We start from the raw sequence: 288,358 nt of genomic DNA, 5'->3' as shown, positions 1-288,358 counted from the left end.
AATGAAGTAAAGGGGAGTGACCAGGGATTTTTAGAGAGGAAGACTCTAACGAGGATTGCCCCCCTTCCAAATTATCTCTTCCTCCTAGGCCCCAACATCACTTAAAAATAAATTTTAGTAAATACTTCATTATGTCACCAGTGGCTGTTTCTGCAACACATTTGCCATCACTGAGTAGGTGCTAAACGAGTTACTGTTCAAACGTGTGTTCTGAAGACTCTAACCACCTTTACTTACAAATGACAAGTAGCATGAGACATGAAAGGCAATGCAGAGATAACAGTTAGAAACTGCCAGTGCTGATCTTTTGCACAAGAACGGCATGGTGCACATGGTTACGCAAGGCAGTTGTGGTTGTACACGAGTGAGCACACACGTGCGCGCGCACACACAGAAATTAAAGTTCAGTTTTGAAATGTACATTGTCCCACTGGGAATTGCTCCACCATCATGTCTAATTATTCATATGAAAGGTAGATCTTTTTTCCACGGGAGCAACTAGGCCATGTGTGCATGTTTGACTATGATGCTAATTTAGAGGCATAGTTGTATTTCCATGTGCAAAGTAATTGTTCCAGTGCAAAATTTACACTACTGTATCTTCAAAACAGGCCTAACCCTGAGCAGAGGCTGCTCAAAATAATGCAAATCCAAATATAAGGAAGACTGTTTAAAATAAGCATAAGCCTAAAAATATCATTTCAGAAAGTCAGCTTCTTTTATATTAAAAAAGAAAGAAATGCCAATCCTAGAACCAAAAGATCTAAAAATATTCAAGGCTTTGGCAAGGCTCATGAAGTTAAATAAATTATATAAGCACCATTCATGGGAAAGATTCTACTTACTTCTTACAGAAACATTGTTCAAGTTAATAAAAATTGTAATTTACTAGCCACCAAGCTATTCATGACTTTTCATGAGTCTAAATTTAATTGGTCAGGCTTCTGGAGTCTATCATTTCCTGCTGGATTAATAGATTTGTATTGAAGTTTGTGACATAGAAGGGAAGAAAAAAAAATCAACCCCAAACCAGAATCATGAAATGGCATATTTCTGGACAAACATGGTTGGCTGGAGGTTGTGAGGGGAGGGAGCCTTCCTCCCCACTTTTTATTTTCTTGACTCCAGCCACACATATCTGCCTTGCATCTTGAGTGCTTCGGAAAGTAGGATTCGTTGTGAGATGTAGAAATGTAGGGGGTACCAGGAATGCTGGCATACAATTTAGATATTCCAAGCCCTTTGGAACACAGCACAGTTATTTTAATTTGATAAATGATCGGGCACCTTTAAGAGTGTGTTTGAACAATCAAGATACACTTCAGCAAGTTGATAGGATGTATGCTGTCAACTTGCATATGCCATTAACGCAGACTGCACGCATAAATAATGTGAAAGCACAGCTCCTCTCCTCACCCTTCAATTCTCCATGCAATTCCCATTCACAAAAATGCCCTTTACACATTAAACCAGGGGTCTTCAGAGCCAAGAATCCAACATTTTTCTTTTCCTCCATTTTAAGAGCAGACTTTTCAAGATGAGTGATTTTAAAACAAGAAAGTATTGAGATTATTGAATGTACCAAACTGATTCTGTGGATTGTCCCTATGTGGGAGTATACATGTGTGTGCACATTCATATGTGCATGCATGCATGAGAGAAAGAGGACAATCCTGTTGTGAGTGCTGCTTCCCTATTATTTTAGTTTTACTATGTCACATGATTGCATTCTTTTTGATGCTTTGCCTTTGGTATGTAAAACTAGGTAGAGTGGTATGTGCAATGTGTAGGGGTGACTGGCATTTAAACTATGGCATGTAATAATTAATTAGACTAGTAATTAACACCAATAATTCCCAATAAATAACAAAACCATCAGTTACTTTTGACTTATGGGTGACCATCAGAAAGGGCTTTTGTAGTAATTCATGGAACTCTGTGTGTGCAAGAGAGAGAAATCTTGATGAGAATTCTTGAAACTATTGCACAGGAGACAAAAATCTATCTGCCTTGGACAAGAGGAAGTCTTGTGTTGGCAGAACTCTGCTTATGTAATAAGGATGTAGCTCAATATCTCCTATTTAGACAAGTTTGGAGTCACTTGGTCACGGGAAGATGCAAAATTGTATACTTCTCTTGGCCTTGTTCATTGTTGATGTGTAATTCAGGGGTTATCATGAACTATACAGTTTTTCACTTGCAATTGTATGCTTAAATGCATAGAGCATTATCAGAATCAGAGTGAGAGTTGGCATCTGAATTCTAACTTCTGGGTGGGTGTGGGTGGGTGTGTTAATTTCTCTGTGAGTTTCCATTTCTGTGAAATATTATGTACTTTACTGATTACAGACCAGAGATGTGAATATTGAATCAAAGTATAGGTGGAGTTAGAAGAACTGGTCAGAATTGCCCATAAAACTTGATTGTGTGCCTATAGATAGTGCTTTTCATGCTCTGTTTCATACTTGGAGAACATTAAAAATAAGTCTGAATACAGTAGTTCAATGATTCTTACTTCTGTAATATTGAAGTTGTTTACTCATCCCGTCAGTTCCCACTCTTCATGATCTAAGTCCCCAATTCCCCCCCTCTCAAAAATAAACCTTATATGCGGTGTTATTTTGAATTGAATTGCCATAATTTGTGGATTATTGATTTGTGTAATACCTAAGAAATCTCATTAATGTTGATGCATTCAGGTCATATTATCAGAGAATGCTGTACATTGGACTGATACAGCCTGTAGATGGAGTGGTATACAGGTGATATATATGGTGTTCTGCTGATGGTATGCTCTGATTTAGCAGAGATGTTGACAGTGGAAGAGAGGCTCGTTTTTTGGTGATTCTCCCTGCAGCCATTCAGCTGCAAAAGCCTGCATACAAAAGTCTTCTATAAGCCAGGGGATACCAACTGGATGCAAGCCAGAAAGATGAACATTAGGACTCTGGGCTAAACAGCAAAGAATCTTGCCTGTAAAATATATATTTAAGCCAAAACACAGAAATCTTGCACATCATAGTTGCAGAGTTTGCAGATGGAGGTACAATTCAAGACTTGCTTCTGATGCATACGCTCTAACTTTAAATGCTCAGAACATTAGCTTCCAGCATATAGCAACGGTATACTCCTGAGAAGTTTATGGCCGATATAACTTTTCTCCTGATATTTGTTCCTTCAGAAAATTTACAAAAATAGCGAACAAGACACTTTCTCTGCTTCCAGATCTACAAGGCCAAGTTTTGATTATTCTTTTAAAACAGTTGAAATAGCTGATGCGTCTAATTAGAATGTCATAGTAATAGCACATACTAGTACTAAAGCCTTTGAGCAATTAAAATTCTCTCAAGTGACTAAAAAGGGCTATTATAGCAAGCCCACAATCACCTTAGAGATAGAAGGATATCATATAAAGGCAGAAGCCTTGAGGCTGCTAAACTTTAGTTAGGATAAATGAGCAAAATTTACTATAGATTTCTTCTGATACTCTTACAGGGCTATCTGTCTTTACTCTAGAATGTCATTTCAGTGCTCTAGATGAACACATAAGTAAGAAAGACCAGGATAAGGACAGAGTCCTAGGAATTGGAAATTTAACATACAAAGGGACCTAAATGAATTTTATCCCTTTTATATATGTTTATTTGTGCATTTCCATTTTCAAAGCTGAGGTTCAGGACTGTCAAATCTCACCGTAGATAGAGTATATCATTCCATTTAACAAAACTTATATGTAAATAGTTTACCCCTTTATCCAAAGCTCTGATTATCCTTACAATCTGAACATCCTCCAGAGCATACAGATAAATAGGATGCTACTGTTCATAATACCATGTTCAGCACTCTTCTTCTGTATATTCAACTATGCTTTCTGTTCAACATAATAATAAATAATACTTGTGGATAGAGCAGCAAATTGCTTTGCTTGGAAGAGGTTTGCATAAAAAGCAATGGAAGTTTTGCACAGGCAATCTCACGTGTATAAGCAAATGGAGTGTGTAAGCAAATGGACAAGAAGGAGATCATGTCAGCTCTATTTTGGCTAAACCTTCCTGGTAAATTGTTTATTTCTTTTGCCTGTCAGATGGTTGCATTCAGTGCCAAAGTTCCAACTGATTCCCTTCGATGGATTGAATTCCAGACTGGAATTAGAAGCTGCTTAAATGGATGGTGAGGTGATGATGTTATGGGAAATTGACAGGACTGAAACTGGTAGCATTGCATCGTGCTCTAAAATATTGAGAGGGAGAGCTGTGGCTTTTAATTTTCGAAGACCTTGAACAGCAGCAGAGGGTCCATGTCACCAGAGACTAGTGGTGGCTCAGAGAGGCAGGATCCCTTGATCTCTCTTTTATAGTGCAATGCAGCTGTGTCTCCGATGCAAGGCCATTGAACATGGTAAAAAGAAACAAAAGCAATCCTGGGTGGGAGTGAATAGACCTTGAGGCAAGCTGTGTTTAAACTTTAAAAAATCTTTTAAGATTTCATCTTAGTTGTTAGAGATGCATGGGTTGAGAACATGCATACACTCCAGGTTAAAGCCAGCTAGCTGCAGTATGAGATGATCACCCATCATTGTTTATGGAGCAAGCTTGGAGTTCCAGTGAGCTATTTATCATCCTGGCAGGAGCTTTCCCCCAAAGCACACACACTCGTCTATTTTTCCCTTCATCTACTTCTTTCGCATGTTGATCTCTCCCTCCCTCTTGCAGTGTAGCAGATTCCCCAGAAAAAGAATTGTTTATTTCACACACACCCCAAAAAAAGAAAGAGGGAAAATAGATGTGTGTGAAAGTTAAAACAGATTTTGAGATTTTACTTGTCTTCTTATTAGTGGAACTTCTGAAGATTATAAAAAGGATGAGTAAGGGTGGTTGAGGGAGGTAAAGGCACACATCGGGCTGAAAGAAAGCAGAACACTGAGAAACAGAAATCTTGTAGAATTACAGTTGTGTAATTTTGCCTGCTTGTTAGTTTTATTATTTAGATCTAGCACAGGTTGCTGTTTGCTTGCTTCTGAAAGAGGTTAGTGGGATAGGTAGGAATAATTTGGGGTCACCTTTTATGTGACCATTACTGTCTCCTAAAATTTGGTTGAAGATAAAACCTATGGTTTTGTTCCAAAAAAGCCATTGATTTAGCAACAGACAGCTCTGATGATCAAGGTTTTGTTGTAAAAGTGAGTCATTATCATAGTGAAAGTTGCATTTGATCTACAATACAGGTGGCAGAAGATAAATATGGATCTACTGGTAAATCACTGGGTGGTTCTGAAGAGTTTCAGGCTGCCAGTTTAACAGTAGTAATTAAAAATGACTTCTCCTATGCTATGCTACTGAAAGGAAAAATATTTTGGATAACAGGGTGTTGAGTTTTGTGTAAAAAGACATGACCTCCATTGGGTTTAAGTACTCAAATCACATTTCTGGGTTAAGAATTCCCTCATTCAAATAGATGCTTTTGCACCAAGAACTGCTTAATGGATTTAAAGTTCTTGTTTTTTCAAAGTACAGTTTCCTAACATTTTGAGCTGGAGAAACCCATGAAACCTAAAGTTGGCATTTCTCAGTTTAAAAAAATGAACCTCCTCTAAACCCACCTTCGTGTGTGATGTGCGCCACTCACTTCATAACCTAAAGCTATCCACTATGATAAGCATGGCATTTGCCCAGCAAAAGGTTTCCCATCCCTGCCATAAGCCATCCATTATCTGAAGCAGCGTGTTTGCCTGCAGTAGAGAGACAGTGAAGCAGAATAAGCAATACATTATTAAAATGTTTATAATAGACAATTGTTAATTTAATAATAAACACTTCCATATTTGTATAGCTTGCTCCTGAAGCATTCAGTTGCTTGTTAAATGAAGGAAGATAGCTCTGGTAGTACAAGTTGGTTTCATTAAAGGCTTGTGATGGGTGAGGGGAGATAAGTTATTCGTATTACTCTTGGGTAAAAATTATTAACTTCTGCAACTGTGCACACTTCTTTCTATAAGTGGGGCATGTGGAAGCTTGTCTGTAGTGATTAAGGGGATGAAAATACGGAACTAGAGTATACATCTCAATTGTTGAGCTGAAGGCGGAATGAAATTAATCATGGAAGTTTGCTTGCTTATTTATTTATTTCTGCCATTTATCCCCTGCCTCAATTCTGATGGGCTCTATGTGGTTGACAGATATTAAAATAATAATAAATAATGCATTATGTTAAATAATTGAAATAAAAGCATATAGGTGCTTGTAACTTTAAAGTCAGCTGAAATTTCCAGGTGGTCTTCAAGGGCAACCCCTAGGGCTAATTACAGTACTTGAACTGGGCACTGATGAAGTCATGAGCAAATATCCTCAGTGCATCCTGTTCTAGAAAGGTCCAGGTAAGGAATTTAACATGAACAAGCAGTGCTTCAGGGAAATAGCAGGCAGCCTCTCTCAACCTGAGTTGCCCTACATGTTTTAGATAACAGCTTCCACCGCTCTTAATATTTGGTTATATGTTTATATTGTAGCTGATGGGAATTGTAGACCAAAATATTTGGAGCAACCTAAATTGATAAAGACTGATCTAGGGATTGCTATCTATTACTTACGATGATTAATTGGAAGTGCCACATTCAGAGGTAGTACCCCCTGAACATTAGATATGATAGACAAGAAATGACTTTCTCCATGTTGCCTTTCTTCACAGAGCTTTTGGGAAACAAAATTTTGGATCTAACAAGTTAGTTTTTAAACTCAACTTTGTCAGCTGCAGTTGAAAAATTACTTCATATCCAAGAATACATCAAAGTTAAACTGAAGGTACCATAGCTCTCAAAAGGCACAAATGTCAAGTAACATTAAAAGGAAGACTTTTACTTTTTTGAAATTATATTCATTTTAAGCAAATTTTATACAAATAAAGATTACAAAAAGAAAAAAATTGTTATTGTAAACCACCCAGAGTCCCTCCTTTCAGGGGAGATGGGTGGTGGCAAAATTTAATAAATAAATAAATTTTATGATTGGATCCTGAGAAGCAGCAGATCATGTCATATGCATGTCTTTGAACCAGGAAAAGGCTATCACCACACCACAGCTTTTTTTCTAGTACTGTACAAGTGGCAGTGATAGAGAACTTCTTGAAATAATGCCATATCCCAGGGCTATGCTTGGACATGAAGAGGATTGAGTCCTGGAAGTTTATACTCCTACAAAGCTACTTGAGTACTTAAAAATCTAGAAGGAGAATGAGTAGACAAATGCTCTGGCAAAAGAAAGGTAGAACAGAACAAAAAATCTCTCCTGAACACTGGGAATATCTGCATTCTGCAACACTTCAGAAGTGTTGTTCAGATTCTGCTTCATATTGTGTGGGTTTTGTTTGTGTATTGTGAGAAGATAGACACAGATGCATTCATGCACACAGTGGGGCAATGAGAGAGCCCATGTGCAGTGTGGTGATAGTCTAATTAAATATTAAAACATCTTGGTATTGCAGCATTTTTAAAATGTACTTTTCAGAAGCATATTTATGACAGCTCATTTCTGTGAGGGCTGACTCAGCTGTCTCCTGAAAAGGGGTGAACTCATCTTTGGCAGGCAGATTTCCCTTGATCCTCTCCTCTGTGCTGAGGGGAAAGAAGGAGAGGTGTGAGGAATGGGTTCCTGAAGTATATTGACAGGGCCTCTGATGGATGTCTGAATGCATGAATTACCTTCTTCCATGCTGAGAAACAATAATAAGCTTGTATGCAAAAGATTCTCTGTGGGAATGGCTTTGATAGGATATGGTTACGATGCTACTATTCAATGAAGAATAAGCTCCAAAATCTTCTGGAGGATGCTTGGTGTTTACTAAACATGCTACTACTGGTGTTGGTGGCACAGATTTCTCAATACCAACTGCTTGGGAACTTGAATGAAGTATGCCGTTACCATTTCAAATGTTCTAGCTGGCCATCCTAGGAAACCAGACACTGGAGTAGAGCAACTATCCTATTAAGGAGAGCTTATGTCCTAAAATTCCACAAAAATGTTTACTGCCCACTAAATTTCTTAATCTCTTATGCCCTTTTTTGATGGGTGATGCAGTTGAGGACATTTCCATAGCTAGAACAGGCTTAGATAACCAGCTTCTGATTTTTCCAAAATTAAATGTAAAGCTGGGAGTATTGGATGTGTCTTAGCCTGATGGTTTGATATCCACATCAGAGCTTGATTTCAAAAGTTTGTGTTGAAATGGTGTCCTTCAAATTGATGCAAGTGTTTTAATAGTGAAATGGGCATTTAAATAAATAAATAAATATCCACATATACTGAAGCAGTAGCAAGTTACAGCAGGTTTGATAATTAGCCAGGGAGCAACATTTACTGGCTGCATATGTCTTCTCATTTGTTTTCTGCTTTTCTTTTTTTTGTCTTGCCAAGATTCAGGGTTCAGTCCTGTGCACAGTCAGCTCCTTCTGAACCTAACGACACTTACTTCAGAGGCAATATGTATAGCATCAGGCGGAAGAAGTGACTTCTAGGGGAACATTCACAATCTGTCTCTCCATCTCTCTTTCTCTGAGCGACATTGTAGACTTGAAAATCACCATTCACTGATGATGAGTTTGGAACTGTCCTGTACATAGGAGGTAGAAGAGAGAAGTCGTTTCACAAACTTAATGAGATTCTTTCTCCATCCAGCATGTTGTGCCCATAGTGACCAAAGAGATTCATAGATGGACTGGTAACTTACTTGAATATTTTAAAAGATGGTTTCAGGCACTCTGCTTTTTTTCCATTCATCTTCTGAAATATAATGAAGATAGAAAGGACAGGAATACACATCCATGAAATTGCACATTTGTGGATTGATTATTTTGTTTTATTTTGTTTGCTATTTGCACCTTTAAAAAAAAAAACCCCGGACCCTAAGTTTATTTCCTTTGCTGTTTTGATGAGAAAAAGCACATTTGCTTTTCTCCATTGATTCCATTCTGCAAAACATGCAAGCATCTGATGTTTACATGTTTTGCAAATGTATAACCTTATAGACATACAAGAGAAGGTATTTTTTAAAGGAAATAGCTTGCCTGCTCACCAGGATCAAGTCAACTTCAGACTGACAGAATATGCAAGTTGCTCAGATCAGTGAGTTGGGATCTGCTTTTTTTCTTTTTAACTTTCCTCTTAAATTTACAAATTGGAAATAGGCAAACATTATTTGATTCATACTTAGTTTAAATTGTTTGAAGGACATGCTCAGCTTTGAATAATATAGTCTGCCAACTGCCTGTACATGCTTGGTCAGAGTTTTTGGACATGTGTATGTGTGTCAGCAGCAAACAGGTTTTGTTTTTTTTTTAATTTTGCCACTGCCCATCTCCCCCCAGAAGAGGGACTCTGGGCAGTTTACAATAAAGCTAACAAGTTAAAAACAATAACCATAAATAGTATGTAAAATATAAATACAAATATAAAAAACAAGAATAAAATCCAAGTGACAGATGATCTAACAGTCCGTATATGTGAGGAGCACTCTAAGGCGCCAGCCATCCCCAGGAGTAACTACTCCCCTCTCCACCCCAAGCAAGGCGGCAGAGCCAAGACTTCAGATTCTTCTGGAAGGTCAGGAGCAAAGGGGCCTGCCTCACCTCCAGGGGCAGAATGTTCCAGCAGGTGGGAGCCAATTCTCTCCCCCCCACTTATATCTACCTACATTGTTATATCCTTAGAACAAAAATAAAATAAATATAAAATGTGGATCATAAGGATTTAAAAGGCAAACATTCAAATTTTCCACTGAATTCCTTTGTTTAAATTGATTTTCCCCTACCTGACACTCTCTCTGTTGGACTTTATCTCCCACAGTTCCCAGCTTGTATAGTCAACAACCATTTGGAAGAGAATGATGGAGCATGTAGTCCAATTTGTTTCTGGAAGATACCACATTAGAAAAGGCTGATCTGAAATACAACCCCCACCTCCTATCCCATATAGATATTCTTGATATTGAGATTCTATCTATTTGTAAAGGTGTTATGCTTCTGGAAAATTGAACTGAAAAGCTCCTTTTTATTCCCGCCCCACCTTTCTCCCCAGCAAAGAGGAAAAGAAATTTTGGGGCAAATTTGGATAAATATAGTATCTACTATTTGAATTAAACTTATATTTTTTTTGCTAATCTATACAACACAATCTATAACTTAGTATGTTCAGTTTTAGTGTCTGGCATGATTATGAAATACAGTCAGGACCAGAAATATTGGAACAAGGATAACTGTTTTGGCATTTGGCCTCTGTACATCACCACACTGAAGCTGAAAGGAAACACACCCAGATGGGAGCGAAGTCAGGACTTTTAGCTGTAACGCAAGGGGGTTGACAAAAGTGGGGCACTAACCATTCAGGAAGTACAGCCAGTGGCATACACCCCCCCCCCATCATTGGTGGCTCGTAAGTAATGGAACAAACCAACATCATTACAAACATAAGGATCACCTTTAGTACCTGGATGAGAATCCTTTGCAGTCAATGACTGCCTGAAGTCTGGAACCCATGGACATGACCAAATGCTGAGTTTCTTCCCTCGAGATGCTTTGCCAGGCCTTTACTGCAGCTGCCTTCAGCTGCTGCTTGTTTGTGGGCCTTTCTGACTTCAGTCTTGTCTTCAGTAAGTGAAAAGCATGCTCTGTTGGGTTGAGATCAGGTGACTGACTTGGCCATTGAAGAACATCCCACTTCTCTGCCTTGAGAAACTCTTGGATAGCTGTTGCTGTAGTTCTGGGTCATCATCCATCTGCGATATGAATCCGTGTCCTATCAGTTTGGCAGCATGTGAATCTGAGCAGAGGGTATAGCCCTGTACACTTCAGAATTCATCCTGTCGCTTTTATCAGCAGTCAGGTCATCAATAAACACCAGTGACCCGGTTCCATTAGCAGCCATACATGCCCATGCCATAACACTGCCTCCACCATGTTTGACAGGTGATGTGGTATGCTTTGGATCATGAGCTGTTCCTTTCCTTCTCCATAGTTTTCTCTCCCCATCATTCTGGTGCAAGTTAATCTTGGTTTCATCAGTCCAAAGAATCTTATTCCAGAACTGGGCAGGCTTTTTAGGTGTTTGCTGGCAAAGTCTAATCTGGCCTTTCTGTTCTTGAGCGTTACCAGTGGTTTGCACCTTGTTGTGAAGCCTCTGTATTTACATTCATAAAGCCATCTCTTGACTGTAGATGTTGACAATGACATGCCTACCTCCTCAAGAGCATTCTTGACCTGGCTAGATGTTGTGAAAGGGTTCCTCTTCACCATGAGCAGAACTCTGCAGTCATCCATTTTAGTTGTCTTCCGTGGTCTTCCAGGCCTTTTGCTGTTGCTGAGCTTGCCAGTTAATTCCTTCTTTTTCAGGATGTTCCAAAGTGTTGTATTGGCCACTCCCAATGTTTTTGCTATCTCTCTGATGGGTTTATTTTGTTTTCTCAGCCTAATGATGGCCTCCTTCACTCGCATGGACACCTCTTTGGACCTCATGTTGAGAGTTCCAGTGAACAGCTACCAAATGCAAATGTAACACTCAGAACCACCTCCAGGCCTTTTATCTGCTTGATTGGTCATGGGGTACCCAGGAAACAGGCCACACCTGGCCACGCAGCTGCTTGTCAGCCATTCGTTCCATTACTTATGAGCCACCAATGATGGGCACGTGTATATGCCACTGGCTGTACTTCCTGAATGGTTAGTGCCCCACTTTTGTCAAACCCCTTGAATTACAGCTGAAAGTCCTGACTTTGCTCCCATCTGGGTGTGTTTCCTTTCAACTTCAGTGTGGTGGTGTACAAAGGCCAAATGCCAAAACAGTTATCCTTGTTCCAATATTTCTGGTCCTGACTGTATACAATGACTATTTATTTACCTGTTTTTGGCCACCTTTAAAAGTAAAACTCCTCCCAAACAACTCAATAAACCCCATTTACTTAGACATACCCTGATGAGATGGAAGGAGTGTTTTCCAGATTTTTTTTTGGCCCTTCAAATCTTAACCAGTTTTTTTTATATAGTTGTGCTCATTCTAAGCCACCTACCTCTTCCTACTGCAGCAATTCCTTCTCTTCAAAGCAGCAGCCAAGTTAATTCAACTATAAGTGCATATGTATGAAAAAAGAATATGCCTGCTCAAAACATGAACAAAAATGTTCATGTTAAGGCAAATTAAAAGCAACAGCAAACCCTATAGCTTATTGTACTAATCATATCCCATTCCTATCTTCACTTTACACCCAGCACCACTGCTATATTTCAAACTATGGTTAACTTGTGAAACCAACTATAGCAGGATTCTGTTGAACCTGGGAAGCTGGTGAAGGAAGGAAGGAAGGAATCAGTCAGTCAGTCAATGAAGACAGGTAGCAGATTTCCCAATATTATGTACATGGCGATATAGTTTTTCTGATCTATTAAGTACTTCAGGAGAAAAAAAGTCTGGTTTCCTTTTTATTCCCTCTGTTTTCAATATAAACAATGTTTTCTTCTAATTCATTTGTATCTGCATTCTTTCCCAATTACATCTCCCTGTTCCAAATCTGGTTATACTTTATGCATTTGTATTTTGCTTTTCACTCATCTACCTGCATGTAATCAAATAACACAGCAATGAAGAAGCTCCCTTCTTAAAGTTGGATTCATAGAATAAAACCAATATTTATCTTACTGGTGGTTGGAAAGCATACACCTATAAATTTTGCTTTATTACATACATTCTGTTTTGGTAATTTCTTACAGCCATTCTCTTTTTTTCCTTATTCATGTGAGACTTTGATTTGGGGGGTGGAGGGGAGAAAGCAAGAACCTCCCCCTGGAGTTAAGTATCTCTTTGCAGGGCAAGCCATTTCTTTGAAAGCCTTTCACAGAAGTTAAATTCAAGCTATTAAAAGTGTCCTGATTCCAAGCTTCAGAGTGGTCCTTATTTAAGGTGGAGGAAATGCCATAATTGTTTAATTTAAAAGTTTGGAAGCTTCCTGAAATACCAGTTATTCTGTGAATTGCAGGATTTCTTTCAGGCCTACAACCCCTGCTTTCCAGAAAACTGGTCCCATGTCTGGTTACCCAATGAGAAAGTTTCATTAAAATATTGAAGGATTTGGCTTTGATTTAAAACGATGAGTGAGCCAAACACATAAACTTAATTGCATTTGGCATACACTATCCAATTGTCTTGTGCAGCCCAACAAAATAACAGTGAGAATACAGTTTGCTTGTAGTCCATACTGAGGATGGCCAACTTCTACACTGGCAGAGGCTACCACATTAGCAGAATGGTGTCTCATGTTTATTATCTCCCCCCTCAAATCGTGGTCAGACTGTCCATGAAAACAGCCACAGAGAAATGGTTTACTATAACTTGATCCTCACATTGGCAGAACCACAAGAGAGAAATAAAATTCCTTAGGCATCTTTGGGTTGCCAATTGGCCATCTTTGGCTTATAATGTTAGTTTGCAAGCAGCAATAGATATAACCAAAGAGAAGATAGACCATTGACATCATTTAGCAACAGCAGCCTTCCCAAGTCCAACACTTTCAAGCGTATATTGAATGCAGCTTCCAGACTAACCAGCCAGCATTGTTGAACAGCAGAGATGGAACGGGCTGGAGAAGCTGTGTTTGTTAGGTCCACAGCCCTAGCCAGGCTGACTGGAAATTCTGGGAGCTGCAACTCCCACCTAGGAGGTGCCAAGTTGGGGAAGTGGGAGAATCAAAATGCTATCACAGAGAGCTACAGTAGGTTTCATACTTTGTGTACATGCATGTACGCATTTATGGACTTTTTAAATTTTGTATAGGTTGCTTTATTTCTGCTAGTCTTAGCAAGGGAGAGGGCATATAGCACTGGAGCACCACCCTGCCCTCAGAAGGCCTTTTTTTTTTTTTTTCCAAAGAAGAATCCAAACGCATCTGAGGCCATCAGAGAAAATGCTGCAGGGTTCTTTCAACCAATTTCTATTTTCCCTACTGTCTTGCCCAATGGACCACATTTTTAGGCAATAATGGGTGGTGACATTCATCCTCCCCTGAAAGTACTCCTGCGCCTTTCCTGTGCATTTCCATTACTTTTGAAAATAAATGGATAGGGTCCTGATTTGCTAACAAGAAAACATCTGTCTTGATTCTGAATTATTTTTGGGAGGTGTAGACTCACAAAAAGAATGGGGATAGAAGGTCAAAAAGATTTGGGATCTTGTGCCTTTCTTTTTGTGCTGGCTCACAGTGCTGCTAAGGAGGTGTGAAACTTACCAGCATCAAAGTAACAGTATTTTACACTTGGCCTTGCAGAGTGTGAATTACACCACCTAGGGTGAAGAGGGAACAATCACAAGCTGAAACCCATATAAGAAAACTTCATAGATACAGGAGGAACATACTCTATTTTCATTAGATATGATACGCTACTGCAAAGTTAAATAAAGGTTGAATGCTGCATAATTATCATTATAATCTGCAACCCAAAAGTATGAGCATAAGCATTACTTACTGACTACTGAAAGGCAGTCTCTGTTTAAGGCAGGTGCGCGTGCACACACACACACACACACAGATTATTCCTGGAAGCTTGCATTTGTTTATAGAAGAGCTGTGAGAATGATCTGAAGTTTGCAAGATGAGCCTTATTAAGAACAAAAATCTAAACCAAACTTAAAAAGAAAACCTCTAGACTGCATAAACTTCACTTTTCTAGCTTCCAAACAGCAGTAGCTCCAGAGCTTTCAGAATGCCTTGGTGACTCCCAGGCTCCCAGACCTTGATCCATGAGTTGCCAGCCATCTTCTGATATGGCCCATTTCAGAATGCCAACTACTGGAACCTCGAGGTCAGGGTTTCTCAGCCAGGGTTCTGTGGTACCCTAGGGTTCTGTGAGAGTCAGTAGTGGTTCCCTGGGAGATCACAATTTATTTTAAAAATTATTTCAAATTTGGGCAACTTCACAGTAAAGAGGTAAGTTTCATTCTTAATTTAAGAACACTGTTAGTGCATATATACAGGCCTACCCATGAAACGGATATAGTAATTTTGTAATTTCTGGCCTGTATTTGAGCCCAAATGTGCAGGGGTTCCCCAAGGCCTGAAAAATATTTCAAGGGTTCCTCCAGGGTCACAAAGTTGAGAAAGGCTGCTTTAGGTCTTGTAAAACCTATTGGCATTTTATATATTACTCTTCTAAAGCTGTACATTTTGCAACATGCGTAACTGCAATTTCTCTTAGATGTTTGCTTTGCCCATCAGTTGCCCTCACTCTTGAATAAACATTAATATAATTAGTTTTATTTCTCAATTGGAGATGTGGTTTGAGGCTAGATCTTGTTTCCCTTATTTTCAGAAGCCTCTGGGATGTTAAAGAACTCTCCATTCCTCTGGGAGGAAGAGCATGATGATGATGATGATGATGATATTATAACTTCACTAACATGGATTACAGCATATCTTCTATTGCTACAATTCTATAGCAAGCCCATTTTTCTTAGATTAGGAGTAGTACCACTAACACTTACTGGTTACTTTTTATACTGTGAATTAGAAACCATTCGTTCTACAGTATCTAATTAGATCAAATTGAAACAAATGGAAAGAAGTATGCCTTTTTACTTTCACTTTTCTAATAATAAAGCTAATATTATTAATAACAGAACAATTCCAACAACACTTTTCATTATTTTTTAGTAATACAAATACAGAGCTTAAAGCTTTTTTGTTTGTGTGTGGGTTTTGCAAGGTCCCATGATTGCACCAATCTTTAAAAGTCAACGCTGCAGACAAAAACTCTTCACTTCTGTAAGGATGTTATACAAATGTTGCAAGGCATCTGAGTATATCAAGAGGATGCACATGTATGAAGTGGAATATAAAACAGGTGAAAATGTTTTAGGGCTTGTTCTGATTCCTTTCCTCTAGGAGTAAGTACATTGCTTATTTTACAAGAGAAAAAATAAACATAGTTGGATTGTGTAGCACTTCATAAACAATTATGAAAAAATGCTTTGGAGTGTGTAGGAACACACACGTGGCCCCTGCTTTCAACTCTTTAAGCCAGCTAAGTCTTAACCTGGAATCATGTGGCTGCCCTTCACAGATGCCTTATGATCTTAGAAAAAGACATAGCTGCTTTAAAGAGTTTGTGCTCCCAAATGCTCCAAATAATATTATGGAACCAAATCTGAATCATTGCAGAGCCCTACCATCTTTTCTATAGTTTAGGAAAATTCCTATAATAGAATTATAGAGCTGATTACTTCACATTCTCCAAATGTAAGATTTTCACAACAACACTAGATAACATCATTGCATGAAAATTGATGGCCAAGCTACTTAATGTTCTTATGAACACCACTGAAGATTATGGCTTCACCTCTCAGTGGGAGTACTACTCATCCATTTAGCTGAAATAGGAATATGATCCATCACAAAGTAGGTTTTGTCAGTCTGAGGTCACTCCCACATGTTAAGTCATTTAAGGTAGTCTTGCTTCTTGGACTGTCCAGGTTGAAGATTCTCTGGTTGGAAACATACCAATTTTAAATTGTACATACTGTATTGATTTTGTAGGCATATTTTGTATCTCATTGAACTCAAAACAGGTTTTAAAAACTACAAGAAATATGCATGAAGCAATAGTGTGTGTGGGGGGGCACCCTACTTGGCTTCTTTCATGTTATCATGAAAATTGAAAAGGCATTTGAAAAAAAATTATCTAACTTAGCTTATTGCTACACAAATTCTGCACAGAATCGTATTTTTTGGCCATTGGAGTTTACAATATACTTTAGGTTTGTAGCTCTTGCCATGTATTAGGTATATCCTCTGCATTTTTTCTCTTTCTCTGCCGCTCCCTCATTCCCTCTCCTTCTCTGTCAAAAGGCAACAGATTGCAAGTGGCACTTACAACGTACAGACTAGGTTGTGATTACCCATTGGATAACATTTTAATTGTGCTTCTGGCACTCCGTCAAGCAAATTTGAACTGCATTTCAATATTACAGCATTTATTTAGGGCCATAACAATATGGATTAAACTTAAATTATAATACAGGGAGAATTCTGTTGAATTTATTTCCTATTTGCTGGATATTTAAAAAGGAGGTCTTAACAGGAAACAGAACAGAAACAAAACAAAAAATCCCTTACTCAACTCTGCATAAAATACACTTGGGACTGAAGTGGAGGAATAAGTTACATTTTAAAAAAATGGGGGTAGAACTTCCGATTATGAAACAGAAAGTAGATCAGAATTAAACTTTTTAAATGCCATTTCACTTTCCTGGTCTGTATTGTAGGAACGGGCAAGGCAATACCAGCCACTGGCCGTGTTATACAGTGGCTGTTTTCAGTTTGCAGTGGCATTAAACATTGGTTCACTGAGTGAATTTCACATCGAAGCAAAGCAAACGGTTTTGAATATCTTTAGTAAATACACAGACATGCACAGAAATATAACATTTCAGCAAGAATGGATATAAGCCTGCAGCAATGCCTGTAACTGTCACAGCTATAAAATATGTTATTGCAGGTTAAACATCACTGGACCTATAGCTGCGTTCCTCTAGTTTACACATTACATTTCTCTGCACCACTTGGGCATCCCCCATATCTTCTCCAGAAGATTGGGGGACTTTCCAGAGCAACTTGGCAGCAGCTGTAGGGGAGAATAGAGCAAAGGGGAAGTCCAGCTACAGCAAGCAGAAGTCGTCTTGCCTAATATTGGGTGTAGCCCCCTGTTTCAGCAGCATTGAGGGGAACATGCAACATTGGTGTCATGCAGCAATGACAGGGAAAGTTCAGAATAGTTAATTAGATCTCCAGTTACTGCATATTTGAAAGGAAATATCATGAGTCGTTACCCAAGCTGGTGTTTTGTCTTTGGCTTCCTTTGCCTGAGATTTTAGGAGTGGCACCAGGGGAATGTGTCTTCATTTCCTTCTGTCCCAAAGGTTCCCTGGGAGTTTATTTTAGGAAGAATGGTATTGGCTGAGCCCATTGCTCCTTGCTGGTCAGCAGCCAGTTAGATCTATGTAATTATAGCAAAAATCAAATAATTCTCAGAGGTCTAAATCTTTAAATTTATACACACAGCCAAATGTCTTTTAGAAGTTATCCCCTCCTGAAGTGGATGTAGCCCTCTTTGGAGACAAGAATGGCAAGAACTGCCAATGGAGGGGACTGGAGTCATGCCCTGTCAGTCTCACAGTTTTAGGAAGTCGATGTATTGTCTGAGGAAAGAACTAGAACCTGACTGGGAGTAGGAGCAGGCCAAGTGTCTCAGCAATGGGTCATTGGACCCCACATTATCCCTACTTGTAGCAGACCATTAATTGAAGGAGCTGCTAAGCTGGTCTCTCACTGAGGATGCCTGCATAGGGAACAAGAGTCCTGCTGGAAAGATCTCCCTGGGGGAAGCTTGAAATTGATCCCTCCGCTGTGACTGAAATGCTGGGTCAAGTGGCCAACTGGAAGACTCCCTTCCTTCTGTGGCAGAGGGGGGCTTCTGTCTTCTGTCATTAACTATGTCTCAAAGACTCTGGGCATAAGAAAGGCCGTTATTCGAGTTGTTTACCTTCTGCATGTTTGCTGGGGCCATTACTGACCTGGGGTATTTTGAAATTTTAATATGGGGAGGGAAGGTTTAGAACCCTCAACCACAGCAGCGTTTAAACTGAAGAGGGACTTGGTTTAATTTTGACCAGAATTGAGGCAAGGGCTCAGTGGAATATGCAAAGAAATAATGAGGTGCTTCTGAACATGTGCGAAGTGGGGGGGGGGGTTGTCACCATATCAGTAAGGTGATCTGTGGTGAAGTCTAGTCAGAGCTTGGTCTCCCCTTCTTGCTCCTCAGTGTGGCATCTCTCCCTTCTAAGGATCAAGCGCCCTCTTCTGTTGACATCTTCCTTTGTGAAGAAACAGGGTTGTTGAGGAAGAGTCACAGCTAGTCTGACTTGTGTACAGAAGGCTAAAACCAGGTCAGCAGTATAACAAGGACACCAAGCAAAGCTTATCTTCCCAGGCTGCTGATACACAGATTGTATTAACCTCAGCTATTGAACTAAGTTTCTGAAAAGTATGATGATAAACCTGGGACTTTCATGGTTACCCACCAAAGCTTACTGTTCTTCCTGATTTAATTTTTATTTTAAACATTATTTTATAACAATAAAACTAATGGCTGGATGGCTGGGAAGCAGGAAAGCTTTGCCTGCCAATCATCATACCAACCCCCACTCCCTTTCCTTCACCTGAAATGCCTCTGGGCCCCCACATGATACATGTTGAGGAGGAGGGCAGGGCAGCTGAAGATGGAACCCTGTTTCTATCCAGCTGATGAATGAGGGACATTGAAGGTGGAAGGAAGAAATCTGGAGGGCTGGGGAAATTGGAGGGAAGCTGGGAGAGTTAACTGAGGAACTGGGGAGGGTTGGGGACACCTGTGGACCAGGCCACAGTAGGATTGAACAAACCAGAGGGGTTATAGATAGGGCTGGGGAAACCAATAAAGCTAGAGGAAAGACCAAAGGGGAGCTAGAAGGGGTTAAAGAGGCCAGCTGGCAATTGGAGAAGCTAATGAGCAGCATCTGGGGAGCAGTCTGGGGATGGGGTTGATGGACAAAGGGGATTGTGTTTACATGGTGGTTGAATGGGGTGCAGTGTCCTGTGACTGAGAAGATGGAGTATCTATATCTGTGGGAGAGATAAAGTATTTTGGAGTGATTCAAGAGATGGAGAAAGAAGAGATGGGTTGTGGTGGGTAGGTGGGTGGGTGTTTGGTGTGGGATTTTAGGGCAGAATGATTTATAGTTATTTTTTCTGTTCTGGGGAAATAGTTGGATTGTTAAAATACTTTACTTAAAGGGGATTGGTTTGTCATTTGGAGACATCGGTGCTTTTTTGATGGGCTATGTTTATATTGGACTTTTAACTTTTTTCATGAAGTTTCTATTTGGACACAGTCATAAATTTTGACAGCCATTTTGTGATTCCCCCTTCCATGGCAGCCATTTTGACCCCTAAATCTTCCCCCAAATCTAGTAGCACTCATAGGCTGCAACAGGTCAGAGAATTCCATTTTACTCTATGTTCAAGACATATGCTTGGCATTTTGTGGCTGTTCCCAAAGTTTTAAGTCTGCCATTTGAAAAATTTTCCCAGTCTTGACTGTGCCAATACGGGAAGAGATCAGTGTTCAAGTGTATACATGTTGCACTGTCATCATGAAGATTTTGTTTTCTCTCAGGGTTTTTAGATCTTCACTTTGGAAAAAAGGGCTGTCCTTGCTATTCAAAGTTCTCTAAGGCACTGGATTTTACTTTGGTTTTCTTCTGCAAGTCTTTTTGTTTTTTAAAAAAACGGGATATCCTATATTTGGATAATTTTTGAAAATAGCTTTGGCTATTGATATAGAAATACAGTAAATAAATGTCAGTGACTACAATTTTAATGAGGTATTGCAACATCATGACAGCTCAGTTAGTGTCTGTGTAGTATCTCTAATGATCTTTACGTAGTACTCAAATAGTCACGTAATTACCCAACAATGGTGTTTAGCAAAACAGATAATTTCATGCATCTGGGTATATTTTGGTTAAGATCTTGGAAGATGCTTAGGACAAGTTTGGATTATTCTTGAGAACATTTGTCTTCCCTTTTTCTCCAGTAAATGCAAACAGATCCTCAGAACAGTCATATAATTCATATAGAGGTGTTTATCCAGCTATATCAGTTGTGTTGTTATATAACTGCTTGAGCAAAGGTGGGCAAATAGGAACATAATATGGATTTTTCCTAATCAATCACTCTCCTCAGCTTGATGCCCATTAGATACATTGGAATATCAGTCCCATATCTCCAAGCAACATGATATGGCCTTGCTCGATGCAGCAGGAGGACATCTGGTGAGAGAAAGTCTGGTCTGATACCTGCCTTTCCTAACCAGATGTCCTCCAGATGTACTGTGACTGCAACTCTCAGACCTGTGGGAGGTGTAGTTCTAACATACTTAGGAAGCTGCCATTTGACCCCCATTTTTAAATGCTTCCTTTTAAGTTTTTTACAAGTAGATTTCAAATTGTTTGGAGATATAATAAACAAGACAATCAGGAATGCAGGGCAGGAGATTAATCTCCACTGTTCCATGAATTTATAATGGCTGGTTATATCATGTACATGTATGAGGATGACCATTGTCTGCTATGGGGTTCTCAAATTTGAATTGTCACAAATGCTGCATGAGGATGGCCATTAAACCTGAATAGAAAGATGGATGGATGGATGGATGGATGGATTTTGCTGTGAAATAGATCTATAGGTGAAACAGAGCTGCAAAGCACAGTCATTTCACTTTGGCCTCATAGTTGGCAGCATTTTTCATTAGCCAGCACAACAGTATTTAGTTTTACCACTAGGTTGAAATATAATACTTTTTCAAGATCACATAAAGGATGATATATCCTAAGAAATCTATCCCCTCCCTCCCTCCCTCCAGCCTAGAGATCTTCCTTGCTTGGTTGCTCACTGTTTTCGCCACTCATTGGAAGAGAGACTATCATGGCATGGCAGCTACACCCAGCTTTCCTTGGCAGTTCTTCCTTCCCTCCATCAGGCAAGCCCAGCCTCCACTCCATCTTCCCCGGCCAAGTGTCACCCTCCCCCTGCATTCCCCCTCTCTGAAGAGTCCAGGACCACCATGGAGCTTGGAAGCAGACAGGTTGCTGATTGGCATGAGTGGCTTCAGAGCATCAACTACAGTATGTAGCTGATTGACCAAGGCTTTCTGTGTTGGGAGACCTGCTGAGTTAGGCCAAGGCAAGCTGCCATGTCTCTCCTTTTCCTGGAGTGCCTGTACACGTACATGCCCTCTACACCTGGGCTGCATCCTCAGTGCCTATAAAGTACTTGCAGGCTGAAGAAAGTTGCTTTGGCTATGAGTTTATGTCTTGCAATATTACAAGACATAATTATTTATAAACTATATTATAAATCTACCATTTAGCCTTTTACAAACTTGTACCTGAAATTGGAAAGGGAATGTGACACATATATTGGTGAATACATGCATGGTACCAAAACCCCTAAAAATCAGACAAACCGATTTGTACAACATGCCTGTTTTCACAACTCCTAGAGGTACTTAAGTTATATCTTGTGATGGATTTTCATTTAAAGTGCTTTGGATGTCTGCCAGCTTAAAAAAAAAGGAAAAGGAACCAAGTATTGGTTTACTTAAATGGATAAATAAACAATCAATTTATGAGTTGTGATTTTCCTCTAGTCCACTGTCATATGTACCTTTGTTTACACGCCTGGATTTGCTCTTGCAGAGTATGAATCAACCGTTTGTCCTGGTGGCCAGCCAGAAGCATCAAGAGGAGTTTCTGTTTCTATCCCAGAGCTTACTTTGCCTTACTGGATTGGGTGGTGTTGAATTAAAATCTCTGGAAGAGATTCTATCTCTCCCCAAATTTGTGCTCTTCTCTTTTTCTAGTTTGATACCCATAATTGATTACAAAATATTCGTTAGGTTGCAATTTATTTTCCAGTTGCCAACTGCTTTCCCTATGGCATTCTCTTTCACACTGATACCCTAGTTCCATGGTTTGCTCCTCCCTTGGTCCTCTCCCCCTATTTCTTCTAATTTTATTTTTATTATTATTGCAATCATTGTTGTCATTATTATTTTGCTATAAATTAGGAAGCATAATCAATATTTGGAGAAGCCAAGTGAGATTTGTTCTATTTGCATAAACTGATGGAGTAGATGTTTCTCTGATACTTCAGCATGTCAAAGGGCTTTCTGAGACTGATTGATTATGCAAGACAGGGTAAGATTACATTGGGTAAAGGCATTGCTTAAAAGGAAATACTTCAGAAGATCCTATGAGTTGGGGGAGATATTGGGGGATGGGGTTCCTAGCCTGTCTTGCAATGCGACTTGGGTGCTAATTTGTAACTGTTGGATTTTCCATTCCTATTACTGCACCTGCTAAATTGTTTGCAAAGGGAGCTGGCAGATTGCTGGTGTCGCTGCAGGCCATTTCACACTTTTAGGGCCAAAACTTTAAAGAGATTGTCTCAATAAAATATAGTGTTATCATCTGAGAAAGCTGTGGAAATGAACTGCTTTCCCTAACATTGGTATTGTTTCCACACCCAGCCACCCCCCCCCCCCCAGTAATTATGTTTTTGTTTTTTTAATTCCAAAGTAATCTACCAAGTGATACATCTCTGGATTGTTTTAGCAGTCAATTGAGCCACTGGCATTTTCATTCTTTTACTGTTTTTCTCCTCTCTCTCTCTCTCTTTTTCTTTCCATGCATTCTTTCAACAATAAAACAACCTATGGGACTTTTGAAGTATGAAGGTTGAAAAGACAGTACTTCTCAGCATCCAATATAGATATAGATACTGAGTCAACAAGCGTCATTCTCCCTATAAATAGAGTGAGCCATCATTGTGGGCTCCATTCCTCCTTTTGGGTTTCTGTCACTTGGTTCTATAAGCTTCCACTTCCTGAAAAGTTACCTTGTTTAGCCAGAAAGAAGCCCATCCAATTTGAGGGGACATTTTTTTTTCAATCCATTCAATCATGTCTGGAAAGGTACATGAGGTCTTACCTGAGCAAAACTTTTGATCTGGTAAGATTTGGATTCCAATCCATCAAGCTATGAATTGACTTAGTTGTTTCTAGGTAAGCTTCAGTTTTTCTCTCTGTAAAATTGGAATAGGAATATCTCTGTTGCAAGCTAATTATATGGAGGGCTGAAATTAGGAACTGTTCTATCTATCTTTATTTTTAAAAAAATACAGTACTCTGTGATGCAAAGCCAGTTACATTCATAGAACTAACCTTTTTTCCCCTTTCCAACTAAGCTCATGTCCAAAGAATATTTAATGTGATATTACAGATGGGAAGTGGAGTCCTGGGCACCAGGAGTCACATGTCACATTCATTTTTAAAAGCAGAAGTCTTTTGCACCTTTGAAAAGCAAAGCAAATGTTTTGATATACTGGACACCATATATAAGATTTGCAGGAAATTTTGTTTCCATTCAGGATAGGTTTACCCATTTTGACTACGCATGTATTTTTCTCTTCCCAGTCATGGGATAATTCAACAGACTAATTGTAACATTAAGAGGTACCACAATCCATATAAATTTTTAGTCTTAAGTGATAAAGGAATGTATAGCAGAACAATAATGCTAAAGTAGAACTGAAGTCTCAGAATCCCATAGTAATCACATATGCTTACTGCAAGCCAGTTCTACTGATTATTTAAGGTATCGACGCATGACCATTTGTTTAGCAACCGTTCAAAGTTATGACAGCGCTGAAAAAAGTGACTTGTGACCAGTCCTCACACTTACGACTGTCACAGCATCCTTGCAGTCATGTGATCAAAATTCAGGCCCTTGGCAACCAGCTTGCACTTACGATGATTGCAGTGTTCCGTGGTCACATGATCACCATTTGCAACCTGCCCCAGCTGGCTCCCAACAAGCAAAGTCAATGGGGAAAGCCGGATTTGCTTATCGACCTTGGTGATTCCCTAACCCTAAAAAAGATAATAAAATCAGGTGTGACTCACTTAAAAACTGCCTTGCTTAGCAATGGAAGTTCATGTATAAGACCACCAGCCTCCAGACAGTAAACAGCAATAAAAACTGAGTATAAAAACAGTTTATCATAGAAAACAAATGCTGGTTAACTTAGGAGGGAACATCTCACAACCAACCTCTCACATTCACCATCCCAAAGGAGCCCTCTGCTCATTTTAACCCAAGGCCTGAGGAAAGAGCCAGGTTTTCAAGGCTTGCTTGAAAGAGAACAGAATAGGGGCCTTTTGAATCTCGGTGGCGGGGAATGCTATTCCAGAGGGAACCAGACAGAGAAGGCACACTTTCAGGGTCCCAGAAGTTGACATTGCTTAATGGATGGACCTGGGGCGTGCCAACTCTGAATGGACAAGACAGGCAGAAACCATGGCAGACTAATGGTTCCTCAGATAACCAGAGCCTGTGCTGTGTAGGGCTTTATAGGTAATAACCAGCACCTTGAACTACATCTGGAAGTTTCCTGGCAACCAGTGGAGCTCACAAAGGGGTGTTACCATGGGCATGCCAAGGCGTGTCCATTGCTGCTTGCACTGTCACATCCTGGCTCAGCTGCAGCTTCTGAATAGTATTCATTCTACCCCATGTAGAGTGTGCTGCAGTAGTCTACACAAAAGGTGACCAAGGCATGAAAAACTGTGAAGAGCACCTCCCAGGCCATGAACAAGTGGATCTATGCAAAGACGTTCCTGGCCACAGCTGCCGCCTGCTCAACAAGAAGGAATTGAGAGTCCAGGAGGTTCCTCAAGTGCACACAAGTACTAAATTGGGAAGTGCAACTCCATCCAGAACTAAAGCTGGAAATTCTCCAGATCTGGATGGCCCCAACTGTCCCAGCTACTTGGTCTTGCTAGGATTGAGCCTGAATCTGTTCCTCCCCATTCAAATCCCTGTGGCCTCCAGGCTGTGGGACAAGACCTTTAAGCATCACTTGGTCAGCCAGGAGTCAACAACTTTTTCTATTTGTTTCTATACTTCTTGGTTTTTTTCTTTTTTCGTTAATTTTCTTTCAAACTTTTTCTATTTTTTTCATGTTTTAACTTTATTCTGAAAATATAATAAAACTTCTTTAAAAAAAGATATACAACTGGGTATCATCCAAATACAGATTATATCTGACCCCAAACTGACCTTGCCCAGCAAACTCGTGTAGGTGTTAAAAAGGAGGGGTGAAAGCCACTGAAGATCAAGGAAAGAGAGGATGGTTGCACTACTCTCATCTCAGCTCCTCCAGAGGTGATCAAGAAGCACAATCAGTGCCATTTCTGTACTATGTCCTGGCTTGGAACCCAACTGAATCTGTTTCTCCAGACCCTGTGAAGCTGCAGTCTGACCGCTTTTTGAGTAACCGTCCCTAGAAGGGGAGGTTGGACAAAAATCATCCAGAAATGTTGGCTCCAGCAACAGCTTCTTGAGGAGAGGACATATCACCCCTTTCTTCAAAGTATTTGGAAACACCACCTCCTTCAAAGAACTGATCACTACTGCATGGACCTAACCACACACCAACCTTCCTGAAGGCCTTCACTTAGGGAGATGGATCTAACTGACAGCCAGGCCAACAGTCCTAGGACCCTATTCACTTCCTCAGAAGTCACATAATCAAAGTATTCCCAGCTAAATAAAAAATACTGCCCCTCTGTCACCTCAAATAGACCTGTCCAGTCAGAAACCAACTCTAAACAAATCTGAGTGATCTGCCAGATCCCTAAAGTATTCTTCATTGCAGCTTAATAGATGGTCCTGTGACCTGTCCCTTACCGCCATCAAGTAGGTCACCCTAAAAGGTCTGCTAGATGGCTATCTGCAGATGCAACAAAAAGGGGGAAATAATGTTTTGTCACTCTTATCCCCATAATGAAATCCCTAAAATGGGATTTTACATCAGCTTTTGCATCACCCTTCGTCTTCCTCCAACAAGGTCTTAGGCATTTCTTTTGTCATTTCATCTCCCAGAGTTCCTTGGAGAAACAGCCTTCTGGGATCAAACAAGGAGAGAGGCTGCATAGGAGCAATCTGATCCAAAGGCTACCAGATCCTCAGGAAAACCCCAAGTTTCCTCTGGAACCCAACACCTGTCTTCCACCTGCAGATCATGTCACACTTGCTCTGAGACAATAACCAGATCTAATGTGTGACCTCTTGTATGTGTTGGGCCCTCAATGACTTGGATCAGGTCCATGATATTCACAGGGGCCATGAATTATAATTGAAAAGTAATATAATTGGAATGGAATAGGGAGTCCATTGATCCATTCATCAATGGATTCTGTGCTTCTGTAAAGCTCTTTTCAGACTTTCCAAAACTTAATGGGAGCTAAACCTTATGTTTTATCATGCAGGCATTAGGCACAGCTCCTGGGTTTTTTTTCAACTATCACAACAATAGCATGTTGTATCTTTTCTCTAGCATAGTCTTTCAGTGGATCTTTTAAATTCATTTCCTTCATTTTGGTCAGTTTCTTTGTTAAATGGATCAAAGAATAACAATAGGTTGCATTTATGAGAGCAAACTTCTCCCTTCTGATGGTTACTTATCCTGTAGTAAGATGTATAGAGTCTATAGAGGATGGTACATGTCCTTACCTGGCTAACTGGTTGCTAGTGAATGAATCTTAAGCACAATCTTGCCAGGGAACATCAAGAACTCTTGGCTTGTAGGTACAAGGCCTAGATTTGAAAACCAATCCTGAAAAAACTCTTTAAGAGAATATTGCTTTCAAAATAGTCAGCTACTAAGAGTCTGACACTCGTTTGCAAGTTATCAAATTAATTGGCATGTATCTGGATGTCAAAAGAAAGAGGACCTACTTTTCTTGGAATAAGGCTCTAGTGACTCAGATGCTCCTTTAGCTGGTCTTTTCTTGGTGCTAGGTAACAGTTCATTGGGATTTATAGTTGCTTAGCCATATATTGGCTACCGCAACTAAATGTGCCTTTGAATGTGCCTATGCCAGTTGTGGTTCTCTTGCTTGGCGCCAGTTGGTATTAATCTTTGGTCACTGCACCTGATGCAGAGCATTGTAAAATTAGTGAATTGTTGTATAACAGGGATATCATTGCTCCACCATCTCAATTCATAATGATTACTACTAATGCAACTATTACAGATTGCAGAGTTCATTGCCAGTCCCTTTGGATTTGGGATGTGTGGTCTGTTACTGAGTTGGTTCTTCACATCAATCAGCTTTTGCTTCTGGGTGTATTTAAGGCACTTTGGGCAGTCAAGAGTTGACTACATTGAATATAATATCAGAAAATACTACACTTACAGGGTAAGCCAATAATCAAAGATAGTGTGAGATTGACTCCTTTGTTAAACCTCATGATGTATTTTTGGAATTGGTGTGCTGTGTGCTATGTGGACAGCTCCTTTGGTGGAAATTCAGCTTGCTGGGAAAGGCAATCTGCTAGAAATTACCTTTTTTTGAACTTATCAATATTCACTGGCTTACTACTATAATAAGACCAGTACAAAATATTATTGTAAGATGCCACAAAATCTCTGCCATAGTAACACATATTGCTGCATCCTTTGATTAGAAGAAAATACTGTCTTTTCCAAAACAAGTAAATTGCATATTTCTGGCAACCATTCCTTGACATCTGGAATAGTATCACATTTCCATTAATTCTTTTTAGCCACCCCCCTGCTGGATACAACCATAATTCCTGATAAACAGTCAAATTCCAAAGCTTTGGTATATAATTCAACATTACATCAAAATCTTTAACATTTAAGAAGTTTCCCATAAATCTGCTTTTATACATAAATACACTATTCCAAAAAGATAGTGGCCACATGACCACATTGCATGAAAGTTACTTGAGCTTTGTCAGCCACCTCCCATGAGTGGTTCATACCTTTTGCAGGTGGGGTGTTCTGGCTGTGAATCTCTTCGTGGCCAACAACTGACTGTGCAGCATGTACTGCGGCAAAAATGGCTCCAGGGTCAGTCCATGGGGATGTGTTCCTCTTCTGTTAGGCAGGCCTGCTCCTTTACATTTCCATTTCATTCTCCTGACCAAGTTGCCATGAAGATCCAGAAGGACAATGTGAACCGCATTCTGGGAACATATTGATGGTCTTGCCAAAAATGGTTTCCTTATTTCCTCTAAATGAGGCCAAGTCTCCTTTAGTGGTTCTGAACTTGTGTTCTCTGTACTGAGGTTTGGATCCATCATCCAGACCTGCTGTGGAGAGCCACAGAGATTACCTTGGAGAAACTGTGTGGCAACAGTTGGAAAAACATGTTTTAAGCCTGGCAAAATAAAACATTAGAAAGAAACTCAAACTGTTTCTACCTTGACTTCCTGGGGTGTAAGAGGGAGGGAAAAGAGAACAGTCAGGCTTTCAAGATAGCCTATATCAGGATAGGTTTAGTTCCAGTCATTCTCAAGGAGTCTCTTTCCTGACCTCACCTACCTTGAAGAGCTGACCTTTGCAGACCTTAAAGCTCAGTGCGGATGAATCACTTCCAGACCACCTCCACCTCCACTGTAGACAGTGCTTTGTTGCAGATGAGGAAACTTTCTGTGAGAAAAACATATGCAACCAAATGGTATTGCTTCCTCACTTCGGCTGAGTGGAAGTATTTTGATCTTACCATTTTCAATACCTGTTGCATTCAGTCCTACTTACTGAAGTTGAAGGAGGATAGTTAACCTTGTTTTTCTCAAAATGCTTACTTCATAACATTGCCACAATATGGCTTTTCCTAGAGAGTAATCCTGTATTTAGACTCATTGTTGAAGCATTTTATGAAAGGTTTGTTCCACATGTACCCATTTGCCTCCACTCCTTTTCTGACCTGAAATATATTGTTGGATTTATTAGTGCTTATCTCTCTACATTTTGAACTTAATGGCCACTTAGGTTAACTACTTGCTCTCTTGAAAGACTTATTTCTTCATCGCAGTGACTTCATCTCAATAGACAAACTCCTTATGGGTCACTCTGAATCTCCATACCTTGCTTTCCAAAAGGGCAATCTGGTATTGTGGACAGGCATCTCTTTCCTTCCATAAGTACATTTCATATTTTAGTCTTACTTGGAATATTCTTCTCTCTGTTTTCTTCTCTGACACTGCAATATCTCTGGAATAATTACATATTCTATATATCTGGTGAATGGTGGCTATCAGTTTGAAGTGATACGCTAGGTTCTCATGTATTTAGAAAGTACACAAAGGACTGGCCCTGGTTTTATAGCCTCTCTCTAGATGGGTCATGGCTGCTATTCATTCTTGCTATGACTTAGTGAAGGGACCTTGTCCATATCCCATTAAGGTGCATTTCACTATGTGCATGTTCTCTTCTGCTGCTTTCAAAGTTCCATTGCTGGAGCTGCGTTTACTTGCTTGCTTGTTTCTTTAACAATACTTACAATCTACCCTAATCCTGAAGGACTCTGGGCAGAGTCCAGTAAAAACAAAAAGCAAACAAGCAGACAAAAAAGAAAAACAACATAATGATAAAACCCAAGACAGATGCTATCCTTGAGCTCTCCCTAGCACAAGCCACCTCAGTCGTTTGCATGGCTATGGATGCCTGAGTGCTGGACAGAGAGTTGGATTTGTCTCTTTTTAGCTGTTCTTGGAAGGCTATACCTGCTGTTTTGGGCCTTTCCGATGGCTTGTAGAGATGGCAGATGTTCTGGTCTGCCTTTCATTGAAATTTAATCCCCCTGGCCTCTAAGATGCCTGAGTCTTGGCCTTTTGGACATCTCACTGCCTCTCTGCTTACAATGAACTTGTGCTCTGGACCACTCAATCTTGCCAGTGTTTGGGCTTCTGGTCACTTTGCTAGCACCTGGGCTATCTTTCTGTCACACCTGAGGCCTTGGTAGAGTTCAGCTGAAGGTCTTTGTGGTGTTCTGTCCCTACTATCTCTTGCCACAAATGGCCCCATCCACCTGCTGCCACTCAGCTGAATTATTCCAACCTTTCTTCTTGCTATTTTCTGTCTTTTGTCTTCTTTCCTCTTATCCTGAGGCTGCCACACTTTGCATGGTAACTGGGCTCTTTTAAATATCCAGCTCTCTCAAAATTGTAAAGATGGGGTCCTTCAAGGAAACCAGAAAGCAGAGGGACATGGGCCTTCCATTTGCTGAGCGTCCTTCTTTCAACACTGTTTTAAATAAGCTAACAAAAAACCTTTCTCTGTTAAATTATAATTATGAAATTGCCCCTTACTAGAAAGCATGAAGAGCTGCCTGAACCCCATGGCCCTGAACACCTTTTCTGAAATCCAAAACAACTCTGACCTCAGTTGCTAAAAATTAGTGCTATAGTTTCCTGCCACTCTGAGAAATGCTTAAACGTTGTTGAGGCTTTCCATAAGTTAAATAGGAATTACATGATTTAAAAAGCAAAGAAGACCCCATAATTCCCCCCTAGCCCTAAGAAGAAAAACTCAGAAAATCTTGGCTCCACCCACTTTGCATTGTTACCCTGTCCACTCTGAGCCTTGACCCTCGAAAGCCTGCCCATTCTTGCTCTAAAAAGGCAGGTCTCACATTAAAAAAAAAGTGATCAAGCTTGCACACTTAAAGAGGGAGCATTGTCAAACCTTGTCATGGGCTTTGCTCCTCAATTTGCCTTCACAAGCCCAAAGTTGCAGTATTGCAAAATTGGAGATATATAGATTAAATGTAATGATTAAAAGTAGTATATTTATTTCTGGCCCATACCTAACCCCAATGAAATCATTCACTTTATTTGGGGTAGTGGAGGGAGGGTGTTGCACAAATTCATTTATCATTTTGAAGGGTTGCAGTACTGCAAAGTTTTGAGAAACCTTGGTGTCAAGTGTCCCAAGTCAGAAAGTAACTTGACCAGGTTTATATAGAAGATTTTATGAAGAAGCTAGGATTTGAAACTAGATCTTTCCCAGGCCCTAAACATTATTTAGATTCCTGCAAATGTGTTTTATTTTCCAGCAACCTTTTCATGGCCTTGGCATCTGCTACCACAGCCTAATATTAAACGATTAGATGTTTTTTCAAAGCTCACTCTGTTCTAAGCAGTTCCAGGAGACATCATCTATTTAATTAAAAAACTGTTGCATATAACACAAAACATCTGCATCCTATACAACAAACCTTTACCCAAATAGCAACTTCCTGTATAAGGCAGCGAGTATCTTTAGTCTTGCATCCATGATGAAATTAAGGAGAAACTAAGATAAACTCCAGCCAACTGCTCAAGTGCTCTACAGTGTCTCCCTTGGCCCACCTCATAGTGAATTTGCACAATGTCCTTTCTGCTTTTTGGCCTCCATTGATCACTTCTTCCCTACTGTTACATTACCCATGCAATTCCCCTGCATGCAGTTACTCACCCAGGGAACACTTTGCTTGAGAGGGAGGAACCTGCTCTAGGGATTGCTAGACTATCCAGAAGTAATCTTCTAGCTGCCTAGCAAGGGAGTGCATGGAAATTTGGGAAAAGCCAGAACCACAGTCTGGTGGAGACTAATATAGAGCTGCAATTTTGTGTTAGTATTGATGCTACGTTTTGCAACTTACTGAGGAGAGAATTCTTACTTAGTTGTTTAAAGAAACAGAAAATTGAGAGGAGGAAGAAAAAAAAATGGAGGAATTCAGATCTGTCTTCTCCAATGTGGGGGCCCTCCAGTTAATGATAGTCACATTGGGTAGAATTTATCCAGCAGTTGTTGTAGGTGGAAATTCAACTGGTAACGGTTTCTACCACCATTGCACTTCCATGATAGGAAATACTACCTGCTAAATTAAAACCTGAGATTTTAATCCTCAGCTGTTGAAGAGAGAAGAACCCTGAAGAGGAAAAGGTAGTAACCCTGTTTTGTTGTTTATTCATTCAGTTGCTTCCGACTCTTCGTGACTTCATGGACCAGCCCACGCCAGAGCTTCCTGTCGGTCGTCAACACCCCCAGCTCCCCCAGGGACGAGTCCGTCACCTCTAGAATATCATCCATCCACCTTGCCCTTGGTCAGCCCCTCTTCCTTTTGCCCTCCACTCTTCCTAGCATCAGCATCTTCTCCAGGGTGTCCTGTCTTCTCATTGTGTGGCCAAAGTATTTCAGTTTTGCCTTTAATATCATTCCCTCAAGTGAGCAGTCTGGCTTTATTTCCTGGAGGATGGACTGGTTTGATCTTCTTGCAGTGCAAGGCACTCTCGGAATTTTCCTCCAACACCACAGTTCCAAAGCATCGATCTTCCTTCTCTCAGCCTTCCTTATGGTCCAGCTCTCGCAGCCATATGTTACTACGGGGAACACCATTGCTTTAACAATGCGGACCTTTGTTGTCAGTGTGATGTCTCTGCTCTTAACTATTTTATCGAGATTTGTCATTGCTCTTCTCCCAAGGATTAAGCGTCTTCTGATTTCCTGACTGCAGTCAGCATCTGCAGTAATCTTCGCACCTAGAAATACAAAGTCTTTCACTGCTTCTACATTTTCTCCCTCTATTTGCCAGTTATCGATCAAGCTGGTTGCCATAATCTTGGTTTTTTTCAGGTTTAGTTGCAAGCCAGCTTTTGCACTTTCTTCTTTCACCTTCATCATAAGGCTCCTCAGTTCCTCTTCGCTTTCAGCCATCAAAGTGGTATCATCTGCATATCTGAGATTGTTAATGTTTCTTCCAGCGATTTTAACTCCAGCCTTGGATTCCTCAAGCCCGGCATGTCGCATGATGTGTTCTGCGTACAAGTTGAATAGGTAGGGTGAGAGTATACAGCCCTGCCGTACTCCTTTCCCAATCTTAAACCAGTCCGTTGTTCTGTGGTGTGTTCTTACTGTTGCTACTTGGTCGTTATACAGATTCTTCAGGAGGCAGACAAGATTACTTGGTATTCCCATACCGCTAAGAACTTGCCACAATTTGTTATGGTCCACACAGTCAAAGGCTTTAGAATAGTCAATAAAACAGAAATAGATGTTTTTCTGAAACTCCCTGGCTTTTTCCATTATCCATCGGATATTGGCAATTTGGTCCCTAGTTCCTCTGCCTTTTCTAAACCCAGCTTGTACATCTGGCAATTCTCGCTCCATGAATTGCTGAAGTCTACCTTGCAGGACCTTGAGTATTACCTTACTGGCATGTGAAATGAGTGCCACTGTTCGATAGTTTGAACATTTTTTAGTGTTTCCCTTTTTTGGTATGGGAATGTAAGTTGATTTTTTCCAATCTGATGGCCATTCCTGTGTTTTCCAAATTTGCTGGCATATAGCATGCATTACCTTGACAGCATCATCTCGCAAGATTTTGAACAGTTCAGCTGGGATGCCGTCGTCTCCTGCTGCCTTGTTATTAGCAATGCTTCTTAAGGCCCATTCAACCTCACTCTTCAGGATGTCTGGCTCTAGCTCACTGACCACACCGTCAAAGCTATCCCCGATATTGTTATCCTTCCTATACAGATCTTCCGTATATTCTTGCCACCTTTTCTTGATCTCTTCTTCTTCTGTTAGGTCCTTGCCATCTTTGTTTTTGATCATACCCATTTTTGCCTGGAATTTACCTCCGATGTTTCTAATTTTCTGGAAGAGGTCTCTTGTCCTTCCTATTCTATTGTCTTCTTCCACTTCCGCACATTGCTTGTTTAAAAATAATTCCTTATCTCTTCTGGCTAACCTCTGGAATTTTGCATTTAATTGGGCATATCTCCCCCTATCACTATTGCCTTTTGCTTTCCTTCTTTCTTGGGCTACTTCTAGTGTCTCAGCAGACAGCCACTTTGCCTTCTTGGTTTTCTCTTTCTTTGGGATGTATTTTGTTGCCGCCTCCTGAACAATGTTGCGGACTTCTGTCCATAGTTCTTCCGGGACCCTATCTACTAAGTCCAGTCCCTTAAATCGATTCTTTACCTCCATTGCATATTCCTGAGGGATATTAGTGAGCTCATATCTAGCTGATCTGTGGGTCTTCCCTAATCTCTTTAGTCTGATCCTAAATTGTGCAAGAAGAAGTTCGTGATCAGAACTACAATCAGCTCCAGGTCTTGTTTTTACCGACTGTATAGATGTCCGCCACCTTTGGCTGCAAAGTATGTAGTCAATCTGATTTCGGTGTTGTCCATCTGGTGAAGTCCATGTATAAAGCCGTCTCTTAGGTTGTTGGAAGAGCGTGTTTGTTATGCAGAGTGAGTTGTCTTGGCAAAATTCTATCAGCCTATGTCCTGCTTCATTTTGTTCTCCCAGGCCATGCTTACCTAATTCCAGGTGTCATTTGACTGCCCACCTTAGCATTCCAGTCTCCCGTGATGAAAATAACCTCTCTTTTAGGCGTGTTATCCAGTAGGTGCTGCAGATCCTCATAGAACTGCTCTACTTCAGCTTCTTCAGCATCTGTGGTTGGGGTGTATATTTGGATCACTGTGATGTTAGATGGCTTGCCCTGAATTCGAATTGAGATCATTCTATCGTTTTTTGGATTGTATCCAAGCACTGCTTTCACCACTTTACTATTAATTATGAAGGCTACTCCATTTCTTCTGTGGTCCTCTTGTCCACAGTAGTAGATCTGGTGGTCATTTGATGTGAAGTGGCCCATTCCAGTCCATTTCAGTTCGCTGATGCTCAAAATGTCTATCTTTAATCTTGACATCTCACCAATAACCACATCCAATTTGCCCTGGCTCATAGATCTTACATTCCAGGTTCCAATGGCGTGTTGATCCTTAGAACATCGGATTCGCCGTTCACCACCAGCACCGTTGGCCGCTAACCGTCCTTTCGGCTTTGAGCTAGCTGCGTCATCACGTCTGGGGCTAGTTGAACTCATCCTCTGTTCTTCCCCAGTAGCATTTTGACCATCTTCCGACCTGGGGGTCTCATCTTCAGATGGTATACCAACATATCTCTGGTTGTACTGATCCATTTAGTTTTCATGGCAAGAATACTGGGGTGGGTTGCCATTACCTTCCCCAGGGATCGCATTTAGTCTGACCTCTCTGTCATGACCTTCCCGTCTTGGGTGGCCCTTCATGGTTTAGCTCATGGCATCATTGAGGTGCTCAAGCTCCAGCACCACGACAAGGTAACGATCCTTTGCTGAAGGTAGTAACCCTGCTATCTCCTATTTTTGCTGAAATGGATGGCCTCCTACAAGAGCAAAAAGGATTTCTGATCAGTATGCACATATTCTGATTATCTTAGGCTCTCACGTACTCATGTGCAATCTTGTGTTTGACATCTTAGGAAAGTCTCTGCAATCCTATACAGACTTCCTTGAAAACAAACTCCATTGTGTATAATGTGGCATAGGCCCAGTAGAGAGCCATCGGATTAGCAGCCCTATCTTAAATCAAATTCTAACTTTGGCAATTGCTGCAAATAGCTAATGGGGTATGTCTGGTGAAATTGCAAAAAACAAAGGAATTACTAGAGTTGATTAGTCAGCAAAGGCCAAAGCTTTAAAGTTTGAGTTAACACTTTGTCCTTTTCCCAAATTGTTATAGTTGGGATCACACATTTCAGTAAACTGTGATTTGCTTAACCATGGTTTAGTGAATAAAACCACATGGTTGGGTTCACAAAATATGCTTCACTGCAAACAAGCAAATAGCATTTTACCATAGCATGATGTTTGTCATCCTCTTTATCTTGCTGACCACCTGTTTGCCATTTCAGTGCTTTTCTGCCTTCCTTCCCCTGCACCTGTTGCTGCCTTGAGCCCACTGTTGAACAGTTTTCATATCCTTTGAAAATGGGAATTCTGGAAGATTTCTCATCAGTGACCAATCAGTGAATATATTCAGATTGATTTATAGTATCCAGATTGCAGAATTTGAGTAGTCTTATTACAGAATTTTGAACTGAGTTCAGAGCACAGTTCATGTTGACACTGAGCAGGAGTTACCAAAATGGATACAAGAGAAGCAATAGTGTAAAACCTGATCCCTGTGCTGATCAGGAACCTCCACTTTTCTAAAATTGGGTTGTGATGCTATTGTGAGACCAGATACCCCTGTGTTATGGAAGATGCTGATGGATTGGGTTCAACACTTGAAGGTTCAAATACTTCTGAACTTCAGGCTTCCTTTGCATCCCTTAATGTGGCTGGGAGGAATTTTGAAATGTACAGATCAAAATTCCACACTAACCTATGTACAGTCTGAAAAGACCCAGTGAGAGTTTATATCCAATTACAATTAATTACCTGTAATTCGGGCCAGTTTGAGGCTATTTTTCTCTTAGCTGCCAGTGTCAGCTATTAAGCTGGGCATTGATTATAGACCTTGCTTAAGACATCCTCTCCGAGGAGATTCACAGGCCGGGAAGGGAGGAAATGAGAGTTCTGAGGCTGACAAAAGCCCCCAGCCAGAGAAGAAAAGGGGGCATAATTGGACAGTTAGAGTTTATATTGTATTCAAGTATTTTCTCACAGTGCCAGGTATATAAACACAGAAGGGTCTCATTGGAAAGCATCTGAACTGGGAGAGCAGGTTGGTGCCTGGGGAATCATTATTGTTTTGTTTGTTTTGGAAAGGTAAGAACTTCTCACATGCCTTTGAATGCAGGAAATTGGCTGCATAATCCAGAGCTGGGCACATAGCACAGCTGGCGGTATATCTGTAGAGAGTTTGGGCATCCTGATGCTGAGTTATGCCAGGGGTACATAATGCAAGTGTGATGGCTGCTAACAAGTCTTGTTTGCCAAGAGACCAAGCCTATAACCATGCCTTGTTTCTGGATTGCTGATGTTCTGGGGAAGTAGTTCCCAAGTAATGCTATTGTGGAAAGTCAACAAGTTTGTTCTTATCTGTCTTTCAGTTGGTAGTAGGTGATCCTACTTTGTGTGTGTGTGCGTGTGTGCATGCCATATTATCACTAGTGCTTACCAGTCTGAAACTGTAACTTTCCGTAAAGGTTCTAGTGATCTACTCATTTGTCCCCATCCTTCATTTAGCAACAGTTGGTCTTCAAACAATTCATAGATTAATTTTTCAGTGCCTTGGGATCACTTATTTAATTGTGCAGCTAATACAAGAACTTGACAGAGAATGTCAGCCCTTTGAGCCCAAAGTCAGGAATTCTTTACATGGAAAATAGAAAGGAGCAATTTAAAGGTATACAAAGCAGATAATGCCTTGGTATTGCAAGTCTGGATAATCACACCCAAATGTGTGTCAGAACCTTGAATTATAAATACTAAAGTTGTGAGTTTTAAACACCATAATTACCTCTTTTTCTTTTTCCTTTTGTCTGTATATTAAATGTTTAGGGTAAATGCTATAGTTATTTTTAGACAGTTTTCTGTGAAGGCTAAACATTCCTCTTTGGAAAAATGTTTTAAATTAATGCTTAAGTTCTCAAATCTCACAACCATCCATGAATCCCTACTTCAAGAAAACTATTTTATTTTATTTTATCAAACTTTATCACCACCCATCTCCCTTCCAAGGAGGGACTCTGGGCAGTTTACAATAAAATGGAATTAAAACCAGAACAGTTATAAATACAATAAATACAATAAAAGTAAGAATGTGGTAGAATCTAGATGGCCAAGAGTTCTTTATCAGACCGTGAGTATAGTAGGTCCATCAGAGGCCACTCTAGGGCGCTAGCCCTCCCCAGGTACGGCTATTCCCCCTTCCCTTCCAAGCCTGCTGGCAAAACCAGGTCTTTAATCTTTTTCGAAAGTCCAGGAGAGAGGGGGCCTGTCTCACCTCTGGGGGAAGAATTTCATGGATTTGACTACAAACTAGCCAGAATTTTACTAACCTATCAGAACTATATGGAACAAATAAAAGCACTTCTGTCATGCGATCTTTGACTTGATTTGTATGTAGTAAGCCACAGTTTACTCCGCCATGATTATTGAACTGAGCTCAGTCGGCTGGGCTTGCACAATATACTAAGCCATCAAGTATGGTTTATTAATCACAGTGTCTGGGTTCACACACATTATAGCTTAATATGATAGGTGAACCTGAGTCTAAAGTATTGTGCAATTGATTGTATTCTAGTCTTGCAACGTATGTATACGAATTTAAGAAATACTCAGAGGCACTTTGATGCAGATTGCCATTACAAAGGAAAAAAGAATTATACTTCATATATACTCAAAAGGCTAAAGTACCCATTTTTTAAGAACAAAAGGCAGTAACCATTCTTAAGGTAGATTTTTGTGATGTATGAAAGTTGATATTCGAAGCATGTAATGTATTGGCTTCAAACTGGCCTCTGTGCTTGCTTGGAGATACAGGGCTGTTTCTCAGGCCTCTTCCTAAAACTTCCTCCAATAGCATAATTTAATGACTGTAACGCCAGAACCCAGTTTTGCCTTCATTATACCCACTAGCACAGCCTGCTACATAGCCATTCTCTGACTCATTATATCAGGTCTTAGGGGCCAAAGAGTTTGCTCTGAGAGAGAGAAAAGGTGGTCCCCTTTCAAGTAGGGCCTAATTAAGTGTGCCTGGAGACTGGACCTGTACTAGTAATTCATTAAAGACCCCTGTGGCCAAGTTAGTCCTTATTCTGAGCCATCTTTCTCTAAAGAAGCAAGGAAAAAATACTTCCAGTGTACAAAAAGCTGAGAATCTCCTCTAATGATACATGCTCTGCATTTGATGGATAGGTGTGGGTGGGTCAACTTTCTTGTCCCCTTCATTGTGTAAAACTAGAGCAATCCAATAGCTGATGCAAAAAAAAAGCCTACTTATTTCACAATACCAAATACATCACAATTGTCGGCATTCCTCTGAGGACTGTTGAAATATACTTAAGCAAGTTTGTATGAGATATATTTACAAGAGGTGAAATGTATTTAGCCTTTCAGGGTTCCTGCTTCATATGTAACTTGGTCCAGTCCTCAGCTTTGCATCTCTGCTGTTTAGCAGCATCCATTTAAACGTAGTCTCCCTCTTCTACTGCCAGCACTGTGTATAAATTTTACATTGGTGTAATTTATGATTGGCTGTACTTCTGGTTTTGCATTCATGGACAGGCCTTTAGGTGGATAGTTTGTTCATTGTGAGGGCACACAAGAGATATGCACGCATGCATCATTTCTTTGAGGTAAGAAATGTGCACTAAATAACTAGCGAAGGACTCCGTATAAGCTGGGTAGGCCAGGTCCTAGCCCCAGAATCTTATTTTCATCACCAGGATTCAACAAGAATTTGTGAAATAATTGTGTATTTGAACATGTGGGGTATGATTTAAATCTCTAAGCACAGAACATGTGGGAAATGCTTCCATTGTTCAGAGGCTGTTAGAAATAAAGTATTAAATTTGAGATGTGGGAAAGGTATGGAGCAACTTGACATTTTAAAATATCTAGGAATATATGGCAATTTTGGCATGGAAGCTCTTCTTTTCTCCCAGCTGATACTAAATCCCAACTTTAAAAATTCTGGTCTGAGTTACAGTGGATTGACCACAAGTTTAGGGTGGTGCTCAGTCTGGAATATGAACACCACAGGACCTAGTTGGTTGTTCCTCACTTCAATCTAAGGTTGAATGGAGTGATGAGGTTCTAGAGGGGGTGAGGAAAATTAATTGGCATAACAGGCTATCACTCTGGATGAACAAAAAAATGGCAGCTGTTACCAAGCAGAGAACCAGCAGTTCAGGACAAAATGGCCACATAGGCCAGTGATTAGCTGCTGGAAGGGAGAGGGTGAGCCAGGAGTAGTAGCCAGTTGGAGCTGGGGGCGACACTAGATCTGAAGGGAGCACTCCAGATAATCCACTCAGAAGGGTTTAAAAGCTTCAAAATACAGACGGGATGCATTTGCAGTGGGCTGGGAGTCATGCAATTGAGCCCAGGACTAAAGATTCTTTCGAGCCTGTTCTAGATGCTGCATCTTTTCCCAGCAAAGCTGTGTGGGGCTAGGCTTACCTCTAAGAATTTAGCTTCCTTTTTCAGCCACTAAAACCAGACTAGGAGCTGCAAAATATTCCCACATACTCCCGAGGCTGGGGTTGGGTGAGGTCTCTCTTACCCAGCTCTTCCAGTTGCATCTTGCATAACCTCTGACCTGTATCCTGGGCTATGCTACAACTTTCTAACCACTTCTCTTTTCTTCCAACATTGGAGCATAAATACAGCAATGGAGTGGGAAAAGCCCAAGCAGCTGTGGGACCTGACTCTACAACGGGGTGCATAACTATGGCCCCAGGGCTAGAGGCAATTATTAAGTGCCCTTTTTGTGACCATGATTGCTGAAAACTGACAGCACTGTTTCTTGTTATTTTGTGGTGGGTAACAGAGGAAAACTATAATGTAAAAACTGCAATAGGAATATCACAGTTAAAGAATTTTTTTAAAATCTTCCAATTTGTCCCCTTCCCTTTACAGTATATTTATCTTGGTTCTGTTCACACATTGCAGTGTCTTCCCACCCCCACCCCACCCCCCGCAACCCGCACACACACCTATCTTCTAAGATTGTGGAATTCAGAGCATGCAGGGGCACGCTTGTTGCACCTGTCTGCAACCCTTTAAACAAAACATGACTTTTCCTGGGGTTGCATAACAGCTGCAGAGAGCTTAAGAAGGAGCTTAAGAAGTCACAGACAAGTGCTATGTGAGCACCTCCTTGCACTCCAAGGAGTGCACATCCAAAAAGATTGCACGACCTAATATCGTCCTTCTTCTGCTCACTTTCCAGATTTCCTCTATTTCAACTTCTTTTCAGGTTACAGCTTGTTTGGAATGCAAACTTCATGTAGTTTTGCCAAATCTGTCACATTTAACCTACAGATCCACTGTGATATCTCAAGCCAATTTAGATGTTCTTTAAATATTGCTGGGCAATATTTTAGAATAGTCCTTAGGATTTACTTAGCACTTTTGAATATGAATGGAGCCATGGAACCTCTGCTGTTTATAGCCATTCAATTTTGCATTTTGGTGAACAAATAAACAAATTTTTCCTCCTAGTGTTTAATTAGTTTAGAGACATATGAGTTGTGTATGTGTACATGCCATATGTTGTAAATACTTCATAACTTTGTATGAACAGCTTTTTTGGTTGTTTGAAATCAGCAGTTGCATTTATAACCATTTTGATCTATGTATTATCAGAGGGCAGAATTACTTGCTTTTTGCTTTCTTTTTCTGCCTGAATTGATGTTTTGTCACTCAAAGGTTGGTCCAATGAAAGATGTACATCACCTATTTTGTATTTCCGTTTAGTAATGCTTTTGCCACGTGTTGTCAAATTGGAGCTTTTCTAGGTTTCATAGACAGGAACAAGATTAAATATTCCTGAAAAGAATCCAGAAACCATTCTGCTTCCTCCATACACACTAACCCACACCAAATACATGAGTCACAGATGTCTGAGCAGGAGACCTGTTGTCTACTACTTTTTTTTTTTTAAGCTGTGAGGGAGATGTGCTCCGAACCAAGAAGACTGAATCATGGATGGGTTGGTAGCCAGAAAAGTGAGCTGTGCAGATTGATGGGTCTGGAGACCAGTGCTAGATACTGTTTACTGCAGTAACAGCAATCAAGGCCAGCTCTGTGGAGAATATGTAGCATATGCTGTTTCAGCTCATGCTCCTAGGACTGATTAAGTTGCCTTGGTAAAATGGAGCAAGTGGGGCCAACCTGGATTTAGCCCCTTGTTCACTAATGACCTGATTGCAGTGCTGGTGTGCCTTCAGAAGCCTCATTAGAGTTGCCATATAAGAGTTTCAGACTAAAAAGCACCCTGAAGCAACAATATCTGAAATTATAGAATTTGTGCATGGGGGTGTAAATGGGGTAAAGAATTGTGGGGATGTGGCACCTTTAAAATAATAGGATTTGGCTACCAGAGATTTCAATAGCTCATGGCCAATTAAATAGCTTTCTCTGAGTATTGGTGAAAATATTTCTCTGCCCTTTCACACTCAATGGATAAGTTGAGTTGTTTAATGAAAGGAGTGTTGAATCTCAGAATCAGGGCTTGTGGTATCACTTTCTCACCCAAAGCCCCAGATGTTTCTCATGCTTACCTACTCGGGATCATCCCTTACATTCCCCATATTTTCCTCACTCAGGAAGTAGGAAGGCAGAAGGATCAAGAAGCACCAACTCAAGATGAAGGGGTCGTGTGGCTTTGGATCGGAAGAATACTTCAGCCTCATGTCTTGGGAAAAGAAAAGCAGAAGACAAGGCCCATCTTGACTTTGAGATTCAGTAGTGTATGGAAGGTTTTAAATGGAAGACAGCAAGAGAGTGAAATCTAGGGGTAGAAATGAACATCCAACTATATCTCATCTGGGGCTGGTTGCTTTAGTTTAAATATAATTCCCTACAGGCTCCGCTGATTCCCAGCAGGAGATTGTTAGGTGTGGTTAGCCTGATGCATGCATTACAAACCAGCAAAGCAGGCCAGACAAAGGCCTTGCTTGGCTCTGTAGCCCGGGCTTTTCCAAACACAAAATGTATCTCAGAGGAATCTCTCTTCCTTGGCCTCTAGCTATAGAGTGTAGCTGGTTGCCTGAAACAGCTTCTGCTTGGGAGAGGGAACACTGTTCTTCTGCTTAGTTGAATCTGACAGATCTCTACTTTTAAGAGAAACCCTCCCTATTAGTATTTATTCCACAGAGCTGCTCCCAGCTTGACCAGTGTGCAGATACTGGTACTTGGTTCCATTCCATTTATTGTACATCTTCCCTCTGTTCAATATGTATTTATTTGCAAACCTCCAGGGTCAAAAGATTTTCAACTATGGTTAGTAAAAATCTGCCTTCCTAGAACAGAAATCAACAATGTATCTCTGTGAATTTAATTTCATCTAGAAATTGGGTGGGGTATCTTTCTGTCATCCAAAGAAAGAAAGAAAGAAAAGTAATTTTGCTTCTGATGAGTAGAAACTGTCTACCTGCAGGTCAGGCTCTGGGATTCTTGTTGAAGTCTTTTCAAGTCCTTTCAAAAGAAAATTTGAATTTCCTCTTCCAGAGCTGAGCTAGGTTCCACATTTAGTGTTATTCAGGCACCTTTTTTTTTGGCAGCACACATTTTTCACATTATGCAGCATGAAATACTCAGTGTTGCCTTGCCATGAAAAGCAGCATTACAATTAAGGAAACCAAATCAGAAAGAAGGAAAGGAGGGTAGTAACCTTGGGAATCTGAGGCTGGGGTCATGCACCATGCTAAGTGATCATATGATTTGTTTGGTTGTAACTTAGCATGGTAATCCAGCCATTATGGCTTATAAACATTAATTTATAGCTTAGTGCAACCTTCTCCAGCTTGATGCCCAGCTGCAATTCGCTGAATTCCGTAGCCAAGTTGGGAAAGGCTGGTTTAGTGCCATGTGATTTATTCAACATATCATGGCTTAATGCTGAGGGTGAACCCATCTTGAAAGTTGGTTTTGGCTATATAATTGATGGTTGCAGCTCTTTATGCACTGTTTTTTTTTTCCTTTTATGTTGCCATCTACTTTGATTTTGAATATGTAACCTTTGGGATAACCAGGGCTACGTCTTAGCCCAGGGATCGGTCTGCAACATCAGGATTCAAAGGACAACATATGAAATAAAAATGAAGCATGCCATTGATAGAACCTAGTGAATGCTTTGCTATACAGGTAGTCCTTGTTTAGTGACTGCCTCGTACAGTGACCGTTCCCAGCTACGATGGTGATAAAAAGTAACTTCGCAACCAATCCTCACGTTTAGGACCTTCGCAGGTCTGTAAAGCAAAGGAAAGCTGAAGTAAGATCATAAGCACAGTTGTGGTTTCGCTTAGCGATAACTTTACTTAATGACCGAGTTGCCAGTCCTAGTTGTGGTTGCTAAATGAGGACTACCTGTAAACATAAATTTCTGTACAATTTTTTTTCTTCATCATTAAATAATCATAACCAATAGTTATAACTATAGAAGCCAAGCATTACTGTAATGATGTAGCTCTCAGCTGTCCTTTTTTTTCCCCCTCAAAAGATATGCCCTGGACTTGATCCATATTGTGCAATGTAGGGAGATGTTAATTCTCCTCTTACAGTTGCAGTCCAGCAATTTAGTATGTCAAAAAGTGGTCTGTTCAATGCAAACTGCATTGTTCAATGCAAGCTCCATGCACACAGCTTCCAATCTAAATTGGGATTACAGTATATTATGGAGCAAAGCATCCATAAAGTTCTAATACACTCACTTTTACACTAAAAGCGTTGGGGGGAGATCAGTAGCTATGAGTGGATGGAAAAGAGGATGGAATCAACAGAACCAGAACTGTGGGGTGCTGGGAATTCAACAGCATCCAAGTTCTTCATCCTTGCTTTGAAATAATGTGTAGTTTGACACTAGGACTGGAGTAATGATTTCCAAACCAGCTTGAGTCCCTCTACTTCTCAGCTTGGACACTGAATACTGTCCCTCAAAGAGGAGGAAAATACACCGAGGTGGACAGAAAGTTGAGTGCAATTGCATTTCCTTCTGTGAGGCTATTGGCTAAACTACTGTGTTGTCCTTGAGACAGCTGCTGCAGCCTCTACACACTGACATTATGAAAGAGATTACAGAAATTCCTGCCCAGTGGGAAAAGAAGGAAATAGATATTTCTTATTTTTAAGGTGGAAATTCCCATTTTCTGCCACTCATTGAACGACCAGGAAAACAGCACAACTCAATTTTTCCACAGACTGTGCTATATGGCATCGCTCCCAGTCCTAATGGTTTGCTTGCTAAGATTTTTGGGGCTTTGTCTGCTACTATGAGGATTTCATTAGGGCTCAGATTATTAATTTTCCTGCCTTCCAGTGGGCAGAGAGGAGTGAAGCCCCCTGTAGTCAGGAACCCACAAAGATATCTTTCCCTGAAACCCCAAGAGTTTTGAAGCAATGGAAAGACATGGGAAATGGTTGCTCTCTCAGCCTTTTCTTGTATAGTTAAAGGAATGTTCCCTTCATAGACATCCGTCTCTCTACCTTTGTCATCCACAACTTGTAGTAAATCCATTACATAAGGCAAACTGAATTTAGTAGGACTGGACCTGAATTCTATGTGATACAGGCAAACTTTACAGTCAAAGACTGCATGGAAAATTGTCCTCATTGATAACTGACTGGTGCTTCCCTTCTTAAAGTACTGAACCCCAGAACAGTTTGCAATGCAAACAATTAGCAATTCAGACTGGATGTAGAAAAAAAATGGGACATTTGTATTTGAGCCTCAGCAAGTCAACCCAACCAGATATTTTCCCTCTTTTGAAACTCTGAAAATGTATATCCTAATGGAGAGGTTCTCCATTCACTCCATCCCCACTCATACATAGTGGTACCATTAGGAAGATAGGGTCTCCAGTAGAGACTTTATATGTGCCATTACATTTCTTCTTCCACAGATCTTTTTCAGGGATGAATGGATTCAAGGCATTGTCTTCCATTTATAGAACTTTTGTGTTTTGCTGCTGCTGCTTCTATTTATCAGCATCAACCTTCCCACTCCCCCTCTCAAGACAGTGGAGTCTTGAAAACTTGGGAGTCACAAATATACAAAATAATTCAAAAGGTTCTTCTGCATGACCTACTAACCACACACAAGATACAAGTCCCGGCAGTTTTCTTGGCAAGGTTTTTCAGAAATTGTTTGCCATTGCCTGCTTCCTAGGGCTGAGAGAGAGTGGCTGGCCCAAGGTCACCCACCTGGCTTTATGCGTAAGGTGGGACTAGAACTCCCAGTCTCCCAGTTTCTAGCCTGGTGCTTTCACCACTATGCCAAACTGGCTCTTGTCTGCTGCTAGTAAGTGGCACCAAAGGAGGTGTTTCTTACCCTAGCTCTCCGTTGCTACACATAATGAGGATAGGGCTATCATTCTGCTTCATTGCTAAGGCCCAACTGGGATCCTAAGTGTGGGCAGCGTGTTTTTATGCCAGCAAACTTTCCTGCCCAAACTGTATTTTTATTGTTAGTCTTAATATTCAAATGTATCGGGGGTGGAGTTGTCCAAATCTGGATTTCAGCTGATGAGAGCAGAGAGCTCCAAGAAGAGTGAGAGGTTCAGGCTAAGAAGGATGCAGTTTGAGAAAGGGGTGGGAAGTTGGCAAGGGGCTGATCAGCTGCAGAGTCAGGGGATCAGGAGCTGCCAGCATTTTGTGACTCACAGGCTGGGAAATGCTGGCAAGCGTGAGAGAAACCAGGCACGGGGCTCTGTTCTCAGGGAGATACAAGCCAAAAGGCTGCACTAGGGCTTCTCAAATAGACTGGGTCTGGAAACGGCAACTGTTCCCCTCTTTCCTATTTATCCCGTCTCCTTGGCAAATTAGCGTGAAAGGGCAACTGTTCTGCCCCAAGATGGCATCAGGATCTGTGAGGCCTAATGCAAGGGGGAGGATTATTTTCAGTAAAACAGCCTGGCCTGGAAGTATTACCAGTATGCCACACAGCTCGAAGGGGTGGGGGACAGCAGGGGAAAGAGTAGCTGATGCAGCTGTCTGAAACAGCCCTGACCAGCTACAGAAGAACCCGTGGGCTGTGGAATGTTGTGTGGTCTGAGACTGTGGGGCTGAGTGGGTGGGCAAGCTGTGATTGCATGACAGCCAATTACCTGATTTGAAGTTAGGACTGCAAATAGAGCTGATTTTGAAGAGGAGGATGCAAACATATTCTCTGGAGCCAGATGATGGGGGAGAGCTTTTGATCATTGAGTGTTTGTTACATCACTACTGTAGATGTCTGGTAGGACTGTAAGGAAAGAAGATCTGGTCTATGTGGTGACCTTGAACCTGCTATCTGGCTGTAGTTCCATAAACGGAACATTCCCTGAATCATATGTAAAAGTGTGTGTGTGCGTGTGTGTGTTTATTGGCATTTGGCCTTAAGGATCAAGAGGAACAGGTCTGTTGCTGTTGACTTAATTTATGGCATTTTCTAGCTATGTTCCTACACTAGATGTTCAATCTGGAATAGCTATATTTTGTTCACTCCTGTTTTACAGGGTGTCTTCCTGAAGTTATAATCAAATCAGTGCCCTTCTATTCTTCTATCTCTGCAAGCTGCAGAAAACCAACTTTAATTTGGAAAGAACACAATGGTAATATCCATAGATAAAAAATTCCTTAGTGATATTTCCCTTTCTTTTTAAGAGGCAGGGTTTTGACAGTACAGTAACATATCACTGTCCTTCTGTATCTTCTCTGACATACTTTCATTATTGCCTTTCCATTTGACTTTTTAAATTATGTTTTTGGTTGTTCTAAAATGCCTGAATTTTTAAAAGTATTTGTGCAATATTACGTAACTAAAAAGCAGCTTAATGTATTTTAAATAAGATTAAACTCTGCTGCTTGGTGCCATTTTAGCCCTGTGTTAAGTGGGCTTGGGCAAGCCTATTAAAAAAAACAGATCTCAATGAATTCAATAGAATATGTTCCCAAGTATATAGAATTGCACTTTTAGGCTATTTATTTATTTAGCCAAGTAGTCATACAAAAACGTCTGTTTCAAAAAGAACCTTAGTGTAAATTAAATAACTGAATTTAAAAATTCAAAAAAAATCCATGTGGATGGAATGTTGCAGGATGGAGAGACCCACAGAGAGAGCACTGTACTGCAAGGAAGTCACTTAAAAAAGCAGTTCTGGGTGAACTTGCCAGTATGCAAGCAGTATCTGACCTAGCTCAACCACCGCAAACTCAGTAAGAGGGTTAGATTTATAATTCCAGGAGTGGACTTATCAGCTATACTGTTATTTCCTGTTTCACCTAGACCTTCAGATCTACGTACATAGATGTAGGCAGGAGGACATAAAAACGTGACATGAAATAAAAGTAAAAGAATAACATCCTAGTCAACTCTTGAATCATCACATTTGATAATGCTACCCTATTCAACACAGAAGACATTAGGAACAAGATGGGAGAGCAGTATTTTAATATATTAATATAAAGACATTGTCATCAACAATGAAATCCTTGGCTTGGAAATAGATTGTTCCAAAAACTGGGATACGGTATTTTTTGAAAATATGCAAAGGTAGAATGAAGGGCTTTCTATCAGAACAGAAGAGTTTCATGTGTTCCAAATGATTGATTGATTATGTGCCATCCAGTCGGTGTTGACTCTGCACAACCTCACAGATAAATTTTCTCCATAAGGATCTGGTCCTTCAGGTCTTTCAACTGTGATAGTGTCATAAGCCTAATACAGGTTATGGATGTTTCTTTATCCAATTTTAAAACCATGCTCATTTTCATCCAATCCAATGTTCCTCAATATATATTACATACATACATAAGTTTAATAAAGAGAGAGTATACAGCCTTGAATCACCCCTTTGCCAACTTGGAGCAGGTTGTTTCACCATTTTCTGTTTATACTGTGGCTTTTTGACCTGTGTATAGTTTTCATATGAAGGCAATGAGATGCTCTGGGATTCCCATTTTTCTAAGCACATTCCGTAGTTTGACATGATTGACACAACTGAAGGCCTTTCTGTAATCAATGAAGCACATAATGACTTCTTTTTGGTATTCTTTAGCTTTCTCAATTATTCATTGTGCATTAGCAGTAATGTCTTGTGTTCCTCAGCCTTTTCTAAAGCCAGCTGGAATATCTGGCATCTCCCTTTCCATGCAGGGCTCTAATCTGTATTGGATGATCCTAAGCATTATTTTGCTAGTATGTGAAATTAAGAATATTGTGAAATAGTTTGCACATTCAGTTTTGTCTCCTTTCTTGGTATTGGTATAGATATGGAGATTGACCTCTTTCAGTCTGCTGGCCACTTCACTGTTTGCCAGATTTGCTGGCATAGTTCGGTTAGAACCTTTACTGATTCTTCTTCTTGTTGTTTACCATATTTCTATAGGTATTCCATCAATTCCTGTAGTCTCTGACTTGGTAAAGACTACATACAGTGCTGGTCTAAGTTTATCTTCTAGTACTAGAGGTATTTGTAAGTAGAGAACGTCTTCTAAGTTTCATGGATGTTGACATCTCTACTGTATGGAATTTCAGTATACTCCTTTCATCTTTCTTTGATCTTTTTGGAATTAGTTACTATCTGTCCATTGGCATCCTTTAGCATACCAATATGGGGCTGAAACCTGCTTCTGGGTTCAGAGGTATTTTGGAAGACCTTACTTCTTTTTCCATGTCTGTTTCCCTCTTCAGTGTCTTTACAGATGTTGTTGTAATACTGCTTCTTATCTTTCCTAATAGTTTCTGAAATTCTTTGTTAAGTTCCTTCCTGAGATCTTGGCTTTGGCTTCACTGCTGCCCAATATAGATGTCTGTTTGCTTCAGCTGGGATGACCTTCACACCTTGGGTGACCCTCCTGGGAGCATGTACTCTTCGCATACACTCCCAGCATTCTTTACTCATCCCATCCAGGAACACATACACATCCTGCCATCTTAGTGGATATGTTCCAATAAGAATGTGTATAGTAAGTATACAATAAATAAGGGTATGTAAAATAAAGGAGAGAGAGACAGAATTCATTGCTCTATTTTCCAGGATTAGTTACAACATTTTGAAGCTGAGCCTGCACAGGGAAGATAATACATGAGTCTTCTGCTAGGAAGGGAAACTTAAATCCTTCTTCTTTTTCTTCTCCTACATATTCATGGACATCTTCTGCTATCTTACAGGTTGGATAAAATGTGTTGTCCACTAATCTTTAGGAATCTTTCCCATGCATCAACCACCTTCTTAAATGGGACTCAGCACAAAAGTTCACATAATGCCACTTGGGAGAAACAAATTCATAAGTTTTCAAATGTTTGGGGTTTTATTTGGTATGCGCAAAAAAGTTACCATTTCTGATTCCTTTCCTGTATTTTTTAAATTCTACCCATTAATTATTTCTTTCATTATTTCAGCCAAATGTGCAAGGGTGGAGGGGGGGATTTACGAGGTTTATTTTGCCCAAGGCCACACAGTAGCTAATAGCTGAGGTGGGATTGGAACCAGCGTGGTGCAGGTGCAGCTACATTGCTTTTGCTTATACAGTACTGTACGTGGGATTGCAAGGAAGCCATGCCCCATTATCTCAATGGCCATTGGACAACACGGGAATAAAAGGCTATGTATAGACAATATTCATAGCCTCTGAGAGAGACTACACTCTGAAGAGACTATACTCTGTATGTGTGTGTGTGTGAGAGAGAGAATGCTATGTTTCAAGGGGCAAAGTAGATTTGGGAATGTATGATAGATTGAATTTCATGGGACAGGATACATGAGAGGTCAACTGTGTCCAGAGCAGCGTTCCCTGTAAGCCAGGGAAGCAGATGTGCAAGTCATGATGTATTCTCAGCAGCCGTTGGGCTGACCTGGACAACCCTGGGCTGGTGGGGGGAGCTACCCTGGGCTGGGGGAAGCAGCTAAGTGCATAATATACTTTATATGTATAAGCTCCCCAAATTATTAAAAAAAAAACCCCAAGGTTACATATTTTGATTCAACTGAAAATCTAATCGTTGCATAAAATATACATCTCAAAAATATATTTAAAAGTAAGTTAAACAGGAGTAACTGAGTCTAATACAGTGTTTTAATCAATTTCACTCTGATTCATTATTTTGAAACTTAGAACTTTTAAAAACCATAGACTACTGACCTGCTGCAATGCTGGCTTTGGCCTAGCTCCTCAGCACAAAGCCCCCCCCCCTCCTTTGCTTTCCCCTTTGCCTCCCCTTTTCTTTCCCACTGCTGCCCAACCCCTCTTTGGGCCTGAAAGCTGGCAGAAGCCTGCAGACCTCCACCTAGCTCCTGGGCAAGAAGCCTCTTCTCCTCGTGACCCCCACCTCTCTCTCCCCTGCTTTCTCGGCTTACCCGTTTGTAGAAACATACTTCGCTAGTGTGTCATTTTGACAGCGAGCGGGAGACTGAGTCCCACATGCAGGTGTCCAACAGCCTCTGCACGGCCGCACACGGGCACAGCTTAGAGGGGACATTGGTACAAAGATAAAAGCAAGAGAGGCTGCTTTGTAAAACAAGTCCCTGTTGGGATTATGAGGTCATAAAAGAATTTACAGGCCTGGGCAGTGCTAGAGATAGAGAACTAGGCACGAAGGAGACAGGTGTCCTGGAAAGGAGGAGGTCTGTTGTGATTTCTTCTGAACATTATAAAGGCCTCAAACCTGAATGCCCCTTGACAAAGGAAGCCTGCAGGACTGGCTGTTTCAAGAGGGCAGATTCTACAGCTTCAGAAGAGTCTTTTTGGGTCTCACCGTCTCTTTGCTCAGCCTGTGGTGATGGGTTCTAGGAACACCAGCCTGGTCATACATGGAGCCCCCCGGTTTTGACTTGGCCACTTCATAGTGTCCAGAAAGGGACTTTCCTAGCTAGTGCCTAATTTCCCATCTCCACCCCAGCTGTGGGGAGTGGCCTTGGCCCTGCTGTGTAACCACATCCCCATACTCATCACTGAGGCATCCCAGTGGGATTAGCCAGGGAGCGTGGGCTGGCTTAAAGTGAGAACTTCCTGCTTCTTGGTTGGATGCTTCATCAGGCACTCGCCCACGTCAAATACCTAGGGATGATGACTAAAAATCCAGGCCCATTGCCCATAGAGCACACTACTACATTAGCAGGCCCTGTAAGATCCCTCACATAGTCACAGGGTTACTGTTCCCCTCCCCCCCTTTTTTCTGGCAGCTTCACATATTTTTAACAACTTTGTGACAAGTAGAAATTTGTGGGTAAAGCTATTCCCAGCATGTAAGGAACACTGACTGTCTGCTTGTTGTACTGATGCTGAAGTCATAGAAACCCTACCAAACTTAGGGCATAACCATTTATACCTAATGCATATTTTGATATCTGTGGGTCTGGACAGTCTTTACCTCCTGTGGTGCATTAGAGGTGGAGAAAACACAGAAGAATCAAGGAAGGATTTCCCTCCAGCAGTTGCTATATTGCACAAGGCAGATACAAAAATGATGAATTGATACTGGAGACCCAGATGATATCTCTAGATTATGGATATTTCTTAGTTTCTGTTCGTTCTGACAATCACAAACTGGGGGAAAAAAACCCTTACATAAGCAGTCTACTTGCATGAGTAATTTAATACAGGAGTATGTGAAATCACCTGCTCTCTTCCATGAACTGCATTCTCTTCCCTGAGGGAACCAGCCAATCTCACATGACTTCAGTGTTCCCATACTGCTTAACTCACAAATGAATAAACCCCTTGCCCAGCAATAGTGTTGCTGTGCAAGTTAACTTCCACTGTCTTTTCAGAACTAATTGTCAGGTGTCTCATTAATACGTCAAAAGGATAGCTGCATTGGGGAGTGGGGTTAGGATATGTAAGTGATTGCAACAAGGAGGATTCATGGAGTTACAGAATCAGGCAAGAGCTACCTGCCAAGAAACTAGGAAGACTCTTTGTCTTTAAACTAAGTGACGAGTTTTATAATCAGAGTTTCAGTGATTCAAAATATTGAAGGATGCGATCCCCCCCTCGATTTTTCTGATGCGTGTATGCAGTATAGAGTTTCTGTGTCGCAGCTTCATGGTTTTTGCATTTAGATTTGTGCTGTACTTGTAATTTCTGAATATGCTGTATCTTATGGAGAACTTGGTTCCCCCCTAATTCATTTTCCCATGGCATTTTCATACTGAGACAATTCTGGAATGACAGTGGAAGAACTCAGTATGATTGTGCATGAGTTGTTCTCATTAGCTTTCCCTCCAGGACTTATGCATTAGTGTTGAAACTCCTGGTGTTGAGTTGAACTGTGAGTGCTGACAGGGTTGCAGGCATGGATTCCAAAGGGTTCTTTGCTCCTACCCACATTTTAGTCTCAGTGACTTACATATGTACAATCACTTGTTTCATGATAAGCTTATGCATGTACAACTATTAGTAGAAAATGACACTTCTATCCTTTGCTTTCATGGATGTGGCATACTTGGAAGACTTAGCCAGCTTGAGATTCTGAGAGGTCTTCTGTGGGCACTCACATTAATGCCAACTCCTTCCCCAAAGCCAACAGCAACCAGATAATATGTGCCCATCAGAGCTGCCAGATTGAGTGGCAAACTGTTTATGCTTCCAGACACTCTGTGTGAGGAGGGCATGTAGGAGGGCCATACATCTGCTGAATGTGTTTTTTTCCCTCCTGTAAACCTAGTTCCTGAAACAAACAGAATTTTTGATAGATTGAAATCAGCTAGGGTTTTAAGCAAAAGTATCAATGATGCTATTATATATACTTCTGTTTAGACATGAATGTTCATATATTTTATTTGCAAAGTAGGATTTTAAAAATCTTAAATGTGCATAATTATGGGGAGATTGCTGAGCATGATGCTGTCCATTTATAAGCTGACGCTGTCTTTCCTTCCTTTTGTGCATCCAGCAGGAAGTGGGTTGATGGGAAATTCACCTGCCTCATCCTTTATGGGCAGCTTCCTGAGCAGCAGTTTGGGTTCAGCAGCACCCCCGCATCCTACAGGTCCGGCGTCATCCCCATCTGAACCTGCCTTCCATGGCCCCCACTCCGGCACCTCTCAGATTTGGTTCTCCCATTCACATGAAGGTAAAGAGGGTTGGTGGAGGCACTTGTGTGAGGTGGTACAATTTCTAAATAAGGATATTCCTAGACAGAAGTATCCTTTAGGAGACAGATGGGTAGACATGTGGAGTATAAAAGCGCAAGATCTTAAGATGCCTGAGCTTTTGCAGATATTGTCTGACCATCTTCACAGTCACTGGCACTGGCCCAGTCTAAAAATTGTTAAGTCAACCCAAATTCTCAATATTCTGTATATGTAGAATAATAGAAGACATATAGCCCTGATCCTCAATGGCAGAGGAGATCTCATTTTCTTGCCCTACAAGCATAGTTTCCCGTTGTTCTACAGTTTTCTTAGGAAAGAGGACTGTGCAGAGGGAAGAATTCAGGTGTAGGAAGTCAGAGTTGCTTGGCATTCTGGCTGTTGTTCGATAGCAAGAAGAAGATGCAATGGGATGAGGGAAGGCTGTGGATTGAAGTAGAAATAAAAATGACTTGACAAATGCTCACCCTGAGGGGTTTGGATATGGTGGATTGGTAAGAGACCCTCTGATTTTGGGAATCCCTTTTTCCATCACCATCACCATCCCCTGACCATGTACACATGAAACAGCTCCATTTAACTTCACACAGCCTAGAGTTAAAGCTGTTTTTCTGATTTATGCTGGTAGCACATTAGAGAGGGAAGGTAGGTTGGTAAGTATAAGGGAATCCAGGGAATTGCCTGCAGTTTCTCTTTACCATTGAGGTGCTTTTTTCTTTTGTATTTTAGCTTCAGGAACCCTGAAAATATTTCAAAAAGCTCTCTCTTCTTTCTCCTTGTTTCTTAGAGGACCATGGGGCCAAGTGTTTGGACTTGGAGAATGAATGTGCAGCAGGTCTGACCTACAAAATAGATAGATGGATGCCCTGTCCCCATCCCCGCTCTGTTGCTAGCCCTCGCTTCCCTCTTGGATCTTCTTGTTCTGGGCCTGAACCTCCCTTTCCACAGATCAGCCAATGTTCTTCAGGCTGTCCCCAAATGCAGTAATTCTGACACATCAATCTCTGCCTATCACTGAAACTTTTAAGTTTTCTCTGTGTACTTTAGCCATGCACCTCATCCCTAAGAGACCCTGCCTCCCTACCCTCAGCCTCTGGACTCCCAAGCCACTGCTCTTCCTGATCTCCCCAACCCACCCTTCCCACTGGGCTGCACTGGTGGCCATACAACTGTTTTTAGTTTTCTTAATGCACTTGTGCTTTCCCTCCCCTGCAGCGGCGGCCTCTTGTTGGGCCCTTCCCCCAGCGTCTTTCCCTCCTTGCAAGATGCAGAAAGTTAAAGTGTGAGCGGCAAGGTGCTGCTGGCACTGTGCCCTGGCAACCAGCCCAACTGCTAGCTTGAACGGCTGCCAGCTAGCTTCCGGCATGTCGGGTCTGCTGGGGGCGGGGTGCAGGCAACGCTGTCAGCGTGATGCTGACGGGCAGCCGGTCTAGTGGGGGTGGGTTAGCAGAGCTGCAAACAGTAGGGAGCAGCCTGCGGGTTGGGGAGATTAGTCCAGCAGGCTCAGGGAAGGCAGCCTTCATCCTGCTGTGAAGGAACCACTGAAAAAGAGGAGTTAACAGGACAGCTAGGGAGGAACTTCTGAGAAGGAAGGACTTGGCCTGATGCTCCTGTCCTCGTGGCCGTTGCGTGGCCTCTAGCCTGGGAAGCTCTGAGTCACAAGTGGGGGCCGGGAAGGAGCTGTTCCTCCAGATTCAACTACAGTATTATATCTGAGAGGATGAGGATCATGCTCAGTCTCTGCTCATCTGTGCAGTGCACATTTTTTGTGTTGAGGGTATATGTGCATGTTCATGCAGATGCAGCATACACACGTGGCCGCATTCAGCATACAACATATGTTCGTTTTTTTGTGTTCAGGCTTTATACTGTTAGGAAGACATGGTGATGTTTTTTAATATAGTTCAATATCTTAAAAAAGTGATAACTATTTTCCAGTCTTTCTCAATAATGCATATAGAGTATTCTCCAAATGAATGAAACAAATACAGTTTTGTTGGGGGATTTAATGTTGTTGTTGTTGTTGTTATTTGTATTTCTAGTTTAATTTTACTAACATCAATCAACCTCTTTTTTTGTTTTGCTTTGTTCTTTAAGCCAGTCCTATCATTTGGTATCTTTTTAAAATGTTCAGCAAGAGGTAATTTCATGTTTTGAACTGATATAACAGCAACCCTTTCCCTATCCTTTTGGTTGTAGGGGTTCTGATTGTTGTTTGCTTGTTCTCTTTTTAAAATACACCTTGCTATCCTGATCTTTACAATATCAGGTGAATCACTAGTTCCCCTCCTTTTGCAAACTGGGGAATAAAGCTGACTTCCACCTTTTGCTAAAGTATTGATCTGAACTTGCTCAGGAAGTCTGTGGAATGGCTGGGCGTTGGTCCCAGTCCCTTTAATCTTTACACATAATTCCGTAAAGCTGGGGTGGGGCTTCAATAGTGCAGTTGAGGCTGCCATCTTGACTTTTTTGACCCCCCTTCTGTGGACAGCCCTGATCAAAAGCCCATTTTTGAGAGCACAATGGGCAATTTCAGTAATGCATATCTTAGCATTCTTGTCTTTTCCTTGTTCTCCTTCACATAAAAACCTTAGTGGCAGCATTTGACCTAGAACCAGAACCAGAATGTAGGAAGCCAAAAAGATGGACTCTAGTAAGGGCAGTGGTGTCAATGGCTAAGTAGATTTCATCTGTTTCCGCTTGAGTGCCCAGGCATGGAATCATGAGCTTTCCACTTAATATTTTATTTATTTATTTAATTTATTTAATTTATTTTATATCCCACCTTTATTATTTTTATAAATAACTCAAGGCAGTGAACATACCAAATACTCCTTCCTCCTCCTGTTTTCCCCACAACAGCAACAACCCTGTGAGGTGAGTTGGGCTGAGAGGGAGCAACTGGCCCAAGGTCACCCAGCCGGCTTTCATGCCTAAGGCAGGACTAGAACTCTCAGTCTCCTGGTTTCTAGCCCAGCACCTTAACCACTAGACCAAACTGGCTCTCTTTTAAGCAAAGAGTTGCATTTCTAGACTACATCAGGAACTGAGAGCAGCAAGTACAGTGGTCAGATTATGATCTTTAGTCCTTCTGTTACTCCTTGTTCTTTGCTTGTGGTGCTCTTTACCATCATGTGTATACCCCTCCTAGTAAAGCTGTTTTCACTTCAGCCCTAGCCAAAACATCAAAAGGTTATTTGAGAATGTGAAGTTTTCAAGAAGAGCAAATTGATGCAAATATATGCATGAGCATAATTTTATTTTGTCTGCAGAATTTTAGTCATCTGGGTGCAGAATTTTGATATATCTAGGCACAACAGTCCCGGCCCTGTTAGCCTATGTTATTTTTGCTGTTATGACACAATTTTCTACAGAATCCTGGAGCTGATATTCAAGCACTGCTTCCTCAGTTTTACAAAGAAACCAGAGATAGTATCCATCAAGGGTTTCTTATGATCAGGGAATAGTGTGTTTTGTTCCTTCAGTTTGTAGTTGTTGTTCCAGGTGTCTTCTTTTGCAAAATGTGCTTTGTGAGATCCTTCTGCCAAACTAGCATCAGAGGAGTTTTCTGCTTCAGTACCAACACTTTTAGCCATGGTCCATCCCATAGCCTGCTGCTGCTTGAAACCTAGCAGTGATTAATATAGCCAAAGTAATAATCTGACAAAGGGCTTTGAATTCACCCCAGCAATCCTCTTTCAACCTATGCATAGAGACAGATCAGGCTAAGGCCCAGCTAGTGACTTGGCTTTGTGACTGTTGCGTTATGACATTGGCCTGTCATTCCTCAATGCCTCTTGTTTTAGCTCCAGGTTACCCGAGGTTCTCTGGGAGCTTAGCATCCACTTTTCTTCCCATGAGCCACTTGGATCACCATGGAAACAACAATGTCCTGTATGGCCAGCATCGTTTCTATGAAAGCCAGAAAGGCAAGTATTGGTTTGACTACATGGTATTTCTCAGTCTGCCTCAAGGGACAGGAGAACCTTGGTGTAACTGTTATCTTACCAAGGACACAGATTTAGCGGGCAGCTGCAGAGAGAAGGGAGAGGAAAGGAGGCAAAAAGGCTGATGTCTCTGGGACTGAAGTGTATCTGAAACCAGTTCCAACTCCAGTAAGTCTTCCAGGTGGGCCCCAGACATTCACTAGTTCAGCTGCTGCTTTATAAGCATGCTTCTGCAAACTGAGGAGCTTTTACTCCCAGCATTACTTTGTGCCACAGGGCATGGCAATTAGAGCTGCTGGGGTATTCTTAGGACTGCGATGTTGCATGTTGTGGTCTAAGCCACATCGTTCTGGGAGACTTTTCTTAATCACTTCCCTCTTTCTGTAGACAATTTCTACCTGCGGAACCTTCCAGCTCAACCTACACTGCTTTCAACCAATCACAATTTCCCCAGCATTGCCCGGGCAGCACCTGGTCATCCGATTGGCTCCTGCAGCCGGGACCGGGAGGCTGGGCATGGACAGAGGTGCCACAAAGACTATGAGCGTTTTGTGGTGTCAAAGGACAAAAGCGCCAAGGGGGAGAGCAAGGAGCGAGCAGCTGAGGACGAGGCCAAGGAGCGGCACAAGCTGGTGATGCCTATGACAGCAGAAGCAAACTGCAAGGAAGGGGCTCCCCAGCGGGGTTCTTGCGACAACCGGCCCAAACACCTGCCCTCATGCCTGCTGAGCTCCAAGGTACTGAATGGTGACTCAGGCAAAGCTGTCCTCCCCAGTTGTGGCGGAGGCCTTCTACCACGCCATGCTGGTGCCCAGAGCCGTTGTGCTAAGGAACTTGGTCATCACGAGCCTCCTCAGTCCTATAGTGAGTGCCTGGAGCGAAGACAAATGTTGCACCACTCAGTCTCCTACACTGTCCCATCCAGTCTGCCTGCTGGGCCCCCTGCCCTGAGCACGACAACGGGCAGCTTCCCCTGCCTGCAGCTTCATTCCAGCCCAGATGGGATGTGTCCTCTGCAGGACAAGGCCAGCCGGGAGCTACGGATCAGCGGGGCCACTTTTGTGCCTTCGGTAGGCCACCTGACTGACAAGAGCCGCTCCTTTCAGGTGCCCTCTGAGCCCTGTGAGGGCAAGGAGCGCCCCCATGAGGTGGGCCTAGAGCACCCCCCCACCTATGGAAACCATCCTTTCTCTCACCTCAAAGCAGAGGGCAAAATGGAGCGGAGGCTGGACTGGCCACAGAATCCCAGCACCCGCCTGAAAGGGCTGGAGTACCTGAATAGCACTGGTTCGGACAGCCATTTTGGCAGCTTGCCCCACCAACCTAAGAGTGGGCATTTTGAGATGATACCACCTCAAGACTGTGCCCGACCCAACTCCCAAGAGACACTGTGTAAACTCAGCCAGTCCTGCTGCACTTTAGACAAGGCCCCTAAGGAGCCGCCAGTTCCCAGCACCCAGAAAGTGGCCCGCATCCGCCACCAGCAGCACTTGCAGACAGAGATGGAGCAGGCAGGCGCTCATGCAGAATCCAAGCGCAGATCAGTGGAGCTTAGCTCTCTGGGCTACAGTGGGCCCCACTTGCCACCTTGGCCAGTTCAGGGCCAGGGCCCTCCTTTGTCCATGGCAGAGGAGAGAAAAGGCTCTTACCTGGACCCTTTTAGCAGCAGCCTCCAGCAGGCTGCACTCATGACCCAGAGTTCTGTGCTCACGCAGGAAATGCAGACGCCCCCCGATGAAGTGTCAGCCATGAAAAACTTGCTCAAATACAGCAACCAAGCACTTATTGTGGGCCAGAAGGCTCCTTTTGTGGGGCTGGGCAGCCTCAAGGGCAGCTGTGCTCATCAGGATGGGGGCAAACTCCTGGGAACCAAGGGACAGCAGGACTTGGAACGTTCGGACTGTGCCCGCAGCAGAGACCATGACCTCGGCCATGGAGATGGTGAGGTGCGTCAGCCTCCAGTAGGCATTGCTGTGGCTGTGGCTCGTCAAAAGGATACACTAAGTCGGCCAGAGCCAGCCTATGGATCTAGCTCCAGTCGGCAGGGCCGGACTGCCATGGGCCTCAAAGGTAACAAGCATTAGAGGATGAAGTAATAGGCAGTTGATGTTTTACAAACCAGATGATGGGGGGGGGGGGCACAAGTACATAAGCTGTGCTTCCTTGCATAATCCTACTACTGCTCTCTACTATAAGAGACACAAGCATTGGCATAAGTGCCTTTTCCTGTTTCCTCCTAAATATAAGTACCGTAAGTGCTCTGTGGTATGTATGTTTGAAGAGGGATCCTCTCTCCTTCCTCGTTTGTTAAAGGGGCAGTTGGTTAGCCTTGGGATATCGGGAAGTGGGGAGTAGGAAACCAGGTCTGTCAGGGGTGAGACTAGCTATGCAGCACCACGGCCCCTTTGACGCAAGAAGCCCCTTTGACATATGGAAGGGGCTTCAATCTGAAGCTAATTGTTAACTACGTTCCAGTTCCTTCCCTCTCGTTCATGGCCTTCCATTTTGGAAATTAAACCTCCAGTACTTGAATTTAGCTAAAGACTTTGGCTGGGGAGGAAAGTTGTGTCCTGGACCCTCTCTTCACTCTTGTGCCAATCCTATCTAGCTGCTGAATGTACAATGAGCCAGTGTCCAGGACACTGAAAGGGTCATGCTGTGACAATGAAAGGGACATGCTGTGACCTGTTTTCTTGTGGGTCTTCTTCCTCTACTCCTGGGCTTTGTCGTCGGCTCTGCTAGGTAGGCCAGACCAGGAAGACTGGAACCACCTTTATTGAGATAGGCTACAGTAACAGAATCTTGCAAGACTGGTTGTGCTGTACCTCCCCCTCCCCCCTTCCCATACCCCAGTGAATCAGGGAGGCATCTGCCTGAGCCACATCCGAATATTATTTTGTTTCCTAGAGCTTATTTTGTTTTAGCCCCTTTGCTTTGGTAATGGTTCTTGCATATTTCCATCAAAGTCATCATCTTTACTCTTTATACTTGTTCATGTCACCAGGAGCATGGGAAACCCCCCACTCCCATCCCTGAACATTTTGCCAGAAGCTGGTATTAATCTTTACTCTCCCATTCTGTTTTTTGCAGCTGGTACAGCAAGGCCTATGCATGTCATCGATCTAGATGCTGAGGAGGAACGGAACCGGCTGTGTGAGGAGCGTTTGGGGCTTGCGGGGAGAGACCTCCTGCTTCAGTAAGGGCCTTCTCAGCCCAGCTTCTGGAGAGGGGAAGGGGGTTTAAACTCTGTCTTGGTAGTGGTTAGTAATAATTCGTAATTAGACTGGGCATGCTGGTTGAGGGCACTTAGCAAAGCTTACTTGCATCCCAGAAGAAAAGCTGTCACTGGCATCCTTAATCAGCATTAAAATTATATAATGATGGATCTTTCTTTATGAGAGCCAGTTTTTTGTTATTCTGGGATCCAGCCATTTCCTAAATGGAAAGATCATAATTATACAGTACTGTGTAATGGTCTATACTGTTATTCTTTGGCCAGGCAAAGCGATCTCTTTGGCCCAGCTGACCTGCGTTTCATTTATCTGTGCTTCTAATCTGTCAGGGATAACAAAGATCTGGTGGAGTTTGCCCGAATCCATCCATCAAGCAGTTGTCCTGGAGACCTTACTCCTCACCTGATGATCGCAGGCAGTTCCTCACTGCAGACCAGCCAGCTGGGAGGAGATCCAGCAGCCCACACCCATCCTGCTCATACACATTGGTTGCCCCGGACACGCAGCCCTTCACTTTGGATGGGTGGACACTCCTATGGTCAGTCAAGTAAACATGAACTTTGCAGCCTGTATCTAAAACTGGAATTTTATCTGCATGGGCTTGCTCTTTTATTGCTGACCTATCCTGGAAGACCTTCGCTCCTGATCTACTTTTAACCCAGATCTCCCACAGATTTCAGTCTAATTTAGTTCTTCTTGGTACCTCTTTTTTCTTTCCCAAAAAAGCTTGCCTTGCTGTATCCCATCCCTTACATTTTTCAATGCCCTTCTGTTACTGCTTTCTGCAGAGATCAATAATCTTTAGGTGGCCAAGAACAGAAGTCACGTTTTGTAGTAGGCAGAGTTCACGTACAGAGCAAGCAATACACATGGGAAGGGCTGGAATTTTCCAATATTTCCCAGTTTTATGAAGGTGGGAGGTATTGTTGCTTTTACTGTTATATCTGTTTTAGACCTTACACTAAGTTTCCACGTGTCTTGTAATGGGAAAATCCATGCCACTGATTTTGGCCAATCGCACACCCAAAATTTATTAGTGTGGTTGGAATGGAGCATTGGAACCACAAAGAAGAAGCTCTGAGGCTGCCATTTTCACATGCTCTGTTTGCATGGGTGATTATAAGAGATCGGAACTTACCTTAACTTCTAAATTTAGCTACTATTGGGGTCAAGGGCAAACTTTGCTATTCAGACTGACTAATACTCTGGGCTGTTTCACATATTACTGGAGGCCTATGTGGAAATTAATCTGCATAATATATCCAATCCCATGAATGTGCAGCAAGAACCTGCATAGACATAAATTATTTCCTATGTAGAATTTTATAACATACAAAGAAAAACTCCAGAATGAGCCCTCTGGATTCTTGTATTCATCTCTGTCCAGTGATTAAACCTGGTGTGGTGAATTAGTTAAGGTGTTAAACTAGGACTGGGGAGACTGATTCTAGTTCACTCTCAGCTTTGGAAGCTTCCTGGGTGTCTTACAGCCTGTCATTTCTTCACTGCACAACCTGCCTGACAGGGTGGATGTTGTGAACAAAAATAGGAGAAAGGATTGCTATATAGGCCATCTTGAGGGGCAGAATGAAAGGCAGGAAAAGAAGAGGGGGGGAGGGAGGGACATTCTCCTGCCAGGATCTAAACCGACTGCAGGGGAGAGACAGGTGGAGGTAGCAACACTATTCTTGATTTCTAACATACACACACCACCAATTTATTTGCTTGATACCTTGGCTTTCTATTCTGGTGAGTACTCAAAGCAATTAACACCCTTGTAAAAATAAAAACAATATTGAAAGTTAAAAACACAAATTAAAACTAAATCCAAAATTGATGCTAAAATCTATTAACAATATGTTATCTATGTTCCATGTGGTGAATCCACACTCAACCTGTGACGAGAAGTTAGATGAGAAACATGAACAAGCAAAAACTTGTCCCTGTAAAACTATCCTTCCCCTGGAGGATATGGTGCTGCTGTGCCCATAATTGGAGTACATTGGGCTTTGTCTCATCTCAACAAAAATGTTTTCTTTCCTAACATGTTCCAGGCATCGGGCATCCTGCTCTGCATCAAAACCTGCCACCTGGTTTCCCAGCTTCTATGCCCAGTGCCATGCAACCCGTCTTCCCTCTATCACAGGAGCCCCCTGCCCAGCTAGTTATCCTGCCCTCTGAGCCTCCAGCCCATGGAGCCCCCCACACACTGGGTAAGTGGAAGCCAGAGAGAATTAGCTGTGGCACATTCCCTGGGTAGAGAGTAAAGGTCCTTCTCCTGTAAGAAGAGGCAAGAGGTGTGGCTCTTGGCTCTTGGCTTTGTTTACTCCACTGATTAACTCTCCTGTCTCTCTGCAGCTGAGGTGATGGATCAGGCATCGATCTGGCCATCCATGTATCCTAGCCGGGGGCCTGGCTCTCACCTGCAGCACACAGGACAACTCCCTGTCTACTCCCGCTCTCAGTTCCTGCGTCAGCAAGAACTCTTTGCCTTGCAGCAGCAGCAACAGCAGCAGCGTGCAGCACAGGCATTGGAAGTGCAGCGGCACACTCACAGCCAGGTAGGCGTGTGAAAAGAGGGCATTACTGAAGTCACCTCTTGGTTACCTCTCTTAACTGGCAAGCTGGAAAATCAGCAAAGAGCCTCAACCTTTATGAGCATCTGGATAATCAAAGTGTAGGAATTAGACTGACAATCTCCCTTAAGGTATCCAAAACCTGGCTTTTTCCCAGGACATTGGACTAGGAAGTTAAGAGAGCCCATTTTTAGGAGGTTGTGGATGTCAATACATTCGTGCTGCCCCAGCTGTAATGCATTTTGGATTTTATTGATATTTGTATTGCTGATATTAATTTCTTGTTTGCTGCCCAGAGCTATTTGTCAATGGGTGGCCATATAAATTGAATTAGAATAATAAACAAACTGTGATCTAATCTTGTTCTTTTCAAGATAGTTCAGACCACCATACAACTCCTTTAATATAGATCATTCCATGAGGTCCAGATCACAGGATGATGCAAGAACACATTGATTTATTGCAGGATGGTGATTGTTTTAGATAACTTAGCCATTTACAAAACATCTACAGTATATGTTCAAGAGACAATGAATACATAGAGAAATTACCTTCCAGCCAATTGGACATGATGAAAAACCCCATCTAAACTCCAAACTATACTGCTTGGCCAGATCCTGAATGACAAAATCACCTCCTGAGTTCGTCTCAAAGGAAGTGACACTGGCTAGAGATCTACACTAGTCAGCATCCTGTTTCTAGTTGTGAGGTGGCGATGATGGAAACCAAAATCTCACTTTCCAAAGTCTCATTTTCAAAACCTTGTGCTGAGACTTTAAACAAGTATGAAATAATGTATGCTGTGTTGTGTTGACCCTTTGATCCAATTTTATATTTGGTTCATTCAGTGCCCAAAAAGATATTCTTGAAAAACAATGGGGTATGTCTGAAGAGGTCTTGAAAGCTAGAGCACTGGTTGGTTAAAATTGCCAGGTCCGAGAACTGGGTTTCTGCTCTCCATGTAGGTCTTCATACTGACTAGCAGCAGTTTAAAAATACGAAGGAGAAAATGATCATTATTTATTGAATTTGCATAAGTTTTTTGTTGCAAAACTTGAATGCTCTTAAGGCAGAATTCTGCTTACCTACCATATAAGCCCAGTCCCAGCCCCTGCATGCACAGTCCAAGATAGTAGAGTAGCAGACATCAGCTAGCCTTCATCCCAAATGTGTCTGACCCCCTGTTTTGCTCACTAATATTGTTCTTCCTGTTTTGACTCTGGAGGGATACAGTCTCCAAGAGACCACTGAGCCAGCCTAAGGATAGGATTGCACATTGGCTACAATATCAGATGTGGTGTTGGGTGAGGCATATTGAGAAAAGAGAGTGAAAGGGGACACAGTGACATACTCAGTGACCATGAGTCAGTCCCTTAGGTTATAGGTTGTTGGAACCACATGGAAGTCTTAAGACATGCATCCTAATAGGACGATTATTGAGCTTATTGCCACCTGTGACATTATTTATAGGGGACTGATGCCCTTATTGACCATCCATCTCTTCCTCTTCCCTCACCTACTTACAGCGGAAGCCCGAAGAGCCTCCTCCTGAGCTGGACTTGCCAGGTCCTGAAAAACCACTCAAACCATCTCACAAAGCAGTTGCCTTAAATGCTCCCCCAAAGGGCCTGTCCCCGGCAGCTGCCTGCTCAGTCAAGCTCTCTTCATGCTGCCACCCACCCAAATGCCCTGGCCCCTGCACTTTACCTGTCTGCCCTGCTGTGGTGCCACGCTCCCCTGCTGTAAGTCCAGTGCCCTCACAGAACTCTACGGGTCCTGAAGCTGAGGACAAGCAGCCTGAAGGGCGGCCAGCCCAGGATTATCCTAAATCACTGGAACCAGGTAGAGATTCATTCATGGCAGGCTGAGAACTGGGATGAGAAATAGCCCGTTTTGTTGGTTTTGCTATCTGTTAGATTATTTTAGTCTGGGCTGTCTGTTTGATTTAATGTATTTGGCTGTTTTTATGTTTTCTCTAGTTTTGTACACCACCCAGAGTCCACTGGAATTGGGTGGCCAATAAAATAACAACAACAACAACAACTCGATAGGTGAACAAAAATGCCACATCCAATCTAAACATCTGGCTGACTGTGCAACCAACCATAATAAGGGTCTAGCAAATATTTGGTATATTTCTGTTTAAATTTTTAAATTCAGTTTAAATTCAATAACAGCACACTGAAGAAAAGGTTGGTTACTTGCTAGTAAGTGTTCTGGAATGTATAAGGCATGGCTCCAGGGATCAATAATTTTTTATAGCCCTGCATTGTTCCAGGTTGTTCAAAATAGGGCAAATACAAAATCTTGTGGTTACAAAGAGAAGTTTGATGAGTGTGGCCGAAACAGGGAACTTTTGGGGACTGGAGGACTATGTTAACTTTCAAAGGGGACCCAAGTACCCTCTACCTACTAACAATTACTAGCAGAGGAACAGGGATCTTTGCACATGCTTCCCTGCCCCTGCTGGGCATAAGGAAGTAGCAGTGCACTTTAACCCCCCCCCCCAACAGCTGATCCTGAGCAGCAGCAGTTGGGGTGAGAGTAGGATGCAGTAGGCTGCCTGTATATGTTGTAGGCTCAGAAATCAGAGGGACTTGTGTAGTATTTCCATTATTCAGGATCAGGACCTCGGCATCTTTTGGTCCCTGTTTTTGGATTTTCCTTCCTCAAATTCAGCCTCCCTCAATCTCAGCTTTCTTTTCCCTTTCCCTTCCTTTCTTTCCTTCTTTTTGAGACAGTTCTGCAAAAATAGGCAGAATGCATTGTGTGAATTTGAGTAATTTAGTACAAACAGAATTTTTAGAAGTAGTCATGCAGCCCATAGAGAAAGATGAATGTTGTGTCGGGTGGTATTGCTCATAGCTGCCTCTGTATTGGAGACTGATATTTGTTATGGATTGGAGAGATAATCAGCTGTGTGGTCTATTCTCCTGTCATGCTTTATTCTGGACCCCTTCTTCTCTTTGTAGATCTTCCCCCTGGTTATTCCTACCCTGTGGCTGGTCTGGGCTATGCATCACCATTTCCCCGGGACCCAGCTGATCCTGACACTATGCAAACTGTTTCTACAGCAGCTGAGCCTGAAGAGTCACGCACCTTTCCACCAGAGCAGGAGCCACACTGCGAGGCAGAAGCTAGCCCACCCAGTGGGACTGGGGACTCTGAAGTGGAACCCACCCATGCTCACCCTCCACATCTACTTGTCCATCCCCAGAGACCAAGCTCCACAGAGATGATTAAGGATACTCCAAGTTGCTCCCTGCTGGTCAGGGATAGCTCAGATGACTTGGATTCTACCCAAAAAGAACATCAGGAGGAGCCTAGGTCAGATGCTGCCATACTAGGACCTTCCCCAGAAGTGATGACTATGGAAAAAAGTCCTACTGCAACATTAGAAATTGTCTGTCAGGAAGTTGAGAGCATTGCTGTCTTACCAGATGACCAATCAACACATACTGATGTAAAGGTAGCACCATGTGGCCTGGATGCCCTTATTGCTGCCAGCATCGACCTGGGTGAACTCCCAGACCTGAAATCCTCATCTTCTGCAGTTTCCCTTCCCTTGTCCTCTCCATGCAGCTCAGGGATTCCTGGCATTGCCCTGCTCAGTGAGCTGGCTGAACTGGAACTCTGTCAGCGGCACTGTGATTCAGGTAAGGAAACAACGGGTTATCCTGTCTTCCCTCCACCTGAGAGCAAGGAACAGGGAAATGGAAAAATCAGCATTCACTTCTTGGCACCTGTTTTTATTGATACCTCAAGGCTGCTTGTTTCTTCAGCTCATGAGGGCAGCCTCTCAAAAGATTGCATCTTCCATCTGAGGCAAAGGCAGGGCCAGATATCAAATGTCAACAAAAGAATGAGAAGCTCCCTTTTCCCATACCCTAATACTGCCTCCTGACTGGCCAGCAGGGAATTGATAAAGGAATACTGTATGAAGACATGGTAATGAATTGGAATTTGAACATTTGTTCATGTTGTGAGGATTGTCTAGGGACTGGGACCAGAAGTTCTAGAATCTTTTCCCAGACCTTGGAAAAAGATGTCCCAAGATTGTCCTCTTGGGATATATAATAGATGATTTTGTATACATGCTAGGGCCTACTCCCCTGTTTCCTTCCATCAGCTTTTCAGTGTTGGATGGAACAGCTAGTAATCAAATGCCAGATTCACATGCGTGGTGTATCATTCTCCCTTCCCGCAGGGTGCTACTCAACTAGCCCCATCCAGAGTTGTAGAGTTGGAAGGGATCCAAAAGGTCACCTAGTCCTTTTTTTAATAATAATTTTATTAAACATTACAATTAAAAAATACAAACTAATACAAACTAAAGAAAAAAAGAGTAAAACAAAATAGAACAGTGCAGGAAAGAAAGAAAAAAAATAATATGGTAAAGAAAAAGAAAAGAAATATATAAAGAAATGACTTATCACCTTCTCTTAAAATATGAATCATCTTTTCTTCCAATATCTCATCCCTTATCTATAAACAAATCCATAAAACCTCATCATTTCAGTCTTGATGTCAGCATAAGTCCATTAAGGGTTACCAGAGATAACGTATCTATTTTAACCTTGATCAACTAAACTAACTTTATATTCCTTCCTTTTACTTTTAACAATCTTGACCTTTAATTCCGTCAAATACTGTCGCAGAACTTGTTTTCTTTTCATTTTTTCTTTGTCCCTTCTCACAGAATCCTTCAAAATTTTAATAGGTCTCTTTTATAAATCCAATATAGGAAAGTTATCCAAGTCACTCTTCTGGTTTATTATTTGTAAATCCCTCTTAATTATTAAGACATCAGCTGGTTCCATTTGTATATCCAGTGTAGCATCTTTTTCCATATCATTCTTGTAGCCTGTCATTTTTAAATCCACCTTCAAATCAGTCCCAGTCTTGTCCAGTAAAACTTGTTTCTTTTCCATAGCCTCTTTAAACACAGTCTATAATGACAGACATTCTTAAGATTAACTTCTGGATCCATTGTTCACAAATATCCTTCCATACATCCAGTATTGAAGTATTTTGCTGCATTCTATATTAGTAAGTCAAATTTAAGTGTTCTTCTCCTTTAATTATAATCTTTAGTTCCTTCTGGTTCCTTCTAGTGTCCAACCTTCAAATTCCCATCTTATTATGGCTTTTTTTTTTTTTAGAATTCAAAATAATAGCATTTTCCCTTGGGAAGGATTCTTATAATTAATTTCAAAACCTTATTTCAAAACCATCTAGACCCATAAGTCTGTAACTCTCCAAAATCAACATTCTAACCGTCCTTTTGCTGTTTATTCTGAAGAAAGAAAGAAAGAAAGAAAGATATTTTAAATCCTTAAATTTATATTTAAAACTTATTTTGCTAAGAATTGAAGGATACTCACCCTGTGAATGCTATAAAACTTGTTGATCCAAAGGTTCCTAATAGCTGAAAAGTAATTAATTCTCAGCCATTCCAAAAGCAATTAAGAAATGAGGCTCGGCAAACTTTGTGTCCATATAGGCTATGTTACAGCTGTGAGCTTGCTTGAAATCCCTCGACTCCCAGCCTCTCTACTCATAAGTTGACCACAAAAACCTTGGTTCCTGCAGTCTACTCATGAGGAGCACCTGTCCAGAGTACATGTGGCAATCTCACAACCTCTCCTTTTTCCGGAGAGACTTTGTCAGCCAGAGTTTGTCGCCTGGCTGCCAGTCTCCGCTGCAGTGCCCTCCCTGGTTCACCATGAGTCCTCACTGGAAGTCTCCAGAAGGTCACCTAGTCCAATCCATCATTGATGGAGAATATTTGCTACTACAACTATAGCTTCCAGATCCCTCATTAGACATCTGATCATCGCAGATTGCCCTCAGGTACACAACTGGTTAGAAAGGAATTTCCTCTTCCTCTTTGGGAAAATAGACCAAAGATGGTGTCATATCTGTCCTCATAATGCCCATGGCCCAAATTGGTTGGGAAATGAAGTGAGCTATTCGGACAGGAGCTACTGCCTCTTCGGTGCTCCCTGGTTCTTTCTGCAGAGGGACTGTATTCTTCCTTAGAACCCTCTACGCTGATACTCTGTTATCCCACTCTGACTTTTGGGCCCAGCTGATGTTACAGGCCAGCATTTACCAACTGCATATTCTCTGGTATTACGAATAATTGGAAGCTGTGAATTAGTGTATGTAAACAAACATGGCACACACACTCACGTAGGTCATTGGTTTAGATATACCATGTTAAAGCAGTATGGAATCTTTTGAATGCCCAGGCTTTGAAAGTCCCACAAATCAATAGACAGTGTGTGCACCTTTCAAAGTTTTCACTAGCAAGGAGAGAATTGTCCATCAGGTTACTTAAACCTAGCACTGGAGAATTGAGTAAATTCCCACTTAGAGGCTGAATTTGGAGGATTGCCCAACAACCAGATGAAATCAGGAATCAGTTGGTAGAATTGTTGCACTTGCTTAGACCCTGCAGATGGGGCAGAAACAACATCCCTCTTAATTTTAAAAGCTTAGAAAGCAAGAACCTTGGAGTCCATTGCTGTATACTGTGTGTAGAAAGCAATAGGGGCAGGGTATTTTCCCTGCCGGATTCTGAATTGTGAATCATTTGGGGAAGGGTCTTGCTTATTATAAGCATCCTAGACTGGCCTATTACTATGAGGCCTTGAACACTTAGAAACCTGGGGAACAACATGTTCGACTGGTCTGTTATCAGCGTGATTTTATTTTGATGTCTCCTGTTTTCAGAATGTCTTAGCTCTAGAGAAGTATTTCACGTTCCCTGCTTATGCATAATAATGGTCATGCTAATGCTAATAATAATCATAAGCCAATAACATGTGAATAGTGAAAGTCCTCCTTTTTAGTCCGTACACCTTTCTGCTGCTGTTTCAAGCCTCCTACTTCCTGCCTCCCCAGTGGCGAGGTTTACACCAACCCACATATGCAGATGGTTATCACCCCCTGTGGCTAAGCGACGTCTGTGCTTTTCATCTGTACACCAACGGTTATTGCTCACACACCAGAACCGTTCTTGCCCACAGTGGAACGGAAACCGCATACAAGGACTCCCCTATGTGCCTTCTCATACGTGTGTGCAGGTACTTTCACAGGCAGATACATTTGTATACAAAGAGCAACAACCCATGAGGGAGAAGTGTATGAGTGTACAAGTCTTTAAAGAGATACACCCACATATGCATACTTACTATATGCATACATTTTTTTAAAAATCTATGTCCATGGTTACCCTTTTTCCATTTGCGTATCTTCATGCAGAGGCAGGTAGCTATTCTGCCCTTTTAACTCTCCCCATCTGAGCAGCCATTCCCCTCCTTCCAGAAAACTCTTACTTTTGATGCTATCTCATGAGGCCCCTCTTTCCTTAAATTCTGCTAATGCTAGCTTCTGCTTGCTGCCCCTGGGCACAAATGGCCTTCTCAGGCCTCCTGCTGAGGCATGTGGCATCCTAACAACCTGCCTCTGCCTGAAAGAATTTCTGATGCATGCCTCAAATAAATACAAATGGGGGCTTGATGGTTTTAAGCCATGGTCTGTGAAGAGCTTGCTGTTCATCTAATGACCATAGCTTACAAGCCAACCTTTTCTATGTCATGGCACTCTCTCAGCCCTTCATAGTAGAGGGGGGAAAGCAGCTTGGTGTGTCTGAGAAGAAGAAAGAGATGGCCTTTCCAAGAGATAGGCTAAGCCAGTGTTTCTCAACCTTAGCAACTTTAAGACGTGTGGACTTCTAGAATTCTCAGCCAGACTTGCAGGCTGGGGAATTCTGGGAGTTGAAGTCCACACATCTTAAAGTTGCTGAGGTTGAGAAACACTGGGCTAAACTGTGAGATACCACCGAATATACACAGAAGTCCAAGACACATACCTTCACCCAGTCACCAGGGGTTGCATATGAATTCAGAGATGTTACAAGATGAAGCATTTATCATGCAGTTGAAATATTTTGAGAGTCCTCTTTACAGGGCCTTTCGTTTGCAGCCCTCCTCAGTTTTCCCTTTGCTACTTCTATCTTTTTCCTTCCTGTGCAAAGATCTGCTAAGTTGCAAAAGGGGCCATAACTGAGTAACACCTTACGATAGATAGAGGAGGTATCTAGGAGCACCCTAAGAAGGCAGATGTGGGAGGAAGCACATTCAGGCCTGGAAACTCTGAATGTGACTGGGTCCTTTTATGTGATAAAACTGAAATCCCTAGGTGGGAAATGTAAGCTAACAACTTATTAATAACCTGTTCTGTGGATGAGAACTCACTTTCTCCACCTGTATCTTTTTTTGTTTTTCACAGTGCTGGATGAAGACTTGGCAGCCTTCAATTTGCAAAGTCTAGCTACCCTTGCTGCTGCCTGGGCCCTTGTTGAAGCTGCTGGCTTCGAAAGCAGCCCACCTGACCTTCTCAGTCTGGCAGACACCGCACCATGTGTGAATCTGCGCCCTCGCATGCGAGTCTCCCGACGGAAATACATCTGGACCCCTAAGACCAAGCCTGTAAGTTTCTTGAATTCAAGATGAATGGTGAAGCTGGTGGAGTGAAAGGTTACCTGCTAGCATTCCACTTTTGTAGCCTGACATAGTTTTGTGGTGTATTTCTGAGGCACACGCTGTCTGCTACTGTAGGTCACAAATATATTCAGTCATGTCATTTGATGAAGGATCTAACTTCCACAGGTAAATTTACTACTTCACTGGTAAATTGTTGATATTTGAGGGCTTCTCTTTTGTCCCTTAAGACTCATTTTTGGGTGGGATGGCAAGGGGAGCAAATGGTGAAACATTCATCATGAAGTCACAGTGCAAATCTCTCACCTTTTGTGCATGCACTGCAGTCACATGCAAGGAGTGGAGCTTGTGGTGTGACATTTCATCATTCTGACAAAATCATGGCTTGCTCTGAATACCTCTGGATAAGACAACAGAATCAGACAGTAGATTGTTGTACTCTGCAAGCAAAACCTGAGCGTGTAGAAGATTTTGAAGCACTGTGGCTTACTTTTTATTCCCACTCTTGTTTGTTTGTTCGTTTGAATGGGGGAAAATCATTAAGGCTTGCCTTAATGGACTTTGCAGGATAGCCTTTGCAGTGTCAATCTCTCCAATTTTGATCATCGTATTTATAGGGAAGGATGGCTGGCTGGCTGGCTGGCTGGCTGGCTGGCTGGCTGGCTGGCTGGCTGGCTGGCTGGCTGGCTGGCTGGCTGGCTGGAGTGTATGGAGGCTGGAATGTCAGGCTTCTGATTGGGTACTCTGAGAACTGAATACAGTTCAGCAGTATTTTGTGGGCTTAATTTGCTGCTTCTGCTTGAGTTCCTAAATGAAAAGAATGTCCATTAAGAGAATGGGAAGTCTCTGAAGATCTCTGTATGTTCACGTGTGCAGCAAGCGGATAAATCAAATCATTATCAAAAGTTAATCAACAATAGGAAGAAAAAGGGGAAGAAGAAAAGATGAATTTACAACAGGAAGTATCCTTGTTATAATTTTATTTTGAATTCCAGAAATCCCCTCAAATGAATTTATCTTAATTACATTTCTTAGTAGTTGAAGGTGTTGGGTGGCCAAAATGGCTCCCACTTGAACATGAGTGAAGATCACTGGAGCTGTCCCTTAAAGGTCATACTACAAGCACATAAGTAGAACCAATTGGCCTTCTAAATCTACTTCCTCAGCTCAAGAGTGCAGATTGTTCTCACGGCATATAACTACCAGAAGTGAAAGCACAGATAAAACATGATATGCCCTGTCACCTCTTGCTTTCCTCTGCAGCTAAGATGGCCTTTCCTCTCTCCCCACAGGTTTGCCCTCTGAAAGCAGCTATTGAGAATTTGGATACGCAGGAAGTGGAGATGCGCATGCGCCTAGCAGAACTGCAGCGACGCTACAAAGAGAAACAGCGGGAATTGGCCAAACTGCAGAGGCGGCATGACCATGAGTGAGTGTCTGGCTTCTTCAGTTTTTCACAACAGGTTTCTGAGATAAGCACCTGACCTACTTGCCAGAAGGAATGTGGGTAAAGCAAAATGGCACCCAGAATGAGGTGAATGGTAAAGGGGTGAAGTAACTTCGAATCTACAGGTTGGTCTGTTTACTGAAGCATCTGAGGCCAAACCAGCAGACGATCCCCTTGGTCAAAGATCTTCCCTGCCCTATAAACTAGGCTGGTGCCCACATCCAGAGAAACCCTCACCATATGGGAGCAGGGCCATTCCTGCCCTTTTGTTCTGTGTTTAATATGGTTGTTACCTGTAGGCGAGAGGAGAGTTCCCGGAGTCCAGCTCGACGGGGACCGGGGCGACCTAGGAAGCGCAAGCACTCCAGCACACTCAGTTCATTGCGACAGGGTTCGATGGGCAAGAGTGACAGCAGGAAGGTCAAGTGAGTGATCTGGCATGACTTACGGCGCTCAGGGGTGGGGAAGGCACTATGGGTGCATACACCGTTGCCTGTTTGTCTGAAAGCTTGAGGGGCCCAGTGGGTGCTGTAAGAAATGTCTGTATATGGGATGGTGGGCTTGTTATAACGAATGGAAGTGGTGCTGTGTGCATTTCTGCAAAGACGGGCCTACAGGTGGGACTATAAGGCAATGAGCAGGCTGGGAGGAAGGTAGAACTTTTCCAGCAGCAACTGCTATTCCCATCATTGCCTCCTCCTCTTTGTCCTAGTACCACTGGATTTTTCCTCCCCTTCCAGCTGGAATCCTTTTCAACATCACAGCTTAGCTGGAAAGAGGGGCATGCACGATGAAGTGACCATGATAGGAAAGGTTTTCGCCACCTGTCTCTATCCTTCATCTCCCTTTTTGAAACTTCTTCGCTCTCCACTTTAGAAGTGTTTGCTCTGTATATATTTACCAAGCTGGATGGTGTGAGTGAGACAAAGTGTTAGTCTGTTTGCGCGCGCGCGCGTGTGTGTGTGTGTGTGTGTATGTGTTGCTGGGGATCTGTAATTATATTTTAGGGAAGTGTATATGTGTTAAGGGACATTTCATACATTGAAGCTTTTCTTTTTCTTTTTTGAGCTGTGGGGGCAGCCTAATTTTTTACATCAAACAGACTATATAGTGCCAATGTTCTTTATAGTGCTTTTTTGTATTTGTACACTATAAAAAGAGGACTCTTCCTTCCAGATCTCTGTTGTAGTGTGATCATTATGGACCATGCCTGGTAGAGGCATGAGGAAAAGTGGTGGTGGTGGTGGTGATGCTCAGTGAATACGTTGTGATCAAAGCATGGCTTGTTGTTCTTGGCTATTACTGTTGCCTCCACCCCAGAGGGGACTGCACTTTAGCACTAAGCACAGTGAGGGCCTTGCCCATCATAGTGGCCATCGAGATCTGGCAGAACAAGGGGGCTAAAGAAATGCCTGTTCCTCTGGGCTCCCCTGCCTCCTGTCTGTCTTGCCTCCTGCACTGCTCTGGGGGAGGAATTGCCCCTCTCTGAAAAGGAAGGCAGTGTTGCATAAAAGCCTCTTTATCTGTGCCGTATAAAGTCATTGGTCACGCTGCAGTGGTGTTCATTGCTGCTGGCGCTTTATGATTATCCATTAGCCGCCCGGCACAGTCATTCCCGCACTCACGGGCCCTGTATAATTGTCCTTCTCTGCTACAAATTGCCTCTCCCGGCAGGCCCATTTGCATAAATCCTCCAAGCTAGTCCAAACATGATTGGAGCACGCGTGTGTGCGCTGCATCAATCCTGATGATTTGGTAATAATAGTTAAATCTGTACTAAATGGTTCCTTCAATTAAGACAGAAGAAAAAAATTAATCTCTAGGTTTTATGTCACAAAACATTAGCAAATGTAGTGAAGGTTACAGAGGGAAAAAAAGCAGTTAGTGTTGGCTTTGGGTTGCAACATGGCTCCACCATATGGCTCGTGGAAACCTTCCAGGACTCACTAGAGAACTTGCCTGCCTTCTCCCCTTCCTCTCCGCCCCGAGTCCTTTATGTGGATTTATCCTGAGGGGAAAGTGGAATCCCTGTTCTCACTCCAAACCTTGAAAAGCTGTACAGATTCATGCAAAATTAAATATAAAAGGAAATCCATTTTTAGCTGATTGGAAGACAGTCCCAGCTTTGGCTCCACTGAGCTCCACTTCCCTTGCATTTTAAGCCCACTTCTGTACAAGTCCAAAAATCGTCCCACCAGGATGGGTTTGCCAGCAGATCTTTAATAGCTGAAATAGGAGATTCTGTGATTCCAAAACAGCATTCCAAGGGCTATTTAGCATAGCAGCATCAAAGTGCTGATATCCAGGATGGGAGCCAGCACAAAAATATGTTGGTTCTATGAAGCACTGACCACATTTGAACCCCAGTTCTGCCTCAGCAGTGAAGGAGAATAGGGGCTGTGTCCACGAGAGATGAGGATGGGGGGGAAGACATGAGGTGTTAGATGAGGAATACAGGTAGTCCTCATTTAGCAACTGCCTTGTTTAATGACTGTTTGCAGTTACAATGGTGATGAAAAAGTAACTTTGCGAACAATCCTTGCATTTACAACCTTCACAGGTCTGTAAAATAAGAGAAAGGTGAAGTAAAATTGTAACATTGTGATGTTTCACTTAGTGACTGCTTCACTTAATGACCAAGTTGCCCGTCCCAATTGTAGTAGTTAAAGAAGGACTACCTGTACCTCTTTTGATGTCAGTTACTGGTAGTGGAAGACCTGTGAATCTCCTGATGTCTGTTGTCTGATCACAAGAGTAGAATTGGAGAATTGACACCAAACAACCCATTCTCTGCTGCTGCTTTCCCTGACCTTCATAATCTCTCTCCATACTTCTCCCATGGTGAGAAAAGCAGTGATGGAGAAAAGAGGCCTGGCCCTGTTTCCATCTTCCATAAGATGTCATGGGTGGGAGTCAGAGCAGAGGTAAGAAGGACAAGAAGTGGAACTTCTCATTCCTATCTTGCAGGAAGGCAGGTGACAAAGCAGCTCCTCCCAGTGCCTGCTGCACCCAGAGATAACAGCTCTGCCTCCCACACTCCCTGTAGGGGTACCACCGGACATGTGTTTAAAGCGTGGCACCGAAGGAGCAGACAGAGGCTGCCGTACCACAGAATGGAGCACCCCTGCGCTACAGCCAGAAACCCCTCTGAACAGCTTGACCCTGCAGTGTTGAAACTGCAAGGGGAGCATTTTAACCAATGTGCTGGTATAGGACTCGAACATCAGAACTATATGTGTCTAACAGGCATCCAAGAGACCACTGGACGTTTGGTTAAAACACAACTCCCCACCTAAGCCCTGGGGGGTGGGGGGGCAGGGCAGGGCAAGTCAGGCAGCTGTGCCACAGGAGGAGGTGATTCTTCTGGGGATATCTCTGTGATAAAGCAGACTTTCCACCATGGTAGCAGGTCTTTTGGGCACTAGGAGGCAGGACAATGGGAGCAGGTAGAAAGATGCGAGGGAGAACAGTCTGTTTGCTGTGGCTCCCTGATCCCACAAAGATCGGAGAACTGATAGTAGATGACTCACTTCCTCGCCTTCTCCCTTACGTGTGGATAGGTGGATCTTTTTCTTACCAGGAGAATTGGCACCCCCAAAAGTCTGCTTTCCCTCCCCCTCTCTCTGCTTTGTTTGCCATCCGTGAGCTGGCAAGGAGAGATGGCTTTTTGACAGTAGGAAGAGTCCTGACAACCCACAGCAGGCCTGAGTGCTTGGCATGGCTTGCACTGGCAGAAGTGAAAAATGTGACTTGGGAAGTGGAGCACAGAAAGAGGAGCAGAAGCTGCCTTTGTGGTGGGCTGAGGGTGGGCTGAGGACAGAGGCATATCCTCCAGCAACAGTTAGCAAGGTGTCTTTGCACCTGGGAAAATGGGATGTGCAGATGAGTCTTAAGGTCAGACAAAGTGGCTGGGAAGTGTAGTCCAATTCATCAGACAGGCATCGGATTACATGTTGTATCCTGCTGTGCTCTCTGGTCAATTCTTTTGCAAATTTTTTAAAAATACGCTAAAATATGATTGGTTATGGACAACAGCAGAAAAGAGAAAAAAATCTTACTGTGTAATATGGTCAATAGCTGCTCCACCAACTGAAGGTTTCTGACAGTTGTTATTTTCTGTACCTGGTCCTGGTTGGCCATAGTTTCTAGAAGGATTTGGATGTTATTTCTAATTTCCCCTCTATTCCAAATTTCTAAGCCTTGTATTTATGGATTATTTTGCATTCATTAATTGCAAGTGAAATTATTCCTGTCTGAGGTATCACCTGCTCTGTTCTTTTCAAAAGTCTCTGAGCTTTAGCAGGAGGCTTTTTTCCTTTTTGATGTTCCAAAATAGGTTCGATGTGAAAGATGCTGTTCCAAAAGGCAGTAAAGCAAGTGCACATTCATACAGCCATTTCTCTGAATGCTCACATGTGAGCACTTGTCAAGCTGACCCTTTGTCAGAGATCACACTATCACAGAAAAGTCCCGTAATCATATAGCTCCCAGAGAACAATTGGCATACATAGACCGCTTTGAGGTTGGAATCTTCACCTGAATGGTAATGCTCTGTACTTCCTGCTCTGCTCCTTTACGTTTGCACATTTGTATGTCTGCCCTGTAAACCTGCCCGGGCAAACAGCCATGGCATAGGATTCCTTGATTAGGTGCCAAGTCAGGGCTCCTAGCCATCATGGCATCCCTACCCTGTGTGTCAGGTGGAGGCTTTTGGCCTCACTGAAGCAACACATGTTTCCAGAGCAGCTGCAAGCCCAGTCCCTTGGCCTCCTTCCTATCGGGAACATTCCTGTTTCTTGAACTTCCCACGCTTGGCAGAGATATCTGCCAAGCTTGCCTCCCTCTAGCCACTCCCCGGAACAGAGCTGTGGCCTTCAGCCATGGTAATTCCCTACTTAAGAGTATGCTGAGGTGCAAAAGCTGGGGGCTTGGCATTATGGGAGCCTGCAGTTGCTTGCTGTTCCTAAGCCAGCCCATTTCTCTTTCCCATCCATGGCCCTTAGGGTGCTCCGTTCCCTTCCTTTCCCTCTGCTTAACCAGGGAATTCCCTCCTTCCTTTCCTGCTATAGCTGCCAAATTGGAATTTGGCACCAGCTCCAGGATCAAGACTGGGCCAAAAGGTTGAGGGTACAGGGGCAAGGCCCAAGAGAGGGGTGTGAATAGAGGCTGCCTTGGGAAGATGGGGTTTGTGCAGCTTCAAATCTTGGGCTGCATTCCCAGGGTGGAGCAGACAAGAGGCTGCTTTTTAGGAGCCTGGTACTAGAGTGGAGCAATTAGGATTAACGCGCATTGGAGGCCAGAATGGGCAACGAGCCAGCCATGGGGGTGGACAAAGCCTTCAGAATGCTAATTCACTTCCTATTTACTATGCCAGAAGGACACCTATAAGGGCAGTGCCAAAGCAATGCGAAGTCAGTCTCTTAGAAGGTGTCAAAAGGTGATTCACCCCACATAAGTCCAAAATTAATTCCTCGTAATTGTTGTCATTGGGAGTAACTACCTCTCTCTACTTCCCCTTCCTTCTCTGGGCTGATTGCAATTTAGTACAATAGGCTGTTGCCAGTTTTTTTTCCCTTTCTTTCTTTCTCTCAATATCAAGCCATATATCCCTTCATTTGTCTTTCAATGCACCAGATGAGATTAATCCTACTCCCATCCTTTCCACTAAGCCAGTCTGATCTGGCTACACAATGACTTGAAGAAACAGGAAGAGTTTGGAAGTGTAATCATAGGCATGTACTAGTAACAGGAATGTTAGATTTTTCCTTCTATAGATTTTGTGAACCCTATGGTGTATGAGGGGCCTATGAGGCAGCTACCAATAAGAAAAGGACTTTAAGTATTGCTATGATTCAGGAAGAGCACAGAAGGGCAAAATCTTAGTTTTCAGATCTTTAGCTTTCCTGTACTCATCTTTTTGTTTAAAAAAAAAACATTCTGGCACTTATAGACTTGAAGCTGTATGAGTAATGCATGTCCTGGAAGCAAGATTTGCAGTGATTGTAGGAACTGGATTTCAGGATGCTATATAGCTCTCCACTCTTCCCCATGACCAGCAAAAACAGAAAAACCATGTAAAATAATAACTGTTCCTGAATAAATTATACAAAATAAGATCACACAAAACGTGATCAATTTGCATGACTTATACAGATCAGTAGTTTTGGATTCTGTGGTGCAGAATTTTTCACTTAATTAATGCACAGTGCACCAAGCCAGACTCAAGCTACCCCATATGCCTATATTCACAGACATGGAATATATATGCTGAGAAACTGTGGTGATCCCTGACTTGCCACTCATATCACATATCACATGTGGTAAGCTGCAAAGAGTTTCACTATAAACCTAAGAAAAGAGATGTGGCTTTCATTGGTTAAGATGAAATAACTTACTACCTCTCGCAGTCCTTTGCCATAACTGCCTATCCCTGTCCTTCTTCCCTTCTGACAACCTATCCCTCTGCTCCTTATTTTTCCGGAATTCTTTACAATTCTTTCCCACCACATTTTCCCTTTCTTAGTAGAAAAAATGGTTAGTATCCAGAAAAGAGAAGGAAGTAAATAGCACAATGAGTATCATTTAGTTATTCATCAAATAATGGGTTTCAGCACTGTGGAACATGGGGAAATTTTAAATCCATAATTCCAAACCTTACCGTTGGATGTATAAAGCAGCGCACATGCTCCAGTGCTTCTCCTACATTCTTGGTCCCTCCCCCACTAATAACGATTTGTGTCTGAACCTAAAACCTGCACCTCTCCAACCACATCAGTGGAAATTCATCTTGCCCCAGATACAGCAATACTTCTGGTGCTGTGAGTTGAGCTGCCTGAGCAGGCGCTACCCTGTAGTTTCTCTGGCAGTCTCCTTGCATGTAAAATGTGACAAGCCCAGCTGAAAGAGGCAGTTGTCCCAGAGCCTCCACCATAGCTAGTGAAGTAATGAGTTGCAGCAAAAGCAGCAGCCAGAAAGTTGCTGGAAGGCATGAGAAGTCTAGGAATGTCTCCTCCCTTTCTTAGAGCAGCCACAGGACATGTGGGAGGGATACAGTATTATGCCATATTCTCCTCCTCCCCCACAGAGAAATATGTAAAGGAGTGTTTGTTCATTTCTCTGTGATCTGTTTAGCCTCTTCTAAGCAAGAGAGTTCACCACTACATGGCGATCCTCCTAGAAACATCTTCTCCATGTGAGCCTCTGTATACAGTGGGGTATCTATAAGGGAGGGCCTGTTTCTCTAATGACAGTATAATTTGCCAAGTGGGAACAGTCATTCTGGTAAGGATCTACCATTGCCGAGCAGTGTTTCAAGAGATCCAGTTTAGTTTGAGTCTCCCTGTGCCACAGGAAATCCTGGAAATCTATTTGTACTTCCAAAAGGGTTGGGATAATGCACCATATAATTCCCCACTTCTTACGTTTTTAAAAATTGCAGTCTGATTTTTATGGACAATTTTCTGCAAAAATGGGTAAGCTGCCTCGTGGGATCCTGATCAAGGAGTAAATGTGTGTCTGTGCATACTTGTTTAGTAATTGTGACTATTCTTATATGTGTGGGGAGAAATTTGTTCTCCTTTTTTTTCCCGCAGCTATCACAATTCCATCTTCATCCAAGCTGCTTCCTGAGGAAGCAGTAAAATTCAATAGAACCCAGATGTTTTGGCAGTGCATTCCTGCTGTGCCCTCTTGCTCCTGAGAGATGGGAGGAAGAGGGGTTGGGTTCTGTGTTTGACAGTCAGAAGAAATAAGAACCTTTGTGAATACCAAGACTTAAGGCAGTGGCATCAAGGGAAAGGCACCAGGCCATAAAAAGTTACACCTGCCCAGCCTGTTCCTTTCATACTACAACCTTAAGGGAATACTGTTGCAGTAGACCATGTTCACATTGTTTGCAAAAAAAGAAACTCCCAGTTCCTGAGGATCAAGGCCAGAGTTTGCCCTGCTGTTAGGCAGAGTTAAGCAACTACCATAGGCAGCAGATACTGGTGGGGCAGCAGTGGCAAGCCCCCAGCCACTTCCTCTAAGCTCTCTGGAGTTTCCCCTTGCTGGGGAATGGAGCAGAATATGCCCTCTCACCTGTCCTGAATTTTTAGACTGTCCTGGAACCTCAGGTGTGATGGAAAAGGCCACTGCAGTATGTACCAGTCCAGTCAGTCTGTGCGGTTGGAATGTGTCTGGGTTATCCTGTTATCTTTTGCCTCAAGCAGTAACTTCTCTTGGGCTAACGCTTATCAGGCAACTTCCAAGTTTCATCTTACAGTGCATTGTGCAAGGTGGATACATTTTAACATAAATGGAGTTCTTTATGTAAACCTGTTAAAGCCAAATGTGTCCTTCCAACCAAAAATATTTGGACTGTGGTGTATATGGGAGAATTAAGGATAAGTGAGAAGCAGCTGGAGGATGCATGCAGAGAGTAAGTGGGAGATGAGCAGGAAGCCTCAATGGATAGACAGGCCAGAAATATTACTACCCTACAAAAGTGACTTCAGGTGGCACATTTCCTCTACAGTCATGATAGCTTGCCTAGAGAACACCATGACTGGAGAACTGATTGTCGGGTGCCCATCCATGGTGAACTTTCTCCCAAATGATGTCCTGTGCAGGGGTCAGAAATAAAGGGAGAAAGAACTTTACCAAGTCAAGGAGATCCAGGAGCTCTTGGGCCCATCTTCATCTCAATTACCAGGAGGAGGGGAAAATTAGGCTAAATTATAGCTTAGACTTGGCAATATTTATGGAAATATTTTTTGTTTTATTGTGACTGTACAGTTTGATTCCAAAGCTTGTGAGAGTGTCTGGAGCCTGCCAAAAACAGTGTCTAATTTACACCCAGCCCTATCTCTAGTATAGAGGGAATATACTGCTTGAGCTTTTGGGCCCTGTACTTTCACAACAAAAAATCCACCATCATGCAGAATGACAAAATGCAAAGGAGATGTGAACAATTATTACAAATAGTGTTTGTGACTATACAATTATACTTTACAATGAAGAATAGTAAAGCAGATCCCATATCCAATTCTTAAACAAGATGAGTGGTATGTTTCACACTAACAATAGCCATAACTTACTTACTTCCCTCCTATTATTATTTGTTTCATTATCTTCTAAAATGAAACATTTCATCCTCCTATGCTGAACTTTGAGAAACTACCCAGGTTTCCAATTTGTTTCAAATAACCCTACTTCAGAAATAAACAAACAAATGCACAAGTTTAATTGCTGCTTTCTCCATTTTTACAGTTAGGTCTGGGAACTGCTGTCATAAACATGACTCCTCCTCCTTCATTCAGATCTTGCAACACTTCTCACTGTGAGTTAAGCCAGTAAATGAAGAAAGGAGGCGTCAAAACATGATAGCATTTCCCAGGACCTAACTCTGAAAATGGAAAGAAGGGCATTTAACCTGGTACATATATTTATTTCCGAAGAAGGGCTATTTGGACAATTTGTAAAGTTTATCAGAGCAGAAAGACAGAATGCATTAGTTAACAAAATTAAGTCCTGATTTATGGAATGTAGGAAATGTTTATGGCTACTGTTATGATGAAAATAGAGTATCCCAACTTTTTGGGATTTCTGTTTTGTAGTCTGGATCTGCTTTATTGTTTTTCATTGTAACATATTATTGTATGAACATTAGACTTGGTATGTTGCCAGAAAGGGAGGTTGTGTTTCCTTATGTGATGTGGTATCTCAGGAGTGACCAGTCTAGGAGTTCCTTATGCATGGACAAGGAGACAGTATATCTAGTTGGAGGTAAAAGATCACCATAATAATAATCATGGATACTGATCCCCACAACAGTGGGAGCCAGTTCTGCTTATTTATAGGCCCAGAAAATGTGTGAATAAATACCTAATGTATACCCATCACATAGCTATCAGATTGCCATGGTTGGCTGTAAATAGAGATCTAGCAGCCTGAAACAAATGGAACTAAAAGAGATCCGGTCTTTTTAGAGGTATGCAGTATGTTTGTTGGAGGCTGCTTCTATCAAGAATGCTTAGATCCTGGGCGTGTATGTTCCTCTAACTGTAGACCTCATCTGCACAAGTTTCCTCTCCTGTACAGAAATGAACTGAATATCCATCCACAGGGCTTTCTCCAACTTGTGTATTCTTTTCCATTCACAGGTCTGTGAAAACCAGCTTATCCCTACTGTGTACAGAGTTGAGGGCCGAGGGGGAGCCCAAGAAGAAGAAACGGAAAATATCAGAAACAACTTACAGTGGCATCAAAAGTTCACAGGTGAGTGTACCGTAGTATTTTTATCTTTCTGTCTACATTGCATTTGGATAAGAAATAGCTTGCTACCTTTGGAAAACCAAGACAGCCCAGTTCTCTCCCTGGTTTTAAAACCAATCAGATGGTGATATTCACATCAGCTATGAGGATTTAGGCCCTAAGACGAAACAAGCTGGATAGGCAGATGCTGTTTTAGAGATGTGAGATGAATATTCGTATCTTCTACATCTTACATTTTATGGCACATTTTATGACACACCTCTCCCCCACTGTTTAGTAAGATGAGTTATACTTATTTACCTTGCTACAGAATTTGCAGGGCCCAACTGTTAAATAAACAAGTACAAGTATAAAAATAACACTTGATCTTAAGTTTCTCAGGAAGCTCAGAGATCAGTGGTCACTGTCTTCAAGTATTTATTGCCTTAAAAGAAAAAGGACTACAATTATTTGTTAGAGTACAAAATAGAAACTAAGTGTGTGCAGATAAGACCACAAGGGTAGAATTTTCTTGCCAACAGAGCAATTGGTATAAGGTTCAGAATTTCCTTCCTTGGAGACAGCATCAGACAAGATGTGGTTATAGGGAATCCAGTATCCTCCCTATTGGTGAGAGAGTCAGATGAGATTTTTCAGTCTTTTCCAATTTCCTAACGTATATTTCCCTCCTTGAGCAAGAGGGAGAGACCAGACAGTAAGAATACTGTGCCTTTCTACCAGTGGTGACATTTTTGCATTTTTTTTGCAGGAGAAGGTTCGTTGCAAGAAGAGCAGTTCACAAAGCAAGTTGGCTTCCACTGTAGTACACAAGGCCTCCCATCTCAAGCAGAAGGTCAAGAGCAAAGTCTTGCCCACGAGCATTGGCCCCTTCCGGCGGAAAGAGCCTATCCCTTGCACCCGTATCCAGAAGAAGCTTTCTCGAACCAAGAGCTCCAAAGCGACATCTCCCAAATACCCACAGCAGGATCTCACTCCCTTGGAGGCCAAGCCTAGTACAGGGAATGCTGATGCAGGTACAGATTCAGACTGAAGGGAAGGATCAGTTGGCACCTGGGAAGGAAAGATGATAATGGGAAACAAGAGAATGCTATTCATAACACTGCAGTTGTGAGCATGTTCTGTCTATTGCACTTGGACCCTGGGACAACTGATGTTTACCTACATAACAGAAAGGGGATTAGTGTCCAATGGATATTTTCTGAGCTCCCAGCCAGTAACAGGCCTCCCAGGTATTCATCTCTCCACCATGCCACTGAGGAAGTGCGAATACAATTAGCTTCTTCCAGGCCCATTCCCAGGCGAATCCACCCTTCTACAAAGCTCTTATCTTCAGGTCTGGTGAGGAGCTTGCCACATAGCATATTTCCTGCTGGCAAGCAGAGGAAGCTCTGGAATTTAAAAATAGCTGCACATGATGTCCTCTACGGGGGCCAATGTCCGCTCTCATTTGACTGCAGGCTTATGGCTTCCCTTGAAGCTCCTGGGGCATCTTATCAGGAAGGCAGTGCTGAGACAGAAATCCTGCTTCCACTCCCCAAAGCCAAAAGAACAAAGACTCATTGTCAAAGGGGCAAGAATCAGGATATAGAAGCCAGGATTGGAAGGGGGGTATATAGCCAGTTCAACTGTGGGGTTGACGTAGAGGGAGGGAGTAGCTCAGCCAGAACATATTCAGGGTTCTCAGTTGTTGGTTGGATTTTTTAAATAACCTCTACTCTTCTATTCATACTAGTGCAGCTTTACCAAATCCTCATACATCAGGCCTTGCAGCAATACCCAAAGCCAGGGAGTCCTACGTGGTGGATTGATATGAGGGTCATGCTACTAGCAAAGATTAATTTAAAAAGTCTCAATTGTATGCTTCATTCTCTTGATAGAACCATGTTAAGATGCTAACCTTAGAAACTATGCAAACTATGCAAGCATCAAACTATGATGGCTTTGGTTTACTTTGATGGCAGAAATAAGTGCACTGTCACGTTGGAAGGATGAAGAGCACCAGAATCTTCTCCTAATCTTGAAGTGGCTCCTTTTTCCCTCTAGCTGTGAATTTGTCTTGACTCTTCTCTTCATTTACAGATGACAATCACCACAGAGACTACGAAAGTGACGATGGTGGTGGTGGTGATGACTTGATGAGTGACAACAGCTCCCCCATGCATGTAACAGTGAATCCTGCTGTAATTGGCCCTTCTCCTTCCTCTGTGGTGAAAATGGAAGCGAATCAGAAGGCAAAGAAGAAAAAGGAGAGGCAGGGTTTGCTAGGTAATGGAATGAAAAGAAATAAAGCAGACCTCTTTGGGTGAATTGCTGAATCCAGGTTGATGAAGGGAAGGGTAATGAAGCCTCCTGAAGAAATGGCTGAGATTATATCTAGCCCTTCCACCTACTATCATACAATTTTGTTTGATTCATGCTTGAGGGTGGATGTAAGGTGACAGTGAAAGATCCACCTAGAACCAACTGTTCTAAGTCACAGTGTATCCATCCTTTAAGGTAAAGTGGCATTTGGGATCTATAAGAGCCAGATTCTGCTATTATATGCTGAGCCACAATTCTTTTTTTAAAATAAACCAACATTGGGCAGGCTCACAAATTGCTAATTGATAAAGAGTCTACCAGAAATAGGTTTTCATAAGCTTATTCATGTTATACTTGCCTAAAAGGCAGCCTGTGTAAGCAAAGAGTAGTACTGGCTTATCCACTGATGCATTTTTGTGCTCTGCTCTTCTTTGCCTATTTTTTTCATTGCTATGTTCTCTGGATCTACCCAGGGCCCTGTCGAATCCCCAGTCCTGAAGGCCAAGTAAAAATAAAGCGGCGGCCAGTGAAGCCAGATTTAGGGAGGTTGGAAAAGGTGCCAGTATGCCGAGCAGGACCTTGTGAGAGTTCCAGCAAGAAGAAACTAAAGAGTAAGGCCAAGGAGTTTCACTGTGGACCTGGGACATCAACCACAAATGAGGGGCTTTTCTCCAGCAGCCAGGCCCGCTCATTCGCAAATCGTGATGATGCAGGAAAGCTCAGCAGCGAACGCCTCAAGAAAGCCACGCGCAAGAGCAAAGTTCTGCAATCAGCCCTCAGAGTAAGCTGGGGCAGAAAGGGGGGCTGGATTTGGTCCTCAGTGAAGGAAGATTGTGATTATCTGTTTTGGGAGTGGAGAAGGGATGTGGTGGGTAACAGCAGGCATTCCTCAACAGAACAATCTTTTGGCTAAACTTAATTGATACCATAAGTGCCACTAAGAAAGAGGAGAGGGGTGTTTTTTCCAGTTGTAAATGTCAGCTTAGGTACATTGTAGTATGGTAAATATTTGTCCAGAGCATTCTGTATTTGCTTATTTTATCCTTATTTACTTTGGGCAGAGAAAGAATGGAGCACTGACCCTCTCTCCTCGCAATGCCAAGGCCATCCTCAGCAAGGGCAAGAAGCTGTCTAAAGTTAAGAACAAGGTGGTCAGCAAGCAGGTAGGAAATTATAAATAACTACTATAGTGCAGGTCTTGGATGGGCCAGAAACAGCTGGCTATTATCCAGAATAAAGAAGGTACGTAGGTGGTCAGGATGATCAGGAGCCTCTTCCTCAGGACACAGGATATTTTTCAGGCATCATTGTGCATTGGCACTGGTGCAAAACAATTTTTTAAAAAATAATTGAAATGCAAGTATCAACATAGTCTGTGAAATTTTAGCAACTTCATCCCTGAAATCTCATGAGATTTCAATCCTTTTCTGAAAACTTCTACGAATAAGTTTTTTTTTAAATTATATTTTTGGGCCCTGCAGATTCTGTGTGGAAATATTAGTGGCATGGCATCCTGCTCCTTTTACTCCAATCCTCAGTCAAAGGCCAGAGTGATGCTGTGACCTAAGAATGAGTTGAGGCTGTGGGAGGCTCTTGTTTAATCTATTCCTGTCCTAGCCAGTTAAACATTTGCCTTGTGTATAAGAGGCATGCCTTTACCTTTGTAAAAAAAGAAAATGTATTTTGCGTTGCTTTGCAGTGCAAAGGCCGGGCAGTCAGTCGGCTGATGGAGAGTTTTGCCATTGAGGATCATTTTGAGTTTGATGATAATAGCAGCTTCTCTGAAGAGGAAGAGATGCCACCCACTGGTACAGAGCAAGATATGACCTCCGGTAAGTCTCAGCACACACCAGGGCCAAAGTTTACCCTTTGATGGAGCAATTGACAAGGCCTAGTAAATTCCAGGTGAAGGATCGACCACTAGCCATATGATGTAGTAGTCAAGAACAAAAATAAACAAGGATAATGACGAAAAGTATTAGAGATGGAATATGGTAGGATTGCACAGCTGCTAAAGTGAACTCTGAAGTACATCCTTGGCAAGATAAGAGTAGCTCAAAAGATTGGAGTGGGTTGTGCAGATCAAATCTGGAAGGTGCCGTGTTGTCCATACTTCAGGCTTGAATTCTTCAAGCTCTAAGTTTGCAAATATAAACAAATGAGGAAGAGAATTAACTGTAGATTCATGGTCTTATGGTTGCAGCCCAATCATGCATCATCCTCAAAGAAGATCTCCAGGATGGACTGCGTGTGCTCATCCCCAAAGAGGACAGTCTGCTCTATGCTGGCAGTGTAAAGAGTCTGCAGCCACCTGACATGTAAGGACCTGATTCCTAAACATAAACATGAACACTATAGAGAGATTTTGGGACTCCACTGCTGTTGATACTGTGTAATATCAACATCATTTAGAATTGTGGACATTTTCTTTTTCTGCATTCCAGGACTTTCTCTTCTATCCCTTCTATTTCTATCTAATTGCAGTAATTGATTACAAGAAACCCAGGTACTTTTTCCTTAAAATAATTAACCTAAAGACACCTACTGCAGTATTCATCATTCGTGTTACTCATCTGCAAATAGAGTTAATTGGTGATCTCTGTCCTATCCTCTCCCAACTCCACAGTACAGATCTTGGGCATTCTTTCTCCCCTTTCCACTAATCAGAACAAAACTACATTTGTTCAAGAGCCCTCCTAGTTCCAAGGACTGAGTCTGGAAAGACTTGAATTCCGATTCCGATTCCGATTTCTCTTCTGTATTAGTTTCTTGTATGATCTTGGGCAAGCTATTGCCTTTCATCATGAAAACGAAGCTGTAGTATGCATGGAAGTCAAAGCATTTTGCTGTATGATCCATGAAAAGTATTCCAGTACGATTCTCTGCGGGGCTACCTGTGAATAAATTCTACTGAATTCAGTGAGACTCGGGGCAAAGAGCATGAGTAAATATGTATGAAATTGTTCGTTAGCACTATTTAGTTCTCTCAGTCAGTGGCTCGGGAAGTGGGAGTTATAGTTCAGCACACCTGGAGAATAGGGTGTTGTAACATTTCTTTCTTCCTAAAGTTTGCACACTTATATACGAACACTCTTACTGATCTGGAAACTAAATAGTCAGCAGCATGCACTTCTATTGTACTGTGTTGGCTCACAAGGGAAGACCAACAGCCTATCTCCTGCCAACCAAGAATTGAACATCTTGTTAAACATCTATCAGAATTAACCAAGCTAGGTTCTCCTCTATCCCTTCAGGTCATCATCTGTGTAAAGCTTGTCACTTATTTGTTCCACAGCTACAGCATTGTCATTGAGGGAGAGCGAGGGAATAGGCAGAGAATCTATTCCCAAGAGCAGCTATTGCAGGAGGCGGTAAGTCTCAGTAGATCATAGCCTGTGATTAATCAGGTTGGCTGTGGGGGTGGGCAGGTGGAGAGAAGCTGGACTCTCAATTCCGCTGGGAGTAATACCTATAGGACTTAGAGGGGCAGGGAGTAGAAAGTGTGGCTTTCCTTTGCAAATGTGCAGGAATTAGCTACACAAGATATTTGGAGTATGCTTGCTTTGTTTTTATAGGTAATCCTCACTTAATGACTCTAATTGGGACCAGAATTTTCATCACTAAGCAAAGCGGTCATTAGGCGAAGCATCACATGACTGCACCGCTCAGCAACAGTAGTCCCAGTTGCAGTTGTTCATTGCAAGGACTCCACTCTTCTCCTGCCTTGCATAAACTGCCAGCTCCATCCCGCTGCCTCCTCCCTGGCTAGGCCCAGCGAGCTCCCTTTGGCAAACAAGTCTCCGTTGCCCTGCCATGCTCACCTCCACTTCAACTCCCCCCACCTGCCTATCTCCCCCCATCTCTGCCCTTTTGGTCACCCTGCACTCTGCTGCCACCACCTACCCCTGACACCCCCAGCTAACCTCAGTCAAAGCTGCTGCTGGCCCTTCACAATGCCTCCAAAGGCATCCCAGAGGCCATGCAGAGGCATTGCAAAGGGCTAGCTGCTGCCTCGGCTGGATGCGCCTTGTCAACAATGGGAGGAAGAAGACAGTGAAGGTGTGCTGGGGGTGGCAGGGTAGGCGGTGCAGTGCAGGGCAGCCAAAAGGGCAGAGAGGGCGGGTGGGGGGAGTTGAAGCGCATGCTGCAGCCGTAAATACAGGCGGGCTGCCAAGCACCTGAATTTTGATCACGTGATCACAGGGGCACTGCAACAGCCGTAACTTTGAGGACCGATCATAACTACCATTCATTCAGCACCATTATAACTAAACGGTTGCTGAATGAATGGTTGTTAAGCGAGGATTACCTATAATGAGAACTTGGAAGGGTCATGCCTTCTGAATAGTAGAGATTTAGGTAGTTTGGAAAAAAATAACATGTTCTGAGAAGAATACAACTATATGATGTAAATTTAGGTGGATCAAGTTGCTCTAATTGACCAGTCTTACAGAACTGACCCTCCAGCAGCCTCCCAGCCAGTGGAAGCAATCATAGGGACTGTGTGATTTGTGGTCACATCCAGTTTCTTGCTTTCGGTGCCGGAGTGTTCTGGGGGACAGGATATTAATACACACTTCTGTGTGTTCGCTTGTGGATCATATTGCACATATAAGTATAGAGAGAGATGCAGGGCTCCGATTTCCCAGATACAGCCTTTGAGGAGGCAGCCTTATAGTCAGATGGAGTCAGACGCCAAGAAGTTCCTGCACAGAGCACATCAACAACCCGTTGCACAAAATAAAGCATACAAATCAAGACAATGAATTTGGTGGCAGATACTCTTAATAAATGCTTGTCCCAACAAAATACCTGGGGAACATACAGTTTGGAGAGCAAGAAGTCTTCTTGCTAGAAAATAGAATACATTCAGTGATGTCTAGGCAAAAGGCAAAAGTGAAAGTAGTAGTTTTGCTAAAGCTTAATTGTAATCATAATTGCATGGTGATATAAAATACACTAAGGTTGCTCCTTGGCAATCTCTTCGGTATCTACCTAAGAACATGTATATGCCACCCATGCCTTCCTTTTTCTCCAGGTTCTAGATGTGCAGCCTCAGTCAAGTCGCAGCCTCCCACCTGGCACCCGGGTCTGTGCTTATTGGAGCCAGAAGTCCCGCTGCCTCTACCCAGGCAATGTCATTCGAGGTGAGCAAGCTGGTGGATAGTGATCTCACAATGGGGAAGAATCAAGTATGCTGCAGACAACCAAATCACTGGGCCAGAGCTGCTTCCCTGCTTACAGTGAAGCTAGCCTGAAAGGTAACACAGCTTCTGCCCACAGGGTCTTCAAGTGATGAGGAGGAGGATGCAGAGTCAGTGCTGGTAGAATTTGATGATGGCGATACTGGCCACATTGCAGTGTCTAATATCCGCATGTTGCCACCAGACTTCAAAATCCAGTGTAAGTGTGCTTGAACGAACTAATGCTAGAATTATATTTGCTTTGCTACTGGTGATTCTATTTAATACTTTTTTGCTGGGATCCTTTAAAGATTACCCAAAAAACTACCTAAGCTTCTAAGGGCCGGTATCGCCCTGTTTGGTCTGACTTTCTGTGCAGTGGAATGGGAAGGACCTCGCCCATCTCAGGTGGGGAAGTCTCATGTGGACATTAGCAGAGTAGAAGCCTTGTGAGGCAAAGGGAGATGATTTAGCAGTTTCAAGAGAGAGATTGGTATTTGTCTGATGCAGCAGAAGCACTCAAATAGTACCTTAACAACTGACAAATATAGTTATTACGGCATTTATCTTTTGTGGGCCACATAATGTTCCATCATAATCTAGGCTAGAATGAGGAATATGCTTAAACGTAGAAGTCAGAGGGAAGTGAAATCTGAATGAGATGAGGCAATGATCTTCCATCTGAATCTGTCCAGGACACTTCTAACTTAATCCTTCTTCTGTAGGCACAGAGCCTTCTCCTGCATTATTAGTCTCCACCTCCTGCCGTCGTAACAAAAGGTCTTCCAGTGATGTTCCCCATTCCAGCGAATCAGCACCAAGCCTTTGTGCCGAGGGACGTGAAGTCTCTGAGTCAGCCAAAAGCACAAGTAAGAAGATGATCAGCAGCAAAGAAAAGGCTGGTAAGTCAGTTTCTCTTGCATTTCTTTCAAAGGTTTTATTATTCCACCTTATCCTCCCAGAAGCCTGTGAACTTAATTCAGTTTAGAATGGGACTTGCCCAAGATCATACACTGAGGCTGGTCTCAGACTTTATTTATGTTTAAAATTTATTTTATATTTATGTTCGTTTATTTTATCATATTTATATAAATAAATAAATTTATTTATTTTATATTTATTTTAAATTTGCATATTGCCTTTTTAGTTGCTGTATTCAAAGCAGTTTCCAGCCTACGGAGATGACAAAAAAATACACCCCCAGAATAAATCCTCAGGATAAATCCTCATTCAGTAAAAAGAAGGCAAATGAAACATATAATATAATAATGAATTGTCATGCAAAATTCTGTATTCCATTATAGTGTATTGTGTAGTGTATTATATACATTATAGTGTATTGTGTAGTGTATTATATACATTATAGTGTATTATGTAGTCTATTATATACATTACACTATATTGGTTAACAAACTATCAACAAATAATAAAAACAAAACCATACCCCCAAATTACAATATTTATTAAATAAGCAACCAGAACATTAGCAAAAACATTGTTTTGTTAACAATGAAACAGACACAAGTCACAAAAACCTACAATGCTACAAAATATACAAACGTAGCTGGCTCTCAGGTTCAAGATCCTATCCAATATGCTACAAGAACATGATGGAAAAAAGTCTAAAGAAAACATAGGCAGGGAAATTAAAGCTATAATTGCAGAAGGTCTGGATCATATTTAAGGGAAAATAATAACAGCAAGGAAAAAAAATATTTAAGCAAGTTCCTGTGAACTCTTCATCAGCATTTCACTGTTTCTCAAGTTAAAATTGCCCTGAACCAACCTCTTTTTGTAACTGTTCAAAACCATTCCCTTGCCTTCTCACAATGACTACTTCAGTAGCTGATTTTATTTCTTTTTCGTACATCTTCAGCTCATTCCAGCCTGGATTCAGGGAGCGTGTACTGGATTTGATAACATACTGGTGCACCAGTAAGACTTGGCTAATTGCTCATATCATTAAGGGAAAATGAAATTCATTTAAAGTGAAAGCAGTACATCTTGTATACACTTAAGACATCCTATGCAGTTAGAATGATCTGTAATAAAATGTAGAATTCTTGGTTTAAATAGTTACTACCTAGATCTGTCTCTTATCATCCCTCTATCTCTCTACCATGCTTGCTCCAGAGATGTAACATATTTAGTTTCAAAATGGAATTTAAAGGGTCAGAAAAATCTAGGGCTTGACCTGGGAAAAAAGGGAAAGGTTAGGATCAGGCCTAAGAACATCTGGACTCCCCCTTCTGCAATCTGTTCTGCCGGTTCCAAACCACAAGGAATGAAGGGAACTGCTTAGGGAAGGGCATGTGCAGATTTGAACCCGTTCCATAGCACAGGTGACAACTCCAACCAGTACTTTTCTAACCTTGTCCTCTCCCTGCAGGGAAGTCTGATATGCTGCACTCAAGTTCGAAAGCCCAGCCTGGAGATCACTTCCTGAGCCGTCGTAGCAGCCCTCTGCTAAGTTGGACAGCCGTGACCCAGAACAAGCGCAAGACATCCAGCAAGGGCACAGCCATGCGGCAAAACCTCTTCCAGCTCAATGGTGGCAGCAAGAAGCTGCGGGCCAAAGAGGTGCTCTTCCCTGTGCACAGTGTTGCTGCCCCCATATTCGGGAATGGCTTTGGCTCGGACTCTTTCAGCCGCATTGCCAACTCTTATTCTGCTTTTGGAAATGCCGGCCTGGTTCTGCCCTGTGCTCAGAAGCTTTTGCGTGCCAAGAAAGTTGAACGGTTGGACACTGAGCTGGGTAAGGGTGGGCGTAGGAAAGTTGGTGGCGAATACCTGGTTAAGCTGGATCATGAGGGTGTGACATCACCCAAAAACAAAAACTGCAAGGCCTTACTGATGAGCGACAAGGACTTTGGATCACTCCCTGGCCACGGCTATGTTCACCCAGCCTTGGGGATCAAAGAGAAGAAGAGCACGCTGCCTATGGGGCTGGCATTACGCAAATACACTGGTCAAACTGAGTATGGGCTGCATTGTGACAGCGATTGCCACAGCTCGTATTCAGACATGGATGAGGACGAAGTGGATGACCTGGGAGGCAGTGTCCCCTCCCGCTTTCTGACACGGCTCTCAGTCTCGTCGTCATCTTCTGGGTCGTCCACCTCCTCTAGCTCCGGCTCCGGCTCCACGTCTAGCCTCTGCTCCTCCGACAACGAAGACTCCTCCTACAGCTCTGATGACGAGGACTCCACCCTGCTTGTGCAGACCTGCCTCACACACCCAGTTCCGGCCTTGCTGGCCTCATCTGAAGCCCTGCGCTCGAAGAGCAGCCCCCTGCAGAGGTGTTTTGGCGCTGGGGCCAAGAGCAAGCTAAGGCGCAAAGAAACGCTGAGCTTCTCTAAAGCCAAAGAGTTCTCCCGCCGGCAGCGGCTGCCCTCAGTGGAAAACCGGCCAAAGATCTCTGCTTTTCTGCCGGCACGCCAGCTCTGGAAATGGTCTGGGAACCCCACTCAGGTATGGGAAATGCCAGGACTCCACATGGTGGGTCTGGACTACCTCATGCAAGCCAGGGGAAATGGTTTGAATTTGCTTTGTCTGCTAGTGAAAATGATACCGTTGAAGGTGGTTTTGGAAGTTTCTTGGCCTGAACTCTTGGGACAGAGCTAGAAGGAAATGCTGGAAGGAAGTGATTCATGCATTTGGTTATTGATCCCAGCCATTCTGTGACTTTTGACAGGAGGAGAGGCTAAACTTGGGAAGCTTCCTCCCAGCTTCAGACTATCTTCCTGTTGCTGATCAGAAAGGAAAGACCAATTTCCCTTTCTCTCCTTGTTGACAAAAGAACTGCAAATTCCTGTTTTCACATTGTTTGAAGGCTAACAAATTGAAATGCTAATACTGCAGTCTTCAACATACTTGTTCAAAAGGATGTCCCACTGAAAACAAGCAGATTTGCTTATTCTATAAATATTAGGGCTGTGCAGTGTGCTGGTGCTCAGATGCAAGAAGGCACTTGAAAACACGCTGGAGTACTCATCTCTGCGTGCCTTTAAAGCAGCCGCACATTTCCCCAGAATTGCTCAGCATCCAAGATACAAATGAGCCTTGTGTTCCTGCATGCAGTTGTTTTGTGCCTCTTTTGAGCAGAAAACAAACCAAGAAGTCTTCCTTTAACTATAATTTCCTATTATGGAAACCTTCATGGCATTGGAGAAAAATCTTCAGACCATGATTTTATGGCTTGTCCTGAGGACTTAAAAAAAGAAATCATACTTAACTAGCACTTCTAGGCTTGTTTATTCACTCATTTGCATGAAAAAAGGAATAACGCTATGTGCAGGAGAGCGAGGGTTGTTCATATTTTGACTTATTTAACCAAGCAGTGATTGTTCAAACAAGATCTGTGCCTTAGTAGCTGATATTCAGCAGCCTTCCCTGTTCCAAATAGGAATTTGAGAGCCAGTTTGGTCTAGTGGTTAAGGCAACAGGCTGGAAACCAGGAGACTGAGGGTTCCAGTCCCGCCTTAGGCATGGAAGCTGGCTGGGTGACCCTGGGCCAGTCGCTCCCTCTCAGCCCAACTCCCCTCACAGGGTTGCTGCTGCTGCTGTGGGGAAAGGAGGAGGAGGAAGGAGTATTTGGTATGTTTGCCGCCTTGAGTTATTTATAAAAATAATAAAGGCAGGATAAAAATAAAATTTAATTAATTAAATTAAAATTTCCGACATTGGCCACATTCTGTAAATATGCTGCAAGTGCAGGGTGGTGGTAGAATTTTCCCAGCTAACAGCCTCCCCTGAATCTCTGTTCTCCAGAATGGGGGCCCTTTGTTGCAGCTATACCTGGCTGTGGCCGATGCAGCAGGCTTCACTTCTTGCTGTTTCCGACAGCTGGAGCATGGCCGTTTCCTGTGAGGTGCCAGACATGTTCTGTGGGTCTTATTCCTGGGCTGCACTCCATGTCATTAAATCCCCTGAGGATAGCAGTACCTTGCAAAGGATGAACAAGGCACTTGGCAGCCCCATTTGTGTTTCACTGGTTATCCTCTCTTGGGCCTCCTTGAGCAAAAGTGTTGGGGTCTCTCTCCGCAGCAGAGCCTGGCTTTGCTTTAGTTAAGCTCAGTTGCTACCTCGAGGCTCCCTCTCAGAGAGCTTTGTTTCCGTGGCAACCCAGAGACTCCCTGGAGGATCTTCCAAGGGCCTTGCAGCCAAGAGGCAGGGGCGCCCTGGGCGTTACGCAGGCCACTGCTTATTCTGCTCTTGCACGCTCTGTCCGTTCCTACAGCGTCGTGGCATGAAGGGGAAGGCACGGAAGTTGTTCTACAAAGCGATTGTACGGGGCAAGGAGACTCTGCGCATTGGTGACTGCGCTGTTTTCCTGTCAGCTGGCCGACCCCATCTGCCCTACATCGGCCGCATTGAAAGCATGTGGGAGTCTTGGGGCAGCAACATGGTTGTCAAAGTAAAATGGTTCTACCATCCCGAGGAGACGAAGCTGGGCAAGCGGCATAGTGACGGCAAGGTGAGGGGAGAAACCAGAAAACGGAGCAGGGGGCGGCAAAGAGGGGTCTCCTCTGGTGCTGGATCAAAAGGCATAATGAGCGAGAGCAGAACAGAAACCAGGACCTACAGATAGATCACTGGATGATTTGCAGTAATTAACAAAGCTTTCCCTTAATGACCACAGCAGGGTTTTCTATAGAATCTTCCTCTTAAAGGATGTGGCCGGTATCTCTGATCTATAACAATTCAAACGGACACCTCTGCTTTCATTAGGAAATCATCCCTAGGTATGCTTAGGGAGCGGAATTGGTAATTTGCCTTGGCCATGGGTTTTCTTTGTTTCTACTCATTTACTCTGGGGTTTGCTTGGTTGACTTTGTGGTACTCGTAAAAAGGGAGTAGCCACTGTGAGCCTAACCCTGCCTGGGATACAGGAGTGCAGAAAGGAGCAGTAGAGGACATCTTTTAGGGGGGAATGAACCTATCATCTCTTCCTCAGTAGCAGCATCTGAGTTTACTGTACTTAGCCTATAATTGGGTATACCTGAGAGGAAGTCCCTTTGAATTCAGTTGGAACTAAGCATATAGAGCTAGTGCTTCAAGATCTATTGCCTTTCCCTTTGTTCCTCACATTACCTTTGTTTCACCTACTGCAACGTGTACAATTTTACAAGGGAAAAGCCAGGAGCCAGCAGACATCGGCATCCTCTGACAAGACTGGGTGAACTCCCCCAACTCCACACATGCACATCAATTTTAATTGGTTTTCTGGTTTACTTGGTCAATCCTTCCAACTGGGCCACAACCAATGAAGTATTTGTAGGGTGAGAACCATTTTTCATCCCACTCTGCAAATTCTCTATAAGGGAAATTTTCAGTGTTTGGAATTTTATAACAGAAAATAAATGAGAGGAGGAAATGAGGTGAGAATATGACTGTGCTTGATGTGGAGACAGTGGAGAAGGAGTTTTCCTCTATCATAATACTAACACCTGAAATTATTCCACACACACAAACACAAAAATAATAGTGGCAGGTTCAGCCTCCATCGCCCCTCCACCTCCCCCCCCCCCCGCCACCAGTACAGCTCAAAATGAAGAATCTCTGGTAAAAGTCCTGCAATATCTGTCCCTTATTCGTGATAGAGTGCATGGGCAAATGATAAAAATTACTGCTATAAGATAATTATGACAGACGCTAATATGGCTTGCTTGAAAGGTGATAAACCAACTAATGGAGATTGTCAGTGTCTATCACCCAGGCTAGTTCAGCGGTATGGAGGCAGCTTGCTTTTGAGGACCAGATTTGGGGGAACAAGAGCCTGAAAACAGTTTTTTTTTTATGCTCTGTAGATGAATTCCAACTATAGGTTGACCACTGTGGGAACAGAGCAGTGGACTTAACAGACCTGATCCAACAAGTCTGTTATTCCATTTGTGTGTGGAATATGGCGAATTTCCACCATGCTGGGCTATTGCTGGCTGACAATTGCTGGCAGATTGGGGCTGGGTGACACCAGTCTTTGCAGAAGAGTTTTGTCCCATAGCAGTGGATCCAAGTCATCACTTTTGTTCTTCATACCCCTTTCTGACCTTTCTGCAGAATGCACTGTACCAGTCATGCCATGAGGATGAGAATGATGTCCAGACCATATCTCACAAGTGCCAGGTGGTTGAACGTGAACACTATGAGCAGCTGACCCGGAGCAAGAAATACCAGGATCGGCAAGATCTTTACTACCTGGCGGGAAGTTACGACCCCACTACAGGCCGGCTTGTTACTGCAGACGGTGTGCCTGTCCTGTGCTGAAACTGGGACACGACCACTGCTCTAGGGCCAGAAAATGGCTAGAGGGGAGGGCAGAAGGGCCAAGGGACAGTGGAAGGGGCCAGTCTCCTTATACTACTTCCTGGCAGTTGGATGCAAGGCCCTGAAATATGCAAGGTGCCCGGCTTTGCCATGCCGGGGTTGCAGGCTGATCCCGGCTCCCCACACGGTTCTGTACAGAGTTGAATCCAAGCCATACTTTCCCTAGTACCTCTGACTGTTTGCCGCAGGCCAAACACAAATCAGGTTACCGCTCTATTTATTTTATGTGTAAATAATGTATTTCTGATGGGAAGTTTTATGGAAAAGGAACAAACAAGATAAAAAGGCAGGTTTGGGGACGGGGGTGGGTGGGAGGTGAGGGTTTGATGGGTTTAATTTTGTGTTCAATGCACTGTTTTCCCTCCAGCTTAGCTGGGGGTGCGGACGCCAGGCAAGTGTGTAAATATGGAAGGGGGCACTTGAACGACGTGGCAGTGGAGTCTCCAAAAGGCTACCCTGCCGTCACAGGACTGTGTATTATAGACTTGCCTCACTCTTCCTCTCCTACCATTTTTTATTATTATTGTTGTTATTATTAATTATTATTGTTATTCTAATGATAAATATTCTGACAATGTCTGCGGATGTTAATATGCTCCTGTTAAAGAGAAGATTATATATATTATTATAAAATCAGGATCTTGCATTCTGGTCTCCATCTGGGGATGGGAAATAGATTCAGTTTGATTTATGGCCATAGTTCAATGGTGCAGATCATGCTATGTGTGCAGAAAAGTCTCAATTCAATCCATACCATTTCTGACTTTGACTGGAAGAGAATTCTGACAAACCCTGGAAAGCCACTACCATATGTCAACAATACTGAGTTAGATGGAGCAATGATCTCTGACTCAGTACAAGCAAACTTCCTATCCTCTGTGGACAGAAACCACTTGACCTGTCACATAAAATACAATTTAATTAAAGGAATCCTTTCTTTGGAGGCCCTACTGGGATGACTGAATGGGAAATAGACATTATCACAACTATCAACTAGTGCGAGCAACTCTAACTTATTTCAATGGGAGTTGTGTATGACGTTTTTTTCCTCTTAGAATGTGGCTATTACACATTGATGTTTACTGTCTCCCTTGTGGGAGCTGAATGTACATACAACCAATTTATATGCCATCCTGCATCATAAGGCGTAGTGCAAATGCACTTACTTGTGACAACTGGTTTTCCCCCACTCCAGGCAAGTCATCTGTTTATGTTTTGTTTAGAATTGAGCTTGCTGGAATACAGGCTATGCCACCCATAACTGAAATGTCTGATGTAGTCAGTGTCCTGCACTTGGATGACACTTAGCTCTAAACAACCTGGATCAGTAGTTTCAGGGGGAGGAGGTGGCAGCTGTGAACACTTAGATTTATGCCAAGCAAGCCATATGATTCTCCAGATGTTAAACTCCAACTTCCATCATCCTAGCTGGCAAGGTGAGTTATAAAGACTGATAGGAGTTACAGTCCAATAATACCCAGAAGAATACCTCCCTTTTATCTCTTCAATCACATCCTGACAGTCCTTTCCACCTCTTCCACTTTGAAACAAGAATTCAGTGTTCAAAACAAGAAGTTACACCCTTTCCTGGATCAGGAGGCCCTTTGAACAGTCACTCATGCCCTTGTTATCTCCCATATAGACTATTGCAATGCACTCTACATGGGGCTATCCTTGAAGAGTATCCGGAAGCTTCAGCTGGTCCAGAATGCAGCTGCGCAGGCTATTTTTGGCGCCCCTAGAAGGGCGCACATGACACCTTTGCTACACGAGCTGCATTGGATACCAGTTTGCTTCCAGGTCCAATTCAAGGTGTTGGTTATCACCTTTAAAGCCTTACATGGCACGGGACCGGGTTACCTGAGGGACCGCCTCTTCCCTGCTTCATCAGCCCGTCCCACCCAATCATGCAGAGAGGGCATGCTACGGACCCCGTCGATAAGAGAATTCCATCTGGCGGGGTCCAGGAGGCAGGCTTTCTCTGCAGTAGCACCCACCCTTTGGAACATCATGCCCCCTGAGGTGAGATTAGCCCCATCGGTCCTAGCCTTCCAGAGGAATTTGAAGACCTGGCTCTGCCACCGGGCTTGGAGTAGGGAGGAGAATAGTCATACTTGGGGTTGGCTAGTGCCTTGAAGTGCCCTTTCTACGCAGTGACGGAATGAGACCACAGCCATCTGGATTTTATTATATTTGGTAGCTCTGTAAAATTGTTTTATATTGAAATTTTATTATATATTTATTGTTTTATATTGTAAACTGCCCAGAGTCCCTCCAGTCAGAGGAGATGGGCGGTGACAAATCTGATAAATTAATAAATAAAAATAAATAAGGAGCTTTTGCTGCAACATGACAACGTGAGGCCACACAACTCATGAGCCACTCAAGAGGCAATTGTGAAGCTGGATCTCACTGCCTTACACCATCTGCCATACAGTCCAGACTTGATGCTATGGGACTTCTATATTTTCCCCAAACTGAAGGAATAACTTTGAGGGCATTTGTTTGATTCAAATGGAGAGGTGGAAAGGACTGTCCAGAGCTGGTTGAAGAGACAAAGTGGAATTCTTTTATGAGAGCTTTAAGAAATAACACTTCTGTTTATTTAATTTATATATTTTTTATTTTATTTTTATTTTTGACAACACAGTAAGCAGAAATGCAATAGCCAACCTTTCCTTTAGTACTGCATTGTCATGATATAGTTTCGTGTTAAAAGCACAAGCACTGCTTGACTAAGTAGTGAAGGAAGTGGGGGAATGACAATCTTGGCTGTCACTGCAGCATGGCAAACAGTTAACCAAGATGAAGCAACCATCTATGAGAGCCATTTCCTCTTTTAAGTAGCCAGCAAACCTAAGATTTTTCTACCTCTTGAACTTTTCGCAGATTTGTGTAGATGGGGATGATTTCTAGCAAGCTAAAAGTACACAGTTGGCTTTCTGAACAAAACAAAACAACTTCCCATAAGCACCTGGAGGCAGATAAATAGTGGCAGTAATAAAAATTACATTTAATCAGGTAGCCTTAACAATGGGCTGATAGCAATTAGCAATTATTAATATTGCAAAAAAATGGGAAAGAGGATTATGCAAGAAATGTTGGCATCTGTCCCTCATGGATAAAAAAAGTGTGGCACCAAGACCTTTATTCCCATAGGTCCTGGCTGAGCTGGGAGACACCTTGGCCACCATCAGAAAAGATACGTAATGCACAGTGGCCCCAACAAACCACTTTCATCATTCTGACAAAAGTGGCATTGCAATGTAAGCTTCACCCCTTTTGGTGTGCATGTGACACAGCACATGTAGAAAAAGGGCAGGAGTTGTGCTATAATGCTGCTGACGTCAGTCTGATCTTCCCACAGCTTATTGTAAGGTGGGAAGAGAACTATTGTAGTTTACAAGCCAAGATTTATAGCTTACTACAAGCCATACAATAACAAAATTATGGACCCAAAGTGGGGATCATAAGCAACTTTGAAGAGACTGCAAATCTGAGGGGAGTTTCAGTCAAAACAAGCAAAGTCTAGAGCCAGTTTTTTATAACGCCATTCCCTCCAGGACCCCAAAAGGGATTAGAGCAGTGTTTCTCAAGACGTGTGGACTTCAACTCCCAGAATTCCCCAGCCAGCTGGCTGGGGAATTCTGGGAGTTGGAAGTCCACACATCTTAAAAGTTGCCAGGATTGAGAAACACTGGATTAGAGATTGCCTCTACAACCAAGCTATTGGTAATGGTCATGCAGCATCAGCTTGGAGCGGGAGAAGGCTCATGGCTGGTCCCCACTCAGCTGGTAGCAGCCATTGAGATGCTACTGAGCATTGGAGGGTGCGTCTGGAGCTCCTGCCTTCCTTTATAGCAGCCACCCTGCTCCAGTGGCTTTTAGGCCAGGGATAGACCTGCCCACCCTATGGCCTCACTTGAGTACCAGGCTTTTGCCTGCTCAAAGTAAGTTTGTCTTGTGACTGTAAAGAAGGGATGTTCTCATTCAACAGTCAACATCAAAGGTGAAGGGAGGCTGTTTGAGGCCTGTAAATTTGCATCTGGGCCAGGGATGCTTGCAGCCCAAGGTGGTGCCCACCCTTTTTGGAGTGAGGGGTAGTAGCAGCAAGTGCCATGTACTAGGCCTTAGGCCCTAGCAGAGAGGCCACGTAATCCCTGCCCTGGCCTCCTTTCTGCATGTGTTACGGGGAGGAAGACTTGCTGATCAGGAAGACCCACGTTCACTACCCACAGCCCAAGACATGACAGCAGCAGTTGGAGCCCTGGGCTGAACACATTTATCTTCCCATGGGTGGCAAACTGGGGATGAGGTGGGGGCAGGTTTCCAGCTCAGACTTTGCACCAGGAGGCTGAGGACACTGCTTTAGTACAGCGCAAGACTTGTAGGCAGGCGGAAAACAAACACTTCAAGGCACTCCTAGCCAGCTCTGTTATAGCCAGCTAACACAGCAACCCTTTAGAAAAGCTGGCGGTGAAGATGCCCAATCCGGCAGCAGGTTGCTAGGTAGGAGGAGGGAGGTGGACTGCATGCTGAAGAGAGCAGCTTGGCTTTCCCTGGTGCAAGCCAGTCTTCTGCTTCCTCTGGAAAAGTGCCTTTTCCTAATGGTGCACCCTCCTCCTCCTCCTCCTCTTTACTTAAGACCCACCAGTCTGTTGGGGAGAATCATCCAGACAGCTAAAAGCAGGGACTGAAAGACCTTCTGCAACCTGAAGAGCAGCAGGTTTCTTGTTTGGGCCACTTTATCAAAAGCTGAAATTGTTAGATAGATGATAACAGGAGACTCCCTGAATTAAGAGGGGAAACAGAGCCAAGGGTGAAAGGAAGACAGACTTCCTAGGGCCACAAAGTCTTTGGCATACTGCCAAAAGACTCTTCACACCTGACACTGCTTTCAGCAACAAACTGGTTAGGAAAAAGAAGCTGACTTCATTTGAAGTTCTGGGCACCACACTTGAAGGAGGATACAGAGAAACTGGAACAAGGCAAAGCTGGAGAGCAATCAGAATTAGCTCCTGCTTTCCCTAGAGAAACTGGCAAATGACTTGCTAAGGCAAAGTGGGGAGTAAATCTCCAGCAAGTTTTGAGAAAAAGGTAAACATGTCAAAAAGAAGGGAGCAAAGCCTAGAATGAGTTTTGAACATGCAAAGCATGGAGCGAAGTCCGAAGTGAGTGCTGACCAGGCTCTTAGTGTGTGCAAAAACGTGCAGAACAGGAGCACTGTCAAAGCTTGCTCCAGCTTTACCTGGGCAATCCTGCAGTGGACAGGAAATCCCCAGTGAGTTTTAAGAAATGGCTAAACCTGTTTATCTAATAATCCCAATAATCTGCCAACTACAGTAGTGTCATTATTTAATTTTTAATTAATTATTTAGTTTTATTCATTAATTCTGTCATAAAAAATCATCATTTCAGGGATCATGGTATCAGAAATTCAGAAAACCCCTGTTTAGTGTGATGTGTGCACCTAGCAAGTGAGTTGAATTAAGGAGTCTATAAAGACGGCCTCCCATTTTATTACGAAAGTACAGATGAGCTTCCTAAGCTGCAACATAACCCACAGTGATGTTGTACAGGCACCCTAAATGATATTAGTCATAGGATTTCTTCTCCTGAGATTGCTTGCTTTCTTTTTTGGGGAAAAAAAATTCTAGTCTTTAAACCTAAAATACATTTACAAGCAATCAATCTCCTTCAGATTTCTTGGAAGCCTACAATAATAGAGGAAGAGTTTTTTTTCAGTTAGGTTCAATTAAGTACAAATGGATATGGGGAAAGTTACAGAAAAGCCTGTTACCATATCCCTTACTTCACAGTGCAGCCTGTGAAAGGGGTCCAACCTTTTGGAGGAGAGACCAAAATAAATACAAATAATAAAAAGGAAGCTGTGACAATAACAGCAACGTCACCCTTCCATTCTCCAAAAGACAAGTAATGCCTCCCTTTGAAGCTCTTGTTCTGGTTATTCATGTGCAAGGACTTAATTCCTTCTCAGTCTTGATCTTCTGTTCCCTTATGACTCTGAAAGTGCACGGAAACCTCAGTATGTTTATCCTAGCCACTAGCGTTGAAGCACTTGGAAAGCTACATGAAATAACTGTAGGGACAAATGGCTGACAACTAATAAAAAAAACTACTGGACCTAAGTAAATTATATATTTATTTGAATCATTTCTTACATCTCTCCCTTTAGCAGGAAAACAGTCCCATGGCAGTCATAATATGTACAATATTGCTTTAAAAACCAATAAAATTAAAAATCATGCTTGATATCAATGAAAAAAGGCCCAATTATTAATCAAGGGCCTGGCAGAAAAGATTCACCTTCACCTGATGGCAAAAGCTAGATACCAATCTAATCTCCAGGAGAAATATATTGCACATCCCACAGTGGGCATGCCATTATTGAGAAGGTACCATATGAGTCCAGAAGTCTTGTCTGATTACCTTATCAACAAAAGCGACTCCCAGAAGATTTCAATTCATAAGCAGAATAATATTGGGCTTTAAGTTTTTATATATCAGAGCTAATACAGTGAATCAGATTCAGTGACAAATAGACTGAATTCACACAATGAACTATGCCATGATTTGTTTAGCCATAGTTCACTAAAAAAACCCACTATTGGCTGGGTTCACGCAACATATTAAACCTTAAACTGGTTTATAAATTACAGTGGCTAGCTTTGTACAACTTACTAAAGCAAAGTTGAATAAACGGCTTGATGGCTTAGCATGAAATGTAAATCCAGCCATTGCCTGCCCATACAGGTCTTTAGGGATCATTGCAATGGAATCTTTCACTATAAGTCAGCACTCAAATGATCGCATTTTGTACAAGCTACAATTTCCAAACCTTCTTCAAAAGCAGCCCCACATGCAGCACAATAACAGAGCCTAGAATTATTGTAAACAACTGAAATTGGAAGTAGGCATGGCAATACTTCTGTAATAATGGTAACCTCCAATTAGAATCAAGGAATACCTCCAGGCAATGGACTTGCTCAGAGGGAATACAGCTCCACCCAGAGGAAGCGGTCCTTCCTGGAATCACCAGTCCATCATATTTCCATCTCGTTAGGGTGCGGTTTCATTTATTGCTTTTCATTCAAATTACTAGTATCCCGAGTTTTGAACAAGTACTTTCAGTTTCACCAAATTCCAATAGAAAAGAGAGAAAGAAGTGGATTCATGGCATGTAACTACCTCACAATGCTTTGGCATAGGATATATACAGTGTATTAAAAAAAAAATTCCCTTCTCACCCCTATGGGTGGTTGTGTCTTCCTCAACCTCAGGTCCTTTACCAGAGGCCTGGGAGTTTGAGGGCTCTGCGCAGTATCTTAGCTGTTCCTAGCACTTCACTCTTCTGGACAGAGAGTTCTGATGTTGTTCCTGGGATCTGTTGGAGCCACCCTCCCAGTTTGGGGGTCACAGCCCCAAGTGGCCCTACCACCACTGGGACCACTTTGGCCTTCACTTTCCACATCCTCTCTAGTTCCTCCTTCAGGCCCTGGTACTTCTCCAGCTTCTCATACTCCTTCTTCCTGAAGTTGCTGTCACTTGGCACCACTACGTCTATCACCACCACTGTCTTCTGGTCCTTATCTATTACGACGATGTCTGGTTGATTGGCCAGTACCTGCTTGTCTGTCCGGATCTGGAAGTCCCACAGGATCTTAGCCCTGTCATTCTCCATGACCTTCTGTGGAATTTACCATCTGGACTTGGGAGGGTCTAGCCCATATACTGTGCAGATGTTCCTGTACACAGTGCCAGCTACTTGGTTGTGCCGTTCAGTGTTTGCTGTTCCTGCCTGCATCTTGCACCCTACCACTACGTGTTGGACTGTCTCTGAGGCCTCTCTGCAGAGTCTGCACCTCAGGTCCTGTCTAGTGTGGTAGACCCCTGCTTCTATGGATCTGGTGTTCTTGTGCTGCTATAATCAGTGCCTCAGTGCTGTCTTTTAGTCCAGCCCTTTCCAGCCACTGGTAGGATTTCCCAATGTCAGCCACCTCAGCTATCTGTCAATGGTACATCCCATGCAGGGTCTTGTCTTGCCATGGCACTTCCTCTGCTTGATCTTCCTTCCATGTCTGCTGCTGCCTCAGGCATTCTCTCAACAGCTCATCTTTAGGGGCCATCTTACTGATGCACCCCTGGATGCTCTGGGTTTCATCCAGGACAGTGGATTGGATGCTCACCAGACCCCGCCTTCCCTCTTTTGGCCTGGTATACAGTCTCTGGGTGTTGGACTTGGGGTGAAAGCCTCCATACATTGTGAGGAGCTTCTGGGTCTTCACATCGGCAGCCTCCATGTCCTCCTCTGGCCAGCTCACTATACCAGCAGGGTATCTGATAACTGGCAGGGCATACATGTTGATGGCATGGATCTTGTTCTTCCCATTGAGCTGGCTCTTCAGGACCTGTTTTATACTTTGGTGGTACTTGGATGTTGCTGCCTTCCTTGCCTCTTCCTCATGGTTCCCACGTGACTGTGTGATACTAAGGTACTTGTAGCTGGTCTGTATATCTGCTATGTGGCCTGATGGTAGTTCCACCCCATCAGTCTTAACTACCTTCCCTCTCTTTACTACCATCTGGCCACATTTCTCCAGTCCGAATGACATCCCAATGTCCTCACTGTAGATCCGTGTCAGGTGGATTAGTGAGTTGCTGTCTCATTCACTCTTAGCATACAGCTCGATGTCATCCATGCAGAGGAGGTGGCTGATGGTAGTTCCACTCTTGAACTTGTATCCATATCCAGTTCTTGTGATAATCTGGCTGAGGGGGTTCAAGCCCATGCAGAACCGCAGTGGGGACAGTGCATCGCCTCGGTATATGCCACACTTGATGGCCACTTGTGCAAGCTGCCTTGAATTGACTTCCAGTGTTGTCTTCCACAGTTCCATTGAGTTCTTGAAGAAGGTCCTGAGTGTCCTATTGACTCAATAACTCAAGTAAGTTGCTTGTAGAGCCAGAATATAGTAAAGCCTGTAGTTGTATACCAATGCTATTCAGGTGTGCAAAGTAAAAGGAATTACTAACTGCCAAAAGTATATATAGCTGTGCAGATCTGAGGCCCACCTATTTTTAGTTGCCCCAGCCTTGAAACTCTTGGCAGCTGGGTTTGCCTACAACTATGGTAGTTTACTGATGCTTCCAAAGTGGGAATTAGCAGGGCATCCTCATGCATAGTGGCCTGATTTTCCACAGTTCAGACATAAGCTTTGAAAATATTGGCAAACCTTCTCTGGGACAGTAAATAGAGCTCTGCTGGTTCCCTGCTACATGCATTCAACTTCAGAAGTCCCCAGTGTGAAGGTGGACAAGGAAGGAAAGGGAAGGAAAGTGAATAATACCTTGTTCTCTTCTCATCTTTACTTGCCTGCAGTTGTTTGAGTCTTCCATCAATGTTGAAGCAGACCTGAATTAATACAGTAATTATGTCTAGGTACAGTAATAAATTCACTCATCTCATATGTCATCAGACATTCTCTCCTTGAACTGGTCAGTTAAGCTTCTCTCATTCCAACCAACATCCTGAGCCAGCAGCTGAAGTAGTATACTCCTGCATCAAATACTTGGCAGAGTTGGTGGACCTCATGTTGGCTGTTGCCTGCTTGACACAGTCCTCAAAATCATCTCTCAGATGTGCCACAAAATTAGTGTAGATGTCCAAATCAGCATTGGTTTGAATCAGAACTGGGACTGCCTACTTTGCAACTCTCTCATCCTTATCAAGAATCCTTCACAGGCTTGATCAGTTGGGAAGTCCTCTGGTCTCAGGGATATACAGTTCGCATTGACCAAAGAAAGCAGTAAACCTTGGATTCCCATATTTGGCTGGAAAACTGGCACTCAAGTAGGAGGGCTGCAGTTGCTACTGGGTCAGTCTGAACCCCCACTAGTAAGATACAAATTTGTTGTAGTGTGTGGCTAATTATGCCCCACCTGTTGGATTTGTGAATTGGGCTATGTGGCCAATGTGAGTAACCACCTAGTTCAGATACTGGGGCAAGGCGTTGATGATATATGGCCATTGTTCTGAAACTTCAGCTGCATGCAATGTCTCTCCTCCCACTGTGGTGTGAGGAGGGAGGACAATCAAGCTGTCAGGCTTCCTGGCTCAAACCCAGCAGAAACTTCCCAGGCACTTGGCATAGCATGGCTAGATAAGAATCTAGGCAGAAGACACATCATTGTCTTCTGTTAACATTAAGTGGACATCCCTCATATACCTGTGGCAGTTATTTACAGCATTTATTTTTCCTATTTTTCCTATAGTTTAATTATGTTTAGAGAGCCAGTTTGGTGTAGTGGTTAAGGCATCAAGCTAGAAACTGGGAGACCATGAGTTCTAGTCCTGCCAGCTGGGTGACCTTGGGCCAGTCACTTTCTCTTATCTCTAGAAAAGAGGCAATGGCAAACCAATCCTGAAAAACCTTGCCAAAAAAACTGCCAAAAAGTCTCTGAGAATCAGACACGATTGTACAGATTAAAAAAAAATTACCCTTGTGCTCTTTAGCCTTGGAGGTAGACAACTGTTGGTTGTTGACATAATCTGTATTTCTAGATCCCATATCTGGGGGCCACATTCAAGGTTCTTAGAGGTTATATGTGGCTCTACATTGTGCACCTTTACCTTAAAAGTACATATGTCAAATCAAAGTAAAGGATCTGGCAATTATACTTTTTAAAAAATATTTTTTATTATTAATTGTTCAGGATATAATTAAGGCACATAATGCAGAATACAAGACCAATAGAATACAAGTCTAAAAAAGAAACAGGAAAAGCTAAAATGGTACAGGAATAAGCAAAAAAGCGTATCAGACCAGTGGCTTCTGACTTTTCCAGCACAGGTATAAAAGTACAGAAAAGTTAATCTCTTATTATTAATTAAACATTTGGTAACATTGTGTCTCTAAAATTGAACCATTCAATCATCAAAACCTAAAATCAAGACTTCATTCTTTTGTGTTACAAACAAATAGTCCAAGAGCACCTTCCAGATGGAAACAAATCTACTTACAATGTTTTATCAATGCTGTCAGTTTAGCCATTTGTGCCAATTCCATCAATTTAATCATCCAGTCCTCCATTGAGGGGATTTGTGCATTCTTCCATCTTTGAGCATATAAGAGTCTTGCTGCTGTTATCATATGTAAGAACAGAGTTCCATGTTGCTTTTCAAGCTGTTGGTCCATCAAACCCAAGAGCAACAGCTCTGGTTTCAATTGTAAGTCCACTTTAAGAATCTTTTGAATAGTACTACATATTTGGTTCCAGAATTTCTTAGTTTTTCCACAAGTCCACCATAAATGATAGAAAGTTCCTTCCCCCTGTAAGCATTTCCAACAGACATTTGATATCCCATTATACATTTTAGGCAGCTTATCAGGAGTTAAATACCAACAGTACAGCATTTTATAAAAATTATCTTTCAATTTATAGTTCCAAGTGAATTTCAGACCTTTGTTCCACATGTTTTCCCATTGTTCTATCATAATATTGTACCCAAAATTCTTAACCCATTTAATCATACAATCTTTAACATATTCATCTTCTTTGCCTCTATTATACCTTAAAAAAATCAAAGCAACTTTGAATCATTATGGAAAAATAGAATCATACAGCCTTGAAATCAATCCACATGCTTATTCTTAATTTCTTATCCCACCTCATAGTAAACCAGAACATTTATTTGTCTCCATATTATACACAGGACATTTTTTATATATGAATCAAGGAACCCGAGTGCCCCCCTTAGAAAGTCTGCAAAAAACTTCCCACATAGCAGAGCTATCCCATTCTCGAAACAAACCCTGAGACAACAGACCAGTCATTATCTTGCAAGTTGAATTGCAGCTCCTTCCTGAGCAGCACATATCCATCAGTTAGCATGCCTTCACATTCTGGATTCTTATGATCGGGAAAAATGCCTCCTTCTTGATATATCTCTTCTACTCCTTTCAGAAAGCCCTCAGCCAATTGATACCTTTTTAAAATAGTATCCCTAACATCTTGCAAAATAGCTTGAGTAGTTTCATGGAGAATTTGTTTGAAATCAGCATGGCACATTTGTTTGAAATCAGCTCAGCACAGAGCCCTGAAATGTTCCTCTTAAGGTCTTCCATACTCCAATAAGTAAAATCTAGCTCCCTATGGAGGACTTCCAGAAGCTTTTGAATGATATTGACAAAACAAAAAGTATGCAAACCAGCAGATACAGTGTCCAAGGAAAGTGAGCAGAAAGTTGAAAACTGAAAACACCAAATTAAGTGTGTAGGAGAAAGTTATATCCTTCAAGTTAGATACAAAAATAGGAATGGAGAGGTGCTTATTTTTCCCTCAGTCCACCTTAAATTTTACATGGGAAGTAAGCCAGCAGTTAAAGGATTTTAAGAGTAATCCAGAAACATCGATGGTTAACAGTAAGAGCTTAATTTCTTCTTGCTGTGGAGAGTTTCTCTTGAGGTACAAATCTTAAAAATATATAAATTGGGTGGTTTAGGAATGAGAAAGTCTTGACCCAGTGACCCAAAGGAGCTTCAGCATGGTCTGGAAAATGGTGGTACCCCCGACTCCCATCTCCTCTTACTGGATTAGTGCCAACGCTGTTGATGATCTTCAGGCTACGAGATGATGTTCCAAAGTACAAATGGGGTGATTCCGAGGGTTTTCTATCCATGAAAACACTCTGGGGCAACAGGAAAAACCTGCCTGCACCCCCAACGCTGCCAGGTCTGCCCACTGAGCTCACAGGCAGTCTGCTCAGTAGGCCATCTTCTCCCCTCCTGGCAATTACACTTTTGATTTGCAATTCCATTAGCTCTCACTGAAATTTCAATTGGACATCATCTATGTTAGCCATCAATCTGTTCTGCAATTGATCATTTGTAAACAGCTATAACACTATTTTGTCATTTCAATAAAGTCACTTTTTATACCAGAGGTACTTTTCAAAAAGTAACCTATTGATCTGATTTGTAAAGAAAAGGGAGTATGTCAGCAATAAGGGGAAAGAAAATTTAGGTTCTCCTTTTTTACTGATGGGAATGTCAGTCAAAGTTGCAATGCAAAAGAAGCACTGAAACCAAGAACCTTTTTAAGAATTGTTCTTGAGAAATATAAGCATTGTTCAGATTAACAATGAGAGCTCACACCCTAACATATTAAAACATATTCAAAATGTCACTGGGTTTTGTCTGCCACTAAACACTTCTATACATATTAAATAGCAATAATGTTTACTGCATGCACAGCAGCAATATAGTAGAAAGCCTTTCAATAAGACAGAAGAAGATTCTTGAATCTACCACATGGATACATCTTACTTGAATATGTTGCTGGAGAACTCTGACAGGGCATGAACTCCCAGATGTGAGTATATAGGCAGAGGTTACAGCATTTTATTTCTTTGTTATATTTGGATCTCACTTTCCCATCAGACATGGTGGGCTGAGATAACAGAGAAACAGTTCAAATCCATACTCAGCCATAAAAGCTCACTATATAATTTTGGGCCAGTCACTAACTCTCAGCTCAACCTACTCCATAGGACTGTTCTTAGGTTAAATCATCAGGAGAAATGCTGTGTATATCACTTGAGCTCCTGGAAGAAAAATGGAATGCAAGTGAATTAAATAAAATAGTTAATGCAGCTAGCAGAATTTATACATATATACAGTACATACCCATCATGAGTAAGGAGTGGACAAAAGAAATTAAAGGCAGAACATATGAAAAAAGAAAAGGAAGTCTAACTAAATCTAGTTAACACCCATATGTTTCACTATTAGCAGTTCTCCATACATTTTATCCTTGCAAACCATCTGGTATATGGTGGTAGAAGCAAAGATGGTTTATATGCTGCCTTTTGATTTCATTTCTCACTTTTTGAGGACCTCATCAATTCTATCCAAGTACAACATTCTTGGTGTAACCCTTCCTTCCAACTCATTCACTCTTCATATATTTGTTTTGTGATTTGATCCTCATTCATTCCCTCTAGATAACCAATTCACCTCAATGTGCTTGTCATGCTCTTTGGCAGCTGCCTACAAATGAACAGTGATTCTTGCCAGGTACAATTCTCACAAAGCCTCTTAAGTGAGGCTCATTCAGAAGAAAAGGATGGGGTTACGATTGTTCCAACAACTGACTATTTCCCATTTAGATCCAATATAGCCTCAAATGTTAGGGCAGAGAATTTCATTTTCTAATAACCATATGAACCAGCAAGGAGGCAGGTCTTTTCACTGATAATGGAGAAGCACGTAGCTGGCTATTTACATAACTGTCTCCTGAATCTTTATTAGTGTGGGAATAAACTCTTTAGTATTCTTTTTGTACTAGTCATTCACTTTTGTAGTTAATTCACATTCATTCAGCACCCATTCATCCTTGGCCCTATGTCTTCTTGTACCTCAGACCCTTCTTAAGCATCTTTTTCCACTTACCCAACATACTTTTATGCTTTTCCTGACATACCCAACTCTCACTTCACATAACAAAATGAGCAGAAACATATTCTTATGCACAGCCATTTTGCTTCTTTTGACAAATCCATTCCTTGCAACAGACCATACATCTTGCCATCTTTCTACTAGGATGTGCATGTCTTAATGTTTCTCCATTTCCCCATATTTAATACATTCTGCAGAGGTACAAATTCACTTGCTCTAATTTCTCACCATTTATATATTAGTTGTAACCATTACCTTTTCACTGTCAAACACAGGCTTGGGCTTTAGTAACATTAATTATCAGTTCTCTGCTCCTCATAGCATCATGCAATCTAGCTAACATTGGTGAAAATCATTCAATATCTCATTCAACAACTTGGCATTAAAACAGCACACATATTCATTTCCCCATCCAACATACGGTACCTCTAACATTATCATAAGCTTTCTTTTGCATTTACCCCTAAAGAATTAAACAACTAAGGAGACATTATACATCCTTCTCTTAGCCCCTGCTCAATGTTGAACCATTTGCTAAGCATTCCATTTATTCTCATGCATGCTTTACTTTAATCTTTCACCACTTTTACTGCTTTCAATAACCAGCTCTCAGCTCGTATTTATTCAAAATCATAATTCAAGTTTATTCACTTAATATATACTTTAAATCAACAAATGTGCAGTAAAAAATTTTTCTCACATTTATACATTTCACAGTGAAACCTACAAATCTGCACAACTCCAAGAAATACCATGACACAAAGCCATGGTATTTCCTGAGGTTTGCTGATTTTCCCTTCTTGTATCCTTTCAGTCACAGCTTTGCCAAATGCTTTTTCAGGCAAAATTAACAAATTAGTCCCCCTGTAGTTTTTGCATTCACCCTTGTTACTTTTCCTTTTGTATATGGGGGGAAAAATCATTCTTGCATTTGTAAGGTACAGATGTAGTCTTCACACACATGTTAAAACAAGTGGCATGGCCATTCTATAAACAAACCACATCCATATTTTCACATTTTTCCAGTTACACTGTCTACACCTGCAGCCTTACCATTTTTCAACATTCCCACAGCATTTATTACCTTTTTATCAATGTTTTCTTAGAAGCTAACCATTGTAGCATTCATTTCAATTCCACTCTTGAACATAACACTATCATTCTCACACAAATCTTTAAAATATCACTTCAAGCATTTCCTCACCTTAGTTTCATCCCAAATAATTTCATCATTTTATTTTTCATTCCATTCATTCTACTGAAAGTTCCTGTTTTAGCCCTGTTCACCCGCTCAATTTTTTTTTTCTTTCCATCAATATTGCTTCACATTTTCTCTTCCTTGTTTAATTTTAATCGTTCCCTGGCCTCCTTGACTATACTTTTTGCAGCTATTGGTTTTTCTGTATATACAATATATGGTATCTTTCTTTCATTCTCATCATTCTCTTATATGTATTTTTCTCCTTTTCCACAACTTCTTTCACTCCATCATTCCACCATGCATCATTTTTCATACTTCCTACAATGAATTTCCCACAATTCAGCAACAATTTGTAATATAATTCTTTTCGCTCTGTTCCAAGCAACTACCACACTATATTTTCTTACATTTGCTTTCCATTCTTTCAGCTGGAAGACTAATCTATCTTCTAATACTTGACCTTTCTCTTCCTACCATTTGTTCTACTTTGAAGCAAAAGTTTCTTTCACTTCTTTCCTTTTCTTCTGTATCTGTTTCTTCCCTAAGAACTACTCTTGACTCTACCAAAATATTCTCTCTCCCACATTCAGAACTTCCCATTGTCCTTATATCTTTCACAAATTCTCTCACTCTTTCTTCATAAGCAATCAAATCATTCATGCTTTTAGATCCTACTCTATGTGCAATGAAGAGTTATGCTTAAACCATAGTTCAGAACTAACCTGACATCCTGGGAAGGAAGATAGTATTAAGAAGAGACTCAGACTGTCTCTTCCCTGACTCACTGGGTATAAGAGGGAGGGAAGGAAAAGCCCAACCAGACTTGCAAGATTCTGTTACTTTGGCTTATCTCAATAAAGTATAGTTCCAGTCTTCCTGAGGAGTCAGTTTTCTGATCTGGTCTACTTTGTAGGCCTGACAATTTCCTGCTAATGGTAAGGTTTTGGCACATGTTGGCCAATGTGCCATAAGTGCAACCAAAGCCCAGGTTTACCCCAAACATACTCATGCTATTCTATGCAAGCTAGGATTTCTAAACTATTGTTCACTTCCCACCAACTAGAAGGCACTTGCAGTGTATAGACCCACATGAGGTGTGTGATTGATTGACTGTGTGCCATCAAGTCATTTTTGACTCCTAGCAACCACATAGATAGATTTTCTCTCTGACAATCCATCCCTAACCTGTTCTTTCAAGTTTCCCAACGGTGCACTCATCACCACTGTAACTGAGTCAAGCCACCTTGCTACTGGTCGTCCTCTTCTCTTTCCTTTTACCTTTCCCAGCATTAGAGCCTTCTCCAGAGAGCTGGACCTTCGCATAATGTGTCCAAAGTAGCCTGGTCATTTGTGCCTCAAGTGAAAACTCTGGGTTGATTTGTTCAGTGATCCATCAGTTTGTTTTCTTGGCTGTCCACAATACTCTCAGGAGTTTTCTCTTCCTATCCTGCTTTTTTAAAGTCAATTTTCGCTTCCATAGAGTGTCACAGGGAATATCATGGCTTGCACAATTCTGATCTTTGTAGGTGAAGACACATCACAGCATTTGAATATCTTTTCCAAGGCCTTCATGGCTGCTCTACCAAGTGCTAGTCTGAGGCATATTTCTTGACTGTTCATTCCTTTAGTGTTGATGGTTGATCCTAAAAGGCAGAAGCTATCCACCACTTCAATATCATCGTCAGTTCTAAGGCTGGTTCTACCTGTTGTCATTAGTTTGGTCTTCCTTATATTTAATTGTAGTCCCATTTTTTCACTGTGCTCTTTGACTTTTAGTACTAGGGCTTGCAGTTCCTTTGTATTTTCAGCTATCAGGGTAGTCTCATCAGCATAGCACAGGTTATTGATGTTTCTTCCACTGATTTTAAAACCGCATTCATCTTATTTATTATTTATTTTCTATCCCGCCTTTATTATTTTTATAAATAACTCAAGGCGGCGAACATTCCAATCCCGCTCCCTTAATATATACATTCAGCATATAGGTTGAATAAATAAGGGGAGAGTATGCAGCCTTGTTGCACTCCTTTGCCAATCTGGAGCCAGTCTGTTTCATGATTTTCTGTCCATACTGTGGCTTTCTAACCTGTATATAAATTTCTCATAAGGTTGATAAGATATTCTGGGATTCCCATTTTTCTGAGCACTTTCCACAGCTTGATGTGACCAACACAATCAAAGGCTTTTCTATAATCGATGAAGTATGTACTGACTTCTTTTTGGTATTCTTTGGCTTTCTCACTTATCCAGCATGCATCAGCAATACAGGTAGTCCTCGACCTATGACAATTCAGTCAGTAACTGTTCCAAGTTGCGACATTGCTAAATGAATGGTGGTTACCACCGATCCTCAGAGTTCCAGCCATCCCAGCACCCCTGCGGTCATGTGATCACAATCTGGGTGCTTGGCAACCCATTCACACTTATGACCAATTGCCAAGCACCCTGCGATCATGTGATAGCCATTTGCAACCTTCCCTGCTGGCTTCCTCAGAAAGTCAGTGAGGAGGCCGGCAGGGAAGGTCACAAGTCATGAGGTAAGTCTCCCCCACCCGTGTACCTTCCCCCAGCACTTCTGTGCTCATGCCATGCCAGCCCCTCGCACACCCCTACGCACCCTCCCTGATACATACCGCACCCTTGCACACCCTACCTGACCCATGTGACCCCTCTCACCCACCCCCCAACCTGCATGGCACCTTTCATGCACCCCCTCGCACCCTCCCTGACCTGAACCGCACCTCCTGCACACCCTCTCCAACCTGCAGTGTCTCTCATACACCCCCTCATATCCACCCTGACCTGAACCGCACCTCTCATGCACCATCCCTGACCCTCCCCCACACCACCTCACTCCCTCCTCCACCTGGCAGCAGCCATTTACCTGCCTGCAGGCCTGGGACTTGCAACTTCCTGCCAGCTTCCCCACTGACTTTGGTTGCAGGAAACTGGCAGGAAATTGCCTCACCTAATGACTGTGGGATTCAGTTAATGATGGCAAGCAGAGTTTGCCATTGCTAAGCAATGTAGTTGCGCTTTACTATAGCATCACTTAGCGACAAAAATTCCGGTCCCAATTGCCATCATAAGTCAAGGACTACCTATACTTTCTCATGTTCCTTGGCCTTTTCTAAAGCCAGCTTGAATATTTGGCAAATTTTTTCCATGTACGGCTCTAATCTGCATTGGATGATCCTAAGCATTATATTGCTAGCACGTTCAGACTTGCAAGATTGATGTCAGCTTTGCAAGGTAGTCCAGACAAGAAGCACAACCAGGAATACTAGCTCTATCTTTATTGTAAGGTTACATTAACAGAATCTTGCAAGTCTGAAACTGCATCTCTCCCTCCTTGCCTTTACAGTCCAAGAAACTGGGTGGAGGGGGCGTCCTTTCTGAGATGTTTGCCATTCTCCCATTCCTTCTGTGGGCTCAGCTGCCTCTTATCTGACCATTGCCTGGTCTGTGGCTGTCCTCCTGTCTCCCAAGGTCATTCCCACATAACATTACACAAGGAGCCTGCAGACTTTTTACTTGTTGTCTATTGGCTCACTATTATTATGGACCTCTCACTTCTGTCCTGATGGCTGAAAGCGAAGAGGAACTGAGGAGCCTTATGATGAAGGTGAAAGAAGAAAGTGCAAAAGCTGGTTTGCAGCTAAACCTCAAAAAAACCAAGATTATGGCAACCAGCTTGATTGATAACTGGCAAATAGAGGGAGAAAATGTAGAAGCAGTGAAAGACTTTGTATTCCTAGGTGCGAAGATTACTGCAGATGCTGACTGCAGTCAGGAAATCAGAAGACGCTTAATCCTTGGGAGAAGAGCAATGACAAATCTCGATAAAATAGTTAAGAGCAGAGACATCACACTGACAACAAAGGTCCGCATAGTTAAAGCAATGGTGTTCCCCGTAGTAACATATGGCTGCGAGAGCTGGACCATAAGGAAGGCTGAGAGAAGGAAGATCGATGCTTTGGAACTGTGGTGTTGGAGGAAAATTCTGAGAGTGCCTTGGACTGCAAGAAGATCAAACCAGTCCATCCTCCAGGAAATAAAGCCAGACTGCTCACTTGAGGGAATGGTATTAAAGGCCAAACTGAAATACTTTGGCCACATAATGAGAAGACAGGACACCCTGGAGAAGATGCTGATGCTAGGGAGAGTGGAAGGCAAAAGGAAGAGGGGCTGACCAAGGGCAAGGTGGATGGATGATATTCTAGAGGTGACGGACTCGTCCCTGGGGGAGCTGGGGATGTTGACGACCGACAGGAAACTCTGGCGTGGGCTGGTCCATGAAGTCACAAAGAGTCGGAAGCGACTAAACGAATAAACAACAAAACAACAACACTTCTGTCCAGAATTCTACTGCCTAAATCTGTGCTCAGGCCACAATGCCTCCTTTTCACTCTCAACACTGATTTCTTTTTGACACCTGATTCTTGTGTTGAGTCCTCCTTTGAAACATTTCCTGGCCTTGCTTTCCCTTATCTTTCTACTCCCATTTCCTGAGTATTCTTTCCTGTGGGCTTCCGTTCTTCCACATCAGCTGGTCTCATTCCTATGCAGGTCCTCTACTCCTTCAGCTGAGGCCCAGCTGCCTTGCTGTCCCTGATGTCTGAAAGTGCCTTCTACAACATCTAAATAATGTTACCTTTTTATATCTTTTAAATGGTTCTTCCAAATTTTTTTTCATGAAGGTACATAACCCCATCATCTGCACTGCTTTACTGTTTCTCTCTCTCTCTCTCTCTCTCTCAAATAAATGTTCTGTTTTCCTATGTACCTCTGCTTTCATTTCCCTGTCTTTTTTTTTCTACTGTTCCTTGTCAGATTTTAAGAAGTCATCTTTACAATGCAGACTCTGTTGCTTTTTATTTTATAAAATGTCATGGCAGCACGTTTATGGTGGGTAATAAGGAGGAAGAGACAGTTTGGCATAGTGGTTAAGGCACCAGGCCAGAAACTGGGAGACTAGGAGTTCTAGTCCTGCCTCAGGCACAAAGCCCGCTGGGTGACCTTGGGCCAGTTGCTCTCTCTCAGCTCTAGGAAGGAGGCAGTGGCAAATCACTTCCAAAATCTTGCCAAGAAAACTGCAGAGACTTGCCCAGCAATTGCCAGGAATCAACCCTGACTTTAAGGCACCAAAAACAAATGAATGGAAAAGATAAGGAGGCTGCAGAACTATGCTGGTTTGGGGGTTCTGTTTTTCAAAAGTAACTGATAGGGGATAATTAGCCCATCTTTCTTGCCACTGAGATTTGCAAAGCAACTGCAGCACCCCCTCTAGAATTCCTGGGAATCCAGATTGAGTCATTTTCTGCTTGTAACCCTCTTGTTTCTTTACACTGCTTCTTTTACCATTTTTTCTTGCCACCAGCACTCCTGTAAAAGAGGGGGACAGAAGGAATGCCTGCACAATGTCTTTGGGCTGGTTGCCCTTCCCCTGGAAGCACCATTTCTGTTCTAGTGGAGAAAAAGGAAAAGAGTGAGCTGGCCACTTTGCCTGAAGTCTTTGCAATCTTCCAGAAAACGAGACAAAGCACAGAAAACCCAAGCTAACACTATAGAAATGAGCAGACACCAGGCAAGAAATCTGGGACACCAAAGGTAGCTTGAGGGAAAGACTCAGTGGTAGAGAGGTATGAGCAGAACATGGGTGGGTGAATTTTCAGCCTCGTGGGATTAAAGCAGCAGTGGGCAACTCATGGCCCACAAGCCATACGCAGCAGCATATCCCATTTTTGCTGCCCCGAGATTGTACTGCTGAAACTTGGTGGCATGACTATTTATAATGGGGCACAAATTAAAAGGTCAAAGAGGTATATTATGCTTTCACCAGACTTAAGGTACCAATTTTACTACTGAGTCCACCAAATCCTCCCTGAATAAGATTTAAAATTTAATATCCTTCCCTGCACCAGTGACATCAGAAACATTTTTTTTAAACCACTGTGCTTACTATAACCACAAAAATATTGGCTGTCTATAGATTATAGGAATAGAATGAATACTGATATATTGACACATATATACACTTTTGCAGACCTTGGGTTTTCCCCAGCACTCCTGTCACCTTCTTCCTCTGCACAGTGACATTTTGTCTACATGCAGTGTCATTTACAGCCTGAATGATAAAAACAAAAGGAATGATTCAAGGATGAGTAAAAAAAAATCATTTAATGGCATGCCCCTTCACTTATCAGAGCACTGTAAGTTTGGATTGTTCTAAAAAATGGATTGCATGCATGCACGCACACACACACACAGACATGCAGGGAAGAATCAAGAAACCTGCTGATTTTGAGATGCAAGAATTTAAGTGGCACCTGGAGGGAATTAGGCAGAAATTGCCTACCTCCTTGAAGACCTTTCATAGAACAAAGTGTTGTGGTTAGCCAGTGCAATTGCAGCAAATTATACAAGCAGCATGGAGTTTGTTCCAGTGGGAGTTTGTTCCAATGGGAATGTTCACTTGGCTCAAACAGAGCTAATCTAACACCGTATGTGGATGTGTGTGTATGCACGCACGCATGCACACACAAACTGTTCATCAAGATATTGCTCATGGCCAAGGGGATACAAACAAGCAGAGAAATCAGTTATCAGAGTCCTGGGAAACACAATAGTTTTGTCAGTACAAACAATGTATTTCTAAACTAAATACGTAACCCAACTGTATTTAGATTCAAAAACAGAGCAAGCTCACTCAAATTGCTAAATGGGGATCTACGCAACATTTGCATATGCGGATTTTATATATATGCATACATTGAGAAATAACTGCTATAATTTTAATATAAATGCAATTCATTTCATCATATGGAGAAAACTGTGATCCATGACCTGTGTGTTTGATAGTGACTATTTCTAAGAACTAAGGGATAACTCTGGAGTTTGTACTTAGTTACCAATGCTACTATTCTCTTGAATACTGTTTCTATTTATCAGTCTTCAATTACATGTATTGAAATCAGCTCAGATGGACAAATTCTTAGAAGTCTTCATGGTGTCTCTCTTTATTGTGTTTTGTGATTCACATGTGATCACTTCTCCTATGTATACATGGGCACTTAATCTACTGCAGTGAAAGATGATGATGATGACGACGAGAGTACCTCTGCCCTGTGTATACGGGTTATAAAAACTGGTCTGCTTTGTCAAGCCATTAAGAGAGCAAAGAATGAGCTCTGACCTTCTGTCTAGTAGGACTGGTACAATACAACATGAGCACAAAAAATACTTCTGATGTTTTCAAGAAGCCTTGTCTTTTCCCAGGATAATAAAGTTAAAGTTAAATATGGAAGGGTCTGTAATTTTGTGGCATGCTAACTTCCCAAATCCTTGAAGTGTCAGCACAGTATTTTCTCATCTGAAATTCTGTAAACAGTGGGCAAATTACCTCTCTTGAAGCAGATCTGACAAAAATGAGGTTTTATTAGCACAGACGTCACTTTCCGCAAAAATGCAGATGCATCAGCTGGTGCTTGAACCATCACAAGAACTGGCCAGCAAATCAGTGTTAAGAACAGAATGTCCTTATATACAACTACTAGATGAATTTCTTGACTGTAGTGCCATATGTTGAATCTGATATGGATGAGAGACAATATGAACTGACTGGTGTAGGCTGGGATTCATTAGCTTTAGGAGGCTGTAAAAAAAGAAGTTCAGTTCTGTATCAAACGGCTGTTCTAGGAATAATGTAATTTAGTCTGGTTAATTACAGCACTTGTGCAGCACTTTGGATTCAAAAGCAAAAAGCTGGAATGCATAGGGGTAGACTACTACCTACATCTAGAACTACCTAACCCCAATTCCCACGCCATAGTGGCCCAGCTGAAGATCAATGTAGTTATGGTCTACTCATAAGTAAGCCCAAATAAACCTAAGCAAATGAGTACAGCACTGCAGCCTTAATAATGTAAACATTAAAGTATCCTATAATCCCTGGTTTTCCTTACAATAATTTCTACTACCCTATGTTCATATTGTTATAATAATTTTATTAAACATTAAAGTTAAACAGATAAAAACTAATACTAATCTTTTCATCTCATATCTCATCTCTTATCTATAACAGTTCCTTACAACCTTGTCATTATAATCTAGGCCCTAGGATGAGATTATGCCATCCTGTAGAGTATGGAAAACAATCTCTTTGGAGGAGAGTAGAAAAGCCAGGCATGGAATAATGGTTATGAGGAATTAAGGGCATTTCCTAACTGGCAAAACACTTTTGGCCATTCCATGGCACAAGCATCATTAGAATACCAAGAATGTTGGGCTACATTGTTGGGATAAAGCAGCCACTGCAAGATTGCTCAATCCAGGTCCATGTTATAGATTACAAATGGAAAGAAGGGAGAATAAACACATATGTGTTTGATTGTTTTGTATAGTGTAACTAAAAAAACAATTCTGTGGGTGGGGGCTGGGATTGAGAACTCTTATTGCTGTATATGAATTACAGAATCCCCACAGGGAAATATTTAATCCATGAAAATGAGGAAAGGGTATTATAAAAGGTAACAAACATGCCATACTCCCCAGTTACTCTCCAGATACTGATTTTCTAGGTTAAAAAAAAAGCCCTGGATATTTTGTTAAAAGCTCCATCTACTTTCTTTTCTTTTTAAAGCAAATATCTAGCTCCAATAGGATCTTCATCCCATGGTAAAATGTCTTTACAATTATTTATGTATTATTTCCATTTATCCATACTACTCACAGAACACTCACGATGGCTAACAGACACAATAAAGACATGGCTGAAGCTGAAGATCTTATCTCTTTCCCAAAACCAGAAAGAAGAGGAGCTAAGCACAACTCCCAAAGAAGTGACTTCCATAGCTGTGAAAAGATAGAGGAGCAGGCCCTTTCCAACATACCCAACAGATGAGTCTTTATACATCTCTTTTGGATATAGGTGCATTTTAAGTACTCCCAGTAAAAATGGCAGAACTTTAATTTTCTATCTGTGCATCCTTTGGGGAAAAAAAAAGGGCGAAAGGTCCCCTGTGCAAGCACCGAGTCACTCCTGACAATTAGCAAAGTGAACTTCTTGCAGTTTTTTTAATAACAATTTTATTACACATTACAATTAGAAAGGATTAAAAACCTAATACAAACTACAAAAAATAAAAGAATAAAAAGAAAAAATAGAAAGTGCAGGGAAAAATAGAAAGAAAGAAAAAGAAAAAAAAAAAGAAATATATAAAGAAATGACTTCCCCCTTCATCACAACAAATATAAATAATTTTAGTAACAATCACTTTCTCTTAAAATACGACAAATGATCTCTTCTTCCCATATCTCATCTCTTATTTATAAACAAATCCTTAAAGCCTCATTGTTCAGTCTTGGTCCGCAAAAGTCCATTATGGGTTACTAGAGATAACAACATATCTACTTTAACTTTGATCAAATAAACCAACTTGATATTCTTTCCTTTTGCTTTTAACAATTTTGATCTTTAATCCCTTCAAATAATGTCCCAGGACTTGTTTTCTTTTCATTTTTATTTTGTCTCCTTTCACAAAATCCTTCAATACTTTAACAAGGTCTCTTTTGTAAATCCAATATAAGAAAGTTATCCAGGTCATTTTTTTCATTTGCCATCTACTCACGAGGAACAGCTGTCCAGAGTACAAGTGAGCAATCTCACATTCTCTTTTTCCCAGAGAGACTTTGCTGGCCAGAATTTGTCATTTGGCCACCAATCTCCACCACAATGCTGTCCTCGCTCCTTCAGGGATGTCTAGTTCGCCATGAATCCTCACCGGAAGCTGGAGCAAAGTAAACTTCTTGGTCAAGTCAGTAAAAATGCTGAATTGTGCTACTCTACTATTCTGCATCTGCATGGATCCAATGCCAGCCCTGATGCCAGAGAGGATATCTGCATGACTGATTCTCAAAACTGTAGATGCAGTGTAATGGCTTACCACATAGTTCCACTTATTTTAATCCAGTCAGTTAAATGCACCAGAAGAGGAAGCCTGTTGTAGTCCAAAACATTAGATTGCCTATTCCTGGTGTTGATAATAAATAACTAAATGGACTTATGGCAGCACTACACAACCCAGTACCCTCCAGAAGTACAGAATTTAATATAAAGTGTAGAATACAGGATCCTAAAAATGTGTTTTTAGAAACAATTTGACAGTCCTTAAGACTGTGAAGATGGGTATTATAATATCTTGGTAATCTCTGCTGAGATCTCTAGAATTCAGAAGAATTTCAGAATTCAGGCTCTCAGTCCCCTACATAATTCCTTGCCTCTTCCCCTGACCAGCAGCAAAATTAATGATGTAGCTTACACAACTATATGTAAATTTGCCTAATGTGCATAATTGTACAGGTTGCAGAATCCTCTTTTCCAGATACAGAATAGGAATACTTAGGTACAGGTCTATCCACCTGGCAAAGTTCCTATGTATACTCAGTACCCCAAAGTCATGGATGTTGCAGTATTGACTAGGCCAGATTCTTTAGTATCATTTGTCATGCCAAACAGTATAATAATATGAAGGTAAAACAGAAGTCTGCCCTTGTTAGATCCCTTACCACAAGATCAGTTTGAACAGAGCTCCCTGGAACTATACATGTATTTTTATCTTTTGGGACTCTAGGTTTAATCCTAACCATCAGTCCTGGGACAGCATCCACGGAATTTCATTTTAGCATATAATCTAATTGAGAAGTCCCAGGCTACAGCCCATCTGTGATTTTATAGGGCTGCTGGCGGTAAATTAGATCCATCCCCCTCTATTGGATGTGTTGTCATTTTTATGACTTTGGGGGTTATATAAAAGGGGAACAGGGAAAACAGGAGTGAGGGAAAGTCAGGCAGACAGGCAAAGGACTAACCCATGGTGCCAAACTCCTTTCCCCCTTTTTAATGTTTAAAATTCTGGTTAGTTTAGAAAAATCACACTAAGTATCAGTCCTTGGCTGGAACACAAATCTTGTTGAAGTGTAGAACAAGAGGCAACTTCAAACAGCTGTTGGCTTGTGTCAGAAACTATCGTTTCTGTGAAATAACAGGGTGGGGTTCCTAAGTCACAGACTAGAGCAGAGAAGCAAAATGTTTAAATTACAGAAAATTGTGTACACACATGCATACAGCATACATTGTACATGCTTACAGATTCTAATAAAAATCAAGTTTGAGTCCTTTGTTCTTGTTCAGATTTTTTTCTACCTTGTACAAATACTCGCAACTACCCTGTTCGCTTCAATGATGGAAGCAATTGAGCAAGTAGAGTCACACTTGCTGTTGAAGAAAGCTGAGAAGTGTTGGAGATGGAATAACTCTGTAGGTGCACTGCAATCATTGGGGAAGGGTCCCCAGCGTGAGGTATTTATGTAGTGTTGGGCTATCAGTCAGTCTTCCTGTCCATTGCTCACTGAGAATTCAATGAATAAAGTAACACTGCCTCTCTTCATTCACAGGGGCTTAGATGTGGCCTGTAATGTGTGGCCAGTCTGGCACGAGCAAAGTCAATACAGTTTTGCCATGCTGCCATTGTAAAAATAGTTAAACTACCGATAAAACAGATGAAGAAACAAATACACATGTATATCATACCACAATATAATGGTGATGGAAAAGCATCTGGTCTGGATAACAAGCTGAAAGTGCGTAAGACAGAACTTCTTTGCACAAGATTCAAAAAAGAATTAACCCTTGCATAAGGTTGGAAAAAATAATTCTTAAGTGTATTTGTCTTTCTCTTTGAACCCTTATCTCCACAGATAACTTTGGAAGTAGAGAGGGGGTGATTTGTATATGCTTCTACTTCAGAAATGGTCTTCCACTATTGCCTGCATTTCATTACTTGCGTATCTATACAATTCATGGGAGCAATAACACAACATAAATGATTTCTGTTTGTTTGTTCGTTTTAGCAATAGCAGGAAGGGGATCTTGGTCTTAGTTATAAATTCTCCTACCTGCTGTTCCAGGATTCCACTGGATCATGCTTATTCTTGTGGTAAGAACCAGGATCACATGATTTTAGTGCTTGTGACATGTAGTAACACAATAACAATACAACATCTATTTATGTAAATGGTAGCAGAATCAGCCCAGGAAATAAGAGAATCTCTACCTGATCAGAGTTATCCTGAAATATCTTAGTAGCTGAATAGAAAATCCCGATGGCCCTTCCTCAGATTAGTAAGCAGAGGCTGTAATCTTTCTAGAAGTTATTCTTTATAAGTGAAATGAAAATGAGTTTTGCACTATGCATTTGCTAGCATGTATCACTTAGCATGAATTATCACTGGTGGGTAGGTAAATAGGCATATCATGGAGAAGAGTTCAATCTAGCTTTCTCCATGATTGCTTGTTTGCTAAATGCAGGGTCTCCCTGTGGGGAGTTCCACCCCCCCATGAGTGAGCATTCAAGTATGCAACCTCCCACCTGCCACCTGAAGTGGTATACTGCAATAAAAGTGTTACTATCTGATTGATGATTGTATAAACTTAATTAGCCCATAGATTCCTGCATACTGTGCAATAGGTACTGGGGAGCTTCAAGGATGAAAGATTTCTCCAAATGCAAAAGATTGCTATTGTCATGTAAACAGCTTTGGGGCTAACTCAATGTTTGTGGGGCATGTATTAATTCCCCTCTCCTTAATGCTAATTAATTCCACAACCTTGAACTCAGATGCCTAGAGTAATCCACACATGCTCCATTGTCCTTTCAATTTCTTAAAGGATCCTTGTCCAATTTTGTGTACTTCTCAAAAGTCTGTCTGGTAAACCTTAATAAGTGACAGTCTGGATTAGGAGAGAGTATTTTTACTTTACCCCCAAGCTGCATCTCTAGCACCAGGCTGTGATCAGGTACACTGTATAATTCCTACAGCCAAGGCACAGCCTTTTTCCATCTGGGTGCACTTTAGCACTTCCTGCCGATATCCCTTGTGATGTCCTATACTGTATCATAGTTGTCTTTTTTTGCTCCAGAGAATGATCAGCATTAATGGTGTCATAACAGCATACCTATGATGTTCCACTCAAAGGCCAAACTATGAATATCATGGATGTTCAGAGATGTACTGTGAGAGCCCCTGTGGTGTACTAGTTAGCATGTCAAACTGAAACAGCAAAATCTGATTCAACTATCCACCCAGGTAAGCTGATTCTGTAATGTTGGGACCGTCACTCTTCTCTCAGCCTAACCTAGCTCATGTTATTCTGAGAATGGGGATGGGGAAAATTTGGATGCTGTTCTGTACTTCCTGAAGGAGTAAGAGTACAAATATTTTATTTATTTATTTGATTTTTATCCCGCCTTTATTATTTTTTATCAATAACTCAAGGTGGCGGACACACATAATACTCCTTCCTCCTCCTATTTTCCCCACAACAGCCACCCTGTGAGGTGAGTTGGGCTGAGAGAGAGGGACTGGCCCAAGGTCACCCAGCCGGCTTTCATGCCTAAGGCGGGACTAGGACTCTCAGTCTCCTATGAGTTGTCCCTAGCCCAGCTCCTTAACCACTAGACCAAACTATGAATTACTATGCTTCATGAACACTATCATGTTATTTCACAGGCATATGATAGCACTGATTTTTAGATATCCTTTCTTATTATCAAACACAGAACTACGTACAGAGATACTAAGTGCAAATACTAGAGCCAGGTTGGTTTAGTAGTTAAGAAGCTGGGCTAGAAACTGCAAGACTATGAGTTGTATTCCCCCCTTAGTCATGAAAGTGACTTTTGGCCAGTCACTTTCTCTCAGCCCAACCCATCTCACAGGGTTGTTGTGGTGGTGAAAATTACACAAAATTAGGTGGTATCATTAGGTAAAAACACCACCCAGAGGTGACCCAAAATAAAGTTGGGATAAAAATTAATTAATAAATACTGAGAGCGTTTGGTGTAGTGGTTAAGGTATTGGACTAGAAACTAGGACACTGAGCTCTAGTCCTCCCTTAGGCATGGAAACTGGTTAAATGACAATCTAATCCATCCCAAAGGATTGTGGATATGGGGAAAATGGGAGGAGGAAGCTTTATGTCCATCACCCTGAGTTGTAAAAAATAAGATGGGATATAAATCGAATAAATAAATAAAATACTAAGATGCAGATCTTGGGTGATATTTCATAATGGCAGATTTCTGTCCAAAGATATTTACGGGGCTGCCTATGTTATCTACTGCTAACAGCAAAGCATTAGGCACATGTGTTACTGGTCCTCTCCTTCACAATAACAAAGGAAAGTACACTATGATGCCATAACCTGAACAAATGTAGTGCCTTGCTAATGCATTGGAGCTCCAGCTCCCAGAAGTGTTAGCCAGCACAGCGAAAAGTTTATTTACCAGATTGGGGAAAGCTTACCGCTACCATAAACTTTCTTTAGACCAAAATTCACATGATCTGATGCATGATTTGGTGTACTTGCACATACATGCCTGAGATGCGGTGAGTTGGACTTCTGGCTCCCTCAAGGAGGGTTTGGAATGTACACGGAATAGGTTTCTCTCATCTGGCTGCTCCCTCAGCCAAGATCTTACATGCATACAAAGAAATAAGCAAAAAGAACAAATCCCAACAGTTCAGATCAGTATATGAAATAAAAATAAATTTGTGTCACATAGAGCTCCACTGATCCCTAGCCAGCTGGACTATTTCCTAAAGTCCTATCCAAATCTTTATGGGTTGGGGTTTGGTTCTTACCTATCTTTTAGCCAGCCCTGGAGAAAAGAACCTAAGATAAAAGACAAAATGGAGCTGCCCATCTTTTTTTCAAAAGCCCACCCAATAGGGGAATTCTCCCATTCCTGATTGATTCCTCAGACTTTGATTTTCACAGGCTTTGATTGTCTCTGCCCACTATCTGGATTTACTCATTTAAGTCTGATTGACAGATCAGATTTAGGTTTCCTTTTAATGCTTCCATATGTGAACCTCTTGGGATGGGATTTCTTCTCAACCACTACATATGTTCTATTCAACTGCTACTAAGCTGTGTTCCCAAAATATACTTAGCCAGGATACATAAAGATTTAGGAGCTGCTTTTGCACAACATGCTAACCTTGGGTAAGTTTAACCTTGTTTAAGTTTTTTGTGCCTTAGTTTCTTATATAAATCCGACCCCATTGGTCACCTTTATAATTCATTTTATTTTGTGAAGCAATGGGCTAATTTAATACCCAGGTTAAGCATGTTGTGCAAATGCAGCTGAAAGATACCCACATGGGTCCTCCGCCTCCTTCATATTCAGCCTTGGAATTCGCTACACACCTCAGAGTTGATAGTGCCCTTATCAGGCGCAGGGATTGCGAAAGGAAAGTGCTGGAATGCTGTAACCAGGCAACAGCGCTCTCCCACTGTAACTTTTGTTCAAGCGCTTATTGGCTGCGTGTTCTCTTGCTGCTTCTCTGTCAGCAGATGGGTCCTATCGCACCCATCTCCCGTAGTGTTACGTGAATGTATTATGTAAAAGTTCACCAAGTTTCTTTCTCTCGACAGTAGGCGCCATTACTCTAACTAAATTCGAGAGAGGTTCCTTCCGTGGAAAATAAGCCTTGCGTCACCTTCGCGTGGATTTTCCCCTGCGACCCACGTGAAGCAACCAGTTTCAGAACCATCCCTGCGAGCTCGGCTCCACAGCATCATCAAAGAAAACTGTCCGGAAGGGAAAGCGCTCCGCCCTCTCCGCCGCGATCTGGTAGGCGGGCAACTCCTGGCGTCACGAGGAGTTGCTATGGCAACTTCGGTTCCCCGCTTCAATCAGGGAGTCCTCCGGGGCAGGTCCAACGCTGTTCCAGTTGTGCCGCTCTAGGCAACCGGCCCTCTGTGGTTTTGCATCCCGGAAGCGCCAACAGAGCAGGGGAATTAAAAGTGTGTGCGACGTGTGCGGTTGGAGTCGGCTTTGGGGGAGAGTTTGTTTTGGTGGGAGGTTAGTGCTTAAGCGGCGCCTTGACCCCGCCGTAGTCTGGCGCTCGGTGGGGGAGTGGAGCTGTCATTTCCCTCCCTCCTCAAGGCCCTCTTCCCTGTTACCTGCCCGTTCTCCCCCACGTCCTCCTGTTGGGAATGGCTTCCTCCCCGTCTTCGGGTTCCAACTGGGGCCTGATCATGAACATCGTGAACAGCATTGTCGGGGTTAGCGTACTGACGATGCCCTTCTGCTTCCGACAGGTCAGTCTGATTTTGCGCGCGCATCCCCTCCCTTGTTAAGTGTCGTGGGAACTATGAGCCTCCTGCGTGTCCGGGGTTCCCCCTCGAGCCACCTGACCCGTCCTGGCTTCGTCGGTCTGGCGAAGATAGTCTGCGCGGCAGAGTGACCTTTTCAGTAACTGCCCTTCTTTTTTTTCCCGGGCATCTTTGTGTTGGAAAAGTTGCTCCTGTACAATATTTTTAAATTAATAAATGGACAATGAGAAGCCCAGGGGCAAGAGAAACTACTCATTCTAATTAATGTACTGATTTTGTTGTCAGTTTAAAGATGTGGTTGTCTATGGTTCTTATTCCTTAAAAACTGCTTGGTCCTTATGGCCACTTTCTGCCCTCTTTGTGCTAAGCTTTGTGTCCTTTTATTACTTGCTTTAACTTTTAAATGTATTCAGTAGTTGTAAGTTCTAAAGAGCCAGCTTGGTGTAGCAGTTAAGGCACCAAGACAGAAACTGGGAGATCTGAGTTCTAGTCCCCCCTGAGGCAGAAAGCCAGCTGGGTGACCTTGAGCCAGTCACTTTCTCTCAGCTCTAGGAAAGAGGCAATGGCAAACCACTTCTGAAAATCTTGCCAGGAAAACTGCAGGGACTAGTCCAGGCAGTTGCCAGGAGTCAACACTAATTTGGAGTGTGTGTATTCTGCATATTTGCATTGTACCAATTTTGTATATTGAAATTGTCATTGTCTTTGTCTTGAGCAGGGGTTAATTCTTGTTTTTAAGAAAAATGGATTTTAAGCCACTTCCAAACTATTATTTGCTTAGTATTATGTTGTATTAATGGTTATTAATTATATAAAATATTCAGGTTGAACATTCAGCTTAGGAGCAGCAGCATGTAGTGTGAATTGCTTGTTATACTGCCCAAGAATTGTGTTTGATGTTTTCATTCTTATTTCATACTCTTTTTAAATCCAGTTATATTGTCTGTTCTTAGAACATCTATCCTGCAGTATTGATGTAAAAGAGAATAGTATGTAAAAATTAAGATTAAAGATAGACATTTTGGGCGTCAGTGAACTGAAATGGACTGGAATGGGCCACTTCACATCAGATGACCACCAGATCTACTACTGTGGACAAGAGGACCACAGAAGAAATGGAGTAGCCTTCATACTTAATAGTAAAGTGGCTAAAGCAGTGCTTGGATACAATCCAAAAAACGACAGAATGATCTCAATTCGAATTCAGGGCAAGCCATCTAACATCACAGTGATCCAAATATACGCCCCAACCACAGATGCTGAAGAAGCTGAAGTAGAGCCGTTCTATGAGGATCTGCAGCACCTACTGGATGACACGCCTAAAAGAGATGTTATTTTCATCACGGGAGACTGGAATGCTAACATGGGCAGTCAAATGACACCTGGAATTACAGGTAAGCATGGCCTGGGAGAACAAAACGAAGCAGGACACAGGCTGATAGAATTTTGCCAAGACAACTCAATGTGCATAACAAACACCCTCTTCCAGCAACCTAAGAGACGGCTTTATACATGGACTTCACCAAATGGACAACACCGAAATCAGATTGACTACATCCTTTGCAGCCAAAGGTGGCGGACATCTATACAGTCGGTAAAAACCAGACCTGGAGCTGACTGTAGTTCCGATCACAAACTTCTTCTTGCACAGTTTAGGATCAGACTAAAGAGATTAGGGAAGACCCACAGATTAGCTAGATATGAGCTCACTAATATTCCTAAGGAATATGCAGTGGAGGCGAAGAATAGATTTAAGGGACTGGACTTAGTAGATAGGGCCCCGGAAGAACTATGGACAGAAGTCCGCAACATTGTTCAGGAGGCGGCAACAAAATACATCCCAAAGAAAGAGAAAACCAAGAAGGCAAAATGGCTGTCTGCTGAGACACTAGAAGTAGCCCAAGAAAGAAGGAAAGCAAAAGGCAACAGTGATAGGGGGAGATATGCCCAATTAAATGCAAAATTCCAGAGGTTAGCCAGAAGAGATAAGGAATTATTTTTAAACAAGCAATGCGCGGAAGTGGAAGAAGACAATAGAATAGGAAGGACAAAAGACCTCTTCCAGAAAATTAGAAACATCAGAGGTAAATTCCAGGCCAAAATGGGTATGATCAAAAGCAAAGATGGCAAGGACCTAACAGAAGAAGAAGAAGAGATCAAGAAAAGGTGGCAAGAATATACAGAAGACCTGTATAGGAAGGATAACAATATCAGGGATAGCTTTGATGGTGTGGTCAGTGAGCTAGAGCCAGACATCCTGAAGAGTGAGGTTGAGTGGGCCTTAAGAAGCATTGCTAATAACAAGGCAGCAGGAGACGACGGCATCCCAGCTGAACTGTTCAAAATCTTGCGAGATGATGCTGTCAAGGTAATGCATGCTATATGCCAGCAAATTTGGAAAACACAAGAATGGCCATCAGATTGGAATAAATCAACTTATATCCCCATACCAAAAAAGGGAAACACTAAAGAATGTTCAGGCTATCGAACAGTGGCACTCATTTCACATGCCAGTAAGGTAATGCTCAAGATCCTGCAAGGTAGACTTCAGCAATTCATGGAGCCAGAATTGCCAGATGTACAAGCTGGGTTTAGAAAAGGCAGAGGAACTAGGGACCAAATTGCCAATATCCGCTGGATAATGGAAAAAGCCAGGGAGTTTCAGAAAAACATCTATTTCTGTTTTATTGACTATTCTAAAGCCTTTGACTGTGTGGACCATAACAAATTGTGGCAAGTTCTTAGTGGTATGGGGATACCAAGTCATCTTGTATGCCTCCTGAAGAATCTGTATAACGACCAAGCAGCAACAGTAAGAACAGACCACGGAACAACGGACTGGTTTAAGATTGGGAAAGGAGTACGGCGGGGCTGTATACTGTCACCCTACCTATTCAACTTGTATGCAGAACATATCATGCGACATGCTGGGCTGGAGGAATCCAAGGCTGGAGTTAAAATCACTGGAAGAAACATTAACAATCTCAGATATGCAGATGATACCACTTTGATGGCTGAAAGCGAAGAGGAACTAAGGAGCCTTATGATGAAGGTGAAAGAAGAAAGTGCAAAAGCTGGCTTGCAGCTAAACCTCAAAAAAACCAAGATTATGGCAACCAGCTTGATTGATAACTGGCAACTAGAGGGAGAAAATGTAGAAGCAGTGAAAGACTTTGTATTTCTAGGTGCGAAGATTACTGCAGATGCTGACTGCAGTCAGGAAATCAGAAGACGCTTAATCCTTGGGAGAAGAGCAATGACAAATCTCGATAAAATAGTTAAGAGCAGAGACCTCACACTGACAACAAAGGTCCGCATAGTTAAAGCAATGGTGTTCTCCGTAGTAACATATGGCTGCGAGAGCTGGACCATAAGGAAGGCTGAGAGAAGGAAGATCGATGCTTTGGAACTGTGGTGTTGGAGGAAAATTCTGAGAGTGCCTTGGACTGCAAGAAGATCAAACCAGTCCATCCTCCAGGAAATAAAGCCAGACTGCTCACTTGAGGGAATGATATTAAAGGCCAAACTGAAATACTTTGGCCACATAATGAGAAGACAGGACACCCTGGAGAAGATGCTGATGCTAGGGAGAGAGGAGGGCAAAAGGAAGAGGGGCCGACCAAGGGCAAGGTGGATGGATGATATTCTAGAGGTGACGGACTCGTCCCTGGGGGAGCTGGGGATGTTGATGACCGACAGGAAGCTCTGGCGTGGGCTGGTCCATGAAGTCACGAAGAGTCGGAAGCGACTGAACGAATAAACAACAAATGTAAAAATAAGAGTTCTCTTGATATATGAATTCTAAAGTTCATGAAATTTTTCATGCTTTCTCTCCCTGTCATATTGGCTGGTCATTTGTTTATTATAACTTAGAACTTAGACACTGGTTCACCTGTGCAACTTGTTTGGCAGGCACAAAAATGTCATGGAATTGAAGAATCTAGAAAAACTTTATTTGGATGTTTCATAAATTGGAGAATGACAGAAACACTTTTTTGTCATCATTAAAGTACTCTTATATCCATGTGAGAGTCATATAAATCTTGTTTCTTTTTTTTAATTTTCCCTTCCCCCTCACCATTCCTATGTACTACTTTCTTGGATGTTTAGATGCTACCAGATGGTGGACTCCAGTGTGAAGCAGAGTTTAGAAACGTATGCCCCCAGACTGTTTCATATTAAGAAATTACCTGCTAGTAGATACATTTCCTAAGAGCCAGTTTGGTGTAGTGATTAAGGCATTAGGCTAGAAACCGGGAGACTGTGATTTCCAGTCCTGCCTTAGGCACGAAGCCAACTGGGTGACCTTGGGCTAGCTGCTCTCTCTCAGCCCTAAGAAGGAAGCAATGGCAAACCCCTTCTGAAATCTTGCCAAGAAAACTGCAGGGACTTGTCCAGGCAGTTGCCAGGAGTCAACACTGAAGGTGTTGAAGGTGCACGTGCACGCACACAAAAGTACACACACAAAGATAAATTTCCTATGTTTGCATTACATGACTTAGAGGATAGAGAGCCCTGCAATATGTTGTTTTTTTGCAGTTATTAAGAACAATGTATAATGCTTTTTTGCTTAATATGGGATATATTGTATGTGTATCACATACACAGAAGTGAAGCTGCCTGTCCAATGAATAAGTGGCATACAGATTGTAATAAATGAATATACAGCTTCCCTATACACTGTCTTCACTGGCTTGGCACCCTCCAGATGTGTTGGAATTCAACTCTGTAATTCCCAGCCTTTGCAACCGTTAGATGTAATGTTGGAGATAATAGAAGCTGTAGCCCAATACAGTTCAAGGGTGCCAGTTTATCATAACTCCCCATGGAGATAAAAATACAAAGAGCTCTGCTGGCTCCTATAAAAGATTTACTTTGCCTAGAATCCTATTTTCCATTGTGTTAGCCAAATGCCGATGAATAGTCCGTTAATGGGACATGAAGTCAATAGTCTACACCAGTTTTGCATCTTTCAGTTAGTATTCAATAGCATGTCATCTGGAGTTCCCAATTCTACCACACTTTTTAACGCAAAGTTTCACAGCATATTGTCTGTTAGATTGCATATCATATAAATGAAGATAATAGGAAAACTCAGGATAGATTACAGTATATCTGTTGAATTCTTCTGGGATTTTTTTTTTTACTTCCCAGTCTAGCCTAAAGCCTTGGGATTTCCTATCCAAGTTCTAACAGGTCCAACCTTGCTTTGCTTTTCAAAACCAGCCAGGGTCAGCTAGGTGCTACTACTTAGCTGGACACTATCCATTTAATAATTCTTACAAAAAGTCAGCTTGTTCTGAAATGTTTTGATTTGTAGGAATTTATAAAATGTTATAAGCGAAAGGGAAAATTTGCAACCTGATACTTTGTAGGCTTATTTTAAAATAAGTCACACACAGTTGAAAGCAATATAAAGTTTCCTCAAGTTGAGCTTGACTCCTGATGACCTGATGAATACAGTACATCTGTCATGTTCGCCGTTTCAATGTCTTTGATGCATCGTAACGTTTCGCATGTCATTAATTGGATGCGTGTTTCATCTTTCTCGGGAGGATGGGAACGGTTATCTTTTGGCTTTGCTTTGGAATGTATTTGTACTATCTACTGCGCTCAAGGTTACTTTCCCAGGCTAGCAACTCTGACGATTGCTAGCACCTGTGTCGGGCGGGGCTGTTACGAGGGAGGCGGGATACGTTTGCACCAAGGGTTTAAGTTTGTATTTGGCGCGCTTTTGCTCATTCTCAGCTTTCTCTGTATCTGCCTTTAGTACTCTAAATAAATCAGATTTCATTTAGCAGCCTCTTGTGAGTCTGAGTATTTGGGGGCTAGGGCAACCATTACATAAAGCTGAGAATCTAAGTTCCTAACTCCGCTGGCCCCTGTCCAGGAAAGACAAGCGTCTAACCCTGTGAGGGAGAGAGCCCGCGATGACTGAACCCGACATCATGATGATGGAGGAAGGGGAACCGGACTCGACCGTGAGGCAGTCCGGCCGACCGTCCCAAGCTGGGGAGCTGTCAGCCATCCGAGAGGAGGCGAGCTCCGAGTCGGAGAGTGAAGCCGGGGGGCTGAAAACGGGCCCAGAGACCACCGTAAATTCTCCGGGCGAGCTGCTCACCTGGGATACGACCCAAGGAGATGCCACGGCAGCGGGGGGTCCCTCCTGGAGGCAGAGATACCCATTGTCCCCCAACGTGGTGCAGGTGCAGCCAACGGAGGGCTCACCCACTCCGGATCGGATCCGAGTGTTGGAGTCCAAAATGGATTCGTTGGAGGCTATATTGAAACAGCTGAGCTTGGATGTGACCTCGTTGCGAGAGGTCCGGGAAGAATCAAGCCAAAGGCATTCAACCCCCTCTTCCCAGGGGTTGTCCCCGGAACGGCGACGGGTGGTGCGGAGGCGCGAAGGGGACCAGTCGGTCCGGATGGAAATCGCAGCATCGCCAGGGCGATCGCCCCGGGGCCCCGTGCCGCCCCAAGCCAGGGGAACACACGCCGCGGCAGCACCGGTGGTGGGGCGCAGCGCGGCGGGAGGCGGCATGCGAGACTTCCCTGTCAAGTTTGATGGGGACCCGACCAAACTCTCGTTCTTCCTGACGAACGCGAAAGCCTATATGGAAGAATGGGGGGCGTTTTTCCAATCGGAAAAGGCAAGGATCATCACCATTGCCACCAAACTGAAGGGGAGGGCGGCAGACTGGTATGTCCAGATGTGCCAGTCGGAGGCGCCCGAACTGGAAAGTCTCGAGGAGTTCCTCTGGGCGTTGAAGCAACACTTCGAGGACCCCTTAGCAAAGGAGAGAGCAAAGCGAGCCCTGAAGGAACTCAAGCAGGGGTTCAGATCAGTGGCCGATTATGCTTTGGAGTTTAAAGCGCTAGCTGGGAAGGTGGATGACTGGTCCCAAGCCACCATTATCGAGCTCTTCAAGGATGGCTTGAATACAGAGGTGCTGCGCTGGTCCCTGGGGAGGGACGACCCATACACGCTGTATGAGTGGATCCTGCTGGCGGGGAGGGCTGAACATGCACAGGAGATCTTTGCCCAGCGGAGGACCGCCAAGTCGGGGCGGGAGGTGAAGCCCAGCCGCCCATCGACCACCGGGGGGAAACCGGGACAACGACCCTGGGACGAGGAGCGGGAGAAGCGGTACGCAAAAGGCTTGTGCCTGAGATGTGGTAAGGAGGGGCATAGAGTGGCAGCATGCCCGAAGGCAAAGGTGGAGGAACGGCCCGGAAAACCGCCAGCAAAGTCCCCTGCATTGCCGAGGAAGCAAAAAGCTGCGGTGGCTGAAACCGAGGGAGACGATGTAATGTTCTTCGAAATTGAGGGGGAGACCGAAATCCCGCAGCCGGCGGGAAACGCCAGCCACCTGCTCTAAAGGGCGCCGCTGGGCAGGTGGTAGAGGATGGGCGCGAGCCTCCATCGGTGAGTGGCACTTACCGCATACTCATGGTGAAATTGAAATTGGGCTCCCAATCCAAGACTGTGGAAGTATGGGCCATGATTGATTCGGGGTGTTCCCGCTGTCTTATGCACCCCGACGTGGTGGCGGCGTTGGAGCTCCCCACGTTCCCTTTACAGCGACCCATCGCTTTTACTCAGCTGGATGGGTCCGTGGCAGGGGGCCAACCGGTCACCCATTTTACAGGGCGTGTAGCCTTGCAACTGGGCAGTCACCAGGAAGGGCTGTCTTTTGTGGTGGCTCCGGTTGGGGGGCCATTGGTGGTGTTGGGGGTACCCTGGTTGGTGCAGCAAAACCCCCACATAAACTGGGTCTACCGAACTATCACGTTTAGGGATGGGTTTTATCAAGCGGCCGAGGGGAAGGGTGCCCCAGAGGAGATGGTGGGGGTTGCGGCAGCTGCGACTCCGCCTTACCCGGCCTCTCCTCTGGAAGGCTTGCCGGCCGAGTACTGGATGTTTGCTGATGTATTCGGTGAAAAGGAAGCCGATCAGTTGCCCCCCCATCGAAAGACGGACTGTGCCATAGAACTGTTGCCCAACACCCAATTGCCTAAACCAAAAATTTATTCCATGACTCAGAAGGAACTAACTCTGTTGAGGGAATTTGTGGACAAAAATCTGGCGCGCGGATTTATTGAGCCGGCAAATTCACCCGTGGGGGCGCCGGTTCTTTTTCGCCCAAAAAAGGACGGGACATTGAGACTTTGTACGGATTTCCGCGGATTAAATGCCGTCTCAATTTCCAACAAATATCCCTTGCCATTGATAAAGGACATGTTGTCACATCTGGCCAAGGGCAAGATCTTCTCTAAGCTGGATTTAAGAGAAGCCTACTATCGTGTACGGATCAAGGAGGGGGATGAGTGGAAAACCGCCTTCAATTGCCCGTTGGGAGCTTTCCAGTATAAGGTGTTGCCGTTTGGGTTGGCTGGGGCCCCTGGGGTATTTATGCAATTAATCAATGAGGTTTTGCATGAACATCTGTTCAAAGGTGTACTTGTGTATTTGGATGATGTATTGATCTATACTGAAACCATGAAAGAGCATGTAGCTCTGGTAAAGCAGGTATTGTGTAAACTCAGGTCGGCTGAATTGTATGCTAAGCTGTCGAAATGTGCCTTTCATCAGACCCAAATTGACTACTTGGGGTATAGAATTTCTGATAAAGGCATAGAAATGGATCCTGCCAAGGTGCAGGCTATCATGGACTGGGAGAGTCCCCGCACCCGCAGGCAACTTCAAAGTTTCTTGGGGTTCAGCAACTATTACAGATTGTTCATAAGGGGATTCGCTGAGATTGCCTTGCCCCTAACTGAGCTGCTGCGAACCAAAGGGGTGGGAGATACTAGGAGAGTCAAGAATCCCGGAGCGCTGTTGAGGTGGACGCCTGCTTGTCAAACGGCGTTTGAGCGCCTAAAAGCCGCTTTTGTCAAAGAGCCAATTTTACAGCATCCTGATCCCTCCAAGCCGTTTGTTGTACAGGCAGATGCTTCCGATTATTCTATTGGGGCATTGTTGATGCAGAAGGATGAGGCAGGATGCCTCAAGCCCTGTGCCTACTTATCCCGCAAATTCTCTGAGACTGAAAGGCGTTGGCATGTTTGGGAGAAGGAGGCATTTGCAGTAAAAGCTGCATTAGAAGCTTGGAGGCATCTGTTAGAAGGGGCAAATCATCCCTTTGAAGTATGGACTGACCATAAAAACTTGGAGGCTCTTAGTACCCCTCGGAAACTGAGCCCCAAACAAGTTCGTTGGGCTCAATTTTTCAACCGATTCAATTTTCAGTTTAAATTTATTCCAGGGAAAAAGAACTTCTTGGCTGATGCCTTGTCAAGGCAACCTCAGGACTCTGGGGCAGCGCCAGATGTGGTAAGCACCCTATGGACGGCGCCCCAATTGGGCATGCAGGCTGTGACGCGAAGCCAAACGCGCGCGCAGCAGCCGCCCACTACAAGCGCTGTTCAGCCAAGTCCTTTGTCAATTCCCTCCCAGTTGCAACAAAAGTTTCTAAAAGAACTAAAAACGGATACTTGGTTGCTTGCAAATAAAGACAATGTTACTTTTGACAGAGGCTTTGCTTGGAAATCCGACCGCCTCTACGTCCCTGAAAGCCTCAGAAAAGATGTGTTACTACGTTCACACGATGACAAACTTGCAGGTCACTTCGGGTTTGTAAAAACCTTGCACCTCGTTCGGAGGCAATTCTGGTGGCCCACGCTACGTAAAGATGTCAAAGACTACATTGCCTCCTGCACTGTTTGTGCAATGTCCAAGCGCAAGGTGGGCAAGCCCCAAGGACTGCTGCAACCGGTGGCAGCCCCTTCTTCCCCTTGGGAGGAAATCTCCATGGACTTTATTGTCGAGCTCCCGCCCAGCCAACGCAAAACGGTCATTTGGGTGGTCAAAGACTATTTCTCCAAACAGGCGCACTTCATCCCTTGCGTGTCCATTCCGTCGGCCCGTCAATTGGCTCGCCTATTCCTTGTACACGTGTACAGGTTACACGGATGTCCCTCCCGCTTGATTTCGGACAGAGGTACACAATTTACCTCGCAATTTTGGCGGGCGTTTCTCAAGCTGTTGGGCACGAAACAAGCCCTCTCCACGGCTTGGCATCCTCAGACGGACGGGGCCACTGAGGCGCTTAACTCGACTCTAGAACAGTACCTTCGAGCTTTTGTGAATTACCAGCAGGACAATTGGGTAGACCTCCTACCATTTGCTGAAGTGGCTTACAACAATGCAGTGCATCAAAGCACTGGCCAAACCCCCTTTCGGGTAGCCCTGGGTAAAGACTTTGTACCTATCTCTGATCTACCACAACCTCCGGCTGGTGCAGTCACTCCAGATGATTGGACAACACAACTGGCTGACTCCTGGCCAATGATTCAAAAGGCATTGGCAGATGCACAAGCAGATTATAAACTATATGCTGATCGGAAGCGGGCCCCCCAACCGGCATTCCAAGTGGGGGACTCTGTGTACCTTTCAACAAAGTTTATCAAGTCGTCCCAACCTTCAAAGAAACTTGCGCCTAAGTTTGTGGGTCCTTTCCCGATTATCGCTCAGATTAACCCTGTGACTTTTAAACTTGACTTGCCTCATAACCTTAAACGCTTACACCCTGTTTTTCATTGCAGCTTACTCAAACCGACTATTCCTTCTGACCGATGGCATCGTCAACCTCCACCTCCCACCCCCATCATGATTGATGGTCAGCAACACTTCGAAGTTAAAGAAATTTTGGACTCTAGACGCCTTCGCAATTCTTTGCAATATTTAGTTCGTTGGAAACATTTCCCTCATCCTGAGTGGGTCGCTGCACCAGATGTAGCTTCCCCTGTTTTGGTAGCCCGCTTCCACTCTGCTTATCCCACAAAACCGGGTCCCTAAGTGTATTTTTAGGAGGGCGGTATGTCATGTTCGCCGTTTCAATGTCTTTGATGCATCGTAACGTTTCGCATGTCATTAATTGGATGCGTGTTTCATCTTTCTCGGGAGGATGGGAACGGTTATCTTTTGGCTTTGCTTTGGAATGTATTTGTACTATCTACTGCGCTCAAGGTTACTTTCCCAGGCTAGCAACTCTGACGATTGCTAGCACCTGTGTCGGGCGGGGCTGTTACGAGGGAGGCGGGATACGTTTGCACCAAGGGTTTAAGTTTGTATTTGGCGCGCTTTTGCTCATTCTCAGCTTTCTCTGTATCTGCCTTTAGTACTCTAAATAAATCAGATTTCATTTAGCAGCCTCTTGTGAGTCTGAGTATTTGGGGGCTAGGGCAACCATTACAACATCCATGTTTTTCTCTTGGCGACATTAATGAAGGTTTGCCATTCCCTTCTTCTGGGATGTTGTTTGACTTCCCAGTCTAGTCTCCCATTCAACTACTATCCAGGTCTGCTTAACTTTTTCAGTCTCAGTCAAGGTCTGGTACATGATTTGCGTTTGTTACAGACTGAACAGAGAAAAGGTCCTTGTCACACCACATATATCAGCAATGCAAGAATATCTATGTCATACCCCAGCAACAGTTTTGGGAATTGTCATTATAAATAAGTTATTAACACTATCTGCAGCTCTTGCATTTTATCTCCTTCTGACCTTGCTCTTTACTATTTCCTCCTATCATCTAATCATGTGTGATTGACACACACGCCTCATTCCGAAGTTACCATTTTCATACAGGTTAATATTCTATGTTTGTAATAGTGGTCCTTAAAAATTTAGTGCCACAAATGTCTTTTTTAGTCCTGATAAATATGTAGTTCTACAACACAGGTTTTTAGCAGGTAAGAGACTAAACTTGTTGAATAGATTTTTTAAGTTGCTAAGAAAACAGATAGCCTGATGTTGCTTTTTAAAAAAACAATCAATGGTTGGAAAACAATTGTTGCAAACAATTAAAATTGTTATTATCAGAAGATTTCAACCAATGAGGATGTTTTGCTATTGGTTAGTTCCATCTTTTTCCCAACAGATGGCATTAAGAAGAAGCAAAGCAAAACACTTGAGTCATTTAAGTAGGTCTGTTAACAGATGGCACCATGATGTGGTTATATTTTTCACATGTAGATCTACATCAAGGTATTCTTGGTGGAATAGTTGATTAATCAAAAAATAAACATAGTTGTTTGATCAAATTCATACATCAACAGGCCTGCCATTGCCAGCCTTAACTTTAGGCTAATTTAGAAATGAGAGTGCCTGTTTCCTAGCTCCTTATCACTCTCCGTATCTGCTGTTTACAGTTTGCTGTTTGTTGAATATGGAACATATTCGGCAAAGCAAGTGTTAGCTGAGACCACTTGTAACAGATATCTATCCTTCAAGCATTCACTGATTTTATGCATTCCATATAGGGAAAGGGAGATGAGAATTTCTGGAATGATCTGAGTACTCCAGGATGTATGCCTTTAGTTCTTGTATCCCACACAACTTTCGCTATTGCCTTTTCTTATGAAGTTCTTGCAGTATAAAAATAATGGCAGTGCAGTCTTACATGTAATTTCAGAGAATGCAGTTATATTGTGCTTAACGGGGCTTGTTCCCCGATAGATAGATAGATAGATAGATAGATAGATAGATAGATAGATAGATAGATAGATGCAATCTAGAATTCACTTGCATCTCATTTCACTCATTTATCTAAAAATACTAACTATTGAAGTTATACAGCAATTTATAGATAAACCATTTTAAGAAAAAAAAAATACAAATGTAAGCATGAAGATTAAATAATCCTAGAAAAAAGTGTGTGTGGGGGTGTCGGAAGATTTATTGTGCAAGGTAGCAGGGACACCGAGAGAGAGTTTATACCCATTGAGGTTGTAGTTGTAGAAGTCTGTATTTTGTCACTGCCTTCTTTGGGAATACATACTCTTTCTTCTTTACCTGTCTGACTGGTTCTAATTTTTTTCTTTTAGTGCTGAAGGTTTCCTTTATATGAAACAAATGAAACAAAAACTCCATAAAATAAAATCACCTTCAGAGCAAAGAGCACTTTGCTGCACACATAACTATAGGTTTTCCCAGCTGCCCCAGAATGACTTCAGTCCCTTCTAATTCTGTTATTGCTGGTGCTGCAAAGGGCCCCTCAAGCCTCTTGCCTGTGTTTTAGGCCAGGGAGATCAATGTCCCCACTGATAAATAAACAAAGAGCCTGTGTTGGTCATGGGACGTTCAGAGGCATACTTGTTTTTTCAGTACTGGACTTAACAGGAGGTGGACTGCTGTTCGTAATTAAGTGCTTGTGGTTGTAAAAATGCTCACCACCAGTGATATGTGGTTATGCACATGAACATCTGGTCACAGATGCTTTCCCAGTGCACAGCAGCACTTGTTAACAGATGCTGCTAATAGATGCTGTGGTCCTTGGTTGCATGAATGACGTGGTGGAAGATCGCAGTAGTAGAATGCTAATTCCTTTACAACTTCTGTCCAGTAAGGTTGTAGGCATGTAGCCTTTGTATGAGCAGCTCCTATTTTGCTGCATTTGGAAATGGCTGTGATAATCTTCATTTTGTGGAAAAAATGTCTTGTGGCGGGTTTTTTTAAAGGAACATTTGGAAGGCTCTGGATGTTCCACTACCACAGCTACCAATTGATATCAATAACCCTTCCCTTGAGGAAGAAGGCTTTTACAGCTCTTTGGATTTAAAGGGTCCTTAGAGTAGGTCATTGGTTTGTTATGCATGCAGTTGCTAGAAGCTCTGAAGCTGCAACTCCTTTGACAAAAACAGAACAAATAGCAGCTGTGATTAAAATGTAGCACCACTTGTTCCTGTCCAGTGTCATGCATTGTTTTCATAAATGTTCAGCCATTCAGGTTCCCTCCCCCTCCTTCCCCCAAACTCCTTCTACTTCCTCTGCAAATGTGTCTAGAGAGCAAACCGGCACAATGCTTTCAGGACAGGTAGCTAACAGGGTAATTTATGTTTGTGCTGTAAGTGGATAGAACAGCCAGTTTTACTTGTGCAGAGGAGTTCAAACCCCCGGATCAACAGCATGCTAACTTGTTTAACATGAATCTGGTAGTAGCTAGAGACAGATCACTGTTCTGGAATAGGCCCAAAACCTGTCACAACAGCAGGGCAGGAAGGCTTTTTCTCTTCCATAAATTGCTTTGGCTTCCCTTTCCAAGCAAGGAGGTATTGCAACTGAACCATTTAGTAAACAGGTGGCTGCTCTATGTCTTTGCCATAAACTGTGTGTGTGAGAGAGAGAGAGAGAGAGAGAAAGAGGGGAAAAAAATAAAATTGAACTCGTACGTCACATTTTGGCTGACTGCTGCTCAGAGACAAGGGAATCTCCCTTAACGGGCTAGTGTGTGCGTGCAAATAAAACCTGGCAGCCTCTAGGTGACATGGGATGGTGTAAGAATATATAAAATAAGAACTGTATGGGGGGAGGGATGTTGATTATTTATCTAGTACTTACACGATTTCCCCTTCCTGTTTTGTAGTGTGGCATCTTTCTGGGAGCCCTGCTGCTTATTTTCTGCTCCTGGATGACTCATCAGTCCTGTATGTTCCTAGTGAAATCAGCCAATCTCAGCAAACGCAGAACCTATCCTGGGCTAGGTGAGCATGCTCAACTTGTGGGTAGTTTCATGCCAGTCTTGTATTCCAGTTTCCTGATTTACAACTTCATAATGGTGTGGCTGAATTACTCACAGTATATGAATTGTGTCCCCCCTCCCCCACCCTAAATATTCATTTCTCTTCTCCTTTATAGAACAAAATCCCATAACACAGAGGTTTAATTCTTCAAAGATGACATGGAATGCGTTAGTGGGCTAAGAAGAAGGGAATGGTTCAAACATAGGTTCTTTGGAAGAGAGCTGGCCTGCTTCGTGTCTGCTATAAATTGTTGGTCTCTGCCCAAACCCACTCACTTTCCCTACCCAACATGCTGCTGAGGACATTGGGTTCTGCCAGTAGAGACCCTAGCATGGGCTGTGGCCTTCTTGGAGTGTGTGCTTGTGGCAGCTTAAGGGGGAGGTTAAGCGAAACAGTGTTCAGAGTTTCAAGCAGCCAAGAACACTGAAACATCTGCAAGATTCATGTGTGGTTTTTTGGCAAGGCCCAGCAGTCCTCTTCCTCTTAGTTTGTTGTTGTGTCTTGGCACCAGGATCACCATCTATTTTTGACCTCTCCTCTGATTCCCAAGGATTGAGGGGTGGGTGGGGGGGAGCGGCTGAGAAGATACGTGGCCAGGCCTGAGGATTCAAACATTTCTGCTTGGTATGCATTCTCTTGCTGGAAAACAAGTCATGAGCAGGGGTGGGATATTCTCTCTCGGGCTTTCTTTTAAGCGGCTGTTCCAGAAAAACAGCGAGCGCCATTACCCATTTAAAGTTTGCTCACTGCAGAGGTGGAGTTTGTCCCTGGTGGTGGCAGAGGTGAAAGATTCTCATGGCAGGATATGCTGTTTTCTGCCCTCCCACAGCTGTAACCCCATCATGTGTTTCCTGAGGTGCCTCTTGGGGAGTCAGAGTGGGGAATTGGCTGGTCTCTCTGCTGAAAAAGGATTTAAAGCAATGTGCTGTCTCCTTAGTGACTGCTGAAAGACGGATACCCTCAGTTCCTCTGTTGCCCGAGGCTACCTCATTTAGCTGCACAGTATAGGCATTGCAAAATATGTCCATTGGCAGGAACAAAAAAACCAACAAGACCTGTGGTCTTGAAGGTTAAACCTGAACTGCAAAATGTATGGTTTATTATAACTCCTTTCTCTTGAGGGAGAGGAAGAGGGGGATCAAATGTAGCTCTTCCTCCTTAACACCAGATGCCCATAATCATTGATTTCCCCTTCTGTGTCACAATAAGTCTTTATACACTCCCCTTTTGACTGAATACATTAAGTCCTGTTTACCTTGGGTTGTCTGCCAGGAATAAGAGGTTCCCTTCACTTTCTAAAACTAAGCAGCTTAGAAACACAGAAGGGTCAGTAAATGCTTCCAAACTTTCTGGCACATAAACATTAGCGCAGAAAGAAATAGCTTCGCTTTCTGCCTGCCTCTGCCCTGGGAGAGATGCCATCAGCCAAAGCGGGGAGAATGCCTGGGAAAAAGGCATCCTTAGCCCAAGGGAAGGCTTTACTGCTAGAGTCATCCTGATGCATCAAGGTTGAGCAGCTACACACAGCAGCCTTTGTCATTCCCTTTCTTCTACACCGGTCCAGCTGCAAGTGATCCTGGCAGAACCTAAGCTGATTCTGTGGGAGGCTTTGGCAGCTTGGAAGGATGCATGAACGGTTTACAAATTAACTTAATTTAAGCTATGTCTTCCGGAAGAACATTCAAAGCTTTGGCTACAAGAGCCAAAGCAGCTAAGAAACAATCGGAATAAACAAAACACCTCTAAACATTATTTGGAAGGGGGATGGAGGGCAAAGGAACATTTGTTATGTGCCCAGAAAATCAGTAGGGTTTGTCTCTTAGAAACCAAGAATTGTGTTTTACATTTATTTTTAAACTGTTGTGGAGCTAGGAAATTATAATTTAAAATAACGTATCTTTGCCTGTGTATTTTCCAGGCATAGATATGGAGGTAGTACCCAAAGTGTCAACCTCACTTTATCTTTGTGACTCCATGTTCTCCTGTGAACACTAGGAAGTCCCTGCTCTAGAACAGTTTTGCAGACATAGGAATAACACCGTCTGTGTGCCATCAGAATTCTGAAGATGGAGAACATTGTTTGCTTAATTCCCCACATACTGCCATGTTCAAAGGCAAGTCTATTTCTTGAGAGTGCTTTCTATGCCACAGTTCTACTTGCTTTTCTTAATAGTTCAGCAAAGTGGGAATCTAGCTCTCTTTAAGAAAGTTAAAAGGATTAGATCATTTTATTTAGATCCAGATTTGGGGCTTGCTTTATATTTTCATCATTTTGGCTACCAGATCTGAGACTGGTAAGCACTTCGGTGGGAAAAGATGGGGCTGCAGCTTCAAGTACACTGCCTTATGTTGCATGAAATAAGAAAGGCAAGGTATAAATGTGTATAATAGACCGAACACATATATAGTAGTAATGAATATATTTTACTTTGATTGAACGTATTGGAGGTTATGCGTCTACAGGTAGATGTTAGGAGATACGAAAGTATTTTACGTACTTTTATTTATGTATTTAACTTGGTATACTGCTAACTAGAGTCTCTCAGCAGTTGTAAAATAAAAACTGTTTATTATTTACCTGCAATCAATATTAACCATGACTATAGAATTCAGTATGATTGAAATAGTTACAAAGCAATAAAGAAGTCTGAGGGCATGAACTTACCTTTGAGATAGATATGCACATTTTAATGTATGAGACTAAAGCTTAATATTTTCCTCCCCAGTATATCTGACAAACTAAAACTTTGAGTGCGAGCTTGATTGAAAGCCATCTTTACTCAAATATGAAGCCTCCTTGGATACTTTGGGTCAATCACTCTTTTTCAGCCTGATGTACCTCATAGGATTGTTGTTATAGTGATAAAATCAGGGAGACCCTTATATATCCTGCCTTGAACTTTCAGAGGAAAGATGTGATATAAATGCAACCAAATGTTGTGTCCACAGCTATATAAACTAAAGGGTAACCTCTTCCAACTTGGCACCTTCTTATTGCATTGGACTATGGTTCTTGCCAACCACCAGTAGCCAGAATGTCCTATTATGGCCACAGTGGCTAGGGATGGTGTGAGTGGTAGCCCAATACAACTAAAGGGTATCATCCCTAGGCTGGCATCTTGATTGTAATGATCCCTTGCCAGGTATTTCCTGTAGGCATAACTTGATATCCTAAAACATTGTTCTCTTTAGTCACTTCCAGTGTCTGACAGAATCCTGTTTATCCTGTCCACCACTTCTCTAACAAAGAATTTTTCACCCGACCTTACTCCAAAAACTTCCAAGTTCTGTTCTGAAAGGTTGCTATTTTTTTCTGTTATTACCTAGTCAGTTGGTTTTCTTCTAACACTGATGAGATGCCAAATAAAAATCTGAAATGGTGATGGTCTTGAATATGCACAGATGAATGAATAAAGTTAGTTTATTAACTTGTATTTATAGCTGTATTTATTTCTAAGGATTAAGTAGGTTCTTCCTTTTCTTATGACAAAAACAGGCATTTATTCCTAAATATCAGTGGGAAACTGTATAGTCTGACTTACATATTTAAATAACTGCTCACAAGCAGTTTTTCTCATGTGAACAATGGAATGTCAGAGAACATTCTTATAGACAATCCCAGTGGCTACTTCCATGAAGAATAAAACCCAGATTTCTAATTTCCAGCACACCCATTTAACTCAAGTAGCTACTGTGATCTTCTGGAAAGACCTCCCATGAAGTTATACTGAGCATGCAAATTGACCACCCATGCAAGTAACAATTTCCATAATCAGATAATGTATGAACTACCTCTGTGTGTGTAACTTACTCAAAACTGTTAGTATTACTCTCCAAGTCTCGTAAAGGCCTTTCTAAAGCCCCTCTACAATGAGTATTAAAAGAATGACTCCATCTGACAGATTTTTTTTTTTTTTTGAGAGACAGGGAGACAGAATTTGGGCAACCTTCTTTCCCTGCTGGCATTTGGTTATTTTGGCCCTCTTTACTTTCTTTCATGAAAGCATGTGAAGATAAGATTCTCTGATCAACGAAGTTGCTAATCCTTTCTGGATTGTATGTTTAGACTTTTCTAAGGCTAAATAAAGAAAGAAGCTAAAACTTTTGTAATATGAGCTCCCACCCCAATAATCTCTTGAAACAAATCATTAAAATTTATCTTAAGAAAGTTTGCTCTTGGAACTAATTTTTCTGTGCCTATTCTATATTGGAGCTAGGGAAGTAAGTCCACTTTGTACCTAAATGTATATGTAAACAAATGTTTTTAAATCAGAGAAGAACATTGGAAACTGGTAGTTACAAGTACTTTCCTTAGAAAGCTAGTCATGAGATTTAAATTGTAGAATTGGAACATGGCAGCAGATGAAAAGTAAAAGCATAACCAAGCATCCAGGTTTGTGATGGCCGGCCAACTTGCCCCTCTCAGCTAAACTGGGTTTGCATCAAAATTTTCCTTTGAAGTAAATTTGAGTGACTTTTCTGTCCTCCTCCCCTTCCCCACAGATTTACTGAGGATGAGCCATCAAGGACATTTTCATCAATGGGCCTGCCTTTGTTGTATTCTGTTTTCTTACTTGTTTTAATTGAAAACCAGTGATTCTTGTTCAACTGAGAAATTGATTTCTAAGGAGACATTATCCTTGGCCTTTACTTTGTAGAGGGAGGTGCTTTCTCTTGTCTTCATCCTTCTTCTGTTACATTCCTGCACTAGGGTGGCTATTTTTTTAAAAACCAACAACACAGTTTTCCCCAAGAGAATAAGTACATTCTGCAAAGTGAGGTTGAAAGCCAGTTGCCCTCTGTCAACATTTCACATGAATGTGGCATTAGTAATAGTTCCAGTTAAAAAGGTTCTCTCTCAGAATTGGAGATGGTAATTTTCCTCTTACCCTCATAGTCAAATGCCTTTTGAAAATGCAAGCTGGGCTTTCCAGTGGAGCAGTGATTTCAAGGATGCTGATTGTTTTGTGCAGCAAGTAGTGATCAGTGTATGACATAAAAAGAAATCTGTTGGTCAAATCCCTTTGGTGTGGTGGTGAAACATGGACATGGTCAGGGTGGTTGAACATTCCAGGCACCCATCTCAGTCCTCCCATCAGCAGCATAAAGTGGTTCAGCAGCAGTGAGGCAGGAAGGAATAAAAACGGGAACTCAACCGAAATTTTGCACTGCAGTAACTTTTAGCCACACAATCTCTTACGTTCACATATTTTCTTTTCAGTGCCGCCTTTCTTCTTTTAATGGTTACCATGTGTAACTCCTGCTTAGTGCTATTGGGTTTGGGGAGGGGGAGGGAAGAAGAACCTGTTTTGAATCTTTCTTCCAAATTTGTTTTCATGTGGCTTCTGATTTGTGAATGGTATGTCAAGGGGGAAAATAAAGTCCGAAAGTGGTGGTGGGATGGAAGTAAACCAACTCTGAAATATAAAACTAGCAGAACCCTGCCTTCTGAATTGCCTCTGGTGAGTGATATTCATTTTATACATGCCACGTTTTGCACATATGTTTGAATAACAATTGTGATGATGTGTTTTCCCCTCCCACTTTTTCTTTCTTTCTAGCCTTCCATGCCTATGGAAAGTCTGGTAAAATGCTTGTGGAAACCAGGTACTTTCTTTTCTCCCTCAAGATTCAAGTATTTCAAATTTTGTTAACTACTTAATATGCAAGTTGTTCTTATCCCTGAAATTCTGATGTTTTGTCTGCAGTTTCATGTTCTATTTCTACTAATCACTCCTTTCAGGAACTTGGCATATTTATCCAGCTGGGGGTAAGCATGGTGCTAATATAGGGAAAACATGTGATATACATTCACAAGTCCAATTTTAAAAGCTCTTCCTAGGATTTTAGATTCTCCAGCAATCAGCGCTCAATTGCCAGGAAAGCTGGGAGATATGCAGACTTAAAGGTTCAGACAAAACATCGCAGTACTTCTGATTGGCAAAGATATTTACACTTGAGAATGATTCATCTGCATTACAGTTATGTAGGCCCTCCATCTTCTATATATCCAGTTGGCCATTTCAACCATGATAATATAGTATGTATACAGTTGTTCCCTTGAAATCTTGTGGCAGGTCCCTACATTTGTTAAAGATATTCTTAATCTTTTATTTCCATCTTTTTCTCACAAATTTGGTTAAGATGATTGGCATAAATAGCTATATTTTCAGCCTCAGTGTTTTCATGCTGAAGAGGACATTCCACTTGAAAAGCCTGGGATGCATGCACATCTCAGCTGCCCATCCGGATCTATAAATCATGTTGTGAACTGGTTTTTCACATGGGGAAAACAGTTGAGTGGTCCCACTTCAGTCGGAGGAGAGAGCCATGAATAATTCAGTAGGTTTTTTTTAAATCTTGTTTGTGGTTAATTCCATTTCTGTAGAACAAGAATAACACTGGTCCACATTAACAAGTTTGTTGACAGTAATATGGCATGATGCTCCCGCCATCATTTGAAGACCTTTACATCTTCTAATGATACCTTTTCTTTTGGAAAGGGAAATGTCCCAAACAAGATCTTAACACTAGTTCAGCGCAAGCTTGGATTTTAAAAGAGGAGCTTAGACCAAAATAAGAAGAGGCATTAACTTGGATCTTAGTTTGAGTATGAATGGCATCACAAGGCTGCTTTTTATGACTGAGGATTCTCAATCTGTGATCTGTTGTGAGCTACCTAGTCATGTGATCCTGGCTTGCTCCTTTATCACCCAGCTTTGAACTGTTTTGAGAGATGCCTAAAAATATTCTAAGGACTTCATTGCCATTACTCTTCCATGTTAGCAATTGCTGTAATTGCCATTGGGGACCTATGCAAAGAGGGGAAGTGATCCATGCTTTTGTGACAGGGAAAGGTGCGCAGGCTCACAGAATGATGTCTTAATTATACTGCTGTCTGACTTCCTGCAAATTGTGAGGCCTGTTCCACTCTTCACTGAGCAAGTATTGGCTTCTGTCTTGGACCTTCACCCCACCTTTGATTGCGTGCTCAATGAAATTCCCTAGAATATTCTAAATATATTTCTCACTCACATACATGCATATGCACATGAACATCCTTACTTGCACACACACACACGGTCTTTATTGCAAGCAAATAAATGAGTAATATGTTTCTCTCAAAACAGAGCTTCCATCTTATGTCTGGAAAAGCAGTTAAGTTGACATGCAGCAATCTCCTTGCTGACTGGATGCTTGGTTGTCTCTTTTATTAAAGTCTAATTAACCTGATGTGCCACATTTCCATTTTGGCCCTTTCCATAGTGTCTATAAGTGTGTATGCAAGGATCTATTTCCATAATGATTTTAGAGGAAGGAAGGAAGGAAGGAAGGAAGGAAGGAAGGAAGGACGGAAGGAAGGAAGGAAGGAAGGAAGGAAGGAAGGAAGGAAGGAAGGACGGAAGGAAGGAAGGAAGGAAGGAAGGAAGGAAGGAAGGAAGGAAGGAAGGAAGGAAGGAAGGACGGAAGGAAGGAAGTTCACATTTCTAAGATCACCCAACTTGTTGATGACTCTGGAGTGTGTACAATATAGTATAACGAAGCACAAACAGAAATAGAAAGATGGAACAAACATACAGTACACTAAAAATAGCACTACTTTTGTGGGGAGGGAAACACTGTTGGTCTTTGAAATGTTTACCTGTACTCTTTGGTTCTATATGGGTGCAACAAACTATCCCTAATCTGCAGAGAAGTGAAATAGATCTAGACTACCTCATTAAATGTGCCACAAGAGAGTGAAAGTAGGAAATGCTTATTTCCAGGCTTACAAAAGGAGATGGAGAAGACATGGCAGTAGATGTTATGTTGTGCCACCTCGCCCATGCAGGAGATCCCTTGGAATTCTTAGGTGTGAGGATTCTGTAGGGTAATAGTCAAGATCATAAATATATGCAGGCAATCCCACTTAGTCAGTATAGGCTGTAGCAATATTCTTGAGGTATGCCAAGCCATGGCATCAATATGTTACTATTAACATCCAGCAACCGTTAGTAAATATAGTTTTCTTGCCATGTCTCAGTGGTTGGTTGCTTTCCTTGAGATACATTTTCCTTAGATCTGGTGATACCAAAAGCTTGTTGTAGTTGAGATGAGTGTATGGCTTCCAACATCTTTCTCTCCCCTGTGTTTGCTGGAGCTTACATTAGAAGCATGAAGTACAGTACCTATTGAGGGGGAAAATTCCCCTTCAGTATACATAATTACAGTAATGCTTCTTCTGAAGCTGTCCTGTTCGCAAGATAGTGAGAAGATTGTTGTTATCTAGGGCATCAGCAGTGGAAGATGGCTATATTCGGAGAATTTCTGAACATAGATCCCACTTGAATTCAGCATTTAGCACATAGGTAAGTTATCAAGATTTTATTCCAAGCTTTTCTAGAATGACTGGTCCATTTTGTGTGTTTTTGCAGTATGATTGGACTGATGCTGGGGACCTGCGTGGCTTTCTATGTTGTTATTGGAGACTTAGGATCAAACTTCTTTGCTCGATCACTTGGACTCCAGGTAAGCTTGTTTTTAATGACCTTATCAGTAGCAAATTGGATCAGTGCCTCTTTCATGTCTATAAATAGGACAACATAGGGCATATTTGAAAGCTTGTCTGAATGGTGTTGGGGTAGCATACTCAAGCAGCCTTCCATTTTCAAAATTAAAAGCCAGTACAGAAACTATAGAGCAGCCTGCCCCACAAAAACCTGACTTAAGACAAATTAATTCTACTCATTCTCTGTGAAGTTAGTGCTCAAGGTTCAATCCCGAGAGTGGTTTTTTTTATTTTGGCAAATGTTTATATTTCCTGTTCATCAAGGTGGGGTGAAGGTAGATCAGGATCACCTGGTAGCTCTTCCTGTGACTTACAGTATGTTGGCAGTGACTTCCAAATGTTTAACAATGGCAGTATTAATGTGACTGGCCCTTGCACATTAAATTATGCTAGTGAAATTAAGAAATCTGAGAAGTTGAAGAGTGGATGTTTTTTAGTGGAAAGGCTGAGATTATTCAGACATGGTATTTAAAACAGATTTCAAGGCTCAGGATTTTGGTTGTTTAATAAAACCAAAGTAGCTCCTGCAGAACAGAAATTTGCCTAACCCTCTTGTATATTTCTCATAATTTATCAGCAAGATTGTCTCTGCTTTTAGTTTATATAGCCATTACATTTATATGTGTGCTCTCACTTACGGATCCATTCCAATTATGGAAGCATCTCAAGCTTCTCATAATATTTATCAAGTTTTTAACTTGACATTGATGTGAGACTGGACAAGGCAGAACTGAACCTATTACTGTAGGCTGAAGTAATCAACAGGGAGCTTCCAGTTTGAGATGTAAAGTTTGTAATATCAAGTATCCTAGAGACAGAATTGGGTAAATGAGTAGGGTTTTGTAGATGTATACACTAGGATATCTCAGCTCATTTGTTAATCTCAAACTGCCAAATAGGAATATACAACATAATAGTGAATAACCTGGCAAATCAGGTCAAGAAAGTGCAGTGTTGATAGCGTATCTGCTGTTTGCCTTTCCCATGCAGGAGCAGTTTAATTCCCAGGGGATAAATAGGAACCAAAGAACTATCCGTAGGAGCAGGGACAGGCCAGGGAAGCTACAATGGACATTCGGTAGCATTCAGGCATGGTTTTTATCTGCTCTGGCCTGATGTAGTTAAGCTCTGATTAAGGACCTAAGAAGCTAAAAAAAAAATGCATCACAAGCAAAGCCAAATTAGGTATTAAATATTTTGAGACTTTTCCAAGCTTCCTAGTATAATAAATATTAAAAGCTGCTGGTTAATTTTCTGGGTCAGAATTTCCAAGACTTCCATCTTTCCCCTTTTTGCAGCAAAGTTAGTTTTCATTTTATTTGCTGGAAGTACATAAAAGATATTCAAATAATGTTGCGTTTGGATTACCATTTAAAACAGGCAATGAGCCTTTGCTGTAAAATGGTTTTGATAAGCACTTCATAGAGCAACAGTGGCACCCAGTGTCTGTGTGGTCTCATCACAGACGCTCTGTGAGAAGCAGCTTTCTTGACATTCCAGACTTTTCCCTTTCATTTGCTTTCAGAGTGAGTCTAGCCTTGGTCTACGGGCAGAGTGGATGGGCTTAGAATGTCATGGCAAATTTTGAATGTACATCTTTCCTGGGAGTGTTCACTGTAACTCTGCTTTCCTTGATCTGTGGTAGTCAAAGTGGAATACATATGGATGGCATCTGATTGAGGAAGGCTGATGTAACTGTTCCTCATGTTCACCTTTCAGGTGAGCGGCTTGTTCCGGATACTCCTGCTTTTTTTCATCTCCCTCTGTATTGTGCTCCCGCTGAGTCTCCAGAGAAACATGATGGCTTCCATACAGTCCTTCAGTGCCATGGCTCTGATTTTCTATACGGTGTTTATGTTTGTGGTCAGTATTAATGATGGGAAGCTTTTGTTTTCTTCAGTATGGTGGTTAATTCTGAGGGAAACCACAGTGCGTATTTAAATTCCATGATACCCAAACTTTTCACGTGGGTGGGCTCTCTGAGGACCTTTAAAAGGAGGCCTGGTCTGCTTGTTGGCAACAACTCGTACTTTTAGCCTTTAGTTGGAAAAGCTTTCTTGATTATTGGCACTACCTGGTAAGGGAAGACCACTACCAGTAACAGGGATGCTACTTGCTCTTCTGTGCAAACCACAGACTCAGGAATGTGTCTCCCATATGCTACTCAAAGTTACACATTCTTCCAGGGAGATCCTGCCCTGTCCCCATCTTCCAGCAAGTCAGCACTTTTATAGTAGTGTATACTATAGGATCTTAGGCCACACAGATTGTCAGAGGAACCCCTTGATGCTTCCTTCACTTTCGGTTCCACAGTGTTTAATCAGATGCTTCCTTCAAAGCTTGCTCATTGAGAATACGTCTGATGGTATTCCTGGTATTCCTTGCTTTATCTTGTCTCTCTGACCATTCTCCTTAAACATCTTTGTTTAGGATACTGTTTATTTATGAACATTTTAAATGGCCTCAGGCTTAAAGGCTTAAAAGACTTAAAAAGTCTTAAAAGACTCTAGGTGGGGCACAAAAAGTACCAGCTAAGCCTCAGTACTAGAATAAATACATAGGATATAATCATATCAAAGTTGCATTTGGTTATATTAAATGATTATACATATAGATATCTGGCACCAATTATTTCCACCAATTAGAACTCAGGGGCCTCTTAACAAATGTCCTGAAGGCTCTAAGAGTGGGAGTCACCCTCGCTGTTCATAGGAGGGCAGCTTGCCCAGGGAATGCCAGTTTTTGGACCCCTTCCTCCATACTTGCTGGTAGGTGGGGACCTTTGGCAGGCATTCCCTGAGCCACATAATAACCATCTTCATGGTTCCCTGTTCTAGATACTTCTGCAGCTGGCACACCAGCCAAACTGGCAAAGGATATAGAGCCATATTTTCTTAGGCTGCAGTTTAGAAGCAGAAGACATAGGCATCCTTAGCAAGCTACAATGATATCAAAATAATGACCCAGGTGTCATGATATTGGCACCCAAATGACACAGTTATGTACTGGAGTCTGACATCTTATGCAGGTATGTTAGTCACATCATTTGTGCCATGCCACACATATTGTCATTTCCACCACCACCACCACCCAACATATAATGATCTCAGATTAACTTTGTAATACGCCAAATGAAAATGGTGCCCTGTAACAAAGCTCATAATGAAACGCAATATGTTTTGGTATTGACAAACTATGTGTTTTCTCAGTTGCTCAGTTGGGTTTTAAAGAGTGATGTAATTCCCTCACCTACTTCCAAAACAAAGAATATTGGTTCTTCCTATCAGGCAGCTTATTCTAAGGCGGGGATGGGAGGCGGGGGATGAAGGAAAGATGAGTGGGGCGAGGGAGGGGGAGACCAGCATAGCAAAACAGTTTTCTTCTATAGTTGCATTTGGAATTAGCAGTTCAGATTTAGGGGATAAGCTGACAGCCTTGCCGAAGTAGCAGGTTTAAAAGAGAGAAAGAGATGGCAGGGGTCTAGAGCAGTGTTTCCCAACCTTGGCAAATTTAAGATGGGAGGACTTCAACTCCCAGAATTCCCCAGCCAGCAAGGCAAGCTGGTGAATTCTGGGAGTTGAAGTCCACCCATCTTAAACTTGCCAAGGTTGAGAAAAACTGGTCAAGAGGAAGAGCTCTGTGCAGTACAGTTCCTTCACTGCAAAAGTGGTGACAGTGGGTTAGAGCACATAGTGTATTTGGGAGGCTGTGGCTGCTAAAGTTGGGAGAGCTAATTATTACCAACAGCTAGAATACAGAAAGCCCCCTGAAAGAAGAGAGTGGTTGGTTAGGAGGTGGAAATGTTTAAAGATATTGAAAGGAAGTATTACCAGAAATGGAAGGGACTGAATGCCAATGAAGGGATTTGCATATTTTATCAAACATCCAGATGAGAACATTTAGTTGGAGGATAAGCCATTTTTGCACCACCCCTGTGCACCACCCCTGTGCACCCCTCCTTGTGATGCAGGTTACTGTAATCTACCCAGAACCCACAAACCCTAGATTTCCCATATATCGTGTACAGTGGTGACCCAGGCCTAGGAAATGCAGCTTGGTGAAATACCTGCCTGTAAGCTTCTGCTACCCCTTTGCTGGTTTCCCAGATGTCGGTAAAGCTGCTGCAACCTGGGTTGCCAGTCACTGGTTTGGCCTGGTGTCTCTGTTGTCTAGATTATAACTCTTTTCTTTTCCTTGGCTACAGATCGTGCTCTCTGCTTTCAAACATGGCCTCTTTGTTGGGCAGTGGCTGCAGCGGGTCAGTTATGCACGCTGGGAGGGCATTTTTCGCTGCATTCCTATCTTTGGCATGTCGTTTGCCTGTCAGTCGTAAGTACCAGCAGTTCTAGCTGCTTGGAGATTGTGGGGTGGAATGAGTTTTGTTAAGGGCAAAGGGTCAGGATAGCCTGTATGGGATAGATACCATCTGGTCCCCTCGTCTTGATTTTAATCAAAATATTTTACAGCCCACTGAGGTATAGCATCTGACTGGGTTGTGACCCTTTTGTTACCTAGCTGGAGAGGGAGTTATATTTCACTCTGGACTCAATGTACTTAAAGAGCTTCTTGTTCATAGGAGGCAAATACATCTCTGGTGTAATTTTCCATTGGCTTTAATGTCTGATACTCAGGACCCTGTTCTTGAGATGTAAGAAGAACTTAAGCAGACATAATTAGCACCATAGTGGGCCACCAATGTTTGTTTAAAATGATTTTTGTGAACATCATCTTCATTAAGCAACACAAACATTTTAGCACAGACTATTTAAGTAAAACGTAACTGTTCTTAAGCCAATTTGACCTTCTTGATTATAGGGTCCCATTTGCCCTTATGGGCTCAGGACAGGGCATCAGGCATTGTTTTTGTGCGTTACACTAAGCAAAGCCTGTTCCAGAATTTGATTCAAGTCCTTCAGGTCCATTTAACATGTACACACACCCCGCACACAAACACACAATTTTTAAAACTTCCCAGTTTCAGACTATAGGGTAGAAATGTAAGCTGCTGGCATCTGCCCATTCAGAAACCTCAATATTGGAAATTATATTTTTGTACCTTATGCCTTCCCCTATTCTGTTCTTCACTGTCCCCTCCCTCCATTTTTTGATTCCACCATTCTTTTCTTTTTCCAGTCCCTCAGTCTGTCAATAAAAAAGAAATAATGAAAATCCATGCTGCAAACTGGCACAGTTTATTCTGGATGAAGAACTTATGGATTTTTTTTAGCGTAACACATGCCTACCCTTAGTTGTCGGACTTGTTCTTGTGGCAGATGTAAGCTTTCATCCACAGATAATTCCAATTTCCATTCTAGTAGCATTACTTCTACCACCCTCTCATTGGTGGCTGGACTGAAAAGTGGCCCAGTGAAACCATAGAGGTGTGTGTGTTCAACTGAGGACCCAAAATGGACCGTTAGCATTAGCTTTGATACAGCTGGGCTCTCCATCTCCCCCTCTGCCCACTCCCCCAATTATGCTTCTCAGATTTAATGTGCTTCACTCAGTTTTAAGTGTCTCTGCTATAATTGGTGACAGAAGGGTTGATTCATTCTTTTATAGCTACCTAGTTACCACAGTAGGGGTTTATAAAATCCAAATTTGTCCTTTTTCTTGTGGTGGCCATTCAGCGACCAACCTTCATTTGGTGGGAGTTGAAAACACAGCAAAATTATATGTTCTGGACTAGTATATTCACATATCTCTCTAAATATAGATTACTATACCACTGGTATGGCAAGCCAAACGGAAAGTTAAATCCTATCATTTTTCCCAAGGGCAAGAATAACACACACTTCTTGGCCTGTGTGACGTCACGTAGGGATGGATCCCAGGGTTGACAGGCCTGCAATAACTGACCTTTCAGTTGATTTACCCCAGAATTTTAAGGAGTGTTGGATAGAAGCAAAGAAGTAACCTGGCTTGTGAATGCACAAGTATGCTTTGCTTGCAGAGTTGACTGTCTCTGGCATTAAGGTTTGCTGTCATTGCCAGATTCAAAGGGAAATGCCTCTGCGCCCCCCGCCCCTTGTGTGCAGCATGTGGTTTAACAGACTGCACATGAGGCTGGGAGCCAGGAAGCCTAGAAATATAACATTAACTCTGTTACAGCCTTCCAGTATGACCTTAGGATAGGGTCCCTGCAATTACTACTCTTTTGTAATATGAGCTGTGCTGATGTAACCTTTGAATCAGGCATTTCGGTCAAAGGTATAGATGATCCTCGTGTGAACTGACTGGAATGCCTGGCACTGTTCTTAGTTGGTGTCATTCCAGTGTTATTGCTAGTGCAATATGAATGACATATTGAAGGACTGGGAACGAGGACTCTGTTTATGCTCTGCATCACTTTTACATCTAGCTATCCACATTTATGACCAATTGGCCCAATTTCTCCATTAATCAGTGATTTTTTAAAAAAATAGTAGAGGTGCATTTCAATGTGTTTTCTAAAGATATTTTTCTTTTAATATATGTATGTTTGTTTACTTACTTACATACAGTAGATGTAGATATAATTAGAGAGATAGAGAAATAGATATGATGTAGACATAGAAAGCCAAAGGGTGGAAAGAACAAAATTTGGTATAGAGTGCAATTTTGCTGTATGCATCAGTCTGGGGGAAGGGCAGTTTTTATGAAGATTTGCAAAAATCCAATTCCTCACAACTTCTTTCATAGCATAGTAGCTGCACCCAGAGTCATTGGCTGGTGGGTAGCCCTGGAAATTTAAATAAATAAATAAATAAATGTTCTTCTCTCGGGGAATTACAAAGGACACATTCCCCTTTACAACTGAATGTACTTAGAGGAGTTAGCCTATATCAGATGAAGCAAGATGCTATCTGACTCTGATCAGATATTCCAACTGCTTTGTCCTAAGACTTCGGCATTTTGCAGAATTAGGCCTTTTTTCTGAGCAGTATTGCATCCTTCCCAGAAAGAATCTAAAAACAACTGCAATTGCACCCTTTCAAAGTTCTGCAGAGAAGGGATGGGTGTTTATGTTTAAGAAACGTAAACCTGTTCACAAAGGAAATAGCTCTTTTTTCTTCCACCAAGAACTATTTCAGGCTCTGAAGCTGCTTGCTTGTGCTGTTTTTCTCCTTGTGCTCATCTTGGAAATAGAGAGATAAATGTAAAGGGCATTTGGACTAAATACTTTTCTTCAGTTTACCCTGAGGAGCAGTGTTATGTGATTACTAATGTGGTGAAGAATCCTTGTAGCATAAGAAAACGTTTATCAGACAAAGGTTTCTGCTCCGAAATACCTTGATCTTGACCTGGCCTTCATGGTGGACATTTCAGCTGGAAAATAAAGTCTCTGCACAGTGAGGCACGCTGCTCGTTATGCATCTTGGAGTTCTGATTGGCAGGGAAGGTTTGACTTACACATCTGATGGGTCTGAGAGTCTCTTTTACTTCTATGTCTGGAAAGCCAAAATGTCTTGGGGCTTGTTTATACAAAGCAGGGTGGTGAGGGACTTCTGATCCTCTGTCTCTTTGAACTACCATCTTTTTAAAAACCCAAGAGTTGCCTTGTTAGATCAGACCAAAAGCTCTTCTAATCCAGCCTCCTGTCTCCCAACAGTATCCAGGCAGATGCCATAGGGAAGTTCACGAGCAATTGTGATTTGTTCTTTGGGATTAGACGGTCAGAAGTACTTTGCCGGTGTTTGAGGAGAGTTTTATTTTCACTTTTTGCTGCATACCCGGAATTTCACAGAATGCTTTCATACTACTTGTCCAGATTCAGAATGAATAAACAAGTAGGATCAGGGAGATTCATGAACAGGGTGGTTTTTACTTAAAAAAATACCCAAACAATTTGCAGCCTCAGAGTGAGGTAGGCACCAAAGAGCTAAGGAAAAGGGGACAGTGCTATTAATGTTTTTGAAATGCATGATATCAGATTTGGTTCATTGGCTTAAAAAGGGAATTTCTCATTAAAACCTTCCCCACATGCAAGGCTGCCTGGGTACACAGCTGTGTTTCAGGATTAGCATGTAGTTTGTTCTGTACTTCTGGGCTTGGGGCAGAAAGATCCAAGGCCCTGTCCTTTTTATTTTTTCTGGAGCCCTGGTAGGATGGTTAAGAACAATCCAGCTGGACCAATTAGATTATAGGGGAATGCTTAGAAGAAGAGGTCTATCAATCAGATTTTAAATTATATCCCCACCCCCACCCCCAGTTCATAAGTCTGATCTGGGGTAGGTTTAAAGGTGAAATAAGAATGATTTGTGTTTAGGAGGCCTCCTGCTTCCACCCCTGCACCTAAAATCCTCTAAAAAATCACCCCCCAAAAAAGCTGAAAAATTATTCATTTGGGGGGATTTAATGTTGTTTTAAGAGTCAGACTGGGAGCAGTTTGCTTCTGGGAAATGTCCCCCTCCCATTGCTATCCTTAACTTCCCCACAAAGCTAAAAATGGCCAAAACAATGTCAGCCACACCCCTTCTAGGGATGATGCGTAGACATCACTGGACTTTTTCCCAGAGCTCCTCAGGAAGTTGGGAGGTTGAATCACTGTCCCCAACCATTCAAATATTGCCAGCCTCTGAATTAAATCTATGCAACCTCCAGCTGCTGTAGTAAATTATATACCTGATGTTAGGAACAAGCTTTCCAAGTATATAAGCACCCAAACGCCATGTAAGTGGCTCCTTCAGTTTTCTGGGAGCTTGGGCTCAAGCATTAGTGCTGAAATATGACAGGCGCAGTGTTTAGTTTTGGTTGTTTAACTTTTCTCTTTGACAACATGATGCTTTCGCTCCTTTCCTGCTTCTCATTCTGTAAACACCGCATTGCTTTAATTATCAACCCAGGATGCTCCAAGAACAATCGTCTCCAGAGTGCTGTCTGGAGCTCTGCCACTGGTGTTTGACTCAAACAAGTGGTCATTCAAGTTGCAACGTGACTTTTTTTCCTCTTTCAAAATGTGAAATATTTACATTGTACACGTGGCAGTGGCGGAGAGGAGGAGAGCAGGCATAGTTGTGTAACAAACGTGGGAATGTGTAGAACTCTCTTGGCATTGACAATATAAACTGCTGTAGCATGACAAGAGTCTGGGGGGAGATTCTGGGATCACCCTTATAGGGGCATCTGAGCACGGGATTGAATGTTTCTCTTCCTGACAACATTTTCTAACTTGCTCCAATGTTTGACTGTGTTTTACAGCCAGGTCTTGCCAACGTACGATAGTCTGGATGAGCCATCAGTTAAAATCATGAGTTCCATTTTTGCCTCCTCACTAAAGGTGGTCACTGCCTTTTATGTTATGGTGAGAATTTTAATTTGTTTCAAAAAAATCTTCCCTGCCCCATCCCCCTTCTCTACATTAAAAAAACAAAACAAAGCCGTAAAAAAATCTTCTGAAAAAAAATCTGTAAAGCATTAACTGTGAGGAACTATGACCTGTTCTGCCAATTCAGAATCCAGGATTTTGCAAACCATAAATTCCATTAAGCAGGGCTGGAACATGGTATGTGTGACTGGTGTGCATATAGGGTGTTTGAATTTCCCTGTGGCTTAACTAAGCAAATAGTTTGATAGGACTGATTGGCAAATGCTGCCAGAAATGTTTGTATGAAACGTAAAAATACTGGAAGGGGTCACAGCAGGGTCTGCTTCAACAACAAAGCATTTCTGTCTGGAGATCAGAAAGAGCTGTGCAAATCCGTCCTCTGCTGAGGTACTCATCTCTGATAGGGCAAAAAAAGGAAGTTGTGGAAAGCTTTTCCCAACTCTCTTTCTTAATCCAAACTGATAGTGTATGTGCATCTAGACCAGGGGTATGCAGTGCTCAACTTTTGGGTGGTGTGTCAAGAGCTTTACCCCCAAAAGTGGCTAACCTAATTAAAATTAAAATGCTTGAATTAAATACGATTTATGTGATTATTCCACCTAATGTTTAATAAGGTTCCCCATTTGATACATTCAGCAATGACATTTGAAGGGGTTTTAGGAACTGCATTCCAAGGAGCTGCATTTTGTGCCTATCTGGGCAATACTTGGCAGTTATTACATTTCTCAGTAATGTCTCAATACCATTGAGCTATTAATACTTGAGGCAGGGGAGGAACAATGAATTTTGCTTGTAGCTCTCCCGGTGCTACATTGGGAAGTGAATGACATTATTTTCTGATAAGCTTGTTGGCAACCAGAAAAAATTAATGTCACATTGCATTATGAAACCCAGTTAAATATATAGCTCATTCTGGCCAGGCATGACCAGTTGGTGGTGGTAGATACATTACAATACCTCCCTTTTTTAAAGAGCAAAGTTTGGAGTTCAGTTGCTATCTTGCCTTCTTTGAGAGAGGTAGAAGTCAGCTTGACAAACGCTTCATTCTCTCTACTTCCATACTAATAAAATGTGGTGATGTCATAAAAAATGCATTTAAGACGATGGAGAAAAATTAAAATTATTGTAACATTTTTACTTTGGGGAAAGCAATGCTAGACATTGTCATAGCCAGCTGCTCAGAATGACTTAATGTCACCCCTCATCTTCGTATCATATTGGAACTTTGTTTTACTCTATCATAAATCTGTTACATGGCTGCTCTTTGAATACTGCTCACTCCATCTCTAAAACATCCCCTGGAATTTGGAATGTACAGGGAAATCCACCATAGGTAATGGAAGATTCTTGACAGTTTTCTTAAAAGACAGATTGGAATGGGTGATAAGTATGCAATTTAGAGGTAAGGAAGGAATAAGAGAGATATAATTCATTAAATAATTAGAGAAAAAGATAGCTATCTCTTTGGAGTGCAGGCCCAAATTTGTTCTCTTTCCAATAAACAAAGGTATATGACCTCTGAAAATAATTTCTGTTTTCTGTTTGAACAGGTTGGGTTCTTTGGCTATGTGAGTTACACTGAAGCCATTGAGGGCAATGTACTTATAAACTTCCCTTCCAACGTAGTGACAGAGGTGATACGTGTGGGATTCATGATGTCTGTTGCAGTGGGATTTCCAATGATGATTCTGCCGTGCAGGCAGGCCTTGAATACGCTTCTTTTTGAGCAGCAGGTAAAATTGTGTAAATTTGCTTAAACTAGACTTTAGACTTTCCTGCATAGTCCATCCTAAACTGAAGAATTTGTGTTTACGCTGCCCTCTCCTCCATTCTTTGTATCTCATGCAAAAGGACCAAGTGGAATTTCCCCACTTTTAGGTTTGGAGATAGCATTCAGTTTGGTGGTGTTTTCATCTGATTCCCCATGGTTGCTTTATTATGAGAAAATGGTTAGATAACAATTAACACTATTTGCTCTTGCATGGAATCAGTTTTGCTGGGGGGAAGACTGAGCAACCAGACATGTTTGAATGCCTGGGAAAAAAGCAGGAAGTAATGTTTAGGACACTCTGTAAATTAGGTTGATTAAGCTTTCCTGTGCATAAGTATAATGGCTGTGAGGATGTCAGCCATTAACTGCTAGGTATGAAAGAAAACGTAGCCTAAAGCATCTTAATATTCCAAGAAATAAAGAAGTTTCAGACCAGCTATCAGTGGTTGTGACCATGCCGTAGGCAATTATCTCCTTTCTTTTGTCTTGCCATTTTGTTCCCCCAAATGTAACCACTTTCCTAAGAAGCTCACTCTCTGGTAAATGACTGACTCTTGTGCCATTCAAATGCGGTGTTGTAATCCATTTTTACCATATGCATTATCATTATGTAACTCTTCGAGTACAACAATTTTGGCCTGCTGAAGCCATGATGAATTTTATCCACTACTGTGCAGATTCATGATGTGGCTGACATTGGTTTAAAGTATAATTGCCTTAACATTTGCTCTACTATTTTGAAGCATAATTTATTTGCAGCATGTAAAAGGTTTTAAAGGCATTTTAAGACAGTTATGAGAGTTACAAACAAGAATAGACAAATGAGAAATATGCATTTCATTGTTACACTGACCTGTTACCTTTCATACTGGAAAATTTTTCGGAGGCCATTAAATCATACTAGTTGGATTAATTTACAGTTTTAAGTCTAAAGTTTCTGTAAATAATTTCCAAATAGTAATAAATAGTTGATCAAGCAAACACAAAGAGATCCCTGAGAGATTGAGGGGGTGGGAGGAGAGGATCTGTTCATATACTTGTTTTATTAATCTTTTCTTTTTAAACAGCAGAAAGATGGAACATTCGCTGCAGGTGGTTATATGCCACCTCTCCGATTTAAAGCTCTGACACTGGCAATTGTGTTTGGGACCATGGTTGGTGGCATCATGATCCCAAATGGTAAGGGAAATTTTGGAATTTTCAGACTCTTTAAAAGCTCATGATGCATTTATGTTGTTGCTGCGTATGAGCATGTGTTAGAATAAGCTCAAATATATGTGTGCAGTCAACTTTCGTTAAAGATATATACCTGCTCATACAGTGAATACACTTGGAATGATCACACTTATAGCAGTATTTCATGTTCATTTCCAAACATTTTTTTTGCTTCGTGCTTCCAGTAATTTTCATGAGCTCGTATGTTGCTTTGGATTTTAGGATTTCTAAACAGAAATATACCTAGTTGCACCTTCTCTTTCTGAGTGAAGGTAGCGTACCACATTAATGCTATTACTTTTGGTATCCCACTGACTAACTTTTCTATACAACACCAGTGCCAGAGGTAGGGAAAGAGAAGAGAGACTGGAAAAACTTTTTTTTTTTTTTTGCTTGCAGTCAGCCACAAGATTCCGCCATGTCAGAACCCCAAAGTAAGATGCCTCCCAATTGTTTTGTGCCTTCCAAATGATTTTATTTTCAATTCCCATCAGCCCTAACCAGCTTAGTTAATGGAAGGGATTGAGGAAGTTGAAGTCATCTGGAAGTGTCACTTCGCCTATTCTTGTCCTGTACCTGTATAAGAATCAGTACCTGGATCCATACTGTTGTTGTTGTTAGTTGCCGTCGAGTCGTTTACGGCTCATGGCGACCCTCCACGTATAACAGAAGGAAATGCTGTTCGGTCTTGCGCCACATGCCTGACTGTTCCAACGTCTGCATCCATTGTTGCTGTAATGGTATTAATCCATCTCATTGAAGGTCTTCCTCTTTTCCACTGGCCCTCGACTTTACCAAACTTGATGTCCTTTTCAAGCAATCGTTCTTTCCTGTTGATGTGACCAAATCTCCCTAGTCCGTTCTTTGTCTGGAAGCTCTGCTGAAACCTGTCCACCACTGGTGACCCTTTTGGTAGTAGAACTACTGGTGGCATCGCTTCCAGCATCACAGCAGCACACAAGCCACCACCGTACGACCAACTGACAGACCGGTGGTGGGGATCCATACTAGAGTACATATAATCAAAATAATTCAGTATCTCCTTAAGCATTCTTTGTTGTCAAAACAGAAGTATTATGACTAGTGTATGCTTTTCACTCTATTTTAATGCATACTGCATACTTAAGGATGAAGTAGTATCCTAATCCACTGAAGGGATGGTAAGTATGGAGCTGAAGATGTTAGTTCATCACATTATGAAGCTAATAATGTGCTGCTGTGTTTATTTTATCATAGTCACTAAAGTAGATTACAATCTCTGCTTCACCAATAGGCCCAGAGCAGAAAGGCAAGAAGAGTCCATTCTTCATAGTCTAACCAAGAGTGGTTAAAGGGATCCAATTCATATTATGTGACTTTGAGTATATGCTTCTATATTTCTCCTGAATCATTTCAACGGAAGAGTTAATTAATATGCTGTTAACTGGAGCTTCTAATAATTAGCTTCATCTTCCTCTTCTCTGCTAGTGGAGACCGTCTTGGGTCTAACAGGTGCAACGATGGGAAGTCTCATCTGTTTTATCTGCCCAGCTCTTATTTACAAGAAAATCCACAAGAATGCCCTTTGCTCACAGGTCAGTGCCAATGCTAATTAACCTTACTCCATCTCCTGCTTACAGTAGAGTTTGGGCATCTTGTTAATTTCTCTGAAGCCAAGGAACCCAATCAACTCTCTTGTTCCACATGGATGGGAGACATGGTAGGCAGGGCAAGGGCTCTGACTAGAACACATCATTATCAAGAACTCAGCATTTGTGACTGTATACCTGCATATTCTAACCTTGGAATGCCCCTGTTTTTATGTCTGGCAGACTGTGCCATGCATTAATAGCTGATTTCCAACTCTGCATCAGCCTGCTCCTTGCTTTAGTGTTCCCAGCATGGAGAATGCAGGCAGCATTTTAAACGCTTAACAAGTCTGCTTCTTTGAGATTGTGGCTGAAACAAATACATGTTGGCACCTGTGGGCCTTGCTCCTGATCATTGTTTTTCTGGTTTCAGCCTCAAAATAACAACTGCAAAAAAGGAGCGCACACTCTCACACACTAATTATTATAGAAATAGATTTCCCATTGTAGAAAGTGTTTAAAAGACACACCCAAAGCATCCTTGTTTTTTCAAAGATAGGACTGGTTCCACTTCCTGATTTACTACAGCCACTACTTTTTAAATGGAGCTGAAATTAAGGTTTTGCTATTCTCTCTGACCATAATGTAGCAAAGTTGACATTTTCAGGGAAGTTCATCATTTCTCTGAGGAAGAAGTGGGTGATGATGTTTCCATCTGTTTTTTTCCGCTGCTTACTCACTGTGCATTTTCTCCTTTAAACATGGATTTATGGTATCTTTTTTGATGGCATGCAACTTTTTAAGGAAAGATATTGGTAGTTTTCGGGCAAGTCGTTAGGTTAGGTCTTTGCTGTTAGTCTCTGAACCCAGTCCCAGTGGTGTCAGGCACAGCAGACTGGCATCACAAGGCAAAGCCAATGAAACAGCTATAAATCACCATCCCTATTTTAGGATGAACCCTTATGTTGCCTCATTCTTCTCCTCTCTTCACACTTTTAAACAATTGCGGTACGTATGGCAGGCAAGTAGAACAAAGGCAGCAGAGTAAATTTTGATTTGTTGTATCCCAGTTTTGCTCCCTCCTCCACCACACTTTTTGGCAATATTTCATTGCTGCTAGTGCAGCCTATATCACTGCATGCCCAATTCACTTTCAAGTTAGTTTAGCTAGATGCTTGTGGTCTTTGATTGCTGTATGTTTTTGTTAATGTTGCAAACTATCCTGAATATCTTTAAAATGGCTGGTGTGTATCTGTCTGCATAGTACAATAGGGATATGGATGTTTGTGAGTATGCATTTACATGCATTTGTAAATCGCTTCCCAATTTAAGAGATTTTCCTTTTAACTCACACCCATCATCATAAAGGTTAGATCAGTTGCCAGTTTTGCTGCTATGATTTAATTGAATGGTCTTTTGACTTATGTGCTGGGTGAGGGTATAAGTGTCATAGTTCAAGGTGGAGCCTTGAAAAGCTGAATCAAACATGTACTCCTCCCAATTCTTCTGGATCAGAATCATTCCCATGGGGAGGGGAAATGCATCCCCAGATGTTTTTGTTGGTTGGGTATCTAATTCTACCAACTACAGTTAATTGTTGCAGACAGCTGGTCAGTCAATAGTTGGCAGTGAGCCAGACCCCCAGAAGGCAGCTTGATTAAACAATGTGGGTAGTTCTGTTAAAAGCTTGGAATGCTGGAAAGATGATTCAGTAATTGAGCAACTAGCGGAAGTGATAAGAATTCTGCCAGACTTGTGAAAGTGCTGATGACTTGGGAATCTTTCTCTTTCCTGTGGTTCCACTTGTAGGTCTGTATCCTTTCTTGGCATGGTAGGGAAGGATTAGAGAATGTCATTTGAAAGTCTGTAAATGACTCTTCTGATGTGGAAAACTTGCCTGTGCTCTCTTGAATGACTTCTCAAACAAGAGAGAAGTCCCTGAATAGTCCACATTTAAGAGAAAAGACCTGGGAAACTCTTGGCTACTCTCAAATTCATTGTTTATGACAAAGATGCTTAAAAAGATTACAGGCTTGCAATTCCAAACACATGTGCAGGATATTGATTATTTGAACCCATTTCAGTAAGGTTTATTTGGACTGAAAAGTCTTTGGTTGCTTAGTAGATGGTCTACAGTGGTAAATAGATGGGAGTGTGGTCCTGGTAATTCTCCTAGACCTCTCGGTGGCTTTCAGTACCGATAACCATGGTATCCTTCTGGAGTGATCCATGGGACACTGCTCTGCCGTGCTTCCAGTCTTTTCTGTTGCAGTCTTGGTGCCTGCAAGAAACTTCTGCAGAAGGTTTTTTCACCCAGAGTTTTGGAGTGAGGTACTATCTGTATGCTGCTAAACCCAGCTGTGATACCCTATGCCAGGGTTCCTCAACCAGGGTTCTGTGGCACCCTAGGATTCCACGAGAGGTCACTAGGGGTTCCCTGGGAGATCACCAACTATTTTAAAAATTATTTCAAATACAGGCAACTTCACATTTAAGGAGGTAAGTTTCATTCTTTATTTTTAGTTTAAGAATGTTGTTAATGCCTGTAATACAGGCCTACCCATGAAACAAATATAATAATTTTGTAACTTCTGGCCTATATTTGAGCCTGAATGTGCAGGGGTTCCCCGAGGCCTGAAAAATATTTCAAAGGTTCCTCCAGGGTCAAAGATTGAGAAAGGTTGCTCTGTGCCATCTAATTCCAAAGAAACAGTTGAACTGCCAAGTTCAATAATAGGCTGAGTGAGGGTAAACAAGTAACAATAATCCCAGAGAAGATTATCATGCTCTTGGTTAGTTTGGACCTATTCTCTGAGATTGGAACTGTAACTATTCTGATGTCTGGAACCAGCAATAATTACCCAGGTACTGCATTTTATATGGAACTACCCTTGAGGACTGTCCAGAAGCTTCACTTTGTGCAAAACATGGCAGCCAGGTTGCTAACAAGTATATGATATCTTGAGTCCAACATGCTAATGTTGAAAAAATTGCACTAATTGCCAATAGTTTTCTAAGGTTCTGAGGAACTGTCTGTCTTGATATGAATTAGCCAGATGTTATAGTTATAGTCAGCTGCAGAAGCCATCTTAAAGGTGCTCTTATTTTCTGAAATCTGTTTGTCATACATAAGGGGTGGACCTTCTTCTATATTGTTCCCAAACTATTGAATATCCTTCCTTGGAGTTCTGCTCAGCTACTCCTCCTACTTTTAGGAAGGGAATCAAGATTTTCTTCTCTAGACAGGTCTTTTCAGTTTGAATTAGTTAATTGTAATTTTAACTTATTGCAAATGCAGAATCCAGATGCTCACTGGGAGTAAGAATTTCTTTTCTGTCCCCAAAATATCAACATCATTTGCAAACTTTTCAATTCTCACACTTCATCCTCTCCTGCTCAGCTCCCTGAATCTCCTTCCTTGCCCCAGAAATAGATGGACTTTACTGATATATTAGGGGAGGAAGAAGCCACTACATTGCCTCCTTATCAGGCATGTGACTGTACCGTGAACTTGAAGCCAGGAGTCCAGATCCCAGCTAAGAGGTAATACCATATATCTACTCAAGAGTTAGCCACTTTAAAAGAATTTCTGGATGACAATTTAAAGAAAGGATTTTTTTTGTCCTTTACATCTGCAGTATGTAGATGCGCCAATGTTTTTTATCCCTATAGGCTCCTGAACAGTGTAACCATTAGGGATCTCTACCCATTGCTTCTTATTTCAGATCTGAACAGCCTTCACAAGGCACGCTGTTTCGTGAAGTTGGACTTGAGAGGCGCATACACTTTGATCAAGAATGAAAGAGGGACACAAACACTTAACACCATTTGAGAGCAGATATGGCAAATTTGAATATACAGTAACACTTTTTGGCTTGGTTAATTACAGGGTGGTCTTCTCCAGATTCATGAATTAAATATTCCCTGATATTTTGGAAAAATGTGTTGTGGTATACTGGATGATATACTGATCTTTTGAAAAGACCTATTTACATGAGACTCATGTCGGAGATGTCTTGCAGCAATTCTATGAACACAAACATTTTGCTAAGTTGGGAACGTGTGTTGGATCTTCCCCAATTTGACCATTTGGGTTACAGGATCCTGTAAAAATACAATCCATAGGCAAGAAATATGAAGGATGCCAAGCATTTTCTAGGCTTTGCAAATTTTTATTTAAAAAAAGTCATCCCTAACTTTGCAGAATTCATAAGGCTGCTGTCTCAATTCTTAAAGAAAGGACATTGATTCAAATGGTCTACTCAAGAGAAAGGAGCATTTCAAAAATAGCAAGTCCTCTTCACAGCCACTGCTCGAACATCTAGAGCCCTCCTGCCCCCTTGTGGTGGTAAAAGATCCCTTAGATTTTGCGTTAGGAGCCATTCTCCTCCACACAGTGAAAAGGGGGTGGGGGGGCAGGTTGGAGAGTGAAATCTGCCATGTACATTCTATTCCAGATTGCTTCTCCCCAGCTGAATGGAATGATGACATTTTCAATACAGAGTTGCTTGCAATAAAAACTTTGTTCCAGTGATGGAGGATCTCCTAAACTGAGCAATCCATCCAGTATAGGTACACACAGGTCACAAGAATTTGGAAATTCTGAAAAAGGCACAACATCTCACACCTTGTTACATTAGGTGGACACAGTTTTTTTTAATATCACCCATATTCCTGGTTCATAGAACAAATTACCCAAGACACTATCATTTATTAGCCCTGACAGAAGTGTGACTGCCTCTGAAGGCCATTGCTGGGAAAGTAGGGCTTCCTTGTGCAGTTGGTTGGCCACTGTGAGAGCAGACTGTTGGGCTAGTTGGCCAGGAGTCCAATCCAATAGGGCACTGCTTATGATCTCGTATACTGAATATAATGTTCCATGCTCATCTGTCCCTACCTGCAGCCAAGCAACTTTGCCCCTCCCCAGAGATTAGATCTCCAGAAACTATACATCATTGCTCTGGGCTGTTTAGGTGATGCACTGTCCCAGAGTCTGTAGGCTGTCTGGATGAGGAGGAACAGACTCAGGCTCCATCCTGACAAAACTGAGTGGCTTTGATATTTGGGCCCCCCTGATCTGGGGGACTTTCCACATCTAGTCTTGGATGAGGTAGCATTTCCCCACTCAAGACTGCTGTGCAATCTAGAGGTCTTTTTGAACTTGCAGCTCCTGCTTAAGCGGGTGCCAGGTGTGGCTAAAAGGGCCTTCACACAGATTCATCTACTGTGTCAGTTGCACCCATTCCTGGATTGGGAGGCCCTTCAAATGATCATTCACACCTGGTCACCTCATGAATGGGCCATTGCCATGGGCCTGCCCTTGAAAACCACTTGGAAGCTACAGCTGGTCCAGAATGCAGTGGTATGGGCAGTAATGAATGTGCTGCTGTATGTCCATGTGACGCTGCTCCTCCATGAGCTGCACTGGTTACCAGTTGGCTTTCAGGTGCAATTAACAGGGCTGGTTACATCTATAAAGCCCTCCATGGCACAGGGCCTGGTTATTTAAGGGAACTGCTTTATCTGATAATTTCTGCCCGTCCTGTAAGTTTGGGCAGAGTAGACGCATGTCTGGTCCCTTCAATTAAGCAGTGTCATCTAGCGAGACCTAAAAAGCATGTCTTCTCTGTCACAGTGCCTGCCCTCTGGAATAGCATCCCTCCAGAGATCTGTATGGCTCCTACCCTGGTGATATTCAGAAAGTCACTGGAAACTTTGCTATTCTTCCATGCTTTGAGGTAGAGTGGGTGTTGGGCCCTTGTAGGATTTGTTATGGATTGTTGTCTGGACAATTACTACTGTTTATTATTGTTGTTATTGTTTTTGCTTTTAAAGTTCTAAGCTACCCAGAGTTTTACAGCTGGGCAGCCTCTAAATTATTAAATTAAGCTAAACTAAATTAAATTAAAATTTCACTATGCTTATATTTCCTGTTCCCTTGGTCCAAATATTCTTCCAAATGTGCATTTGCAACTTCCATTCATGTTTATCAATTTAAATTTCAGGATTTCTACATGTATCATCTACCACACATAATTTTACAGCTAGATCAGTTTGGAATATTTATAGAATTAAGCTCAGTCTTGGAAATCTAGATTAAAACACTTCTAGTTGGCTCTGTTTTTCACTCCTGACTTCATGGTGCCATTTCTGGATCATAATGTCTCAAAATGAACAGGCTAGAAACCAGGAGACTGAAAGTTCTAGTCCCGCCTTAGGCATGAAAGCCAGCTGGGTGACCCTAGGCCAGTCTCCCTCTCTCAGCCCAACTCACCTCACAGGGTGGTTGTTGTGGGGAAAATAGGAGGAGGAAGGAGTATTAGGTATGTTCCCCACCTTGAGTTATTTATAAAAACAATAAAGGTGGGATAGAAAATAAATAAATAAATAAATAAATACTGCAGCTTTATCCAAATCATTTCTAAATAATTACTAGAACCAAGTTTTGTTTTGTTTTTTACTGCTTTTATATATTGGGTGTACTTCTCAGTCAGTTTTCCATCAGATCCTGGAGTCTCTTTTCTGGATTCTCAGAGCCAATTTGGTTCTCATTGGCATGTATAGTATATGATGTTTGGGACAGTTGTCACTCTGCCTTTAATTACATTGAATATCATTTGCTATGTTTTTTTACTCTCACCATCTTTGAAGAGATTCTTCAAGAATTCCTTCTAATATTCTTGAAGGTGCGGTAGATTTTTGTAAATTGCATATCCTGCCAAATTATTCATTGTGTTTCGTTGCTGAACCTGGAATGGAAGAACTGCCAGATGGTTCTTATTCGTTCTATTTCATAGGTGAACCTGGAACTGAAGAATAGCTTCCAGAATACTTAGTAATTGCTGTTCTAGCTGCACTATGATTTGCAGAGCTCTCTGTGCAGCTGACAACAGCTTCACCTGCATACCTGTGAAGCTTCAGGTGCACTTTGCTCATTTTTTTCCCTTGGGCATATGCTGCCCACCTTAGTTCATATCCAAAGAATTTTTTTGTTGTGAAAGAGGGCCATTTTTGTTTCAAGCTAGTTCCCTTTACCCTTCAAAGAAAACAGTTGCTTGTTTCTAATATGTCTATGGATGTGGGTGTGGGTGTATACATGTGGTTGCAGGAATTCTTGCCTCTTTAACATTTTCTGAACAGCTGGTCTTGCATTTAAAAGAAGCCAGCACCCAAAGAGGTTTCACATTCTTGGCTCTGTATGGGCAAAGTGTGGGTGAAAGTCTGGACTAAATAGCTCAATCAGGCCTGAACAATATTCTGCCAGGATATTGGCTAGAGTACCTATAGAATAGGGATGAGGGCATCTATTTCCAATCCTAAATCTGCGGCCATTACTTCAGTATAATCTATATGTGATTGAGAATCACATACAGTGCTTATTGCAGTCTGCCACTATTGAAACATTTTTTTTCAGTTGGTTTTTAGTTCCTAGAAGTCCTAGAAATCCTAGAAGTCTTTTCCTCCCCTTTTCTTCCCTTTTCATGCTTTGCACCAACACACATTCAGCACTGCTGATCTATTCCAAAGGTTCAAGGGACTTTCTACCTTCCGCAGCCCATTTAGTTAAATGTTTCCACTGCCATCTTGTGAATTATTTTGCTGGCATTATGGGAAGCTCAAGAAAAATAGGTTTTTTTAAAAAAAAATCCATTGAGGTCACATATGCTCATTGCATACAGATGCCTTGTCATCTTCATTGTATTTAATGGGCTGTCATCCGTAAATGGAAGTTTTTAAAAGTACTGTACTTTTTCAAAAAATTACTTTGGAGAGGGAGACTATAATATCAGGCTTTTCCCCAAAAATGTAGCTTAAAAATAGCTTTAAAATGTAATGGTAGTGGTATCTTTTTCAGGAAAGTAATATGCTAAATAGTTTTGTGATGGTAATATGGACTCTGTGCTTATTGGCTTAGTTGTTTGACTTGTCAGAAGAGTTTCTGATCAGTTAGAAGGGCCTCTGATTATTATTGAATTGACTGTTTTGACCTCAAGAGTCTGGTTGCCATTGGTTGAACTGCTGTTAAACTGTAGAGGGACATGGCAGTACAAGATCCTAAGCAAGACAAGACATAGAGGAAAATAGGCTATGCAAAGGAGATTGGAATTGATTCAGAAAGTAAATTAAATGCTAAGAGGGAGAGAAAAGAAATTAGAGCAGAGAAAAGGAGAGAGAAAAGGGCAGTTTCATGGCAAAGTTCAGAGGAATGTGAAGAAAGTTAATGTTCCTATTTTAGCCTGAAATAGCATACCAGATCTCTTGCTGAAAACCTCTAGTCATATTAAATGAACTTAGTTAGATTTTTGACCAAGGCAAAGAAAATAGTGAAGGCATTCTGAAATGTAAATGGTGCAAATCTTGATCATAGCAAAGATTACTGGATTTCCAGCTTTAAGCACATTGGGACATAAAGCTAGGTATTAAGACTTTATTGATTTGCATGTGCTGGCTTTGCAGTTAATGGGATTGATACATGGGACAAGCCAAATCAAATTAATTTTTCACAGAGGACAACACAGACACGCATTGAGGAGAACGGCATATGCTGCCAGAATTCTAGTTTTTGTTTTGCTGCAGTTGTTCCTGCTGTCTAAGAAGATGCTTTCAAACAGAGAAATAACTTACCTCATCAGTGATGGGGATGGCAAACGCAAAAAATATAAAGTAAAATTCTAGCTCTTAATATGCAATTCCCTTCTGCATATTCATAATGCTTCTTTAAATGGTAGCTAGTAAAGCTTACATCCTGTAGAGGTGTGTATTTGTTTGTTTTTACTTCTTTGTACTTTAGGTAGAAAATGCAATTTAAACTCCAGTTCAAATGGGAAAGCTAATTTTATTTAGCATCTCCAGTGTATCAGTTTTATTAACCATGAAGCCCACTCTCCCAAAGTACAAAATCCCAAATGCCTAGCTTTAATTCCTGATATAATTAAAAGCTTAAACTCAACAGTCTAGCATCCTAATTCATTTCAGTTTTTGAATTTTTTTTTCAAAATAAGGAAGGATGATCACTCTGTCATAGTGCACATATTTTGCATAATTGGAGAACTCTCAGGGTTTATATGTGGCACTCAGGTTGAAAGCTTCAAGGAGCATGTAATGGAAAAGTCCTCTGACTTGAGACCTTTGCAGATCCCCTGCCAGTACACAAATGATTCTGGGTCCTCTAGACCAAGATTCTGACTTTCCTGTGTTTTGAAAGTCCATTAGTCCATAATAGTGAACTAGGCAGATTTGTAACTCCTAATGTATTATTTTGTCTTCTTTTATTTTTATGACTCTCATCTTTCCAAAGGAACCAGAGTGGTATACTGAATAAGCAATAAAAGCAATATTTAATTTAAAATGGTTAGATAAAAAAGTATCTAATAAAGCTCTTAATCATAAAGTAAAACAATGAAAACACTCAGAATACAGCAATTAAAACAAAATTAATTTTAAAAGGCAGTATGCTCTTGGAGCTGTTTTTACCTGCAAATGCATGTATGAACAAGCAGTTAAAACAATATTTTAAAATTTTCTTTGTATTAAATTTATACTTTGCTTTTCATCCAAGGAGCTCTGGAATATGTAGATTTATGTTAACCCCGGAAGGTGGATTTAGTTGTAATGATCAGTATAAATCCAGTCACAATAGAATTTATAAGGGATAGATTTGCTAATCTAAGAACATATCTGCTCCTATCCTGGGCTGGTGCTGTCGTATTCTAAGATAGCATAAGGAAACTCTTTTCTGAACTGAGATGCTTTGGCAGCCTTATCAAAAAAAATCAGTCCAGACTACAGGCTGCTATGGCCATTAGACAATTCCCCTGCTGCTGTGCTCTCCCTACTTTCCCTTCCTTCCTTCCTTCCTTCCTTCCTTCCTTCCTTCCTTCCTTCCTTCCTTCCTTCCTTCCTTCCTTCCTTCCTTCCTTCCTTCCTTCCTTCGCACACATATGTATGTAATATATATACAAACTTGAATTTATATATACAGTTAAAGCATCAAACCACACGCATAGGGGGGCAGGCAACCAAGTTTAAAGTAAAAAATTCCCTTCTTGCATTTTCCCAGCTTTTCTTCAAGGGAGCTGTGGATGAAATGTTTCTGCCTCAAACTAGAGAATTAATGAAATAGTGCCGTACCGGACTTACTAAAATAATAATTTAAAAAAAGGCCCAGAGGAAAAGTAAGATCAGGGAAAGAAAAATGGTATTTTTAAAAGTTCTGCTGGGTTTTGAACTGACAACGTTCTGCCTGTGAAGCCCAGTGTTATACAGGTAGTCCTCAGTTAATGACAGTAATTGGGACTGGAATTTCCATCACTAAGCAACGCAGTCGTAAAGCGCGACATCACATGACCATGCTGCTTAGCGACAGAAATTCTGGCACTTCCAGATGCTGTTGTTAAGCAAACCCTGCACTGTCATTAAGTGTGATGTCACGCGGTCACCATTTGTGATCTCCTGTTGGCTTCCCCGTTGACTTTGCTTGTCAGAAGCCGGCAGTGAAGGTCACAAATGGCAGTCACATGACTGCAGGTCACTGTGGCATTGTAATTGTGAGCCGGTCAGTGAGCACCCAGATTGTGATCACATGACTGTGGGGACGCTGTGACCACCAGAACTCTTGAGGACTGGTCTTAAGTATCGCTTGTTTAGCACTGTTGTAAGTTTGAACGGTCACTGAACAAGTGGTCATTAAGCTTGGGCCACCTGTAACCATTAAGCCCCTGAGAAAAATCTGTAACAGAAGCAACAGCAGACCTTCTTGAGGAAAAGCTGGGAAAATGAGTTGGGAGCATTCCTGCCTCTCCAAGCAGCCAAACTGCAGGGGTTGCTTGAATGAAGTAAAGTGCAGCAGGCAAATCTGATGGCAGCACTTAAGACAACACTACTTTCAACTTCTTCAGCAAAGGATCGTTACCTTGTTGTGGTGCTGGAGCTTGAGCACCTCAATGATGCCATGAGCTAAACTGTGAAGGGCCACTCAAGACAGGAAGGTCATGACAGAGAGGTCAGACTAAATGCGATCCCTGGGGAAGGTAATGGCAACCCACCCCAGTATTCTTGCTGTGAAAACTAAATGGATCAGTACAACCAGAGATATGTTGGTATACCATCGGAAGATGAGACCCCCAGGTCAGAAGATGGTCAAAATGCTACTGGGGAGGAACAGAGGATGAGTTCAACTAGCCCCAGGCGTGATGACGCAGCTAGCTCAAAGCCGAAAGGACGGCTAGCGGCCGACGGTGCTGGTGGTGAGCGGCGAATCCGATGTTCTAAGGATCAACATACCATTGGAACCTGGAATGTAAGATCTATGAGCCAGGGCAAATTGGATGTGGTTATTGGTGAGATGTCAAGATTAAAGATAGACATTTTGGGGTTCAGTGAACTGAAATGGACTGGAATGGGCCACTTCACATCAAATGACCACCAGATCTACTACTGTGGACAAGAGGACCACAGAAGAAATGGAGTAGCCTTCATAATTAATAGTAAAGTGGCTAAAGCAGTGCTTGGATACAATCCAAAAAACGACAGAATGATCTCAATTCAAATTCAGGGCAAGCCATCTAACATCACAGTGATCCAAATATACACCCCAACCACAGATGCTGAAGAAGCTGAAGTAGAGCCGTTCTATGAGGATCTGCAGCACCTACTGCACAATATGCCTAAAAGATGTTATTTTCATCACAGGAGACTGGAATGCTAAGGTGGGCAGTCAAATGACACCTGGAGTTACAGGTAAGCATGGCCTGGGAGAACAAAATGAAGCAGAACATAGGCTGATAGAATTTTGCCAAGACAACTCAATAACAAACACTCTCTTCCAACAACCTAAGAGACGGCTTTATACATGGACTTCACCAGATGGACAACACCGAAATCATATTGACTACATCCTTTGCAGCCAAAGGTGGCAGACGTCTATTCAGTCGGTAAAAACCAGACCTGGAGCTGACTGTAGTTCAGATCACAAACTTCTTCTTGCACAGTTTAGGATCAGACTAAAGAGATTACGGAAGACCCACAGATCAGCTAGATATGAGCTCATTAATATTCCTAAGGAATATGCAGTGGAGGTGAAGAATAGATTTAAGGGACTGGACTTAGTAGATAGGGTCCCAGAAGAACTATGGACAGAAGTTTGCAACATTATTCAGGAAGCGGCAACAAAATACATCCCAAAGAAAGAGAAAACCAAGAATGCAAAATGGCTGTCTGCTGAGACACTAGAAGTAGCCCAAGAAAGAAGGAAAGCAAAAGGCAACAGTGATAGGGGGAGATATGCCCAATTAAATGCAAAATTCCAGAGGTTAGCCAGAAGAGATAAGGAATTATTTTTAAACAAGCAATGCGCGGAAGTGGAAGAAGACAATAGAATAGGAAGGACAAGAGACCTCTTCCAGAAAATTAGAAACATCGGAGGTAAATTCCAGGCAAAAATGGGTATGATCAAAAGCAAAGATGGCAAGGACCTAACAGAAGAAGAAGAGATCAAGAAAAGGTGGCAAGAATATACAGAAGACCTGTATAGGAAGGATAACAATATCGGGGATAGCTTTGACGGTGTGGTCAGTGAGCTAGAGCCAGACATCCTGAAGAGTGAGGTTGAATGGGCCTTAAGAAGCATTGCTAATAACAAGGCAGCAGGAGATGACGGCATCCCAGCTGAACTGTTCAAAATCTTGCGAGATGATGCTGTCAAGGTAATGCATGCTATATGCCAGCAAGTTTGGAAAACACAGGAATGGCCATCAGATTGGAAAAAATCAACTTATATCCCCGTACCAAAAAAGGGAAACACTAAAGAATGTTCAGGCTATCGAACAGTGGCACTCATTTCACATGCCAGTAAGGTAATGCTCAAGATCCTGCAAGGTAGACTTCAGCAATTCATGGAGCGAGAATTGCCAGATGTACAAGCTGGGTTTAGAAAAGGCAGAGGAACTAGGGACCAAATTGCCAATATCCGCTGGATAATGGAAAAAGCCAGGGAGTTTCAGAAAAACATTTATTTCTGTTTTATTGACTATTCTAAAGCCTTTGACTGTGTGGACCATAACAAATTGTGGCAAGTTCTTAGTGGTATGGGGATACCAAGTCATCTTGTATGCCTCCTGAAGAATCTGTATAATGACCAAGTAGCAACAGTAAGAACAGACCATGGAACAACTGTCATGCGCTGCCTACCTCTGAATAATGCTCAGACACTGGTTCTGTGGAACAGGCTCTGATTTATTCACGGTGTAGGTACAGTATAGGAAAAAAGCTGAGAGTGACAGGAGCGCGCCGGTGCGGGGTTTAAATACCCCGCGCCGGTCAGCGCCCCCTCACTCGCGGTTACGTCACCCCCCTTTGTCCAACACGTTGTCCTGTCGGTAGGTGAGGGGTTGCGAGGCCCCGCTGGCGTTCCGGGATCGCCCATCATCGGTTTCTCTATTCCTCTGGTGATTGCTGTCAGCTGGGCGATCTCCGTTGCGTTAGCGCTAACAGCTTGGGTGTGCCTCGCGATCTGTTTAGCCATTGTTTCTTGTCCTTCAGTCTTTGTGAGTTGATGGCTACTTATCTTGAGCCCCTTCCCCTGTTTCCTTGCTATTGTCATGTGTGCCATTGCGCTGATGTCTTCAGCTCAACGGCACTCATGACATACTGCCCCCTGTCCGAATAGTGCCCCCCCCCGGTTTTCTGTTTTTTTTTTTTTTTTTTTTTTTTCAGGAGAGCTGTCAAAAGAAACTTTTTGAAATTCCCGCCGGAGTATTTTTCGCCCCTCCCTTTGTTCCGCCCTCTACCACGTGCCTCCCTAGGGTGTGTCCTTAGTGCGCATGCCCAGGTCACACCCTGGCGTGCGCATGCTCCGGCCACACCCTGTTAGTTTGGCTCAGTTCGGCGAGGAGAGAGGCGTGGCTGGTCGGGTGCTTATCGGCTCCAGGTAGGGCCCTTCTTTTTTATTCAAAGTGCGTCGCCTTTGTTATGTGTGCTCCTGGGCGTTGCCCCCAGGATGCCCTGTTGGCTTGCTTGCCACTCCCCCGTGGGCCCGGGGCGGGGGGAGGGTGCTGGCGAACGCTTGTTACTGCCTCGTGGGCCCGGGGCGGGGGGAGTGAGTCCCGGGGGGGGAGGTCCACCCAAGTCGCGGGCTTGGGGGGGCCCTTTCCCTTGGGGCACGGTAGGCGGGGGGAGCCCGCGGGGGAGGGGTTTTGCAGGTGACGGCTTGCTAGCCTTGGTTTTGGCTTGTCGGGGTATGCCCGGTGAAAAGCCCAGGTCAGGTCAGGCGCGTTAACGTTGTGCGCCGCCACCCATTCTGGGTGGGGGAAGTGTTTCCACCTGACCAAATAGTGTAAAGTTCCCCGTTGCCTGCGAGAGTCGAGTATGTCCCTTACGTCAAAGTGATGCTGCCCGTCGATCATCACCGGTGAGGGCTGTGGCGTGCTTGGGTGCCATCGAGAGGTGGTTGCCGGTTTCAGGAGGCTGGTGTGGAACACCGGGTGGAGTCTCCGTAGGTTGTGTGGCAGGTCCAAGCGTATTGCCACCGGGTTCACTGTTTGCGTGACTCGGAACGGCCCGATGTACTTAGGCCCCAGTTTTTTCGAGGGTTGGGGTGACTTTAGAAATTTGGTGGATAGGTAGACCATATCCCCCGCCTGGAACGTTGGTTGTTGGCGCCGGTGCTTGTCGGCCTGCTCTTTGTAGGCCGCCTGTGCATCCTTCAGCGCTGCCGTGATTATTGGCCACGATTCCGCAATCTTCCGTCCCCAGTCGCTAGCGTCCACCTGGGGTTCCGGGGGTTGTGGTAGCTCCGGTATGGGGACGAAGTCGCGCCCCGAGACTACCTCGAACGGAGTTTTCCCCGTGCTCGTGTGGACGGCGTTGTTGTATGCGACTTCGACAAACGGGAGCAGTTCGGCCCAGTCGTCTTGATGATAGTTGGTGTATGAGCGTATGAATTGCTCTAGGGTGGCATTAAGGACCTCTGTGGCTCCGTCCGTCTGGGGGTGCCAGGCAGTGGATAGGGCCTGTTGGGTCCCCGTCAGCTTTAGGAAGGCCCGCCAGAATTTAGAGGTGAACTGTGTGCCCCTGTCGGTCACCACACGTGCGGGACATCCGTGTAACCTGTACACGTGGATGAGGAAGAGTTTGGCTAGTTGTTGTGCGGACGGGACCGACGTGCAGGGGATGAAGTGGGCCTGTTTCGAGAAGTAATCCTTCACCACCCAAATGGCCGTTTTCTTCTGGCTGGGTGGGAGGTCCACTATAAAATCCATAGAGATTTCCTCCCATGGGCGGGAGGGTTCTGCCACCTGTTGTAATAGCCTCGCGGGTTTGCCTGGTGCCCGTTTGGCCCTAGCACACGTTGGGCAGGACGCTACGTATGCTTTCACGTCTCGTCTGAGCGCGGGCCACCAGAATTGACGCCTTGTTAGGTGTAGGGTCTTGAGGAACCCAAAGTGTCCCGCTTGCTTGGCGTCGTGTGACCTATGCAAGATCGCTTGGCGTTGCGAGTCCGGGACATAGATTCTGCCTTCCCCCCATGCCAGGTCCTGTGCCATCGTTACCTTGTCGGGGTTTGCCAGGAACCAGGGGTCGGTTTTGAGGGCGGCGGCGAGGTCCGTGCGTATTCCCCCTGGTAGTTGCGGTGGGCTTCGTCTGGTCGCAGGTTGTCCCGCCGTCGGCTGCGCCGTAGAGTCGAGCTGCCTCCGAGCGCCGCTTCGGGTGGTCACGGCCATTCCCAGTTGCGAGGCGGATAGGACCGTCCCAATGGTGTCTGGGGCGGGTTCTTCGTCCTGGGCAGTCGGGAGAGGGCGTCGGCCATGAAGTTCTTTTTGCCCGGCATGAACTTCAGCTGGAATTTAAAGCGGCTGAAGAATTGGGCCCATCGGACCTGTTTTGGGCTAAGGCGTCTGGGTGTTCGGAGGGCCTCGAGGTTCCAGTGGTCGGTCCAGACCTCGAATGGTTGGGTGGCTCCCTCGAGTAGGTGTCGCCATGTTTCTAGCGCCGATTTTACCGCGAAGGCTTCTTTCTCCCAGACGTGCCATCACCTTTCTGTCTCAGAAAATTTCCTCGACAGGTAGGCGCATGGTTTCAGGAGTCCCGTGGGGTCCTTTTGGAGTAGGATGGCCCCCAGGGAGAAGTCTGAGGCATCGGCTTGGACCACGAACGGCCGTTCTGGGTCCGGGTGCGCGAGGATTGACTCCGTGGTGAACAGCGCTTTCAGCTTGTTGAATGCGGTCTGGCACGCGGGAGTCCAATTCAATACTGTGCCCGGGTTCTTGGCGCGTCGGGTGTCCCCCACCCCTTTGGTTTTGAGGAGGTCCGTTAGGGGGAGGGCTATCTCTGCAAACCCCCGGGCGAATGACCTGTAAAAATTCGAAGAAGCTGAGGAAGCTCTGGAGTTGGCGTCTGTTGCGGGGGCGTTCCCAGTTCAGCACCGCCTCGACTTTTGCGGGGTCCATTTCTATGCCGTCTCCGGAGATTCGGTACCCCAGGTAGTCTAGGCGCGCTTTATGAAATTCGCACTTTGTAGGTTTGGCATAGAGCTGCGCCCTTCTGAGCTTGTCGAGGACTTGCCTGACTAGGGTCACATGTTCTTTGTGCGTTTTCGTGTAGATAAGGACGTCGTCTATGTAGACAAGGACCCCTTTGAACCGGTGTTCATGCAGTACCTCATTGATGAGCTGCATAAACACCCCAGGGGCCCCCGCGAGTCCAAACGGCAGCACTTTGTACTGGAAGGCGCCTAGGGGGCAGTTGAACGCAGTCTTCCATTCGTCCCCCTCCCTGATTCGGATGCGGTAGTACGCCTCGCGAAGGTCCAATTTGGAAAAGACTTTGCCCGTGGACAGGTGGACGAGCATGTCTTTCACCAGGGGTAAGGGGTATTTGTTGGACAGGGAAGCCGTGTTTAGGCCCCGGTAGTCGGTGCAGAGCCGTAGGGTGCCGTCTTTCTTCTCCCGGAATAAGACGGGGGCTCCGACCGGTGAGCATGCTGGCTCTATGAATCCCCTCTCTAGGTTTTTATCAATGAACTCCCGGAGGGTTGCCATCTCCTTCGGGGTCATCGAGTAGATCTTCGGTCTAGGTAAGGGGACGTCGGGCAGCAGGTCGATCCGGCAATCCGTCTTGCGGTGGGGGGGTAGTTGGTCAGCTTCCGCCTCTCCGAAGACCTCGGAGAAGTCAGCGTATTGTTCCGGTAGGTCTGCTGTGGTAGCGGCGTTGTCCTGTGTAGTTGCCTCTGCTCGTCCCACAGTGGGGTTGGTTCTGCCTGCTGGAACTGGTGCCCGATACTTGCCGTCGCCAAATGTGAAGGTGCGGGTCTCCCAGTTGATGCGCGGGTTGTTTGTCGCGAGCCATGGCATTCCCAGGACTGCAATGGGCCATCCGATGTGGGTGACGACGAATGATGTGCGTTCGGTGTGAGTGCCCATTTGCAGGGTGACCGGCTCGGTTTGCAGCATGGCTGGTTTCCCTCCCGCTGTAGAGCCGTCTAGCTGGTGGAATGCCAGTGGCGTGGGGAGGGGGAAGCAGCGGAGGTCGAGTTTGGCGACTAAGTCGGGGTGGATGAGGTTTTTTGAGCACCCCGAGTCCACTAGTGCCGCGGCCGTGGTGGCTCCGTTGCCGGCAGAGAGTTTAATTGCCGCCATTATCATGGAGCTTTCGCCGTTCCGTCGATGTGGTCCGCGCTGCTGTCCCACCGCCTGCCTCGCAACGCGTTTCAGGGCAGGCGGGGAGCTTTTCCCGCCGGCTGGTCTGGGTCTACGTTGTCCTCTTCCCCCCAGTAGGCGTCCCAGCCTTCCTCTGGTGTCGCTGTGGCTACGGTCATTCGGCGGTGAGGGGGCGGCACCAGGTTAGGTGGTTTGGGGCTAGCTTTCGGGGTGGGTTTAGGCGCACTGGTCGGCAGTCGGTTGGCGAAGCAATCCGCCGTCTTGTGCCCAAGTTTTCCACACCTCCCGCAGGGCTCCCGATTAAATTTCTTCTTTGGGTATGTGGGGCCGGCCGTCCCCACGTGTGGTGCGGGTACCTTTTTGCAGCTGTAGTTCGCGTCTTCCGTAGTTGTCATGAGGAAGGTGCGGTGTGCGTGTTCGGCTTTCCCCGCGAGGTGGATCCACCCGTGTAGAGTTTCTGGGTCGTCGTGGTAGAGGGCCCATTGCAGTACGTCGCGGTTGAGCCCCCTTTGGAACATTTCCAGCAGGGTGGTCTCGGACCAGTCGCTGACCTTCCCTGCGAGGGCTTTGAACTCGAGGGCGTAGTCTGGGACAGTGCGTGTGCCCTGTTTAAGTCTTTGGAGTGCGCTCTTCGCCCTCACTTTGGCTAGTGGGTCTTCGAAGTAGCTTCTCATCTCCTTGATGAAGGCGGGGAAGTTGGCGAGGGCGGGGGAGCTGGACTCGTACAGTTGGACGTACCAGTCCGCCGCCCGGTCTTGTAATTTGATCGCCACGGCAGCGATTTTGTCTGCTTCGGAGTCGTAGGAGTGTCCGTGCCTCCCCATGAACTCCCTGGCGTTCGTGATAAAGAACGACAGTTTCGCGGGGTTCCCATCAAAGAAGATGGGGAAGTCCTTTGGGGCCCGGGCGTTTTGTGCGGCCCTTCCTCTCGCTTCCCGGCCTGTGGTGTCGTCCGCCTGGGCCGTCTGTTGACCTTCATTTGGCCCGTGGGGGTTCGGCGCTTCGCTCGGGGTGCGGACCTGTGCGGGGACGTCGTTGGGCGGCGCGGGGGGCATGAGCGACTGAAGCATGGTCCGGAGTTCCTCCAGTTGGGTCTGCATGGCCGCGAGACCAGCTCGTGCTTCCTCGTCCACGATCCGCGCCGCCGCTGGGGCTGGTTCTGTCGGTGTGTCGGCGGGGGTGGGTTGCCGGTGGGGTTCAGTCTCTCTCGGCCGCTGGTCCGCTTCCTCCGCCGTCTGCTGGGTGTCTCCATCGTCCTCCTCCGTGCTTACCGCCGTTGGGCTGTCGCTCCACGCCCGTTGCTGGGGTGCGATGTGGGGCGCGGGGTTCTCCGCTGGTTTCGGAAGGTATGTTGCTCCTTCCCGTGGTCGGGTTGCCTCTGTCGCCATCTCCCCTTGGGGTTGGAGCTGAGGCTCGGGTTGGGTCGGGTGGGCGTCCATGGCTCCGGGAGTCCGCGGTGCCTCTGGCCTCGGTCAGTCCTCCTCTGCTTCTTGTCGTGCGGCTTGCCCTCCTTGTCCGCGTCGCGCCGGCCTCATCTTCCTGGTCTTCTCGCCGTCTACTCCTCCCGCGGCTCGTTGTCGTCTGGTGGGGCTTGGCGAGGCTGAGTTTATGACTCTCAGCTTTATGTCATGCGCTGCCTACCTCTGAATAATGCTCAGACACTGGTTCTGTGGAACAGGCTCTGATTTATTCACGGTGTAGGTACAGTATAGGAAAAAAGCTGAGAGTGACAGGAGCGCGCCGGTGCGGGGTTTAAATACCCCGCGCCGGTCAGCGCCCCCTCACTCGCGGTTACGTCACCCCCCTTTGTCCAACACGTTGTCCTGCCGGTAGGTGAGGGGTTGCGAGGCCCCGCTGGCGTTCCGGGATCGCCCATCATCGGTTTCTCTATTCCTCCGGTGTTTGCTGTCAGCTGGGCGATCTCCGTTGCGTTAGCGCTAACAGCTTGGGTGTGCCTCGCGATCCGTTTAGCCATTGTTTCTTGTCCTTCAGTCTTTGTGAGTTGATGGCTACTTATCTTGAGCCCCTTCCCCTGTTTCCTTGCTATTGTCATGTGTGCCATTGCGCTGATGTCTTCAGCTCAACGGCACTCATGACAACAACAGACTGGGAAAGGAGTACGGCAGGGCTGTATACTCTCACCCTACCTATTCAACTTGTACGCAGAACACATCATGCGACGTGCTGGGCTTGAGGAATCCAAGGCTGGAGTTAAAATCGCTAGAAGAAACATTAACAATCTCAGATATGCAGATGATACCACTTTGATGGCTGAAAGCAAAGAGGAACTGAGGAGCCTTATGATGAAGGTGAAAGAAGAAAGTGCAAAAGCTGGCTTGCAGCTAAACCTGAAAAAAACCAAGATTATGGCAACCAGCTTGATTGATAACTGGCAACTAGAGGGAGAAAATGTAGAAGCAGTGAAAGACTTTGTATTCCTAGGTGCGAAGATTACTGCAGATGCTGACTGCAGTCAGGAAATCAGAAGACGCTTAATCCTTGGGAGAAGAGCAATGACAAATCTCGATAAAATAGTTAAGAGCAGAGACATCACACTGACAACAAAAGTCCGCATAGTTAAAGCAATGGTGTTCCCCGTAGTAACATATGGCTGCGAGAGCTGGACCATAAGGAAGGGTGAGCGAAGGAAGATCGATGCTTTTGAACTGTGTGTTGGAGGAAAATTCTGAGAGTGCCTTGGACTGCCAGAAGATCCAACCAGTCCATCCTCCAGGAAATAAAGCCAGACTGCTCACTTGAGGGAATGATATTAAAGGCCAAACTGAAATACTTTGGCCACATAATGAGAAGACAGGACACCCTGGAGAAGATGCTGATGCTAGGGAGAGTGGAGGGCAAAAGGAAGAGGGGCCGACCAAGGGCAAGGTGGATGGATGATATTCTAGAGGTGACGGACTCGTCCCTGGGGGAGCTGGGGATGTTGACGACCGACAGGAAGCTGTGGCGTGGGCTGGTCCATGAAGTCACGAAGAGTCGGAAGTGACTAAATGAATAAACAACAAAACTTTTAACTTGGAGCAAGAAAACACAGACAGAGGTTATATTTGTGCTGGGCTGAAGGTGAGTAGAAGACAGTGATGACCAGTCCTGCTCTTCAGAAATTGTTGGTGGCCCGTACTCATGACTGAGCAACTGACAGTGTGGTTATCCTAAATTTATATATATATATATCCTAAATTTATAAAGTTATATATCTTAAATTTTACTTTCTGTAATGTCCTGTCCTTCTCTACATTGCTGTGCACAGTGTCCTTCAGTTTCTATTATCTTCAGGTCACAGTTTAATTTATGTCTATAATACTTTTGTTTGGATAACCCAACATTTATTGCTTGAAAAATGCATGCATACGCTACTTGCATCATGATGTCTTTGTTAGCAGTTTTGTGTACAACTCTTGAATCAGGCAGTGGATTTAAGATGGTTTTCCAAAGGGGCTTCAGAGTCTGAAATATTTTTCAATGAATATGAATAGTAGTGAGGTAGTGTGCCACTGGTTTTAATAACTGAGCTGTTTTACATTTAGGCAGACAAATTAGACTGCAGAAAAAATGAACTGACTTATAGTCTGATACGCAATCAAATTGGGGCTTGATTGAAAGAAAATTAAGTGACATTCGAGGGAAGGTACGGGCTCAAGAGTGATCTCTTAAAATTGAAGGGTACAGGAGACGTTTTTTAGTTTCAGGTAGGTGGTTATCCCCCCTGCTCCTTTTGTCTGAACCGCATACATTTGCATAATAAGAGCAGAGATATGCCTTGAGTTTTTGCAAATATTTAGGGATGTGGTGCAGTGACCACAAGGTTTGGGTTGGTTTAGGGTTTTTGTGAAGCATGGACTGGCATTTATAGGTCTAATTGTCCCTTCTGCAGGGATGAACTTTGCCAATTTTTAGACAAATAGAAGCAAGGATTATACTGTATAAGCAAATGCTTTGATCTAGGGATGATATCAAATGATGTAGACTTGTTGGCTGCTGGACTCTTCTCTATCCCCAAGGAAACTAAGTTTAGTATTTTTCTGCAAACACATAATTTGCTTTTTCATATTGTTCAGAAATGTCCATTCAGGAGACTTCTGGGGAAGAAATGATTGACTAAAGACGGCTCCGCGAAAAGCAGAGCTGACAACCGCAGCAGAATGAAGAGCTGGCGAGTAGACCGGCTCTTCCTAATTCCTCTCCAGACAAGGAGTGGACTTGAGATTGCTCACAAGTGCTCCAGACAGCTGTTCTTTGTGAGGAGACTGCAAGAAGTGGTCTCTGGTAGGTTTACAGCTCTGGGAGATGAGAGAACAGCCATCTTGCTCAAACTGTGTTTGGCACTTTTGAAAGGACGCTAAGTTTGCATACTTCCTTTTCTAATAATTTTTGGAAATTTTGAAATAAGATTTTGGTATTAGTTATAAAGAATCCTTCCCATGGGAAAATGCTTTTGTTTTGATTTAAAAATAATAATAAAATAAGACTTTAAAAATTGGACACTAGAGGAAATTAGATGGAACTAAAGATTATAATTAAAGGAGAAAAGCACTTAAACTCAACTTACAATTATAGAATGAAGTAAATTTTAACATTGGATATATTGAAGGATATTTTTGAACAATAGACCCAGAAGTTAATTTTAATAGTGTCTGCCTCTATAGATAGACTGTGTTTGAAAAATGTTATGGTAGAGGAACAAGTTCTACCTGACAAGACCAAGACTGATTTGAAAATGGATTTAAAAATGACAGGCTACAAGAATGACATGGAAAAAGATGCTACACTGGACATACAAAAGAAACCGGCTGATGTCTTAATAATTAAAAGAGATAAATAAATAGCAAAGCAAGAGATTAACCTGGATAATTTCCCTATATTGGATCTACAAAAGAGGCTTGTTAAAGTTTTGAAGAACTTTGTGAGAAGGGACAAAGAAAAAATTAAAAGAAATCATGTTCTAGGACATTATTTGAAGGGACTAAAGATCAAGATCATTAGAATTAAAAGGAAGGAATATAAAAGATTTAAATATAAAAGGTTTTTAATTATAACCAATATAAAAAGTTTATAAAAGTTTTTTTTAAATATAAACAAATATAAAGTTGGCTTATTTGATCAAGGTTGAAATAGATATGTTGTTATCTCTGGTATTCCTTAATGGACTTTTTGCTGATCAGGACTGAAATGACAAGGTTTTAAGGATTTGTTTATAGATAAGAGACGAGATACGGGAAGAAGAGTTCATTTGTTGTGTTTTAAGAGAAGGTGATAAGTTACTAAAATTGTTTATACTTGTGATGAAGGGGGAAGTCACTTCTTTATATATTTCTTTTCTTTTTCTTTACTATATTCTTATTTTTATTTCTTTTCTATTTCTTTTGCTATTTCTTTCTTTCTACATCTTCTATTTTTTATTCTTTTTTTTTTTAGTTCGTATTAGTTTTTACTGTTACAATTGTAAACTTTAATTAAATTGCTATTAAAAAAAATGAAATGTCCCTTCAGAAAGCCTCCTGACAATCCCTGATTTGGCTTCAGTCACTTCAAGGGGGTCTTGTTAAATCCATGTAATTAATCTTACTCAGCAGTGATCCACATTTCATATTGCAGATATATGGAATTTGCCAAAATATTTGTTATTCTTATACAACTCTCTGATATAACTTTCCTGGTGAGATTGGTTGACTTTTCCCCATATCAATAGAATGTGCTTAAAAATGGCCAAATATTTGTTCACATATTCAGTTCAATTTACCATTCGCCTATTCTCCACTTCCGATCCTGGGTGGTAGTCCAGACACTTGACCTTTTCATTCTGTTTGTTTAGGTCTGAGTATTGTTTCTCATAAGCAAACTTTGCTAATTCCTGTCTCTGAGTGTCTTTCACTTAATCCTTGGATATGGACCAGCTCATTTTAAACTGCAGAATATTCAGTGTAATGCCCTCCAGATTTTTTACCAAGGAAATCTGTGAGAAACTGCTTGTTAAAGTAATTTCTGTGACATGTCTAGAAGTGATTGCCACCTGGCTTTGTACTAGGCTGGCCTCTGTAACACATTTTGTGGCTTCATGCTGTTCTTCTCTAGCTGATGCAGTTTCTTACAAATCTACCAATTTTTTCTTTGTTACAGTTGCTTGTAATACTTTAAACTGACAATGTTTTCCCTTTAGAAAGCATCACAAAACACTTGATTGTGAATACTGGACAGTGTGGCTTCAGTTTGTAATGAGAATCCATGAGTGAAAGAGAGAACATAAAATAATGTATTGTCTGCAAGCTATACCTCATACAAGATTGTGTGGTAGTTAAGGTGCTGGACTAGAACTGGGGAGATGCAGTTTATGACAACACTCAGTCATAGAAGAGCAGCTGGTAGATTTTGAGCCTGTCCTCCTTTCTTCAGTCAACCCATCTCACAAGATTACTGTTGTGGGGATAAAATTGGAGGCAGAAGGAGAACACTGCCTTGAGCCCCTAGAGAGAAAACAGATACAACTCCAACAAATAAATAATAGAAATTAATTAATATTGGTTGGATGCTTTGCAAAGCTAGACCGAGTTGCTATGCGAATAGTAAAAACACATACTGACTGGTGTGTGACCCACATAATAAACGTTAAGCAGTAGCAACAGCCATCAAAAAGTAGATTCTCTTCTGTCAAGATTCTACTTTGGTCCATGAAGGAAATCTCTAAGGGGAACAAGTCTTCATGGGCTACTTTCCATGAGTAAGTGAGAGAGATGATTATTCAAAGAGTGATCTAGTAGAGGAGAACCTTGAGTGCTGCCATTGTCTTGCACTCAAGTGCAAGATCAGTGTCTGCTTCCTAGCACCTCTTGCAAATATATAGATTTTTCCCCAAATCCCAAAAATGTTTTTTGATTGGGCTACATTACTCTGCTTGATCTAATAACCCTTTGATGAGGGAGAGGATAAATACAGAAAATTCATTATGCCTGAATTGACCCTCTTTCTCCATCCCTATTGAATACTTTGTTACCTTCTGGCTAGCATTATTGGAATTTTTTTTCCAAAAAACATGCTTTCTCAGTTCTCCCTGCACCTGTAATAGTGGCATAGTTGACATGCAGACCAAGTTCCATGTAAAACCCTTGCAGTGACAATTATAGTGATTAACTAGGTAAAAATAATGCATCAGAGTTTAATTAAATCTCCCTCACTGTCAGCCAACAATCCATCCACTTGTCTTTCTCTCTCCTTCAGTACTTTTTTCATTTGGAGCTTGGCAGCTCTGCTGCTCAAGCAAGGCTAACATTCCTGATGCCCATATTGTTTATCAGTTATTATTGTGTATCTGCTTAGTTGATCACCCCAACCCACATCCCATAAATTACAGAAACTTCAAGGATAGCTTAAATCAAAGTCTCTCTCTCTCTCTCTCTCTCTCTCTCTCTCTCTCTCTGTTCACTGCAAGCAATAAAGCTGTGTAATAATGACCAGGATGTCTGGATTTTACATCTAAGAAACATCAAACCATTCCAATTCTGTAAGTTAATTTTGCAGTCTGTTTTGCAGATATTGTTCCCTTGTTTTCAAGCTCCCTATAAACATGACAACTGGAAACTTCCTGTTGTTTGATGGTGCAATTAGAAATTTTCAGGCCTTTTGCAAGCAACATGAGATGTTGTGCAAATTGGCTAGGTGGGATGGAGTCCAAAGGGGGCTGCACTAGCTTCCTTCCTGTCCTTTGCCTTTCCTTCCCTGAAGTTCAAAAAACAACTTGATTCTTCCTCTTAGTTGGAGTAGGAGCTATACTAAATTATCCTGTGAAGACTAGAAATTAGAGAAGGAACATGCAACATGTAGGTCTTGCTAAAATCTGGCAGACAGGTTGATAAGGTGTTATGCTAATTCTTACACCAACATCTTTTCTAGTGATTAGTTTCATGGTAGACAACCAAATTCCAATGGGAAATAGATAAATCCTTACTGATAAATAAATAAAAATATTTCCTCATTCAGTTTCAGTAGATGACTGGTATAAAAAAATCTCAATTTCTTCCACACTTTATGCACATCTTTTTATGCATTTCCTTTTTGTTAAAACTACTACTATGTTTACTTTTAGCTTCCTTCCTTAAAGAGGTGAAAACCTTTCCATAGTGAAAATGTTTGTGTCCCTCCTTCCACCTGTGCCCTTTTTGAGGGCCTACCCATCATGGACTGCAACAACAAAAGCCAGCACTTCAAGAATAATTCCAAACTCCCCAGGATTGGCATTGGTAGTACTGTTATAAAAGATCAGAACTGGAGAAGAAAAAAAGCTAATGTCCCTGAAAGAGGTCACCAAGGAAAAGTGACATTGAAGGATGGTGATCTCTGCAGTAGCAGCATGGGCAGCACCAGAGAACATTGACAGGCAGCAATGGAGCCAGGAGCATTTATGGCAGCATAGTGATGGCAGCAGCAGAGAATGATGGTGGAGCACTCCAGAAAACACTGAAAAATGCCTACAGAAGTGCTTACTGCTGGCAACAGTAAGAAGCCCAAAGCACTTGGACAGAGTGACGCCTGGCAGCCTGTCAGTTGCATGAGAAAGTCTGAAGTGCTAGCAGGCATGCAAAGTGGCCCAAGATCAGGCTGCACTCTAGAGGCCCTGAAAGCTGGCTGCAGAAGAAGGGCCCAGAGGGTTGGCATCCCCAGCCTGGGAGGGCTGCATTGGGGCTCAGAGTACTGGCAGTGTAACAAGCAAGCCCAGAGCATTGGGAAACAGATATGCAGTAGGCCAGAGTGCTATAAGGAAGGCCCAGAGCGCTGGTAACAAGAAAGACCCTGACTGCTGGTGGTAGGCCCAGGGCACCGGCAACAACTGGTGAGGAGCCTGAGGTCTCGGCACCAGGCATAAAGCAGCAGCTCTGGGAAAGGGATTGCCAAGACTCCCACCCAACAGCAAGCCCAAGCACCAGATCAAACAGAAGATCCAAGTGCTGCACACAGCGCCAACTACACACCAGCAGAGCTGGCCAGGTGAGGGCACAGCTAAAAGAGGATAAAACTCTGACTAATGTAACGAAATGTAGAATTAGTATAAGAAATAGTAAAGAAGATAGTATAGATTAGGGATAAAACTAGAAACAAAAATAGAGCAATAGAGAACAATAAAATGAAGCTGAACACAAAATTAGGAAAGGAATAGTATTACAAAGAGGAATCCAGTTGATTAAATGAGGCTGGAACCTCAATTTAGCCTAAATAACTTTATTTTGTGAATATTTTATAATATAAGAAACTTCAATAGAAGAATTGTCTCATCTCCTGCCCCAGTCTGTTACCATCCTGGAACCAAGTCTATGACAGCCTGATACGTTAAACTAATTTATCAGGATGCTTCCTATCTGTACTGTTAAAGAGGATCCAACTTATGATCCAGTCAGCTTGTGTAGGAGTAGACTCCTAAGATTACTGTGGATAGCCAACAAAACAAGCCAATGGATCATTGAACAAATCTATCCAAAGTTCTCACTCAAGGCACAAATGACGAGGCTCAAATTATCATACTTCGGACACATTATGTGAAGACCCAGCTCTTTGGAAAAGGCTCTAATGCTGGGAAAAGTGGAAGGAAAGAGAAGATGAGGATGGTCTTTATTAGAAGACCTGAAGGACCAGGTTGGGGACAAACGCTCCTGGAGAAAATCTGTGTGGACACTAAGAGTTAACACCAATCTGATGGCACATAATCATAATCATTTTGTATCTGAAGGCCCACCTGAAACCTGTAATTTTGGGGATGGTACACAAAGTCATTAAAATTCTATCCATCCATCCATCCATCCATCCATCACCAGCATAGAAAGAGCAAGCAAAATAAAATTAACAACAGCGTTAATAGTAACAATAGGGCATTACAGAGGACATTTACAAAAATCAGCAATGAAACAGTAAAAATTTTAGAAGAATTAAAATGGTTGTCAGCACCAGTACTTGTGTGATGTGAACCGTATTTGCCTTTTGAAAACCTGTGTCTCCAGTCTGGAGGTATCTTTTGAGGGGCTCTTTGGCGGCCCTTGTTTTAAAGCATCCCAAATAATTTGCTGTTTGCAAAGTCAGATACCCCACTACTCATTCCTTATTCCAGATCACTTTAAAAGGTTTAAAAGATCTTTAGGGTAGCTCACTTTTTTTTCCTATCACCATTGCAAGAAATCTGCCAAGGTTGCGAAAGCGGCATCCCCCCCAAAGGGTCGGACATCACTCCGTGCTTGCACAGGGGACCTTTCACCTTCAACTAGTTGTGAGCCATAAGAAAACTTATCAAATAACTGTTACTTTGTTCAAGGAGTCCAATGGAGGATTCTTCAAGGCCAAGTGAATGAGGTCTGCTGGGTCTTTTCTTTTAGTTTTGTGTTTTTTGACACTCTCAAAGAATTCTAAATGGTTATCGATTCAATCCTTAACTTTGCCGAAGCCATGCTGCTACTTCACTGGCAAGACTTGTCCTTCTGTATATTTGTTAATTTTGTATTGACAGTATTTCCCACCAATTTAGCTGGAACAGATTTTAAGCTAATTGTTCTGTATTTATTGGATTTTCTCTGGATCCTATTTTAAAAAATCTTATATAGGCCCCTTTTTAATCTACAGGATCACATGAACATTTATGTATTTTTTTGAGTGTCAGATTAGTCATTGCACATTTGAATTTTTAAGAATTCTGTTTGATGGATGTTGTCTGGGCCTGACAAGCTTGTTTTATATTCAGTTTGTTAATAAGATCTAGAGCTTCATCTCTTCACCTCTATTTGCCTCATTTCCTCGGGTTTCCGGCCTAAAAATGATCAGTTATCTATAGAAGTGTCTTTAACATACATACATATACACACACACACACACACACAAACACACACACACACACATTTTGCCATCAAAGATTTATTTAGCATTTCCACAAACCTCTTATACTTTTTGAATGCTTATTCATTAATTGGTGTGAACATCCTTAGGGTATATTGGGTTGTGATTGTGGCATGCTGGCAAAAATATGCTGAAACTGATGGGTATTGGCTTTAAAATTAGCAGGGAATGGCTGGTAATCTAATCTACAGCATTCATAAGTGTACTGTGAAAGCCTGATATCTGTGGACTTTAGTGATGGCCATAGCATATGGAAGATTGCAGTTCGGAATATAAAACAAGTAAATGGTAAATTGATGAATGAAATGAAAAAAAAAATCAAGAGAAAGGGGAGGGATGTAAAAGATCTAAATGAAGGTTGTTTGATCTTGTGTGTGGAATTGATGAATAAATGCAGGGAAGTGAAGGTATGGGTTTCATTATGAATGAAAGGTTGAAATGGGCTGAAAAGTATACTAGAAAGTGTGACTCGGTGTCATATAGGCTGTTATGGTTACATATGGAAATAGGAATTGATAAAGTGGTGAAAGTTGCATGTCATACTCCAGTGAATAGTGATAATGGAAAGACCAAAAATGAGTTTGGGGGGGAAAAGTGCCTTATTCTGAATGAATGCAATTTGGGGAAAAATTATTCTACTAGGTGACATGAATGGATGGGTGGGAACAAGACAAGAGAATACAAAAAGTTATTGGGCTATCCTGACATCCAAGAATGAAAGAGAATGGTGATTGTTTAGTAAGTACTTATTTAGAAAAATCTCTGTTTCAAATATGTGGTAAGTCTGTTCATAAATACACATGGCAAAAGAATAAATACACATCTAAAAGCATTATTGGTTTAATTGTTTGTGATGGATGAGAGAATTAATGAAGGAAGTAAAAGAAATCAGAAGAAAGTAAAATGACTAGAAAGAACGAAGGTACAAGTCCTATATGAAAAAAGATTAGACAATGAATTAATCTTCCAAGATAATTAATGAAAAATAGTAATAAAGAAAGATGAGTAAGCTGCTTGGAACAGAATGAAAAGAATCATGTTACAAGGTATGAGAATATGTGGAGTTACACGACCGCAAATATTAAAAAGATGCTTTGTGGGATGATGAAGTGAAAGAGGCTGTGTATGAGAGAAAATGCATTAGGAGAGAATGATTGAAAGGTATGTATAATGTGTATAGAGAGGAAGATAGTTGCAAAGAATCTTGTCAAAGAGAGCAAGATACAATTAAGATTAAAAGAAGCAGAGAGAATGCAGAGCAATTTTGACGGAAATTCAAAAATTGTTTTAGAAGTGGGCGAAGACGGCTGAACAAGGAGCCTCTAGCAAAGTAAATGAAATTAAAAATAAAAATGATGAAATGATGTGGGCTGAAACTGAAGTGAGGGAATGCTGGAAGGAGCATACTAGAAATCTATAGAAATGATAGCAATATATCAAAGAATGGAATGCTATAATCAGGCAACCTAGGCAGTCGCCTAGGGTGCTAAATTTTAAGGGGTGCCAAAATTGACAAGACTTCCGAAGTACACAATATGAGTATGAAATCTGATAATCTTTCCCCATTGCTTTAGACCCTTTTCTTTCCGTGCTTTTCAAAAACACTTACCCACACAGTTGTTTGAGTGGTAGTGAACAGCACACTAACCAGACGTTTAAGTCACACACAAAAACATTATTATTACAGCTATGGACCTCAGGAAACTGGTAATATTACCGAAGCAAGACAAAGGTCTGACAGGAAGGTACCGAGTGAGCAAGTTGCGTGACTATCAGCTTATGGAAGTTACAGTATATCTGGAAAAGCGGTAACAGCGCACTCCGTGCACCAGCAGACCTGCTTGAAAAAGATTCCACCGCTTTAAGAGTTACATTTAAAATGCACTGTATTAACTGACTTATTCAAGCAGTGGAAGCCTGAAAAATGATGGGTGTGCTTTAATGAATAGTAGAGAGACGCTGTGCTTGCTTAGAGGCCAAAGCATTTTTTCGTAATTGCTTTAGTATCACATAATATAAGATTTAGTATACTTCTTGGATATATTCCTTACAATGTACAAAGTCTAAAGATAAGAGTAGCATACAATAGTTGCCAATTGTTGCCTATGAACAAAGCCTCTAATGTGTCTTAAAGCCTCTTTATTTCCCCTCACCCTCCAACTTTGCATTCTTCTTTGTTTTGTGTTTGGCATCAAAGAATGGATAGGCCACATTTAGTGAGGCAATAATGCAGAATGTATGGGAGAATGTTAACACATAGGTTTTCATACACACACACATATTTCCTTGATTTATACGATTGCTTGGAGAAGTTTTTCTTTTTAACTATATAATATTATTTTAGGCAATAAAATAGTGATGTGTTGCCTCTTCAAAATGTTAGAAAACCATGCTAACAATGTTTGGCAATAGTAGTCAGGGAAGGACCATGAGGCCACAGAAATGTTTGGGGACTTCATGGGGCCTAGGGGCTAAGAATTGTCCACCCCTGCATTCAGAACTTTTCTGAACTTTTGTTGCACAGATCATACTATGGATTGGTCTGGGAGTATTAATTATCAGCACCTATACAACTTTATCAGCAACTCAAGAGATTCCAGCAAAAATGGAAGCCGTGGAACCAGACAATCTGCCTGGAGAAATAAATAAGGAACAGGACTCTGCTAAAATTTCAGGTATGTGACATGTTCTTGGTATACTGTGCTGCAAAATGCTGAATAAATCCCATTAGGTATAGTTGCACTCCAATCCATGGCATAGGATTCCATCACTGAAACAATAAGAACAATGTTTTTTAGGAAAGAGAATGTAATGACTGTCATCTCATTATTTTTCTCAGGATTGTTTTTAAAATTAACCAGCTGGGACATTCTTTTTCTTGAGGGGGAGATTTTTAGTAGGGGAGGTAGCATATTATAACACCTCCAGCAAAGTGTTAGGACCTGTAAGAGTGCCTGTCATCAAAAAATCTCTGTGATGTCTATAGAGGGCGCTATTCAGGCCCCTGTATAAAGGGTGCTGCTGGCCAAAACCATGCTATGTCCACTTCTCTACAGTTTGGTAGTGGTGAAGGCACCAGGCCAGAAACCGGGTGACCGTGAGTTCTAGTCCCCCCTGAGGCAGAAAGCCAGCTGGGTGACCTTGAGCCAGTCACTCTCTCTCAGCCCTAGGAAGCAGGCAATGGCAAACCACTTCTGAAAACCTTGCCAAGAAAACTGCAGGGGCTAGTCCAGGCAGTCGCCAGGAGTCAACACTGGCTCGAAGGCACAAAAATAAATAAATGAAACTGGTGATTTAATTTTCAAGGTTTCAGCCATGATTCATTCAGCATATTCAAAGGTTTGTGTAAATTTATGGAAGACTTTTTCCCTTCCCGGCCCTTGTTTCCCTTTCTTTTTTATTAAATGTGGTCATTTAAATATAGTTTTAGTTCTGACAAAGGTTACAATTGTATCTCAGTTTTATATACTGATTTGCCTTATTTGTTATTCATTGAGTAAGGCTCTTGATGGAAGTATAGCCTGGCAAATCTGCAGTCCTTGATCGCAGGGCCATCACTAGCAGGTGTCAGCTACCAATCCATAGCTCCTTGGTTCAAACCATGTCCTTTTTTTCTCCACACCCACTTCTTTCATCTATTTTTTCCCATTGACTGTTTTTTTTAATTGTTATCCTCAAGAAGCTGTGAAGTATAAAAATAAAAGTAAGCAAATTAAGAGTTTATTGTATTTTATCGAGTCATTAATTGTATTCTTGCTTATAGCCCAGGACATTTCTGAAATGTTGGAGCCCTTGCCAGCCAGATTCATTCTTTGGTTTATTGTAGGCCTCAGTTTTTATATATCGCTAATCAGATACACTCCTGGTGAACACCAGATATTCTCCAGTCCTCCTCTGATCACATCCATACAATTTTGTAGTCACTAGATGCAGTTCAATTTACTCGGATAGTTTAAGGGCATCAGTTCCTCAAATTCTCTGTGTGCTTTAATTTTGTGTGCCTGAACCAGCTCCTTAAATGGCTGAATTTCCGTTGGAGTATGCCGCTAATCTGTTTTTTTGAAAACCCAAGAGCAAATATGTAATCAGAGGAACTGAACCTTGGTCTTGTTTGTTATATAACAATGGAATAGGTAGATTTGAGAATAAATAAAGAGTTGGCTTTGTTTAAACAAATACACCAAACCCTCCCCAAATATATGTATTGCAATTTCCAGTATTTCAGTCAAAAGTGGCAAATAAAATGAAGTATCAAATCCAGCATCTGGCTTGTACACTCATAGCAGTTTGATATTTTCAGGTTGATAAACTAATATGCAAATTGTTAATTATGTGCAAGTGAAATATACCAATAAATAATATTCTAGATCATGCTCTATTTATGGTATGGCCTTCAGGCCTGAACATTTTTGGATTAAGCAAGCTGGCTGCGTTGGAGAAAGGCAAATCCTACTTGTTCCTTTGGAGAGGGAACTATGTAACTATCCTGCTGCCACCTGTATACTGATATGCATTTTAGTCCCAAAATCTTGTTTATCAGCTTTATTTCTAGGCCATCACCAGCTAACAATTAGGACAGGCTTTTTTCAGTTTTGAAGATCAAACAATATTCAAAGTAAAACTGGAAAAAATATTTGAATCTCTCTCGCGTTACTAATGCCATGCATCCATGTTTTTCAGGCCAGCTAAAACGTGGGAGTTCACATGAGTCAGTGTAGATTTTGTGCTATTATTTAATTGATAATTCAGGCTCATGGATAAATTCATTCAGTTGTTTAGCTTTGCAGGGTGAACCAGAGTTTGGTGAAGAATACTCAGGGGGTTAGATATATGCTACAAATTAAGGAAGATGATGTCTTTGAGCACATGCTTAGTCTAGGCGTTTTGTGATCTAGAATAACCAAGCCTAGAAGTTCTTTCCTCTCCTGGTTTTCTCCTAAACATTCTTTTTTCGTAGTGTAATTTTAAGGGGGAAATGTTTTTTGAACTGTTGCTATTCTTAGATGTTTGAGCGTTGGGAACCATTGCCCATCTATTGCAAATCATCTAGAGATCTATAAATATACGTTAGTCAACCTTAAACCCACTCCCAGGTTACATATATAGCCCCATCTTCAAAAAGTAGAAGTAGGACAGGTAAAAGTAGGAAAAAAATCTGTGAAACAGAATGGGATTATTGCACAGTATTTGTTTTCTTTTTCCAGCTTTTCTGGAACTCGATTTAAGTCCAGAATAGTTTATACAGAACTAGTGCAGACTGCAAAGTATTTGCTTTAATGGACTTTGGTAATCTGTCCCTATTAGAAGGTGGATATATTAACCATATTCCAGAGCACAGGTTTTGGAAGAAGGCTTTCTGATAGGGAAGACTGCAGCCTTTTTGCAAGTGGGATCAATGGGCTGTATCCTGGCCATTACAGCTGAAAGCACAGCTCTATTTAAGCCATGCATATGAGAGCACGATCCACTGCAGCCCTCAGCTACATATGAAAGAGGAAATGGCCCCAGAGAACACAAGCAAAGCCTAGTGAAATCCACCCTTGAGACATTCTAGAAGGGGCATCGTCCCACAGGAGTGGAAGAGCTGCTTGTTGTAGTGCCAGGGCCATCTTTCTTTCCTGTCTCATGAGGTTATCTTTTAAGGAGTGGTCCTGTGCTAATGCACAATCTTCCCTCTCTCTGCTGGGAATTATTTTGCAAAAAGAACCTGCATCCCAGGGAGCTGCATTCTGCCATTCAGAACTTGTATGGGGCTTCTGGGTTACTTGGCTGTTACCAGCACCCCCCCTTTCAGCCCACACCTGTTTTTCATTTCTTGCACGAGCCTCTTGCGGAAGCACATGGCTTTCCTCCTCAGGCAGCATGCAGGGACTTTTTTTTAGTGTGTTTCTGAATTTGCCCCACTCCCCCACTCCAACCACCAGCAACTTTAATTCATATTTGGCTTGTTAAGGCAATCCTCATCACTACATTGTGCCTTTCCCTTTTCTGCCTTTCCCATACACCTCTTGCCCGTCAGTGTAAGCTAGGAATTTTTTTTAATTGTGGCTTTTAAGGATGCAGAGCCCAGAACTGTACAGACTTTCATTAAAACTCTGCCCCATGGGTTTGGAGATTATGAGTCTTAGAATGCTGCCCTTTTATGTGAACACATATTGACCAACAAACTTTGAATCATGTTTTTACTAACAACCCTCAAGTGCCCATTATACCCCCATCTCAGTTGATAGGTGTTTATTGTCAGCCACTGTTTGGGAAGGTATAAAACTCCTTCCAGAGAGAGACTGCTATTACAGGGCATGCGGATGTTAAGAGGTTGCTAAGCTGCCCTTGAAAGCACATGAAGGCAATTATCCATTTTAAAAAAAATCAAATTGAGCAATTTCTTTTTTGCTTTTGAAAGATACTATCCCCTCCCCCACAGGGTCTCCCTGGGTGGATTATGCTTTTTTAATATTTTGCAGCCCCTTGCTTTAACATAGTTGCTTAGAGCCCTCTCTCTGCTCCATCCCTCAGTGGTTTTCCATATCAAAGGTTCATGGTCTCTCTACCTTTTTCCCAGCTATTCCAGAAATGGCTTAGAAAACAAGCTGGCCACTGTGTTTCACCGTTGTCATCTTTTAAATCTATCCCTTCAGATTTACCATTTTTGCCTCTGATGAGATGTGGCTGCATCTTGGTGTCTGGTGTGCACTGCCAGTCTGTTCCACTTACGGTCATCATGTGCAGAAGCCCACAGTTCTGACATCTGTGTTGCAGGCAAGGGATTTAGAGAAAAATGTATGGAGGCCATGTGAGCTTCAAAGGTTACACCTGTAACAGGCATTTTGGATGCACTTGCTTTGTCATTCCTGTCTCGCTCTGCCCTCTCCTCCTCCTCTCCCCCCCCCCCTATCTTTGTTGGCTATTCAGAGAAGAAGCTGAAGCTCCATGTGAAACATGGATTACCCCCATTCCTCCCTTAGCTTCTAATAGCTGCTCGAACAGCTTGGCTTGTTGGAGCACTCCCTGGTGCTTTGGGAGAACAATCTTTTAATAGCTCCTATGACACAGAAAAAGAAGCTATTGCCCTGCTGTCATTTTTTGTTCAGTTTTACAGTCTGCATGTCAGGAGAAAACAGTGAACTAGTTTCCCTGATGCCATTCAGTAACCTTGTAAAAGTGTTAATAGTTACCATTTACAGATGTTCTCGGGGGAAGTGTGTTCCCTCTTTCTTATTGGGCAAACCTTTGCAGACTTCTCTACTGCCCCCTTTTTCTGTAGTCTGTTCTTGGGTTTGGGCCCAGACTATGTACCCACACAGAATCAAGGATTTGGGTCAACTAAGCATCCTATGTGATGACTTTTCTGCACACATTAGGGAAGAACTGTGAACATTTTTAAATCTTTAACACTCATGCCACATGGCTGCCTCATTCCAGAGTTGAGATAGGAGCTGAGCAGTCATCTTCTCCCTGAACCTGTTCCCATTTGGAACTAAGGTAAACGATGATGTAGTATCTATGAATTTTCTTAGTTCTTATGGATTTCTCTTGTCAATGGCAAGAGATTTGTGTTGGTGATCATGTCAAGACCCATGGTTTTTAGATACTATGAGGTATATTACTTCAGAAGCCTGGGGTAACATCAGATGAATTAATTCCTTTTCTTTCCAAATAATTATGCCATTATCTTCATGTCCTTAGCTGCAATTCTGTATTTATTGCCTAACAGCACAGGTGATTACCATTTGGCTTTGTGGAGGCTGCTGAAATTTTACTCTAATTGTTTCTTTACTAAATGTCAATAGTCTCATATTTGTGCATTCCCTCAAGAAAATATTCTGCTACCTTAAAATAATCTATTCTCTTTAACTTGTTGGATTTTTCATAGTCTTCAGAAGCATGGAAAGAGTAATGAAACAGGGTGTATAATAACTTGGCCTAGATCAGTGTTTCCCAACTTGATGCCATCCAGCTATGTCAAGTTAAATCCTAGAATTCTGTGGCCATCTGCTTGCTGGGATTTCTAAGAATTGTAGTATGGTCTGGAGTGTAAGCAGAGTTTGTGTTTTTTGTATTTACCTTGAGAGTGATAACATACAAGTGATACCTTTACCTTTAAAGTCTTGAGAGAATGTCTCCACTAATGTTTCAGTTGAACTTTAATCTGATATATATTCTTCTTTTGTAATATTGATTCCATTAAGAGCATATCACATTGCAATGAATCCAGTCCTAAATATCAGAAACTTACCTGGTGGATTTTTTTTAGAAGACTGTGCAGAGTTCATTAATAACTGCTTCCTTCTCTAATATTTAAATTATATTGAATATTGATACAAATATATTGAGCTTTCTTTAATTTATTGCACTCCCCATGTGTTGGGAGATAACGACAGTAGAAGTCCACCAAATATGGAAGACAACAGCTTGGGGAAAGCTGAAGTAATGTATGTCTTCAATTCACCAACCAAGTTAACTTCAAAAATTATCACCAGACTGAGAGTGGCAATAGATGGCATACACACATGCATGCACATGCACACACACAGCACAGAATAAACTTCACTGGAGTTTTTCTCAGCCACCTCTAGAATATTAAACAGGTTTCCCTTTTCTCAATAGACCCCTAACTGGAAACAAGCATTGAAAATGGTGTTCTTTTTGTAACTGTTCTTCCCCTCTACTAGTTAAAAACAAGCATATCTATACTGTCCAGTTAACAATTGCTGTGTACCCCACTCCCATTTTTGCTTTCCTCAAAATTTGAAAAGAAGAAAAGCTTCTGCATAGGTTTCTATCCTTTCATAGAAACCAGAGCATTGTTAAATGTCAGAGAACAGGCGATGTCAGTTGATATTGTGGGATAAGCGCCTTCATCTCTAGCACATAAGCTGTAGCTTTGCTTTGTCTGGGATTCATTGTGAAAAAGGAGCAGGCCTGTACTTTCCTTCTTCCTCATCTTATCCTGTCCTTAAAATCTTTTCCAGTGCAAATGATAAACCGCTGCTTGTGCTGGTCAGCCTAACTTCCTTGGTTGCAACGAAAGATGGTTTCTGGGCTCAACAAAGTTGTGTTGTTTTCTGCTTAACTATATTTTAAATTACCCAATTTGTGAAAAGCCTTTCAGCTCAATGTTCCTCAATGTTCTTTCAGATTTGTATTCTCCAATTTGCTGAAGAGCACAAACAGGTTCGACTTGGCACTTTATTTGGGTTGTGCAAGGATAAACTGCGAGGCGTAAGAAGCAAAGTGGATATATTTTTCTTGCAGTGAGATGTTTACATGGGATATTTCAAAATAAAGTCAGCTGCCGTTGTGGCTGTAGAGGCCACAAACAGAATCAAATGATTTTTTTCCTGCACATCTGAATTTATTGTAATGCAGCTGGGCCAGTTAGTGTAAGCCTCATCTTCTTGGGAGCGTAGCTGCTCCCCTAGTCAAATTCTTGGAGAGAGGATTGGAAAAGCTTTTAGGGTTGCTCACTCATGATGAGATTTTATTGCAGCCCAGAGGGACTGATTGGTGGACCATTAAAATAAAAGTGGATGCTTCAAAAAACCCGTGAGGAAAGTCCCTTCCTCACCCTGTCCTAATGCAGTCGGAGGAGCATGATTAGCTTGGGTTGGCTCTGAGTGTGCCATCATTCAGCCAGCAGGACTTGGGTGTACTCCCAACATTTGGGGTTTTTTGTCTCTTCCCCCACCTCTTCCCGCCTAACTCTTCAGCCCTGAGATCTTTTTTTCTGTTGTTTTTGTAAGCCAAGAAGCTTTTACAGCCTCTTCGCCTTTTTCCTGTTAAGCCCAGCACCCCTCATAAAACATTAAGAGGCACAACATTACTGTAACATTATCCAAAGGGACCACAAGGGCGACTCTACAGTTTCAGCGATTATTACACATCCTGGGCAAAATGGTTCTCTCCAAACCACATATAGCCCCTTATAGATTTCCAAGCAGCATGAGAGGCCATTAATTCACGCCCCGATGATGAACTTAATTTTGCTTCCTGCTGAGAAAATGACGGCTTTGAGGCAACTTTGTCTTATTACAGAGTGGAGATTTTTTATCTCTTTTTCCCCCTTTTGTTTTGCTCTGAGTGTGTGTGCTGTGTGTGTGTGTGTGTTGTATATGCAAAGCCAGAGGTTTAGATACAAGCTTACTAGTTATGTTCCACACTGTTGAACACAACTGAAGCATTAATAAATTAACGCCAAGACCCTCCACCTTATCAGAGGGGAATAGAAAGCTGAAATAAACAAGGAATGTGCTGTATCTTTTGTGCTATTCCTAGCGTAGCTGCTGTTTAGCCAAATGACCTGGAGAAAATAAGCTGGTGACAGTCCAACATTCTAGGCCAGAAGAAAAGATCAAGGTCCAGGTGATAAAGGTAAATTCTTGATAGAAGCTTCCACTGCTGAAATAAAGACTAATCCAGGGTTTGCCGCTAAGCTCTGAATTCAAAAGGGAAAACATACATGTGATGTATGTTACCGTTTAAATTTGCAGCTTGCTTGCTGTGCCTGAAAGCTGGTCCAGGTCATTTGGTTACACAGCAGTCATGCTGTGAAAAACAGGAAAGATAGTGTACATTCCCTGTTTCTTTCAACTTTCTATTCCCCTCTGATAAGGTGGGAGTCTCTGGCATTAATTCATTAATGCTTCAATTATGTTTTTTTCCTGTGTGGAATGCAGCTAGCAAGCTTGTATCTAAACCTCTGGCTTTGCAGCTGCACTGTTCCCCCGAGTTATTGGTAATCAGGATTTTGGGGAGAGAGAATGTCCTTGTAAATCTGCACAACTGCAAACCTTGACACATTGTTTGCTTAGGTTTACATATTACATCAAATCCACTTTTTTTTTGTTTAAGTTCCTTTAGATATATTGGAGGTGAAGAAAACTTGGAAGTTTAAAGGCAGTACATTTTAATGGCTCAAAACTGCTTCACACTGGATTTTTTTTTCCTTTGTGGCCCATTGAGGGGAAATCATATGCCGCTGTGTTTGAAAACTGCATGCTATGTGTATCTAAGTTATGAAACAACAGTGTTCCCAGCAGCATCCAAATAGGCATGTATGGTTTAAAAAGCAGGGTTTTTAAGGGAGGTTTTCACATGGCCATTCATAAAGGCCATGCTAGCTTGGTTTTGGGGAAACTGTAGACCCAGTGGTATGCTAGAGCCGGTTCAAAGAGGCTTACAAGAGCTGATTGCTAAATTGTCTGGAATTTTGCGAGTCAGTTGAGAGCAGAGCTGAGTCACGATGGCTACCATGCTGATTAGCTGTTCAGTGGCTAGTAGCGCAAGTGCTGCGGCAGCAATGGACCTGGAGAGCCAGTTGTTAAACATTTATCAGCACACCACTCTGTAGACCCAATGTATTTGGAAAGTACCAACTTGGGAAAGATTGGTATATGTGGTCTCTCCTCTGCCACCCCCAGTGCCATGTGTGGTTTGTCCTTCTTAGTCTGGATTGGGCTTCTGAGGTCAGAGAGCAAGTTTTCAATCTTATGAATGTCTCCCAGTCCCCCTTCATGCCCAGAAATGCCAGTCTTATTGCCCATCCCATTTTCTTTTTTTTTTTAATTCCCCAAATACAGACCTGGGCAACTTTTTCAGCTGGGTGCTGCCATAGGGGCATATGATGATTGCCTCACTGAAGCAGGCTGAGGTGAAAATTGAGGATTTTTTTTTTTCTTTTTAGGGTTTGGGAGGGCTTATGAAAATAGGCATGATGGGTATTCCCAGGTGCTTAATGCATTTGCTTTATATTGTAAATTGTAAAAAAGGTAGACATGCCCTGTTGAAAATTATCATTTTGTTGCTGACATTGCTGAGTTCTGGGAGCTGCAAAAATATGCCATATGCAGCCTAAGGGCTGTAAGGTGCCCACCTCTGCATGGCCCCTGTATCCAAATTGTCTGGAGAGAACTCGGCAATCTGTCTGCAAGGATAATGGAAACACAATTATTTCTTTTTTTTTTAAGCATCATATCCTCATGTTGCCAAATAAGAGCTCCCAGGTTTAAGGCATTAAGCAGAGTCCTGCAGGATTCTGTCCACATTTTCTCTGAAGAATCTTGAGCTTAAGGCGTGGGAAGCATCTGACCTGCAGAACTTGGTACCCTGTTGAGGGGGTGTATGAGACAAGTGTTCTTACTTCATTACTTGAATCTTGCAGTAGGTAAAGAGTGTCCTTGCCTTGAGAAATCAGGTTTAACATATATTTAGCATTAAATTCAGCATTCAGAAGCCACTGCGCTTTAGGGGAAAGATTCTCAAATAGCTGGGCAACCAGCTGCACCAGGCCTAATCCTACATTGTCACATTTGTTTCACAATTCATCTAGATCATATGCCACTGAAATTGCAACACCACCAACATACCCCTCCAGGGACTGCCAGTTACACTAATTTCAGCAAACTTTGGGGAAAATTTTGCAGTTGCTGTAGCTACAGACATTGTCTTGTATTTGCTTCCCTTGAGTTTCTGGAAATATTGGTTACCTCTTTTATAACATGGCTGCCAGATAATTGTATTTTCCAAATATAATTACTTACAAGTCAATCAGTTTCTATTAGCTTGCAAGTAGGAAAAGTCACAAAAGTCAGCACACCTGTCCAGGTGCTTTTGTAATCTGCCAGATTCCACAGGGCTGTGGGATTCTAGTTTTGTTGTAGTCTCTGACCACTTTCAAGCAGTTTTAGAAACCCAAAGCTTGGTAACCGTATGTATTCTAGGTAGTGTTTTTTCCCCTTGCCCTGATAGGCTCCTTTGAACAGAAGGTGGGCTAGAGTTGGAGATTGCTCATTCATTTGTTCCTTGTTGCCCATTGGCCTAGCCCATCTGAGCAGCTGATGACTAAGGCAGCCTTCCCTAACATGGGTTGTCTCCGGATGTATGGCTTCCAACATTTTCCAGCCAGGGAAGCCATTGTTGAGAATTTTGGGAATTGAAATCCACACACCTAGCAAGAGCCCAGGTTAGGGAAGGTTGGACCCCCCAAAATCGAGTAATGTTGTGCTCCTTTAGACTGAGTTGTGAACTGGGGCCAGAGAGAGAGTGAAGAGTGAGGAGGATCCAGCTTGAATGGAGAGCATCTTTCTTTCCCAGGGGCTCTCTGGAACATGGAGCCAGCTTGGCTTGGAAGCAGGACCTTGGCTGGAATTCTTCAGCTGCTCTGCTTTCTCTTGCAGTTGGTCTCCTTGACAATGCTCAGGCAGTGGCCTGAGATCAAGTACTCCCGTGTTCTCCCCCCATGTTCTGTTCCTAGCACTGCAGTGTACCTGCTGGAGATCATCTGCCCCACTTGGAAGGTGTGTGGGTGGAGGCAGAATTAATGCCCACAAGGAGCTGAGAATGAAAATGGGACAGGGTGGAGAAGGGTGTTCACGTACGTGTGAGAATGACTATTTCAGACTTCAGTTCTGCAGGAAACGCTTGGCGTGACTTCAGCTGCCAGAAGTGAGGGAACAGTCTGAGCTGCACTGCTTTTTTTGTAAAGCTAACTCCTCAGGCTTTTTTGCAGTGTGGACCCCTGATAATGGCAGATTTAGTCTCTGTGTTCTCATTTATTTGCTCTTCTTTAAAATGGCTTTCAAAGTAAGTATCTGTGGCTTTGGTTGGATGGGGGAGAGGCTGAGTGTATTCTTAACCGTTTGTTCAGCAAAGCAGCTGGAGATGAGAAGGATCTGCCCCATCACCTGCAGAATTTCAAAACCCTGGAGTGGGACTGTCACTCTTCCTCCTTTCTGCAGGCTGCTTTCCTGCAGAGAACAATGTCAGGCTTTAAACTGGAGGCATCACTAGGAAAGCCTGAAGCCTCCTATATGACACCCTGCCTCCTGCTATTCTGCTTTTAGCAGCGTGGTCTGTCTGTATCAGAGATCTCTGCAAGCAGTGAGATGCTGGCAATTCCTACAGCAAGAGGCCTGAATAAACAGGGCCCAGACTCCCTTCAGCTGCCTCCTTTCTTCACTCTGCCTTTGTTTCTTGGCTTTCTCCCTTCGGGGAATTCTTCTTTGCTCCCTACTTCTTTCTCTTCTGTTGTAAACCAAGCCCTTAGTAAGTTTCCTCTGGGTTGCTCCAGCAGGTAAGTTCCCTTGACCATGCCTAGTATCTTCACTGCCTGAGCACTGCTTATCATGCATAGCATTTAAATGAGCAAGAGCAATGCTGCCATCTAGTGTCCACACATTCCAAACAGCAACATTTTGTTTGTGCTAATAATGCAGCACAAGTATGTGTGCACGCCCGTGTGCATGCGTATACACAGGAGATCTGTGATTACTTTTCCTAATTTCTCTCCTGTACTATAAAATGGAGCTCTGTTTTGTGTTTCAGAGAGAGAAAGGCTGTTAATCTGATTAGAATGGTAGTCAGGTCTTACTGCCACTTCTTACATCGAAATAGCCTCTTGAGTTTGTACTTACCTTCATGTTTCTCCTCCCTCCTTATGGAGGAAATAGCAGAATGGTGGTGTATAGATGGGGAAGATGGCACGGGGTAAAAGGAAAGGTTGCCTTTTCCCAAGCACAACTGATGCCATCAAACCCACAACCCCCTTTCCATGGCAGCTGCACTTCATTAACAACCGAAAACAACAGGAGACCTAGCCACAGGAGTAATGGGGAGCTTGGTTGTGGGCCAGCCAGACCATCTGTTTCCTTAACCATTTCTAACCATGCTTTTCAGAGCAAGTCCCAGCAGTTCAAGAAGGGTCTGATAACCGTGACAGACCCAAATTAATGAATGAGAAAGAAGAGGTGGAACAGCCGCAGATCAAAGTTCCAATGGATATGGCTAAAAGAGAAGAGAAGGAGAAACCGAAGGAGGAGGTACAACTGGACCGGCCTGATCAAGGTACTACAGAATTAGTACTGGAAAGAGTAATAGAGGTTAGAAACATTGAAGGCAGGGAAGCAACAGATCTACAACTTGATGTCATTCCCAGTTCCCATTTATTTGGTCAGATAGCATTGTAGAAGCCACGTTATAAACTTTCATGAATTGTACTTCACCAAATGTGGAGCCTTCTTTGCTGCTTTTGGTTGATAGTCTCCTTTCTTTTCATATAGTGCTGTTCTTGGTTGATCTGTTGGTCTGTGTTTCTTTTCATATAGGCATTGCACAGCCTGTAGGAGAAGCCCATCGCCATGAGCCACCAGTACCACGTGATGGGGTAGCAGTAGATGAGGGTCAGGACCGGGAGGAACCTGAACAGAATCGGCCACCAGCAGACAAGGATGTCCTGGTAGAGAACAATCCTGTGGTGGAGAAGGAAGAGCTCAAAGTTGTTCCTAAACAAGCAAATGAAGATAATGGCCAGAAAAAGCTGGAAGACGAGCCCATAAAAGACCCAAAGCCAGTGCCAGAGGTGGTTGCACACAAGGATGATCGGTCTCCTTACAGAGATGTTCAGCTGGAAAAGCAGAATGCAGAGAGAGACAACGCTGTAGGTGGGAAGAAGAAGGCCAACTTGCAAGAAGTTGAACATGGCAAAGAAAGGGTAAAATCCAAGGAGGAGGAGGATGAAACACGTATGTACTTTTCTCTGCTTCTTTTGGTTCCAGGAGAGTTTAGCGTATTACTTGGTCTTCTGAGATTTTGCATTTATACACTTGACATAAATTATTATAGAAATTGGCTTGTGCCATAGAATTCCTGGAAGAACTGCAGGGACACTAAAAGCCACACCCAGCCTGAACTGCTAAAGTCTTAGCTGGGCTTTTCAGGTGACAAAATTCCTAGCTCTGCCTTCTCTGTCGACCTGCCCTGTTCACAGCTGTTTCTTTGCCACAAGGCTTCTATCCATTTATCTGCAATGTCTGCCTTATACCAGGTTTTCCACCACATAGTCACTTCCTAGCTTTTACTGAAAGAAAGAAGCCCACTTCTGCAATAAAATGGTGTAGGTTTTATATCCCAAGCAAAATAATTATGAATTGCTTTTGTTGCACTTAAAAAAAAAAAAATTATGTGTAAAGAGGAAATGTAAAATCTTACGATGATGAATTTCCAGGCTCCTGCTTGCCCTGAGCTAAATCACCATTTTTCTTTTGATAGAGGCACCACTGAAGAGCTGTTTTGGCCATTGCTTGGGAAGCGGGGTGCACTGAATTATTGGCAGTGGTACATCTTGACCTGCCTCTTGTGCAATTGTTCACTTCTCTGCTAAGCATCAGGTGCTATACCATTCTGCTCATTGGGGATTCAGAGCCGGATCTTGACAGGTGCCGCATTGCATAAGTGTCCCGTTGCACAGCTCTCTAGGGCTAGGGCTTGCATTTTAATAGGCTTAGGCAGTTAGCAGTGGTTTCTTGCCAGCAGGCTATAATGCTGTTAAATATTTTTATGACTTTTTCTTTGGCAATCAAGTTGGATAGAAACTGCAAAGAGAATGGAGGGGGCAGGGGCAGGGACAGAGAACATCTGTCACTTGCTTTGCTCCATCCAGGAATATTTGTCCATTTCCTCTTTTCAGATGATAAAAAAAAAATACTTTCTCCAGAGAAGTTTGATCCAGCCCAAGCTGAGCAGAGAGAGGTTCGTAATGCAGAAGAGAAGGCTGACAGCAAACTGGAGGGTAAGCATTGTCCTTCCTCCACGGAGCAGATGTGTATACACATGCACGTGCAAACACACACACACACACACACACACTGAGGTTACCATCTGCTTTCCTGGCAGCCTTTGGTGTAAGTGTTGTATGTGCATAGGCCAAACCCTTAATAATTCTATGAGGGAGAAACCCGATAAAGGCTAGGCTGCAAGGCCGGGTCGTCTTGTCTTGGTATAATCCCAGAGTGTGTGATCTGAGGCTTCAAATGCCAGGGCACTGCAATCCTGTCATTTTGGTGGAGGGAAAAGAATCAGACCTCACAGAGCCATTTGCTTAATAGTGAAGTCACATTCCATTTAAAACTACTGGTAAGGAAGTAAAGGAAGACCCGCCTCAGCCAGGGTCCTCAATTATTCAAAATAGATGTGATTGTATTGGGGGGGTGTCTGAATGGGCAATATTTAAAAATAGAGCAGGCTCGCCTCTCTCTTCCTTTTTCTCCCCCAATACTTCAGAGGTCACCTGCATCAAGATAGCTGTTGGGTTTCAGCAGCTCTTCCTTTTTCAGTCAAAACACACTGCCTGCCAGTCTGACAACTTAAACATAACCTCAGAGCAAGTCTCTGTTAGAAGTCCTCAAATTCCTGTTTTATATACTGTATGACTGTGAAGATCATAGCTATGGATTTCCTAAAAATAGTTTTACTCTTGCCAGTTCTCTTGGTTTGGAATGTTCCTGTATAAATTTTGTACAGAAATCCTCCAGGCATACGAAAATGATTTTGTCCCCTTGCCAGTTGAAATCTTCTGATTTCCCTAGACTGTTTGCCAATGGGGTTACTACTAAGACAAGCTGATTATTACCTTACATCCTTTTTCTCTAATCTATACTCCTACTGGCAATTAACTTTAGATACATTTCCTCCCCATTGTCTTGATAACATTTAATGTGTTTGTAAGTTGCTAGCAAGAGATTTCTGTGTTACTGATACATAACTGGTTATCTCAAAGTATGTTTGCTTGTTCTCTGAAAGGATAGTTCTTTCTGAATTGTGTTGTGGAGCCTGAAACTGTTCTGAACTAAGTAATGCCCATGATGTTCTATGGAGCACTTGTATCTAAAATAAGCATTTCCTATTAAACTAAAGTGTAGCTAACAACCAGGACTCCTCCAGTGGGTTGTAAGAACCCTTGAATGCATTACATATTATGCGTGGAGTATGTGTGCTAAGAATGAGAAAAGAAAAAAACAGCAGATGTCCCTGTAATAAAGACAAAAAGCTGCATTTAGAAGACAAGTGAAAGCTTGGTAAAAGCAACAGGGCAGTTTCCCCCAAACTGATTTCCAGATATGCTGGAATTGTAGCTCCTAGAATTCCTAGCCTTTCATCGGTACCTTCAAGACAATCTTGATTCCTGCCACAGACATGGACAAGTCCATGTAGTTTTCTTGGCAACTTTTTTGGAAGTGGTTTGCCCTGGCCTTCTTCCTAGGGCTGTGAAAGAGGGACTGGCCCAAGGTCACCCAACTGGCTTTGTGCCTCAAGCAGGATTCACAGTCTCCTGGTTTCTAGGCTGATTCTCCCCTTTCATCACGCTCACTGAGAATTCTGGGAGCTGCAGTCCCAACTCAGATGGAGGACACCAATTTGGGGGAAAGCCGCTACCGTATAGGGAGCTAAGATATTAATATATGTTTTCACTTACTTCCTGCAAAACAGCAGTGACTACAGTATCAAAGAATGTAAAATTGATCCCCTGCTGGCTGGGGAATTCTGGGAGTTGAAGTCCATGCATCTTAAAGTTCCCAAGGTTGAGAAACACTGATCTAAATGATACCTAAGTGAAATAGGGAAGATTCCTAGACAAGGAGAAAATATGGAACCATTTGGGATGGCAGGGCTGCCCCTTTTAAGTCTACTTCTTTCCCTATATTTGCTTTGTTGATTTAATAAAACAGAACAGATAAGAAAAAGTAAAATTATAAAAGAATAACAAAAAGAGAAAAACAATGCAATAACAACAAAATAAATTGTAGGGATTCTCATGCCTATATAGATATGTGTATGTATGTGTGTCTGTATAAACGTATATGCACTTCCACATAAAGGTTTATTTAAGTTAAGTCCAATTCTTTCCCCATACATTCACTTGTACAGCACTGAACAAAAAAAGGGCCTACAAACCTGTGGAAAGTGCCATGGTTTTTTTCCTGAGAAACATCAACAGTTCTCTACAGAGCTGGGGGTAGAGGAGCTGGCTTCCATAGGAGAGAGCCAATGAAGTGGGCTTTCCCCATTCTCTCATTTAAAAATAAATCATGCCACACAGTGTACTGATTTTCTAAGAGATAACCTAAACAGCTATTCCAACTCTATAGATGTCAAATCTTTATAAACTTTGGAAAAGTTGCAATACCTGTTCCTGGTTACATACAAGTCGTCTCCTCTCCCCATCTCATTCAGCATCTTAAAAACTAAACAGCTTTTGTCCTTAAAGAGATTAAAGCAGATCATTTTATCTGCATGGGAAAAGATAATGGTTTAATAAGTTAAGTAGCTAGAAAGCCGAGCTTCACCTGGAGTGTACCTGATTCAGATCCTCACTCTGCCTTGAAACTTACCATTTCCTTTTGTGACTTAATCTGCCTCACTCAGTTGCTGCAAAGGTTAAACTTTTATACTGTCCTGAGCACTTTGTCATCATACTTGCCCTTCCTCCAGTCACTAACCAGAGGTTAGTTTTAGAACCTATTTTCAAAGTCATGTGCACAGAATACCTTTTACCACAGAGTAACACTAATTAGCTATTGCATAGTTGGGATTACAGGTGAATGTTCTTAAGATTTGAAAGGGTAGTCAGTTTGACATGGAAAGAAGCTTAAGACTACGTACTTTTAATTTTAGCAATCCGTTAACAAACTGTCTTTTCAGCCGACTTAAGTCTGTACAAAGCAAGCAATACAGTCAGTTTATTGCCAACTGCCAGTGAGTGTTGCTACAAGGCTTGTCAGTCTATAGACGGGTTTTTCTTTTTTATTGTGAGAATGGGGCAGACAGATTTGGCCTTCTGTTCAGAGCAATTACCTCCAAGATACCCACTTAAATAACAGATTCTGAGAAGCTGAATTACAGGAGCACTACTTTAGGAGACTGTTGCAGTCATGGTGAGAGCCACATTCTGACTGCTCAGCTATTCAGCACAGAGTGGGCTCTATAAATGATGAGATGCGGTTAAGTATGGTGTTCAAGCTCAAGAAATGGCAGAGGGGGGCTAAGATGACTGACTGCCTCCACTCTTTCTTCAGAGTGATATGGTCATTCTTTCTTAGCAAAAAGAAGCAGATAGTGGGCTTGGGTGGAGGTAAGAATAGCAGGCAACCAGTATCCTAGCTGTAGATCCTGGTCTAGGAAGAAAAAGATAGGAAGGACTTGTTCTAGCAACCTAGAGCATCATGAGGTCCATCTTACAGCCTTCCCTCTTCTGACAAAGATTACTTGGGAATAAATATGTAAAATCCATCTCTTCCTGTCTCATTGGTCTTTCTCATAGGATTTCCCTGAAAGACATGTCTATACATTTAATTGCTTGGGGTCTTTTGTAAAACAAAAGCAAAAAACAATGTCTCTCTCTCCTGTTTCATCACGGGATTGATACAACCAAGACTAAAAATTTCTTGCTGGTATAGATGGAAGAAATTACAGCCTTAAAACTCTAAATCTCTGCAGTCTGAATTTTATGGGAAACAATGCAGTGTATCTTATATGGTGATATTAAAAAGGAAGCATTGTTTGTTCTTGGATGAGCTCTTTGCATTATCTATGGCTGGCTTGTGCCTAAACCTGTCATCCTGGAATCTCTTGAAATTCCATCAGTTCCTTGACAGCCCTCAAACTCTTAACCTCCGTGTGCCTGAACTTCCTCACTTTGAGGCCAGCCACAGCAACTATGAGTGTCCTTTTGTTTTTAAATGTCACGGAACATATTCCCTCTTTGCCTGTTTTTACTTTACATCATGCCAGGATGTGTAGTTTGCTGTGATTATTACTTGGCTTTCTTTTGGAACAAGCATTCCTTTTCTGCTTATTTGTATGGTATGTTGTTGATCTTCATGGCATAGATCAAGAAGATTTGCAAGGCAATTCAGTAATGCCAGAATAATTATTCTTTCTGGCAAAGTCTTTCTAGAAGGTGATTGGGAAATCAGACTTATTGAGGCCAAAGGTAGAGAATGAGCATGTTAACCTCCAGATTAAAGAAGCACAGAGTATATGTGCAAATATGGCAGAGACCATAGTAGGCACAGGGGTCTTCCTGACTTCCTCACTGAAGATGTGCAGCAGGCCACTTGGGTAGGTTCATTCTAGCCTCATTTTCCTCCTCCTCTCTAGGAGCTGGGAAGAAGCAGCTAGACCACGCAGTCCTGTTGCAAGTGATTAAGGAACAGCAGGTACAGCAAAAGCAGCTGTTAGATCAGCAGGCAAAACTGCTGGCAGTGATTGAGGAACAACACAAAGAGATCCACCAGCAGAGGCAAGAGGACGGAGGCGAGGAAAAGCCAAAGCAAGGTAAACACCCCCCACCCCAATATTCAAAGGTATTGTAGAAAGAAAGTTGCTCATGGAGCTGTCATAAAATCTGCCCAGAGAAATGTCCCTTCTCCAGTGCCCCTTTTCAAGCAGTCAGTTAAAAGCTGTCTTTATTCTGGAAGCCAAGGCACCGATCTGCTTCATGGTTTGAAGATACTGGCATGTATGTACCTGGAGATGACAGAGTTGGGGGGAGTCAGTGAAGTAGAGGGAAAATGATACTAGAGGGTAAGGAACTTTCCATGCACCCCAGCATTTGTTCAAAATTATAGGAAGACTATAAACTATAAAACAGAGGGCACTGCTTAAGATGTCTGCTTACATCTTATTTACAGTTTCAGAATTCATGCAGCAACTATGGTAGTCAGACGTAGTAGGGATGGCACTGAGTGACTCTCCAAGGGCCTCTGTGTAAACTGTTTAGTTGATGGTAAAGAGCTTCCTAGTTTCCTAAATTGCATATACAATAACTGAGAGCTCTCCACTTCTCTTTGCAACAGAAATCCAGCTGGAAGTTGGCCTACCTTTGCCCATGAGTAAAGAGAGAGAAGATCAGCTCGAAAACAAAATTGAAAATGCTGCAAAGAATATACCAAGTGATAACCTGGGTCATCCTTTGCATCCGTTTGAGGATCAGCCCCGAGATCCTGATGAAATTAAAAGACAGCGGGCCACTGGGCCGGGAGAATTAAAGCATAGACAAAACAAATTAACTGAAGTTCCCCCTAAAAAGCTTATGGCTTATATAAATGACGATGAGAAAATTGCACAACACCAAGATAGAATAAACCATGGAGAGGAGTTAGAGCCAGTCAAGAGTGATTCACAGATAGCTAGGCCTAATGGACACCACCAGGAGAAGCAAGCCAAGGCTGAAGAGGTGAAAGGACAGGAGATTCAAGGGGCAGAAAACATTGAGAAAAGAAAAGAGGCTGTGAAAAGGGCTGAAAGCCAAAGAGAGGTGCCAGAGGTAGCCAACATCCATGGGGCTGTGGGGAGGATTCCTCACAGAGCCTCTGAGAGAGAGTCCCTTGCCAAGGAGGTTAAAAAAGAAGACTCCCCTGACCCAGCCATTCCACTTAAACCAAAGATTGCTGACAACATACCAAGGAAACTGGAGATCCAGGAAACTGTGAAAGCTGACCAAGGTGGGGAAAGACAAAGCTTACCTTTGGACCAGGTAGACAGATTACAGGGCCTGGATGCCAAGAGTAAAGAGAGGGTGGCCACTGGAGCCCATAGCCCACAGCTGAATAATGCCAATGATCCAGGACAGGATTCAAAGAGAGAGCAAAGGATCCCAGAGAGCTTGCATGAATCTGACAATGACCGTATCTTACAACCAGACCCGGTTAGGTCTGAGTCCAGGGATCATGAAAAGGCAAAACCCAACAGAGACCTCAAGCTACAAGCTGACCTGGACCTGCGCCGCAGAAGACGAGATTTGGAAGAAGAGGCAGCAGGAGGTGTAATAATTGGACTTAACCCCCTCCCAGATGTGAAAGTCAATGACCTCCGTAGTGCCCTAGAGACTCAGTTAAATCAGGCAGCAGAAGGTGCCCAGCAAGCTCTTCATAGCCGACAGATTAAACAAATACCAGTGGTAGAAGAAGAGGTGTGAGAGTCTTTGCACTATGGGGAGATGTAGGAATCTGCCAGCTGCTTAAAGGTGTCTGTTACGCAGCTAAGTGCCATTGGTATGTAACTGCTGGCAGTCCATGTCAACTAGCTCTATCTAAACTGAGCCCCGATGACTGAGCATTGTTGTTTGCGCTGAAGGAAAAAGGAATTTCCATGCTGCCAGCCAATTTCATACTTCAAAACTGTTTCTCCTCACTCTGCTGGTAGTTTGTGTGCGAAACCCAGGTTCATCTACTTTGTGGGTTCTGAAAATGCTTTATGCTTGCCACCTTTCCAAAGAAGCATGTATGTTTTTATTCTTGTTCAGATACCTTTAACTGTTTAATTTCTGTGTGTAGGATTAGTGTGTTGTCTTATTGGTCATTTTATCTTACTGGAAGCTCCCTTTATGGGTATGGGGATGTTAACCTCCCTTAAATTAATGTTTGGATTCTTCTGTCCTACCATTTGCTAAATGGATTGATTTGCATTTGGAAATGGTTGCAAGGAGATGAAAGAAGTTCTGTAAATGTCTGAAAGGGGAACACCTATTCTTAGGACTATGGAGCCAATTACTATCAGAGGCATTCTTACAGCGACTTACAAACTGCTCTGATCTTCTTCAACCATGGGTCCAGTATTAGCAATAACAAAAGTTACCTGTTCTTTCCTCTTCATTCTTGATTATCAAAACATAGGTTTATGTTTTTAAAACAAACCTATCTTAAGTGCATTATGGAACCATACTGTGTATAAAAGCCTTGCAAGATGTTTGCTGCAAGAGAAAGCAATTGTGAACATTTAAAGAGATTATTTCAAGGGGGCACTATCAAAGTAGGCCAGCTGACATCTACCTCTTTCCTCCATTTTATGAATCCTTGTAGGGTAGCTTAAAGCTGTCCCTCTAGATCCCTTCCAGTTCTTCAGGAGACTACAGCGTGCAAAATCTGTTAGTCCTGTCCTTGAGTTGGCAAGCTTCTGCATTTGAACACAACTGGTTTGTTCCAGATGTCCTGATAAGGATTGTTATTTTTGTTGTTAACAAATGATACAACAAAATTAAGCTCTTGACATTTGAACATCCCTAACATCCAAAGATATTTGCCCATTTAATCTGAGATTCTCCAGAAAGAATGGAATTTGGCTATAAACAGCTATCAGTCCATTTTCCTAGAACGAGAGGGAAAAATGTTAGAGCAGACATTGCTTTTGGAGTATAGCCTGGCCCGCAACATGGAATGGAGATTGGGGTGCAATGCCGTTGTTATATCTTGCTGGTGAAATGTATTTGCTATACTTCCATTCAGGGAGACAGAAATGTGGCTGGCACCACTTGACTATTTCAAGGGGCATTTTGCCTTGTTGCAAACATTACTGTTCTAATCTTTCCTCAGGCATCTCATTGGTCCTGCTTGACCATCATATTAAACTGTGATTTTAGGTGACTGTAATGAGCTGCAGAGGGCCTTAGTTTATCTGTAGTCCCCTTCCAAGCCTCCACCACCAGAGGCCATATGGTGTTTGGAAACTTGAGCTTCCGTTTGGTCAAATAGCGTTTCATATATCATCTCCAAAATAAATTATGGTCTATGTGCACCAAACTATGGTTAGCACTAACCAACAATTTGGGTGACAAGTCATGGCTAAATGGAAGCTAGAGATTCCAAACTTCTTGCAAGCCATACTTGAGAATAATATGTGTGCTATAATATATTGTCATCACATTAAACCGGGAATAGCCAAGCTGATACAGTTTCAGGCATTTTAGACTACAAATTCCATAAACTCAATCAGCATAACCAGTGATTATGGGTGTTAAAGTCCAAAAGAATTTGGAAGACATCAGCTTGCCTACTGCTGTGTTTAACTATGGCTGAGTGCAACCTTTCCTAACCTAGGATCCCCAGATGTTGTGCTATTCCCTCACTTGGCTGGGCATGTTGGAATTAAGAGGTTTTTTTAGGTGGGGAAAGGCTGATTTAGTATGATATTCCACATGACCATTGAATGGTGCTGTCCAAAGCACAATTAGTTTGTGGTGGGATTGCTGTCACTTCAATATGTAAATATGACTTACTTCATTTTTTGTAAATATCAGCCAAATTGCTTTTGTACAAAGGGCTATGAAGCTCAATGCCCTGTCATGGTTTCTGGCCACAGTGTGACCATATGCTGTAATCGAAGGACCAAAGATACTTCTGGCATTCCTCCATAGAACAACAGAGTTTTAAACAATCCATCTCCATTACAAAGGAGACAGACAGAAGGCAGCCCTGGACTTCATCTGGAATTCCTCACTTGCTGCCTCAGCAAAATTTCCAATTTGTAGTGTTGTTCAATGACAAATCACAGGGATTATGGCCAACCTGCACAAATCAATAAAAAAATTGAAGCATTTTACTAGAGCCTTTTTTCTTACTGAAAATAGCTGGTTTATACAACACAGGACATCAAGACTGCTTAGTTGTAGATGATATGCACTTATGAGGGACTGTCTGTCGATCCTGATCCATTTTCTAGCTTTTACACTCTTGTTTGATCTCAGATGCCACCAACAAAGCACATTATTACAGAGCTTCAGTAGTCTATTCAGCGACAATCTTATTAACTACCCTGATGAAAACTACTTGTTCCAAGCCAGATCAAACTCTTAATACTTCACACATAGTGCAATTAAATAATTTTCTGAGGCATGGTTATAATGAGCTGGCAGATTTGTAAAAGATACTGATATATTTAATACTTTCACAAACATCCATTAATAAAAAGGGAAACATTTTTATTTTGTGACAGAAATTGCACTCCAGAAATCTGCCTAGTTGATACTCGACTCTAGATTTGAGCAGTCTTCAACAAATCCTCTCCTCTTGAGTTTCAGAAACTCAGGAGCCTTAATATTATGGAGGCCTAGCTTTCCCAAGCAACCAAGAACTACAGCTCTGCCCCCGTCTTTAAATTTTTACCAGGCAGATTTCAGGCTGTTCTGTGAAATCTTGGCACATATACACAAACACATTTTGCTCCTTAGGCAATTTCACTGATTAGATTTTTTTTCTCAAAGCTTTAGTGAGGAAAACTCATATTCAGAAGGGAAATCAAATATTCAAAGTTGCAAGTTTCAGGATTTTTTATATGCCATAACTGGGTATTTTTGGGTAAATGACCAATGACTGTTAGGGAGTCAGCCACTCTGGGCTTTCTTTGCCCCAGATTTTCAGGAGCTGGAATTAACAATGTAAAGTATCTTAAGCAAAATCTACAGGAGTATCCTACTTTATTCCTGTAAATAAGAAGGGAATTAGTAAATCCTCAGGGCAAAATTGGTGTTAGTAGCTAATTTAACAGACACTCCACTGATAGGAAAAGGCTGCTGGTATATTAATCTCATATTTTATCAAAAGGGAACCTGACATATTTGCTAATAGAAATTCTAACATTACAAAAATCTGAATTAAATGGTATTTATATACTTTCTGGCTTTATACTTCTTGGCCTTGATCTTTGCCTCTTGCCACTCTGACAAATTATATTGTTCATTCCAAGTTTAAATTAAAACCCACATGCACTGAGTCTTACGTTAAAAAAAAGTTTTCCAGAATGTGCTTACGTATACATACACATAAACTGAAAAGCCATTAGTTCTTGGCACATTGCAAAATACTCCATTTTTGGACCTTAATATATGACAGATGGAAAAGTTCTTTATCTTATGTGCAGAAAACAACTATAAATCCCAGATTTTCCGTCAGAATCATTTCAGTGTCTTTGCATTCCATTTTGCCTGCAAAGGAAGATCAATTCTGTTAGAATTAATATTAAGGATTACATAAATATATTTATATCAATATATCCTGTAGCATAAGGCCACTGGGATTTTGAAATGGATCAGTCCTCTGGTCTCCCTCTTATAATACCTTGCTGCTGTGCAAAGCAAATATGGTATACCTAAATACACAGATCCTCCTAATTTCCATATTAAGAGGAATGAGCTTGTCCCAGATAAAATAACACACTACTTTTTAGTAGTTTCTTTTATAAGTTTCTTTGGTCAAACTCTTTACAAGCTATGACAGGAATGAGCAAATGCAGGAAAATAATAGCAGCAGGAAAATTCTCAGATAAGGCCATGTGTTTATGTCAGGAATGTGGCTTTCAAGAATGATTAGTAGACCTCTTATCAAGCCTTGAATTTCAAATATGAACAGGTGCTTTCTTACAAGTACAAAGGTTTTTGGACACTCGCCCGCCCCAACCCCCTGCCCCCAAGTTTCCTCTGCCAGATGCAGAAACAAGCCTAAAAGCTATAAAAACGTATTCACAAAGAACAGATAAGAACCAACAATTCTGTGTAGTAGTCCTAAAAGCAGAAGCAAAGCTCTAACAGCTGTTGATGCCATTTACTACTGTACATAGGTTCTACAAATTGCTTTGCAGCAAGTGTAAACTTCTATTTTAATGCAGGGGGTTGGTGGAGAGAACTTAAATGTCCCATGCTCATGAACTTGTGAACTAGAATTATTTCCATGGTTTCTTGATCAGCCCTCTAGATATCCAGCTACCAAAAATAGAAAAAGGACAACAGCACATTTTTATGTACTTCTTATATTTGTAGCGTATTTTGCTCCTAACAGACTCCCAAGTGAAAACCATGTGAAATGGAAAACAAAATGCAAACAACTCACAGCCTTTGTGACGCAATCCATCAGCACTGCAAATTCCTTGGCACACACATCCTTTCTCAAGTTTCCATGTTCGGTAGTATTGCAAGCAATACATTTGCCATAAACTGAGGCCTGCAAAGATCAGCTCCAGTTAGATGCAGATTGTGCAGGGCACATTAAGTCTCTGGTAAGCCCTAGGCAGGCTTTATCTTTGTAGGCCTTCACTGCAGTAATAATCCTGATGCTTAGGAATATAAAGGTATTCCTAGAGACCTTAAACTTCAATAAATCACAGGGAATAAGTCAAGTAAGTATATATGTAATAAAGTAATAATATCTTAATCTTAGGATATACAAATTTTGATTTTACTTTTACTTTTTCACATGTCCAGGTTTTTGTTTTTTAGTTTGTAGCTTAAAATTTTCACAAGCCCCAAAAGTTTAGTAGGCCCTAGGCACTGTGCCTATGGGATATTACAGACATAGTGATGTACTATTCTGCTGTGGGTATGTATTCATTCTCTCCAATTTCCTACGCTTTGGCTTTTAAGCCATTTAGAGACTTCTAACCTTTGCCAAACTTTACTCAAAGGAACTTGGTTAACTCATACCATTCTCTCTTATTCAGACCTTACAAGATAATTTCCCTTGATAGGAGACTTCTGTACCCCAGCACAGCATAGGCCTTCATGGGCCTCCAGAAGGCTAAAGGGTAGAAACCCCTCAGATCTCAGGTGGGAGGCTATTCCAAAGGGTGAAGTGGCAACGGAGAAGGTGCACCTCCAAAGTCCCATCAGGTGACAATATTTAAGGGTGTGAATCTGGAGCAGGCCTACCCTATATAACCTAGTAGGCTGGGCAGATATCTCAGGGAGAGGCAGTCCTACCAATAACCCAGCCCTGGGCCATGTAGGGCTTCAAAGGTGAAAAACAGCACCTTAAATTGCACCCAGAAAGCAACTGGGAGCTCGTGCAGCTCATGCAGCAGTGGTGTTAATCGGGTGACCCACAGGGCACCCAAAACTATGCGTGCTGCTGCATTCTGGACCAGCTGCAGCTTCTGGATGGTCTTCAAGTGAGCCCCATGCAAAGTGTGTTGAGTAATCAAAATTGGAGATGACTAATGCATGAGTGACCATGAGCAAAATCTAGGAATGGGTGTAATTGATGCACAAGATGAATTTGTGTAAAGGCTCCCAGTCACAGCTGCCACCTGCTCCTCCAGGAAGACCCCCAAATGTTACCCTGTCCAGAGTCAGAGATGTCAACTCTGCTGATCCCAGGGGACCAAAGACCCACAACCATTCCATTTTGCTACAGTTGAGTTGCAGCTGGCTCCTCCCCATCCAGGCCCTTACAGCCCCTAGGCACTGAGCCAGCATCTGAACAGCATCACTTGCCCAGCATGGGATAGAAATGTATAATTGGGTATCAACAGCATAGTGATGAACCAGACCCCATGCTGCCAGATGACCTCTCCCAGCAGCTTCATATAGATCGGTGTTTTTCAAATTTGGCAACTTTAAGATGTGTGGACTTCAACTCCCAGATTCCCCAGACACCATGAGGAATTCATGGCTAGGGAATTCTGGGAGTTGAACCTCACACATCTTAAAGTTGCCAAGTTTGAAAAACACTGATACAGATGTTAAATAGGAGGGGAAAGAGACCACCTAAGGGACATCTTCAAAACTTTTCTCCCTCCCCAACAGAGGAGGGAAAGCTAAAATGACACAAACACCTATTTTGTTGCTCAGCTCTATATTTTGTTTGCTATTCCCTATGCACTGGGACCAAACTGGTTTCCCTTCCCATAATAATAATAATAATGATGATGATGATGATGATGATGATGATGATGCAAGGTGTGCTGCAGTAATCGAAACAGGAGGTGACTAAGGCATGAGTGACCATGTGCAAAGTCCAGGAATGGGCGTAATTGGCGCACAAGATAAATTTGTTTAAAGGCCCCCTCGCCACAGCCGATTATTATTATTATTATTATTATTATTATTATTATGTGCTATCAAGTCGTTTTCGACTCCTAGCGACCACACAGACAGATTTTCTCCATGACGATCTCCTCTAAATGCTGAGTGTGAATTCAGGAGACGGGGATGCTGACTCTTTCTGCCCCGGCAGTCGGATATGATCTGCCCCTTCCGGCCCCCTACCTGCTCCCCACAATTCGCCAACAGCTCAGGGAAGCACTGCACCCTCGCACGGACGCGTTCCCAGACTCCTCGACTGGACATAGCTGGAAAAGGAAAAGCCAGCCCCGCTCAGCCTATCGGCTGGATGCAGCCATAACCAGCTCCACCTTCCTCGAAGCAGCGCTCCTTGACCACCCTTCGCCTTCGCGATCGGCTTAGATCCCAGCCTCAGAAAACAACCCCGCTTTCCGGCTGAGAGGCAGCTTCATCCTCCCACTCCTCTGATTGGGTTCCGTTCTGCACCAGAAGCTTCCGATTGGATGGGAAATGGAATGCCGTAGGTCTCGGCTCCCGGCATTCGCTGGCGGCGTCCGATGACGACAGCGAGGGCTCTTTAATGAAGTAAGTGATTGGCAGAACCGTTGCAGGATCGCAATTCGATTGGAGTCCCAGGAGGCGGAGTATTGAAGCCGGTGGCTGGACCCGGAAATCACCATGGCGGCTGTGCCCTTGCGAGATCGGTTGAGTTTTTTGACTCGGGTACCGTGAATAATATGATACTGCATAGGGGTGGGGCGCCTGGGGATTTAGAGTATTAATTTAACCTAAATCTCTGCGGTACGGCGGAGGTCAAGAAACCAGATGAGGGTATGAATTTTTCTAGAGCTATGTTAGATGCTTTAGTTCTTTTGACAGCTCAATACTTTAGCAGTATAAGGGAGAGAGGAAAATAAAGATGGTTTGTGGACTATCCCTTCACTGCAAGGTGTACACGTGGGGTTTGTATGTTTTCATGCTGCGCCTTTGAAAAACTCGTTTATGCCTCCGCCCCAAACCTAACATGCTAGGGGGAGGCTTGCAGAATCATTCTCCATGGAGGTTTGTTTCTTTGTTTTCAATAACATCGGTTTTATTTGTAAATGGGAGCAAATAACATACAATATATTTATTAACACTGAAGTAATGCAGTCTGTGAGGGGCTCTACCAGTAGCATATGTGAATTGGGGTTAAAAATGAGGACATTAGTTGTTCTTGTCCCTAAGGAAATGTAACTACATGACTATCTGGTTCTCATCCCGGCAGCAGTGCTTTATTTTTATAGTTTCTATGCTATATGTCAGAGACACAGTGATAGTGGCTTACAGAGCTGTCATACTGCCAAAGAACTTAATTGACATTTTTTTGAAGAAGATTGGTAGAGCTGGATGAATTATAGCGGCCAGATAGTAACTCCAGCCAGGTCTAAGCCACAAGTGATGAGATCCAAGTCCCACCTAGTTATTTAGCACTGCAGTCATAAGATGACGCTTACCTGTAAAAACAGGCATTACCAGCTGCCTCAAAAATAACCAGTGATAACTTGAATGTCAGCAGTCAGCTGGTGTGCAAGGAACTCACATTGCACTAGGTTAAGTTTGCTTGTCTCTAAACTTGGCCTTGAAGTGAAATAATCATTTAAGTATTTGGAAGCTGATTTTTTTTCCACCTGTATCTGAAGACAGGTCTTATTCCTTTGCCATTCTTTTGGGCAGAGAAAATACAGGCTTCATTCTGCAGTTATACTAACTGTAATTGGAGGCTTCTGAAACATAAAAGACTTTTTCTACAATCAGGGAGTGCCATATTCTATTACAAAGGATGATTTCACATTAGATTTTAATAGTCTGCCTTATTCATGGAATGGTACCAGAGAACAAAAGTGTCTTGGTGATACTATCTTCCACTCATAGCCCACCTATGTTTTCTCATTGCTATTTCTCTCTCTTTTTAATTTCTATAGCCTCATCATGCCATTGATTGTTGATACTAAGAGTTATATATCAGAAAGAATTCAAAGTGACTTTTCTGTGTGTCTGTGTGTGTATATGTGTTCTTTTCTTCAGCTACCCACTCTAATCAAAGGCACCTCAGATGATGAAGTTCCATGCCCAGGTTATCTGCTTGAAGAGATTGCCAGTATCCTTTGATATTTAGTACAGTTGGTTGATCTGTATATGATCTATTCATGAGGTCACTCTAGTTATACTCACTTTTGCTAGGAATAGCAAAAATGTGTCTCTATAACAGAGCCTATTACATCTAATAATCTGGAATCTCAGTCATTAGTTATTTCTACTGATTTTTTTCTTTATGTATAGGTTATAGCAGGGATAGTTGATATGAAAACTAAGACACATAAATATGAGCAATACTTACTAAGCTATTCAGTACCTGGAATTTAACTTCCACTTAGAGCAACCCTTGTCAGTTTGGCCCAACAGATGATTGCTGCAGTTCCTCAAAAGCCTTTGGCCACACTGGCTGAACACTCTGGGAACTGCAGTTCCAACAGTTTGGGAGAGAGGTAGCTACATTTTTTTTCAACTGCATCCCCCCATTTCCCCTATTCTATAGCTGTATATTGAAAACACTTGTATTAAAAAAAAGTCTTATTCTAGCAACACAAGAAATGTAGGACTTGGGACAGAGACTGGCACAAAAGTTTGAGTGATACTTGTCTATCAACTCCTTTATTTTGCTAACTCTTTAACATGACACACTTCCAGAGATCTCCCATGAATCAACAGGAAGCAGTCACTGTCTTCTTGAATACCTCCTCAATCGTCTTCAGAACAACTCATGCCATATCAAGCTGAAGGTATAAAGTGGCTTGAAAGAATGTGGCCAAAACCCAGGGTTGTTCCTTGGAGTAGATATCCTTAACTTTAAAACAAAAATGAAGATTTATACTTTTATATCTATATTCACAATCCCAACTTAGCTTCTGCATTCTTAGGTGCTTAAGATCCTGCTCTATATGTGCACCCATGGCTCGTCACACTTCCTTCTGCAGCTTAAGAGGAATTCTTCCTTCATTCAGGAAGCCATAGGTAGGTCAGAGATTCCAACAAGAATAACCACATCTTCCTAATATTAGTTATACAATGTTCGTGCAGCACCTATGTATTCTCAGTAAGCTTTACAGCAAACTGGTAAAAAAGCAGTATGGTTAATGTTACCGTCATATATTACAAATGGAGGGTTTGACACAGAGAAAGGATTGGTTTACCTAGGGCTACTTAGCAAGTTTGGGTCAGAAAATGTTCTAGATTCACAGCTCAATTTTTGAGGTTATAATTGTATAACCACCAGAGAATAAGTCCCACTGATTTCAGTGAGGTAGGCATATATGGAATTATGCTCCTTGACACTACACTAGAAGAAAATGAGAGAATACTATTTTCCCCTCTCCAGATCTTATCATTAGCAGTCCTTCAGGAGAACAAAAGCGTCATTGTGCTATCAACTCTAAAGCATGTTACCCTGCCAAGAAGACTGGTCCAATGAAATAAATATTTTGAATTATTTTGAATTTTCAGATATGTCAAAGTTGTTGCTTCTAGTGGACTTTGATACTTGATCTCTCTTTCTCTCTCTTTCCTATGGCATGGGGAAGTGGGCGGGGGGAGACAGAGTGGCAGCTATTTCTGGGTATTGTAGTTCCAGCACACATTTGCATGCATAAAACCTTTTATTTATTATTCTGCATCAACATGAAAAATCACGTGATCTTTATTATAACACTATTGTGTGATTGTTGGTATTTTTTTCTGTTGGGGACATGTTTCCATACTAGGATTGTTGATACTGGCACTTGTTACATAGGATATTTTCCATTGCTGCAAAATGGTGAGACTCAGCTGCTTTGGTTGATGCAGTCGCTGTTCTTGGGAGTTTATAAGGAGTGAAACCTGTTAGGGCATGCAAGGATTCTGCCCCTTCACTGCCTCACCATCTCTCTCCTCCGCCTTGTAGGGTTCACAGGGCCTCCTGATCCTCTCCATGGCAACAGCTTGTATCAGAAGGTGCGGATGACTGCACAGGTGAGTGACAAGTTCCACTCATGAGATCTGGATGGACCTTCAAAGCCTACCATATAGAAGGGCTTTCTGTCTGGCTGTTCATCACATTGCCATTTGCTTACCTCTCTTCTTGTAGGACCTGGCAGGCACGTTATTTTCAGATGTGTTGTCACCTCAGTTTGTTACTCAGCCACCTAAAGAGCTGCCTTCAGCAGGTAAACTAATATTGCCAAGATAAGCCCCAGTGTAGATCCCCTGTATTACCCTTTCTATGGAAATGTAATTATTTTAGCTCCTTTTTCTTGTTTCCCCCCTTTCCTTCCATGCTAAGGTAAGCATGATTTCCTAGCCCTGAATAAGAGTGGGAAGAGGATACTGTCTTTGAGAATGATAGTATCCAATAATTCCTGAACCATCTATTTTGTCTTTTTCAAATATTCTGGAAGAAAGCCACGCGCTTAGAGCTATATCATAATTCTATGCCAACTTATTGTGGTCAGGTGAGTAATTTCCACTGACAGCAAAGCCTCAATGGAGTTGCAAGAACGCCTATTGAGAAGCAGAACGGATGGGCTCTTTCCATTCCCATGGGGCTTTTATTGTTAGGACGATGGAAGTGAAATTTATTCTGCTTCTGTGCCTCTCTTTAGCCAGGAAATAAGTCAGTGGGAGAGCTTGGCTACATGCTTTCAGGCAATTTTGTCTTCAGGTCCAATAATCTGCTTCTAGCAATTCATTTGCAAATGTACAGTCTGGTGGTTATCTTCTTCATATCAGAGGAAGCAGCTCTCAAAATATCTGAGCCTTCTCACCTCAGTGGGCAGTTTATGCCGATGCCTTTCTTACCTGAAGGAACATAATGTAAATGCTGGTAAAGTCATCACCATCTGACACTGATAAAGTGGAGAAAAGCACGTGGGCTGTCTACAGCAGCACCATGCTGGATTCAGCCTTCTTTCGTAAAGCTCCTGTTATGCCTCTCTTCCTAGGTATGGGAACTAAGTCTAGCCCCCATGGCTCTCTCGAAGGCTTCGGCTTTGAAAAGAACAGCTCTGGTAAGTCCTGGGTTCAGGAGCTGAAGGGCGATTACTTCTAGGATACCTCCAGGTCTTTGGGCAAGAACCTTCTGCTGGCCTCCTGCTTCCTCACCCTTCCTCCAGAACTTTGCTATTTATCAGACTCAGAACCTTTCCTCTCCTGGCTCCTAGCAGCACCGTTTAGGCTTAAAGCCACCTTGAGCACTAAAGCAAGTCAAGCTTGTTCAGTAGAAAGCAAGTGAATAAGCTGTGAGAGGAGAGATCTAGTGGTTTAATCTGGAAGTTCTGCAGTGTGAAGAACAGGAATTTGTTCTGTTGTGAAGAACAGAGATTCCAGCAGTCAACGTATGCCAGCGCAAGGATACCAATACAGGATGTAATCTGAAGGCCCTTGTTACGTTAGACTCTGTTTGTGGGCGAGCCCCTCTCTTTTCTGAACAAATGGTGGTATATGCATGCCCATCAGAAGTTATTTCTTGCGTCTGGCATTCTTCTTTCCTAAAGTTACTCCCTTAGAGTAACACAAGGTACACTGAACCCGTATGAATGACTTCCTTTTATTGCTTTTCCAGCATCCCCTGGGAAAAGTCTGCTGGCCACCATCCAGAAGGCAGCTGAGGTGGTTGCCAATGCTGTGCTCCATGGTCAGGAACTCACAAGGCTCCCTCAGGGGGAGCTGACAGACAACGTCTACGAGCCGGTGATGGCACCTTCTCCTGGCAAAAGCCCTGCCTTGCTCACCAAACCACCCCTGGCCCTAGTTCCGAAGATGCAAGGTAGGAGACATTTGTCATTCAGTATAGGTTAAACTTTGCTGTCTTGTTGGCTGCTTTTGAGAGGAATAAAAAGTGTAGATAATTGAGTGCAGGGAGGCGGGCATCTCATCGGCTATATATATTCCCCAACTCAGTGCTCCTTGGCAGTCCACATCCACATATTTTCCAGCATTTAGTGGTGCTTTTTAACTATTTTTATGCATTTTGTTTGGGAGGTGGGAGTGATTTTAGCTGTTTTGGATTTTAATTCTTTTTAATGCCCTAACTATAGTCACGTGTTGCCTTGAACCTGGTAATTTTTCTGGCTGGCCCTGCCCGCTTTCTGAGTAGCACCTACCCGTCATTCAAAGGAAGCGTGTGGCCCTTTGCCCCTGAACTGCTTTGCTTATAGGGGATGTTGTTGAACATGCTTCCTAAGCTCAGACCAACTTGGGGCACCAATAAGGCTGGGAAACATCTGCATGTAGATTTTGAGGCTTGGTGGTAGTGATGAATGGATGCCTTTCCTGGGCTTTGAAGAAGGCATTCAGTCCTATCGCATGGTTACTTTCCAAATTCTCTCACAGTGAACCATCATCCTGGGCAAGCAGGAGGTGGGTGGGAAGAGCTGGACACTGGGCTCAGCTCCCAGAATTCCTTGCAAGAGAACAGCAACCTGAGCAGAACTTCTGAATCTGACAGCAAGGCAGGCAGTGACAATCACTCCAGTGCCCTGGAGCCAGGGAGTGCTGCTGAAAGGTAAGAGAGCAGATGGCTGGGCTGGGCCAAGGGGAGGATAGCCAAGAGAGACCTGGTTTTGGACTTGGACCAGGGAGAGCCAGTTCAGGTCCTCACTTGACTACAGAGCTCACTGGAGAACTTTGGACTAGTAATTACCTCTCAGCCCAAAACCACGCAGGGTTGTGGTGGTGGTAAAATGAAAGGAGACACCCCCTTCCCCCCTTGAGCTTCCAGAGGAAAAGCAAGTTATGCATTTAATAAGTAAGTACATATTCACAATGTGGAGGTCAGCTGAAAGCAAGGATCTCCTGTGAGGTGGAGGAAGGGAAGGAGGAGAAGCCCCAACATTAATTTCTCCCCATTGCTTTTAGGATGGAAGCTGAAAACCTGAATGACTGCCTTCAAGAAGTGAGTCTTGTCAGTAGATTAACCAGGGGCTCCAAAGTCTTCCTGACTCATGAGGAAACCCAGCACTTCATCAAAGAGTAAGAACCCCACATTCTCTCCATGTCCCAAAATAGGGCTTGGCCCTGTTCCTGTTCATTTCCATTTTTTTCTGCATTACTGGATAGTGTATAGCATCCATATACAGTACTTATCCTTATTTTTCAACAACTTTGCATCAAGTTTTATAAATTGGTACAACTTAGTCCTTGTTTTCAGGGCTAGGGCTGAAGCAAAAAGCCCCAATGGTGCCTGCCCTCTGTTTACCAGAAGTACAACAAATGAGTAACTGCCATCTTTGTACTTCATAATGACTTTCCACCTCACTCTGCCCTGACTTTCATATGAAGTTGACGAGAGAGGCTTCAACTAAATAGAGCGTGCCTCGTTCTGAAAGCTCTCTGCTGGCTGTGTAAAACAGTCACAAAAATCCCTCCATTGCATTGCATTGCATTGCTGGGGGATCTCCAAAGGTCTGGGAGTGGCTGGACTTCTTCGTTGCCTCAAAATATGGCTTCCTTTTCTTCTCTCACTTGTTTGGCCCCATGCTATCCCTCTCCATAGGTGTGGACTGCTGAACTGTGAAGTTGTCTTGGCTTTGCTTAGCCGAACTCTGAAGGACTCCAGTGAGTGCATCTGTATGGTGAGGAAACTCCTAAGAAACTATCTCCTTCAGCAGGTTGGATTAAATCTATCTTCAGTTTGGTAATTGAGCATCATTTTCTGAAACTGCAGCTACTTACATAGAATCTTGCAGCTGTCTCCTTTAGTGCTGATGACAAGGGTAAGATTTCTTTCTTACCAGTGTAGGTAGATGTGTAATAACAGCTGCCTGGGCTTATTCATCTTTAGGGCAACACATTAAGGAGAGGCTTAGACTTGAGTTCCTCTAGCAAGTCTCTTAATACTTTCACAACAAGTGCAGCACCTGTCTGACCTTAGCTGATTTCAGAAAATTTAAGCAACTAAGCTAATCTCAAAATTCAATACTTGGCTAGTACTAAGACTTGCAGGCTAGACTGAAGTAAAAAAATCTCAGAAGGCAGCAGTGACCCCTCCCTTCTTTTTGCTAAAAAACATTGTGGCTGTATACATTTGGAATATATGAACCCTTTGTCTCCCTAACTCTGGGCTTTTTCTTCAACCCTCCACAGAGGGCAATGTGTGCCATCTCTTCCCTTATGTGTTCTGACTTGCTCTCCCATGATCATATATTTGCCATTACCCAGCAACACTTGCAGGAGCTTAGTGAAGGGAGCCCAGGATGTGTAGCCAACAAAGCAACAAAGGTAATCCTGTTTCTGAAATGTCCACTTTCTAGAAACCCAGATCATCTAATGAAGGCTGTCTGTCCCTTGTACTTTGACATTATATGGCATTTCTGCATACTGAGTAGGCTTGTGTAGGTTGGCATATAGTGTGTGATTGTGTATGTATCTTTGTTTTGATGCTGCAGCTTTTATTTTCAGTGGGCAAGGAACAGAATAGAAAGACAGTTTGATCCAGGCACTGGACAGGGAACAGAGAAACCTGAGTTCCAGTTTTGCCTTAGGCATAGAAGCCAACTTGATGACCTTGGGCCAGTCACTCTCTCTCAGCCCTAGGAGGAAGGCAAGGGCAAACTGCTTCTGAAAATGTTGCTAAGAAAACAGCAGGGACTCGCTCATCTAGCCACCAGGAGTGAAGATTGACTTGAAGGCAAATAAAACAAACAAAAACTCTGAATATCTCCCATTTCTGTGTATTTAATGTACTCTAGGAGACTTTGCTTTGGAGTAGCATGCATCCTAGAGATAGTTTTGGTCCTACAGCTAATACATATTTGATTTAATAGAAGCAGTAGCATTGGCTGCAAATGATGCACTGAGTTTCAGAACTCCCCTCAGACTAGGGCATCATAGACAGTGCTTGCCCCCTCAATTAGTAAAATAAGAGTATCCAGTACTGTAGCTTTGTTGCAGCTAAACAGGGATGGATCTTACAGTCCCTGGATAGGAATCCATGGATGCATGCACTTTCTAAGCTAGATGCTCAAATTGAAAATAAAATAATGTAGGTCATACTGAGTGAAAATGAATCCAGTATGGGAGAATGTCTGTATGAGCTCCTTGAGTGTTGTTGCCTTCTTAAGTGTTAGGAGGAATCTCTTCTTCCCTACTGCCCTTGTTCTTATCGTTCCTGGCATGTCCTTTTTTCCTCTTCTATCCCACTTAACAGATATTGCGTCAATTTGAAGCCCTCTGCCGAAGCCATTCCACTTCCAAGAATCCACTCCTGGTTGCTGCCTCCTGTTCCTCCACCAAGACCACACTGGAGCATACTGATGACCTGCTGACAAATACAGTGCCCTTCTCAGAAGACACTGTCCTGAAGCCCATTAACCTGTCACTGCAGCCTTCCCAGGCACCTAAGCTCATCACGGGTAACATGTTCCTATCAGCAGGACAGATGCCAGAATCTCTGTCCTGCGGCCAATTGGATATCCTGCCACATGATCTCAGCCAGCAGAGGGCAGAAGTCAGACTGCCCGATTCTGACTCCCAAGAAGATAGGCCCCCACGGGGTGATCCAGATGGCACTGTTTCTTTATTTGCTGGCATGGAGCTGGTCGCACCTTCAAGCATGGCACTAGCAGCAGCTGTGCAGGATTGTATTTCTCCAGTGCCATGGACAGCATCTTGCCCTGGGAATACCAGGGATAGTGAGGACAAGCAACAGCTCTCTGCTTTTCCCTTCCTTCACGTATAGCAGTGCCCTGTTAGTTATGGGGAAAATAAGTGAGCAACAAACCAAGTATCTTTCTAGCTCTTTTCATCCTGGAATAGAGTGGGGAAGAGGGTCTTCCTATACGATAAACATCTGCTCTAGTTAGAGACTGTTGAACCTCAGTAGTTTGTCTGATCTTGCCAGGAATTTTGTCATCTTTAGTCTTGACAGATCACGAAGGTATCAGGGTGGGAAAAGCTGGTTTCTTGTCATTCTGTCCTGAAGCGGGGTTGGTATTCCCCACTAATTTATATTCTTGCTGAATCATCTGTGAGAGTGAGAGAGAAGACTTCAATCCTCACCGCTGTCTCTTAAATGGATTATTTCTTATTGAATGCCAGCATAAAGACATGATATGTTCTCATTAAGGTACAATATAATTGGTTCTTATAACAGAAAGATTACTTCCATCATTAAAATTTAGTTCCATTTTCTATTATTTGTTCCTATAGATTATATTATTCAGACTGCATCACCCCTCAGCCTCACTGCTTTCCCTTTGACATAGTCAGCTCCTCACTTGTGCAACTGACCATCCCATCCATTGGCAGCACATGACTATTGATGTCCCCATGAAAAGGGGGAACTCTAAAGGAGGTGTTAAGGCTGTCAAAACTCTTAAAATTGAAAATGAAATGAAATAAAATGAACTGGAAGTTAACTGGGGGAGCTTGCCTACTCCCTACCATTTTCTGTTCCTTGTTCATCTCACCAGATGTGGCTAGGGTGTGGAATAAAGTAAAACAGGGACAGAGTACCAAGAGGACTTCTATTTTTATGAAGCTGCTCTAGGACTTTGTTGTAGTTCCAGCAACTAAACAAGGGAACAACCTTTGTCAATGCTGTCATCCTTGCTTAAGCAATATGGCTGAGGACAATTAGTTAATTCCTTCTAACCCTCACCCTATTGGCTAGAGTTAGAGCAGTGTTTCTCAACCTTGGCCATTTAGCATGTGTAGACTTCAACTCCCAGAATTCCCCAACCAGCATAGCTGGCTGGGGAATTCTGGAAGTTGAAGTCCACTCATCTTAAAATGGCCAAGGTTGAGAAACATTGGGATAGGGTGTTCATATGACATGCTTGCCTAAATCAGATTAAGTGTCATGCGGAAAGGGCCATTGTTACTTAAAATTTTGAATATAACAAATAGAGGAGAAGGTCTAAAAGAATAAAGGTCGCTGACAGTGCTAGTGACAGTTTCTTCCCATTCAGGAAAGGAAAGCTAACTATGGTCCACATGAAAGCTCTATGGTCCTGAAACATCCTTGCAGGTGGCTTATCTGGGTGACTTTCTGAACTTAATGATCCCACTGGTACTTGAAACAGGCAACACAGTGAAGCCCTGCTTTGCACCCAACCTTCCCTTGTCTCCCCTGACCTCTCCCCCTGCAAACAGAAGGGCTATAGTATAGTTGCTATCAGAAGCTTGGGTGGAGTTTTCAACACTCAGATCAACAGAAAATTATAAACGGTACTATGTGTATCTATATCCAGAATTGATTTCATCTTGTCGCCCACAGACCCCTCTGAAACTTTGACCTAAAGAAGTAAATGCTCCTTGTTAGGCAGGAATTCCAGACACAGGACCTAGGAGCACCAAGGTATCTGTGGACCCCCAAACAGCAGTCACAGCCCTCCAAAACTGTGTTGCTATATGGCATTGCGAAACAGCACACAAGACTTAAAGGACTCCTGGTCCTTGCTTTGCTGCTTACTCGAAATATTTTTTTAAAAAAATACAGCACCCTACTATAAATAAATTGTGCTTCTACTCCTGGAGGTCTTGCATCCATTTCTTATCTATGTGTTCTTAGCTAAAAAATATGACACTGGGAATTTTGCCATAGGTCTGATACAAGGTGATACAAACTGTCTTAATATCTGATATTCTTTAGGATTCAAATGTGTTTGGTTAGTCAGCATCGAGGGAATATTCTTGGCATTTTCACACATTGCTTATTTGTACATTACAGTACAGAACTGAGTTCAGTCCCTGAAATGTGACGGTTGCCTTGCTGAGTTATACAATTCCTACATACACTATCAGCAGAAATAGCCAACACTACTGATACTGTTTTTCATAGTCAGTTTTCCCTTGATCAGCATCCCTACAGATGTGATGGATCACAGCTCCCATCATCCATCACCAAGCACTTCCATGTTGAGGGTGTTGGGAGCTGTAATCCCAATAAATTGAAAGAGTGCCAACTGGGATAGCTGGTAAAGAACAATTATAACTGTTAATGCTAACATTCTTAGCTCATCCATCTTCAGAATGGTCCTACTAGCTTCATAGGACCCTAGGCCAAATATTTTTTTCTGACCATTTATAGCAGGACACAGTACTGCAAGAGAGAATAGTAATATGGTTGTTGGTTGATATGCCTACAATAAATAGATGCCCATGACTTTGAGGCACTTAACCTTCATATAGAAAAATATGTTGTGACAGTTTTGCCTGCTGTATCAAGGAATTAATTCCCCAGTAACTGTCATTAGCTATTTGAGGGGAAAAAAACAGTGGCTTTCTGAGAACAGGTTCTGTAGCTGTGGTGTTGCCATGGAAGTGGATTTTCAGTGGCTGTGCAATCTGGCTAGACACATTTATTGTCTGAAATCAGGGCCCTTGGACCATGTCAGAAATGAACTAGTCTTTATTTTTCAAAAGAGTCTAGTCTACACAGAGGCCAGTATTATACTTTATTTGCTCCCTTAAATAGTTATTGGACAAAAAGTTCTAAGATTCGGAGTTTTGTTCACAGCTGAAAAGCATTTCAGAGCATAGTATGTTTTGGATCTCTCTCTTCAGTGATTCAGTGTCCTGGTCAATCTGGTAGTAAATCACATAAAATATTTCTGAGATTTTCAGCAATGCATATGTTCCTTTGGGCAGTAACATATTTGTTTTAAATCTGGTTTCAAAAATTGCCATGTTACATGGGATGTTTATTTTAAGCCAGAAGCAATGCAGTTGTGAGAAAGCCCTCTTAATTTATCAAGCAAGCAAGCCTGAATCTAAGTAAGTTTCATTACACTGAGGAAGATTTGTTTCTTTTTACCTGCGTGTTTTTTAAAAACATACTTTTCCCTCTACAATGAAATATTATTTATTGCGCTTATATATTATGGAATGGAGTGACTCATGGCAGTCTGACTTGAGTTCTCAGGAGGTGACCAAGTCCTGCAAACAGATGTTCTCATTCCTGCTGCAGCACCATGATTTGGGGGATGTTTTTAACAAACTGATGGTGATGTGCAGATCAGAAAGGACAGCAAAGCTGAGAAATCCATCAATTATTTTGCTCATCATCTGCTGCATGCACAACATCAGGAATGGTGATCTAATCCTTCAGTTCCCCTTACTGCCAATCAAGCATTCAAACTATTTATTGCAGGAAGAATTTGCATTGCCTACAATTGTGAAATGGCAGTGTGTTCAACTAAGTATCTTTTATCTTGCAAATTGGTGAGGATATATTAACAGCATCTGAAATTCCTTAATACCAAAAAGCTGTATATTTACTTGTAGCAGTTTACAAGCCAGTCTTATTTGGTAGAAAGCTTGTTAGTTATTTCAAGCAAGCCACGCAAAATACAGCAGCATTTAAGTTATTTCCCCTTGTTGGAAGGAAATCTTATCAAGGGTTCAGCCGGAGCCGGGAATGAAGAAACATGGGCAATTGCTGGAACAGAGGCTGAAGGTTTATTCTCCAAGAACACGAAATACAGACGTCTCATGTTGTCGAGGGTGGCCACACTTGTATTTCCCCCACAAGCCCTTTATATAGGAGAGCTTGGCTGTTGCTATGCAAAGGTGTTCCCGCCCCCTAGGAACAAGAGAAAAGTGTAGTTTGTGGGATTTCAGAGAGGAGGCGCTCTGTGGTCAGGCCCGCAGCTGTTTGTGTTTCCTGTCCTGGTCGCCTGGGCTCCTTGCGGGGCTGTGACTTTGCCTACTAGCTTGGAATGTTCACCTTGGAAGGAATCTTTTGTGATTGGATTATGGAGATCTGTCTGGCTGGAGAATAAGTTTACCTGAATGGGCTCTGCTAAAGTCTGTGAATGAGCGGCCTTTTGTGCTCCAAGGTTTCTGATTGAATCCGAAGGGAATCCTTTGTTTAAAGAGTTGAGCTTCCTTTTACATTTTAATCTCTGGCATCCCCTTTTGGAACCCATTCTATTTTATAACCTTTTACCTTGCTCAAGGGGAAGGCAATATTGCAGGAAGACGGTTGAAGACAACATGGAGGGCAGGGAGAGATCTTAATTTCTTCTAACACGGTAAATAACATTATGTTTGCATTTTTAATCCCTTAAAATAAACAAGTAAATTTCCACTCGGATTTTCTGCCTTAGATGGCACGGCAAAATGATTTGGCATCGCTGATTTATCTCGGTCCATATAATGATGGAGCAGGGCACAGGTGGCTGTTTTTAGCTTATGCTTTCTGTGGAGTTTAGGGCTACAATTCGGAGCTCTCAGGATTGCTTCTGGGCCTTCGAATAACTAGTTTCTCACGACCTTTCTTGCCCGTCGCTTTTTACGTAACTACTAAATCAATTCCGAAATAAAACAACCGGGTGAAACAATCGATAGTAAAGCCGGTTTAGTTACTTAACTCGATTACCAGAACTCAACCACGTAATTACGGTGCAACAGCTCAATACTCTAAGACAATCGGGAGTGGGGAAGAGGCGCCAGCATGCCTAGCTTATCTCGCCGCACCCCAAGCTAGTGCCTCCTGTAGGCGGCCTCAGTACTTGGGTGGGGCGAAGGAGCTTCCTTCTGCCCCAAGTTGTTTGAAGATGCGTTTGCAACAATATTCTCCAAAGGCTAAGTAGCAAGGAGCGGACATACAAGACCGCCGCAGAAAGCTGGAGGCCTCTCCTCCGCGCCGCCCACCCCAAAGGAAGGGCCCCGAACAAATGCTTTAAAGAGCTCGGCTCTTCTCGGAGTTTTGCGAGATAAAAGCGGCCAGAAGGGCTCCGGGCGGGAGAAGGGACGGTCGTTCGCGGAACGCTCCTCCTCTGCACGCGCGTTTGACTCGCGCCGCTCCCTCTCCTTGCGCTGTCAACCTAGCTCCGGCAACTGAAAGACGCGGAGATTAGCCGGTGAGGAGGCCGCGTCTCCCAACGCTGGCCAATAGGGGCACCAGGGAGAGGCGGGATGCTCCTCCACACTAAGTGCGCGTGCGGATGGTTGCTAGCGGCGCTCCCCCGCCCGCCTCACTTTGTTGTGGCTGGGAGGTCAGGAGGCTGCGGTCCCGGCACCAGCGGCGGGACGCCCCCGTTTTGGGTTTGGTGGGCCGGAGGTGGAATGGGGAGAGTAAGGATAGGAGGAGTGACCCCTTTTCAGCGGTAGGCCTCGCCAAGGTAAAGCCAGCTCGGAAGGAGGGGAGCCGTCCTATGTGAGACCTTATTTTTGGACGTGGGTCTGGCCTAGATGAGAAGCCCCCTCCCCCCTTTAATTTAAAGGCTCGGGAGAAGGACAAAAAGGGCCTCCATTCCCTGAACCTCGCGAAAGGGTCTGGGGGAGGAAAAACTGGACATCGCGTGTCCATCTGAGGTAAGTGAAGAAGGGGTGTAAGGTGAAGGAAACAAAAGGTCCCCCTTTCTATTTCCCTCCATCTGTGATATGGAGGGGAGCCACCCGATTCCCCATTCGGTGGTTCCACTTTTTCAGGCTGCCGCAGCTTATTGTTTGGCGAAGCTTTGCAGAGCTTGCCTTATAAGGTTGGTTCTTAAAGGGACGCAAGATGCGGGCTCCTTTCTCTCCCCATTATTAGAAAACCCCTTCTTAGTCCTGGCCTGCCTTACCTTTCTAATCTGATCTCTCTACCTCTTTTCACCATTTTGAGAAATTCAGAAAGTTTATTATATTTATATAGCTGCCCATCTCACATAAAAGTGATCTCACATAAAAGTTAAAAAGCATTGCTCGTTTCTTTGTCTTTGGTGTCCCCAAAGACCATATCAAAAAGATTACTTTTGCCACCTGACCCAACATTTTAAAGATTAAATTTATTTTTTTGTTAAGTTTTATGAATCACACTACACCATGCATATGATAAAGTGGACTATGAACTGTGATCGCTTCTGTAGTAATAAATGTGTTAGTTTTCAAAGTGCTATTAAGAATGATGTTTTTGCTGCAAAAGATTTAACAGCTATTCTGGAAATTAATGCCAGTTGATACTCCTCAAGTTTAGTATATTCAAGAGTTTAGGTATAGTACTGGCTTCAATGTTAATTTTTTAAAATCATCCCTATTCTTATATTGTGTGAATGATCACAGTAATCTTTTAAATATGTATATCTGCAGGCTTGGGGAAAAATACATGCTCATACTTTAAGGATTCTTTGTCTTGCTTTTTTCCTTATGGCCTATGCTTTTATTTTCTCTCCAACAGGCATGAAACATTCTGCCAAATTAAAATAACAGATAAAGTACATCCTTTCAGTGCTTTGCTACATTAAATGCACCATTTTGTCATTTAGCGACCAAGTTGGAAAGGAAATGGTCGCTAAGCAAACACATGACTGAGAGGGAGAAAGACTGCGAAGATCACTGGTTGCTGCCTGCTGCCGTCTCAATTAGATAGTCTCAATTAGATAAAGTTCTCTTGTGCAGCAACACCAGCATTACTCTCACTCTGGTATGCATTGTTGTCAGATGCAGAATACTTGATTGCAGAATATTTGGTCGTAAGTGTGCATACTGGTCAGAAAATGGTTTATTTAGGCTGCAAAAATCCAGATGGCCACCAGATAGCAGAAAATAATTTGTGCAGCCTAGATTTAGTAGCCTTATGTTACGATACTTCTTTGATGAGTGGTTTTCACATTTGATGTACATTGGGGTCACAGAACCAATCACAACTTTAATAAATTCACATATGTATGGTGGCTGAATCTATGTTTATGCACTTGTGGAATTTCAAGGATGATTCATTTTTGCTAGTACATGTAATATTTCTCTCAGAGCCAGGTTTAAGTGTATGTTGTTCATGTGACTATATCACTTCAAAAAAGAGATTGCCTTGTTTGAAAACACTTCAGTCTCAAAAGCCTAAAGGCAAAACCATTCTGGTGGCAAATATGTTAAAAGAAGACTATCATAGTTCTAACAATGCAATTTACATTTATGTGGGGAGAAAAATACTCTTTGAACTTAATGTTTGAGGTCCTTTTTCTGCACTTTATGAGACAAATGATATATGATGTTAAATCCATACAGACCCAATCTGTTTACTTGCAATTTTCATTCTGTCTTTAAAACATAATGGTAGGGTTTCGTGGTTGGCAATACAATTTAGGTAACACATTGGGGTGAATATCTAAAGTTCCCTTAGAGCTCATGTCGTTTATATTTTTTAGCCAGTTGAAAGTATTTGTAGGGGAGTAAATGTGGATGGACAGTTTCTGTTCTATATTTTTTTTAAGGAGGCTAACCTCCAATTAGAATTGGAAGCACAGGTACCTTTCAGGAAATGTAAACATGCCCTCACAATAGCTATAATCTTTTTCTGTTGACAGCATCATTCCATAGGGAGTAATTTTGGGGAAGGGCATGTTGGGCAAGACTAAAGGAAGGGCAGAACTGAAGTTGAGCGTGAAACCTTTTTTCTCCTGATATTTCTGTTTTAAGCTCCAAAGAAGGGATAGATAGCTCTTCCCAAAAGTCTGAACAGATTGTTTTTAATAAACAGCAGTGTGGGATTAACTCAAAGATTGCATGCATATTGGGGCTGCTGGTTTCCCATTTGCTTGACTGTTTCTAGGACTGCTTTTGAGCTGAAATGAGGTATAAATAATAATTATAAACGAGAGCTGGTGTTCAGCATGCATGACTTTACGTTTGATCCTATAGTCTCTCTTGAAAACCAGCTTTGGCATAAAGGTAGGCAGTTCCCTTTAAATGGATTTTTCAGGCAATCGGAACTGTCAAGCAGAAGAGAGTAGCTGGTGAGGTGGCACTGTACTTATCTGATTTGTATAATTCGTCTTAAGAATTCTGATACAAGAAGGGATTAGTCTTCTAGAACAAGGATGACTTGCTTAGCATTAGGTGAGTGAACTTCAGGGCAAAACTAGGTGACCCTATATTCCAACACTCAGGTTTTGAGTTTTACTAAAAAAAATAACCAACACAAATCTATCAGTATCAGTGAAGAAAAGACTCTGGTAACCATTTTCTCTTAACCTTTGTCTGCTCAAAATTACCCTGATGAAGCTTTTTGCCTGCAAAGAAATAGGTACAAAACCTATGCATATTTCCCTTCACGATTAGGAAAGCAGAAAACATTTTCCCAATCATACCTTCTGATGCTGTTTTACAACAAGTTAAAGTGCCTCCAGCAGCCTGAGCAAAAATGTTCATGCTTTATTGAGATTGGCCTTCAGATATTGGGGTAGGTCTTCCCTATATGGGCTTAGCAAATGGCTAATATAATTCAAATGGAGGCAGTTTGATGTCTCTACCCTGCACATACATTTTTACCAACTCCCATTAGGCCCAGCTAATACGACCAGTGGCAAGTGATTTTAGTAATTCTCAGGCATGTGGAAGTCCTGGCTACTATGCTGAAAAATGCATTTTGGGACATGGAATAAACAAGTTTTATGGATCAACTTCTTATTTTCCATTTATTTGCAGAGCTTCCCTAGTACACAATGAAGAGCGCCCGTGGCAGCACTTCTTCCTTTCAGGGAAGCAGTGCCAATGGTGTAGACCTCATTCTTACAGGACTACCTATACAAGTACTTCAGCGCCCTAGCAGTGCCTCCCCAGGCAAACACATTGCTCGTTCCATTTCCGTCATTACTGAAAACAAACCTAAGAGGAATATCCTGGTGAGTACTGATTATAAAATGCTTTCTTCTAAAGCTTATGGTTTATATTCACTTCATTCCTAGTGAATAGATTTGGTTTAAATGTAACCTTTAACTGCACTACAGAGCAACAGTGTGTCTTAAGTGTGTCTGGATGAAGCACTTTGCACCCTGTGATTCTTTGGGTGAAATGGAGAGCCAGTGGTGTAGCAGATAAAGGGTTGGATTGGGAGTGGAGAAACCTGGTTCTCATTCAGTCTCAGACACAGAAGCTCACTGAGTGACTTTGGGCCAGTCACTGTCTCAGCCCATCCTACCTCACTGGGTTGTTTTTTGTGGGGAAAAACTATATACACTGCTTTATCCAATGTTTTGAGCTACCAAATGAAAGGCAGGCTATTAATCTGATAAATAAACAATATTTGCCTTGACAAAACACTTCTCATTGTCTAGAAGCCTTCCTATTCTCTCTCATCTCTATCACAAAAGCCAAAAGAAGTTTCTGCATCTCCTTTACGAATGCTAGAGAATGTTGAGAGAGCACTGCCCTCCAATCTTCTCTTAGCTTTCCCCAGCACTAATCAGAACCAGAAGATGCTTCCATGTAGGGGCTATGCACATGGAGAAGCCTCTTCTGCTTTTTGCAAATTGGTTGTTTCTCTTTGCTGTTAAACGCAAGAAGGCCATGTTTCACAAAGCACCTTTAAGAAGGTGCTTCCCTCAGATTTCCACTGAAGCAAAGCACTCCTTCAGAGATTGGCAGAGCCCTGAGTACAGTCTAGTACAGGGGTTTTCAAACTTTTTCACGCCCAGGAATGATCTTTCCTTTCCCTTTTTCCCTCCCTTCCCCCTCTCCTCCCCTCCCCTCCCCTTTCCTGGAATGCTCAAGAGGCAAAGCATTATTGATAGAAAATTAGCAATAAAATGAAAAGAAAAAGAAAATGGAAAATTAACATTTATAATGTGCAAAAATTAAAACCTGAATTTCTCAATTATTTGGGAGGTTATTGTTTAACAAAACAATGCTTTGGGCATTTTCCTTGTTGCACAGAAAAATATGAATTGCCATTTTCTTCTCATGGAGTTTTGCACATTTTCTTTTGAAATGCTTGGGACTTTTATCTTTCAGATTGGGATGTTTGGTTTCCAGATGTCTTTGTAATTTTGCAGGTTTCAGACTACAGTTACCCAATATTTGCTCACATTCAATGCACAGTCTATTTGATTCATCTTCCTTGCCAGTCTGTGTAAAACCAATGTTGTTAAAACTCTGATCATATCTCCTTTTTTTAATAGTAATTTTATTAAAAATTACACTTACAACGATAAAAAAGCTATGCAAACTAAAAGAAAAAGAAAGAAAAAATGTAAGTTGCAGAGAAAAAAATAGAAAAGAAAGAAAAAATAAGAATATAGTAAAGAATAAGAAAAGAAATATATATAGAAATGATTTCCCCTTTTATCGCAACAAGTATAAGCAATTTTAGTAACTTAATCACCTCCTACGATACAACAAATGATCTCTTCTTCCCATATCCCATTTCTTATCTATAAACAAATCCTTAAAACCTCATAATTTTAGTCCTGGTCAGCAAAAGTCCATTAAGGGTTACCAGAGATAACCACATATCTATTTTAACCTTGATCAAGTAAACCAACTTTATATTCCTTCCTTTTACTTTTAACAGTCTTAATCCTTAGTCAAATAATGTCCTAGAACTTGATTTCTTTTCATTTTTTTTTCTTTGTCCCTTCTCACAAAATTCTTCAAAGCTTTAGCACACCTCTTTTGTAAATATAGGAAATATTCCCCAGTAGTCAATATAGGAAAATTATCCAGGTTTGCTTTTTCTGTTTTCAGCTTTTTCTCTACTGCCTTGTACAGTTTGTAACCAATGTTTCATATCTATTTAATAGGTTTAATTTAAAAAAATGAAAATAGTATGCATATACTAATTGATTATTTATATATACATTCATGCACATGCACACAAACAAAGATGGATGTTGATGGCATAGATGTTTTCCATTGTGAATGTCTAGCTGAAGCCATTTAAGCACCCATCTTCCTCCTGCCTGCCTGGTTTGCACATTCGATTCTCATGCATGTTTACTCCATAGGAAGTCCCATTCCAAAGGGATTTGAGTCGTGTGTATTGCAGCTGAGCAGTGCCATCCTCTCTTTCTTTATTAATTTCCACACAGCTCAGTGGAGTTTGCTTCCGAATAAAAAAGCAGACCTCTTCAGGGATATGCACATGCATACCCACAATGTGTCTGCAACTCTCTGTGGTTGTGCCTGCAGAGTTAGAAACATTTGTCAGAGTTTGGGGGCAGGCAGGGAGGCAGGTTTTGTGTGCATCTGCACAATGAGAGAAAGGCAGCTAATTGTTTTCTGTGCAAGAGCAATGTTGAGGCAGGAGCAGATGGTTGAGTGCATTTACGGTCCCTCCCCACCCACCCCCGTCTCCCATAGAGAAGCCTGGGGCCCACTTTGAAAACACCAGTCTAGAAGACCAGTATCCTGAGAGATTGTTAACCATTTTAGATCACAAGAGAATTTTAACTTGAGTAAGGCTACAAAATTACAGCGTCCCTCCATAGAAAACTTTTCATCTGTGTATACTTTGTAGCCAAGGGAAGTCACAGTTACTTATTTTGGTTTACAACAATGTCCTAACAATTTCAATCATCTAGGCGTGTGGGTGGATGGAGGTAGAGCAGAAGTCTAGCTGTAAAGTATTAAAGTCATTTGGTAGAGCTGTGGGATATTATCACATAGGAAACTCATGTAAGAAATAAGTGGATTTGAGGAATAAACAATCAGTGTTATATATTGTTCGTTTATTCATATATATATTTCAAATTTAGTTACCGCCCATCTCACTCAAAGAGCAACTCTGTGCCGTTTACAACCAGAATAAATAATCATTAAAATACAATACAATAAAACTATATATACAGTAAAATTACACAGTCTGTGGCTCTGCTCAACAATAGATATGGATTATATAGAGCTTATGGGGATGTTTGACATTCTATCAATTCTTTTTTTTTTCCTATCCATATCAAAAATTATACCACATATGTGAAAGAGTACAGAAGAAGCTATGGAACACACTTCATGACAATCAAAGTGGGGAAAACTTTTCCAAAATTTCAAAGAAGAAAGGATCAAATGGCTTTCAAAACAAGCTGTCATGATAGCCAAAGAAAAATGGAGAATGAAAGGGTTGTACAGGAAGAAGAAAGTGTGACAACTGAACACAGACTTCCAGAGACAAGCAGAAAAAACAAATCAGCAAACAGGAAAATAATAAGGAAAGATAGAGATTTTTTTAAAGGAAGAACAGAGAAAATATGGGAAAATCTATAGCTAAGATAGGAATATTGAATAGTTATTACAGAAGAAATCTAGTAGCGGCAAATGAGAAACAAAGATGGAAGGACAATACTGAAACTATTCATAGGATTATAGAATCATAGACGTGTTTGCAAAGATAGAAGATACTCAAAAACCAATTTAATTAAAAAGTCCAGATGAAATGTGGGCATTGAAAAAAGAAGATAGGCATTTAAATTATAGATGTGGAGGTGGTTACCAAAAGTACCATTGACTACAAGAAGTAATCAATCCTGGACCAATAATCTCTCTCCCCACCCCCGCTCAGCCAATATTGTGAATCTCTATAGCCATATACTTGGCCAAGCTGAAGAATCTGTTCCGGCACAAGGCATATCCTTTTGCCCCACTAAAACTATACAAAATACACAACTCTGTAGGGACCTTAAAACATTTTTTCAGTGCTTAAGACTTAAGGAATACTTTCAAGACAAAAAGCAAGACACAGACATTCAGCCATCATCAACTCAACACATCCTGGGAATACACACAACTGTATATCATACCAAATCCCAGATGCATAAAAAAATACACTACACAGACCCCCCCGACCCCCCAGTAGATGTAGCATTGAATTAGATCTCTACATTTAATGTTCTTGCCAACAAGCCCAAGCCACAATCATCAATAAAAAGTTCCCTTGTACAACAGTCTCAGTAGGGCAGAACAAGATGCTATCCAAGGCCTCAAGAATAATGACATAAACAAGCTGACAAAAGAGAGTCAATTGTTATTGTGAATAAGGTGGATTATTTCAAAGAAACTGAAAAGCAGCTCTCCAATGCCATGTTGTACTAACTTTTATCCTCAGATTCAACAGCAATATATTCGAAAAAGCTGTGCAATCTGATGGAAAAAGTTCCTGAGGACATACAAGACCATATCTATGTAGAGATACCCCAGGAGCCAGACCAAGAATCTTCTACCTACTACAATCCTGTCCCATTTGTCAACCACTGGAACCATTACGGCTGGAGTATCAGGTTTCATGGACTTAAATTTTAGGCCAGCTTCCCTCCCAGCTTACATAAGAGATACCACAACTTCCTAAAAAGGCTGTTCTCCGTGAATAGTCCATGAATTAACCTTTTTAGGCATCATGATGTTGAGGCGCTATACACGAACATTCCCCACAAACATGGACTTCAAACCATCCGTTATCACTGATGTTAACACAGCATACCTTGCCCTCAGACCAACTCATAATATACATATAGCTCCACAGTATGTCAACATCTTCGTGGCTGACCTAGAACAATGTTTTTTCCAGTCTTACCTCTGTAAATCCCTCTTTTACTTGAGATTCATTGATTACATTTTCATCAACTGGGCTCATGGAAAAGAATAATTAGATTCCATTTTGACATCCCACCATCAACCTCAGCCTATCTACAGAACATGTCTGCTTCCTGAATGTGATGGTCAAACTACATAATGGGCACATGAACACCACATTGTGCAAAAAGCTTATAGATTGTCATACATTCTTACATGCTTCTACCTCCCATCCTGAACACACCACCAAATCTATCATTTATAGACAGGCTTTACACTATAGTGGATTCTCAACATGGGCTGTATAGCCCCCCAGGGAATCATACCATATTTCTAGGGGCCAGGAGTCTATATATGTTACAGTTTAGATTAATGAACAGTGCAAATGTTTAAGTACCTTTTTATAGCTAACAGCGGCTATGAAAGGGGTCTCGGAGGTAAATGAGGCCCAGAAGGGGGCTGTGAGCAAAAAAAGGTTGAGTTTCTTTGTGATACATATAGCTTGCATATAGATAACTATGCACCATGAAGCAGATTCTCATGGGGAACAGGAAACAAGTATAACATCAAGACTCAAAATAAGGACAAAATAGCATTTCAACCTTCTAGGATGCTCCGTTATTAATTTCAGAGTAGCCATTTTGGGAAAAAAGAAACTTTGTCAGTATAATTGAGCAAGAAATTGCTGAACTTGCGTACATAAAAAGATTCAAGCTATCTCTGAAGGTTTCAACACACGCAGTGGATTTTTAATACTTTACCATTGTTAATTGATAAAGTACTTGTAACCTGCATTTGCGTAATTAATCAGTCTTCCCCTTCCCTCCTTGTGCCTCATCCCATTTTAAATCCTACATCAGTCTAACCATCCATTGTAGCTGATGAAGTGTTCTGTAACTCACAAAAGCGTATGCCATTTAATTAAATTATTAATCTGAAAAGATGCTCCTCCTGATTTTCAAATGTACAATACTAAAATGCATAATAAAAAAAATCAAATATAAGATGGTATTTTTCTCAATGTAATGTGCATGTTTTTGTATATAATTTGGTTATATGCAGGTTTGGGTATAATTCTGCGTCTGATGGGTGTTTTTGTTTTTTAAAGGGCAGGTGATACGTAGCTCTTACCTTGACTTATCCACTGGAGACAATACTATTCTGTGATTTGTAGTTATAGGTTAGAATGGTCGAGATCAGGCAGTTTTAATATCTGGGTAAGAGAGTTTTTGTCTTGATGAAATCATAGGTGTAGGTACTACTTTGCTTTGTTACAAATTGTCTGTCTTTCAGGAAGATGCAGGGCTGGCTGCCTCTAGAGCTATGAACAATTTACGAAGATCCAACAGTACAACTCAGGTTAATCAGCAAACGAATGATGCCTTCATGTGAGCATTAAAGATACTTCTTACTGAAAAATAAGACGAGTGTATAAGATGTCTTAGAACCTCTTTTGTTTGTACTTGTCTTTGAGAACTCTGGGAAAGCTGAGTATTTTTGTTCTATGGGATGTCCTTTAGATTGAGCGTAAAACATTGGAGTAGTTTATAGGAATAAATATCTTTTAGAAAAGGACAAAGCAATACTATGTGTAGACTCCTATAGGATTCCAAATAATCTTGCCATTTTCCTTTTTAGCAGTGCAGAGCAGCATGAAGACTTCCTGACTTTGTTTAATAGCAGCTCAAGTGGAAGAAAGAAACTAGCAAGTCTAAGCAAAGATTCCACAGAAAAGAAAACTACCTGGAACATCCTGGTAAGGGCTAAAGTACATGTGCAACATGAGAAAAGCTTCTGAAGTCAGCCCCAAGACTTTTAGCTTTATATTGCTAAACCTGATAATTCCTCTGTAAATGCATTCAGGATGCAAAAAACAAATTCCTAGCTTATCTCCTGTGTTAAAATTACATTTCCCTTAGGACAAGAACATTGCCATTTGACTGCTGGGAAAATACCAGGTACTCCTATAATGCAGTTATAATTCATGCCACAGTAATGAGCACTGTGTACAATGTGCCTAAGTGGCTGTCACATACAGCTGTTGAGTAATGTTTGCACTTTCCTCTGGGCAGGAACATACTTCTTTCCATAAAAAAATAGCAGTGGGAAAGCTGCATCCTACAGCAAGACTTCTGCCATCATTCTTTCATAGACCTACAGTGCTGGTGCAGCATGAAGAGTCAAACCTGGGTTATAAAATCCAGAAAGGATTTTATGATACTACAGATGAGCAGTCTTCTATCATAACCTTCCTATTTAGGAGAAAATTTTAAACTGTTCTTACTTTTTAGCATTTTACTATACTTTGCTTTGTATCTGGTTTAGCTGTCATCAGCACAACAGTTACCCAAAAGCTATATAGGGGCTATATTATGGGTGCTTTTGATTCCTATCTCTGCTTTTGAAGTTCCTTTGATTCTGCTCTGATTTAGAAATGCCCTTGACTCTGTTCAGAGACTTCCAACTCAGCACAAATCTGATCGTTTTGAAGTACTCTAAATTGGATAAAAATCCTAGCATCTATCTCCAAAGCTTTGAAATCTGTTACAAGGATCATTTACTTCAGTAGTTTGTAGTGAAAACTGGTGAGATTGAGCAATTTTCCGCTTGAGGAGGAATAAGGGTTGTTGGTAAAATGTATCTGGTGAAGATCTGTGTATTGTTACTTCCATCTACACTTATTTTTGGTTGTCGTGCAGGATGAGCAGCCCAGGGTTTTTCCTGCCCCGCCCAGCACTCGGGAGGCTTCTGGAAGCATGAGAAAGAAAGAAATCTGTGTACCACTTGCAGCTAACTTCACTGCCAATAATAGGTAAGAAATAAGTATAGGTAGTAGGGCTTAAGATCTGGTCATTCAGCTAAAACACTGACATTAACTTGCAGAAAAATTGCCATAGGTTTTATATTAGTACTTTGATTTAACAGTTGAGTATGGGTGATACCAGCATCTGAGCAACAAATACTGCTAGAACAGAAATAGGTATATTACTAGCAGACTTGTGAATGCTGAAGTTTGAGAACTTCCATCCTTTACAGTTCATTCTTGTTTTCATTATTTGAGAGACACCTCTATGTCAGTATCTAGGACAGTATCCAGTATGCAACTGATTCCAAAAATCTGGCTATCCATTGAACATGAGATAGTATTAAGGGGCAAAGCTCCAGATGTCTGGTCTGTTTCAATAATATACTGGAGAAATTATGGAAGCATGCTGACACATTTTCCTTCTATTTTATGAGGAGTAACAAAGGTGCCATGGGCAACTGTGTCACCACTATGGTGCATAACAATTACTCTACTACAGACAAGATACCTGTACCAAAGAGTTCCAATCAAGCTACAACTTCGCTCAAGTAAGTCTTGTATATTCCTGTTACAGCTTTCTTTTCAGTGATAAGTTAGGAGCTGAAGAGCAATTTGGTCAACATTTCAAACAAGAGCAAGCTGCAGGATATAAGGGGCAAGGATTGCTTTCAAGAAGAAAAGCATAAGTTATACACAGTGCTCTTGAACACTCTTCATGCTTAGTTAATAATGAAGTTGCACTTCTAATCCTTTTTTCATATTAGTACAATGTCTCGTATCAGTGGTAACTAGGCTAAATGAGAACAAATAGAGATTCTCTAGCAACTGCTAAATACTGATGTTTTCTATATAAAAGTGATTTCTTCTCAAAGATAGCAATCCCTGAGAAATCACAGTATAGGCTAATCTGAAAAATGGGAAGCATCCTTCATTGTATCCTAAGTTGAAGAGACTCACAGCATTTCATGGGATCCTTTTGAGCAGTGTATTGTTGTCTCCTTTCTTAGCAACATCATCAAAGCTACCTCTAATGAAGACACAGACAGCAGCAGTTACATGAAGTCTCAAAAGAATTTTTCCAGCAGCAACATCCTGGCTTGGAACAATAACACTAGTAGTAGCAGTCACCCCATTAGGATACAAGAAGTGTCAGAGGAGGAGGCTGAGCGGTAAGCCTGAAGAAACTGACAGGAAGAAAGATAATAGGAAGAAATAGCAAATTATGCAGAAAGAAGAAGCTAAGTGACAGACCAGAAAGAGGGCATATAACTGGGTTACCAGTTAATTGCCATATTGGATTTGGTAATTTCCAGTTGATAGGTCAGTTCTTTTATGGCGAGTAGGTAAACTTTGGGCAGTAAAAGTTGCAACTCAGCCTCCCAATTTTCTGAAGGATGACAGAGGCCATTCAGTTATGCTATGAATTTACTGGAAGAGGCTTGGCTGAAATGTTTCAGTCTTTTGGGAGGGGAATTAAGGGTGGGAATAGGAGCAGGAGGTCTTCTAGAGGCAAACCACTATTATTCCAGCTTTTAAAACTACCTAAATCCCAACCAAATAGGCCTATTGGGGCCATTTTCTAGCCTTTGGAAGGGAATTAGGAGATAATAGGAGTGAGGGGCCTCACAGAGGAAAGCTGCATCTATCCATACCCTTAAAACTACTCCAAAACTGAAAAATGGGCTGAAAATGCACTGTCATCATCGGGCCCTTTTGCCATCAATATTTGCAGCACAGTCTCAGGACACTTGGATATGAATGAGGTGTTGGGTGGCTATGTGCCAGTTCAATAGAATGCAATTTGCAGTTACTAAATAGTATATTTTCACACCTTCCTAGAACATGTACTTTTGAACACTGCCCATGGATTTCTAAAATCTGGAGGGAGGGGCCCTTGTTTTGAACATAGAAGCCCTGTGGTCAAGATCTGTTCTTCAAGGATTCTGTCTTTTTCTGTGCCTTTCTAACAGCAGGAACTGCTTTGCTTGACATGATAGTTGGAAAGCAGTAGTCAATTTACATGTTTTTTTCTGTCATTTTAGATTTGTTAACCAAGTCAATTTGGCTGCTGTGACAATCCAGCGTTGGTACCGGCGGCACTCTCAGAGGCACAAGGAAGGTGTAGCTCAGCTTGGGCGATTGTTAGCTTCCAAAAGAGAGGTCTGTCTGTTGTACATATTGTATAAAAAGCTTCTCACCTTAGTAACTACAGAAAACCAGTGCCTCAGATTTATTCCTAAATTTTTCGGCTCTTAGCCCAGAGAGGTCTGAAAAGTCTTCAGATTCATCAACAATTTGTGGCCTAAGAAGATACAAACCACTGCCAAGGGTTAGGACAGATCAATATCAACTTCCAGATTTGTCTACAGTAGTTTGATTGTTTTGATCCATCTGATTTTCTGTCTCTGAAATGGTAACCACAGTTCTTTTCTGCTGGTTTGTCTTCAGTAGAAATACTGTAATAACCTACCTGATAACAGAGATGTGTTCGTTAACAAGATGTGCAACTGTGTCATACGTTTCTGCAAGGATTTTTTTTAAAGAATATTAATTTGTTTCGCACAAACTTTAAACGTATGAGGTGTGGCTGTAGTTAGATTATAGGGGAAGTTAGTCTTTTCTCTTTTTTTTTTTTTTTTTTGTCCTGGAGTGGGATCTTGATCATGTAGCTTCATAATGCTTGCACTGTATATTTTTCAAGGAAAAACAGCAGCAGCTCACAGATGAGAGCAACATCTTCGATTTGCAGCAGAGACGAGATGAGGAGAGGAGAAAGATACGAGAGGAGAAAGCTCGCCTTGCCAGAAGAGCAGCCATCCAGGTAATCACTTGCTATCAATATTGCTAGTCCTGGGCATTAGAAGACAGGATTGTCTTGACTTATTCAGTTAGAAGTTAGACCAAGTATATTTTATCAGTGCTGGAGGAAGTGGGCCCTAACAGAACAATGCGAGTTGGTGTTGTTTTGTTTTAGGAGCTGCAACAAAAACGAGCCCAAAAAGCGTTAGACGCTCAACGTTTGGTGGAGGAGGAGCTGGCAGTAATGAAAGAAGGCAAGAAAGCCAGAAGAAGGAAAACTGAGAAAGCTAGCTCTTTGAAAAATAGCAGTCCTGCTAATAGCATCATCAAAGCCAACAATGCAGGTTAGAAATAATGGAAGGCCTTGGAACGACGGGCCTAGGTGTCTCCTGGACAACATTTCTCAAGTTCAGCTTCAGTGTGTGGGTACTGAATGTGTTAGACACAAAACGTTTCTTCAACATCATCAGAACCAATGGCCACATGGTATTATTTGAGCTTACAACAAATAACAGGCTTAAGATAAGGAGTAAGTTCAGAAATGTTTAAATTGGACACAGGCAAATAGTGCTAGTGGAAAGATACGTGCAGCTGATGCATCCTCAAAGGCTCCTAGTGAGGAGCTGATTGCCACACTTTAGAATTGCTTGGAAAACCAAGAAAGATTATTTGAGAAAAAAAAAACTTGGAAATGATGACATTGTAAAGACTTCCACTCCAATTCTCGAAATGGAAAATGTACTTTTTCTCAAAACGCCAATTCTGAGTTCTTGTGACACCCGTATCTTACTGAAGCAAATGCTTTTTTGTTACTGTTTCAGATGCCAACTTCCACTTTGTAGGAATAGATACAGAAGAAGCTTCTGCCATGGCATCTCTCTCTGTCCCAGGACAAAACAAAGTACTGGAAGAACAGCCACAGGTGTCGCCTTCTTCTGATGATGTTCCTGAAAGCCTAAATACTTTTCTCTTTTACTCCTCGCTTATGATTTGTATAGTTTCCAATTTCAGTACTATGAAATACTTTGTTTGGCTGGGAGGTGTAAGACCTCACAAAGGGAAGGATGAGCCTTCCCTGTTGGAGTGAAATGTATTGGTAATGTCTATTTAAAATTCTTCACAAAATTTCATGCACATGGATTTTCTCTGTTTCCCAGGATGTGAGCTCTGGAAAAATGCCCAGTGAAGATCTGGAGACTGTAATCACTGCAGCCAGTAGGCAGTCCAAAGTAACCCTTAATGAGCTGCTAGACACCCTAAAGCTTTTGGAAGAGGAGCCAGAAGTGCTGCCACAACCAAAGGCTTTCAAGGAAGACAAATATGCTTGGATAGATGGGGTAATTGAAATAAGACAGATGTAAATACTATGCTCTCTTTTCTCTGTAGATCCTTTTTCATGGTTTTGAATTTGTTTGGGATAGAATAAAGTGGCATAGGGAAGAGACCCTGGAAATGAGAAGCACGTACCAACCATTGCTCCCTGCTTTGCATCGTGCACTCTACTTAGAGTGGACTTTTGGGAGTTGTGAGCTGGAATGTTTTCCACAAACTCAAGTTTGTAATTGTTTTTAAAACATTTATAGTTATCCCCAAGAGAAAACCGGTGAAAGCATCTCTTTTTCAGAAGCTCCATTCCTCCCATCTTGACAAATGTTATTTCTGTCAGTGGGATCCTACAACAATTTCCCTTTTTCCCAACAGTCACAGGTTGAAATAGTTTTGTTTGGCACTGCCACTGTAGTCCAAGTCTATTGATCCCAAGAATTTTTCCCTGCAATACAGGAGATGGACTCAAATTCTCTAACCACTGACAACCTAGAGAGGTTTGGAAAACTGAACTGCTCGCCAGGAGTCCCTGAAGAAGGAACATTATTGTCAGAAGCAAAACTTCAGAGTATAATTAGCTTCTTGGATGAGATGGAAAAATCTGAGCAGGAACGACCCAGATCCGTTGCCTCAGCTTCACAGCAGGAGGTGAATCCTGGCACATGTAGATTATTATTGATTGGGGGCAGGGGAGATGGTTGTTTCAAGCATTTGCTTTCACTGATGAAACAAAAAATAGTTGAGTTTAAAAGCTGTTAAGCTGGTATTGGTATTATGGCTTCCAGTAATCTATTCTTAAGGTACATTGAGGAGCTTCAGATAAATGGATCTGCCTCAGGAAATGAAGAACATAAGCTGCCACATACAAAATGACAGTTCTATTGCTTAGGACGGATGTTTCTTATGAGAAGTAAAGCTTTCAGTACTGGCGTATTAGTGCACAGAAGGAATCTTAATTTCCATTCTTACAGGAGATTGGTGAAGGAAGCTGGGTTGTACCTCAGTCTGACTGTTCCCTTGCTGCTTGTCACACCTACTAGGGGCTCTTGCCAGAAGAAGAGCTAGCCCACCTGGATCAGGCTTCAGCAGTTGCCACAGAGGTCACCAGCTCTCTCCTGCGGCTGAGGTTGGAAGTAGAAGAGAAGAAGAGAGCCATCACTTTACTACAGACAGCACTGGTGGGTGACCAGAGCCTGATTCTTGGTAGGTCTGTATATGCTAGAGAGGAGGTCGTCTGTGGGACAGAACCCAATCTTTAGCTCTGTTGTGTGGGAAGATGCATGAAATTAAAATTTGAGCTGCCAAAGAGGCAGTATCTGTCTTTATCTGCCTTTTCAGGCTTCAGCAGTGTTGTTGGTGATGAGCAATCCATATGGACAGATGATCTAACTAGGAGTCACAATGGCTATGTTTACATGTCCTTTCTTCTCCCCTTCTTTTTTTGCTTTTTGACTGACCACATAGCCTAACTTTTGGGTTTCCTTAATTGCCTTGGTTTTGCCCTTTGTCCTGGCAGGCTCAGCAGCGGGAGTTAACTGGGCGGCATGTTAAAGAGACACAGAAAGAGCTGAATCACCAGCTGGCTGTGCAGAGGGAGCAGTACGAGAATGCAATCCAACGGCACCTGGCCTTCATTGACCAGGTAGTCCTTCCTCCTCCTCCTCTAGTTTTTTTTTTTTAAAGTATATAGGGCTTGGGAATGTGAAGATACTCTATCCCCTATCTTGCAGTGCTCTATCTAACATCTCTTGTACTCCTGGCATATCTCTACAGAATTCTCTGTGAGTATTAGCTAGCAGTTAGCATTCTGAGGTGAAATGCTCAGTTAGAAAGAGGAGGGGAGGTTTTGCTTCCATTTCTACCTGGATAAGATGGCAACTTGAGCCCAGGTACTCTCTGCTAGGTAGTGAATGCATCACACTTGTACAAACAATGGGTAGGGTATGCTCTCAGTAATACTCCTTTGCACGCATCTCTACAGCTCATCGATGACAAGAGAGCTCTGAGTGAGAAATGTGAAGCAGTGGTGTCTGAATTGAAGCTTGTGGATCAGAAATACATGAAGAAAATTGCCCAGATGCAAGAGCAGCATGAGTTGGTAAGGAAATGGCATTGGCATAAGGGTAGGAAGAGCTTCAGAGCAACTAGATAAAATATCTGACTGGGCTTCATTTGGACTGAAGTTTGCACAATGCAAAGAAATCGAGTGTTTGAGGCCCTTCAGAGAGCATCAGCCAAGAGAATGTTGGAAGCCACTGAATGTTGGTAAAATAGGAAGACTGTTTGAAATATTATCTTTTATACCATTATTTTTGTATATATTCATATTCATATATATATATAATAGGTTCCCAATCTCTTTCTGTAATCAATAAAATTAGAATTGGTCTCCCACCTGCAGTAGAATATGTGACTGAAAGAGTCACAAGTAAGCCCACCAGAATGTTTTTGTTGCTCATTCATTAGATGTTCTACAGTTCTTTGTCCTGATCTGCCTGATGGCCTAGCTGCTTCTCCGTGGGGTTATATGGCATGTTACCTTAACAGCATTCCTGCTCTTTCTCTAGCAACGTAAGCTGGGGGAGGGAATTCTTCATCAGCCAAATTGAATAGCATTTGCATTCGGAATAAAAGGAATTATTTTAATGATGACTGGGGTAAGTTAACAAAAATATTGAGGTTAGAGATACATCCTGGTTTGAAAGAGTAAAGTATATTTTTCTATTTTTGTATTTTAGAAAAATATGTAATGATTGTAGAGCTCTCTCTTCCAGTTTTGTGGATTCATAATGGAAAAATGTTAATGAAGTTGGGCTTTGGGCCCAATCCCAGTTCACTTCCCTGTACTGGGTAGCTTTATTCTGATAAGTGGTAAGTGTAGGCTATACAGCAGAATGCCTAAGCCTACTGCATGTTAGATTATCTGTTTTGAATGCTGAATATTATGCGTTTATAATAACGTGGCTCAACACAATAGCATAATATGTTCGGTTCCATTGGAGAAGTAGCATCTCTACTTAGGCAGAGGTTGTACTCCTAAAACTGTAGGTTTATCTTGGGTAAACACGTAGAATTAGCACTCCACCCCTTTGAACATGCTTCACAGGCAAAATCCATTCAGCTTTTCTATGGTATCTGATTGGCTAGTGTGGGAAGTGGAATGCCCCACTATGTAGACCTTTGGTTTGGCCCAGCAGGACTTTTCATGTGTTCTCATCTCTGGCAGATGGAAGTGGGAGAGAGTAGGAATGATGTTTTCCATCTTTCAGTATGACCAACAGCATCACAGATTAAGTTAATTACTTTTGTGGCTTAATTATCCACAGTAAGGAAACTTCAGATAGGGTTTGCTGTAAATATTTATTTGGGCAAAGCAGCCTAAACTAAGGAAGTACTGAGAAGGGTGGTAGCTATTTGTTTTTCTAGCATGACCCTCAGTAAAAATTGGAGGCCCATTAGGATTATTCATGCCTTGAAAAGCACTTTGAACAGATGCAATATTCCAACCATGTTAGCTCTTACCGTTGTTCAGATGTGTATGAAATACCATCCCTATGCTAAGAAGTAATTGGTACTCTGCTCAAGCTGTGTCCTTGCTTCTTTCCTCCAACTCTTAATTTCACACTCCTTCCATTTCCCTCTTTCTCTCACCTTTCCCTCTTTCTCTTTAGGTCTGGCGCACTCTGGGCCCCCTCTGTGAGGTAAACTTTGTGCATGCTGTTAACTTCAGCCTTTGTCCTTTTTGCTGGTCTGGATCCTTTAAATGTGATTTTTCTTGAATTTCTTAAAGGATGCTGTGCCTATATCTCTCTTGGGGGTATATGTATGGCAAATATTGCAATTTGGTGCAAAGTGCTATTCCTTGACTTTTATAATGAGGCCCTTTTCAGCTTCCCTACTTAGTGCCCAGCTGAACAGACTTTCGGTGTTTATAAAGCAAAGCCAAAATTCCCTAAATGCTTTAGCATTCATTATTGCCCACACACACATTGTTTCGATTGGTGTAGGAGGGTGGATAGATCCTGAGTCACATACCCACCCATTTCTAAATTTCAGTGGATAGATATGGAGGTAGATTATAGATATTGACAGTTTTGCAGAGCATTGAAGTTGGCTTGAAAAGAGGATATAATGATACAAATTTGCATTATAGGAAAGTGCAAGTACTAGTACTATGTGTCACTATAACCTTTTGGAATAAAATAGTAGCACTGTCCTTCAGATACAGGTTTAAGAAAACATCTTACTTTTGATGCCAGTGATAAATGCACTCAAAAATTTCAAGAATTGAAATACTTAACAGTAGGGAAATTCTTATTTTGCATTTAGAATAAACTAAATACTGTATATTTACTTTTCTGTAGAGTTGCTATTAATCAGAACAGAAAATACTTGATACATCCATTTGATTTTTTGAAGTCCGGATTTCAAGAGTGTAATAATTGGGTCTGATCTGTTTGAATTTGTGGACTTCAAGTATTTAGCGTAAAACACCATGATGGGGAAGAGAGAATTGGAATCAATCACTAACAAGCCTGCCTTTAAACCACTTGCTGTCAGACCACCACTCATCATTACTGCGACAGTAATGTTATGGGCAGAGGTATCTTGTCTGTTGAGAGAAAAACTTAGTTTTACCTGTTGTTTCACCTTGTTGTCTTCCAGTCTTTTGTCCTGAATGGCAGTATTATCTTGAGTTAGCTGATCTGGCCTAGTAACTATTTATAAAGATCTTTATACTTCTTCATGAGTCCCAAAAGGAACTGATGAACTGATAAGAAAATACATTAGAATTCCTTATGAATGCCCCTTCCCTTTGCTCAAGCCCCCTTCATTTCATACTGTACTGCTGCTGCAAGTTATATCACATTCTTTTCCAAAACAGCTTTTAAGAAAACAGTCACCTGCACTGAATTTCGCACACTGCATCTCTTCGGAAATGTCCCATTTTCCTTCATATGTAACTCAGCTTTGGTTAAAAAATAACATTACACTTTTTTGTTTTTGTTTTCAAGGCTGGTCTGTAAGAGAATGGAGCTTCATTTCCATATCTTGCTCCTAATCTGAACATTGATTAAGGCTAGACTCTTTCCAGAGTGATCCAGATCAGACTTTACCATTTCCAGAGCTCCAACTGGGGTGACCCTTAGAAATATAAGGCTAGGTGCAATAATTTGAGGCTGCTGTGGTTTGTTCACATGTGCTTTGCCTCCCAAATTTTGTAAGTGAAATGTTTATATTCCTTAATTTTGTTGGCACAAACTATTGCAATGGAGAAAGATTTGTAGGATCTGAAGAGAAACCAGAGAAAGGAGAACTTTGAATTCCTATTGCATGATAGGAAGTATAAGAGCCCTTACCTTAGCTTCTAGAAGATCTGTTGTTTAGTCCCTGTTGTTATAATAACTTAGAGCTAAAACCTTTTAACTGATATTCTGAACTCATGCCTTGAAGTTTGTGTTCCAAAATTGGAGCAGAAGGAAATGCTATTAATTTAGAACTATAAAGAAATGACATCCTGAATCGGGTTTTTATTTATGTCTGTGCGTGTGTGTGTGCAGATTTATACACACACAAGATATAAATAAAGAATATAAATTACACACAATATAAATAAAGTATATAAACTGTCTGTCTGTCTGTGTGGTTTTGAGTTAGGGTTCTTTAGTTAATTGCAGGTGATGTCAACTTGTGCATTGCATATATTCAAATTTACTTCAGAAAATGGTTCCAGGAAGTTGTAGTTGGCTATCTTACTAGACTCTTCTATCCCTTGCAAAGAATTCTCTTGTAGTTTTAATTCATTATACATGGATTTTGAAGTATTGCTTTCTTCTTTCATAGTGCAAAACATGATGGAATTTAATGAAGTTCTGATATGTGTCTTGCTTTTTTCCCCCTTTTTATTCACATGAAGGAAATAAAAAAGCTGAAACAGCTGATGACTGCCACAGAAAAAATCCGCCGAGAGAAATGGATTGATGAAAAGACCAAGAAGATCAAAGAGATCACTGTTAAAGGTACTCTTGAACTTTCAGTTACTTATTCTGGTTCTTGTACCAATGGCTGGCTTTTCAGTGAGAGGATAGCGTGGTCCACACAACTGACCCCAGGTGGAGCTATTGCATGGGCATTTTGCCTTTGCTTTGACCTGCTAGGTTTATAGGTCCGATTACTCTTCACTGTTCCCTTTCCCTGGTTCAGCTCTGATGCGTGAATTTTATTATTTCTTTTTCAGTTGAGGTCATTGTTACAAGGCAGGTCTGCATTAAAGTTGCAAAAATTTTATAACTATAGTTATGGCAGGGAACAATTTACGATAGTTTTTTTTTCTTATTAATGTAGTCATACACATAGTACATGGTACACTATCTGGTCTGTCCTATTAATGCTAAAGGTAAAGTTTCATTCCAGTTAGGATTGAGTCTTAGTAACTTCCTGACCATGTCTGTGTACATTTTCTCAGCAGTGACACAAGAGTGGTTTGCTTTTGCCTTTGACTTCCTAGTTTTTTTCCCTAAAGCTCTGGGATTTCCTTGTGGTCTCCCATTCAAGTACTAATGAGTTTCAACTCTGCTTAGATATTCAGAATCAGACAAGATTGGCTACATGCTATCACCTAGCTGGGCCTCCTGATGCTACTTCTCCTTTAATAAGCTATTTTCTTCCAGACCACCTTTATGAATCGTTTGTTAATGACAGTTTTGTGTGCTATTGAGTTTTGTATTTTCCAAAATTTTATGGTACTGCAGTCTTACTAGTTCGAGTGTCCTCAAAGCTGTGGGATCCTTTACGCAATGTTTTTCCTCAACATTCATCATGGGAAATGCATTTTCAAGCAGGAAATGGGTGTTTGGTTGCATTGCTCTCTCCTCTGAAGGAGAGGAACCCTGCATCAGAGAGTAACTGTATAATGTTTTTATTTTAAATAAATTTAATTTTGAAGCCATTTGAATAGGTACAATTTTAAAATCATACTACATATGTTAATCAGTTCATCAGTGCAAATAACGTCTGTGTTGCACTTGATAACTTGTTTCATGAATGGCTACTGTTTGTAGGCAATTATTATCTGCACCTCCTATCTGATCTCCTTTTATTATTCCCTCCAAGAGACCTCCCTTAAGTGCATATTCTCTTGTCTCAAGGAAATACATAATAAATTGAATGAAATATCCTTTGTGAAGAGCTGTAAGTCAGAGGTATATATTTGTACAACGCCTTTAATATATTGTAGTGGCTGCATTGACCTTTTGTCATATTTGATTATTACAACAACTGAATCTGCAGGAAGGAGAGGATTGTGGTACAGAGTGGAGATTCTTGTTCTGGCAATGTGCGGGTTTCAGGCAGGCACTTGTAGTCTGTAATCTCCTGTTTGCTTTCTTTCCCATTCAGGCCTGGAGCCTGAAATCCAGAAGCTCATTGCTAAACACAAGCTAGAGATCAAAAAGCTGAAAGCACTGCATGAGGCAGAACTGCTGCAGTCGGATGAGCGTGCGGCCCAGCGCTACGTACGGCAGACAGAAGAGCTGAGAGAGATGCTGGAGCATGAGAAGGAAGAGCAGGGGCAGCGAGAGAGAGAACTGGCAAGGCAGCGGTATGAAGGGAGCAAGTAGAGAGATGTGCAGCATAAGAATGAGAAAGTGGGAAAAGCCATTACAGATGTGCAAAGGGGGAGAAAAATGGGCAGAATTACCCAGTGGGGGGATAACAGAAGGAAGGAAAACTGGTGTGATCGTGTTCAGGGAAGGAAAAATACGGTGGCCTAGAAGAGTCGGAGGCACGGTATGTGGCACTTGTGCCTTACGACAGGATGAATCCTTGCATTCTGTTGGATATGGTAGCAGTACTGCAAATTTGTGAACAATTGACATCAAGATTTGGTTGAACGTACTGACTGTATGTCATTGGCTTTGTAAGGGCAGAATGGAGAGATAGGAGAGTTCTTATGCCTGCAGAGAGGTATCGTAAAGTTGTGTTTATTTCCTCTGTTTAGAAACAGGATTATAGTGCAGTCCTGACTGCTGCTGCTGACATCAGAGGGCTTAAGCAGGTGTCTAATATAGTACTGTGGGAAGAAGGTGATAGGCAAACAGTGGAGTTTGGGTACCATTCTCTGAAGTATTTTTTACATGCTGGCTCATGCATTCGTTTTTGAGCCTTTACTCAAGTTTACTTCATGCCCTCTGTCGCAGGGCTTCCATTTTGCAACTTCCATATCTCCTACAAGAAATTTGGTTTCTCATGTTTGAAGGGTTTGGGGTTTTTTTATAACAATTTTGTATTCCTCAAAGGGATTTTTTAATCTCAGCTGAGGAAATCTTTGGCTTTATGCTTCCCATAAACATTGGGTCAAGCCAAGGATACTGATGGCTTGGTAAGACTTTCCTTGAAAGGATCCCTCTGAACAGGTATGAGAAGCAGCTGGAGCAGGAGGAGCAGGCTCTGCAGCAACAACGGCGCCGGCTCTACAGTGAAGTGGCTGAGGAGAAGGAGAGACTCAACCAGCAGGCCGCCAGGTGAGGGAGGGCATGTTGGATTCAGAACTGGTGGGTGTGCTGAGCAAGTACCTATTGTCCATTTGCTTAGGCAAGGCAGCATTCAGGAAAAAAACCTGCAAGGTCTTAAAATCCAAAAGTAGAAGTGCATATATTGTTCCCATCAACAGCATCTTTTTCTTGGGTACCGGGGCCTGGAGAATTTGCAGATGACCACTTCATGTTGCAGTGCTGTTTTATAGCCTGTTTCAGGAGCACTTTTTCGATCAAGTTGTGCGTAGCATTTTTCAGTCTAAAGGCTGCAGTTATCCCAGCATGCTGGGAACTACACTCCAAGTGGTTAATGCACAAACAATATTTTATTGGAAGCAAATTGAATTGAAACAATATTGTTAACATGGTTACTTCCAGTGTATAGTAAACATTCTGATTCAATAACTTTAGAGGGTCAGTGGAAGCCACATCAAGACTTTGTGGGAAATGGATGCACTGGTGCCTGAATTTGAACAGTTCTGTTCTATGACATTAATCTCTGATTCCCAGGCAAAGAGCTGAACTGGAGGATTTGCGAAAGCAATTGGAAGCGAACAGTTCAATTGTTACCAAAGCTTTAAAGGAAGAATATGAGAAAGGGAAGGAGGAACAGGAGCGACGTCATCAGGTCTGTGTTATTCAGGCTTTCTACATCATTTTGCTCTCCTCTTTATTGGCAGCATTTGAGGTGAATTTACATTGGGGCCCTGAGCAGCCATAACATTAACATTGAAATATCTCCAAATGTTTATGTTCCTATATGAGATCTTGTGAGGCTTTGGAAAAAATAACTTTATTTGAGTGGGCTGGGGCCTTTCTTAAAGATCTATATCATTGCCTTTGTTGCTCATAAATGTGATACTTATTTATTTAGGTATACAATTACTTGTTTTCTGCCTCCTTGCAAGACTCTAGTTTGATCTCTGGTTTGTGTCATTTGTAGCTGATGATCTGAGTGGTTGTTTTTTCACAGTATCTTGAGGTCTTGTTGGACATGTAGGGCTGCTCTCTGAAGTATTGTGTTATTCACAAAGGTTATGTAACCTGTGCTTATTCTCATTGCTTCAGCACATGTTAGATGGATAGAGTGTAGAAGAGGGAAGGGATAACTTCCCTCTTCTACACTCTTGAAAAGAAGATCTTTCCAAGCTTTTCTCTTTTTTTTTTGGCTGAGGAAGATGATTCAAATATCCAGTACAGGGCACAGAAAACTCGTCTCATAATCAGCGATTGAAATTTGAATCCAGATTAATTGATTTGGGGTTTGGGGTTTGGGCTTTTTTTTTTTTTTTTTTACATAAAGAGCTCCAGCCCTTTTCTCCTTGGGTGAGAGAATTGGAGAATTGCAGATTGATGAGGCTACTTATGGACTGGCAAAGAATTTGGCATGTTACCTCATCAGTTTGACCGTGGGCTCCATGTGACTTTGAAGACTATGGAACTAGAAAGGTGAAGCTGGAGATACAGCTTTAAGACATTTGAAGTTAGAGCAACAGATACCTCATTTCCTTTGGTTTATTCTCATTCTTTCTAATCAGAACAAGATTTAGGAAACCTTAAAGGTGATCTCTGTCTCATATCAGTGTCTGCTCTGGGGAGGTGGGGGGAACCATAGCTAGCTTAAGAAGCAGGTATCTGTTCCCACATAGCTACAGACCACGGCTGTTCTCGGATTCATGACTCTTGCAGAGTGAAATGCAGAGAGGGCCCAATTCACTATGTGCCCCCTTAGTGAGAAGTCTGATAACATACTCTGCAGACCTACAACTTTGATCCATTATGTCCATCAGGCTTTGTGTACTGAAGATTGGAAGGAGGCAGTGGAACTCTACTCCCCTTTCTTTTCCTTGTTGTACTTTTTTCTTCTTCCTCAAGGCAGAGGTACAGGCTTTGAAGATGCAACTGGACATAGAGAAGCAAGCCTGGGAAGCCAGTTATCTGAAAAAAGAGGTAATTTTGTAGCTTCCTTTTCTAAGCCACACCCTCATCATCCCTCAGTGGCTCAGGGAACTTTCCTGGTGTTACGAAGTATGCCCATTTATATACTTGCGCACATGTTAAATGTTGATTTACAAATAGATCTCACTCCTGCAAGAGCTTGTAACACTCTGTCATGGTTGCTTATAGAAAATCTGAGGCCAAAGCTTTGAAAAGTTGCTATGATTTGCTATGACAGAAGAACTAAAGCAAGTTCAAAACATGTATCGGGGGACTTAGAATCACAGATCATACTGATCAGAGTTACACATAAAATACAATAAACATGAAAAATGCAGTAATATAATAAGATCCAGTGAAAACAATGTTTTTATATGAGAGAGTACTACATCTATATCATTTCTTTCAGTGGCTGTTTTTGGAAAGGAGAGAATTAAAGTGAAGAAAACAGCACAACCAAAACTTGCAGAGTTTTGGGGGGGTGGGGTAGGAAGAGTAGAAGTGACCTAAAAGCAGATTTGGAAACAATTCCCAAGGAAAAGTGGTAAGAATAAATGTTGAATGCAAGTTTTAAGGCCTTGAGGGATACTGGATTTGTGGCAAAAAAAAAAAACCTTTTAAAAAGATATGCAGAGAAGATGTTACTTGGTTTACAGATCAATTGGAAGGAATAGGAGTTACTGAAAAAATGTATATGTTCCACTGTGCCATGGAAGCTGGCTTAGCATTTTTGAAGAAAAGGCAATAGAGTGGTGTCAGAAAGAAGAGAAGGAGATTGCTTTTTCTTTGGGGCTGGGGAAAGGAGAAAGAACAAGGAGAATATTTTAGATATTAATTTGATACAATGTATTCAAGTTCAATCAGCAAGAGACAGGATATCTCAAAGATAATCCTAAACAAAGTTTCATTGAGGCGACTGGATTTGACTTCATCAGCAGGATGTGAGTTGATTTAGTCTTTCTTTCAAATTTAAAATCAGAAAAGTATAGCTGCATTGGCACAACCTCATGCTTACACGCAATAAAACTGACAACCTAACTCTCCCTTTTGGCTTAAATAGGAAGGTTCAAATCAGCATAAATATAACTTGGTGACTATTTCTATTTCTCCTGCCCTCAAGCAGTTTCTGCAGTTTTACAGGATTTAATAGGGAAGAGTGGAAGCACTGAAGTAAGGCAACAGGACCCACCAAAGGTGCTGGCAGAAGCTTGGGGACATACATCATTCTGTTTGATATGTGTCTTGCCTGACTTTCAGTTGCACCTTTGCCAGAGTAGAATGGGGCCTTTCCTTTCAACAGTAGGCTATTTTTAACAAAAGGACCGTGGGGGTGGGCTTCTTTTGTGTTCTCTTCAGGAGGCCTGGCTGCTAACTCGAGAACGGGAGCTAAGAGAAGAAGTGCGGAAAGAAAGGGACAAGGAGATTGAGCTGGTCATCCAGAGACTAGAGGCTGACATGTCTTCTGCCAAGGATGAATGTGAGAGGGTTGCAGAGAACAGGTAAGATGCTGGTAGATGAAAGTCAGAGATTGTGGTCAAAGAGCCAAGTACATTTTGAGAATGGATATTCAGAATGGCATTTGGTTGAATTTGTAGTGAAGCATTGTAATGAGGTTCCTCTTTTTAAAGTTCTTAAACCAGGAAGTTGATGGTGGCAGTATACTTCTGTTTGCACTTGAATCATGGTGTGGATATGCATGACCATCTTGAGCTGTTTGCTATAAGACTGTAAAAAAAATTCATTGTAAGCAATGGAGGTATGACACGGCAAATCTATTGGAAACTTAACTGGCTGAAAGGAGGAGGAATGATTTACTGTAGAGAGTAAGGAAGACAACCTTGATAGAAACGCACAGAAACTGTTACTCAGGCAAAAGGGGCTGAAACATTTCTTAAATCCAGAAGAACAAGATAACATTTGGAAGTGGCTCAAGCGGTCACTTCCCTGATTCTTTCATCAGAGTGTAAGAAGGGAGAGAAGGTGCAGATCCGTCAGACGTACAGGATTCTCTTATCTCGGTAAAAACAGTTTGAGACGTTCTGTGAAGTTGCTTTCCTGTTCTGGTCTATCTAGTGGGGCTGACATTTTCAGGATTTAAGAAGTTGCAAATTATGTTGTGACAGCAGTCTTAAGTAAAGCCTCTGATTTCCATACCTCATTTTTCGTGCCATGGTAAGTCCTATTAAAGAGAAAGCGGCCCGAACTTATGCTGCAGCCTGGATCTGATCCAGTAGCAGAACAGTTTTCCACTGTGCCATTGTATTCTTCACAGTGGATACATTAAGAAAACGGTTGTAAAAACCATGCTGTGCATAAAAAGAACCTGGACTCTATTCCGCTCTTGCTCTATGGAGCAATTAATCAAAGAGTCTTCCATTCTCTATTCAGAATAAAGAGGATGCGGGACAAGTATGAAATAGAGCTGCAGGAATTGGAGCGGTCGGAACGTAAGCTGCAAGAGCGCTGCAACGAACTGAAGGGGCATTTTCTGGAAGCAGAAAGTGAGACCGTTCGTCTCCAAGGTCTCCTACGGCAGAAGGAACAGGAAATTGAGGACATCCGAAAGGTGAGTTGATCACAGGAAAGAGGACTTCTAAATGTGTATTTTTGTTCTGATGAGTTACTCCTCTCCCAGTATTCCTAACTATAAGCCTGGGTGTGGTGTATTAGTTCCTGCTTTAGACAAAGCTTCAGAACCTGTGAATCCCATGGTATATCTTTCTGGACAAAGGACATTTATCTCAGGATTGGTCCATACTTAAGGACAAAAAAAAAATGCTAAAACTGAAAGAAGACAGCACGCGCGCTACTTTTTTTAAGCCTAAGCTTTCTCGCAATGATACATCAGCCTCTTCATGTGCTTATTGTGACAGGTGAAGGACCAGTTAGCTCAGGAGCGCAGCAGCCTCTCCGAGGTTATTCGGCAAGAGTTTGCAGACCGACTTGTAAGCACAGAAGATGACAACAAACGTCTCAAGACTGAAATGGCTGAACTTCGTGCCCGCCAGCGCTTGGAATTGGACAGAGTGATACGAGACAAAGAGGAGGAGCTGGAAGAAGTGCATAAAAGGTGATACTTCTTATCTTCTCCATAGGAGTTTAATTTTCACCCAAGATCCTACTGGAATCAAGCACTGGTCTATCCCACCTGAGTAAACATTCCCATCCTTCCCAAGCCAGAGGCATAAAACATAAATGGTGGCCTTGGGCATTTGGCAAGCTTTGCCAAGATACAGTTTTAACAGATGAGCCTATTTTGAAGCTATAGTGGAGTCACGTGTCTGTCAGTTGTTGGTGTGATATACCAAGCCTACGTATAATATATAATACAAAGAAGGATCAAGCTTCTCTGCTAAGATGATTCTGATACTGCACCAAGAAAAGATAAAATCTTGGCCTGTGTATATTTATGCAACTTTTAAGTTCTATATTATATGTTCTATTAATCATAGGGAAAGGTGTTCAGAGACTTAAACTGAGCACTCTCTGAGCACTTGTAATCTAAAAGAAGGCCAAAGAGCAGAGAAGATACAAGGCTGAAAGCCCATAAAAAAACTTGAGGTGTGTTTGTGTGTAAAAAAGAGAGATAAAGCAGCGTGCAGCTTCCCAATTAATTTAAAATCAAGTGGGTCTGTTTCCCTCGCTTGTTGAACCATCAGTCAATGCAAAGAGCAAAGCTAACTATTTAACTCCTCCTATTTTAAACACTTTTTGGTTTTTTTGTCTCTCATGTATGAATGCGCCCTGTTAAATTTATATGGGAGTGATCCATTCATAGACTTAGGAGGAGTATGAAAACTGTAGGCCATGAATGGAGACCTTCTGGCCTGCAGGATCTGAGGTGAGGCCATTTCTTCTGAAAGCCTCTTGTTATGTTATGTTCCTAGCTGGAACACCTGTGAGTGCAGTTCTATTTAAGCCTCCTTGTAGGTCCTCAAAGAAGAAAGACACAAAGCACCCCAAACTACTGAGTTTGGAGAGCTGAGTTGCAAGAGTCCTATCTGGACTGTCTCTAGCCCTGATTTTGACCAAAGATCCCAGTCTTTATGCTATTCTGAGGAGCAAGTCCAGCTGAGAAAAAAATCTGCTCAAGGTTATAATAGAGTGTTAGTTTTTGACTTGTTCTTGTAAGCCACATTTAGTGCTTGTATAAGCAGAATGGTGGGGTATACATTTAATGATTACGATACTGAAGAAGTTGTTGCTCAGTTATCCAAATGTCATCTCATTGGACTTTCCATGTAGAGTGAAGACAGCCATTGTGAAAAAAGAGGAGGCCGTGAACAGCTTTCGAAAGCAGTATGAGGTGAGGTTCTGTAAGGGCTGCCAGTCCTTGTGAAGAATAATGATGGTTTTAAGGCATGAGTTCCAAGAAAACAAATGGAGAGTGTAGCATAAGGAAGATGGACTGTTCTGTTATATGAGGAGAAGCAAGCTTGTGAATCTGGCTCATTAAAGAAGGGCAGAAATTGGATGGATTTTTTTTCCCCCTTTACTATTTTGTATTGATGGCCATGTAGAGTTCTTTTTTCCACCACTACCCCCTTTTCCTTCCTTTGCTCTGAATTGGGAAGGAAATCAACTACATTAGTTACAGGAGGACATGGAATGTTGGAGATCGACAACTTCTCCTGATGTATTCCTAAGCAGCTCTTTTTTTGTCTGTCAGAATGCCAGTGTTGGAAAAATACTAACAGTGGACCATTCTCCAGTCCTCAGAAGGATAAAGGCTGCCAGGCTCCCTGTGTAATCTAGTGTACCATACCCTGGATGCTGTACTTTTCTCCGCAGGGTGAAAGGGACAGCTCTCTTATTTCTCAGTGGAAATTAACTCAGTGTCCTTAACTTGTTGTTCCCTTCACCCATTCTGGCAGGCAGGGACATTTTTTTTTCCTTTTCTGAGCACCTCAGACAGTTTCCAGTCCTCCTTGCTCTGGATTGCCAGTTGCCTCAGGAACTCATCTGTTTTCCTGTCTGTGGCAATGCTTTTGAAAGCCATGATAGCCCTGATTTGTCTGAGGGATGGAGTTGTCAGCTTCAGGGTTTTACTCCCTGTGTGGCTAGGTTCCTAGGAGGCCAGTTGCTCACCCAAGGGCTCCCCCCTACATGTCCCACAGCAGAGATAACAGATGCCATCCATGCCAATTCCTTTGGGGCATCTGAATTGCCCTTCACAATAAATTTGGGAACAGCCCTCAGATGGTAGATGGCTAATTTCATCAGTGACTGATAGGTGGGTCCTTCCTCCATCCCAATTTGTATGGCTGAATTAAGGAGGTGCTTCTGGTGGAGATCTCTCACGTTGGCTCTGGTGCTCCTTTTGCCCATTTAGGCCTTGAGAGATGCTCTCCACTGCCTACAGAAAGCCTACCTTGGAGCTGTAGTAATGGTGGGAGCTGTCTTTGGGACAGAGGATGCATTAGGATTTCTTGCTTGCTGTAAATCCATTGCTTGAATATACAGGCGGGAAATAAGATTTTTTTTACTATTAGGGAGTAATAATTTTTTTAAAAAAAAATTGAGATTCAATCTGTTCACCACAACAGATGCTTCATATTCAAAAGTTCCAACTTCCAGAAATAAATTACTGAAATACACAATCTGATTTTATTAGAGTTTGGAGGGGAAATCATTTTCTGTTCTTTTTAAAAGTTATTCTTTTTTGGTCTCTTCTTATCTGCAATGTTTTGACAATAAACCCATTGTCAAAAATGGAAAACTATTGAACTTGAAAATTCATGGAATGCAGAATTCCTTAGGTGATTCAAGAACCAATTGTGTAACAACTCAACAAATAACCAGTCCCTTTGGTCTATTAAAAATTAACTGACCATTAGTTTATATTTGCCAGATAGATGATAATTTATTTTTGAAATTGTATGTTTTTGTACACTATGGTTGTACAAAACACAGATCAAAATAAGATAACAAAATAACAGTCGCTAATATTTAGTTTGTTATAGCCTTGTGACTTGCCTTATACCTCTTCCTCCTTTGTGCAACATATAAGAATATACCTACCTCAAATCTTCAAATATTTCAGTGCTTCTATTCTATTTAAAATTCAATTTTTAATTTTAAAACTTTTTCTGTTAAATTCTCATTAGACTTGATTCGGTTATTTTCTATTGCTGTCTCTTATTTTGCTATATCTTCTAAGATTCCAGATTCCAGATAATCCTCACTTAACAACCATTCATTTAGTGACAGTTCTGACTTACAATGGTGCTGGAAAAACCAACTTGTGACAGGTCCTCACGCTTACGACCATTGCAGCATCCCCACAGTCACATGATCACGATTTGAGTGCTTGCCAACTGATTCGCATTTATGACCTTCACAGCATCCTGTGGACAAGGGATCACCATTTTCGACCTTCCCGGCCAGCTTCTGGCAACCAAAATCAATAGGGAGCTACGTGATGCACTTAATGACCACGTGGCTCGCTTAACACACACAGAAATTCGCTTAGTGGCTGCCACAGAAAAGGTTGGATTTGCTTAATGACCGCTTCATTTAGCAACTGAAATTCTGGTCCCAATTTTGGTTGTTAAATGAGGACTACCTATAACCTGGCCACAAAAGAGTTTAATCGTACAAAATGTAGTTTGGGATCATTGGAAGAAGGAAATTATGTCTTCTGTATTTGCTAGGGGTTATAATTTCAGCAAAATACAAGCCTGTATCAGTCCATCTTGTCACTAGGAATTATCAGAAATGTCTGTTCTGGAAGGGACACCTAGAAGGGCACCTTTTTCTCTGAGGTGGAGGGCTATTTAGATAACATAGAGCTCTCAGACATGTCATCCTTTGAGTGAGCGGTCTTCTCATTGCAGGCAGCCATGAAGAGGGCAGAGCATCTGGAATCCCTCTTGGAGCAGCAGCGCAAGCAATTGCTAGCAGCCAAGTAGCGACTGAACCAACCCCAAACCAGTGGCCCTGCAAGGGCAGAGCCAAATGATGGTGCATAATAGCAAAAGAAGATTGCTTGCTGCAGTCCAGAAAATATGGAGTCAGAACGAACACTAATATGTTGGCGGGGTTGGGGTTCAGGTTGTGTTTCTTTTTCTCTGATCATTATTTTTTTAAACTTGTTCTGAGATCTGCTACCTTGAAGAAAATATCTGGAAAAGATGGTATTCCATTTCTTGCCATTGTATTTTAACAGTAAAATACAACTGATTTGTAAAATGACTGTCTAGAACTGTGTTTTTCTCCCCCTTTGATCAGAATATAATAGAAATTTTTTTGAACTCTTAATACTCAAATAGTACTCGGCTTTTCAGATGTTGCTAAATGAAAACCTTGCCAGGTTTGCTGTCCACAGATTGTTCTTTAATTTTTGGAACAGTGATATCTGATAAATTCCAGTCCATCAACAGATCACAATACCCATAGTTACTAAGGAAATATGTTTCCTTTGCACCATACAAAAGGAAGATATATCCCATGCAAATTAAGGAGTTACTGGAATCAGAGTCTATCACATTACTTTGGATTTCCCTATTCAAAAATAATTGTCTTGAGCTATTGCAACATATAGTTCATATCAGGGACATGGATAGGAAGTTATTCACAATTTTGCGGAGTCATTTAGATGGACTGGCCTTTTGATGATGACTTCAAATTAGTGAAATCTGCATAATTTTGAAGAACAACTTAATCAAATTCCACCTGATTTACCTATAATTCAAGAAACCACTGGCTTCTTGAAATGTATTTTTCATTCAAATAGAAATAGTTATATGAAATTAACCAGAAGTTTTTACACACTGGGAACAGGAGGGATGTCAAAAGTACGTTTTGGAGGAAATACTTGTGATAATTTGTCTTCCTTTTTATGAGGAACTACAGTGGTGCTTAGTGAACCCTTTTTAATTTTCAATATTTCTGCATAAATGTGACCTAAAATGTGATCTATTCTTCACCCAAGTCCTAGAACTTGATAAAGAGAATGCAATTAAACGAGTCAAAAACATTATATTTGCTTGTTTATTTATTGAGGAAAATTATCCAAAGCTACGTATTTGTGACAAAAGTATGGGAACCTCTAAGGCTATCAGTTCATTTGAAGGGGAAAATAGAGTCATGCATTTCAATCAATGAGATGATAATCAGGTGTGAGTGTGGGAGGCCCTGCCCTATTACAAGAACAGGATTCTGGGTATTCACTATCCTTTGACGGAAGATCAGTACACTCCTATCTGGGATGGTTGTCCTCTTCCACCGAGCACATAGCTTCAGGAGGGACACAAATGAAGTGGTGGGGGAGGAACACCCGCCTAGCCAGCCAAATCAACCCTGGTGATCAATGGGGTGACAGATTTATTTATTTTATCAAATTTTATCACTGCTCATCTCCCCCCAAAGGAGGAACTTGCCAATGTCGCAGCCAGATTGCCCTCACATACTGGGTATTTGCTATCAAAGTCTGATCTTCAAACACAGGTATGCTGAAATGTGTTACGCCTCGAAGGAGATTTTTGAGGACCTCCAAAAAAGAGTTGATGCTCACCAGGTTGCAAAAGGTTACAAAACTATTTCCAAAGATTTGGACCCCACTGGTTCACTGTCAGGCAGATCGAATGGTGGCAATTCAACACCTTTGTTACCCTACCCGGGAGTGGTCGACCAATCAAGATCATACCAAAAGCAAGGCGTATAATACTCCAGGAGGTCTCAAAGAAGCCCAGGGTAACATCTAAGGAACTAAAGGCTTCTCTTGTATTGTCAATGTCAGTGTGTGTGAGCCCACCATCAGAAGAACACTGAACAAAAAGGTGTGCATGGCAGGATTGCAAGGAGAAAGCCACTTCTCTCTGAAAAGAACATTGCTGCCTGTCTACAGTTTGAAAAGATCACATGGATAAGCCAGAAGGCTATTGGAACAATGTTCTGTGGACCCATGAGGCTAAAACCTTTGGGCTTGAATGAAAAGCATTATGTTGGGCAAAAAGTGAACACTGCATTCCAGCATAAGAACCTTATCCCATCTGTGAACCGTTGTGCTGGCAGTATCATGCTTTGCTACTTCTGGACCAGGGCGACTTGCCATCATTGATGGAACTATGAATTCTGAATTGTACCAGCAAATTCTGCAAAAAGATGTCCGAGTATCTATCTGAACTGAAGCTTAAGAGAAAGTGGTTCATGCAGCAAGACAATGATCCAAAACGCCCAAGTTTTATAACCAAAGAATGGTTAAAGCAGAAGAAAGTTAATGTTTCACAATGGCCAAGTCAAAGTGCTGACTTTAATAGTATAGAAATGTTGTGGAAGGACCTGAAGCGGGCAGTTCATGCGAGGAAGCCCTCCAACATCCCTGAGTTGGAGCTGTTCTGTAAGGAGGAATGGACTAAAATTCCTCCAAGCTGATGTGCAGGACTGAACAACAGTTATCAGAAACGTTTAGTTGCAGTTATTGCCGCCCAAGGGGGACACGCCAGTTACTGAAAGCAAAGGTTCATATACTTTTGCCACACACAAATATGTAGCTTGGATATTTTCTTCAATGAATAAATGGGCAAGTATAATGTTTTGACTCATTTAATGGGGTTCTCTCTCTCTAGTTTTAGGGCTTGTGTGGGGAACAGATCACATTTTAGCTCATATTTATGCAGAAATACTGAAAATTCAAAAGAGTTCACAAAGTTTTGAGCACCACTGTATATTGATGTTTAAGATATCCATAGCCTCTGGGATAGAAACCAGGAGACTGAGGGTTCCAGTCCCGCCTTAGGCATGAAAGCCGGCTGGGTGACCTTGGGCCAGTCCCTCTCTCTCAGCCCAACTCGCCTCACAGGGTTGCTCTTGTGGGGAAAGGAGGAGGAGGAAGGAGTATTAGGTATGTTCCCCGCCTTGAGTTATTTATAAAAATAATAAAGGGATAGAAAATAATAATAATAATAATAATAATAAATATGGTTTGTTTGCTTTCTGTTTCCCTGTATACTATATGTGTCCTCTTTGGATATAAAATTGATTTATTTACATGATGGTTTAAAATAACAGATACCCAGTTTTTGACACCCATCCAAGCAATTATGGACACACTAATTTGGCATTATGAAAATAATTTAAATGGAATAGAAATACAATCACATGAGTGTTATAGTATCGGGCATTCCAGCAATGCAATGATCTCCATAATTTGCACACTTCTTTGTAAGGGGGGGGAGTTTAATGAGTATTCTACTTAATGTTTTGAGCAGCTCACAAAATTATGTGACTTTTTTGTTTTGTGAGGCACTGAGATGCTAGAGAATATTCTGCATCAAAGCACTAACTGAATGTCCTGCTTAGCAACTCTTCTCTCTCCTGAGATTCCAGAAGGAGAAAACACAAGAGCTAGAAGCTACTTCTTAAACAGGATTAAATTAAATAGCTGAGATTTGCAAGACGTAAATTCCATTTCTATTTTTGGCTAACCAAATGGTGAATAAGATCTGACGCAGGAAAAAAATGGTTCTGGATAAAGGCACATGAAGAAAAGACACAAACAAGATCTTAAAAGTTGGTTCACCTCACTCTTGTCCTTTGGGATGATTCCTGATTCCTAGCTAGTAAATATTTTATTCCTAAATTCTGTAAGCAATTAAGTTCCATTAACTCAATAATATATTACTTCAAATTAGTTTTAACTTAAAGTAACTAAGGAATTCCAGAGAACTAGTAACCATTGTGATTCACCTGAGGAGGAGGAGGAAGTTGTTGCATGTGGTGGTTTACAGGGGGTGACTGGCTTTGCCAGCCATCTTGTGCCCAAGCCTCTCACAAAAAGATCAGAGGAATTTGGGGACTGAGTTCATCTTTAATAGAGGCCACATACAAGAGGGTCTCTTACCTCAGTTTTGCTGGAGAACAGAGAACCTTCTTAAATGCACACACAGAAAGGAAAATAATGGGGATATCACCATCAAGTTCCACTTCTAAGGTCCATTATGCAACCTGCTCTTCATCTTCTGCATTATAATGCTTTAATTTGAACTGATGCTTTAATTTGGATTCTGTCCTAAGCAAGGGGTTGGATTTGATTGTCTTAATGGTCCCCTCCCAACTGTATGATTCTGTGATTCTTCCTTTTCTCCTCTTCTCAGTCCAGCCAAAGCAGGAGTGAGGATAGGCACATAAGGTCCTGGAGGAATAGGAAGATTTAGTAGGGAAAGGAACTCCAGTAACAGTAGAACCCACCCAGCCTTCCCCAAACAACTCCATGGACCACAATCGTATCTTCATCTCTAAACAAAGCAGGAAAAAAGTCACCAACGAGGAGAACAATGACCACCTCTTATATCCAGACAGTGGTCAATTCTAAAAGGAAGAAGAGTGGACCATCTGATGAAGTTCTCCATCTGCAACCTCAGAAACTCTAAGGCAGAGCTCTACCAAAACTACTGGCAAGGCAGCACAAGCTTCTCAAACTGGTTCAGGCAGGTACTGCAGCAGCTTCCAATCCTACACCCAGAAGAAGTTTCTGAGGCATTCTCAGGACAGCATGGCTTCCTTTTTCTTCAGTGTTTTCTAATTTGGTCTTCAAAAAAGCCTAGACTGCTTCAGCTCTAGACAAGGTCTAATCACTCCCAAATAACATGGCTGTGTTATATAACCAATTATTTGGCGTTTATCTGGGGCAGTAGCCCAGGACCTATAACTGTGATTAAGCTTGAGTTGGGATTCATATTATGGTCAGGCTGGGCCACTATAATCCTAGATGAACTGTAGCTGAACGTCAAATTCGGATCAGAACGTTACTTATCCTCCAGAGATCTGGTGAACTGTACTTCAGGCACCATCTGTATTTAAATACATGATTCAGAACTACAGTACTTCACAGAATATTGGTTGTTTTTGGTAATTTTGAGGGTAGCAAATTTCCATGGCAATGAACAGTATTCACATGACTTTGGAGGGCTAAAAAAAAGGCTGCTCCAGTAGCAATGTTGTCAGTATTTTTAGTACATTCCAAAATACATGCTATTTCTCTGGCTGGAACAAATGCCCCATAGCTGGAATGCAAGTGGAATATTTCCTGGAGCCTCCGGAACTGCTGGAAGGTAGCAAAACACGATGTGTGCCATGTCCCTGCCTTCTTTCCCCTGTTTTCCCATGGAGGTTATTTGTTGTTCATCATCATGAATGGCCTTCTAATATATGGGCTTATGTTGCCATCATGTGGTTACAGCATTCTGGAAAACTTTCATAAGAGGCTTTTAGCCACAAGGTGATGAGCTCAGTACACAAGTGAACATTTGCAAATGCTCGTTGCTATATTAAACATCTTCTGAAGAGGTCCAGTGTATGATTTTGTCAACAACCCAACCAATATTTCTTTTGTGCTTGGGCTTGGAATCTTTCTAAGCCAGCTGTAGCATAGGTGGCAGCAGGTGATGCTGTTCTGTCTCCTGCAGAAGCTGGATTATTTCTTCTGCTGTGCCACTCATTTGGCTTTGCATGCTCATGGCAGTTCTTGTATTTAATCATTCCCCTCTTCTGTAGCAATTGTATCTTGGTTTCAGCTTGCCAGGAGCCTCTACCAGAACTGACAACTGACAACTTCAGCTGCCTCAGTTCCAGGCTCTTAGGCCTCCATGAGATAACCTGCTTGAGTTTTCTCTTCTGAACAGGAAGGTCAAAGTGCTTTCTCCTAACAAGTTATCATGAGATGTGGTACATTAATGTTCCCTATCCTGGTCCCCTACAGATGTTGTGCTTTAACTCCATAATCCTCAGCTGAAAGGCAATTATAGGATACCATTTTGGGAAAACTGTAATGTATCCTTTGGTTGCAAATGCTGTCTGCTTGGCTCTGCAATGTTAGGTCTTTCCCAGAAGTGGGTATCCCCTACTGGGAAGTGAACTTGCTGAAACTATCACACCAGCACTGTTGTAATCATGTGCTGTGCTGAAAGAGGCTAGAAACCAGCCTTTACTTTCAGTGAAAGAACATGACAATGAGCCTTCCCCAACCTGGTGTCCTCTGAATATACTGGGACTGTACTTTCCCAGAACTAAAACAAGACTACAATAGCTACAGATAGTCCTCGCTTACCGACTGCCTTGTCTAACAACCATTCAAAGTTACGATAGTGTAAGAAACAGCTTTGTGACCCATCCTCACATTTACAACCAACGCAGTGTGATCACCCTTTGGGCACTTTGCAACTGATTTGCAACATGCAGAGTTAATAGAGAAGGTGGAAGTAAAATCATAAGTTGCGGTCATGTGATGTTTCACTTAGCAACCGTGGCACTTAGCGATAGTTGCCGATCCCAACTGTGATTGCCAAGCGAGGACTACCTGTACTAGAATTCTGGAAATTGTAGTCCAACATTTCCAAAGCATACCGAAGTGCAGAAAACTGAATGCAAAGTTGTATTCAGAACTGGAGGTTTCTTAAGAATGCAAATTGCATCGGCTGCAGGAAGTGATTATAGGGGGGAAATGGTGCAGCTGGGTCTGGATCTCCTTCCAGATTAGAGGCCAGAGCCCTCTACCGTCCGTGCAGTTTTTGCTGTCAAGAACACCAAAGAGGTTTGTCATTATCATCTTCTGGATTTTTTTTTTTAAACTTCCCAGTCCTTGGTATTCCCTGGAGGTTTCCCATCCTAAAGCAGCATAGCGTGGACCAGGATCTAAAAGGACTGGGTTAGCATATTGGGACAAACCCAGATGAAGAAAGCTTTCCTTCCTTCAAGAAAAGCCTTCCCCCAATGAGTGTTGTGTCTTGGGAAGATTCCTCCTCTCCCCCTGGTGGCTAAGCTTAGTAGCAGCTCCGGTGGTGGGTCTTTGGAACTAAGCCATGATGCCCATTGTCGACACTTGGTTTGCAAAGAAAAACACAAGTCACCATTTCAGGTTTCAGGACTCCTTTGTCATAGGATAGACATTCAGGGGGTTTCATGTCTATCTTCAGTTTTGTCCCTTACCCCTTCTTCACTGTGATCAAATGCACTGCCAAACAAATGTACGCTGCAGTCAATGTGGTGAAACATAAGGCATTTACTTGCTTCAGTAGCATTTTCTTTTAGTGGAATAAAACCTAAGCAAGCATTTCTAGTTCCCTATTGGAAGGCTAGCAAAGGATTTAGGAGAGAGGAAAACATGGTATGAGGAGGACATGGGGTTTCAGAACATGCTCATCCAGATGTCATTCAGCCCCATGTTCTCTGTAACTCAGAACTGTCCCCACTGCATATTTTGCACACAGACTGGTCTCCACTCGCCCAAAGGCCAGAGCCAAGGAAAACAGAATTTAATCCCTCAAGGCAAAGGGAGCAGTGAGGGCACTGGTAAATTTAATAAAGACGGGGAGGGGGGGAGGGGGCATATAGGTTGTAGCAAAAAGTAGGGAAGAATAGGGTTTCTGATCATCATTGTTCTAAGAAAAGCTGGTCTTGCTCTGTTACCACAACTAAATGTCTTCCACGGGACAAGTATAGGCCAGGGAAATGAGAGTCTGGTTCTCATGTGCATGGCCAGGAAAGATCTTGAAAGATATTCAAAAGATAGGACAGGGCATTTCGTAACAGACTGGTTGCCCAAATTGGTGTCACAAAGAGAAATATAATGAATGCTTTGAATTGTTTCTGGTGCACTACAGAGATCATTCAGCAAGCTGCAGATGCACCCGCCCCCCTGCCCTGAAATCTTCCTGCAGGGGGTGGAAAAAAGGTGCCCCAACAAAAAATATCATGATTAGAGATACAGACAAGTAACAGCAGGTCTCAAGAACCCCCCAGCCCCAGCACACCACTTCTGAGTAGGGAAGTAGGAAGTGGCTTTGTTTTCCTCTTTCTATTTTTTCTTTGGAATCTTCTCCTTTGTGACCATATCAGAAAACTCTGCAATGCAAAAAGATCATCAGTGTGAGTAGGTCTGGCATTCAAAAGACATTACTGTATATAAGGCAGTAACTCCCTGCTTTCTTCTCCCCACCCTCCAACCCCACCCCAATTAAAAGAATAAATCTTTTTCATTTTGGGGGGTTGGGGAGACCATTTCCTGTCCCAGAAAGTATGAATGGATACTTTCCTTTCTGCTAGGTTGCAACTTTTGATAGTTTACAGAGGGAGGTAATTTAGAAAGGCAGAACAGTGCTTTATTTATGCCTCCACCATCACTGGCAGGGCAGGCTACTGAATATAAACAGGGAGAAAACCCCCACACTCCACAGCACTGATGGTGTTACCTAGTTGGGTCAAGAAATGTCTGCAAACAAACAACTAAGCTCAGAGAGCACCAAGGACTTCACAAGGCTTTATTACTACAGAAAATGGCTCCGATTGTAGCAGTTTTACCACTGGATACTGATTATTTGAGGTAGCTGCTTCGGTGCCTTTCAGCTGGTAGCAGTGTGCTATAGCAGCCCTCAACCATCACTCTGGGCTACACTTGGTTTGAGTCTTGTAAGTGAAGAAGGTCTAGGTTGCATGTGCCTTCAAGTCAATTGGGTTAAAATGTGCCAAGAGATAGATAGGCAACCAGTGCTGCCTGTAACCCAAGAATTTTTAAACAGTATGTAGTAACTGACCATCAAAAGTGAGCATTATTGTCACCATGCCTCTGGGATGGTCTGTACTACTACAGATCCATTTGTTTCATGGCAACTTGGGGCAACTGTGTTGTGAGGAGTGGCCAGGTGACCAAAGCCCCTCCGCTTTCTTTGTGTGCCCAGGCACACCCACCATTTTGATGTTGTCCTCTTCTGCAGACATCCTGCTTGTTCCACGATCCCTGCTTTTTAACTGAACCGGCTCTTCTGAATCTCTGGTTCTAATAATCTCCTCAGAACCTGTCCTAGATGTGGAGTTTGGTAGCGGTGGCTACTCTACTACTTCCTTTATTATTTGCCTCTAAATATTCACATTTTCCTTTAAAACTGTGTTGTATAACTAAGGGACCAGAATGGTCCCAGAAAGCTTTGGCACATCTCGTAGAGCCCCTCCAAAAATTAAATTACTGTTTTTAATATGACAAAGCTGTCTGCTATGGGGAACAATTATATAGATAATATTTAATTCATTTAATTTAATTGCAAGCTAAATCAAATTTAGTTTTTGTTTTGGCCCTGCCCACTTTTTGTGTGGTCTTCTGCCTAAAATGATAATGATAATGATATAATGATAATGATAATGATAATGATAATGATGCACCCTTTCTCTGAAAAAGGTGCATAAACTGGATCAACCTACTTCTACTTCTGTTCTTAAGCCCAGCTCTGCCCACCTTGAAAATCGATCCTCCCATCGCCATCCGTGTCTGCTGCCTGGATCACAGCTTCTGCTTCTTCATCTGATAAGGGGACAACTGGCATGTTACTGGGAACTGTGGCTAGGATGTACCTGTGGGCAAGAGGTGGAAATTGAGCTACAGCAAGGACAGGTGCATTGGGCTTAGTAACCCCCTGTGCACACAGCAATCTTATCATCACCAGCATCTGACCTTCATCACGGGAGACTGGAATGCTAAGGTGGGCAGTCAGATGACACCTGGAATTACAGGTAAGCATGGCCTGGGAGAACAAAACGAAGCAGGACACAGGCTGATAGAATTTTGCCAAGACAACTCACTCTGCATAACAAACACTCTCTTCCAACAACCTAAGAGACGGCTTTATACATGGACTTCACCAGATGGACAACACCGAAATCAGATTGACTACATCCTTTGCAGCCAAAGGTGGCGGACATCTATACAGTCGGTAAAAACAAGACCTGGAGCTGACTGTAGTTCCGATCACAAACTTCTTATTGCACAATTTAGGATCAGACTAAAGAGATTAGGGAAGACCCACAGATCAGCTAGATATGAGCTCACTAATATTCCTAAGGAATATGCAGTGGAGGTGAAGAATAGATTTAAGGGACTGGACTTAGTAGATAGGGTCCCAGAAGAACTATGGACAGAAGTCCGCAACATTGTCCAAGAGGCGGCAACAAAATACATCCCAAAGAAAGAGAAAACCAAGAAGGCAAAATGGCTGTCTGTTGAGACACTAGAAGTAGCCCAAGAAAGAAGGAAAGCAAAAGGCAACAGCGATAGGGGGAGATATGCCCAATTAAATGCAAAATTCCAGAGGTTATCCAGAAGAGATAAGGAATTATTTTTAAACAAGCAATGCGCGGAAGTGGAAGAAGACAATAGAATAGGAAGGACAAGGGACCTCTTCCAGAAAATGAGAAACATCGGAGGTAAATTCCAGGCAAAAATGGGTATGATCAAAAACAAAGATGGCAAGGACCTAACAGAAGAAGAAGAGATCAAGAAAAGGTGGCAAGAATATACAGAAGACCTGTATAGGAAGGATAACAATATTGGGGATAGCTTTGACGGTGTGGTCAGTGAGCTAGAGCCAGACATCCTGAAGAGTGAGGTTGAATGGGCCTTAAGAAGCATTGCTAATAACAAGGCAGCAGGAGATGATGGCATCCCAGCTGAATTGTTCAAAATCTTGCAAGATGATACTGTCAAGGTAATGCATGCTATATGCCAGCAAATTTGGAAAACACAAGAATGGCCATCAGACTGGAAAAAATCAACTTATATCCCCATACCAAAAGAGGGAAACACTAAAGAATGTTCAAACTATCGAACAGTGGCACTCATTTCACATGCCAGTAAGGTAATGCTCAAGATCCTGCAAGGTAGACTTCACCAATTAATGGAGCGAGAATTGCCAGATGTACAAGCTGGGTTTAGAAAAGGCAGAGGAACTAGGGACCAAATTGCCAATATCCGCTGGATAATGGAAAAAGCCAGGGAGTTTCAGAAAAACATCTATTTCTGTTTTATTGACTATTCTAAAGCCTTTCACTGTGTGGACCATAACAAATTGTGGCAAGTTCTTAGTGGTATGGGGATACCAAGTCATCTTGTATGCCTCCTGAAGAATCTGTATAACGACCAAGTAGCAACAGTAAGAACACACCACAGAACAACGGACTGGTTTAAGATTGGGAAAGGAGTACGGCAGGGCTGTATACTCTCACCCTACCTATTCAATTTGTACGCAGAACACATCATGCGACGTGCCGGGCTTGAGGAATCCAAGGCTGGAGTTAAAATCACTGGAAGAAACATTAACAATCTCAGATATGCAGATGATACCACTTTGATGGCTGAAAGCGAAGAGGAACTGAGGAGCCTTATGATGAAGGTGAAAGAAGAAAGTGCAAAAGCTGGCTTGCAGCTAAACCTGAAAAAAACCAAGATTATGGCAACCAGCTTGATTGATAACTGGCAACTAGAGGGAGAAAATGTAGAAGCAGTGAAAGACTTTGTATTTCTAGGTGCGAAGATTACTGCAGATGCTGACTGCAGTCAGGAAATCAGAAGACGCTTAATCCTTGGGAGAAGAGCAATGACAAATCTCGATAAAATAGTTAAGAGCAGAGACATCACACTGACAACAAAGGTCCGCGTAGTTAAAGCAATGGTCTTCCCCGTAGTAACATATGGCTGCGAGAGCTGGACCATAAGGAAGGGTGAGAGAAGGAAGATCGATGCTTTTGAACTGTGGTGTTGGAGGAAAATTCTGAGAGTGCCTTGGACTGCAAGAAGATCAAATCAGTCCATCCTCCAGGAAATAAAGCCAGACTGCTCACTTGAGGGAATGATATTAAAGGCAAAACTGAAATGCTCTGGCCACATAATGAGAAGACAGGGCACCCTGGAGAAGATGCTGATGCTAGGGAGAGTGGAGGGCAAAAGGAAGAGGGGCTGACCAAGGGCAAGGTGGATGGATGATATTCTAGAGGTGACGGACTCATCCCTGGGGGAGCTGGGGGTGTTGACGACTGACAGGAAGCTCTGGCGTGGGCTGGTCCATGAAGTCACAAAGAGTTGGAAGTGATTAAACGAATAAACAACAACAGCCAGAAGCAAAGCAGTTCCAGAAATAAATCTTCTGGCTTTGCAGGATAATCTAACTCCTTTTTTTTTTCTAGGCTGATGTTCTCTAAGGGTTGAATGATGACTCTTATTGCCCTCAACTATATTGGTTGGTCAGGATGATGGGAGCTGAAGTCACAAGGATCATGGGTTTGAGGAATGCTGCATTGTCTTTATGGGGATGTACTATTACCCCTGCCCTGGGACTCTGCTCTCCTTATTTATCCTTTCCTCTTGACTTTAGGAAAAGGATTTTAGCAAAAATGGGAAAACTAAATTGTTCACAAATGTGGATAGAGTGGGCTTTTGAAAATACATCAAGCCATATTAAATTAGAATTGTGATTAGTAGTTGGACTAAAAATATAACAGATGAGGATGAGGATGAGGATGCACAAGGCACGAGGCACTTTCTTAGCTAAGAAGGCACATTGGATCTAGTCCTATGTAAGGTAGATGCAACAGAAGACAAAATTTGAATAGGCATGTATAACAGGATTCAACACATGCAGTGGACATGATGAGTTGGCAAAGGTTGCATCTGTTAAGCTTTTCTCTATACTTGTTATAGCCAGAACTTTGTTTCATTTCATCAGCTCTAACACAGGAGGTAGGAATGATCTTGATAGGAAGTTCCAGTTCTGCCTTTAAATCCACTTAATTCTGTGGGTGAGAAATATGAGAGAAGGCACAGAAAACAGGCTTGGTTGTATCCATTCCTTTGTATAAGGATTAATTTGTATGCTAAATGCACTGTCATAGCTGTATTGTCTCTGGCAAAGCTGTCAAGTTATGGCTCAGGCTGATTTCATTTAGCAAGTGATGTAATTTCAAAAGTTCACTGTAAAGAATCAGTTCAATATTCAGGCAAAAAAATAGAAAGGGGATATGACCACTTTTGTTGCCAGCCCCACCATCCCTAAGTACACAATTACTCATTGTCATGAGTGCCGTTGAGCTAAAGTCATCAGCGCAATGGCACTCATGACAATGACAAGGAAATAAGTGAAGGGGCACAAGTTAAGTAGCCATCAACCCACAACGACTAACGGCTAACAAACAATAGCTAAACGAATCACGGAGCCACCCAAGCCATCAGCGGCAATACAACGGGGATCGCCCAGCTGAAAGCAATCAGCAGAAGAATGGAAACCTGAGGATGGGCGATCCCGGAAACCCTCAACCAATGGCAGGGCAACACATGGGACAAAGGGGGGTGACGTGTCCGAGAGCGAGGGGGCGCTGACCGGCGCGGGGTATTTAAACCCCGCACCGGCGCGCTCCTGTCACTCTCAGCTTTTTTCTACCAACGTTGTACCTACCCTGAAATAAACCAGAACCTGCTTTGCAAACCAGCGTCTGAACGTTATTCAGAGGTAGGCAGCGCATGACACTCATCCAGTAATGGGACAGTTCTCCACCTAGCTTCTAAACCAGGATTCCTCAACCTTAGCAACTTTAAGATGTGTGGACTTCAACTCCCAGAATTCCCCAGCCAGCCATGCTCACTGGGGAATTCTGGGAGTTGAAATCCATACATCTTAAAGTTGCTAAGGTTGAAAACCCTGTTCTAAACAGCAGTAAGTCCAGGGGTCAGGTGAATCCAGTTGAACCTAGCTCCTCAGAAATTTAACAAATTTAGCTTGTGAAGTCAAAAGTGAAATGATGAGGTGAATTCACTCCAACATTTTGCACCTGTACATGTCTGTGGATAAAAGAAGCATATATGCCTCCCCTTGTTAACTTCCCCCTATGCTTCATAGCAACAGACAGCAACATTATCTTACTTGATTTCATTCCATTCAATGAAACCACTGTCATCCTTGTCAAGCAATTTGAAGGCTTTACGCAAGTTAGTCTCCCTCTCCTCTGATGTCAGAAACTTCTGCATATATTCAAAGAACTTGGCATAGTTGAATGAAGCTGCAACAGAATGGGTAGCTTTTAATTTGTAAATTACATTGTTAACATGACATAAATATGGGCAGCAGAGCTTTATTGAAATTTTATGCAGAAGCTCTTATTTCCATATATTGGACGTGACTATGGCCCATTTCACATCCCAGACAGCACAAGCCCAGATTTATTTCCTCACGTGTGTGTGTATATGTTTGTGTGTGTATGGAACAGTTGCTAAACACAGCTTTCTGATAAGAAGAGCTGTATGTGGTAGCTACATTCATGCATACATTTTGAAGTAAACCATACTTCAGACACAAAAATGTTACATGTTGTGATCTGAAGACCCTGCATTTCCCTGTTTTCCTATAAAACTTTTTTGTTTTGTTTTCCTTTGCTTCCCCCCCAACAAAGAAGAGGAAAAGTTAACAGTGAAATCCATAGTTTATGCAAATGCAGGTTACAAATTAATTTGAGTATGAATCTTTTAAGTATCTACTGCAAATTCACCAACTTTGGTTTCCTTTGTTCCTTACCATGATGCCTCATTTCTGAGGGCAACAGGTCAATATCTTTGTCCGTCAGGGATGCACCCATGGCCAAGGCCATTTTTTTGAGCTGGCAAGAAAACTCATCCTCCATGCTGCTACTGATTATAAAAAAAGAAATGATGTTAGTGTTAAAAAAAAGTGGCAATACCTCTCTTGCACATCAGCAATGGTAGTCTGACACATCTCAACCAACCCTGAGCAAGATTTCTTTAAAACAGTACTTCCAAAAAATATTGTTCTAGCTCAGTTTTATTTGTAACACCCCTCTAAAATAATCAAGTCTTTCTGAAAGTTAGAAGTGAATATTGAAAATGATACTATCCATCCCAACAGGCATTATAGAAATTCAAATAACTTCAGGGGAAAAAAAATCTCTTGGGGAAAATTTCCCAAAACAACCCAATGAGAAATAATTTTGCCCAGAGGCCACATATTACTAATGGGAGATGGGCAAGGCAAGAGCAAGAAAAATAAGTTAAATTGGGATGGAATGCAGTAGCAGGGAAGAAGGCATGGCTGGTTGACTAGAACACTGGAGCACAACACATTTCAACATGTGCCACTGTGATTACACGATCTTCAGGAGCGACCTAATGTGTCCTAATGTGATTCTCTTCACGGAAGCCAAGTGACCTTAAATTATGCCATGATGATTCAATGAGCATCTCCAGTTTTGGACTTCATGCTAAATCCTGGTAAATCCCAAATGGAAGTTTCCAATCCTTTCA

At 42.1% G+C, this 288,358-nt stretch overlaps 5 protein-coding genes across 15 annotated transcripts in view; 4 read left to right on the top strand and 1 right to left on the bottom strand.

Moving 5' to 3' along the window:
* BAHCC1 (BAH domain and coiled-coil containing 1) overlaps window positions 1–99,477 on the top strand; it is a 125,423-nt gene extending 25,946 nt beyond the window's left edge. For 3 of the 6 annotated variants that reach the window (XM_063293395.1, XM_063293396.1, XM_063293394.1), the window contains exons 3-28: window positions 53,865–54,044; window positions 57,870–57,992; window positions 58,398–60,080; window positions 61,101–61,206; window positions 61,573–61,781; window positions 63,298–63,456; window positions 63,602–63,804; window positions 65,346–65,661; window positions 66,792–67,475; window positions 72,118–72,317; window positions 73,622–73,758; window positions 74,076–74,201; window positions 83,919–84,033; window positions 84,779–85,043; window positions 86,110–86,295; window positions 86,805–87,112; window positions 87,393–87,494; window positions 88,031–88,163; window positions 88,535–88,649; window positions 89,627–89,702; window positions 91,370–91,478; window positions 91,615–91,734; window positions 92,240–92,416; window positions 93,904–94,985; window positions 96,754–96,990; window positions 98,574–99,477. In XM_063293395.1, the coding sequence (XP_063149465.1) occupies window positions 53,865–54,044; window positions 57,870–57,992; window positions 58,398–60,080; window positions 61,101–61,206; window positions 61,573–61,781; window positions 63,298–63,456; window positions 63,602–63,804; window positions 65,346–65,661; window positions 66,792–67,475; window positions 72,118–72,317; window positions 73,622–73,758; window positions 74,076–74,201; window positions 83,919–84,033; window positions 84,779–85,043; window positions 86,110–86,295; window positions 86,805–87,112; window positions 87,393–87,494; window positions 88,031–88,163; window positions 88,535–88,649; window positions 89,627–89,702; window positions 91,370–91,478; window positions 91,615–91,734; window positions 92,240–92,416; window positions 93,904–94,985; window positions 96,754–96,990; window positions 98,574–98,780 (7,358 nt within the window). In that variant the 3' untranslated portion in view covers window positions 98,781–99,477. The remainder of the gene's footprint in view (window positions 1–53,864; window positions 54,045–57,869; window positions 57,993–58,397; window positions 60,081–61,100; window positions 61,207–61,572; window positions 61,782–63,297; window positions 63,457–63,601; window positions 63,805–65,345; window positions 65,662–66,791; window positions 67,476–72,117; window positions 72,318–73,621; window positions 73,759–74,075; window positions 74,202–83,918; window positions 84,034–84,778; window positions 85,044–86,109; window positions 86,296–86,804; window positions 87,113–87,392; window positions 87,495–88,030; window positions 88,164–88,534; window positions 88,650–89,626; window positions 89,703–91,369; window positions 91,479–91,614; window positions 91,735–92,239; window positions 92,417–93,903; window positions 94,986–96,753; window positions 96,991–98,573) is intronic. The other 3 variants (XM_063293397.1, XM_063293398.1, XM_063293399.1) reach the window with 3 other exon arrangements.
* Window positions 99,478–130,365: 30,888 nt separating this feature from the next.
* Window positions 130,366–222,451, top strand: SLC38A10 (solute carrier family 38 member 10). The gene is made up of 16 exons (XM_063293400.1): window positions 130,366–130,686; window positions 145,132–145,249; window positions 150,850–150,895; window positions 153,703–153,796; window positions 155,556–155,699; window positions 158,041–158,165; window positions 163,017–163,119; window positions 164,694–164,876; window positions 165,982–166,093; window positions 167,597–167,703; window positions 198,757–198,907; window positions 210,906–211,073; window positions 211,334–211,750; window positions 212,695–212,796; window positions 217,164–217,340; window positions 217,862–222,451. The coding sequence occupies exons 1-16, from the start codon at window positions 130,582–130,584 to the stop codon at window positions 218,980–218,982; spliced, it is 3,273 nt and encodes a 1,090-aa protein (XP_063149470.1). The 5' UTR covers window positions 130,366–130,581; the 3' UTR covers window positions 218,983–222,451.
* Window positions 222,452–226,277: 3,826 nt separating this feature from the next.
* Window positions 226,278–236,280, top strand: TEPSIN (TEPSIN adaptor related protein complex 4 accessory protein). Of its 3 annotated transcripts, none has more exons than XM_063293392.1 (13): window positions 226,278–226,335; window positions 227,680–227,752; window positions 228,343–228,434; window positions 228,573–228,666; window positions 229,592–229,659; window positions 229,775–229,853; window positions 230,628–230,693; window positions 231,248–231,451; window positions 232,018–232,189; window positions 232,543–232,656; window positions 233,180–233,258; window positions 233,770–233,904; window positions 234,833–236,280. In XM_063293392.1, exons 1-13 carry the CDS (start codon window positions 226,291–226,293, stop codon window positions 235,361–235,363), a joined length of 1,752 nt encoding a protein of 583 aa, XP_063149462.1. In that variant the 5' UTR covers window positions 226,278–226,290; the 3' UTR covers window positions 235,364–236,280. The 3 variants fall into 3 exon arrangements, with proteins under 3 accessions (XP_063149462.1, XP_063149461.1, XP_063149463.1); XM_063293391.1 differs by having other exon boundaries at window positions 233,180–233,294; XM_063293393.1 differs by lacking the exons at window positions 226,278–226,335; window positions 228,573–228,666 and having other exon boundaries at window positions 227,687–227,752; window positions 228,345–228,434; window positions 233,180–233,294.
* Window positions 236,281–240,675: 4,395 nt separating this feature from the next.
* CEP131 (centrosomal protein 131) lies at window positions 240,676–273,486 on the top strand. Of its 4 annotated transcripts, none has more exons than XM_063293387.1 (27): window positions 240,676–240,945; window positions 244,036–244,232; window positions 250,183–250,277; window positions 250,531–250,645; window positions 251,589–251,701; window positions 252,130–252,243; window positions 252,703–252,864; window positions 253,738–253,855; window positions 254,397–254,516; window positions 254,670–254,838; window positions 255,316–255,416; window positions 255,652–255,831; window positions 256,277–256,468; window positions 256,861–256,998; window positions 257,337–257,462; window positions 257,802–257,918; window positions 259,492–259,521; window positions 261,738–261,840; window positions 263,219–263,420; window positions 264,235–264,342; window positions 264,865–264,982; window positions 266,230–266,304; window positions 267,649–267,791; window positions 268,681–268,858; window positions 269,166–269,362; window positions 270,538–270,598; window positions 273,129–273,486. In XM_063293387.1, the coding sequence occupies exons 2-27, from the start codon at window positions 244,053–244,055 to the stop codon at window positions 273,201–273,203; spliced, it is 3,330 nt and encodes a 1,109-aa protein (XP_063149457.1). In that variant the 5' UTR covers window positions 240,676–240,945; window positions 244,036–244,052; the 3' UTR covers window positions 273,204–273,486. The 4 variants fall into 4 exon arrangements, with proteins under 4 accessions (XP_063149457.1, XP_063149456.1, XP_063149458.1 ...); XM_063293386.1 differs by having other exon boundaries at window positions 250,528–250,645; XM_063293388.1 differs by lacking the exon at window positions 259,492–259,521 and having other exon boundaries at window positions 240,677–240,945; window positions 250,528–250,645.
* A 7,600-nt stretch (window positions 273,487–281,086) lies between these two features.
* PVALEF (parvalbumin like EF-hand containing) lies at window positions 281,087–287,730 on the bottom strand. Its single transcript, XM_063296533.1, has 4 exons — window positions 287,616–287,730; window positions 286,968–287,103; window positions 282,518–282,633; window positions 281,087–281,133 (listed from the first exon to the last, which is right to left on the bottom strand). Exons 1-4 carry the CDS (start codon window positions 287,719–287,721, stop codon window positions 281,087–281,089), a joined length of 405 nt encoding a protein of 134 aa, XP_063152603.1. The 5' UTR covers window positions 287,722–287,730.
* Between the last annotated feature and the right edge of the window lie 628 nt (window positions 287,731–288,358).

Source organism: Candoia aspera, chromosome 2 (assembly GCF_035149785.1).
Source record: "Candoia aspera isolate rCanAsp1 chromosome 2, rCanAsp1.hap2, whole genome shotgun sequence".
Classification (NCBI taxonomy): domain Eukaryota; kingdom Metazoa; phylum Chordata; class Lepidosauria; order Squamata; family Boidae; genus Candoia; species Candoia aspera.
This window is presented reverse-complemented; position numbering and strand designations above follow the sequence as displayed.

Bases quoted from the DNA above. Each gene is read 5' to 3' on its own strand.
- SLC38A10 (XM_063293400.1), top strand. From the start codon at position 130,582: ATGGCTTCCTCCCCGTCTTCGGGTTCCAACTGGGGCCTGATCATGAAC. The intron at 153,797-155,555 runs GTAAGCTTGTTT...TTCACCTTTCAG, and splicing joins CTCGATCACTTGGACTCCAG to GTGAGCGGCTTGTTCCGGAT. The intron at 163,120-164,693 runs GTGAGAATTTTA...CTGTTTGAACAG, and splicing joins TCACTGCCTTTTATGTTATG to GTTGGGTTCTTTGGCTATGT.
- TEPSIN (XM_063293391.1), top strand. From the start codon at position 226,291: ATGGCGGCTGTGCCCTTGCGAGATCGGTTGAGTTTTTTGACTCGG. The intron at 226,336-227,679 runs GTACCGTGAATA...TCTTTTCTTCAG, and splicing joins GGTTGAGTTTTTTGACTCGG to CTACCCACTCTAATCAAAGG. The intron at 228,667-229,591 runs GTAGGTCAGAGA...TCCGCCTTGTAG, and splicing joins CTTCATTCAGGAAGCCATAG to GGTTCACAGGGCCTCCTGAT.
- CEP131 (XM_063293386.1), top strand. From the start codon at position 244,053: ATGAAGAGCGCCCGTGGCAGCACTTCTTCCTTTCAGGGAAGCAGTGCC. The intron at 251,702-252,129 runs GTAAGAAATAAG...CTATTTTATGAG, and splicing joins AACTTCACTGCCAATAATAG to GAGTAACAAAGGTGCCATGG. The intron at 253,856-254,396 runs GTCTGTCTGTTG...ATATTTTTCAAG, and splicing joins TGTTAGCTTCCAAAAGAGAG to GAAAAACAGCAGCAGCTCAC.
- PVALEF (XM_063296533.1), bottom strand. From the start codon at position 287,721: ATGGAGGATGAGTTTTCTTGCCAGCTCAAAAAAATGGCCTTGGCCATG. The intron at 287,104-287,615 runs GTAAGGAACAAA...ATTCTGTTGCAG, and splicing joins CTCAGAAATGAGGCATCATG to CTTCATTCAACTATGCCAAG. The intron at 282,634-286,967 runs GTAAGATAATGT...TCTTGCCCACAG, and splicing joins ATTGAATGGAATGAAATCAA to GTACATCCTAGCCACAGTTC.